Genomic DNA, 227,964 nt, shown 5'->3' on the forward strand with positions numbered 1-227,964 from the left:
AAAAGGAGTACGTCAAGGCTGTATATTGTCACCCTGCTTGTTTAACTTCTATGCAGAGTACATCATGAGAAACGCTGGGCTGGAAGAAACACAAACTGCAATCAAAATTGCTGGGAGAAATATCAATAACCTCAGATATGCAGATGACACCACCCTTATGGCAGAAAGTGAAGAGGAACTAAAGAACCTCTTGATGAAAGTGAAAGTGGAGAGTGAAAAAGTTGGCTTAAACCTCAACGTTCAGAAAATGAAGATCATGGCATCCGGTCACATTACTCCATGGGAAATAGATGGAAAACAGTGGAAACAGTGTCAAACTTATTCTGGGGGCTCCAAAATCACTGCAGATGGTGACTACAGCCATGAAATTAAAAAACGCTTACTCCTTGGAAGAAAAGTTATGACCAACCTAGATAGTATATTCAAAAGCAGAGACATTACTTTGCCAACTAAGTTCCATCTAGTCAAGGCTATGGTTTTTCCTGTGGTCATGTATGGATGTGAGGGTTGGAGTGTGAAGAAGGCTGAGTGCCAAAGATTGATGCTTTTGAACTGTGGTGTTGGAGAAGACTCTTGAGAGTCCCTTGGACTGCAAGGAGATTCAACCAGTCCATTCTGAAGGAGATCAACCCTGGGATTTTTTTGGAAGGAATGATGCTGAAGCTGAAACTCCAGTACTTTGGCCACCTCATGTGAAGAGTTGACTCATTGGAAAAGACTGTGATGCTGGGAGGGATTGGGGGCAGGAGGAGAAGGGGACGACCGAGGATGAGATGGCTGGATGGCATCACGGACTTGATGGACGTGAGTCTGAGTGAACTCCGGGAGATGGTGATGGACAGGGTGGCCTGGTGTGCTGTGATTCATGGGGTCGCAAAGAGTCGGACACGACTGAGTGACTGAACTGATCTGGACTGAAGGGAAGAACAGCTAGAAGCCTTTTTAGGAAATAGTGATCTTAAGATGTTAGGGGCAAACATGCTAGGATTTAGAAAGATAAGAAATAAACTGAGGAATGTAGCATGAGTTACAATGTAATCACAAGTTCAGTTCAGTTCAGTTCAGAATGGACTGGTTGGATCTCCTTGCAGTCCAAGGGACTCTCAAGAGTCTTCTCCAACACCACAGTTCAAACGCATCAATTCTTCGGCGCTCAGCCTTCTTCACAGTCCAACTCTCACATCCATACATGACCACAGGAAAAACCATAGCCTTGACTAGACGGACTTTAGTCAGCAAAGTCAAGTCTCTGCTTTTGAATATACTATCTAGCATGAGTTACAATGTAATCACAAGTTAAGTACAGTAAATCTGGTTGGGGGAAACTAAGAATGTCAAACCTCTGACCTAATGCTTTTGTCAAAGTATAAAAGAGAACGCGAAGCTTGAAATAAACATGTAGTTCCGTACTATGATTCAGAGAGTACATCATCGTCTGCTGACACAGCTCACCCCTTCAGGCTGATTCCTTGGCTGCCTGAGCTGGACTCTGGCAAAAAGGATCTTCAGGACCCAGATAATCACAATGGTGTGATCAGTCACCTCGAGCCAGACATCCTGGAATGTGAAGTCAAGTGGGCCTTAGGAATCATCACTATGAACAAAGCTAGTGGAGGTGATGGAATTCCAGTTGAGCTGTTTCAAATCCTGAAAGATGATGCTGTGAAAGTGCTGTGAAATATCAATAACCTCAGATATGCAGAAGACACCACCCTTATGGCAGAAAACGAATAACTAAACAGCCTCTTAATGAAAGTGAAAGAGGAGAGTGAAAAAATTGGCTTAAAACTCAACATTCAGAAAACTAAGATCATGGCATCCGGTCCCATCACTTCATGGGAAATAGATGGGGAAACAGTAGAAACAGTGTCAGACTTCATTTTTGGGGCTCCAAAATCACTGCAGATGGTGACTGCAGCCATGAAATTAAAAGATGCTTGCTCCTGGGAAGAAAAGTTATGACCAACCTAGACAGCATATTAAAAAGCAGAGACATTGCCAGTAGAGGTCCATCTAGTCAAAGCTATGGTTTTCCACTAGTCACATATGGATGTGAGAGTTGGACTTTAAAGAAAGCTGAGCACTGAAGAATTGATGCTTTTGAACTGTGGTGTAGGAGAAAACTCTTCTTAAAAAAATTTACTTATTTTAATTGGAGGCTAATTACTTTACAATATTTTATTGGTTTTGCCATACATCAACATGAATCTGCCATGGGTGTACACGTGTTCCCCATCCTGAATCCCCCTCCCACCTCCCTCCCCATACCATCCCTCTGGGTCATCCCAGTGCACCAGCCCTGAGCATCCTGTATCATGCATCAAACCTGGACTGGTGATTCATTTCACATATGATATTATACATGTTTCAATGCCATTCTCCCAAATCATCCCACCTTCGCCCTCTCCCACAGAGTCCAAAAGACTGTTCTATACATCTGTCTCTTGCTGTCTTGCGTACAGGGTTATCATTACCATCTTTCTAAATTCCATATGTATGCATTAGTATACTGTATTGGTGTTTTTCTTCCTGGCTTACTTCACTTTGTGTAATAGGCTCTAGTTTCATCCATCTCATTAGAACTGATTCAAATGTATTCTTTTTAATGGCTGAGTAATACTCCATTGTGTATATGTACCACAGATTTCTTATTCATTCGTTTGCTGATGGACATCTAGGTTGCTTTCATGTCCTGGCTATTATATAAACAGTGTGCTGCGATGAACATTGGGGTACCCGTGTCTCTTTCAGTTCTGGTTTCCTCAGTGTGTATGGCCAGCAGTGGGATTACTGGGTCATATGGCAGTTCTATTTCCAGTTTTTTAAGGAATCTCCACACTGTTCTCCATAGTGGCTGTACTAGTTTGCATTCCCACCAACGGTATAAGAGGGTTCCCTTTTCTCCACACTCTCTCCAGCATTTATTGCTTGTAGACTTTTGTATTGTAGCCATTCTGACTGGCGTGAAATGGTACCTCATTGTGGTTTTGACTGCATTTCTCTGATAATGAGTGATGTTGAGCATCTTTTCATGTGTTTGTTAGCCATCTGTATGTCTTCTTTGGAGAAATGTCTGTTTAGTTCTTTGGCCCATTTTTTGATTGGGTCATTTATTTTTCTGGAATTGAGCTGCAGGCATTGTTTGTATATTTTTGAGATTAATTCTTTGTCAGTTGCTTCATTTGCTATTACTTTCTCCCATTCTGAAAGCTGTCTTTTCACCTTGCTTATAATTTCCTGTATTGTGCAGAAGCTTTTGATTTTAATTAGGTCCCATTTGTTTATTTTTGCTTTTATTTCCAATATTCTGGGAGGTGGGTCATAGATGATACTGCTGTGATTTATGTCAGAGAGTGTTTTGCCTCTAGGAGTTTTATAGTTTCTGGTCTTACATTTAGATCTTTAATCCATTTTGAGTTTATTTTTGTGTATGGTGTTAGAAAGTGTTCCAGTTTCATTCTTTTACAAGTGGTTGACCAGTTCTCCCAGCACCACTTGTTAAAGAGATGTCTTTTCTCCATTGTATATTCTTGCCTCCTTTGTCAAAGATAAGGTGTCCATAGGTGCTTGGATTTATCTCTTGGCTTTCTATTTTGTTCCATTGATCTATATTTCTTCTTTGTGCCAGTACTATACTGTCTTGATGACTGTGGCTTTGTAGTAGAGCTTGAAGTCAGGCAGGTTGATTCCTCCAGTTCCATTCTTTTTTCTCAAGATTGCTTTGGCTATTCGAGGTTTTTTGTATTTCCATACAAATTGTAAAATTATTTGTTCTAGCTCTGTTAAAAATACCACTGGTAGCTTGATAGGGATTGCATTGAATCTATAGATTGTTTTGGGTAGTATACTCATTTTCATTATATTGATTCTTTTGATCCATGAACATGGTATATTTCTCCATCTATTAGTGTCCTCTTTGATTTCTTTCACCAGTGTTTTATAGTTTTCTATATATAGGTCTTTTGTTTCTTTAGGTAGATATATTCCTAAAGTATTTTATTCTTTTTGTTGCAATGGTGAATGGACTTGTATCCTTAATTTTTCTTTCTATTTTCTCATTATTAGTGTATAGGAATGCAAGGGATTTCTGTGTGTTGATTTTATTTCCTGCAACTTTACTATATTCATTGATTAGCTCTAGTAATTTTCTGGTGGAGTCTTTAGGGTTTTCTATGTAGAAGCTAAAGCTGAAACTCCAATACTCTGGCCACCTGATACAAAGAACTGAGTCATTTGAAAAGACCCTAATGCTGGGAAAGATTGAAGGTGGGATGAGAAGGGGTTGACAAAGGATGAGATACTTGGATGGCATCACCAACTCAATGGACATGAGTTTGAGTAAACTCTGGGAGTTGATGATGGACAGGGATGCCTAGCGTGCTGCAATCCATGGGGTGGCAAAGAGTCAGACACGACTGAGTGACTGAACTGAACTGAATTGAACTGAAGGATATAGAAAGAGCTCCAGGATTTTAACAACACATAATGTTTAAAAAGAAAAAAACCAGAAGTTAAAAAAAAATGGTGTTTGTATGCTATCATTTGTGTAGAAATATCTTTTATGAGTAAAATCTGTTTCTTTGCCTCCTTGGAAAACTTGGCTGGGCAACACATGGGAGAGGGTGGTTTTTTCTTGAATGAATCCTCTTTGGTATGCACACTTTGAATGCTGTACCATAAGAATGTATTTTTTTTAATATTAAAACAATTCTTAACTTTGAACATCCTTGGAGGCCTAATGCACTCCCCATGTCTTCATAGCCCTGCCTCTCAGTACCACCTGACACCCTTCATTTATGTGTCCTGCCCAGCCCTGCAGGCTTTCTGCAGGGATTTTGTGACCCTCGTTAGAAGGTTCCTATATTCCTTCAACTCCAGGTTTTATGATTCTCCTCCTTGTTAAGCAGCTTTGAAGGATGAAATTGTGAACCTCTCTGTGCATTTCTATCTTCCAGCAGCAGGAGGCACTTAATACTTAAAAATATGTACATGCATATTATATTTGGATTAACAGGTAAAATGAGGATTAGTGGACTGTTTTGTTTACAGAGCACAGAATGTAATATTTCCATGAATCAGCCCTAGATGACACCCAGGAATTTCATATTCCTGTTTGGGAGTTCCTCCAGCTTGACAGGCCATTCCTGGTGATTTCCATGTCGTCTGGGAATGCTAAGATGCTCCTGGAGATGAGTCCTTCTGCCATGGCACTCCTGGTGAAACCTCCTAGGCCCCCATTTACCCCACATTCTCAGCATGTCATGAGCATTTTCTGCCCAGAGGCCTCCCACCCACATTTGACCCCATGTGGGCAGCAGGGCTGGTTGAAGAGGCTTTGAATTTTCCTGGAAATGACACATGCCTGAGAGTCAATAAACAGCACGCTGTGCCTTGCTTTGGTGTCAGGACAACTCCCTTTCTCTCTCAGGGCCTCAGTTTCCTCATCTGTAAAATGGGTGGTCAGTGGTTTTGAAGGTGTATGTGAGTGATTTTTATACCATGGTGTTCTTTCTTGAAAGGAAATCTTATGTCTATGCCTCATACATAAAGTGAAGCACTCCTGATTAAAGACTGTAGATGAAGAGGGTGAAGATGGGGAAGAGGATATGCAGGTCCCCTTCCAGTGTCCCCATGCCGCACCAAGAAGCTCCTGACGTAGCTCCTAGGGAGTTCAAAATGTCTCTGCCCCTGTACTGGGTGTTTTTTGTTTGGGTTTTTTTTTTTTTTTTTGGCCATGCTGTAAGGCTTGTGTTATCTTAGTTCCCTGACCAGGGATTGAACCCGATCTGGCAGTGAGAGTGTCAGGTCTCAACCACTGGACCATTAAGGGGTTCCCTGGGTATTCTTTAAGAGCCTCACTTTGAGGTTCTGGGGTTCTGTGGAAGACTAGTCCTGCTTCGGTGCAGGGAAGGGACCTACATCTTATCTTCTTTGTGCCATGAACCCTTTTGCAGAATTGTGTGGCTATCTTTTTTTTTTAAATAATTTTTTCTATTTTTAAATTTTTATTATTTATAATTGAGGGCAGGAGGAGAAGAGGGCAACAGAGGATAAGATGGTTGGATAGCCTCACCGACTCAATGGACATGAGTTTGAGGAAACTCTGGGAGATGGTGAAGGACAGGGAAGCCTGGTGTGCTGCAGTCCATGGGGTCTCAGAGTCGTACACAACTTAGCAACTGGGCAACAACAATGACTGTACTGAGTCTTTGTTGCTGCACACAAGAGGGCTTTCTCTAGTGAGTGGGAAATACTCTCTAGTTGCAGTGTGCAGGCTTCTCTTTGCGGTGGCATCTCTTGTCACAGAGCACAGAATCTGGGGTGCGTGCGATTCAGTAGTTGTGGCACAAGGATTTAGATGCCCTGTGGCATGTGGAATCTTCCCAGACCAGGGATTGAACCCATATCCCCTGCATTGGCAGGAGGATTTTCAACCACTGGACCACCAGGGAAGTCTTCGTTGTTTTATTTTTAACAAGTTTATCATTTAAGAAGTCTGAATTCATTTTCATCACATGATATTATAGACAGTCATCTGCTGAAACCATTCTTTTTAACAGATCACAGTTTTTAAAAGTCATAGATATTGTAAGTTCTGTATAAACTAGTGGATAGTAAGTTGATTCCTTTGTTTTGATTTATAAGCCTCAAGTTCACTATAGAATAAAGAAAGTAAAGCAAAGAAAGCATAATTGGTCACTTGTTTAGAACAACATTATTTCCGTAATTTGAAGCTTTCTAAATGGACGGGTTCAGACCTGGTGTAACAGGATTACTTAATGAATAGGCTATAGTGAAATTGTACAAAAGGTTAATCATTAATAGCTTAAGGAGCACTATGTTACTAATTGCTATTCAAATTCAAAAACCTGTTTTTGAATCCTCAGGAAGTAGCATGTATACACAAGCTACCTTATACTCAGAGGAGTGTCAATATGTAGACACTCAATGTTCAACAAAAGCTTTGGCTTTAGGGAAGACAGAAACATTTAAAATAATGACTTTAATTGTCATTTTAAGTATATGATAGGGCTTCCCTGGTAGCTCAGTGGTAAAGAATCCTCCTGCAGGATTTGCATGCAGAAGACGTGGGTTTGATTCCTGGGTTGGGAAGATTCCCTGGAGAAGGAAATGGCAACCCACTTCAGTATTCTTGCCTGGAAAATCCCATGGACAGAGGAACCTGGTGGGCTATAGTCCATGGGGTCGCAAAAGAGGTGGACATGACTTAGCAACTAATCAACAACAACGAGGGAAAGTGTGCTTTAATTAAAAACATATCATACCTCCTGGGGCCCAGCCCCGGTGGATCCAGGGTAATTTGAAGGGGAGACGGAATAGGCGTCCTAGGAAAAATCTTATTTAATTACAGATATATAGAGAGATTAGAAACAGATAGTGTAGTAGGAAAATTAGTGGAGAAAAAGAGGCTGAATAACTTGGTTTAAGTGGAATATCAATCACCACCTACATAGGCCACAGGCGTCTTTCCGTTCTCCCGAAGGAGAGGAGGCACTGAGGCCTCCCCGGTCTGATCTTAGAAGCCCAGGCAAGATTAGCAGGCTTGGTGAGTACCCACATTCCAGATGGGAATTCAGCCAGAAGGGGGAAGAAAGAATGACACGGGGGAATCAGTCTTTCCAGAAACTGATCCGATTTCTTTAATTTTTAGGTTTGCTTATATACCTTTTGTTATACATAGGGATGAATACAGAGTCACGTGGGGGTCAGCAATCTTGACCTTTATCAAAATCAGGTGCTTCACATAAATGTATAAAAAAAGGTCTTAGGGGTTTTACATCATCTTCTGGCCATGAGGTCTGCTGACATTTTATGATCCTTTCTGATAACCAAAAAACTTATTTTTTCCAAGGGTGTTTTTTCTTAAACCAGGCACCACCCTCGGAAGATAGCAGATAAAGTTGCATTCCTATAGGGTGAGGGTGTAGTGGATTACAACTAAGAAAGGAATTTATTTAACCTAAGGCAAGAATACATGGAAGAACTGTACAAAAAAGATCTTCACGACCCAGATAATCATGATGATGTGATCACTCATCTAGAGCCAGACATCTTGGAATGTGAAGTCAAATGGGCCTTAGAAAGCATCACTACGAACAAAGCTAGTGGAGGTGATGGAATTCCAATTGAGCTGTTTCAAATCCTGAAAGATGATGCTGTGAAAGTGCTGCACTCAATATGCCAGCAAATTTGGAAAACTCAGCAGTGGCCACAGGACTGGAAAAGGTCAGTTTTCATTCCAATTCCAAAGAAAGGCAATGCCAAAGAATGCTCAAACTACCACACAATTGCACTCATCTCACATACTAGTAAAGTAATGCTCAAAATTCTCCAAGCCAGGCTTCAGCAATACGTGAACCGTGAACTCCCTGATGTTCAAGCTGGTTTTCGAAAAGGCAGAGGAACCAGAGATCAAATTGCCAACATCCGCTGGATCATGGAAAAAGTAAGAGAGTTCCAGAAAAACATCTATTTCTGCTTTATTGACTATGCCAAAGCCTTTGACTGTGTGGATCATAATAAACTGTGGAAAATTTTGAAAGAGATGGGAATACCAGACCACTTAACCTGCTTGCCGGGAGAAATATCAATAACCTCAGATATGCAGATGACACCACCCTTATGGCAGAAAGTGAAGAGGAACTAAAAAGCCTCTTGATGAAAGTGAAAGAGGAGAGTGAAAAAGTTGGCTTAAAGCTCAACATTCAGAAAACAAAGATCATGGCATCCGGTCCCATCACTCCATGGGAAATAGATGGGGAAACAGTCAGACTTTATTTTTTGGGGCTCCAAAATCACTGCAGATGGTGACTGCAGCCATGAAATTAAAAGACGCTTACTCCTTGGAAGAAAAGTTATGACCAACCTAGATAGTATATTCACAAGCAGAGACATTACTTTGCCGACTAAGGTCCGTCTAGTCAAGGCTATGGTTTTTCCTGTGGTCATGTACGGATGTGAGAGTTGGAGTGTGAAGAAGGCTGAGCGCCGAAGAATTGATGCTTTTGAACTGTGGTGTTGGAGAAGACTCTTGAGAGTCCCTTGGACTGCAAGGAGATCCAACCAGTCCATTCTGAAGGAGATCAGCCCTGGGATTTCTTTGGAAGGAATGATGCTAAAGCTGAAACTCCAGTACTTTGGCCACCTCATGCGAAGACTCATTGGAAAAGACTGTGATGCTGGGAGGGATTAGGGGCAGGAGGAGAAGGGGACAACAGAGGATGAGATGGCTGGATGGCATCACGGACTTGATGGACATGGGTCTGAGTGAACTCTGGGAGATGGTGATGGACAGGGAGGCCTGGCGTGCTGCGATTCATGGGGTTGCAAAGAGTCAGAGACAACTGAAGTGACTCACGTTCTCACATGTGCTTAGTACAAATCTATTTGCTGGGGATAGGAACCAAAGGGACCAAGGTTATATTCTAATGAGAGAAGACAGAAAAGTCAAATTCTGGCATCTGAGACAGTGGTAAGTTCTATGGAGGAATACAGAGCAGGGGAGGAGGGGGTGGTGTTTGGAACGGAAGTTGCAATTGTGAATAGGGTGGTCAGGGAAGGCTGAATGAGGTGACAGCTCTGTGAAGACCTGAAGGAGATAAAGAAGTGAGCCCAGAGGACATGGGGTGGGAAAAAGAAGAGTGTTGCAGCCAGAAGGGAGAGTGAGTGTCGAGACATGGGTCAGGGGCAAAGGGAGCCAGGACTGCAGGGTCATAAGGGGCAGAGAGGCAGGCAGGGCTCAGATAATACAGATCCTTCTAGGCCATGTGAGAATTCTGCATTTTATCTTAAAAGCGTTAGGAAGCCCTTAGAGAGTCTTGAGCAGAGAACTGCTTTAACTTTTTTAGCAATTCAGTGTGCATTTTATGTGTCCACATGACTGGGTCAGGGCACGCCTAGATACCTGGCTCAACATTATGTCTGAGTGTGTCTGGGAGGGTGTTTCTAGATGCAGTTAGCATTTGAAAAGCTAACTGCCTTTCCTGGGTCTCAACTTGAAGACAACCGATCATGGCACTTCAAGCCTTCATAACTGCATGAATTAATTCCATATCTTTATTATACATACATACATACTGTTTCTCTGGAGAACCCTGACCAATACAACCAAGGTCCCTCTGGATGATGTGTTGAGAATGGATTGACATGGACCAAGGACAAGAGCAGGACAACAGTTTCTGGGTAACTGTAACAACCCTGGTGAGAACGGAGAGCACCCACTCCAGAATGATAGCTGTGTGGGGGTGATGAGAAATGGTCAGATTCTAGAGCTGTTCTGAAGAGAATCAGTAGGATTTTGCTGACAGATCATGTAGGGAATAAAAGAGAAGGGACTTCTCTTTCTGGGGGTCCAGTGGTTAACAATCCACAGGCTAATGCAGGGGACACAGGTTTGATCCCTGGTCTGGGAAGATCCCACAGGCCACGGAGCTACTAAGCCCACATGCCTAGAGCCAGTGGTCAGCAACAAGGCAAGCCACTGCAGTGAGAAGCCCATGCACCAAACGAAGAGTAGCCCTGCTCACTGCAACTAGAGAAAGCCCCACAGCAGCATCAAAGACCCAGCACAGCCTAAACAAATAAACAATATACATTTTTTAAGGAAAGAAAGAGAAGTGTCAGGGATGAAGGCTGTAAGGTTTTCTGCTAGAGGACTTTGAAGGAGGACTTGACATGAATCAGGAAGAGCAGGCTTGGTGGGGAAGGTCACAGGCTCAGTCTTGATCTGGACAAGTATGACAGGCCAAGTGCAGAGGTGTCAAGTAGACAATAGGATGTTGAGTCTGGAGTTCTGCAGAGAGTCCTGGCTGGAGAGACAAGCTTGGGGTCATCAGCGCCTGGATGGGACTTAAAACCATGATGAGTCAGTCAGGGACTAAGTAGGGACAGAGACAAGGAGAAGTATAGGACTGGGCCCTGGACCTCCAATGTTCAGAGATCAGGGTAAGGAAAACCAGGATGTGTGGGGATCCTAGAAGCCTCATGAAGAAAATGTTTAAAGGAAGAGGAAGTGATCAGCTGCATCAAATTGTGGGGAATGGGCATGATGGCATATATACAAAATATGCAGAGCAGGTAAATAGATAAAGAGCAGATGGGTGGGGAGTGGGGAGTGAGCATTGATTTGGGTAGAGGGCTTTCTTTTGGGGTGGTGAAAATGTCTTGAAACTCGACAGAGATGTGTTTGCACAACATTGTGTGTATTAAATGCCATGAACTTTACTTTAAAATTATTCGTTTTATGTTAGTTATGTGAATTTCACATCAAAAAAATTTCTGTGAGCAATCAAGCATGGTAAGCATGATAAGATATCAAGAATGATAGGTCTTGAAAATGACTAGTAGATTTAGAAGTGTGGAGGTCTCTGGTGATCTGGACAGAAGTTGTTTTGGGCAGTGGGGGCACATAGAGCAAAAACTTTAAGGAGGCCCCGTGAGGTCTGCCACAGGCTGCAGTTCTCCCAGGAGCTTTTTACCTCTCCTCCCAGAGCGTGTTTTCTTTCTGTCAGTTTTAGTCATTAACCTCAAGGCTCATTTGCCTCTGGAATCTGGTTTTGACCTTGCCATCAGCAGATTTCTTACACTTTAAAAAATTTTCTTTCTAACTCCTTTTTGTATTTAAAATGATGGTTTTGTCCAACCTCACAAATTTTGTCAACTTGGCGGGTGTCTAATGGTGCCTCCCTGTGGTTTTTATTAGATGAACATGTATTGTATGCGTACATCTTGATACTGTCAATTACATGTTGGCACTTGCCATGGGCACTCGCTGTCTACTTCCGTAAGGATTAAATCATGTGCTGTTGCAGCTGCTGACTTTCAACACCCCCTGAAAGGAGTTCAGGCCAGAAATAAGGCACTCTGCACTCAGGGAGAAAAACTAGGGGGACAGATCTTCAGATAGATATTTTCAGGGGACAATTTTATGGGTCCAATTCTTGTATTTCTTCATATCTAGAAAGACGCTTAAATCCTTCATGGTGATGTCCACTCCTTGTGACTGGCAGGAACTTACACAAGAAGGCCCTGTGGGAACTTCCTAGACATAAAATCCCCTCTGTGTCCCCTCTTTCTTGTTTGTATAAAAAGGGCATAGTCTTCTAGGCCTTTCTTGAGTTCCAAAGAGCAGACTTAAGCAGTTACTAATTAGGGAAGTGAAGGGATGCAGAAACAAAGGGAAAACAATCAAGAAACGATAGTTCAGCAATAGCAATGAGACAGTGTTAGTTCCTCCTCAAGGGATACATATATAAAACAATCTGACACATCTTTGAGCTGTTCTGCAGAAATGAAGAGCCCACCACACCACACCCCACGCCCTCTTCCCCTGTTCAACATACTGATGGTGACCACATGCTGACCACAGCATGTTGACCCCAGACTGGTTTGAACCAGGAGGTGGATGATTAAGATATCTTGCAACACCACCCTCACCACCACCAATCAGAAAAACATCATACACCCTGCATCCCTCACCCCAAAAGTTGCCTTTAAAACCCCTTCCCTGGAAGCCACGGAGGAGTGAGTCTTTGAGCGTGAGCTTGGCCCTGGGCCCTGCAATAAATGCTGACATTCCTTCACCATAACCTGGTGTCAGTCAATACATCGGCCATGCTGCATAGTGGGCGAGCAGATTCAAGTTAGGTTTGGTAATACCGTATGCAGTTCTCCATCTGGCTTTTCCTGAGTTGCACCCTTTCACAATAAACTAGTGATCCAGTAAGTAACATGTCTCTCTGTGGGCCATTCTGTTAGGGGAAACACTGCCTGAAGTTGCCCACCCTGGCCAGGCACCATAGTAACCGTTTGCATGATTTTGAGACAGGAGGTCCTGGTAAGGAACACAGAATCAACAAGCCACCACCAACCAGAAGAACTTGGGAAAGTTCAAAAAAAGACACAAGGCTTCCCTGGTGGCTCAGATGGTAGAGTCTGCCCACAGTGCAGGAGACCCGACCCAGGTTTGATCTCTGGGTCAGGAAGATCCCCTAGAGAAGGAAAGAGCAACCCACTCTAGTACTCTTGCCTGGAAAATCCCATGGATGGAAGAGCCTGGCAGGCTACAGTCCATGGGGTCTCAAAGAGTCAGACAGGACTGAGCGAATTTACTTTCACTTTCTTTCTTTCAAAAGAAGACACCAGTCCATATGTCCTACCAACATCCCAGAACTCTTCTTGCTGGAATCCATCTTGGTTGAACAATGCGTACCCAACCAGGAAGGACCCTGAGTCAGAGTGATTGGCCAGAGACAACACAGAAAAATAATCCCATCACCATATAAAACCTGAGACTGTGAGACACACGGCAGAGCAGTTCTCCTGGGCTTCCTTACTCTGCTGCTCTCTGCCCAGGCACCCCTTCCCAATAAAATCTCTTCATCAGCATGTGCGTCTCCTCGAACAATCCATTTCTCAGTGTTAGACAAGAGCCCACTTTTGGGCCCTGGAAGGGCTTCCCCTTCCTGCTAGAATTCTAACAAATTTATCAAGAAGGGCATTTTGAAAACCTCTGATTGATTGTCAGTTTTCTAAGAAGTCCAGTTAACAACCTGGCCTTGCAACTAGCATCTGAAATCCACGGAAGGGTGTTGGAAGCTCCAATCTTTAGCTGGTTGGTCAGAAGAAGCAAAAACAGATAAGAACTTGGACTTGTGACTGGTCTCTGAAGTCGGGGGCTGAGGGGGGTGAAGGGCAGTCTTGTAGGACTGAGCTCTTGACCTGCGGAGTCCGATGCTGTCTTCAGGTAGACAGGGCCAGAACTGAGTTGCATTCCAGGACACCCAGTGAGTGTCTGAGAACCGACTGTTATGCAAGGAACACCCGCTCCCATGTTGGTGTAGAAAAAGGAACAAAGACTGTCACCCATCCTCCAGTTATACAAAGAGTTAATTCACAGCCCACTGCAGGAGGTTGCTGACTGTGCATCCTGAGGGGAATCAGAATGGAAAAGCAGGTGAGGCATCCAAGGCTTTGGATAAACAGGATGAGGTTCCAGATACTTAAAAACAGGCCCCTGTGTAGTCAAGACACATAGCTCAGGAAAAATTTCAGTGACCCCAGATTCTTGCATCTTCTCATACATAGAAAAGCACTAAAATCATTAACCTGAGATTCCTGTTCTTTTGTGATGAGCAGTAATCCTTCACCAAGATGTTTGCTTGACTTCGTGTTTTTCCTAGACAAAAAAATTCATATATACACTGGCCCCTACCTTTTCAGGGCAGATCCTCAGAGATATCAAGAGGGTGTTTCTCAGGCTACCATCCTCAGTGAAACCCTGAATAAAACCCAGCTCACAGCTCTTAGGTTGTGTTTGTGTGTGTTTTCCATAGGCACTGGAAATTGGGTCTCAGAACACCAGAGAAAGGTCTATCCCCTGTCACCTACAAATTGGCACTGGCCATCTGCCCTTACAAGGATTAAAATTATGAGTCTCTGCAGCTGCTGACTTTCAGGACGTCCCGAAATGAGTTCAGGGTAAGAGCAAAAATGAGGCACTCTGTCTTATAGAAATGGAGAAGGCGATGGCACCCCACTCCAGTACTCTTGCCTGAAAAATTCTATGGATGGAGGAGCCTGGTGGGCTGCAGTCCATGGGGTCGCGAAGAGGCAGACACAACTGAGCAACTTCCCTTTCACTTTTCACTTTCATGCATTGGAGAAGGAAAGGGCAACCCACTCCAGTGTTCTTGCCTGGAGAATCCCAGGGACGGGGGAGCCTGGTGGGCTGCTGTCTATGGGGTCACACAGAGTCAAACACGACTGAAGTGACTTAGCAGCAGTCTTATAGAAAAAACTAGCAAAACAGGTCTTCAGATAGATATTTTCAGATATTTCAATTTTACTAATATGAACCAAGTTTTCTCAAAATTGTCTCAAATATGGGGCAATTTTATTAATATGAGCCTGATTCTTGTACCTCCTCATATCTAGAAAAGCACTGAAATCCTTCATGGTGATGTCTGCTCCTTGTGACTAGCAGTAACCTCCTGCAAAAAATATGCGCTTGATTGCAAATACTTCCCCTTCACCCAAATCACATGTATACTGACCTTCCCCTGTTTCTCTTTGGAGAAGTTTCTCAGAGCTATCTGAAATGCTGTCTCACAGGCTATAGTCATCCTTTTGCCCCAAATAAAACTTAATTCATAACTTGCACACTGTGGGTTTTTTTTTTTTTTAAGTTGGTGCCCTTAAATTTGCCTTGCTATACCACTCAAAATTCTCCAAGCCAGGCTTCAGCAATACATGAACCGTGAACTTCCAGATATTCAAGCTGGTTTTAGAAAAGGCAGAGGAACCAGAGATCAAATGACCAACACCCACTGGATCATTGAAAAAGCAAGAGAGTTCCAGGAAAACATCTATTTCTGCTTTATTGACTATGCCAAAGCCTTTGACTGTGTAGATCACAATAAACTGTGGAAAATTCTGAAAGAGATGGGAATACCAAACCACCTGACCTGCCTCTTGAGAAACCTATATGCAGGTCAGGAAGCAACAGTTAGAACTGGACATGGAACAACAGACTGGTTCCAAATAGGAAAAGGAATACGTCAAGGCTGTATATTGTCACCCTGCTTATTTAACTTATATGCAGAGTACATCGTGAGAAACACTGGGCTGGAAGAAGCACAAGCTGGAATCAGCATTGCTGGGAGAAATATCAATAACCTCAGATATGCAGATGACACCACCCTTATGGCAGAAAGTGAAGAGGAGCTAAAAAGCCTCTTGATGAAAGTGAAAGAGGAGAGTGAAAAAGTTGGCTTAAAGCTCAACATTCAGAAAACGAAGATCACGGCATCTGGTCCCATTGCTTCATGGGAAATAGATGGGGGAACAGTGGAAACAGTGTCAGACTTTATTTTGGGGGGCTCCAAAAGGCTTCCCTGGTGGCTCAGAGGTTAAAGCATCTGCCTGGAATGCAGGAGACCCAGGTTTGATCCCTGGGCCGGGAAGATCCCCTGGAGAAGGAAATGACAACCCACTCTAGCACCCTTGCCTTGAGAATCCCGTGGAGGGAAGAGTCTGGTAGGCTACAGTCCATGGGGTCCCAAAGAGTTGGACACGACTGAGCAACTTCAATTCACTTAAAATCACTGCAGATGGTGATTGCAGCCATGAAATTAAAAGACACTTACTCCTTGGAAGGAAAGTTATGACCAACCTAGATAGCATATTGAAAAGCCAAGATATTACTTTGCCAACAAAGGCCCGTCTAGTCAAGGCTATGGTTTTTCCTGTGGTCATGTATGGATGTGAGAGTTGGACTGTGAAGAAGGCTGAGAGCCAAAGAATTGATGTTTTTGCACTGTGGTGTTGGAGAAGACTCTTGAGGGTCCCTTGGACTGCAAGGAGATCCAACCAGTCCATTCTAAAGGAGATCAGTCCTGGGTGTTCTTTGGAAGGGCTGATGTTGAGGCTGAAACTCCAGTACTTTGGCCACCTGATGTGAAGAGTTGACTCATTGGAAAAGATCCTGATGCTGGTTGGGATTGGGGGCAGGAGGAGAAGGGGACGACAGAGGATGAGATGGCTGGATGGCATCACCGACTCGATAGACATGAGTTTTGAGTGAACTCCGGGAGCTGGTGATGGACAGGGAGGCCTGGCATGCTGCAGTCCATGGGGTCGCAAAGAGTCGGACACAACTGAGCGACTGAACTGAACTGAACCATCTAGTTTAATTTTGTCTGTTTATGAACTTTATATCCACGGAGTCTTTGTGTATATTTTCTCCTGTATCTGGCTTATTTTGTCAACGTAATGCGTAATATTTAGCCACATTGTTGCATGAGGAAATTTCATTATTTTATGGTATTCCATTATCCCTATCTATTATCTATCTATCTAGAGAGAAAGAGAGGGAGTCATGGGAAATTGGAAAGAGTGAGTCTGATCATTCTTCTAAGGAATTTTGTTGTCAAGGAAAAGAAAAATGGGCAGCTTCTAGAGGGGATGGTGGGGTCAAGAGATGATTTTTCTTTCCCTGTTTTTCTTTTTTTAAAGATTGGAGAAAAAACAGATCTTTTTCTTTTCCAAGAAAACTCCAAAGGAGGAAGAAAAAATGATAATCCAAAAGAGAGAGGGAAGTTGAAGCCATGCCCTTGAGTTGCTGAGAGGGGATGGTACACATAGGGCATGGGGGGGTGGGGGGGATGGATGCCTTAGCTAGGGACATGAACAATCTGTCCACCTGTCAACTGAAAGAAAAGTGCAGTGTGAGGTCTGTGAGTCAAGTTTTATTCAGGTTTTACTAAGGACTGTAGCTTGGGAGACAGCCTCCCGGAGAGCTCTGAGTAACCGCTCCAAAGAGGCAGGGAGGGGACTTCCCTGGTGGTTCGGTGGCTAAGACTCTTCGATCTCAATGCAGGAGGCTCAGGTTTGATCCCTGGTCAGGAAACTAGATCCCATACGCTGCAACAAAAGAGTTTGCATGCTGCAACTAAAGATTCCCCATGCTGCAAAAAAGATCAAAGATCCCAGGAGCCACAACTAAGACCCAGTACAGCCAAATAAACAAGTAATTTTTAACAGAAGCGAGGCAAAGCTAGTTTTCATGTGATTTTTGTTGTGAGGGAACACACTCAGTCAGCATATATCTTGGCAAAATGTTACTGCTAGTCAAAAAGAACAGGTATCTCAAGTTAATGGTTATGTGCTTTTCTATGTACAAAAGGAGTAAGAGGCAGGGTTCATAAGAATTCTCCCTGAAATGCATCTGACTATCTAAGGACCTGTTTGTCCAAAGCACAGAGCAGTTTGTTGTCGTCTTTCGTTTCCTCTGTCTGCAGCACAGAGTGCTTCATCCTGTTGTTGCCATCATCTCTTTGTCTGAAGTGCAAGTGTCCTGTTAGTTAGCAGCAGCTGCGGGTTAATCTCGGTAAATTTAAATGGAGGGTGAGACGCTGCTTGCTCTTGCTTTGTTTGCACATCCTAACAGGAAGCAAAACAGACTGTGCCATCACAGATGTAGGTAGCAGGGTGGATGTGCTGGGGGTACTTGCAGAGGTTCTCTTCACGTGGATTCACTTTTCTCAGAAAAATAGAAAATGAGATTACCAACTGAAGATGACTGCGGAGAAGGTCATGGGGTTTTAGGAATGAGACTGTGAAAGCACCATTTGGCAGACTGGAAACTTAACTAACAGAATTTGGGTGATTTCTGGACAATCTCCAGGGCCCACTTACAGTTGGAGGTCGTGAATTTATAGCAGCCTGGTTCCAGAATGCCCTGCAGTGACATTCTGCCTCATAAGCCCTGGGCCAAGCAGGGGAAACAATGGATTAGCTGTGCTCAGCTAAGCAAATGTGAGGAAGTGAAAGAGCCTATGAAAGTGGTCATGGAATTCAAAGTGGGTTAATGGCTGTGAGGGCACAAGGTAAGTAGCAGACAGGGAAACATGGTGAGTGAAATGGATTGTAGCGTCTAGAGGGTTACAAGGATGGTGAGGGCTGAGGTCCTGGAGAGAATGAAGCGGAAGGTAGGAAGAAGTGGTGGAGAAGGGGATGCTTGACACTGAAGTTGTGGAGGACTGGGAGTTCCCAGTTGCTATGAATTGTGTCCCCCCTACCCCAACTCATGTATTGAAGCCCTTACCCACAGTGTGATTATATTTGGAGATAGGGCCTGTAAGGAGTTAATTTGGGTTAAATGAGGTCATACAGGTGGGCCCTGATGATAAAGGATTAGTATCCTTATAAGAAAAACTAGAGAGCCTTCTTTCTTCCTCCCTACCCTCACGTCACCACCCAGTGAGGATACGGTGAGCTGGTTGCAAGCCAGAAGGAACGCTTTCACCAGAAAACAAATCAGCTGGTACCTTGATCTCGAACTTCTAGCCTTCAGAACTATGAAAAAAATAAATTTTTATTGCTTAAACTACTCTGCGTACGGTATTTTGTTATAGCAGCTTGAGCAGACTGATACGCTGGTAATGACACAATCTACCTTAGGATATGACATAGAAATATGGGTTCAGGATGTTGAAAGGACTAGCAATGGGTATACTGGAATTATTGAGAATCATAACAGGCATTGTGCAGGAGAAACTGACAATGAGTCAGGAGCAAGGAGTTTGGTTCTGATGTCAGTAAAGACTGTAATGGGGGAGAGATGGTGGTTGTTGACTCAGTGATGGATGTTGTTATGAGACATAAGGTGGAACATGAAGGCTCTAAAGCCGAGTTGTAGAGTAGAAATCTCATCCAAACCCTGGTTGAAATCTCAGTGCAGACCCAGCTCTGTCTCTTATTCCCTGGGTCTCCTACCTTCCCAGGCTTGCTGAAGGGGTGAGTGAGTCAGTGCTGGGAAAGAATTCTGAGCATGCTGGAGGAATCATAATCTTGGCTGAGAAGCCACAGAACAGGCATTGAGCAGACAAGAAGCATCTTGTTCACCTTGTGAAGGGTCCGGTTTCATCCCTGGGTGGTTTGTGAAATCCCATGAAAATGCACTTGGTGAAGGGAGCTTATCAGGGGAAAATGTACTAGATCCACAGGCTGAAAGCAACCTCCACCAATAGCAGAGCCTCAGCTGATTTAAATGGCAACCCACTCCAGTACTCTTGCCTACAAAATCCCATGGACGGAGGAGCCTGGTGCAGGCTACTGTCCAGGGGGTCGCAAAAAGTCGGACATAACTGAGCGACTTCACTTTCACTCCATAGAGGAGAGTAAAGTACAAAGTTCACTCCCACCTCAGGGCCACTGCATTTGTTCTCTCTGCCTGGAGATGTTCACAGAATTTGCTGACTTCATTCAGCCTCCCTATCCTGATGGTCCAATCATTCACCATTCCCTTATTCTGCTATTTCCGTGTCAACACTAGAAGGCAAGCCCCATGGCAGCAAGAAATTTGCTTTCTTATTCATTTCCAAACTCAAAAGCACCTAGAGCAATGCTCAGTAAATTTAAAAAAAAAAAAGGGAGAGAATGAATTATCTTAATCCTAAACAAAGCTATCTGGGTGGGGTCCTGAAGTCAAATTACCTCGCAAAAACAATGCCCAGAGAAAAATACAAAAGGAGACATATACAAGAATATTCATCGCAAATTATTTATGATAGGAAAAGACTATAAACCACCCAAAGGGCCATCAGCTGGGTAGCTGAGAAAGTTGTGCTCCATTCTCATAGTGAAAGACAATGTTCTCTGCTAAGATTCTCCATCATGAAGTTACTTGTTTTTCCTTTGGAAGAAATAATTCTTTCGTGGGGAGGTACTTCAAGACTATGTAAATATCCTATGTAAATTTCTCAACCTATGTTCATCTGCTAGATTTAACATTCATTGATGTATCTTACCTAAAATTGATTATTGCTATTGCTGCTGTTCAGTCGCTATGCTGTGTCCAACTCTTTTGCAACCCCATGGATCCTCTGCCAGGCTCCTCTGTCCATGGGATCTCCCAGGCAAGAATATGAGTTACCACTGCTGCTGCTAAGTCGCTTCAGTCATGTCCGACTCTGTGCGACGCCATAGACAGCAGCCCACCAGGCTCCCCTGTCCCTGGGATTCTCCAGGCAAGAACACTGGAGTGGGTTGCCATTTCCTTCTCCAGTGCATGAAAGTGGAAAGTGAAGGTGAAGTCGCTCAGTCTTTTCCAACTCTTAGTGACCCCATGGACTGCAGCCTACCAGGCTCCTAAGTCCGTGGGATTTTCCAGGCAAGAGTACCGGAGTGGGGTGCCGTTGCCTTCTCCAAGAATACGGGAGTGAGTAGCAGTTTCCTTCTCCAGAGGATCTTCCCAACCGCATCTCCTGCTTGGCAGGCAGATTATTTACCACTGAACCACCTGGGAAGCCCCAATTATTGCTATGATGATTGCCAAATAATGATTTTCTGATTATTCCCTTATTCCTTCTACACTTAATAGTTAGCATTCTACTCTAAGTAAGTGCTTCCTTTTCACTTCATTCTTTTATTGATATCAATGTAGATGCATAGATTCCTATTTTATTCAATGTAATATAATCTGCTACTCTTATTAACTGTATTGATGTTCAAATTGGCCAAGAATCTGACTTTTTTGTCCTTTGCAATGTCTCTATAAAAGCATCTCTTTTCTTTCTGGAGCCACAAAATGTTTCAGGCTCATTTTATACTCTCTGCGCCCTTCTAAAATCAGTAATTTTTCATTTTGCTAGAAAAAAATAGGATTTAGAAACCAAGATCTGGGGATTAGGTGTGTTCATTGTTACTTGCTATTTACTTCTACATCTTTGTATTTTGAGAACCACCAGTTGACACCGATACCTCCAATTCCAATCCATCAGCATAACGTTCATTCTAAACTTCCCATTTTCATATTTCTAATTCTCCCCTCTGACCATGAGAAACCTGCCTTCCATTATCTATTATTCTCAATATACTTACGAATTTCCTCAATCCCACTTTACATAAGTAATCTCCCAACCCGGTTTTGTCACTGCCCAGTTCTGCCACTTTCTTTGCCAAAGACTCCACTGCCAGGGCACTGACCTGCTGGGCCCATAATCTTTTAAAATATATTTATTCATTCATTTGGCTGCATGAAGTCTTGGTCGCAGCATGAGGGATCTTTGTTGCATCGTGTGATCTTTCGTTGCAATGCATGGATTCTCTACTTGTGCTGCGTGGGCTCTGGAGCACGCAGGCTCAGTAGTTGTGGTGTGTGGGCTTAGGTGCCCTGACGCATGTGGGATCTCAGTTATCCAACCATGGATCCAACCTACATCCCCTGCATTGCAAGACAGATTTTTAACCACTGGGGTACCAGGGGAAGTCCTGGGCCTATAGTCTTGTATGAACCCTGATCACTGTTAGGGCACCTCCAAACTTGGCTCCCTTCCTCACTTGGACCTGTTCAGTCACTTCTCAGCTGGGTTATTAAGTAAGGAAGCAAAGAAGGTAGGCAGGAAGTACCTATGAATATTTCACATAAATATAAAACAAAATTGTTTAAAAATAAATCCCCCATATCAAAGGGAAAAAAATACATCTATACATTGAGTTGTGGCATAAGCATTCAAACAGAAACTATTTCAAGTCACTTTAATGCAAAGTAATTTGACAGCACACTCCCACAGACACTAAGAACAAAAAGAGCTACAAGAGGGAATTCTTTGGAGGTCCAGTGGTTAGAACTCCACATTCTCATTACCCCTGCCCAAGTTCATTCCCTGGTTGGGGAACTAAGATTACACAAGCCATATGGAACAGTCAGGAAAAGAAAAAAAAAAAGAGCTACAAGAAAACTAAATAGGTTTCAATAATAACCCAGAAATTCCACTCCTCAGTGTATAAATAAGAGTAATGAATATGTGTGTCCACAAACAAACTTGTACATGACTGTTCATCACAGCATTACCTATACGAGACAAGTGGAAACAACCAAAATGTCCATCAACCGTTGAAGGGATTTTAAAATGTGGCATATCCATGCAATTGAATATTATTCAGCCATAATAATGAATGCAGTACGAATACATGCTACATGGGAAGGAACCTTGAAAATATGCTAAATGCTTAAAGAATCCAGTCAAAAAGAACACATATTGCATGATTCCATTATATGATGTATAGAGGCAATTTTACAGAGACAGTAAGCAGATTCAGTTCAGTTCAATTCAGTTCAGTTACTCAGTCATGTCAGACTCTTTGTGACCCCATAGACTGAAGCACACCAGGCCTCCCTGTCCATCACCAACTCCCGCAGTTTACTCAAACTCAGGTCCATTGAGTTGGTGATGGCATCCAACCATCTCATCCTCTGTCGTCCGCTTCTCCTCCTGCCTTCAATCTTTACCAGCATCAGGGTCTTTTCAAATGAGTCAAGTCTTTGCATCAGGTGGCTAAAATATTGGAGTTTCAGCTTCAACATCAGTCCTTCCAATGAATATTCAGCACTGATTTCCTTTAGAATGGACTGGTTGGATCTCCTTGTAATCCAAGGGACTCTCAAGAGTCTTTCCCAACACCACAGTTCAAAAGCATCAATTCTTCGGTGCTCAGCTTTCTTTATAGTCCAACTCTCACATACATACATGACTACTGGAAAAACTATAGCCTTGACTAGATGGACCTTTGTTGCCAAAGTACTGTCTCTAGTTTTTAATATGCTGTCTAGGTTGGTCATAACTTTCCTTCCAAGGAGTAAGTGTCTTTTAATTTCATGGCTGCAGTCACCATCTGCAGTGATTCTGGAGCCCCCAAACATAAAGTCTGCCACTGTTTTCACTGTTTTCCCACCTATTTGCCATGAAGTGATGGGACCAGGTGCCATGATCTTAGTTTTCTGAATGTTGAGTTTTAAGCCAACTCACTCTCCTCTTTCACTTTCATCAAGAGGCTCTTTAGTTCTTCACTTTCTGCCATAAGGGTGGTGTCATCTGCATATCTGAGGTTATTGATATTTCTCCCGGCAATCTTGATTCCAGCTTGTGCTTCTTCCAGCCCAGCATTTCTCATGATGTACTCTGCATATAAGTTAAATAAGTAGGGTGACGATATACAGCCTTGACATACTCCTTTTCTTGTTTGGAACCAGTCTGTTCCATGTCCAGTTCTAACTGTTGCTTCCTGACCTGCATACAGATTTCTCAAGAGGCAGATCAAGTGGTCTGGTATTCCCATCTCTTTCAGAATTTTCCACAGTTTATTGTGATCCACACAGTCAAAGGCTTTGGCATAGTCAATAAAGCAGAAATAGATGTTTTTCTGGAACTCTCTTGCTTTTTCAATGATCCAGCGGATATTGGCCATTTGATCTCTGGTTCCTCTGCCTTTTCTAAAACCAGCTTGAACATCTGGAAGCTCACGGTTCATGTACTATTGAAGCCTGGCTTAGAGAATTTTGAGCATTACTTTACTAGCATGTGAGATGAGTGTGATTGTGCGGTAGTTTGAGCATTCTTTGGCATTGCCTTTCTTTGCGATTGGAATGAAAACTGACCTTTTTCAGTCCTGTGGCCACAGTTGAGATTTCCAAATTTGCTGGCATATTGAGTGCAGCACTTTCACAGCATCATCTTTTAGGATTTGAAATAACTCAACTGGAATTCCATCACCTCCACTAGGTTTGTTCATGGTGATGCTTCCTAAGGCCCACTTGACTTCACATTCCAAGATGTCTGGCTCTAGGTGAGTGATCACACCATTGTGATTATCTGGGTCATGAAGATCTTTTTTGTATAGTTCTTCTGTTTATTCTTGTCACCTCTTCTTAATATCTTCTGCTTCTGTTAGGTCCAGATTGGTGTATAACTGCTATGCAATGTGTTAAGTTTGTGCTCTACAACAAAGTGAATCAGTTATATACATACATATATCCCTTCTCTCCTTACCTTATGTGCCTCCTGAGAAACCTGTGTGTGCGTCCAGAAGTAACAGTTAGAACCGAATAACAGACTGGTTCAAAGTTGCAAAAGGAGTGCATCAAGGCTGTATATCGTCACCCTGTTTATTTAAATTATATGCAGAGTACATCATGCAAAATGCCAGGCTGAATGAAACACAAGCTGGAATCAAGATTGTCGAAATATCAATTAACCTCAGATATGCAGATGACACCACTCTTATGGCAGAAAGCAAAGAGGAACTAAAGAGCCTCTTGATGAAGGTGAAAGAGGAGAATGAAAAAGCTGGCTTAAAACTCAACATGCAAAAAACGAAGATCATGGCATCATGTCCTATTATTTCATGGCAAATAGTTGGGGAAACAATGGAAACAGTGAGACACTTTATTTTCTTGGGCTCCAAAATCACTGCAGATGGTGACTGCAGCCCTGAAATTAAAAGACACTTGCTCTTTGGAAGTGAAGCTATGACAAATCTAGACAGTGTATTCAAAAGCAGAGACGTTACTCTGCCGATGAAGGTCAAAGCTATGGTTTTTCCAGTAGTTGTGTATGGATGTAAGAGTTGGACCATAAAGAAGGCTTAGCTCTGAAGAATTGATGCTTTTGAACTGTGGTGTTGGAGAAGACTCTTGAGAGTCCCTTGGACTGCAAGGAGATCAAACCAGTCAATCCTAAAGGAAATCAACCCTGAATGTTCATTGGAAAGACTGATGCTAAAGCTGAAACTGCAATGCTTTGGCCACCTGATGCAAAGCGCTGACTCATTAGAAAAGTCCCTGATGCTGGAAATGATTGCAGGAGGAGAAGGGGACCACAGAGGAAGAGATGGTTGGATGGCATCATCGACTCTATGGACATGAGTTTGAGCAAGCTCCAGGAGATGGTAAAGGACTTGGAAGCCTGCCATGCTACAGTCCATAGGGTTGCAAAGAGTTGGACATGACTGAGCAACTGGACAACCACAATCCCCTCCCTCCCGAGCCTTCCTCCCACCACACCCCCACTGCATCCATCAAGGTCACACAGAGCACTGAGCTGAGTTCCTGCAATATGATACATATATAAAATGGAATATTACTCGGCCATCAAAAGGAATGAATCTGAGTCATTTGCAAAAAGACTTTTATCTTTTTAGAGCAGTTTTAGGGTTATAACAACATTGAGAGGAAGGCAGACATTTCCCATATACCCCCTGTCCCCACACATGCATAACTTCCCCTGTTGTCAGTATCAGTCACCAGAAGAGTAAATTTTTATCAAGGATGAACCTACGCTGACACATCATAATCACTGAAAATCTATAGTTCACCATAGGATTCACTTTTGTTGTTGTACATTCTATGGATTTGAACAAAAGTATAATGCCATAAAACCGTCATACAATATCATACAGAGTATTTTTCTGCCTTAAAAAATCCTCCATGCTCTGCATTTTCACCTCCCCGAACCCCACCCTGGCAACCATTGATCTTTTGATTGTCTCCATATCTTTGTTTTTTTCCAGAATGACTTCTGATAGCTCAGTTGGTAAAGAACTTGCCTGCAGTGCAGGAGACCCAGGTTCGATCCCTGGGTTGGGAAGATCCCCTGGAGAAGGAAATGGCAAACTACTCCAGTATTGTTGCCTGGAAAATCCCACGGACAGAGGAGCCTAACAGGCTACAGTCCATGGGATTGCAAGAGTTGGACATGACTTAGTGACTAAACCACAGAATGTCTTATAGTTAAAATCGTACAGTATGTAGACATTCCAGTTTGGTTGCTTTCACTTAATATGCATTTGTTTTCTCTTTTAATCATACTTTTTATGGATGTATACATGCCTATCAAGAGTACAAAAGTTTACAGGAATAATAAACATTAAGTTATAACAGTAGTTACTTCTGGGCTGAGGAAGCAGGGACAAAGGTGCCTTCAGATACAAGTTTTTTTAAGTGTCAGAACAAATATGACATGATGTTATCATTTGTTAAGGCTGGAATGTGGATAAATGGGCACTTGTTATTGTACAGTCTTGTCTTACATTTGAAATATTTCAAAATAACAGAGTGAATTAGGTTTTCAAAAAGCCAGGATACTCACTGCTATTTAATATTGTACTAAAATTCCTAGTCAGTGTAACTAAATAAGATTCAAATATATGCCAGAGCGCTTGAAATAGTGAGATCTTTGAATGGACTTGGGTAAAGAATTTTTTTTTTTTTTGGTAACAAAAGAGCATTTGTTCAGGAGCAGGACTAGTATGAAGATACCAGAGGTCTTTCTCTGAATGGATAAAGGAAGGGCTTCCCTGGTAGTTCAGTGGTAAAGAATCCGCCTGCCAAGCAGATAATGTGGGTTCGATCCCTGGGTCAGGAAGATCCTCTGAGGAAGGAAACAGCAATTCACTCCAGTATTCTTGCCTTGGAAATCCCATAGATAGACAGGCTATAGTCCATGGGGTCTCAAAGAATTAGACACGACTTAGCAACTAAACAAGAAGAAGCCCTGCAAGTTTATGAACATAAAGCATCCCTAAGCAGATGAGTGTTGAATCTACTCACAACTCTGCAAAACTTTTCATCGATTCAGGGTCTGTTCACTCATTTATGAAAGCATGAACTTATTTGGCAGTCTTTTGTTGAGTACAAAGCTTTGTTAGCCATTTACTGCTTCTTTTTTTAATTTCCTCACTCAGCAATCTCACTTTTAACCAAGTGCTTTGTTATAGAGAAAGAAGAAAAAGAGGAACTCTGGTTAACTAGTTTTACTTTTGAAATCACATTAATTACTATCTGTGTGCTTTGTTGAACGTCACAAGCAGGTCTCACTATTTATGCAATTCATCCTTAGTTTGGGGAAATCATGAGTTCTGGGATACAGGCCAAAAATAATAGTGACTTTTGCCAATGTCTTTTCATGCTCATTGGGGCTGTATAAAGAAAGTGTAAGGAGAGAAAATATTGATAGCATTTCTTTTATTTACTGAACACTGAAATTGGAGAAGAATTTTTATTTGGGAAAGAAAGTATAAGAAAATGAGACACTATGATACCAGGAACTTGATTTAACAAGTGGTTTTCAGGGCGGGCTGGAGATCAGCCCAGATCCAGACCCAAATATTATACTCTTTGATGTATAACATCTGGAGAGGCGTCTGGGCTAGAAACCAGAAGAGCTCTGTTCAAGACTGCTTCGCAGCTAACCTGCTGTACAATCTTAGCTGCCATGTTTCCTTCAGTATCTCAGTCTCTTCACTGGCAAAATCAGGGCCCTGGGCTTTATCACCTCCAGAGCTATTCTATATCCAAAAGTCAGAAAGGGATTTCACTTATTCTAGAAAGAATTTCACCAGAAGTAGAAACTATAGTGTTCTTCTGGTCAACTCACATGCATTCATTTGGCATTCAGCCAACATTTGCAAACTGTTTACAATGTTTTGAGGGACTGGATAAAAACACATAACAGCTAGTTGTCCGTGGACCAAGCAGGGATTTCTGAGCAAGATGTGGTGGAGGGAACCAGCTCTGCCTAGAACATCTTGGCAGAACGTCATTGTCTTCTTCAGTTAGGAGGCTGGACAAAGCTGTCTCAAAAATAATTTTCCAGGGAGGGGACTTTCTTGAAACTACTATCTTCGCTTTAGGGGAAACCTGATCTTAAGAACGTTGAGGGTTTGGTGTGGGGGAGACAGTTTTTTGAAAGATTTAAGCAAATTTTTGGTTCCATTTCTGGGACAGGCTATAGCTGGTCCTTTGTTCTGGGAAGACAATGTAGATAATGATAATAGTAAATAATTCTGTATATACCATATACTAGGTACTGTACTAAGCCCCAGTCATTTAATCCTCATAACAGACTGTAAGAAAGGTGCTATTATTAACCTGACTTTATAGATGGGGAAACTGGGGAACAGGAAAGTTAAGAAAGCTCACTCAAGATCACATACAGTGGTAATTCCCTGGTGGCTCAGTGGTAAAGAATCCACCCACCAATATAGGAGGCACAGGTTTGATCTCTGATCTGTGAAGATCCCACATGCTGCAGAGGAGCTAAGCCTGTGCACACAACTATTGAGCTGGTGCTCTAGACCTGGGAACCGCAGCTCCTAAGCCCACGTGCGGTGACTTCTGAAGCCCGCTCGCCCAAGAGCCCGTGCTCCACAACAAGAAAAGCCACCGCAATGAGAAACCCATGCACAGCTAGAGAGTAGCCCCTGCTCTCCACAACTAGGGAAAAAGCCTGTGAAGCAACAAGACTCCACACAGCCCAAAATAAATAAATTAATTAATTAAATTTTATTATGTTTTAAAAAGATCATATCAAGTAAGTAGTCGAACTGGAATCTGAACCCATACGTCTGGCAAATCGCACTCTTAATTCCAATCACCAATATCTCCCTACTGCTGCTGCTGCTGTTAAGTCACTTCTGTCGAGTCCAACTCTGTGTGACCCCATAGATGGCAGCCCACCAGGCTCCCTCGTCCCTGGGATTCTCCAGGCAAGAACACTGGAGTGGGTTGCCATTTCCTTCTCCAATGCATGGAAGTGAAAAGTGAAAGGGAAGTCGCTCAGTCATGTCTGACTCTTAGTGACCTCATGGACTGCAGCCCACCGGGCTCCTCCATCCATGGGATTTTCCAGGCAAGAGTACTGGAGTGGGGTGCCATTGCCTTCTCCGAATATCTCCCTAAATTGGTCTGTTAGTGATGTAAAACTAGGGCTGTGCTTTGCTTAGTCATTTAATTGTGTCTGACTCTTTGCAACCCCATGGACTGTAGCCCTACAGGCTCCTCTGCCCATGGGGATTCTCCAGGCAAGAACACTGGAGTGGGTAGCCAAGCCCTCCTCCAGGGCAGCTTCCCAACCCAGAGATTGAACCCAGGTCTCCCGCATTGCAGGCGGATTCTTTCCTGCCATCAGGAAAGCCCAAAACTCGAGCTAGGATTAGCTTATGACCTACTGTATTAGTTTCCTGTGGCTGCTGTAACAAATTACCACTAACTTTGTAGCTTAAAACAACACAAATATATTCTTTTCTAGTCCTGGTGGTCAGAAGTCCAAAACAGGTCTCACTTATCTAAAATCAAGGTGTTGCCAGGGTTACATTCCTTCTGGAGGCTCTAGGGGTGATCTGTTTCCTTGATTTTTCAGAGGCTGCCTGCCTTTCTTGGGTTATGAACTCTTCCATCTTCAAAGTTAGCAACAGCCAGATGAGTCTTTCGTATGCTACATCACTCTGACACTGTCTCTTTTACCTCCCTCTTTCCTTTATAATGACCCTTGTGATTATATTGGGCCCACTTTGATAATCCAAGGTAATTTCCCCATCTCAAGATCCTTCATCACCTCTGTAAAATCTATTCTGCCATGTAAGGAAACATGTTCACTGGCTCCAGGGATCAGGACATAGACATCTTTGGAGGGCCACTATTCTGCCTATTAAAGCTGAAACTCCAATACTTTGGCCACCTGACATGAAGAACTGACTCATTTGAAAAGACCCTGATGCTGGTAAAGATTGAAGGTGGGAGGAGAAGGGGATGACAGAGGATAAGATGGTTGGATGGCATCACCAACTCAATGGACATCAGTTTGAGTAAACTCTGGGAGTTGGTGATGGACAGGGAGGCCTGGTGAGCTGCAGTCCATGGGGTCACAAAGAGTCAGATATGACTGAGCGACTGAACTGACTGATTCTGCTTATTGGAGCTTCCCAGGTGGTGCTAGTGGTCAAGAACCCACCTGCCAATGCAGGAGATGGAAGAGACAGGGGTTCAGTCCCTGGGTTGGGAAAATCCTCTGGAGGAGGGCATGGAAACCTACTCCAGTATTCTTGCCTGGAGAATCCCACGGACAGAGAGCTTGTCAGGCTACAGTCCATAGGGTCATAAAGAACTGGACATGACTGAGCACACACGCATGCACTCTGCTTATCACATCTAGTAATTCCACTTGTAGGTTTGTTTATACCCAAGAGAACTGCAAACATACGTTCACACAAAAACTCATATATGAATGGTCATAGCAGAATTATTTATAATAACCAAGTAGAAACAACCCAATGTCCAAAACTGATAAATGGACAAACAAAATGTGTATATATCCTTACAACATGTATCATATTATATTATAAAGGAATATTATATTATTGAGCCACAGGAAAAAAAATGGAGTACTGGGATATACTACAACATGATGAACTGTTAAAATATTATGTTGAATGAAAGAAGCCAGAAATATCCATAAAAGGTAAATCTATAGAGACAGAAAGTATATTTGTGGTTGCTAGGCCCTGGTCCTGTGAACAGAGAATGACTACAAATAGGCATAAGGGGTCTTTGGGGGATGATGGAAATGTTGGATTGTGGGGTTGGTTGCACAGCTCTCTACATTTACTGTAAGTTACTGAGATGTCCATTTAGAATGAATGAATGGTATGACATGTAGATATCTCAATAAAGCTGTTTTTTAGAACAAGAAAGACATAATGAGTACACAGTGCACATGTTGAGGTAAAGCTGTCAGTCCCCTTTCTTAACAAAGACTCTTTTATCCTGAGATTATTTCCTTCTCACTATTTTTTTAAAAATTAATATATCCTTTCTTTTGGAAGTGATGTGATAGAAAAAGGCAGTAATAGTAGTTGGGATTTTTATTGTCCTTCCTTGGTAAGCAATAAGCAAACATCTTGTGTCATTTCTGGAAAGTCTGTGGGAAATGTAATGATCTGTGAAACCCAAGAGTTTGGAAATTGTATACCAGCTAATCAGTATAGCTGCAAGTGGTCTTAGGGATCCCTGAGTTCAGCCCTCTCATTTTCATGATGGAAAAGTGCTAGAGGCCTATGGCACTGGAACTATCATTTAAGATTGCCTAGCTAGAGTCCCTTGGACTGCAAGGAGATCCAACCAGTCCATCCTAAAGGAGATCAGTCCTGGGTGTTCATTGGAAGGACTGATGCTGAAGCTGAAACTCCAATATTTTGGCCACCTGATGCGGAGAGCTGACTCATTTGAAAAGACCCTGATGCTGGGAAAGATCGAAGGCTGGAGGAGAAGCAGACAACAGAGGATGAGATGGTTGGATGGCATCACCGACTCAATGGACATGAGTTCGGGTAGACTCCAGGAGTTGGTTATGCACAGGGAGGCCTGGCATGCTGCGGTTCATGGGGTCGCAAAGAGTTGGACATGACTGAGTGACTGAACTGGACTGAGCTGAACTGAGCCAGTCTCTGGGTAGTTCATTTTGTTTCTACTCTCACTATCTCCTCCAAGGCACCTTCTGATTCTAGCAAGTGAAGAATTTATCTATCTGCCCATCAGTGCAAACCAACGTACGACGTTCTTGGAAGATCAAAACGTTAAGAGATTTCAACCAGGACATAGTTCTAGGCGAAATGCCTGGCTCCACTGAGCTCAATTAGTCTGGATCAGTGACGTGACCCAGACCAGCCCACGCTGGCACATGACAGTCAAAATCAGTGAAGTGCATCTGCCAAATGACTAAGAAGGGCTGATTGGCCAAAGGAGATGTTGACCATTTGTGCTGGTAAATAAGGGTACTTCCTCAAGGCTCAGCTGAGTGAACCTGTGACTTGCAACCCCTAGGGCTGGACCTCAGCACCACAGTCTCAGTTTTACTCTTGCTGCTGAAAATATACTGCAAAGGCACTTGTGAAAATGTCCAGACCCTCAAAGATCAAGCACTCAGGGAGTGCAAAGATGAACCAGGCATTGTCTTTCTTTATTTATGTCTAGTCTTAAGTCCAGAGAGGAGTGACGGTACCTTTTAAAGATGCATTAAATCAGAGAATGTAAATTAAAAGAGAAAGTGGTACAGAAGAAACTGAAGTGTCCATCAACAGATGAATGGAGAAAGATGTGCGGTGTGCGGTGTGTGTTTGTGTGTATGCACACACATCTTTGCAGCTGAAGATGGAGAAGCTCTATACAGTTGGCAAAAACAGGACCAGGAGCTGACTGTGGCTCAGATTATGAACTACTTATTGCAAAATTCAGGCTTAAATAGGCCATTCAGGTATGCAATATGCTGTACATAGTCACTCAGTTGTGTCTGACTCTCTGCGACTACATGGAGTGTAGTCCACCAGGCTCCTCTGTCCATGGGGATTCTCCAGGTAAGAACACTGGAGTGGGTTGCCATGCCCTCCTCCAGGGGATCTTCCCAACCCAGGGATCGAACCCAGGTCTCCGGCATTGTGGGTGGATTCTTTACCATCTGAGCCACCAGGGAAGCCCAGGTATGACCAAAATCAAATCCCTTAGAATCATACAGTGGAAGTGAGCAAATGGATTCAAGGGATTTGATCTGATAGGCAGAGTGCCTGAAGAACTATGGATGTATATTCGTAACATTTTACAGGAGGCAGTGATCAAAATCATCCCCAAGAAAAAGAAACACAAAAAGGCAAAATGGTTGTCTGAGGAGGCCTTATAAATAGCTGAGAAAATAATAGAAATGAAAGACAAAGGAGAAAAGGAAAGATATGCTCATCTGAATGAAGAGTTTCAAAGAATAGCAAGGAGAGATAAGAAAGCCTTAAGTGAACAATGCAAAGAAATAGTGGAAAACAATAGAATAGGAAAGACTAGCGATCTCTGCAGGAAAATTAGAGATACCAAGGGAACATTTTATGCAAAGGTGGGCACAATAAAGGACAGAAACTGTATGGATCTAACAGAAGCAGAAGATATTAAGAAGAGGTGGCAAGAATACCCAGAAGAACCATTACAAAAAAGATCTTAATGACCCAGATAATCACGATGGTGTGATCACTCACCTAGAGCCAGACATCCTGGAACGTGAAGTCAAGTGGGCTTAGGAAGCATCACTACGAACAAAGCTAGTAGAGGTGATGGAATTCCAGCTTTCAAATCCTAAAAGATGATGCTGTTAAAATGCTGCATTCAATATGCCAGCAAATTTTGAAAACTCAGCAGTGGCCACAGGACTGGAAAAGGTCAGTTTTCATTCCAGTCCCAAAGAAGGGCATTGCCAAAGAATGTTCAAACTGCCACACAATTGCACTTATTTCACATGCTAGCAAAGTAATGCTCAAAATTCTCCGAGTGAGGCTTCAACGGTACGTGAACTGAGAACTGTCAGATGTTCAATCTGGATTTAGAAAAGGCAGAGGACCCAGAGATAAAATTGCCAAAATCTGCTGAATCATAGAAAAAGCAAGAGAATTCCAGAAAAAGCATCTACTTCTGCTTCATTGACTACTCTAAAGCCTTTGACTGTGTGGATCACAACAAACTGTGGAGAATTCTTAAATAGATGGGAATACCAGACCACTTTACCTCCCTCCTGAGAAACCTGTATGCAGGTCAAGAAGCAATAGTTAGAACCAGACATGAAACAATGGACTGGTTCAAAATTGGGAAAGCAGTACGTCAAGGCTGTATATTGTCACCCTGCTTATTTAGCTTATATGCAGAGTACATCATGCAAAACGCTGGGTTGGATGAAGTACAAGCTGGAATCATGATGCTGGGATAAATATCAATAACCTTAGATATGCAAATGACACCACCCATATGGCAGAAAGCGAAGAGGAATTAAAGAGCCTCTTGATGAAGGTGAAAGATGAGAATGAAAAAGCTGGCTTAATACTCAACATTGAAAAAAACAAGATCAAGGCATTGGTTCCATCACTTCATGGCAAATAGATGGGGAAACAATGAAAACAGTGACAGACTTTATTTTCTTGGGCTCCAAAATCACTGCAGATGGTGATGCAGTCATGAAATTAAAAGATGCTTGCTCCTTGGAAGAAAAGCTGTGACCAACCTAGACAACGTATTAAAAAGCAGAGACATTACTTTGTCGAGAAGGTCTGTCTAGTCAAAGCTATGATTTTTCCAGTAGTCATGTATGGATGTGAGAGTTGGACTATAAAGAAAGCTGAGCGCCGAAGATTTTATGCTTTTGAACTGTGGTGTTGGAGGAGACTCTTGAGAGTCCCTTGGACTGCAAGGAGATCCAACCAGCCATTCCTAAAGGAAATCAATCCTTAATATTAATTGAAAGAACTGATGTTGAAGCTGAAGCACCAATACTCTGGCCACCTGATGCAAAAAGCTGACTCACTGGAAAAGACCCTGACACTGGGAAAGATTGAAGGCAGGAGGATAAGGGGGCAACAGAGGATGAGATGGTTAGATGGCATCACCAACTTGATGGACATGAGTTTGAGCAATCTCCAGGAGATGGTGAGTGACAGGAAGCCTGGTGTGCTGCAGTCCCTGGGGTCACAAAGAGCTGGACACGACTAAGCAACCGAACAACAACAACAACAACACACACACACACACATACACTCAACATATATAATAAATAACAAAAACATATATGTATATGGAATACTACTCAACCTTAAAAAAGAATAAAATTTTGTCATTTGCAATAACATAGATGGACTCAGGGGGTATTAGGCTAAGTGAAGTAAGTCAGAGAAAGACAAATTCTGTATAATATCACTTACATGTGGAATCTAAAAAATACAACAATCTAGTGAATATAGCAAAAAAGAATGAGACTCACAGATATGGAGAACAAACTAGTGTTTGCCAGTGGAAAGAAGGAAAGTGAGAGGGGCAGTATAAGCAAAGAGGACTAAAAGGTACGAACTATTCTGCATAAAATAAGCTATAAGGATTTACTGTACAGCACAAGGAATCAAGCCAATATTTTATAATAACTATAAATGGAGTATAACCTTCAAAAATTGTGACTCACTATACTGTACACCTATAACTTATATAATATTGTATGTTCTTGCCTGGAAACCCCAGGGACAGAGGAGCCTGCTGGACTCCAGTTCATGGGGTTGCATAGAGTTGGACATGACTGAGTGACTAACACACATTTTATAGTCTACACCTGTCACTTATATAATATTATCCAGCAACTATACTTCAATTTTAAAAAAGTTTAAAAAGAGGGAGAGGGACACTAAAGTTATGTAAATATGGCAGTCATGTTCTGACCTGAAACCCAACATTTTGTTACAAGTGACTATAAAAATATTCGATTAAAATTTTTATACCTCTTAGGTCTAGAACACGAATTTTTAAAAACTTAATTGTGATATATATCACATATTATAAAATTTGCTCTTTTAAACTGTAGAATTCAGGGTTTTTTGGTTTGTTTTGATTTTGGTTGTGGTTGTGCAGTACAGCTAGGAGGATCCTAGCTCCCCAACCAGGGATCCAATCCTTGCCCTCAGCAATGAAGGAGAAGAGTCCTAACCACTGTACTGCCAGGGAATTCCCAAAATTAGATATCGGGTTTTTAAAAAATTTATTTATTTGACTGCACAGGGTCTTAGCTGTGGCATGCAGGATCTTTTGTCTTTCAAACTCTTAGTTGCTGCATGTGGGATCTAGTTCCCTGACCAGGGATTGAACCCTGGCCCCTTGCACTGGGAGCTTGGCATTTTATCCACTGGACCACCTGGGAAGTCCCTCTTTTTTTTTTTTTTTGCCATGCCTCATGGCTTGTGGGTCTTATTACTCAACCGGGATTGATTCCATGACCCCTGCAATGGAAGGGTGGAATCCTAATCACTGGACCACTAGGGAATTCCCTCAGTGGTTTTTAATATATTCACAGTTATGCACCTATCACCAATATCTAATTTAAGAAAATTTTCGTCACTCCAAAGAGAAAACTCTGTACCTGTTAGCAGTCACTCCCCATTCTATTCCAATCCCTGGCTGGGAGAAAGTATTTGCAAAATACATATCTGATAAAGAGGATAATAGTCTTTATCAGATATCTATATAACTCTTTATTAGTGTATAGATAGATAGATAGATAGATAGATAGATATAGATATAACTCTTAAAGCTTAGCAACAGAAAATTAACAACCCAGTTTCAAAATGGGCAAAAGACCTGAACAGACACCTCACTGAAGAGGATATAAAGATGACATGTAAATATATGAATAGAGGCTCAACATCATATATCAGTAAGGAATTGCAAATTAAAACAACAATGAGATATCACCACTCACCTATTGGGATGGCCAACATCCCAAACACTGAAGATGCCAAAAGTTGGTGAGAATGTAGAATAAGGATTCTTGTTCATCACTGAGGAGAATGCAAAATGGTACAGGCATAGCTACTTTGCAAGACAATTTGGCAGTTTTTCACAGAACTAAGCATACTTGTTTCATGTGGTACTGAAATTGCACTGCTTCATATTTATCCAAGTGAGGGAAAACTTATGTCCACACAAAGTCTGCACATGGATGTCTACAGTAGCTTTACTTACAATTGCCAAAATTTGGAAACAACTAAAATGTCCTCCAGTAATGAACAGATAAATAAACTGTGGTACATTCAGTCAATGGAATGTTATCCAGTGCTAAAATGAAATGAACTCTCAAGCCATGAAAAGATATGGAAAAAATGCATATTACTAATGTTTCTTTCACTACATAGTGAAAGAAGGCTACATAGAATAGGAATCCAACTAAATGACATTCTAGAAAAGTCACAACCATGGAGACTATAAAAAAGATCAATGGTCACCAAGGGTTGAGGGGAGGGAGAGATGAACAGGCAGAGCACAGAGAATTTTTAGGGCAATGAAACCATTGTGTATGGTTTCAGTATGATACTGTAATGGTAGATTGATATCACCATACATATGCCAAAATCCATAGACAGCACAACACCAAGAGTAAACCCTAATGTAAATTATGGACTTTGGGTGATAATGATGTGTCAATATAGGTTCATTGGTTGTCATAAAGCACTACTCTGGTGCAAGATGTTGATTGTTGGGGTATACGGAATTTTCTGTACTTCTCAATTTTTCTGTGAACCTAAAACTACTCTAAAAAGTAAAGTTTACCAAAAATAACCAAAATAGGGGCTTCCCTGGTGGCTCAGTGGCATAGAATCCACCTGCCAATGCAGGAGACATGGGTTCGATCCCTAATCAGGGAAGATCCCACATGCCATGGAGCAACTAAGCCCATGCGCTGCAACTGCTGAGCCTGTGTGCCTGAGTCTGTGCTCCCAGAAAGGAAGCCGCAGCGACGAGAAGGTCGTGTAACACAACTAGAGAGTAACCTCACTTGCCGCAAGTAGAGAAAAATCCCGTGCAGCCAGGAAGACCCAGCACAGCCAAATACAAGTAAGTAGATAAATATATAATACTTTTTTAAAGATACAACAAATTTTAAAAAATAACCTAAATAAGTAAGTCAACAGACTAGCACACCGAGAGACTATCATATATACCTGACTTAAGTATTATGCGTAAGTTGTGACGGTTCCAAGCGCAGGGCTCTTGTTGCCCTGCCCAGGATCCCCTCACTCAGCCAATGGACTACCACGTGTTGGCTGCTAAGAACTCACTCTGCATCTTTCTTAGATTGGTTCCCACTCTGCCTTTGGTGAAGGGAAGCTGTGCCCCATCAGGAGATGCCCAGGAGTTTATACTCCTCTTCATGACCGACAACTGGCCAATGTGGGTATATAACAGCTCAGCCCTCTCGCCTCTGGGTAGGACAACCTTTCTGGTACCAGGTGTGCTTCAGAGAGCCCCATGGAATGAGGCTGAAGATCACCTCTTTGTGAACCCACATCTCTGCAGAGTTCCTTTCTCTGCCCTGTCCCTTTCCCCTACTCCCCTCAGGTTCCTCCTGAGAATGCATCTTCAACAACGCACTTGCACAAGGATCGCCTCTCAGGCTTTGCTCTGGGGAACCAATCTATGACAGTTCCTATGGACTGTCCCTGTCTTCGAAGTATATCCTGATTTGTTTTGCAAAATATTTATATGGAAAGTCATCTTAAAAGGTCAGGTGATTCACTGTCCACAGCATCGCTTTGATACAAAGGACCTTTACATTTATTTTTCTGCATTGGTGGTCTGAGACACATGGCATTTCTCTTGAATCTGACTTCACGAAACCAAGACTTTTCCTCCCGTGCACATGTTTTTACATTAAAAGAGTGATTTTAGAGAAAGAAAAAAAAAAGTGGAAGTTAAAAAAAAAAAAAGGACTATGGTGGTGACATACAAAGTGGCCAGAAATGAATCTGAAAAACTGTGGGTTTCCCTTGTGTGGGTCACAGATTTCACAATAAGCCTTGTGTTTACCAGCACACATACACGCACATGTTCATTTATATAAGTCAGTATTTCCCCTTAAAGAACCCACTGTATTAAAATCTGTCAGGGGACTTCCCTGGTGGTCCAGTGGCTAAGAATCCCCCTGCCAATGCAGTAAATGCAAGTTCAATCCCTGCTGGGTGAACTAAGATCCCACTTGTCAGCATTTAAGCCTGCACATGGCCACTACTGAGCCCATGAGCACAGCTAAGACCTAAGGCAGCCAAAAAAAAAAAAAAAGAACCGTCAGAATTCCTACCTTGTTGCTGTGGTTCAGTCGCTCAGTCGTGTCCAACTCTTTACAATCCCATGGACTGCAGCATGCCAGGCTTCCCTGTCCTTCACTATCTCCCAGAGTTTGCTCAAACTCATGTCCATCAAGTTGGTGATGCCATCTAATCATCTCATCCTCTGTTGCCCCCTTCTCTTCCTGCCTTCAATCTTTCCCAGCATCAGGGTCTTTTCCAATGAGTTGGCTCTCCCCATCAGGTGGCCAAAGTATTGGAGCTTCAGCATCAGTCCTTCCAATGAATATTCAGGGTTGATTTCCTTTAGGATTGACTGGCTTGATCTCCTTGCAGCTCAGGGGACTCTCAAGAGTCTTCTCCAATACCACAGTTCAAAAGTATCAATTCTTCGGAGCTCAGCCTTCTTTGCAGTCCAACTCTCACGTTCCTACATTACTACTGGAAAAACCATAGCTTTGACTATAAAAACCTCTGTTTGCAAAGTGACGTCTCTGCTTTTTAATACGCTGTCTAGGTTTGTCATAGCTCTTCTTCCAAGAAGCAAACGTCTTTTAATTTCATGGCTGCAGTCACTGTCCACAGAGATTTTGGAACCCAAGAAAATAAAGTCTGTCACCATTTCCATTTTCTCCCCATCTATTTGTCATGAAGTGATGGGACTGTATGCCGTGATCTTAGTTTTCTGAATGTTGAGTTTTAAGCCAGCCTTTTCATTCTCCTCTTTCACCTTCATCAAGAGGCATTCCTACCTTGGTCCTTCTGAAAAGCATACCCCACCAGGTAACGAAGATAACCTTGATACATCCTTGGAGGAGAAAAGCCCCCAGATTAGCTTGATTCCTAACCCCTGCTCTCCAGGCTAAACTCCCTTATAGACTTTGGGCCATTTATTTAATTTTTCTGAGCCTTCACTTTTTCATTTGTAAAATGGAAATAGTTACAGCCTCTACTCCATAGATTTTATTAGTTAATTAATCCTTTAAAGGGCACTAAATAATAAACTCTGTTAACACGTCCTGTTGTTGCTGTTAGTTGCTAAATCATGTCCGACTTTTTTGCAACCCCATGGACATAGCCCATCAGGCTCCTCTGTCCATGGGATTTCTCAGGCAAGAATACTGGAGTGGGTTGCATTTCCTTCTCCAGGGGATCTTCCCCACCAAGGGATTGAGCCCACATCTCTACTTCCTCCAGCTGGATCTTTGTCAAGAGAAAGGGCAGGGGATGGCTTAAAGTTGACAGTTAGAGGCTTCTCAGATTCTTCTGGTTTAAGTCACTTTCCTTCAGATTTTGGGGGGTGGGGAACTGATTAGTTTTTCAGCTGTCTTCTTGGCAGAAATGGCTGGATATCCCCAAATATCTATTTTCTCTTACTTCCTGCAATAGAACTTTTGAATTTTAGCCAGGTTCATGGCTGCCCAACTGAAGACTGCATTTCCAAGCCTCCCTTGAAGCCAGGTGTGACCATGTGCCTTAGTTCTGGCCAGTGTACATGTACATTTTCCAGCCAGGTGCCTGGAATGTGACATGGTATGGAGCCACTTTGGACCACATAAAGTCAACAACCTAGGAATGAAAATGCTCAAGACAGAAGGAAATTGGGTCCCTAACACCAGGCGATCTATCAGTGCTGGGCTTCCAACACTTGTGTTTCACAAGACAAACCTATCTTGTTTGTGTCACTCTCACTTTGGTCTTTGTCATAGGAGCTGACTCTGCATTCTAATTAACATATTTTTTATTCCCTCCTCTCTTTCTCGAACAGTGTCTGGAGAAAGGGTAGACTTATGTAGCCTCGTGGCCATCAGCAGTGAACTCCATTTGGTTCTCCACTTAGAGTCTCACAGGATGAAATCAAGATGTCGGTCGGTATGAATGCCTACCTGGAGGCTCTGGGGAAGAATCCACTTCCGAGGCTATTCAGTTCATTGACGGAGTTACATTCCTTGTGGCTGTAGGAATGGTGTCCTCATTCCTTTGCTGGCTGTCAGCTGGAGACCACTCTCAGCTCTTCAACCTGCCTGGATGCTGGTGGCCCTTCCACCTTCAAGCCAACAACTTTCTCTAGCACTCAGTTCAGTTCAGTTCAGTTCAGTTCAGTTGCTCAGTCATGTCCAACTCTTTGCGACCCCATGAATTGCAGCACGCCAGGCCTCCCTGTCCATCACCAGCTCCCGGAGTTCACTCAGACTCACCCCCATCGAGTCGGTGATGCCATCCAGCCATCTCATCCTGGGTCGTCCCCTTCTCCTCCTGCCCCCAATCCCTCCCAGCATCACAGTCTTTTCCAATGAGTCAACTCTTCACATGAGGTGGCCTAAGTATTGGAGTTTCAGCTTCAGCATCAGTCCTTCCAATGAACATCCAGGACTGATCTCCTTTAGGATGGACTGGTTGGATCTCCTTGCAGTCCAAGGGACTCTCAAGGATGCTTTTGAACACCACAGTTCAAAAGCATCAATTCTTTGGCTCTCAGCTTTCTTCATAGTCCAACTCTCACATCCATACATGACCACAGGAAAAACCATAGCCTTGACTAGATGGACCTTTGTTGGCAAAGTAATATCTCGGCTTTTCAATATGCTATCTAGGTTGGTCATAACTTTCCTTCCAAGGAGTAAGCGTCTTTTAATTTCAGGGCTGCAATCACCATCTGCAGTGATTTTGGAGCCCAGAAAAATAAAGTCTGACACTGTTTCCACTGTTTCCCCATCTATTTCTCATGAAGTGATGGGACCAGATGCCACGATCTTCGTTTTCTGAACGTTGAGCTTTAAGCCAACTTTTTCACTCTCGTCTTTCACTTTCATCAAGAGGCTTTTTAGTTCCTCATCTGCATATATGAGGTTATTGATATTTCTCCTGGCAATCTTGATGCCAGCTTGAGCTTCTTCCAGCCCAGTGTTTCTCATGATGTACTCTGCATAGAAGTTAAATAAGCAGGGTGACAATATACAGCCTTGATGAACTCCTTTTCCTATTTGGAACCAGGTTTCACACATACTTAAGGAGGAGCAGATTAGATTTGATTGAGGGTCATTCTTAGACTACTGCCTACCATACAGGTAAATAAATGCTTATTGTTTGAGTGGAAATCCTTGAAAAAACAACAACAACAACAACAACAACCAGAAAGACACAGGGGCTCCCCTGAGTACAGGAGCACAGCAAAGAGCACTTACCTGTATTGTGTCATTAATTCAATTGATAAATTTATTTAATGAGTATCTATTACATGACAGCTTATGCTTTTAGACACTGTGGATATAGAAATAAATAAGATAGACTGGGTCTTGCTCTCAAGCAGCTTGTGTATTTATTTTAAAATATTTATTTCTTTGGTTGTACCAGGTCTTAGCTGTGGCACTTGGGGTCTAGTTTCCTAACCAGGGATTGAACCCGGGCCCCCTGAGTTGGGAGCATGGAAGCCTAGCCACTGGACCACTAGGGAAGTCCCTCAAGCAGTTTAAATTTTACTGGAGTCACAGGAAATTAACTAACAAATGTATAAAGTGAGATTGTGAAGCAAAGTAAAAGGCTAGGGAATGATGGAGGTTTGTGTGACTATTATAGGTCTGCAGGCCCAGGATGGCATCTCTGAGGAGGCAGTGCCATTTGAGCAGAAGCTAGCTATGTGTCTGGAAGGGGAAGGACATTCCAGGTGTTATGCCCAAAGTCCGAGTCCCCAAAACTGAGAGAAATAAGACATCCATGGCAATGCAAAAGCATAAAGGGGTTTACTGCTAGCTCGAGCTAGGGCTCCCACTGGCACCGACGCGGCGGCTACAGGGTGGGAGCCCCGAGTCTTGGGCTGCACTGCTTTTATAGGGAATTTAATCAAGTAAAAGGGTACAAAAGGGGATGTTCAAGCAGGAGGACAACTGATTGGCCACTTTAGGGGGTGTTTAAGTTGACAGATAACTGGTTGGTTACTTCCATCCATAGGATTTGTGTGTAGATTCTTGATTTGTTTTTACTTCCAAGGTAAATCACAAGCTCCTGAACGTAAAGTCAGAAGGTTTAGCCTAGTGGCCGATTGGCTCGTGTACAGTGGGGCTAGGTTAGGTAATCTGAGGGTTGATTGGCTATGGGTAGTGGGCTTAGGTTGGGTAACGTCCAAAGTTCTTTTGCCCGGAACCTTGGAGGATGGAATTCTTTTACAAGATGGAGTATCTCAGGCCGTTCATCCCAGGGTGAGTGGGACCCTCCTAGGGGGTAGTCTCCTGGAATCATGACCCAGGTTTACAAGAATTCAAAACCTAGGCCTAGTGCAACCTGTCGAGCCTGCCATGGCTCCGGTCTGGTTCCCCAACACAGGAAGAGGGAGCTGCATACACAAAGGTAAGAAAGCCATTAGGCTGGAGAGGAGTAACTTATGCGGCAGGAAATGAGGTCATGGGGACAGGTAGGAGTAAGGCCATGCGAGCCAGTGGAATTTTGTTCTGGAAGGATGGGATGGTTTTTAAGCTGAAAATCATGATGAAAAGTTTTGGAAATAGAGAGTAGTGAGGGTTGCACGCAATGTGAAGGTAATTACTGCCACTGAACTGCACATATGAAAATGGTTAAAATAAGCACATTTTATGTTATATATGTTTTACTACAGTAAAAAAATGGGAAAAAAAAAGAATAAGCAGTACTTGGTCAGAGTGAAAACAAGAGAGTCAGGAGCCAGAGGGAACAGCATAATTAACTGCTTAGGAGAGGCACTTCCCTGATGGTCCAGTGGCTAAGACTCAGAGCTTCCAATGCAGGGGGCGCAGGTTTGATCCCTTGTCAGGGAACTAGACCTCTACATGCTATGCAGCATGGTCATAAAATAAAAACAAACAAACAAACAGATAAAATTAGGTTGTTACAAAAAAAAAAAAACACTTAGGGGAAGAGAGGGTATGGACCATCCAAAAAAAAAAAAAAAAAAGGACCATCTGAAGAAGGCCTAAGGGTGTCTTCTAGGGTGTTGGCCAAGCTCAGGTTTTCATCCAGGGGCTGGTTACCTGGATGTATTTGCTCTGTGAAAATGTACGGAGCTGTACATTTATAATTTGTGCATTTTCCTCTATGCATATTATACTTTCATTGAAATATTTAAGCTTAAAACAAGTCCAGTTTGTTTGTGGTGGAAGGAATTGAATGTAGGGACCCTTGGAGCTCAGGACTTATCATGCACTCAGTGAACAGCTGACACTTGGCTGGAATCTGAACTAAGTTTTTTCGTTAGCTGGCACTAGTGATAAAGAACCTGTCTGCCAATGCAGGAGACATAAGAGATGAAGGTTGAATCCCTGGGTCAGGAAGATCCCCCGGAGGAGGGCATGGCAACCCATTCCAGTATTCCTGCTTGGAGAATCCCATGGACAGTGGAGCCTGGCGGGCTACAGTTCATAGGGTCGCGAAGAGTCAGACACTACAGAAGAGACTGGGCACACAGCACATTTTATTTCACTTGATCTTTACAACAGCTCTATGAAGCACAAAGAAGTGAAGCCCTTGTCCAGGATCACACAGGAAATGGTGGAGAGGGAATTGAAACCCAGGGGGTCTGGATTCACCATCTAGGCCTTTAACCATCACATCAAATGGAATGAGTGAATGATATATGCAGCTTGCTCTCTCTCTAAACTAGAGGTTCTCAACATGGGGGAATCTTTGAGCAAAATCTGGAGACATTTTTGGCTGCCACAACTTGAGAGAGGGGTGCTGCTAGCATTGGGTAGGTAGTGACCAGAGATGCTGCTAAACTTCTTAAAATGTGCAGGACAAACCCCCCTTCCCACCAACAAAAAATAACTGGGCCTCAAATATGTTAATGCTGAGAAGCATTGAGAAACTTGCTCTAGACCTAACCAATTACTTTCACACTTTCCCCAGCTCTTGTTTTATAATCATAATCTCTTACTTAATCTCCCACCATTAGATAAGAAAAGACTTTGAACCTGCCATGGTTCCTCAGGGTTATTATCTGTGGTGACAGTTATCCACCGCGTCCATATCCGGCTGAGCCTCATTAACCTCTGCTTATGTGGGCGGAGGAGCCTGGTAGGCTGCCGTCCATGGGATCGCTAAGAGTTGGACATGACTGAGCAACTTCACTTCAACTTTTCACTTTCATGCATTGGAGAAGGAAATGGCAACCCACTCAAGTGTTCTTGCCTGGAGAATCCCAGGGACGGGGGAGCCTGGTGGGCTGCTGTCTATGGGGTTGCACAGAGTCGGACATGACTGAAGTGACTTAGCAGCAGCAGCAGCATGTGGTATGGTGGCCAGAGTCCCCAGATGGTGACTTTTCCCATAAGAATTCGGCCAGGGGCATTTGATGGGGAGATCCCCATGCCCATGTGTCCACAGGGGGCCTGCCATCTTCCTGCTGCCTGTGTGCTGTTTCAGCGCTGACCTCTGCTCCTGGTGCTTCCCATTGGCAGAGCACACCCCCTACCTGGGTGACATTCTGTGAGGGGGTACAGGAGCCCAGGCAGTGCTGAAACTCAGATCCCCATCTTCTTTTCCTCACTGGGAGTCTTAATTCATAGCTCAGCAGCTACAGGCACCTTATTAACACAGTGAGTAGCTAATATGAATAGGGCATTTACTTGGTGCTAAGTACTGGATCAGTTTAATTCTCAGAGAGATCTTATGAAGTAGGTACTGTTTTTTCTTTCTTTCTTTCTTTTTAAATTTCTTTTATTTATTTATTTGGCTGCACCAGGTCTTAGTCGCATCACGTGGGATTCAGTTTCCTGACCAGGGATGGAACCTGGGCCCCCTGCACTGGGAGACTGGTAGTGTGAAATCTTAGCCCCTGGACCACCAGGGAAGTCTGGGTGCTTTCCTCCTACCCCTCACCCTCCCCGTTTGACAGTTGAAGAAACCCAGGCACTGAGAAGCTAAGTGACTTGCCTAGGTCACACAGCTTATAAATGGTAAAACTGGAATTTGGATCCAGATAACTTGATGAGAGAGCACACCATGTCCAAGTTCCCATGCCAAGCCTCTTGCATCTCAGCCTCTTCCCCATAGCTGGCCTAGGTTAGCCACCTTACAGCATCTTCTGAGGCTCATCTGACCAACACCAGGGACCCCTCAATTTTCAGTCACCTCTTGTTTCAACTCTGAGCTCTGAGCCCACACTGCTGCTGAGGAAGACTGGGGGGACTACCCTGGGCCCTTTGTTTGCCTGAACATGCCTGACACCAAGCCACCACATTCATTCCATTCCAAGTGTGAAAGCCTAACCAGCCTGAAGTTGCCATTTATTCTGGGTGAACGGAGGGAGTGGTTAAGGAGGCTCTGCCTCTCTTACTAGACAGTAAGTTCTCAAGTGTAAGGAACAGATTCCTATTTCTCTCCATGCTCATTTACATCTGAGAAATGGAATATTTCCTGACACAACACATCAGTAAATATGGATGTCACGTCACCAGCAGTCCAGCCACTACAGATGGTGAGCTGGTGAGCCCTGAGGGAACCCAGGAAGGGAAAAATACCTGCCATCCAGCAGACATCAGACAGCAGCCACTCCCTATGGGGAGCCCCGAGGAAGCTCAGGATGTGAAAACAGTATACTGTGCTGAGTGAGGTGCAACATCAAAGGACTGATTTCAGTGAGTCCAGACGCTTGCATCTTCCCATACCTAGAAAAGTGCTAAATTGCTTAACTTGGGTTGTCTGGTTTTCTTTAACAATAACCTTTTTATGTGCAGACAACTTGTCCTTTATTGCAAAACTTCTATATAGCCTGGCTCCTCCTTGGAGCACTTCGCTCAGGGTTACTTGAGGTGCTATCCCCTGGACTCGAAGTCTTAAAAATTCCCACTGAATAAAGCATAATCTTCAACTGTAAGGCTTGGAGAACCGCGCTCTGAAAGGACATTCAGGGACAGCCTCTAGTGGACTGACAAATTTTATTATCCAGCTTCACAGATATATGGTCTCAGGGAGCAGAGCATAAAGCAGACTTGCATGTAGCCTTTCTCGATAAAACCTCAAAGCATTCAAGCATAAAATACCGTTATGTCACCAAATATGTTATGTCACCGTCCAAGACATAACATACCTTTGGTGAAACTCTAAAGGGAGTCTTATCATGAAACAACAGTCCTTGCTCCCAGAAACAGGTGGCCAGAAGAAAGCTTCCGAACGCCTCAAGGCCAGGCGTATGACCCCTTCTTCATCCGTTCCCAGCCTTGGGCACTCAATAACTGCTCATAACCCTTTGTTATGCTCGTTCCAGCTTCCATCCTTCGTCATGAGTGGAGCAAATACATTTTCAGTATTTGCTTAAGGCCTTCCAGCTCCTCCACACTCAACTTTTGGGTTGTGAATGTTTCTAAAGCCCATACAACTGGCACATAACATTTATGCTCCCCATTGAGGAAGACTGTGAAAGCACAGTGGTCATGAGAACTGACTTTAGGCTTGGACAGACCTGAACTTGAAGCCCTGGTCACTTCCAAGCTGTGATCTTGGGCCAAGTACTCGACTCAGGGTGGGTAAGCTTTTTCTGTAAATGGTCACACAGTATACACATTCTTTTGTGGGCCACACGGTCTCTCCTACAATAGCTCATCTCTGCTTTGTTCTCCCAGTCATGCCTAAACCAATGGGTGTGGGTGTGTTCCTCTAGACTTTTATTCACACAATTGGCAGTAGGCCTAGGGTAGTACACAGACCCATGATTTGCGTTTAAAAAAAAAAAATTACAAAAGGACATCAGGGAGTTCCTTGGTGGTCTGGTGATTAGGACTCTGCTTTCACAGCTGAGGGCCTGAGTTAAACTGTGGTGATGTTAGGGGAATCACACTGATTGAAACCACCCACCCTGGCCAGGCACCACAGTAACCATTTGCATGAGTTGTTTTATGACAGGAGGTCCTGGTAAGAAACTTGGAACTAATAAGCCTCCACCAACCGGAAGAGTTCGGGAAAGGTCAAAAGGAGACACCACATGTCCACCTCCCAGAATCCTTCTCTTTGGCATCTATCTTGGCTGAACAAGGTGTGCAGCACCACCAGGAAGGACTCTGAGTCAGAATGATTGGCTAAAGACAACCCAGAAACTAATCCCATCACCATAAAACCCAAGACTGCAAGCCATGTGACAGAGCTGTTCTCCTGGGTTCCCTTACCCTACTGCTCTCCACCCGGGTGCCCTTTCCCAATAAAATCTCTTGCTTTGTCAGCAGATGTGTTTCCTTGGACAATTCATTTCCAAGTGTAAGACAAGAGCCCAGTTTTGGGCCCTGGAAGGGGTCCCCTTTCCTGCAACAGTGGGGGAACTAATTTGACACAAGCCAACACAGCCAAACAAAAAAGATGAAACGAGACAACCCATGAATGTAAGTCCTATATATCTTGTGCTCGATGTCCTTGGGCAGGATGGGACTTATTCCCTCATAATAACTCCATTCAACTCAACTTTCTGAGCTCCACACCATGGTACTTGTATGTATAGTATTTTACTTTTCTCTCCCTGTGAGATAATACCAAACGTTTGAGAAGTAGCATACGGATAAAAAGCACCGGATTCTGGAACTAGACTGCCTGGCTCCGAATTCTGGCTCTGCCACTTCAGAGGTATGTGATCTTCCGAAAATTAACCTCCCTGACATAACTTTCCTTAGTTGCCCTGTGTGTACAAGTGCCTTCCTCTCCTAGGGTTGTTACCAGGATGAAACGGATCTGCACATCCTATCACCTGGGGCTCCTTAAAGACTCCAAAACCCAGGCCACAGGCAGACCAACCAAAGAACTCAAAATCTTTAGGGAGAGGCGCAGGCATCAGTACCTACGAAGCTACTACCCTACGTGGTTCTAATTTGTGTACAAGTTTAGAAGCAGAGTGTTTAACGGCTTAGCGCGCTGGGGATCGATCCTTCCGGGGAATCACTGCGCCCCTGGTTCCACACACGTCAGAACCACCCTCCCACCCTCACGCCATCCTCCCCTAATTCACTGGATACCGTTCTCCCAGCGTTCCTTTGCCCTCTGGGATGAGAAGGCCCAGAGGAGGCTCGCTGGGACTTGTAGTTCCTGCGACTCTCCGGCCTCGTTCTCGCCTCCCATTGCCTTTCGAAGACGCTCCTCCCCGAAGCTCGGCCAATCGCCGCGGCGCAGCCAACGCTCAAAGCAAGGAGCTAGGACCCAGCTCAGCAATCTGTGCAGGGAGGACGCGGGCGGCTGACTGCTCTGAGGCTGCGCATCGTGAGGAGTTCCCACGGTCCCTCAGCAGGTAATCAATATCCCTGGCAGGGTACTGGGGCCCAGCCCAACGCCCCGGACCAGGGTCGCCTGTTTGCCGCAGATCTTGGCTTCATGGCTGGGATTTTCAGTTTCCCCGGCCTTTTTGTTTGAGTAAATCCATTTCTCATCGGGCGAAAGGGAGTTTTCGGCAAACGATGACTTCCGATGACCTCTCTCAGCCTTGCATCCCGTGGGGTTGGTGAGTTGGGGCTCCTTTTGTTGCGCGAGCTCTGGCTGGAAGCCCAGGCTCCTCCGAGAGCAGAGAGAAACAGGCGCGAGCTGACAGCACATTTGCTAAGGTCCTATAGCCAGGGAATGCCAGGAGGGGTCTCTTGTGTCCTGTCTTAACAATCTAGAAACAATTCAGGTTGTTGAGGTTTGTAATGCTGAGGTTGCATCTGTTTCCAGTTAGTTCTTGGTAGCCTAAGGGGGAAGGGGTTATGTTAACCACAACAGCAAATATACCCAAAGGTATAAAAACATCCCTTCTGAGAAATCATAAAAGCGCCACTTCTCATAGGTTTGAGCTAATGGGAGTTAACAGGATGATTCACATGAACCATGGAAGTGAAAGCAGGATTTGGTCCCCTACTTCTATTAGAGTTGAGGTTTTACCCACGTGGTATTCAGTGCCAAGAATCTAGGGGCTGGGAGAAGGAAATTTTGTGAAAATAAATGTCCATGGTTTGAGACTTGCCCTGTGGTATGTAGTGAGTGGCATGGCCCAGCTCTCTTTGCTCCAGGCAGTAATGTCTTTACTGCATTAGTTCGCAAACATTGGTTGAGCCTTACTAAGTTTTTAAAGCAGGGATTATTTCATAAAGGGGAGAGGCAGTTTATCGTGAACCATTCCAGTGTTCCAGGGGCAGCATGTAACCCTGCTTGTGGGAAGAGGTAAGACTTTGCAGAGAAGGGAATAATTGAATGGAGTTTGAGGGATGGGCAGGAGCTAGTGAGATGAAAGAGAAGAGCATTTCGCCTGGAAAATAGCATGATGAAGGCAGGAAAAGAGCACTGATTTTGGACCCGGAGTCCTGAGCCTGGTTGGAGCAAGGGATTTCTTGTGGATAGTGGAAAACAAGAGAGGCGCATCTTGCAAGCCTCCTGTGCTGCTGTAAGAGACTTGGATTTTGCCCTGAAAGCCCTAGAAGCTGAATTTAGTAGTTGTATATCTTTGCTGTTGCTATTGTTTAGTCGTGAAGTTGTGTTGGACTCTTTTGTGACCCCATGGCCTGTAGCCAGGCTCCTCTGTCCATGGGATTTCCCAAGGGAGAATACTGGAGTGGGTTACCATTTCCTTCTCCAGGGGATCTTTTCAACCCAGGGATAGAACCGGAGTCTCCTGCATTGCTGGACAGGTTTTTTTACCAATGAGCCACGAGGGAAGCCCAGTGTGTACCTTAGATACTCTCTAATGTGGAAAAGTGTTGGAAAGAGGCCACACCAGGGAGCTCATTGCAGTAATTGCCAGGAGAATTGCTGAGGATTTTAAAGACAATTGCATTTGAATGAGAGGAGAGATGAGTAAAAGGTTGTGAACTCTTAAGTAAGTGAACACCATACCTAGTATTAAAAATATATTGAGGTGAATGCTGTCTCTTGAGTTTTCCACCTGTGACTGACTCTCTTTTTTAAGGAAATGACAAGGCTTTTTTTTCTTTCCTTAAACCACAGACATTGCTTTAGGTCAAAATTTGAGTCCCATTTTATGAAGGAGAAATCATCACAAATGTTAAGGATGTGGAAATCGGATGATTAGACATATGACTCAAATTATCTTGTAATCCAGGAGATACAGATTAAACCCATAATTAGATCACTTTATATCTATCAGATTAGAAATTAGAAAGTTTGTTACTCTCAAGAGTATCAAGTGTTTGAAAGATATCAGATATTTGGAAGTATATTTTAGGACAGTACAGCTGCTAGCAAAATAGGTATATCTTAAGACTCTGTGCTTCTACTCCTAAAGTACCAGAGAGACATTTGTATACACAAGGCGATGAGTGTAAGAATGCTTTTGCAACATTTTAATAGTTAAAAAAAAAAAGTAGCAACCGACATGTTTGTTAGTAGGAGAATGTTTATAAAGTGGATATATGTATTTTAAAGTATAATAAATTGCTTGGAATGAAATAATTTACAATAGTGGTTACCTTGTGGTATTCGGAGAATGGGACAGGACAAGGCGGGGACTGTTTTATCTGTAATGTTTTATTTGTTTATGGGGAAAGAGGTTTAACAGATTTACAAAATATTAACAGCTGATCTGTATGACGGTAACAGGTATTTTATATTATATTTGTACATTTCTGTAGTTTAACGTGTATCCTTCAATTTCTTAAAATATAAGTTGTAGCAAAATTAAACTTAAGAATTGACATCTAGTTATAAAAGTCATGCTCATTCATTTGGGGAAAGACTACAAACTATTATTAATCCTAGATTTCAAAAAATAGTAATTTGGGAGAAACTTAAAGAAATTCAAATGCCAAATAAGCAGTGAAAATAAAAGTGTAGAAAAACCATTAATCAAAAATCAAATTCTTCTAGACATTAGTAAATTTAAAAAATCTTTCTTGACTATGTGTATTTTGAAATACGTTGTAGCTGCTTGTACATCTTGAAATGTTAAAAGATAATTTTTTTAAAGTGAAGGGGGCAACAGAGGATGAGCTGGTTGGAAGGCTTCCCTAACTCAATGGACAAGAGTTTGAGCAAACTCTGGGACGTAGTGAAGGACAGGGAAGCCTGGCAAGCTGCAGTCCATGGGGTTGCAGAGTTGGATGTGACTTAGTGACCGAACAACAATGTCACTCTCTATATATTACTGTCAGCTGAAAGGAGATTCCAAGTACAAAGTACATTTGTAGAACAGAAATACTGAAACGTGCAATGGGAAAGCTGGCTTCTTTCTTTCAAAGGGGGAGTCACTTGCACCTCCACTTAATAGAATTCATTTGCATGTTTTTAGACAATAATTATTTTCATTTCTAGTATCTACAGTTAACAGAGTTGTGGGGAAAAAAAGTTCCATAGCATCATTGCAGGTAGATTCTTTACCAACTGAGCCACCATAGAGCCACCATATGGGAAGTCCTCCATAGAATCACAGTTCGGTAACTTTGAAGGACATGCTCTAATCCAGTGCTTTGTGCTTTGCTACTGAATCATAAATGTTCCCTATGAAAAAACATTGATTCTCTCACTTGAACAAAATCCATTTTTTTGAGATTTGAGATAAGACTACTTGGATTTTCTTTTCTTTCTTTCTTTTTTTCCCCCATTTTACTCTTGAAACAGAAAATCAAAGGATATGGGAACTGAATGGGCCATTAATAATTTAGTTCTACCATCCCATTTGACAGATGAACAATTAAGGTGAGGCAGGGTCTCCCTGGACTTAGGAACTGTAGTAACTTAGTAACTGTCCTGTATTAAAGAGAAATTTCACCTGACATTTGTTAAAAAGACAAGATGGGGACTTCCTTGGTGGTCTAGTAGTTAGGACTTTATCCTTCCAGTGCGTGGGGCGCGGGTTTGATCCCTGGCTGGAGAATTAAAATCCCACGTGCCATGTAATGTAACCATTTTTTTTTAAAAATGACAAGATGGATTTTATTCTAGCTATTGTATTAGAGGAGAAAGACTTCCATATAGAACTGAGCTCAACTCCAAGTACATCAAGGACAACTAAGATTTATTGCCAGTAGGCAGAGTGGGAGGGACAATGGCTGAAAAATTGCTAAGAGAAGCTTGATTAGACGCTGAAGATGGGAGATTCTTGCAGGATTCTTGCTAAACCTGGGCTCAGTGGGCCAAAGTCTTGTCGGGAGGAGGGCTCAGAGGAACTTGACTTTAGTTCGGTGAAAGAGGGCTCCTTGTCTCCTGTCCTTGTCTCTTTTGCATGTTATCAGCCAGGGACCACTTGCATGATGATTTTGTTGTAAGCCCCCAAAGAACAGAGGGCAAGATCTAAAACCTGTAGGTTTGGAAGTCTCTTTACAGATGTCATTGTCTGCCCAGCTGCTTTGGTTGGCTTTAATGGTTCTCTATTGCTAACCCAGAGCAAGTAGCAAGTACAGGGCTGATGTGGGAAGTCACGGGGGTGGTTAAGGTCTGGGCTTTGATGTCAGACCTAGATTTGAATTTGATCCTGCTATTTAGATGGTCCTCTAACTGTAGCCTTGTTACTTCTATTGCTGGTGACAGTTGATCTGGTATGTGCACTCGGGTCTGTCCCAAACCTCCCCTATTGGATCAGACCCCACTTGATGGTGCTGTCTGAAGTGGAGTCCTTCAGTTGAATCAGTGACTTCGTGTAGCCCTGTAACATGAGAGGGTCGCTGGACCAGGGGGAGCAGCGAGGACCTGGCATTGGAGGCTGGTAAAATTCATTTGTAAAGGCTTGTCCATTGACTTTGACTTTGTGTGGTTCAAGTTCTCCTTTGATGGGCTCTTCTTCTAAGACCTTTTTATAACTGATTACCCACAAGTGTCTTAAAATAGTGGGGTGGTGAAGAGCAGGCATGTTGGGTATCCTGCTGCTGGAGGAAACTTGGAGGCCCTGGAGTGTAGGGTGTAGCCCTCCCACCTGTGGTTACAGGGCCTCTGAGATATTCACAAAAACAATGCTTTTTTGGTGTGACGAGCAAGGTGGTGTAGTAGAAGAAGCAATCTTTGGAAGCAGCTCTGTGTGTCACGCAACAGTGCCACTTTCTACCAAGTTTCTCTACCTTTGCTAGTCTGTCTCAGCTGAAGGGGGTAATGAGACTGCTCACAGGCTGTTGTGAGGATGGGAAAGTGTCTTGCACACTCCATGGTTCATAGATACCCACGCATATCCCGCCCTCCCTTCCTGTGTGGCATAGCAACAACAGAATACTCCTGGGGACTTTCCTCTCTCCTCTGGTTAGAGCAACAGCTGCCTTGGATCATTTTCTCCTTGCAAATGGTTAGCAGACTAAACACATACCCCTGAGCATCCTCTCAGAGGCCTTCCCACTCTCGGCACTTTCAAGAACTACCTTTTTCTTTTAAAGTTGTCACTATATCCCGTTATAAGGATGTATTATATTTGAGTTAGGGCTTCCCTGGTGGCTCAGACGGTAAAGAGTCTGCCTGCAATGCAGGAGACCCAGGTTCGACTCCTGGATTGGGACAATCCTCTGGAGAAGGGAATGGTAACCCACTCCAGTATTCTTGCCTGAAAAATCCCATGGATGGAGGAGCCTGGTGGGCTACAGCCCATGGGGTCGCAAAGGGTTGGATATGACTGAGCTGCTAACACACACATGCACACACATATAATTGATTTGATAAATAGTACCCTGTAGATGGAAAAGCCCCTGACGTTGGAAAAGATTGAAGGCACAAGGAGAAGAGGGTGGCAGAGGATGAGATGGTTAGATCGGATTATCAACTCAGTTCAGTCCAGTTGCTCAGTCGTGTCCGACTCTCTGCGACCCCATGAGTCGCAGCATGCCAGGCCTCCCTGTCCATCACCATCTCCTGGAGTTCACTCAGACTCACGTCCATCGAGTCGGTGATGCCACCCAGCCATCTCATCCTCTGACGTCCCCTTCTCCTCCTGCCCCCAATCCCTCCCAGCATCAGAGTCTTTTCCAATGAGTCAACTCTTCACAAGAGGTGGCCAAAGTATTGGAGTTTCAGCTTTAGCATCATTCCTTCCAAAGAACACCCAGGACTGATCTCCTTTAGAATGGATTGGTTGGATCTCCTTGCAGTCCAAGGGACTTTTGAGAGTCTTCTCCAACACCACAGTTCAAAAGCATCAATTCTTTGGCGCTCAGCTTTCTTCACAGTCCAACTCTCACATGACTACTGGGAAAACCATAACAACTCAGTAGACATGAATTTGCGCAAACTCCAGGAGGTAGTGGAGGACAGAGGAGCCTGGTGTGCTACAGTCCATGGGGTTGCAAAGAGATGGACACGACTTAGCGACTGGACAACAACCACACGCAACCCCTGTAAATGACCATTTATGTTGCCTCTGGGGTTTTCCTGCTACAAATGGGTGATCTCCCTCACCTTCTTAAAATCTTCCCTTTTTGAAAAGTGATACCTGACACTCCCACCGGGACTTCCTCTTCTGCCTTTATTTCCTCCCCAGCACTCATGACCACTGCACAACCTGTCTCTTCCTGCTAGAATGTCAGCTCTGTGAAGGGTTTCGCTGGTTTGGCTCCCTGTTCAGGGTGGGTGTTCAGGCCCTGTGTGTTGGACGAATGAGTAGACAGGAAGAAGCAGAAGACGGCGCCTGTGCGACTGGGGCCCTGGAGCACCACAGGCAAGAAATAGCGGTCTTCCTGGGCCAGTTTGGCAGGGATCATTTACTGGTTTTTTTGACTGCGCTGGGTCTTCATTGCAGTGCTTGTCTAGTTGGCAGCCTGTGGACTAAGTTACCCTGCAGCGTATGGGATCCTCGTTCCCCAACTAGGGATCATGTCTGTGACCCTTGTGTTGGAAGGCAGATTCTTAACCACTGAGCCATCAGGGAAGTCCCAGGGATCCTTGTTTACTTTTTATTCATGAACTTTTCTCTCTGCTGAAACGAGAATCATAGATATGCTGCAAGATGATTTGTGATTTTGTTTTCCTGCGCTCGACTTCGTCAAGAATAGTGCTGACCAGGAAATTGCCATCTGAAACCTGCTGTGTTGAGACGTGTTCATTGCTAAGGGTGATGGAAGGATTGTATTACTTCACATCTTTCCTTCGCCCCTGGCCCCATACATTTCCCAACATATTAGTGTATGTGTTTTTTAAGTGGCATTTCCCAATCGGTGTCACATGGTGAGGCTTCTAACTTGGCATTGTATTCAAGGAACCACAACTCTGTGTTAATAATTTAAAAAAAGATAGACAAGAACATCGCTAAATGTTAACTCTGAAAATGTCCCTTGTGTATGAATAAGGTGCTTTCCCTCACCGAGGAGTAACTTGCTAGTGTTTAGTAGAAGAATGAAAGGTAAACTGGAATTTGTAAAAATAACCTGGTGGTGTCTATTCCGTTGCTCAGGCAGGCCAACCATTCAACTCTAGTATATTTTATTTAAATATGAAAGGGGGAATTCCCTGGCAGTCTAATGACTGAAACTCTGAGCCTCCACTTCTGGGGGGCACAGGTTTGGCCCCTGGTCAGGGGAACTAAGATCCCACATGCCATGATGCACAACGAAAAAAAAAAAAAGAAAAGAGAAAGAAAAGAAGAAGTCAGGCACTTAGTGCCTCCAGACAGATCAGCCGCTTCAGGATTGAGTCACATGATAGACACTCAGAAAGAATGGTATGCAAACCAGGGAGCCTGTTTTATGATTGTTGATGAAAGATAATAAAAACCCCAGACTGTACCTGGCCTGTGGGCTGAGAACCCATTCTGGCTCCTGAGGGCGGGCCACAGAGACCACCTGTTTCAGTTTCATTGGAATGTAGCCGTGTTCACTGGTTTCTGTATCGTCTTTAGCTGCTTTGTGATACCATTGGAGAGCTGAAGAGTTGCGATGGGGATGACGTGACCTGCAGAGCTGAAAATACCTACTTTCTAGCCCTTTACAGAGGCTTTGCTGACCCTTGCCCCAAGAGAAGCCTTCCTGGGAGGCTTGCCTGCAGCCAGGAGGCTGCTGGTTGCATGGCCGCCAGTATCACTGGCTCCCCTCCCCCTCCAGTGTGGGGGCCCCTGCAGAGCTCTGGGGGTGGGAGCTTGACTGTCTCTTGCCTGACCTCACTGCTGCTGATTCATACCTTTGTATTACTTCCCCTTTTATTATCCCTTGGTGAGCCCTGGGCAGGTCAAGTGGACATGAGAAAACATCCTGTCCATACACACTGACATATTAATAGACCAGCGGGTTCCAGGGCTGGGTGGCCTGGGAAGTCCACTGCCCTCATCTGTGACTCACCTTGACCATTTGAAGACAATCTTGAAACAACTCTGGGGCACGTTATTGCAGTTACCCATGCATCCATGACTTTGCAGTGGAGCTAAAGAAACCTGGATCTAGCACTAACTCAGATTCTTTTTTGTTGTTGTTTGGCTATGCTGTGTAGCGTGCAGGATCCTAGTCCCCTGACCGGAGACTGAACCTCTGCTGCCTGCATTGGCAGCTCCAAGTCTCAACCACTGGACTGCCAGGGAAGTCCTCCCACCTCAGATTCTTAATTCTTACATGTGAAGCATTGAGTTCCTGGGAGAAGTCTTGCGGGGCTAGAGTAGTACGGTTTCTTGACTAGGAAGCTGGGCTTCTGGGCAGAGCTGACTAGAGTGTAGTCCTGGGCATCACCCAGAGCTTGTCAGAAATGCAGAGTCTCAGGCCCTGCCCATGCCTACTGAGTCAGACTCTGCCTTCTAACAAGCCCCCCAGGCAATCTGGGCATATAAGTCAAGCTGGAGAAGTGCTGGCCCAAAGTGCCTTTACTTTTTAAAACTTTGGTAAAACTCAGGGCTTCCTGTTTTTTCACTTGGGAGGAAATCCCATCATTTTGAGGTTTAGCACAGTCTTAGGCACAGGCAACCTAGATAGCATATTCAAAAGCAGAGACATTACTTTGCCGACTAAGGTCCGTCTAGTCAAGGCTATGGTTTTTCCTGTGGTCATGTATGGATGTGAGAGTTGGACTGTGAAGAAGGCTGAGCACTGAAGAATTGATGCTTTTGAACTGTGGTGTTGGAGAAGACTCTTGAGAGTCCCTTGGACTGCAAGGAGATCCAACCAGTCCATTCTGAAGGAGATCAGCGCTGGGATTTCTTTGGAGGAAATGATGCTAAAGCTGAAACTCCAGTACTTTGGCCACCTCATGCGAAGAGTTGACTCATTGGAAAAGACTCTGATGCTGGGAGGGATTGGGGGCAGGAGGAGAAGGGGACGACAGAGGATGAGATGGCTGGATGGCATCACCGACTCGATGGACGTGAGTTTGAGTGAACTCCGGGAGTTGGTGATGGACAGGGAGGCCTGGCGTGCTGCAATTCATGGGGTCGCAAAGAGTCGGACACGACTGAGCGACTGAACTGAACTGAACTAGGCACAGATGCTGAGGATGGTTGCCTAGACTTCAGGGTGTTTCGTGACTTAGCTGGCTCTGCAGTCCTTGAGGACAGAAGCTTCGTCCTGTCCCTATTGCGTTCCTGGCCCCCAGTGCTTTTTCTGGCAGGGTCAGAGTTCAGGAGACTCTGACTGAGGAGGTGAATGAATGAGTGACTACATTAATGAGTGAGTAAATGAGCACTGTTTTGTCAAAAAGCATCAGAGGCAGAGGTTAGCCTCGTAGACTGTTCTGTTCTGAGTCCCTACATCTCAATGACTGTTTTTCCTCTTATCTCAGAATGACAGGCCTGGCTTCTGCCATAGGAAGGCTTTTTTAAAAATAACATAGTCAGGACACAGGGCATTAAAATAGCATACTTGTCTGAGTAATGCAGGGTGGCCAGGACTCAGCCTTAGTTCTGCCTTTTGTGCTTTAAAACTCTCTTTAAAGTTTTGGCCGTGAAGTGTAAAATTGGGCATGTAGTTCATTAAGAATAAAGTCTTGAGATGTAGAACTATGTAGCAGAAAGGGTGGACCAGGAATTCAGAAGGCACGGGTTCTGGTCTGTGGCCAGTGAATATTGGGTAAGTCACTTCTCTCTTGCTTCAACCTCCCCATCCAGTAAAACAAGGATTAAAATGTTTGCCCAGCCTCTTCTACAGAATAATGAAAATGGGTTGTAAGCATTATACAGAGACATTCATTTGGGCTGCCAGTGTTAGACTATAGCTTACCCCGATAGCTCACACACATTGCCCCTCAGTATTTACATCAACTGTATGTTGAATTTTTACAAGCTTTGTTGTATAAGTAATATATATTATTTGTAGTAAAGAGAGACAAAAAGAAAGAAGGTCATTCTTAATTCTACCTATCTACCACCCAAGAATAACTACTGTTAGGTTTTGTCTGCCTTCCACATTTTGCTATGCACACATTATATTTCTGTTCTTTTCTTAAAACAGTTCATAGTGTGTGGTAGATATTTTTCCTACACAGTGAAGTTTGTTAGTGAATTTTGTTTTCTGTATTCCAAGTTGTGACAAAAACTTTAAAAAGTTGCCTCAAGAGCTTCCTCAATATTCTTTGGTTTATTCTCCCAAGTTCAGCCTGTAGTGAAGGTGGGCCACTGTGGGCAACCCCCTGCTCCGCTCTAGGGGAACAGCAGCAGCGCTGAGAATAAAATTCTGCTCTGTCATCAGTTTTATCCTCAGTGAGTTCTGTCTGATGATGAGATGATCGTATCTTTTTGGCCCATTTTTTGTGATCTTGTCTTTGGGTCCAGCGGTGTTCTGTTTTGGTCATTCCTTTTCCACTTGACTCTGCCTTTTTCTTCCTAGATTTCTGCAGTGGAACTCCAAGGGGGCAGGATGATTTGGGAAGTCACTGTGCTGCTCAGCTTGGTCCTGGGAATTGCTGCTGTTCCCCTGGAGGACCCTGAGGACGGAGGCAAGCACTGGGTGGTGATTGTCTCGGGATCACAGGGCTGGGATAATTACAGGCACCAGGTAAGAAAATGACTCACCTTTTCCTGTATGACACTGTCAGTCTGTTAACAATCCTGGACATTGTAATTAGAAGAGACTTTTTATTTATTGTTTTTTGGTTTGATTTGGCTTTGGGATGGAGTTGAAGCTATCAAGATTTTATTTATTTTAAACTTTTAATTTTGTATCGGGGTATAGCTATTTAACAGTATTGTGATAATTTCAGGTGAACAGCAAAGGGACTCAGCCATACATGTATATGTATCCATTGTCCCCTAAACCCCCCTCCCATCCAGGCTGCTGTGTGACATTGAGCAGAGTTCCCTGTGCTCTACAGTAGGTCTTTGTTGGGTATCCATTTTAAATGTAGCTGTGTGTACATGTCCATCCCAAACTCTCTAACTATCCCTTCCCCCCAGCAACCAAAAGTAGAACAGATGTTCCTCTTAGGTTGGCAAAAATAAGTGTGTTGATGAGGATGTGGAGAATGGAACACACACCCCACCGTCCCCATTGCTGAGTGGATTATAAAGTGGTACAGTCATTTTGGAAACCATTTTGGCTGTTCCTCAAAATGGCCCGTATGTGGTCACTTCAGTCTAATGCAGGGATTCTCAGCCTTGGCACTGTTGACACTTGGGTCCACCCAGGTAATTCTTAACTGTTGGGGGCTGTCCTACCATGTAAGATGTTTAGCAGCATCCCTGCCTCTGCCCTCTAGGTACCAGGAGCATCACCCAGCCACTGTAACAACGAAAATTGTCTCCAGACTTTGCCATATGTCCTTAGTTGAGACCTACTGGTCTAGTGCCTTCATTTTAATAAATAGGGAAACTGAGACTTGAAGACCAGAGGTGACTTGCGTGAGGCCAAATTGGTGCAGACAGGACTCTGGAAGCAGCGTCACGAGTCTCCTTGCCCTCCACACCCCCGCCCTGCTGCTCTGCCTTCACCCCTTCCCTTCTTCTTTCCTGGCACTCTCAGCAAACCAGCCTGGCAGAAATTAGAGAGGAAAGAATCTACATTTGTAAATATGTTAAAAGTGCAACCTCCAGGTGCGAATGTAAAATGGTGTAGCTGCTTTGAAAAACAGTCTGACAGTTCCTCAAAAGGTTAAACACAGAGTTACCGTGTGACCCAGCAATTCCGCTCTTAGGTATATATTCAGGAAAAAAAAAAAAAAAGAATATGTACGTCCCCCCCAAAAAAAACTTGTACTCAAATGATTATAGCAGTTTTATTCATGCTAGCCTAAAAGTGGGAACAATCCAAGTGTCCAATAAATGGATAAACAAAAAGTATAGTCTGTCCACACAAGGTGTTATTATTTGGCCATAAAAGAGAACAAGGGACGGATGCATGGCTTCAACAGGGCTGAACCTTAAAAACATTATCCGAAGTGAGAGAAGCCAGTCACAAAGGACCACAGCATTCCATTTATAGATGGAAGTCTAGCACAGGAAACTCTGTGAAAACAGAATGTAGATTAGTAGTTGACAAGGTGTACGCAGAAGAGGGGACAGAGAATGACTGTTACTGGGTGTGGAGTCTCTTTTAGGGATGATGAAAAGGCTCTGGAGTTAGAGAATGGTGATGGTTGCGTGACTTGGTGAAAATACTAGAAACCACTGAATTGTATATTTAAAAGGTTGACGTGTGATATGTGAATTATATACCTTAATAACGTTGTTATTTAAAAAGTCATTGAATCTTTCAATTCTCAGAGACGAGATGCACAGGCAATCACAAGTGAACTCATTTGACCCCCCGCTGTGGGGTTCTGTGCCGTCGGTCCAGTTCTTTTTCCCTATTTATGTTTACTTTCTGTCTCAACTGGTCACCTTTGAAGTGCCGAGGCTGCCAGATTAGACCTAGCATCTGTGCTTGTGACGGCTTAACAGGGCTGCCTCATGTGTGTTTCCTTCCCAGGATATCAGTTTCATAATCTGTTAAATAGGGGTTGGTTTAGGTGAACTCTCTGCTGCTGCTGCTAAGTCGCTTCAGTCGTGTCCGACTCTGTGCAACCGCCGCCCACCCCCTGCCCCGCCAGGCTCCACCATTCCTGGGATTCTCCAGGCAAGAACACGAGTGGGTTGCCATTTCCTTCTCCAATTCGTGAAAGTGAAAGGTGAAAGTGAAGTCACTCAGTTGTGTCTGACTCTTAGCGACCCCATGGACTGCAGCCTACCAGGCTCCTCTGTCCATGGGATTTTCCAGGCAACCAGCTCTATAATTTGATGATTATTGAATGACTTAGTTCTTGAATGCTTTTTATATGCTAGCTGAATAGGAAATTTGGCTTGATTAAAAAGTTATTTTCATTGGCAGTATGATACCTTTTTAATACTTAACCCAGACCTGACCCTGGCTTCCCTGGTGGCTCAGATGGTAAAAAATCTGCCTGTAATGCGGGAGACCCAGGTTCGATCTCTGGGTTGGGAAGATCCCCTGGAGGAGGGCATGGCAACCCACTCCAGTATTCTTGCCTAGAGAATCCCATGGACAGAGGAGCCTGGCGGGCTACAGTCCATGGGGTTACAAAGAGTCAGACACGACTGAGTGACTAAACACAGCACACGCACAGACCTGACCCAGTTAGAGAGGAGTAATCCGAGTATTAACTACCCAGCTCAGTTTTCTCCTCTGCCTCTCAACACGAGTCAGAAAGATGGGGTATTAAATACGGGTCACTGATAGCAGACTGGCTGCTTCATCAGACACCCTGGTTTTTATACAACTAACTTTAAAAAGCATGTATTGGTTAAACATTATTCAGTATAGGTGTCTGATTACCCTTTGCTCCCAGGAAATTTTTTTAAAGTGTTGCTAGTTTCCCTGGGTAAACTACTTCATAGCAAAATGGAATGAAGCAAGTAAAGCAAAAAGAAGTGGGCACAGACTGAAATTTCTGTCCCTAAAGAAGGGTGGATGCTGGTGCTAAAGCTGGGCATAGGAAGCGTGGCTGCTGAATCATGGTTGGCCTCAGTTATCCCTGCTGGCCAAGTTCTCTCCTCGGCCAACTGCCGACACTTGCTGTCTTGACTTTGGAAACTGAGTGTTAGAAGAGCGTTTGAGGTATAGCCAGTTAACACCCCAATACAAAATAGAAAATTCAAAGTGTGGGGGGAAACAAAAGAGCGTTTGAAAGAGCTTTTCGCATAGAACCTACACAGACTTTTTCTTTTCTGCATAGACTTTTAGACTTACATTTTTATTGAGGTTTACGTTTTCCTTGCATGAACATAGCACTCATTATCACAAATTTGTTTAGAGAAGATTAGTATACTGGGCACACTTAGATCGTTGCAGAGCACTCTTCTGTGCTTTATGATGGTTATTTAACCTGTGTTGGTTACAGTGAATTGGCTTTCTCCGTTTTCCATTTGGGGCTGGGATGAATGGATGACAGCGAGGGAACTGGTGGGTCTGGGCTGATGCTAGTAGGATATGTTACATCTTGAGTATGGGCTTGGAAGGTCCTGGAGGACAAGTTCCTGCAGTGGTGGAGGCAGGAGCCAGACTCCGATGCATGGATGACAGAGAAAGAGGTCCCTTGGTGCAAACCACACAAGATATGCTGTCCTGGCTATTCTTCCGACAGGCTTGTGAGGGGGAGAGAGAAGAACATAGGTCACCAGGGGAGGAATGGGACTAGAGGAAGGTTTCTTCCAGTATAGAGATCTGAGTGCATTGAGAAGGAAAATTAAGTGGATTGAAGGTGAAGTTCACCGTTGCACAAGCCATTAGGAGGATGTTGGGATATGGAGGGGTGTTGGGAGGAGAGGAGATGTGAGCCAGGAGTCACTGGGAGAAAGGGGCTTGAGGGGAGTTTCGAGGTCACTGCTGGGCAGTGGGGCTCTGAAGGAGAAGGTCTGGAGTGTTGGCAACAGAAGAGGTGAGGAGCTGGGAGAAGGCTGACGCCCCCTCCCCTCTGCTGGTCTCAAGCTGGGGGCTGTGGTAGAGAGGAAGGGAGTGCCACCTTTTCCTGGGAAGGCTTCAGAAGCCTCCTTAAGAGTATCCACGGGGCCAAGAGGAGGCAGAGAAGGAGAGGGAAAAGTCCAGAACTTGTACATGTTGAAGTTGGGAGGAAAAGATAGGATAATAGAGGGTCTAGTGGCAGTCATTATACTTCTGAATAACCACCTTTCACTTTATATATTTAAGGGTGTGTGTTATTACCACTTTTTAGAAACAGCTTTATTGAAGAGGTATGTTTCCGTGACATACAATTCACCTATCTCATAGTACAGTGATTTTTAGTAAATTCAGACAGTTGTGCAAGTGTTACCACAGTTCAGTTTTAGGACACGCCCATCATTCTAGAAAGTTCCCCTGTGCCTGTACTCCTCCCAGCCTCCCGTCCCCAAGGATTTGCCTTTTGTCTTTATTGTCTTGCCCTTTCCAGAAACTTCATAAATGCAATCATACAAGGTGGACGCTTTGGTGTCTGGCTTCTTTCACTGGCATTATGTTTTTATAGTTAATCCATCTTGTTACAAAGTATCACTTTTGTATTTTAAGAAAAGAAACAGATGGAGAGCAGAGCTGAGCAGGACTGAACTGGGGGAATGCAGTTAGCCCAGGAGGGCTGTCCTTGTACAAGCCAGATGCTGGGCAGGGCGGTCGGGACTGTCTATTGTGGACTTACATAGACCCCCCAGGTGTAATTCCTGTTCTTCCAGCATCTACTATATTAGTTTGAACAAATGATGTAATCTCACTCCAAACCTCTTGATTCTCCTCTGGAAAATCTGAGGTGGTGGTGGGCTCTGTGAGTGAAAGTCACTCAGTCCATGGAATTCTCCAGGCCAGAGTACTGGAGTGAGTAGTCGTTCCCTTCTCCAGGGGATCTTCCCAACCCAGGGATCAAACTCAGGTCTCCTGCATTGCAGGCAGATTCTTTACCAGCTGAGCTAGCTGGGAAACCCAAGAACACTGGAATAGGTAGCCTGTCCCGTTTCCAGTGGATCTTCCTGACCTAGGAATTGAACCGGGGTCTGCTACATTACAGGCAGATTCTTTACCAGCTGAGCTAGCAGCCCCCTCGCCCCCGCCCAATGCCCAGACTCAGGGCTTAGCAGTGCTCAGAGCATGTGCCAGGAAGGGGTACTATACATATTCCTCTCAATGAGCAGCCCATGAGAACTCTTCCCAGCCCCTAGCTGGCTTGAAGGTGGACCCCTTGGCAGTGATGCCAAGTATCTCAAGAACATGCCAAGTATTTCAAGAACAAGTATTTCGCCTTTGCCCCAGGCTGGTTGCTCTTAGTTAGCTTACAGTTGGCCTGAGGTAGGTGGCACGATCAGTGACTGGACAGTGACCTCCACCAGGAAATCACGGGATGTATCAGCAATGCCATCTGAACTCCTTACTCCTGAGAGTTGAGTCAGCAGTCTCTGTTCAGTGTGGCCCAGAGGGCTCTGCCCTTTATGTCAACTCTTGCTCAATACCTTCCTGTCACATGGCATTTCTCCTATGGCATTTCTGTTTTTAAGGGGGAAAAATGCACAGAGATAAGATATGCTCCAGAAAAGTCATTCAAGTAATCTTTAGCACTGTCTCCAACTCACTTGACTTGGCTTAACCTTACTTTTATTTCTTTTGGGTGTTAGTGAGTGCTTGACTCCAACCAAAAGCCCTTTTGAATTGAGAAGTTTGGGAAGAAATCAAGTAATTCCAAGGACCCAAGAGAGGATCTCTGCTTGGCTTTGAGACCACTGTGGTGGGGGAAGCCCTGAGCCCTTCCTGAGCCTGTCCCCATCTGTGAAATGGGCATAAAAGAGTCTGCCTGTCAGGGCGGTGGTGACGAGCCCAGGAATATAGGGGAGCACTAACAGGATAGGCTGAATATATTTTCTAAAATATATGGTCTTATTGAAGTGTATTTTACAGATTGTATGTAATTCACCCATTTTAAGTGTTCAGTGATGTTTCAGTGCATTTAGCAAGCTGTGCAAACATCACCATAAATCAGTTTTAGCACATTTCCATCTCCCCAGTAAGATCCCTTGAGCCAATTTCAAGTCCCTAGCTGGAGGCAAACCCTAGTATACTAGTATACTTTGTAATTCTGTAAGTTTGCCTTTTCTGAACATATCACATAAATGGGGCCATGCAATGTGAACTTTTGTGTCTGGCTTCTCTTAAGGCCATGTTTTTAAACTTTATCTGTATAGCGCATGTCAGCACTTCATTCCTTTTATTGCCAAATAGCATTCCATTGTATGCTTACATCACATTTTGTCTGTTCACCACTCAGTGGATATTTGGGTTGTTTCTTTTTTTTTTTTTTGCCTATTTGAAGCATTCTGCTAAGAACATTTGAGTACAGATATTGGTGTGGGTTAATGTTTTTGCTTCTCCTGGCAGATACCTAAGAGTAGAATTCCCAGGTCATAGGGTAAATTTATACTTAACTTTTAAAGAAACTTAAGCTGTTTTCCAAAATGGCTGCATCATTTTACATTCATGCAAGCAGTGGATGAAGCTTCCTGGTTTATCCTCAGCTACACTAGTTATTGTCTGTCTGCTGTGACGTGGTAGCTCCTTGTGGTTTGAGTTTGCATTTCCCTAATAAGTAATGATTGTGAACATCTTTTTATGTGCTTATCAGTATATCTAGTTAGGTGAAATGTTTATATAAATCTTTTATCTGTTTTTGATTGAACCAGTTGTTTTATTGAGGTACAAGAGTTCTCTGCATATTCTACATACAAATCCTCTCTCAGATATGTGTTTTGCAAACATTTTGCTCTCACTCTGTTGCTTATCTTTTCACTTTCTTACTGATGTCTTTTGAAGCACTAAAATTTTGAATTTTGTTGATGTCCAGTTTACCTTTTTTTCTTCTTTTATAGACCACACTTTTGGTGTCATATCTATGACATCTGTGCAATTACAATTAAAGATTTCAAAGATTTTCTCCTGTGTTATCTTATAAAATTTTGTTGTAGCACTTACATTTAAGTATGATTCATTTTGACTTAATTTTCATATATGATATGAGAAGAGAGTCTAAGATCATCTCTTTGCATGTAGATATCCAGAATTTCCCAGCACCATTTGTTGATAAGATCCTCCTTTCCCAGGGTAGTTCTGAAAACAGGAAGTGAAAGTTCTCCAGCTTTCTTCTTCTTTTTCAGTATATATATCTATTGCAGTTATGTACAAATTTTAGCATTATCTTGTCAATTTCTGAGGAAATCCCTGCTGATCAGTTTTTTAAAAAATTTTTTTGAGGGGGAGAGGAGAGGTATTTTAACTTCTTTTTAAATCTTTTGTCTGTACCGCATGGCATGCGGGACCTTAGTTCCCCAACCAGGGATCAAACCCATGCCCCTTGCAGTGCAGACACTGAAAGTATGGAGTCTTATCCATTGGTGTTGTTAGTTGCTCAGTTGTGCCCGACTCTGTGACCCCATGAACTGCAGCCCACCAGGCTCCCCTGTCCATGGGATTTTCCAGGCAAGGATACTGGAGTGGGTTGCCATTTCCTTCTTTAGGGGATCTTCCCGACCCAGGGATTGAACCCAGGTCTCCTTTACTGCAGGTAGCCTCTTTACTGACTGAGCTAGTTTTTTAAAAATTTAAGTGTGGTATGTCTTTTGATCCATGAGCATGAGATATCTCTCTGTGTATTTAGATCTTTAATTTTCCTCAGCAGTTTTATAATTTTCAGTTTACAAGTCTTGCACTTCTTTTGTTAAGTTTATTCCTAAGTTGTTTTGTCTTTTGGTGAACCTGCTTTTTGGTGTCTAACAGGAGAGATAAATAATAGGCCAGTTTGCACTGAGGTAAGTGGGTGGGTGTACCTGCTTACTCCAGTTTCACTGAGAAGGTTAAATCTGACATAATATTGGTTTGATTTTTTTCTTATGAAATAGAAAACATCTATATAATGTGCCACACAATTGTACTCATCTCACATGCTAGTAAAGTAATGCTCAAAATTCTCCAAGCCAGACTTCAGCAATACGTGAACTGTGAACTCCCTGATGTTCAAGCTGGTTTTAGAAAAGGCAGAGGAACCAGAGATCAAATTGCCAACATCTGCTGGATCATGGAAAAAGCAAGAGAATTCCAGAAAAACATCTATTTCTGCTTTATTGACTATGCCAAAGCCTTTGACTGTGTGGATCACAATAAACTGTGGAAAATTCTGAAAGAGATGGGAATACCAGACCACCTGACCTGCCTCTTGAGAAATCTGTATGCAGTCAGGAAGCAACAGTTAGAACTGGACATAGAACAACAGACTGGTTCCAAATAGGAAAAGGAGTATGTCAAGGCTGTATATTGTCACCCTGCTTATTTAACTTATATGCAGAGTACATCATGAGGAACGCTGGACTGGAGGAAACACAAGCTGGAATCAAGATTGCCGGGAGAAATATCAATAACCTCAGATATGCAATGATACCACCCTTATGGCAGAAAGTGAAGAGGAGCTAAAAAGCCTCTTGATGAAAGTGAAAGAGGAGAGTGAAAAAGTTGGCTTAAAGCTCAACATTCAGAAAACGAAGATCATGGCATCCGGTCCCATCACTTCATGGGAAATAGATGGGGAAACAGTAGAAACAGTGTCAGACTTCATTTTTTGGGCTCCAAAATCACTGCAGATGGTGACTGCAGCCATGAAATTAAAAGACGCTTACTCCTTGGAAGAAAAGTTATGACCAACCTAGATAGTATATTCAAAAGCAGAGACATTACTTTGCCGACTAAGGTCCGTCTAGTCAAGGCTATGGTTTTTCCTGTGGTCATGTATGGATGTGAGAGTTGGACTGTGAAGAAGGCTGAGCGCCGAAGAATTGATGCGTTTGAACTGTGGTGTTGGAGAAGACTCTTGAGGGTCCCTTGGACTGCAAGGAGATCCAACCAGTCCATTCTGAAGGAGATCAACCCTGGGATTTCTTTGGAAGGAATGATGCTAAAGCTGAAGCTCCAGTACTTTGGACACCTTGTGCGAAGAATTGACTCATTGGAAAAGATTGTGATGCTGAGAGAGATTGGAGGCAAGAGGCGAAGGGGACGACCGAGGATGAGATGGCTGGATGGCATCACGGACTCGATGGACGTGAGTCTGAGTGAACTCCAGGAGATGGTGATGGACAGGGAGGCCTGGCGTGCTGCGATTCATGGGGTTGCAAAGAGTCGGACACAACTGAGCAACTGAACTGAACTGAACTGAATGGTCTAGTCGTTTTCCCTACTTTCTTCAATTTACGTCTGAATCCTGATAACAGGATTAGCCAGAAGGCTTTTAGGAAGGAGAAGTTGTCCTCAAGCAGTATGCATTGTTGTTATATAATCCTTAGCACAGAGTTTAAACTAAGTTGTTTGTTGTGTATTAAAAAAACCATTTTATGTGACTAAGACTAAGGAATGTAGAGGGAAAAAAATGTTTGTCCTTTTCTCCTCCTTGAGAATTCCAGACCCCTCTCTCCTTGGAGACCCCCAGACTTCTTATCAACCTGCCTAGGGATTGACTCTCTCAGTGCCTGACTGAAGAAAAAGAAAATTACTAGTATCTTGTTCCCTGTCTGATCCAATCTTGACCCTCCCAGAGGGCAAGTTCCTTAGATTTGTTTTGCTTCACTTTAGAGTTTTCCATCTGTGTATTTAACTAAACAACATAATGTTTACTTTAGCCTGTTTTGACCTTTATATGAATGTAATCATAGTGAATATTTTTTTTTCTATCATTTGTTCTTTTTCTCGTTATGTTCCTGAGATTCATGTATCTTGAAGCATAGGTTGTATTTCATTCATTTTTAGGTATTCCAGTTGTGTGATCTTTATGGTACTCCCATTATATGAACATTGGACAGTTTATTTTTCTGTATTTTCTGAAAGCAAGATCAGGTTCTGGAGTCAGAATGCCTGGGATCTTTCACTTTGAGCCGTGTGACTTGGACAGGTCACCTCCCCTCCCTCAGCTTTGATGACCTCACTGTGAAATTGGAATCACTATCACAGGGGGGGGTGTGATGAGAATTAAATGAGATGGTACATAGAAAGTCTGAGCATAGTACCTGGCAAGTAGAACAAAGTCCTTAAATGTATGAGTTTTCATATTCTGTTATTCATCTAATATTCATCTAATTCATATTCATATTCATCTAATAGCTCTTGAATGCCAGGTCTTGGACTCACCCACACAACATTTAGCAACTGTATTTTGAGCACCTATTTTTGCTATAAAGTTTTTGACATGTACAGGCAGAATGCTGGGTTTGGTGGTGTGTGAGCTTTATTTCAGTTGCTCTGCTAAGAGCTGTTTAGAACGTGATCTGTGGACATCCAGTTTCTGAAGCCCTCTTCTTTAGAGAGGCAAGTAACTGGGCATGGCATTTCTTTTATACTCTGCCCTAGGAAAGACATAATTAAATAAAAGCAGAACGTTAGGTAACATTTTCCCCTTTTGTCCTCAAATGATTTACATGTCACGGAGTGTAGTCTGTATCATCTGAAAAAGGAAGCAAAAATTGTCTTGGCCTTTTTATGGACAAGGAATCTCATTAGCAAAGTTTTTCTTTGACCTTTACTATGGTCACCCTTGTTATTTTTTTTAAACTAAAGAACACATTCCTCATTTTAGTTCCGGAGCTGAATTTTTGAGTTTTTCACTCAGTTCTCTGAACAGCGACTGTGGTGGTTAAGGTTACTGGAACCAGAAGAATCCTGTGTGATACAGAACTAACCGCTAAGCTTTTAATCTGTTGGTTCATCATTCTGTCATTCTGTTCTTTAGCCCTAAATCAGTGCTTTCAGGAGACTTTTCTATGGTGTGGAAAATGAAAATAACTTATTCAGGACTTTCAAAAGCCCTTGTTTCCTGTAGATGTGGTGGTGGTGGGTGGTGGTGGTAGTTGTGTGTGTGTGTGTGAGAGAGTAGTCCACATTTTACACTAACTGCCTGATGAGAGTTTCATGGTGAAGGGTGGATTTTAAAAAATTGAACTGAAAAAGATAAATGAATGTGTTTTAAACTGATTTAAAGACCTGACCAATAGGGAGTGGGACACAGCACGTCTTCCATGAGAAAGAACACACTGCTCGTGAAAACGCTCAAATTGGCTTCTTCTGGGCAAAATCTAACACTTGACAAAACCCCTTCTCTCAGGCAGATGCGTGCCACGCCTATCAGATCGTTCACCGAAACGGGGTCCCTGATGAGCAGGTCATCGTGATGATGTATGATGACATCGCCAACTCCCAACAGTGAGTATGGAGGGCTTTGAACTTGATGGTGAGGAACTTTAGAGCATTTTAAGAAATACACATGGATTCTCAGGAATTTCTTGGTTGGGCAGCCTAACATTAGAATGTAAGCTGAGTCCCAGCTGAAATTCCACCCACCAGCTTCATGTAGAGCTTTGACCATAACTTGGTAGAACCCAGCAATGACAGGGACATAGCAAATGGTAGTGAAGGTGCTGAGGCTCGGGCTTTGCAAGGCTTTAAAGCATGGGTTCCCTCTCGGCTTAGAGAACTAACTCATTACTAGGTTCTGCGGTGCTTGGCCCTGAGCTCTGTGCCAGGGCGCCTTGGAGGCCTGTACACAAGAGACTCCTTTGTAGCTTAGATCCTCCCACCCTTCTTTCTATACCTATTTCCTTTTTTAAAAAATTGCTGACTTTAATTTTCCAGACCATTCTCTCATGCCTGCTTATCTGATTTCTTGAGATCAGAAACTGCAGGTATGGGGGACTTCCCTGGTGGTGCATTGGTTAACACTCCGAGCTTCTGTGCAGCGGGCTCAGTCCCTGGTCAGAGAGCTAGATCCCACATGCCAAGTGGCTCACCCTTTCCTCCTCCCGCCAAAAAAAAAAAAAGCAGCAGCAGGTACAGGTCTGACTCTAACCTGTTCTAGTCTCGCAGCTCCTCAGTTCCTAACTGTGGCCTTTCCGATGATCACATGATTGTTCTTAACCCATTCTGAGCTTTAATGCCTAAGCTCTTGCATCAAAGCCTTGTTTTCTGTTCTCTCTCTGAAAGTAGTTTTTCTCTGAGAGATCTCTTGATGAGATCTCCCCTCCAAGATGCAAGCTGGTGTCCAGCAGGTGTCCTCAGTTTGCAGAGCTCAGCCCTTCACTGCTCCGGCCAGGACTTGTGGGATCCCAAGACCCTCGGGCTACTAAAACCACATGTTGGGGACCTGGGTGGGTGATGAGAAGTGTCTGTGACAGTCATGACTGTTTAGTCTTTTTATGCATAACTGGAACATATGTATGAAGATGCAGATTTCAGAGATATATAGAATCGTGTGCTTCATTGCATCCTTTGATTTTCAGGAATCCCACCCCGGGAATTGTGATCAACAGGCCCAACGGCTCAGACGTGTACCACGGGGTGCCGAAGGACTACACGGGCGAGGTGAGGCAGAGCGCGGGGTCAGAGCCGGCAGGGTCTGCTTCGTTTCAGTGATGATTTCCCCCTCTTTCTTGTTCTTCTGGAATCAGGACCTCATTAGACGGATTTCTGGCCAACGTTTTGTGTTTAGATTGAGATTTGTGCCTGAGGCATAATTTCTGTGAATTTTGAAAGAAAGCAGAGAGAAAAGAAAAAAAGTGTTAGTGGTAGTCTACCAATCTTTTATTTCTAGTTTTATTATACTTTAAATCTCAATAGTTTTCTTTCTATAATACCTGATTTTCTTAAGATACTGCCATTAATCTGATTATAAATTATTTGTGTCCTTTTCTGAAAATCAGCTTTCTCAAATGCCAGCCCTGGTGCAAAGTAGTATCTTTGGATTTTGCTGAGATAGTTTCCCCCCATTATTATAATAGTATATCACTTCCAAAGAATTGTATCCTTCCCAAATGATTGAGGGTATATTTTGGGTTGGCCAAAAAGTTTGTTCGGTTTAAATAAAAATAAAAGACATTTTTCATTTTCACAATGAACTTTATTAAACAATATATTCCTTAACTGAACAACTTTTTGGCCAACTCAGTACATTGGTACATTTTTAAAAACACTATAATTTCATTAGCCTCCTGGATTTCATACCCTCTTTTTCTTAATTTCAGTGGAATATTTTAGGAACTAATATTCCTTGTGAGAGAGAAACATTTCTGTGAAATTTGGCAGTTCTTCCAGTTTTATTTTTCTCTTTTAAATTCAAGAACAATTAAATCAGATACATCATTCATATAAGATAGCTGATCCCATTTTTATGAAATTGTTTCCATAGACTTATTTAAGGAAATGTCCAAAATTTAGGTGGTGGAATTTCTGGTGATTTATATTCTTTCCTCTGTGCTTTTCTGTAATTTTTTTTTAATAATCAGATATCATTTTACAAAGTTGCCTTTAAGGGGTGTTTTTGGGATTCAGCCTTTGAGGAGGCAAGCCAGTTGCAAAGGTCGGCACTGAAGTTTCCGTCTCCATCTTTGTTGTTTCTCTGAGGCCACATGCTCTTCCTCTGCTGTTTGTCCCTCCCTACCAACATCTTTGGGTTTTTCCTCCTGGACTTCATAATGATCAAGAAGGAATGGCAGGCTTGCTGAATGGCATCAGCCAAAGGCAAGACAATGCTTGAGACAAGGTCATGCACATGTGCCAGGAACACTGACCTTGCTTTGGGTCTTTCTTGGTGGCAGAGTATTTGCCCTTCATCCTTAAGCCTTGGAGGTGTGTGGTCATGGCCTAGGCCCTCTGCTACAGACTCGGCACCCGCACTGATTTGAAGTGTCTGCTGCATCTGATTTCAACTCCCAATTTTTCGTAGGATGTCACCCCGAAGAATTTCCTTGCTGTGTTGAGAGGTGATGCAGAAGCAGTGAAGGGCATAGGATCTGGAAAGGTCTTAAAGAGGTAACGTCTGTTTATGGCTGACCCTGTTTTCTGAATGACCTGGTACTCCAGAATCGAGAATTCATACAGGCCTTGTTCTTGCTTCCGGCCTGTTTACTGGTGAGAGATTGCAGCGTGGGGACCTTTGTCCTGACAGCCTGCACAGAACCTGTGGCTTCTTTCGGCAGCCATTTCTGTAACAAATTAACCCTATGATCCAGGGTCCCTTGTTTCTCTTAATGAAATGTTCCCCATCGCTTAAACCTGCTACTAGTCTATCGAAACACCCTGAGACCAGTGTGAAGCTCTGCGGCCAGTCAGGTTGAAGGACCTCCACCCAGCCTCCCCCCGACCTTGTGCTCTGATGGCAGGTCAGCCCAGTGGGAAGCGGACATTGATAAACCTCCATGTTGGAGAAAACTCACCCCGGTGCTTGCCCTACTCTCCGTGGGTGAGGGATGTCTCGTGTAGCATCTCTTTATGGAGCATTTTGACGTAATGTCAGGGAGCTCAGGAGCATGGCCTCAGAGTCTCAGATACTAGGCAGCTAGTGCTGCTCCCCTCGTATCTGAGGGGAGACCTGGACATGGGTAGCTCGTGTGAGTTAGAGCAGAGAGGGATGTCTGAGCGGGATGAACCAGGTTGTTTCCCAGTGAGTTGTTACATCTCTGCCATCTTGGAACAGGGCCCTCAAGTGAGGGAGCGCCAGTGGCGTCCCAGGCTGTGTGCAGGCTGAGGGCCCTGGAGGGCAGTCGGAATTGCAGGACCACTTTTGGTGGCAGGTCCTGGCTCCCTTACTCATTTTGGGGATATCTAGTAGGAGAGTGTGGCTGCCTGGGGTGAGGCCCAGTGGCTACAGGCCCCCACTCACCTGATCACCCTGGGCTGTCTGCTGAGTCCTGGCCTTCCAGGCTCTGGGATATGCCTCTTGGTTCAGAGTAGTACTCAGTGGGATCAAAGGGAACAAGCCAGACAGCGGTCTCTTGTGCTCCTCCTCCTACCTGGTTGAGAGACTGTAATCCTCAGGCTTCTCCTTAAGTTTTTTGATTGGGGTGACTTTTCAGAGACACGGAGACAGAAATAGGAAATGGCCCACTTCGACTCTCATGCTCGTCTGTGTGTCTCTTGGCAGTGGCCCCAGGGACCACGTGTTCGTTTACTTCACGGATCATGGAGCCACTGGAATACTGGCGTTTCCTAACGAAGAAGTGAGTTTCTTAATGTTTTAGAAACAAGCCATGGGGTACTCCCAGAGGTTCTACCTCTGCACTCTCACTGCCAAGGGCCCGGGTTCAGTCCCTGGTCAGGGAAATAAGATCCTACAAGCTGAGAAGGGTAGCCAAAAAAAAAAAAAAAAAAAGGCAAGCAGGGAGAATGGGAAACAAAACCTTGGTGTTGGCAGTACACCTGTGATGTGTGTCTCTAATGTTCTACGGGGTGGTTTGTGTGCAGCTGGTGAGTGTGGGGCTGCATTTAGCAGCTTGAAATCTATCCAGAGGCATCTCTTCTGGCAAGTTTTCCCTGTGTGTCTGCTGACATCACAGTATCAGTCGCTGTCCCTGAACTTGGGTGCCTGCACGAGACCCAGTCGTAGAACACAGCCCCTGAGTGCTCCGGACAAAGTGATAAGGAAGTACCTCTGCATGTAAACAAAGCCCTTGACGACACTCTGGGATGATGCTGTGCACCATGATTATCTCTAAGGACTTCTAAATAAGAATTTATAAGGTATCACTAGGGCTTGATTAGTGGGTTATCTAGCACATGGTTTCTCTTGATGTGTTTGGTCTGAGTGTCCGTATTCTTACCTTTCAGCTTCATGTAGAGGACCTGAATAAGACCATCCGTTACATGTACAAACACAAGAGGTACCAAAAGGTAATGTCAGTGCTTGGGGCGGCCTTGGGGAAGGGATGTGAGGGAGGCAGTGGAAGCAGAGCCCGTGGTGCTGTAATGGGCTTTCTAACTCTGGATTGGGTGTGTTTTTTGGGGGGTGGGGGTGGGGGGGGAAGGTGTCCTTTGTGTCAATCTTGACCTCTGGTCTCCCAGGAATAACCTTTTTGTGATTCTTAAAGCTTCAGCTGTTAGGTCAGAATCACTGGCAATCTTGTTAAAATACAGTGTGGGGACTTTGCTAGTGGTCCAGTGGTTGAGAATCTGCCTGCCACTGCCGGGACATGGGTTGGATCCCTGGTCCAGGACAATCCCATGTGCCTGGGAGCAACTAAGTGTGTGTGCCACAACTGCCGCCCTGCGCTCTAGAGCCCAGGCGTTACAACAAGAGAAGAAGCCCTCCCACTTTAACTAGAGAAAGCCTGCACACAGCAACAAAGACCTAGTGCAGTCAAAAATATAAATGAGTTAAAAAAACAAAAAACACAGTATGGACCCCACCCCCAGCATTTGGCTCAGTGTTTCTTGGGGGGAAGGCTAGCTGAGGGTCTGCTTTTCCAACAATGCTCCTAGCCCAGGGACCACACTTTGGAGATTGCTCTTTCTAGGATTGTCACCAGTCTGGGGCAGTTGGAGAGGAAAATACCAGCTTATTCTCCCTTTGGCCCTCTCTAGCCCCTTTTGCACCCTGTATGGAATCTGCATGGCTCTGGCATGTTTGTGTGACTAACGTGTTTTGCTCCTGAAAATTGTACACGGCATTGGATGGAAAATCAGTTTTCCTTAGCATCATGTATGGCTCCATTTTTTCCTTCATTATTTCAACGGATAGATCATCTTATTTTATAGCCACACACAAGGATCTTCCCTGTAGCTCAGATGATAGAGAATCTGCCTGCAGTGCAGGATACCTGGGTTCCATCCCTGGGTTGGGAAGATCCTCTGGAGAAGGGAATGGCAACCCACTCCAGTATTCTTGCTTAGAGAATTCTATGGACAGAGGAGCCTGGTGGGCTATAGTCTGTGGGGTTGCAGAGAGTCAGACAGGACTGTGCAACCACTACTGCTGCTACTAGCCATACCAAACTTAAGTCCTTCTGGTTTGTATGACAGCAGCATCCATAGCCTCTGGCAGCAGCTTCTTACAGCACAGTTCAGTTCAGTTCAGTCGCTCAGTCCTGTCTGACTCTTTGCGACCCCATGAATTGCAGCACGCCAGGCCTCCCTGTCCATCACCAACTCCCAGAGTTGACTCAGATTCATGCCCATCGAGCCAGTGATGCCATCCAGCCATCTCATCCTCTGTCGTCCCCTTCTCCTCCTGCCCCCAATCCCTCCCAGCATCACAGTCTTTTCCAATGAGTCAACTCTTCGCTTGAGGTGGCCAAAGTACTGGAGTTTCAGCTTTAGCATCATTCCTTCCAAAGAAGTCCCAGGGCTGATCTCCTTCAGAATGGACTGGTTGGATCTCTTTGCAGTCCAAGGGACTCTAAAGAGTCTTCTCCAACATCACAGTTCAAAAGCATCAATTCTTCGGCACTCAGCCTTCTTCACAGTCCAACTCTCACATCCATACATGACCACAGGAAAAACCATAGCCTTGACTAGATGGACCTTAGTCAGTAAAGTAATGTCTCTGCTTTTGAATATGCTATCTAGGTAGATCATAACTTTTCTTCCAAGGAGTAAGCATCTTAATTTCATGGCTGCAGTCACCATCTGCAGTATTGCCAGGAGAAATATCAATAACCTCAGATATGCAGATGACACCACCCTTATGGCAGAAAGTGAAGAGGAACTAAAAAGCCTCTTGATGAAAGTGGAAGAGGAGAGTGAAAAAGTTGGCTTAAAGCTCAACATTCAGAAAACGAAGATCATGGCATCCGGTCACATCACTTCATGGGAAATAGATGGGGAAACAGTGGAAACAGTGTCAGACGTACAGCACAGGTGTCTCCCCAGAGTGAAAGTCTCTTGAGAAATGGGTCAAGAGAGTGGGCAGAGCCAAAGTGGCCTTGGTGAGAGGTCTGTGCCTGGTCAGGGGGAGTTCACTTGTCTCATTTGCCTCCTAGATGGTGTTCTACATTGAAGCCTGTGAGTCTGGGTCCATGATGGACCACCTGCCACCCGACATCAATGGTAGGTGCTGGGCACACTGACCTCTGAGCTGGGCTGGGTGAGCACCGTGCTCTGCAGTGAAAATGGACATTTGCTGATTCTGCCTATGGGAAGAACCAAGTGTCTTACAGAAGCAGGGGCCTAGGGCAGTCTTGTGCCTAGAAGTAGGGGGATACCTGTGGGCAGCTCTGGGCTTCTACTTCTGGAGGATTAGTGGTCAGGGGGTGTTGCCAGGGTCTAGTAGGGCTGCCTAAGTCCAAAATTATAGTGTCTGGACTGGCCTCTGTCCTTTGCAGTGTGTTGTTTGCTGGCTATCTAATCTTGGACAGATGACTTATCCTCTTTTACTCTCAGTTATCCCCATCTGTAAAATGGGGATAAAGACTGTCTGTTGGGAGAGTTACACTTTTTTTTTTTTTGGAGAGTTACATTTTAAGTGATGACATTTATCCAGCATAGCTCTGAGTCCATGGTAGCTAGATAGTAAGTGGTAGCTCATAGATTCAGTCAATCTAAATGTTTCTCTAACATTAGTAAAGTTCTTTTTCTCTGGAAATGAAATGAGGTCCATATCCTTTGAGACTTAGCTATTCTGATCTTTTAGCACTTTTCCAAAGCAGCTTGATGTCCCATTAAGCATGCCTGGTTGCTCATTGTAGCAAGTGTCTATCATTTGGCTTCTCTTTCTTCCACCTTTCATTTTAGACGAGTTACTGTAACTGAGTGAACAGGGCTGGATGTAGGGGGGTCTCCCTGTTCTCCTTGAGTTGATCACAGGGGACGTGCTTTGATTGCACCAGGAAAGGAGGAGGAACTCAAGCTTCCAGGGGAATCCTCAGACAGCTGAGGATAAAACATGACTGAAAGATGTCTTTAATTCCTTGCAGTTTATGCAACTACGGCTGCCAGCCCCACGGAGTTTTCCTTCGCCTGTTACTATGATGACGAGCGGTCCACGTTCCTGGGGGACTGGTACAGCGTCAACTGGATGGAAGATTCAGACATGGTGAGCCGTCAGGGGGCCAGCTGCTCAGTGGAGGCTTAGCTGTCAGCTGCGATGGTCAGAGGGCTTGAAACGTTTTCATTTTTGCAGGAGGATTTGACCAAAGAGACCCTCCACAAGCAGTACCAGGTGGTGAAATCCCACACCAACACCAGCCACGTCATGCAGTATGGGAACAAGGTGAGTAGGGGCCTCGCAGGCCTGACGACACCTCAGTCTTAGGCTGACTCGGCGAAGAGAACCGGGATCCAGGCGGGTGAGGAATGGTTGAGGCAGGACTGGCTCTGTCTCTCACGGCCACACTGTCCTGGAGAGTCTGCCCAGGCTTTGGAATCAGACTCAGGTTCACACTCACAAAGTTCTGCGGCTTTGGGCCACCTCCCTGTTCTCCCCGGGTCTCCGTCTCCTCTTTGGTCAGAGCCCTAGCGCGCAAGGTGATTGGGAGCCAAAAGTTGGCGGCACATCCCTAACACTACACACAGACCTAGCGCCTGGTGAGAGGTTAGCGAATAAGCTCGTCCTGCAAGTGTTGTGGCTCTGCCCCCTGGAACCCTGGATGTGTCCAGCCTTCCTGCACTTGCAGGGTGTTATCTTGACCCGTAGGCTCTAAATTAGAGGCGTTTATCCCCTCCAGCTATGAAAGGACCTCGGTGGTCAAATAGTAAGTCCATCACTGCTGTCCTGGCAGAGGTCACATTAGGTGGCTGCTGAAGGCTTGGGCCTCAAGTACCACTTGTGGGGCCAGCCCTTGGGATGTGCAGAGGAGGGGGTGGGGGTGGGGGGTGCTCCCAGTAGTCTGTATGGCCAGTTGCCCTACTCCAGTGGCCTGCCACCATCTGAGAGTTCACCAGCAGAATTCCTTCCACATGAGCATTGACCTTCTAGAAGAACTGGTGAGCCAGTCAGTCCAGCTATTACCTTTAGTACTTCTTGGGCAGCGTGTGGATGGGAGGGTCCTGGAGCCAGTCACAGGCCATGAGACATGCACTCAGGAGGCTGTGGGCCTGGTCAGGCTTTTGAGAGGTGGGTAGTGGAGGGGAGGAGTGGAGAGAAGCCAGGGAGGGGTGACTTGGGGGAGGCAGGGTCAAAGATGGCACCACCCTGGCTTCGTTGGGGGATTGGAGGGAGGGGAAGTTACCGGCAGCAGCTCTTCTGCCCTGGGCTTTCTGCTCTCTGTCATTTCCTTAGCATTGGCCATGTCTGCTCTTGGTTGAGGAGGTATGAAGGATTTTGATTTTTTGGGTGTGCCACTTGGCATGCAGGATCTTGGTTCCCTGACCAGGAATTGAACCCATTCCCCCTGCATTGGGAGTGTGAAGTCTTAACCATTAGACCACCATGGAGGTCCCCTGAAGGATCTTTTCTAAGCATTATATTTCTATATATGTATGCCTGTGTTGGGTGGTGCTAGTGGTAAAGAACCCACCTGCCAATGCAGCAGACAAAAGAGACTTGGGTTGGATCCCTGAGTTGGGACGATCCCCTGGAGGAGGGCATGGCAACCCACTCCAGTATCCTTGCCTGGAGAATCCCACTGACAGAGGAGCCTGGCAGGCTATAGTCCAGGGGCTTGCAAAGAGTCAGATACAACTGAAGCATCTTAGCACGCACACATGTATTTTATTTTTTGTTTTAGAACTGTTTCTAAGTTAGTGTTTTGGTAATTAGTGATTAGTGTTGCTTGGTTTAGGAACATGATCACTTGCAGCATTTCTTTTCCTCTTAATTGGGATCCAGTCTGCAGTGACTGCTGTGGGCAAGCAGAGCCAGGCAGTCGGGCCCACTGGTTAGACCCTGATGCCAAGTCTGCCCCCCACTCTGTGGCTTTAGCTCTCCCATCTCAGTGGACTCAGACCTCAGCTCTAACGCGCCAGGTGCTATGCATTGTCCTTCCTTCCTTCTGTCACTAGGGGCAGGCGGGTGAGCATAGGGGTGGTGGTGACACCACCCAGCGTCACCTGTGGCTGAAATGACTCTGGTCCAAGCTGGGCGGAACTGCGGCAGTTCTGCTGCAAAGGGTGCCAGGCGTCTTCGAAGTTCAACATCGGTGAATTTCAGGTGCTCAAATGCATCGCCTCGCCCACTGCTGAGGACTGAACTCATGCTTTCAGGCTGTGACTGTGACCCTCCCATGGTCCCAAAACCATGTTGGGCGAACTGTGGACTCCAGGACCCGGGGTACGTTTGGCACCTCTGCTCCTCCCACTCAAACCGACTCTCTCTCCCTCCCCAGTCCATCTCCGCCATGAAGCTGATGCAGTTTCAGGGTCTGAAACACAAAGCTAGCTCTCCCATCTCGCTGCCCCCCGTCAGTCGCCTTGATCTCACTCCAAGCCCCGAGGTGCCGCTCTCCATCCTGAAAAGGAAGCTGATGAGCACCAACGATCTGCAGGAGGCCAGGCATCTTGTCCAGAAGATCGACAGGCTTCTGGAGGTGAGTGGCGGCGAAGTTGCAGGCCCCAGCCTCGCCGCGGAGCGTGCGTGAGCCCTGTCTCTGCCTCCTGACCATACTTCCAAGTTGGCGGGAACCAGGTGACAGAGCTCTGGGGTCACCCTCCTCCTACCCCCCGGGAATATATGGGAAACAAAACCTTCCTTTACTCGCTGTGAAATGGACACAAATGAGCAGGAGAGTGGCCAGCTTTATTCTTCCTTGATAAACTGGCCTTGACCTCTTTGAAGCAGGAAGCAAAAGGAGGAGACCTGTCTCCTGCCAAGAAGCCAAGGCACATGGATGTTTCTTTATTTACCCCTAGTTGCTTGGGAGACATTTTCACTTTGCTGCTTGGTGAGTTAGTGGCTAATCATATTAAAAAAAAAAAAGTCCAGTCCACAAAAAATTTCTGCTGACTTAGGAAATCATAGTCACTGCCCCAAATTCTTCCTAAAATGCTTGAGCAATCTTTTATGATAACTAGGTTTGTTTTCAGTAGCTCGTCAGTTTGTCTGGAACTGGTTGAATTTCAAGTTCGAGCTGTGTGAGTAGAACCACCAGGCGGGTACTCTCAAGACGCCTGGCAGAGATTGGCTGTCCTTCCAACAAAGCCAGCTGTGCCGGCTCTGCCCACCTTGCCCATTACCCCAGTTTCCCCTCCCCTACCCCACCCCCACCCCACAATCAGCACAGCCCAGAGACTGATGTGCTGGGACACGGCCTGAATTTTCTAAGAATGAAAAAAAAAAAAATCTATGTAAATTGTCTTAAATGCATATATCTCATGATTCTGACAGTTAGCTACCTCAGGATGGTTTCTTTTGTTGTTGTTATCACAGTGTAATACAACAGTTCTCGTATTTTTTCCTCTTAGACCTCTATACACTCTTAAAAGTATTGATCCCAAAGAGCTTTTGCTTATGTGGGTTATATCAGTATTTACTGCTTTAGAAATGAATACTGAGATTTGTAAAATATTAACTCATTTAGAAATAATAATAAACCCATTTTGTGTTAATATACTTTCTATAAAAAAGAATTATTTTCTAAGATCAAAAGAATGTGAGTTAGAAGAGTGGCATCACAACATGTTTTTGCAAATCTGTTTTGTGTCCAGCATAATAGAAGATAGCTTGGTCCCCGTTCCTATGTCTGCATTCACTCTGTTGGGCTCTGTAGTTCTGGTTGAAATATATAAAGAAAGTGTAGCCTCACACAGATACATAGCTGAGAAAGGAAGGACATATGGAGCCCCCAAGAAATCTGGGGGACCCCCGTGGTCCTAGACAAGTTGAAAACTGCTGGTCTAAAACACAGAGGGCAGGGTATGTTCGGGCATGAGTAGAACAAACCCCGGCTGGGGAATGGGAGGGTCAGGGAACTCGATGTTTTGGTTGATGTGGAAGCAGCCGCCCCTTTGTGATGCTGGTTTTCATTATCCGGGAAGAAAATGATGCCCTCCTGCTTTGTGTCATTCTGTCTAAGCATTTGCTGGTTTCTAGAACAGACAGAGGTGCCTGTGAACACACAGCACCATTTATTGGACCACAGTCTACTTTGGGACACAATTTCTATGCAGCCCCCCACCACCACCCCCGCCGCCTCAGTCTGGGCCATACCTGCCCTTCAGGTATTTAGATTTAATTGCTCCCACCATGCTAGAAGATCCCTAAGAGACAAGGTATTTCTGGAGGTTTCTAGCTGTAAAGAAGCTTTGCGTGCACAATTTTTGCTGCAGAAAGCATCTCTTGGCACCTCTGAACATAGTGGAGTGGGGGCAGTGTGAAAGAAGCATCTAACCAGTCCAGGGTTCTAAGAGAGACTGTGTTAAGTAAAAAAACAAAAATGTCACGTCACAGGCCATGAACATCATTGAGAAGTCAGTGCGGGAAATCGTCACCTTGGTCTCAGGCTCTGCTGCCGAGGTGGACAGGCTCCTGTCCCAGAGAGCCCCGCTCACAGCGCACGCGTGCTACCAGACGGCTGTGTCACACTTCCGCTCACACTGCTTCAACTGGCACAACCCCACGGTAAGCCCAGACCCCGCGGCTGCCGGCCTCTGCTCCCAGGTTTCCGTGGCCAGCTAGCCTGGCCTTCCTCTGCACCTTCAACTCCAAACCCGAGTTAGTGTGGTCCACGGGTATCACACCAGGTGCATTGCCTTGTAGAAGATTCCGTCTTGTAGAAGGAAACAGCAGCAGACCCTTTCTGTGGCCTTTGGTGGGATGTGAGAGGGGCAAGGTCATCCAGATTCACTGACCGCCCCCTAGTCTTGGTCGCAGACACTCCTAACTGTCCCAGTGGCTGGGAGAATTTACCAGTTATAGACTATTCATCTCGCGTTTCTGTTGGCCTTCGATGGGGGACTTCCTTGTCTTCATGCTGTACTTTCCTTGCCAAACTCCACCCTTACCCCTGCCCCTCACACCAGCCACACAGATTTTCTCCCTTTTGGGTTTGTTCTGACCTCTTCCCAAGATTTGTTCCTGAAGTCAGGCCCTAGTACTTGGAGAAGAAAGTACCTGGTTTCTGCAGATTGTAGAATGTCAGGGTTGGAAGGTACCTAAAAACCCTTCCGCTTTGCTCAGCACTTAGGTGATGCTTGGATCCTTCAAGGAAGGGGTAATTCGCAAATGGTGACCCACAGGCCCGTTGCTGCCCACAGACTGTTGAGTATTTTTCCTCCACAGCCTGTTTTTATAAATAAAATTTTATTGAAATGCAGCCATAGCTGTGTGTTTTCTAAATAAAGTTTTAAACTGAAGCACAGCCACAGCTGTACTCAGTCACTCAGAATCTCTGACTGCTTTCATGGTGTGGCCGAGTTGAGTAGTTCAGACAGCCCCCACAAAGCCTCAGATATTTACTATCCAGCCCATGACAGAAAAGTTTGCCAAATCCTGCTGTAGACTTGTGCTCTTTGATATAGTAGTCTATAGCCTCACTGTGGATGGCTAATTAAACATGAACGTACATTCAGTAAAATGAAACAAAATGTAAAACTCGGTGCCTTAGCCACAATACCCACATTTCAAGTGTTCAGGAGCCACATGTGGTTAGTGGCTATTGCATTGAGAATGTTACAGAATATTTTCATCATTGCAGAAAGTTCTGTCTGGGCTGTGATATGCAGACCATGATTACCCTCAGATACTTCTGACTCTTTGCGACTCCATGGACTATAGTCCGCCAGGCTCCTCTGTCCTTGGGATTCTCCAGGCAAGAATACTGGAGCGGGTTGCCATTCCCTTCTCCAGGGGATCTTCCCACCCGGGGGATTGAACCAGCATCTCCTGAGTTACCTGCATTGGCAGGCAGATTTTTTTTTCCAGATTGAGCCACCTGGCAATATTATACTCAGGAGATGGTTCTCCATTATTAAGAGAATCTCAGTTTTATTTTTCATTTATTTAACAAAGCAGTCTCTTTATTTAATAACTTTAAATTTTCCATTTTTAAAAAATACTTTATCATCGGATGTTACTTTTTTGCCCTTTGGAATCACAGAAAGGAAATCTCCTCTTTCTTCCTCTTGTGAGGTCACAGGTTCCCTTGAAATGCTTTCCAAGTTATTTCAGTCTTGGCTGCCATCTGGTTTGGCATTCACTTACCATACGTCTCCCTCGTCAGTTGTTCTAGACCAAAAGCCAGGCTGCCGGAGGAGGTTTGAGCTGACAGAGGGGAGCAGGGCCAGGAGTTTCTCATCCAGGAGTCCTTACCTGGACTTGAAGGAGCTATAGGATTGCTGTAGAGTGCTGCAAATCTGTGTGTGTGCATTTTTCCTGGGAAATGGTCTATAAATCACACCAGATTATCCGAAGTTGGGGAGGGAGGATCCCTGACTCAGTAAAGGTCAAGAACCCCTGGCCTAATTTTTTTTTTTTTTTGGCTTTGCACCAGATGGCTCATGGGATCTTAGCTCCCCCACCAGGGATCAAACCCTGGGCCCTCATCAGTGAAAGCACAGAATCCTAACCCCTGGACATCTAGGGAAGTCCCAAGAACCACTGGTCTAGATGCTGCACGTATTCCCAAGTTAGGAGCTGATCATGTTATAAAGTGATGATGTCTGATCGTGTCTTTTTGGGTTGTTTTCCTCTAGTACGAGTATGCTTTGAGACATTTGTACGTGCTGGTCAACCTTTGTGAAAACCCTTATCCAATTGACAGGTAAGCCAGCACCTGGCATTTAAAGGGTCAGTGGGGGTGGGAAGGTGAGGAGGTGGGGTCCTTCTGAAAGTAGAAGGGTGTATGCAGCTCTGCTGTCCCCTTCTCCATGTGGGTAGTTTGCTTCTGCCTCTCACTGTGGAGGAATTCAAGACAGATGCATCCCCAGGGGTGCTGGATTGGGTGGGTCTGTCATACACGACTCTCTGTTCCCTGGTGGGTTCTTTCTGTTTTCATTTTTTCCGAGTTGAACAACTTCCGGCTCACCACCTCCTTCTTCCGGTTTCTTACAGAATAAAATTGTCCATGAACAAGGTGTGCCATGGCTACTACTGAAACACTGCTTCCTTGAAGCTTTACTGAATGTGATCACCGTCCCTTAGAATGTGTGCTAATCAGACTGGACAGCTGGAGCCTGAGGGAGACTCCGCTCCCCGAGCCCCAGCGGCTGCGTCCTCCCAGGGATGCCGTCAGGCCACCGGAGCCACGCTCCAGGCCTCTCCCAGGATGGCTTGCTCACCTTTACCTACTTGCCCCAGCACCTACAGGTCCTGTGTGATCCTCTGAAAAGTCCAGAGATTTGGGAAGCTCTGTGTTGAGAAGGGTGCATTTGCTTTTTAAGAGGGTGTTTTGCCCATGACGTTTAAGGAGTGAGAAGTTCACTGGGACGTATGTAGCCAGTGAAAGAGTCTTTGTTCTGTCGAATCTGATGTCAGAAACTCTTAAGTCTTCAAATGATTTTCTGGAAGAGGGACATAAATTTCTCCAAATGGAAAACTATTTTTAGAAAACAGCGTAATTTTGGATTGCTTTTATATTTTATTTGGCAGTAATGGACAAGTCTAAAAAATAAAGATTTATCACTGAACCTGAGTATTAATTTCAGGTCCCCGACGTTTTCATTTATGTTCCTGGCCCCTCCTGGTGGAGCCCTCCCCCTGTCTGTCTGTCTCCTATCCCCTTCCCCATCCCACTGGTTGGCTCTTCCTGCCAGCTCCCCTCTTCCCCAACTCCCTGTACTTTTCAGCCTCCTGTGCCTTTGTTCCTTGCTGTGCCTTGTGCCCTGGAGTGCCTGCCTCTCCATCTGGCCCATCCTCAAGGTGTATCTGAAAGTGCCCTGTCTTCCTCAACTTCCTACTCTCCTCTGTCTGTTGGCGTTTGCACTTCCCTTGGATCTTTTCCAGCATGTGTTGGGGTCTGCCATATACACCGCACACGGGGTCTGGGAGGTTATCTTTGAGGGCAGAGGGTGTCTGTGTTACCCTTGTTTCTCTCGGCCTGGTGTCCCACAAGGGGTGATACCCACCCTAGCTTTGTGAAAGACATTTAAAAGGAGCACTAACTCTCCCTGGGCAGTAGAATATTATGCAGCACCAAAAAAGAGTGAAGCTCTGATACAGCTCCAGCATTTAGCCCAGGAAAAGCAGCCAGTTACCTAAGACCCCTGTATTACACGATTCCATTTGTATTTAAGGTCCAAAATAAACAAGTCTATTGAAGCAGAAAGTAGATGCATGATGCTGGGAATTGGGGAGGGGAAATGTGGAAATAGTCAATGCTAATGGGGGTGTGGATTATTTGGGGGGTGATAAAAAATGTTTGGAAGCTGATCGTGATAGTAGTTGATTATGCAACTCTGAATGTCCTAAAACGCAGTGACTTGTACACAACAAATGGAATGATATGGTTTGCTAATTATGTTTCGGTAGCATTTTTAAAACTAAGCCATATAGGTAGATGGGCTGTTTTAAATAGAAAACAAAGAAAAAAGGAACACTAAACCAGGACACTTGCGACTACCTGTGTGTATGTGGTGTCTTCTTTAGCAGTGACAGAAGCCTTTAAAGCTTGGAGGTAGAGACTGAAGGCAGAGATATTGTCAAACAGGGTTAATTCCAGGGTGATGCTTCTGTTTCTCATGGGCCCGTTTTTAATCAGGTTATCCTTTCTCTGAGAGGCTGTCTTAATACAGTCAATCGTGTGACCAGGATAAAGAACTTTTACTGTCCTACGAATCTAGGGGAGCTTGAGGGTTTTAACAAGTACAAGAAGCATATGGTGTTTAAATGTTTATCACTAAAGCTCAAGAATGGGCAACCCTGAGGGCTGACTGATGTTCAAAAAGTAGAATTTTTAAAAGGAGTCTCTTAAAACACCTCAAGATTCAGGTAGGAAAAACTCCGTTCTTCTCTTTTCTAGAACTGTTACCTACGCTTGTAACCCTGCTTCTCTCCCTTTCTTTGTCCTCCCTGTAGAACAAAAAATATATTTAACTATTTAACAAGTGCAGAAACTTGAATGTTCACGGCACTAGAGGTTAAAAGAGGCTTGTTCATTTTCTCAAATAAATGACAGTTTCCTAAGTCACACTGCCTTGACTTTATTTTCCTCCTCCTGTGGTTCTTAGGTCCCCAGCAGAAGCAACTCTCCATCCCTCAGCTTAAGCCATTTTCTATTAGATTTCTGAGAAAGGTGTCCTTTCCTCGTGTGTCACAACCAGGACCAGCATTTTGTTTTCCTAGTTACATCCAAAACATGTTCTATCATAAGAGGTACAGAAACTTTCAAAGCAAGACATGGCCACTCCCCATCCCCCCGCCCCCAATCCCCCAAAACAGTTTGTATTCATTATTAGAATCCCCTTTCTACATATTTACATACCTATATACAAAGGAAAATCCCATGGACAGAGGAGTGTGGTAGGCTACAGTCCACGGTCACAAAGAGTTGGACACGACTGAGTGACTTTGCTTTCACTTTCATATAAAGGATACTTTACTTTTTCACTATAAAATAAAAGCAGATCCAGAAAACAAGTACAATGCTTAATGAATGATAAGATGAAATACCCTTGTAATTACAACCCAAGTCAAGAAATAGAACTTTACCAGATGCATGAGTCATGATTCTCCTGAGAAATGGAAGCAATGGATATGTACACATATAGAGACATTTACCGGAAGGAATCAGTGGCTGTGGAGGCTTGGTAAACAGAAAATTACAACCTGGAGACCCAGAGGAAGAACTGCAGTCCAGGCCAAAGGCCCCCTGCCGGCAGGATCCCTTCTTGCTCAGGGAAGGTCTTTGCACTCCTAGGACCGTCACCTGTTTGGACAGGACCCACCCACATTACTATGGACTTTCGTCATAGCTTAGTTGGTAAAGAATATGCCTGCAATGCAGGAGACCATTCGATTTCCTGGGTTGAAAGATCCCATGGAGAAGGAAATGGCAACCCACTCCAGTACTCTTGCCTGGAGAATCCCACGGACAGAAGAGCCTGGCAGGCTACAGTCCATGGGGTCACAAGAGTAGGACCTGACTTAGCCACTAAATCACCACCACCACCCATGTTATAGAGGGTCAACCATCACACTGGCACCCTGGAAGCCCCTGCTTGTACTCCATCCCAGGCATAGCTCCTCCCTCCCAAAGTAACCACTCTCCTTGTGTTCTTTGTGGTTTTAGGACAAGTGTGCATCTCTAGACACTTATAGTTTTTATTCTACACATTCTCTCATCTTTTCTCTCCCCTCCACTTTCCAATTTCCATTAAAGAGTCCAGGCTGAAGATCAGTGGAGTTTCTCAGTCTGGACTTCACTGATTGCATACATAAGCTGCTGCTCAGCATGACTTTCTGATGCCCAAGTCTCTTACAAATCAGCAGCCGGATCCAGAGGATTTACATATTTCTATTGGGTTTTGATCCATTGCACTTCTCTACTGAAGCTCAAGTTGTCCATTTTTGGCTGAATGAATGAAAGTTACACATTTGTGTCCAACTATTTGTAACCCCATGGACTATACGGTCCATGGACTTCTCCAGGCCAGAATACTGGAGTGGGTAGCCTTTCCCTTCTCCAGGGGATCTTCCAACCCAGGGATCAAACCCAGGTCTCCTGCATTACAGGCAGACTCTTTACCAGCTGAGCCCCCAGGGACATCCTGGTGGACTCCCAAGCCCTTTCAGAGGTCAACCCAGTCCATCCGAAAGGAAATCAACCCTGAATATTCATTGGAAGAACTGATGCTGAAGTTGAAGCTCCAATACCTTGGCCACCTGATGTGAAGAGCCGACTCACTGGAAAAGAAAGTGATGCTGGGAAAGATTGAAGGCAGGAGGAGAAGCAGGCGGCAGAGGATGAGATGGCTAGATGGCATCACCAACTCAATGGACGTGACTTTGAGCAAACTCCAGGAGATAATGAAGGACAGAGGAGCCTGGCGTGCTGCAGTTCATGGGGTCACAAAGAGTTGGACACAACTGAGCAACTGAACAACATCAAAGTAGATTAGTGGTTGCAGGGAGGTAGGCAGAGGGGACTGCAGTCATGATTTAGCGACTGAACCACCCAAGCCCTTTTGACAGGACGCTAAGAAACTTCCTATCTACCGCTTCTTTCCTATCTAGTGTATCAGAATGTTTCATTCTACATTTCCTGTCCCAAAGCTGGGATCAGCTATTTCTCCAGGAAATTCTGGCGTCTTTCCATGAGACACTGTCTTTCAAAGACAACAGTCTAAATGCTAGGAGTGCTCTCTGTTACTGCCTCCAGCCCAGCCCATCCCCTCCAGTTCTGTTCTATGTGGGTGCAGAATTTCCAGACTCACTGTGCTGCCAACCAGGGCCATTCAAAGACCTGGCCAGCCACCCCTTTGGCCTCACCTCCCACTACTCTTTGCTTCAGGCTTTATGTACACCCAATCTTTTAATGACTAGTGAGCCTGCATACAGCACACTCCTATTTCATTTTCTGTGATTTTTCACTTTCTTCCATCTTCCTTGTCAAAAACTGTCAAGAGTCAGAGATTTTACCCCATGTGCATGTTAACAAGGTCACTTGCCACAACGTCATACGTGCTGGCAGGAGATATGAAACTCCTGGGACCACCACAAAGGACTTCATAGCCCTCAGCACCCAGGTACACGTGCTTCCTATTTGCTGCCTCCCCTGGCCTGCTGAGTGCCCTGAGGGGCATGCGGAGGTGGGCCCTGGTAGATGCTGTGCACACAGTGTGTCTGGATCCGGCTGAGAAATGTCTGGCTTAGGAATAAGGCTGTGAGCAGACCTGTCCCACTTTGGCCCTGTCGGAGGAGACACGTTTTTTCAAAGTGAGAGACGCTAGTTTGTTATATTGGTCAGGAAAAAAAAATTGCCCTCTTTTCAGGAGGAAGCAACTGTATCCTCCATGGCTAGTCAAATACTCTTTTTAAAAAATGTTATTTTGTTGTTGTTACACTGTGTTCAGTTGCAGCATGCCGGAAAGTTGATCTTTACTGTGCCATGCAAGATCCTTACTTGCACATGTGCGATCTAGTCCCCTGACCAGGGCTCGAACTCAGGCCCCCTGCATTGGGAGCTCAGAGGCTTAGCCACTGGACCACCAGGGAAGTCCCTAGCCAAACACTGTTAAGAAGATAGTCTGGAATAGAAGCTGTCAATGAGTCTTCAGGACATGCAAGAGCACCGTGGAGAGTTCCAGTAATCTTCAGGGGTCCTTCGATTCCCTTCTGCTCTAGGCCAACTCTTCATTCTTCAAGACCCACCTCAGGCATCTTTGTTGGCAGGAAGCCATCTGCTTCCTCCAGGTGGGTTACATGCCCTCCATTCTCTCAGGCACATCCTGCGCTGACTGCTCTCAAACCCAAAATATGCAGAGCTGCCCCCAGGAGTGAGTTCGCCTGGACTCCCTGTAGACCAGTGGTCCCCAACATTTTTGGCACCAGGAACCAGTTTAATGGGAGACAGTTTTTCCATGGAGCGGGGATGGGGAGGATGGTTGGGATGGTTTGGGGATGATTCAAGGGCACTACATTTATTGTGCGCTTTATTTCTAATCTAATGCCACCACTGATTTGACAGCAGGTACTGGTCCACAGCCCGGAGGTTGAGGACCCCTGCTATAGACCATATGACGATGTGGAAAAGGTGTCCCTTTATCCAGGTGGGCACAGTCCTGTGCCAGGTGACAAGTGGAGCCCAGCCTGGGTTTCAACTCCCTGGTCCCTTCAGCCATGGAACCTTGGCTATGAACAACTTCCCTGCCCTTATGTCTAACTCTGAATTTATCTCTCTTTACCAAAAGATCTGAGGCTTTGCCTGCCTGCTCCCACCCAAAAGCTGGTGTGATCCCTGAGACATGCCTGGGAGATGGGGGAAGAATCATTCTTATTTTAAGAATAGGGATACTGAGGCCCAACAATGTGAAGCATCTCACTGAGGGCTCAGAGCTGGCCTGGGACCCAGGTCTCCTGACAACCAGTCGAGGTTCCTCCCGCCTTCCAGCTGAACAGATTTTCCGACTTTGAAGCCAGATTTGAGTTCCCTTTTGGCCTAGGGTTGTGTCAGCTGCAAAGAGATGTTTCCTGGAAGGGCATTCCTAGGAAACTGCTGTCTTCCAGCAAATAGCGTGACAACTGGGGATGAGGCAAACTCATGGCCACTCTGAGTCAGAGCTTTCCTGGCACCATATGACCTTCCTGCGAAAGGAGGGCCTGGTTTCTGCCCAGCTGCTCCTCGCTTTCCAGGCCAGATGACCCAGAAGAACAGGAGGTGGCCAGTTCTTTGATTCATGCCAGCTGAGTGCTCGCAGGGTGCCCATATCTGCAAACCGGCGAAATGGGCTGTGGCGGGAGGGGGAGGGGGCACATCTCTTCTGCACCCACAAGACCCTCCCTGCCTCTCTCTGTCCCTCCCCGACTCAGGGCCCCCCGCTTCTCTCTGCCCACTTCCTCTGCAGGCTGGTCCCTTGTTCCCCAGTGGAAACCTGCTCCTAACTAGGGAGAACGCAGTACAACACGTTAAGGTCTTGTGAGGCCATGGTGGGCCAGGTGTCTGCAGGGCGGGTTTGGGACTGCTCATGATGGGCAGGGCTTTGCACCCAGCTGTCACTGCTAGGACCTGGGGACGGAGGAGCTGTAGGGCCTGGCCGTGTTCTGGTCTCCGCAGATGTTCTCATAGCTTCTCTCAGCACCTCTGGCCCAGGGGAGAGGCCAGTAAAAGCAGAGGGAGGAGCCAGCCGGCCAAGAGCACAGGGCACGAATGCCAGGGATGAGACAAAGCCCAGCCCCTGCTCTATGCCACAGCCTGTGACCCCGTCACCCTCGGACACACTGATTCCTTGCTCAGGGCCGGTGGAGGGGCCAGGTCGCTTCACTTGCATCTTGGACCTCTGGGTCAAGTCAGCCCTGTGATGCTCACCATGCCCTCAGGCAAGCTCGGGAGTGGATCTGGCAGGTGAGGCTTATCTGACTTTGGTTTTCTACAAACAGGTCACTTGGGGTGCCATGTGGGGTAAAGAGAGCCCTGAATTTTGGGGTAGGTCAGCTCTGAGTTCAAACCTCACTCTGGCCTCTAACCAGCTGTGTGACCTTGGGCAAGTCACCCTGTTGTTACGGGCTAAATTGTGTCCCCTCCAAGCTCACGTGTTGAAGCCCTAAGCCACATCTCAGAATGTGCCCGCATTTGGGAGACAGGGCCTTAAAGGGTTACTAAAGGTAACGTGAGGTCACACAGCTGTGCCCTGCTCCAATAGGACCTGCGTTTTAAGAAGAGATTAGGGGTGCTCAGGCCCAGAAAGAAGGCTGTGTGGGCAGGCAGCTGTCTACAAGCCAAACAAAAAGCAGCCCTGATTCGAGACTTCAGGCTCCAGAACGGTGAGAAAATAAATGTCTGCTGTTTCAGCTGGCCCATCAGTGGTACTTTTGTTAAGGTCACTGGAGCAGACTAATTCTCTCCGTTTCTTTGAGCCTTCACTTTCTCATCCATAAATACCACAAGAGGAGTCACTGACCAGTGCCAGGCACTCATGAGGGCTCAGCACTTGCATGGCCCTGTTTCTTGATCCTGGATCAGGCCCGCACACCCCACTGCGGACAGAGGCCTCCAGACCACAGGATCCAGGTAGCCCCATCCATCCTGCTCTCTGGCTTCTCCTGACGGGAGGGGCCCCATGCTCGAGCACACACGCGCACACGCACATGTGGGGTTCTTACAGTGGTGCTCCCTGGGAGCTGGACAGAAGACCCCCCTGCCTCCCACCAGGGCTGGACTGATGCCCAATCCACCCTCTGAATTCCAACCCCACCCCAAGTTTGGGCCCCACTGGGCAAGAGGGTGCTTGGGTAAATGGACCTCCATCTGACCCATCCCCACCACTCTCAGGCCTAGTGGGAGGCAGTGGGCACCCTGCCTTACAGCTGGGGACCCGAGGCAGCACAGCCAGCCAGCTTCGGGCTGCAGGGAGCATCGGAAGATCAGGAGGGGGGACAATGCCTGCGCCAGGGGGTGGGCAGGGAGGTGGCAGAGGCAAGGGCAACCTGGGATCATGGCTGGCTAACCTCAGGTTCTGGGTATTTGCCTGTTTTCTCATGTCTGTTACAAAGATCCCCAGCCTGAAGTCCAGGGCTAGCTGGCTGCATCCTGGAGCAATCCCTGCATCTGCCACAGGGCTGGCCTGGAGCCACAGTCAGATGTTTGTTGATCAGCTGAATGAGCTGGCTGCTTCCCAGCAATATAATTCAGGGAAGTCCAGCTGCCCTGTCCCGTGGGCACGGCTCACTGCCTTGAAGGCTGCGGCTGCATTTGATTTGTTCTCTACTGTCTCCCAGGGCCTAGAAGAGTGCTGACATTGAACAGGCACTCAGCAAACATATTTTTAATCAATGCTGAGGACACAGACAGGAAGGGCCCAAATTTGGTGGAGGAAGCAGAAGCATCAACAGACAGATGCAATTGGATGAGCTCTCGCTTGTGACGGAGATGAGCCCACAGGGCTGGAGGACATGGACAAGGACTATCTGGCCAGCAGCCCAGAAGTCAGAGGCTTTCTGGAGGTGGACTTTGAGGAAAAAATAAGGAGTTTGACCAGGCAAAGATTGTACAGAATGGTATTGCTGCGATGGGCAGCAAAGGCAGGAATGATGGGAAGTGTGGGTGCTAGGAAGAGGAAATGCCCAGGCTGAGGGGCAGACGGGGTCCAGGGCCCTGAGAGTACGCTATGTGTGTGTGCCAAGTCGCTTCAGTTGTGTCTGACGCTTTGTGACCCTATGGACTGTAGCCGGCCAGGCTCCTCTGTCCATGGGGATTCTTTCTCCAGGCAAGAACACTGGAGTGGGTTGCCATGCCCTCATCCAGGGGATCTTCCCAACCCAGAGATTGAACTCGTGTTTGTCTCCTTCACTGGCCAGCAGGTTTTTTACCACTAGTGCCACCTGAGGAACCTATAGATTCTGTCAAAAATAACAAAACAAAACAAACCAGGGTGCTCAGTGGAAAGGAGGTGCTTTTCTGAACCCCACCTTGGAGGGGGATTAGGCTGTTGGTGGGGGGGGTGGGGCCCTAGCTGCCTGAGCAGAGCTCTAGCCCTTTGAGAAATGAAGATGCCATTTTCAAAAGGACTTTTATTAAAACACTCCCCACACAGTGTCTCTTGCCATGAATGCCACAGTCCTGGGGTGTCCACGAAGCAGAGGGCCCTGGACAGTGTCCCCCGTGGCCAAGGCTGGGCTCGTTCACGTAGCTGTGAAGCTGGCCTCGCTCGGAGGCCCCATTGTACACCTGGCTGCTTCCGGAGGGGCTGGGGAGCTGCGGGCAACACAGAGCGAGCGGATGGCTGAGGGTTGGCTCTGAGGCAGGGCAGAGGGGCCTGTCTCCTCAGCACCCTGAGATGCTCCTGAGATGCTGGGCGAGTCCAACACATTCCAGCTCCATGGGGTCGGGGCAGCTGTGGCCAGGCCACTCCTCCTGAGGACGGTCCTGGGGAAACCTGAGCCCTCCCGGTGAAAGGCTGGGGATGGGATCCGGTGGGCATGGGGTGAGGGGGCGTGGCGCGGGACAGACGGACTGGCCTGAGGGGCTGTGTGTGAACAGGGGCCGAGTGAGCTTGGGCTTTGTATGCTGCAGGGGGCTGGAGGGTCCTTTCTGAGTTTCCGTTTCCCTTTCTGCCTAATGAAGCATGTGGCCTCTCCTGGCTCCCGCCCTCCTACTGGGAGCATGCTGGGGCCACGGATCACGTTGTTTATACAATGGTCCTGCCACGGTGGCCGAGGCGCGCTCAGTAGGCTACAAGCACGGGGCAACGTGTGGGCATCCCTGTTGGGAGCGTGTGTGTGTGTGTGTGCAGGTGCACGTGTGAGTGGGTGCATCTGAGTGTGAGTGTGGGGGTCGAGGGTGCGGGCTGGTCTGCCAGCGTCCCTGCCTGGGTGGACACTGCCGTCGGAGGGGCCGCGGCCCCGGGCTCACAGGAAGTTGGGCTCCCGCACCACGAGGCAGGGCGGGCCTCCGCTGCCCCCGCCGCCGTCCAGGGGCCGGTACACGAAGTGGAAGTCGCGCTTGGGCTCGCTCCGCAGCAGGTAGCCCTTGATGCGGTGTGGCAGCGCCTCGTCGGCCAGCTGGAAGGTGCGGCCGTCCACCAGCACGAAGAGCCGGTAGTCCTGGGGCTGCACCACCTCGAACTTCTCCGCACACTGGGCGCACAGCGCCTCGGCCAGCGTGTCCGCCCGCGACGCCAGCGTCCGCGACTGCTGCTCCGGCTCCAGATACGACACGCAGATGAAGTCCTGCGGGGCGAGACGGAGGGGGTCACGGTTACCGGCGGGGCCAAGCCCACGTCCTGTCTCACCCCTGCCCCGATGCTGGGAGCTTGGACAGGAGAAGCTGCGTGGCCTTGTCCTCTTTGGGTCCCCAGATTCCTCTCCATAGCGGATGGATGGCAGGAGGGGTCGTGAGGCTGGCCATCGGGGCACCTGCGGCTGACCCTGCTGTGTGACCTCAGGCAAAGACCCTCCCTCTCTGAGCCTCAGCTCTCACTGGGTCAGTCTTGGCCTGGACACAAGGAGTGAGCGCGCCCCCTGGTGGCCAGTCCACGGGCTTGCCGTCACTGAAAAAATCTATTTTTCACTTTCTCTTCTTCCCCTGCATTCCAGGCACTCTGCTGGGCACACGGGGCAGCATAAATAAAATCAAAGATTCAGACCCACCTCCAGCATTCCATGGCTCAGCTGGAGCAGCTAAGGCAGGCTGAACAGTTCAGGCCCTAGGGCTGGAGGGGCCTGGGGATGGAAGGGGTGGTGTTCCCAGGAGGAACAGGCTGGCAGGGAAGGGCGGGGGAGAAGACTTGGGGGGAAAAGATGGAGAGTGTTTGCAGAAAACAGCACACTCACACCTGAGTCCACCGGAGACCGTGGAAGGAGCCCCTGCCTGGCTTTGAATCTGCTCCCACTCACTGTGTGACCTTGACCTCTCTGAGTCTCCATTTCCACTACTGCAAAGTGGGGATAAAAACCAGCCCTTTCTCTGTGCCTGGGGGTGGATCACAGAAAACTAGCTCAGAGCCTGTTAGATTCCCCTTTCCCCTAAGGGCCCAGAGGGCGGGCAGGAAGTGTGTGCGCGGGGCTGCCCCCTTGTGGAAGGATGGTGACAGCACAGCGGTCTCCTGAGGCCGCCTAGTTCAGAATGGAGACAATCAGTGACTACAGAGTAGTGCCAGACTCTGTGCCAAGAGTCCCTGGGATCACTTCTTTTTTTCTTCCTGGGAGGGGAAAGCCCAGCCCGCTTCCCTGGGTCTCGGTGGCTGCCTGTGCTCTCCTCAGCCGCCAGCAGGCCTCCCCAGAGCCCTTGACATCCGATGACTTTCAGGCTCTGGGCTTTCCCTCCGGAGGGTAGGGATTTACCGTGTGCGGTGCAGAGGAGACACTGGGAAGGGGGCAGACAGCTGTGCCCTCCTCAGACCCCAGAAACAGTGCTGATAAGTCTCATCCCAAGCCTCTTCCTGAGCTCTGCCTCCTTAGTGGGACGCACTGATGATGCTCAGCATTGGGAATCCACGAGGTAGAAGCAAGAAGGAAGGAATGTGAGGGTCACCCTTGGACCAAGAGTGCTCACATTCCAAGAGTTGGTGGAGGGGCAGCTGTCCCAGAAGGCAGAAGGGAATGCTGGTGTGCTGCAGCTGCACTCGCCAACTTATGCTGGCTCATACCAGCTTGAGAAAGCCAACTGTGTACATCTCTTCCCAACTCCAAGTTCCATGATGCCAAGTTAGTAGCTTGGAATCAGCCACGGTGGCAGTATTTATAGTAATACCATGGAAATTGACAGAAGCAAAGATCAGAGCCTTTTTTTTTCTTTCTCCCCAGAGAACCAGTTACTAAACATTATCAGGACACCATTGATTAGAGGAGGAGGGACATCAGCTTGGCTGATGTTAGAACATGTACTGGGGAGGCAGAGTTCAAATGGGCCAGAGTCCCCCTGTGCTGGAAAACCGCATCCCAGAGAGAGTTAGACACGGCTTAGGGTCACACAACAAGCTAGTACAGAGCTGGATCCATACTGTGAGCCTCTTGCCTCCCAGGCCTGGGCTCTCCCAGTTACAGAAAGGCCACGTGGAAAGCAGCCAGGCATGGGATTCAGGTCCAGTGTGCTCTGGGTGCCAGGGAAGTGAGTCTGGAGACCTAGTCACACCTCTGGACTGCAGCTTGATTCATCGTCCTATCTCCTGCCACTGTGCACACTCCCCAGTCCCACTCTGTCCCAGGCCCTGAGACGTGTGAGCAATAGGGCCTGCTCTCTCAGGGTTACAGCTTTATACATAGTTGGTTACAGTACAGGGTATATGAGCTACAATAGAAGATAAAAGCAGCAGCAGCAGGAAGCACTTCTAACCCATGCCATAGGGAATGGGGGGGGCAGGGTGGGTGTCAGGGAAGGCTTTTCAGAGGAGGGGCTGTTGGAGACACTGAGGCTGGGCGTGGCAGCTGGTGAGGAAGGGGAGACGGACCAGCATGGGCTGAGAGGCTAAGCCCTAGGCAGTTGAGCTCAGCGTGTTCACAGCTGTTCTGATGCATGAGTTTGAGCAGGCTCCAGGAGTTGGTGATGGACAGGGAAGCCTGACGTGCTGCAGTCCATGGGGTCACAAAGAGTCGGGCACGACTGATTGACTGAACTGAAATGAACTGATCTGATGCAGCCTCGGAGGTGTGGGATAATGGGATGCGTGGGGGCAGGAGTCTGGCCACCAGTGACTTTTGAACACTGAGTCTGTACAGACAGAAGTGGGGAAGGATGGGTGGGTGGCTTGGAGGTGGGCAGGCTGTGGGCAGGTTAGGGGCAGGGGACCCTTGGCAGCTGCTGCATTTGTCTGGGCACCAAGTGGCAAGGCTGCAGATCAGCTCCTGGGCTTTCTAACTGGGACAAACCACTGTTCCCATCTCCAGCCCTAACAGCCTGCTCGGACATCACAGACGCTGAGGAATGCTGGGTGAAGGCCTCCTTCTTCCTAGCTCTATCTTGTGGGCCCAACTGAAACGCCGATGCTCACTGATACTTTTCTTCAGCCCTCAACTCCTGAACCCCAGCCCCTAACCCGGCACACACTGGCAGGCTGGGGGCTCAGTGCCATTGCTCCTGAACTGGCAGGGGGTAGGGGTGGTCTGGGAGCAAGATTCCCTGGTCCTCTCCCACCCTCTCAGTCCCAGGCCACACCTGCACGGAGGAGCGGGAGGCCCGAGCCTTGTTGAGCGTGCGCCGGCGCTCCCAGCGGTGGATCGAGTCCTGCACCTCCACGCTCAGCTGCCGGGTCACCGTGATCTTGTCGTAGTTCTTGATGTGCTCCAGGGCCCCGTAGGTGGTGGTCAGATAGTAGGAACCTGCAGGGGGCAAGGGTGTGGAGGCGGAGCCTGGACCACCGTCTCCACCCACTCGCAACCCGAGGGAGCTGGTGCCGGCTTGGTCCGCCCCGCCCACTTCTGTAAGCCCCACCCACCGCCGCCGGCCCGAGGCACATGCGGCCAGGCGGTTGGTCACTTGCTGAGGTTCAGACCCGCGCCCACCGCAGAATCAAAAGATTCCTCAAGTCCAGCCCTGAACTGCACGGCTCGGCTCAATGCTTGTCATTGGCTCCCCTTTAGGACGCAACTCTTGCTTATTTTTAAACTGATGCTTTAAAGTGAGTTTTTAGTTTTAAAATGTAAAGATACTCAAGAAACTAACAGCTATGGATGTCTTTAGGGTGGGGAAAGCAGTGCCTTGGAGACATGGGTGGGCAGGAGACCTCTCTCTGTAGGTGTCATATAGTATATTTTATTAAAAAAAAAACAAACAAAAATATGTGGAGAAAATGTTAATTATGTTTATATGATTACACACAACTTTTAATAATTTAAAGAAAGTTAAAATTTTGCATGCTTCATGTCTCCATTTCTTTTTATCTTAATTCATACATATTCCTAGTGCCTAATGTTTCCTAAGGTAATTTAATTTTTGAAATATGTCGTGCATGTGTGCTAAGCTGCTTCAGTTGTGTCCGACTCTGTGACCCTATGGACCGTAGGCTGCCAGGCTCCTCTGTCCCTAGAATTCTCCAGGCAAGAATAATGGAGTAGGTAGCTATTCCCTCCTCCAGGGGATCTGCCAGACCCAAGGACTGAACCTGCGTCTCTTATGTCTCCTGCATTGGCAGGCAGTTTCTTTACCAGTAGTGCCACCTTCAGACTGAAAAATTTACATGAAGTTTTATGATTAAAGATAATAATTTGCACATATACTTATAAATTTACTTTCCTTGGCTTGTTGGAGGCGTTGGTTAAAATGTGTGAGGAGCACTGGCCTTGTAGCGCCCCTCAGTCTAGAGGGGGTGGGGTGACTTGGCCAAGGTCTTGCTGAGCTTCCTGGGCTTCCCTCCCACTCACCAGGCCTCTCCTTAGCACTTTGGGTACCAGGGCAATGATTTATTTATTTTTAGTTAAAATTTTTTTAATTAATTTTTAAATTGGAGTATAATTGCTTTACAATGTTGTGTTAAATTTCTGCTGTACAATAAAATGTTTCAACTATATGTATACCTATATCCCTTCCCTCTTGAGCCTCTCTTCCACCCTCTACCTAATCCTAGCCCTCTAGGTCATCAAAGAGCAAAGCAGTGATTTTTGACATGAGAGTCATCTGCCAGTGAGCCACCCAAATCCCATCTTCTTTCTTCCTAATTAATTGAACTCTACTTGTTTCGGGTAAGTAACACAACTGAAAATGCTCACTTCCCAGAATCTCTTTCAGTTTGAGGTACAGGACAGGAGACCCCATTCTGGCTGCTACACAGATATAAGCGGAAGTCCCTGGGTGGGGCTTCCAGGAAAGCCTTTAGTAAGGGACAAACTGAGTTGGTACATCTTGTCAGGTTTTGGTTTGTCTCCCTTCCTCCTGTCTGGAACACAGAGGTGAGCCTGGAGGCACAGCAGCTGTTTTGTGATCAGAGGTGATAGGCACAAAGACAAAGGCTCACATCCTAAAGAACAATGGAAAGAGCTGGGTCTACAATTTCTTGATGGCAGGGATAAAAAGTGCCATCATTATCAGCTGCTTACCCCAGGACTTCTTTTTCTCATTTAGATCATTTATTAAGAGCTGTGTTAGTGAAATTTGGGCTGTCTCATCTGTGTGATATCGCAACATGAAAAGTCACATACATTCTAAGGAGACCCCACAGAACTGAGAAACCTTCAACAGTACAGCATCACAGATTACAAAATTAAAATACAAATAATCCCCCCAATTTGCAGGAAACACCTACAACATGAGGAGGCTGGGAATGGAAGGGGTCTTGCTTTTCAATAAGGCAGTTACAAAATAGAAACAAAACCAACCTCAGGACTTCTTGATGCAAGAGACAAACCAGTCGCTTACTCTGATTTAAACCATTATTAGTTACATAATGAGTTATTTGTAGCCCAAAGCATTCCTAACTGCTACACTGGATGAAGCTGCCTACATATTGCTACAAATTCCACAGCCAATATGTGAAAAGTTCATAGCCTGCCTGGGGTGAGTAGGGGATGAGATAAAGCGGTTTGTGGCCACAGGCTCACTCGCCCTTTCCTGGCAGTGCAGGAAGGAGACAGGTTTTGAAATAGGCATGTCAAGGCCAGGGCTTCCCTGGTGGCTCAACAGTAAAGCATCAGCCTGCCAATGCAGGAGACGTGGGTTCGATCCCTGGGTGGGGAAGAGTCTCTGGAGAAGGAAATGGCAACCCACTCTAGTATTCTTGCCTGGGAAATCCCATGGGCAGAGGAGCCTGGAGGGCTACAGTCCGTGGGGTCACAAAGAGTCAGACACAACTTAGCAACTAAACAACATAAAAAACAATATCAAGGCCAGCACGGAGCTTGGCTTAGCGTCCCTTATCAGAGAAGGGCCAGTAGACCTCCCATGGGTCTCCTATTCCAGCCCAGCTCAAAGCCCATGTGTTCCAGGAAGACTTGCCTGCTGCTTCCAGCCCTTGCTGGCTGAGAGTCCCAGTCCTCTAGCTGGCATTCCCCTCGGTCGTGTTTCCCATGGTGATCACATCCCCCTGGCTGTTAAGTGGGGAACTGACTGCAGTGCACTGACTGGGAATGCTCAGATTTGGAGCCAAAGAGCAGGGTCCGGGTCTCAGCCTTCAGCAGGCAGCCCTGTGTTTCAGGTGAATTAGTGTCCTCTGTGCTTCCATTTCCTCATCCACAAATCCCCTCAAATGTAGTGAAAAGAGATGAACACACGTAGAGTGCAGTACTCAGTAACACATGGTGGTTAGGTGACCTAAGGGAGGTGCTCCGGAGGTTTCCCACCTTCCTGGGCAAAGGGAGGAACTCTGGCCCTGCCAGCACACTCCTGCTTGCTCACGACCTGCTTTTCCACAGCCTCCTGGCTCTCCTAGACCACTAATCTTGGACTTGGGGTCCTCTGCAGTTCCCACCATGACCACTAGGTGGCAGGTGACTCCGCACGTGAGTTTTGGAGCTGGCCGGGAGAAGGGAATGGCAACCCTCCAGTCCTCTTGCCTGGAAAATCCCATGGGCAGAGGAGCCTGGTAGGCTGCAGTCCATGGGGTCACTAACAGTCAGACACGACTGAGCAACTTCACTTTCACTTTTCACTTTCATGCATTGGAGAAGGAAATGGCAACCCACTCCAGTGTTCTTGCCTAGAGAATCCCAGGGACGGGGGAGCCTGGTGGGCTGGCGTCTATGGGGTCGCACAGAGTCGGACACGACTGAAGTGACTTAGCAGTTCTCTTTAGGGAGAGTGTGTTACTGATGGAAAAAGCCCATTGCGTCTTTTAAGATATTATTAGCTCAGCATGGCCAGCTGTCAGCCAGTGTGCAGAGGGGATGTGGGTAAAGGAATCTATGAGGGTGCTTCTGGGAGAGTTTGTATGTTGAGCTGGCTCCAGCCAGGTGCCCAGCAGCTGCCTGGGTCTCCCATCAGGCCTGTAATTGCCCAGAGTGATTTCAGCTTTCCCACCCGAACCCCTTGTGGGTTTCAGGAAGAGGAAGAAGGTATCCTAGGAGGTTATGGCACGATTGAGGTGGGGGTGGTTCATGTCCGAAAGTAGAGGGTAGTTGGGTCAAGGATGTCCCTGGCCTGTCCCCACTGTGTGCCACCATGCCTGGCGTGGAGCCCTGCCTGGCAGCAAAGATTGAGGCTATGGATGGAGCAGGGGTCAACGTGGCCAGGGGATGGCTGACCGCTGCCGCGGAACTGGCTGGCCGGGGCTCAGACCCAGTGCAGAGCCCCACAGCCTCGCCCCATCCTTCCACTCCGTAAAGGGCTTTCCCTGACACTGTCTTTAAAACTCCCACAACAGTCCACGGGGCTGGGCCAATCCTCCATGGCTTTACACGCTCCCCTGAGCTGCCAAGAACTCAGAGGACTAGACACGTCATACTGTCACCCCAGAGACCAACACGAGCTAAAAAGGCAAACAGATGCAAAGAGGGCCAGCTTATCTCAAGAACCACAAAGCCCAAAGGGGCCACTGGGGGCCTGAGAGTCTCTCTCCATCCTTTGGGGGCGATGTCTCAGAGGGCAGCTCCGGGCTCCTTCGGAGCTGCTATCTGGGCTGGTGCCCCTCAGGGATTCTTGGTGGAGGGGTGGCCAAGACTAAGTGGTTGGAAGGAAGTGGTGGGAAGGAGAAGGAAGGGAAAGTGAGGGTGGGACAAATTACGCTCCCACCCTCGCCTCCAGGAGAGTGCATGGCCTCCTGCCCACAGCATCACTCTCTTCCTGCCAGCACTGGATGAGTGAAAGCTTAAGAGTCCCCAGGACCAGCCCTGTCTAAGAACTCGACCATCATTCCCTTATCGTTTATACTGCCAGCAACAGCTGTTCCCTCTGCGAAGACGGCCTTTTGTCCTTCTTTATCTGATTGGCCCCTGTTTATCCTTCAGTGCTCAGCTCAGACATCACCTCCTCCAGGAAGCCTTCTCTGATTGCACAGACTAAGTACCATGCTCTGGTACCCTCAGGGCCTCCCTTGACAAGCCTCGATGAGAAGGTCTCTTTACTGGCCCAGCTCCCCTGCTAGTCTGTGAGCTGCCCTGGGACAGGGAATGTGTCAGGTATCGTGTTGTGCCCCAGGAATCTGGTATCCAGGAGGCTTGGGTTGAGCTGCCCAGCGAGCCCCTGATGTGGCTGGGTCAGGGGTGGGCGATCAGCCCCGGGAGTCCGGAGGTGGGTCTGGCACAGTGACTCACCCTCCCCCAGCTGCAAGGCGGGGTCCATGAGTTCCATCATGTATTCCACGTTGAGAAGCATCTCTGTGAGGTTGCTGCGGGCCAGGACGTACATGAGCACCGGCAGGAAGTCGTCTGCCCCGTAGGGCTTCCCTGGGAGAGGAAGCAGGCGGAAGGCGGTGAGTGCGAGGCTCTCCTTGGGAGCTGCTCCCTGCCCAGGGCAAGGATCAGTGGTTTGCTCAGTGGGTGGGCGGTGGTCACCCCAGAAGAGGAACCTTCCTGTTTTCTCCTGACTCTTGACACAGGGCGAGCCTAGGATCAGCCTAGTCAGAAGGCCTGAGACACAGTCTGGGTTTTGGAAGAGGGAACCGAGAAAGGTGCCCTCCGCCAGGTGGGCAAGACCAGCCCCAAGAAAGGTGCCCTCCGCTGGGTAGGCAAGACCAGCCCCTTCCCCTTTGCCAGCTCTTCCCCTCCACCATCCTCAGTCAAGTTCACGCCACACTTCAGGGACCCACCCAGGAGCAGCTGTCTGTCTCAGGTGGATGTCTTCTGGGAAGGCTCCCTGTCTCTGTGACCACATGTCTCCCTGTCCACCTGCAAAAGCAAAGCCCTGTCTCGACCAGATGCCACAAGGCCTGAAGCTCCCCCTCCAACCTGCATTCTTTGGGGCTGTGTGGTCAGTCATGTCCGACTCTTTCATGGACAGTAGCCTGCCAGGCTCTTCTGTCCAAGGGATTTTCCAGGCAAGAATACTGGAATGGGTTACCATTTCCTCCTCCAAGCAATCATCCTGACGCAGGGATTGAACCTGAGCCTCTTTGGCAGTTTAGCACAGGACCTGGATCCAAGTCCCAGGGTCAGCACTCACCAGCTTGCTCACTTGTGACCCTCAAGTGAGCTCAAGCTCAACCTCGCTGCGCCTCAATTTCCTTGACTATAAAATGGGGATAACAACAGCATCCATGCCTCATTCGAGTGGTTGTGATGTTTCAGTAATGACAGAATGTTGTTATTATCATCATTTAGTCACTCAGTCCTGTCCGACTCTTTGCAACCCCATGGGTTGTAGCCCTCCACGCTCCTCTGTCCAAGGGATTTTCCAGGCAAGAATACTGGAATGGGTTGCCATTTCCTTCTCCAAGGAATCATCCTGACTCAGGGATCGAACCTGAGCCTCTCTGGCAGTTTCTGCTTTGGCAGGTGGATCCTTTTACTGCTTAGCCACCTCAGTGGGAAGCCCCTCTTTTGGGTTAAGCAGTACCCTTTCCTGAGGGTTTCTTCTAAAACATAAATACCTCTGAAAGGAATAATCCATCACTACTGCTTTGTGTGGGCTGGGCGGGGGCAGGGGAGCGGCGCTTCCCTGGTGGCTCAGGTGGTAAAGAGTCTGTCTGCGATGCGGAAGACCGAGGTTTGATCCCTGGGTCAGGAAGGTCTCCTGGAGAAGGGAATGGCTACCCACTCCAGTATTATTGCCTGGGAAATCCCATGGACAGAGGAGTCTGGAGGGCTATCGTCCACGGGGTCGCAAAGAGTCGGACACAACTGAATGGTCAGGGTGTGGTGGCCTTGAAAGGTGCTTTCTCGGAGCGACACACACACACACACTTTGTGGAAAGTGTTCCTGGGCTCAGAGCTCCTGGCATGTCTTGGGGAAGAGCGAGGTGGAGGGGGGCCTAACAGATGCCCTGAGGGCCTGTCATGGTTTTTGAGAGACTGAAATGAGAAAGAGAATACAAAAGTGCTTCAGTACCCACAGGGTGCAGTGGAAAAGTGAGCTATTCTTGGCACCTCTGTTCTGCTTTCTGAGGTGGCCTCAGTTTTTCCACCCGTAAAATGAACTGGTTGGTGGAGTTGGTAACACCCAGCAATGAAAAGCAGAGTCACACTCAGGGCATGAATCTCACTCCTTACCAGCTGTGTGACCTTGAGCTAACTGCTCTACCTCTCTGAGCCTGCATTTCTGGCCAAATGTGAACGGACACAGAGAGCATGGCATCCTATGAGGTTTTGGTGAGAATTCTATGAAAGGAATTACAGCGGAGTGCCCGGACACCGCCTCCACAGAAATGCCCACGAAGGAAGAACACTGCTCCTCTTTTTCCAGCTCTGTGCTCGGAGGCTCTCTGATCCCTTCTTTCAACTTTCCTGTGTCTCTGCGCGCAGAATCAGACAGTTTTGGAGAAAGTCTTTCATAACCTTTCTGAGCCTGAGACACAATTGAAGAGTTCCAGGGGACATAGTACTTCGTGCCAGGAGTTGTCTTCCATGTTGACAATTTAATTATTAGAATGCTTGGAACATGGGAGATTCTTTTCTTGTTTGATTTATGAATTAGGGAACAAGGTGTGTCTGGCAACAGGGATGTGAAACAGTCCTGTGCCCTTTGGAATTCACCTATAACTCATGCTGACCAAAATTTTACTCTGCTTCCAAGAATCTCATTTTGTTTTTTCTTGGTATTGTATTATTGGGTTGGCCACAAGACGGTATGGAAACACCTGAACGAACTTATTGGCCAGCCCAATGATAACTGGCCAAACACAATAGTCAGGAAAGTTTATTTGCTTTTGATCAGTGGTTCTCAACTGGGGAGATTCTGTCCTTTGGGACCACTTGCAATGTCTGGAGTTGTTTTTGCTACTGGCATACAGGCCAGGAATGCTGCTAAAAACCCTACGGTGCACAGAACAGCCCTCCATAGAAAGGAATTACTCAGTCCCCAAAGGTCTACAGTGCCAAGGTGAGAAAATCTGTTTGAGGGGTCAACAACATTCAGCCAGGATGGTCCAGCTCTGGCCCGAGGTCTGAGGACTTAAGAGAGAAGGGGAAGGAACCCTCCAGACTGCGGCCCCAGGGTTTGCCCTTTTCTCCTTGTCCCCATGCTCATCTTGAGAATCTCGGCTGACCCTCAGGAAGGGCTCTGGGGCCCATCTCCTTGGTTCCCGTGATTTTGTGTTCAGCCACTCCACTGCAGGGAACTCTTTAGACTTCGTATCTGTCTGTCCCTCCAGCTATCCACGAGCAACTTCCTCTCTGTCTCTCCAATGCACAGAGCAACGAGTGGCAGTGTGTGTGTGCAGGAGATGGTGCTGGGTAAGTGTAATGAATGAATGCTGAGCTCCCAGCCAGACCTCAGAGCCCAAGCCTGGCGCCGACTCAGACGGGCCTCTGCACAGGCTCCAGGAGTCCTTCCCACACCAGGGGGATCTCAGGATGACATTCTGCCACCCACTGCCACACTCTGAAGAACATCCCACTGTGCTGAATCGCAGCTGAACGCTACGGGTGCTTTCACTGTCCTGCGCCTTCACACACGGTTCCCTCTGCCTGGGCGGCGCTCCCTTCCTTTCCCTTACTAACTTCTTGTCCTCCCACATCCTCAATAGATGGTTCCTGCTCTAGTGCCCAGACCCTTGACTGTTTCAGAGCCTGCCCTTCTTGTGAACTGTGAGCTCCCTGAAGGCAGGGATGGAGGTTGTGTGAGCTTAGGCAGATCACTTAACCTCTCTGAACCTCTGCCCCATCACGGCCCTCCAGTCTCCAGCACAGGGCTTGGAACCTAGGACATCGCTGGCCCCACATGCCCTCCCACCAGGCCCCACTCTGTTCTCCCACAGCTGGGGTCATGGTCGAGGTTACCAGGATCCATTATTATGGGCCTTAGACAGTGGTGTGCTGGGAATGGTTAACAAGGGGTTCTCTGAAGAAAAAAGCTCTGCTTTGCAGGATTTGCCAATTATCATGGCATAAATATTTCCCCAGTGGCAAACTTCAAGCTATCAACATGAGCGTGGAGCAGGGAAGAGACGCAGATGACTAGCTTCCCTGAGATGGTTTGTACCATCACCGACTTAGCACACCAATGGCTTCGGATTTATCAAGTCCAATCTCACTATTAGGAAACTGAGGCTCAGGGATACAGAAATTTGCTCCAAGTGCCATGGTTGGTCAGTAGAATCTGGGTCTCTCTTCTCTGATGTGGTGAGAAATAACCACACAGGCTCCCTGACCCGAGAGCTCCTTGTGGACAAACACAACTTTTAAGCATCATTTAAAGGCACTGGCTCCCAGCCAATATGCTGGAGATAGTTAGTGCTGCATTCTCCTTCCTAAAAGCCTGGAGCCCAAGGCTTAGGGCTCGGGGCTCAGCCCTGCACACAGCGGGGCCTCAAGCGGTAGGACTGAGATGCTGGGGGCACGGTTGTAAAACAACTGGACTGTGATGAGAACATTTGTCTTACATGGATCACAGATCAGTCCATCAAGCTGTGCCTCTGAAAGGGCTGCTGGGCTGCAGCCTGCATTTCCTGCTGATTCTGGCTTTCTTTTTTGCCAAAGTCACATCTCGTTTCCATCTGTAGATGTTGCGGAGTGCCGATTACATTTTGAAGAGCTGGCTGGGCGTCTTACGCATGTTTTAATCAGCCAGGAGACTTTGGAGAAGAGCTCTGATAAAAACATGTTGAAGCTGCACACCTGGGTCACACAAACCGTGAGGACCAGAAGGCCCCTGTCTCAGCCACTTAACCAGCTGTGCTTTCTGGGGTCATGCCCTCTGAGCCTCACTTTTCTTATCTGCAAACCAGAGATATTAATAATAACAAAACTTAGTCTGTGACTCAGAGCCCTGATGACATCGAATGAGTGGCTGGATTAAAGACAAAGTTTTGTCTTCTAGGAAGCATTTTCTGAAAGAGGGGTTGGCAAATTTTTTTCTGTAAAGGGCTGTGCATGCTAAGTTGCTTCAGTCGTGTCCAACTCTTTGTGACCCTCTGGACTGTAGCCCGCCAGGCTCCTCTCCCATGGGATTCTCTAGGCAAGAAGGCTGGAGCGGGTTGCCATTTCCTTCTCCAGGGGGTGTTCCCCGCCCAGGGATTAAACCTGAGTCTCTTACATCTCCTGCATTGGTGGGCGGGTTCTTTACCATTAGTGCCACCTGGGAAGCCCTGCACAGGGCTAGAGAGGAGCTATCTTAGTTCTGCTGTTTTAGTGGGCCACATGGTGGGAGAGAACGAGATGGTTAGATAGCAACACTGACACAATGGGCATGAATTTGAGCAAAGGGGATATGCTTCACCAGGAGACAGTGAAGGACAAGGAAGCCTGGTGTGCTGCAGTCCACAGGGTTGCAGAGTCGGACACAACCGAGCAACTGAACTGAACAACCACATGGTCTCTGTCCCAACTATTCGACTCAGCCATTGTATAAAAAGCAGCCAGAGATGCTACGTAAATGAATGGACATGGCTGCTTCAATGCCAATTTATCTAGAAAACCAGATGATGGGCCAGAGTTGGCCTGCAGACCCCGATCAAGAGGAAAGAATACATCACCTTATCATAACTGCCCCTCGAAGTGTGTTGATTGGGCTCTTATGAAAGTGACTGGTTGTGCAACAATCCTGGGGCTCATGACTATGACCTGCTTTGGCCCTAACCCTCCAGCACCATTCCCACTTGAAGCCATTTCGTTCCTCCAGGAGGTTTTAACCCAAGACCCTCACTCCCCACCAATTAGGTTCAGGGCCCTTATAACGGGTTTGCTGGCCCTGTCATTGCAAAAAATGGAAAAACACACACACACTAACTCAGAGAGGCCTCCCCAGATGTCCCAACCCAGAAGGGCAAACTCCTTCACACTCCCCAGGCCCCTGAGCCTGTTTTATTCATTGAGATAGCCTGTTTCAGCACTGATGGTATATTTCCAAGGAAACAGGAAGCACTGGTTCCTTGTTTATTATCTGTTTCTTCCCACTAGAATGAAAGCTTTATGAGGGCAGGGACATATTGTGCTCACTATGTATATCCAATGCCTCAACTGTGTGTGTGTGTGTGAGTGTGTGTGTGTGTGTGTGTGCGCACGCTCAGTTGTGCTCAGTGTGCTCCGACTCTCTGCGACCCCATGGACTGTAGCCTGCCAGGCTCCTCTGTCCATGTTAATTTCCCAGGCAATAATACTGGAGTGGGTTGCCACTTCCTACTCCAAGGGATCTTCCCGACCCGGAGATTGGACCTGGGTCTCTGGTGTCTCCCGCATTGGTAGGTGGATCCTTTTCCACTGCACCAACTGGGAGGCCCCCTCAACAGCAGTAGATGTTTAATAAATAACATTTGCTAAATGAATGAATGAACACCATTCATCTCACGGCACGGTTTTCACCTGTTGACACCGACATGCTCCATGTCTTCCACTTGAACTGTGACCATCCTAAAAACAGCCGCTGGGTTTTCCTGTTAACATTCATATTGTCAGTAAGTGTTTGTTGAACTGTTGAATGAATGAATTTATCTGATAAAAACACAGGATGGCAGGAACTAGAGAGCATCTAGAAAGGAGGTTTTAAACTTTTGCTGTGGAAACCTTTGGTTAAGGGGTATTTTATACAGAACTTGGCTTCTCTGATTGATCAGAGTCAGACAGCAGGGCTGGCCTCCTATTTCCTCTCCTCTCCCCTGAAAGATGTCCCCAGCACTTTGAGAGTTCTCTGGGACCAGTTTGAAAACCACCAGTCCAGTCTGAACTCCCAGCTGCACAGATGACAGAGCTGGAGCCCCAGGCAGGGAGGTTCCCTATAGCCTGTAGCTGACGTGAGACGAGAAGCCAGCCTCTCTCCCACCGAGCTTCCCAAAGCGACCCTGTTAGGCTGTTTGTGCTTTCTGCGGAGGCTGCTTATGTCTCAGTTCTGCTTTGAGCAACACCACATCCTTGAGGAAATCGCTCTGGCCTCCTGAGTTCCTCTTTAGGGAGCTCAGCCCACAAGGCAGTCAACCATGCAGGCTGTGGGTGTAGAGACCCAAAGTCGAAAGTCCCAGACTGGCTGGAAAACCTATGAGGCTACTGTAATTGGGTGTGGCCTCTCTGAGGTCATCTCTGACCTGAGGGTGCCCTGGAGAGGCAGGGGAACACGGCAGTTTAGCACAGGACCTGGATCCAAGTCCCAGGGTCAGCATTCACCCGCTCACTTGTGACCCTCAAGTGAGCTCAAGCTCAACCTCGCTGTGTCTCAATTTCCTTGACTATAAAATGGGGATAACAACAGCATCAGTGCCCCATGTGGGTGGTTGTGATGTTTCAGTAATAAGACAGAATGTTGTTACTGCTGTCGTTTAGTCACTCAGGCCTGTCCGACTCTTTGCAACCCCATGGATTGTAGCCCTCCAGGCTCCTCTGTCCATGGGATTTCCCAGGCAAGAATACTGGAGTGGGTTGCCATTTCCTCCTCCAGGGGATCTTCCCTACCCAAGGACTGAACCCGCATCTCCTGCATTGGGAGGTGGATTCTTTACCACTGAGCCACCTGGGAAGCCCAAGTAAGGCAGAAAGTGATGAACATGGTACCTGCTGGGTTACTGGCCTGTGAGAAATGTTAGACATGGTTATTATACAAGACAGGAGGGTAACGTGGCTTCTAATCCTCAGTGGCACTAACAGTAAAGAACCCGCCTGCCAATGCAGGAGACCCTAAGAGACATGGGTTCGATTCCTGGGTGGGGAAGATGCCCTGGAGGAGGGCATGGAAACCCACTCCAGTATTCTTGCCTGGAGAACCCCATGGCCAGTGGAGTCTGACTGGCTATGGTCCATAGGGTCACAGAGAGTCAGACACGACTGAAGTGACTTAGCACGCAATCCTCAGAACATGATGTCTTAGAGGTCCTGAACCCCATTTCTGTTGTGGGGCAGAAAAACAAGGTTGCTCTTTGCTTCCAGGCCAGGCACATAGCTTCTCTGTCTGTCTATGTGTCTCCCTTCTGTTACCTGCATGTCAATGTCTAGGGGACTTAGAAAGCCTCCCCCAGCCTGGATCCCTGGATGACTATATGGCATGGAGCCCACTCCCCTCTCCTCTATCCAATTGGACCTACATGTGTGAGAAATAAATTTGTATTGAATTAGAGATTGCAGGGTTTGTTACAGCAGAAAGTATTTCCTTAACTAATTATCTATTTATCTACCTGTCTACATCTATTTCAAAGAGACCAGATAGAAATCTATCACAATACTAATCATCTTTTTCTATAATAAACAATTAGTGACGTTTGTCATTAGAAATCAGTTTAGACTTTTTAAACACAGATTTTTAAAAATCCACAGCCTGCTCTCCCTCTCTGTCCTCTCTACCCTCGGTAGATGTCATGGGCCTTTTGCTCCACACACCTGGGGTCTCCCTGAACCAGCTACACAGACTACTGAAGGAAGAGGAAAAAGCAGTGGGCTGGCCTTCACTGCCCTCTGGGATGCTGCCTGCTCTTTATCTATATTAGAAGGTTCTTTGTATTCTTTTAGAAAGAGTCCCCATATTTGCATACACTGTATTTCTCTTTCCTTCCCCCTCCTCTTGTGGAGGAGTTCTTGGACTTGAAGCTATTTCTTCCCAACAGCAAGGTCAGCCCTGAATGTATGGTCTTAGATACTGAAAAGGTGGCGACCACTTGTTTATCAAAGTAATGGGAGGGATGATTCTAGAAGTTCTAACTGCTCTCACCAGACCTCATGCAGTCTGCTCCTGGCTGCAGAAAGGAGGGCCAGGTTGATCCAAAGCCATCTGTCTCCGTGAACTCTCCACTCTGTCTGACACGGGCCCTAAACCAGCTTCATTGGAAGAAGTACTTGATCAGGATTTATGAGTTCTCGGATCTGTTCCCAGAATCTGCCTGGTACAGTGCTGGAAGCACAGGCTCTGGAGTGAGGAAATTCCAGCCTTGAATCCAGGCCCATCTGTATCACAGCGTTAACAGCAACTGCCTTCTGGAATGGAGAAGGCAATGGCACCCCACTCCAGTACTCTTCCCTGGAAAATCCCATGGATGGAGGAGCCTGGTAGGCTGCAGTCCATGGGGTCGCTAACAGTCAGACACGACTGAGCGACTTCACTTTCACTTTTCACTTTTATGCATTGGAGAAGGAAATGGCAACCCACTCCAGTGTTCTTGCCTGGAGAATCCCAGGGACGGGGGAGCCTGGTGGGCTGGCGTCTATGGGGTCGCACAGAGTCGGACACGACTGAAGCGACTTAGCAGCAGCAGCAGCCTTCTGAAAAGAAGCCTGGTCCATGATTCCAGGCCTCATGTCTCCAAGTTCCATCTTTTCCCCCATGTCCCAGGGTGTTGCCAGCAGCCATGCCTTGCGGGTACCAGTTACTATTGCCAGCATTGTGTAATGGGAAAGACAGGTGGGTGGAGCTTCCTCCCTGGACTCGAGAGGCTGGGGCAGGGTAGGGTGTAGGGCATGTGGGGTGCTGGGGAGAAGGGCTTTTTTTCTGCTAAAAGTGGGTCCGTGGTGAAGGCCAGCAGCACCCAAGCTGGAGGCGTGCCCTCCACGGGGTCGCTGATGCCTACCAGGGCTTCCATGGGGCGCTGTGGGTCTGTGGACCATACTCTGGGTAGCAAGGTGCTGGAAGCCTCTGGGTTGAATGGTGATGGGGATGAGGGGAGTCGGGGTGGGGTAGGGGGTGGGGAGCTGGGGTAGATGTGAGCAGAAGGCCCGAGATAGAGGGCCTGGTCCTAAGATCATGGAAGGTCCAAGTCAGCAGAGAATTTAAGAGATCTGACTGAAAATGTCTAATCATGAGGAAACATCTGACAAACACAAAATGAGGAACTTTCATGACGAAGAAACAGTGAGGTGGGGGGTGGGGAGGGAAACCTGTATTCCTTAAAAATGTCGATGTCACAGAAGACAAAGAAAGGCTGTGAAGTTCCAGATTAAAGGAGACAGCGAAATGCGATCCCTGCCCTCCCCCTGGATCCTGAGCTGGAGGAGGAAGAGCTAAAGAAAGCCCTGTGAGATCACTGACTGCCCGGAGTACAGAAGGTGCTGTGGAGAAAAACACTGTATTGATGTAAAATTATGAAGCGGGCGAGTTTAATGTGGTTATGGGAGGGAATACCCCTATTTTTAGAAGTACTTGGGGTAAAGGGCCAAGCTGTATGTGAACCTGCCCTCACATGATTCAGGAAGAAATTACATATGCACAGAGAGTAAAAATGATAAAGCAAATGATGTTTAAGATGTTAGCAGTCCACAAAGGGTATGCGGATGTTTCTCTTTTAATGTATTATTCCTGCTCTTGAAGTTTTTGAAGTCTGGAATTATTTCCAAATGAAAGATTTTCTTTAAAAAAAACTAAAAAGTCTAGCAGCAGAACGGGTTATTTCAAACAGAATCCCAGATGGAACCCTGTGTGTAAAACAGGGACAAGCAGGGCTGCCCAGGGTCAAGCCCAGCCTCATGTCTGGTGGCCCCTGGGGTGCCTCCTGGAACCCAGCTTGGAAACCACTGAGTGGGTTCAGCCTCCACGTTTTGGGTGAACCTGGTGACTAGGCAGCCATTCCTGCAACCTCTCATCTCTGGATGCTCACATACATATCTGGTCGCATCCGAGCCTCACCACAGTCCCGAGAGAGGTGTTCCCAGCCCCCTTGTAAGTGAGAAAATGGAGGCTCTGGAAGATTAGTACCTCCTTGGAGCCTGAGCCATCCGGGTGATTTCCAGGTCCTCTCCCAATGCCCTTCATGGCAACCTGAGAGGCAGGTCGTACCATCTACATTCTACACACAAGCAGAGGCCCCATGAGATTCAAATCCACGCCTACAGCACCAAAGCTGGGTTCAAACCCGTGTCCATGAATGAATCCCCGCCACATCCCTGCTCTTCTCTTCACCTGCATCCTCCTAGGTGAAGAGGCTGAGGCCCCGCGGGGGGCAGCCCAGCCCTGCTCAGGGCACAGGGGAGACAGAAAGTCCACTGGGTCAGTGGCCAGTGCTCAGGCAGTGATGGCTTCCCGAACAGAAAGCCATCTGCTCCCGGTGGAGCTGTTTCTGGTGGGGAATCTCCACACAGAGCCATGACCCCGCCCTGAATTTCTGCCTGGAGCTGGCTTCTCAATCAGCAGAGATATTGCCGTCTCCCTGCACCCCCAGCTCCACCCCGCCAGCAAGGGCTGGGGACAAGGAAGCTCTCAGCATCCTTGTTCTGCTCTGTCTTTCTCAGGCTGAACTCTGACTGCGTCTCTCTAGCAACTGTCCTTCTTCTCCCTCACATTTAGCTTTTTCCTCCCCCATTCCCTGCTCACTGCTAAGTTTTCAGTAAGTAAATTCATTGTCAGCAAAACTCACGGTGTTTGAAGTCACTGCCAATAAACTGGGTGTTTAAGCTAAAGGTTTCTGAGTCAACGAGGGACTCGCTGAGGATGCAGCTGCCCTTTTCAGGCCCAAAGCTGCCTCCTTGATAACATCTCAGGGTCTGTAGAGCCCTTGGCCCTGACTTTGCCCCAACCCCCCGCACGGCAGGGAGAATGACTGCCCACATGAGTTCAGACGAGGGGGGGGGGGAGGTAATTGTCCTTGTTAAGTGCCAGCCACTGAGCTGCATGCAAACTGCAGGCTAATCTAACTCCCACAACAGCCCCATAAAGTGATTGTGGTTGGACCCATTTAACATGGGGGAAACTGAGGCTCAGAGCTCTGACATAACCTTGCACCATACCCTAGTCTCACACACACGCTTTCTGTTGCTCTGTGGCCATACTGGCTTGCCCTTCTGCAAGACAGATGGATAACCCCTCCCTTCAAACAGCCACCATTGGACAAGCCCGCTAGGCACCATGTGTGGCCCGCTGACATTTTACACATGCTATTTCTAATATTTACAAGTGACTGAGTGTGGCTTCTGAAATGTTAGGGGTCTGAGTTTCACCTCTTTGTAAACCAGCTTCCAGAGATGAGGGAACTGGGTCCTATAAAGGAGTTAAGTAAATCATTCAAGGTCACACGGGTAGTAAGTGACAGATCAGGAATTTGAACCCATCTGTATGGCTACAGAGGTTAACAATCCTTCCTTTCTCCCTTTCCATGGCTGTCGTGTACAGTTACACAGGCTGCTTACTTGTACAAGGACATGAAGCTGAAGGGGTAATCAGGGGGTGAAATGAAGCCAACACTGTTCACTAACGTGTGCGCCACAGTGCAGTGATGCCTGTCCTTGTCTGCCGGGAGCAGCGCAGTGGTAAACTGATTATAAATGATCCCAGTGATTCCCTTCTCTACATCTGTACCCCTTGCTTTGTTCCTTTGCAGCTCTTCTCAGCATGAAGGGAAGTCTTAATTCCTCACCCTTTAAATCTGGGCTTGTCGTGTGACTCAGTGAGTCAGTGAAATGGTTCATTGTTGCACTGTGCTAGTTCAAGTCCAGACCGAGAGACTTTGTACTTGCCCACTTGGATCCCAGCTACCGCCGTGGGCACACGCTTGGGCTAACCTGCTGCAGAATTAGAAACATGTGGCCCAGTCACCCCCTTTCCAGACCAGTCAACAACCAATCAACCACCCAAACTATAAGCAGGACCATCTTAGCCCAGCCAGCCTCCAAGTGACCCCTCACATGGACCCTCAAGCCAGCCCAACCAAGCTCAGGTGCACCCAACCAGATCAGGGTAAATGCCCAACTGACTTCTGTAACTGATTCCTGTGGCCATTAAGGGCTGAACTGCGTTCTTTCACAATCCGTTTGTTGCAGACCTAGGCCTCAGTGCAGGGGACCTTATTTGGACATTAGGTCTTTGCAGATATAATTAGTTAAGATGAGGTCATCCTGGAGGAGGGTGGGCCCCTAATCCAGTATGACTGACATCTTTATAAAAAGGGGAAATTTGGACACAGATACACGCACAGACAGCACACCACGCAAAGGCTGGAGTGATGCTGCCACAAGCCAAGAACTCCCAGAAGCTAGAGGAAAGGCTTGGAACACATCCTTCCCTACAGCCTTTAGAGGGAGTAGGGCCCTGCTGATATCTGGATCTCAAAAATGCCAGTCGCCAGAACTGTGGGCCAACACATTTCTGTTGTTTAAGTCAGTAGTCTGTGGAACTCTGTCACGGCAGCCCTAGGAAACAAAGATAGTGCCTTTGCCTGATTCATACAGAGGCACAGTGTGGGCTGGACTCCTTGCCTGCTTCCAGTGTGGCTGCCAATCACGGCACTCCTCCCAGCTCCCAGGGAGCACAAGAGGTGCCCAGGAGTTCCACTACTCCCACCCTAACAGATCTCTGAATCTGGGACGGCTTCTCCCGTGCCTCTCAATGGCTCCGGAGTTCTTGAGGGGAAGGGGTCACAGCCACACATAGCATCGCTGGTACAGGGACCCAGAGAGGACCCACAGCCCAGGGCCCCTCCCGGCTGCCCACCTACCTGGGTTGCCGAGGGCCATGGAGTCGTAGATGAGCTTACAGGTCTTAAGCAGGATGGAGATCTTCTTCTCGGGCGAGTAGGCTTTGTGCATGCTGGCGAACTTCTGCAGGATCTTCTCCATGACGGGCACCTCTGGCACGCTGGTGGTCACGCCCAGGTCGGTGGTAGTGGTGGCTAGGATAACCACCTGGTTATCCTTGAGCTGCTGCAGTGAGCTGTCCTTGCTGTGGATCTCATGCAGGCATGAGTAGATGGCTTCCTTCAGGGGCTTCAGGACACACTTGTACAAGGCAGACTCCACAATGGCTTCTATAGGTGAGTGAGAGACAGAGGGTGGGGTGAGGAAACCAGCGGCAGGGATCCCGCCTCTAGGTCTTGTTGCCCAACAGTGTGGCTGCCCCATCCCTGGTCCCTGGAAGGACATATTCACAGCCCTGGCAGGTTCGGCCCACAGTTCTGCCAGGTGAGACTGTGCAGTACATTCAACAGAAAGGCACAATGCTAAGGGCACAGGAGCCCTCCAGGACCCATATGTGGTATCCTAATGCTTTTCACAGGGCCTGGCACAGATCTAACTCTCATAGGGCTGCCTATTAGTATACAGTCTGAGAGGGTCCTATTCACATGGGAGTTGTGCATTCTACAACCTGTGCAACTGTACCTGGAGGGCCTGAGGGCCCAGTAAATGTTTGACATTTAAAAAATGTCAAATGTAGTAAATGCCTGACACTTAAAAAAAGAGTTACTCTTTTTTAAAAATTATATATATATATAATTATTATTATTATTTGGCTGTACCACAAAGTTGGGATCTTTATTTTCCAACCACAAATCAAACCTGTGCCCCCTGCAGTGGAAGCATGGAGTCTTAACCCCTGGACTGCCAAAGAAGTCCCAGTAGAGTTATTCTTAATATGTATTTTTCAGTTACCAGATCCATTTGCCTCTAGTCTCAAAAATACAGTATAGCCAAAACCTGATTTCTCATCATTTGCATGGCTACCACCTGGACCTGAGCCATCATCATCTCTTACCTGACTTATGTTAATAGCCTCTTGCCGTGGCTTCTTTTAGTCCTTTACTCAACATAGCAACGGAGAAGGCAATGATAACCCACTCCAGTGTTCTTACCTGGAGAATACCAGGGACGGCGGAGCCTGGTAGGCTGCCGTCTATGGGGTCACACAGAGTTGGACACAACTGATGCGACTTAACAGCAGCAACAGCAACAGAGCAACCAGCATAATTGTGCTATGCTATGTTTGATCATGATATTCCTGTGCTCAGAACCCTGTAATTGCCCCAATCCCTGGTGTCTCAGAGGTTACAGCATCTGCCTGCAATGCGGGAGACCCAGGTTCGATCCCTGGGTCAGGAAGATCCCCTGGAGAAGCAAATGGCAACCCACTCCAGTATTCTTGCCTGGAGAATCCCATGGACAGAGGAGCCTGGAGGGTTACAGTCCATGCAGTTGCAAAGAGTCAGACACGACTTCACTTTCTTTCTTTCATGCACAAAAGAAGCCAAAGTCTTTCCCATGGCCCACAAGCCCTCTGTGATCTAACCCTGTGACCCCTCTCACTCATTACCTTGCCTGCTCCCTGTGTTCAGGCTGCTGCAGCCACCCTGGCCCTCCTGCTATTCTGCCAACCTGCTAGGTTTGCTCCTACCTCAGGGCCTTTGCACCTGCTATTCCCTTTGCCTGGAGGAATGCACATGGCTATTTGCATGGCTTATTCCTCCTCTGTTCAAACGCTACCTTATCCAAGAGGCATCCTGATCAGCTAGATCAGTAGAGTGAGAATTAGTCATCTCTGATCTAACAACACTCTGCAACATACATGTCATAATTCTCACTCAACAGATGCATCAACTTAGGCTCTGCTGGTGCAGGTCACAGTTAGTTAGGGGCTGAGCAAGGATTTGAACCCGGGTCAACCTGATACCAAGGCAATGCTCAGCTTTGACTGACAGTAGTGAAATATTCTTGGGAAGTCTTTTTGGCTCTACTCAATTCCAGGGGCGGGGGGGGGGGGTCCTCGGCTATTGGCCCTGGTAGCAGAGGTCCCAAGTCCTGTCCCTGTAGAGAGACACCTGAGCTGCCTCATCTCTGGGAGTGAGGGAAGAGCCTCCGTTCCCATGACTGAGTCTCAGCAGAGGGCATGCCTAGAGTTGGCTCATGTTTGGGTTTGGGGCGGGTCCTGGTTGTCTTGGTCCTCATCCTACAGCCTCCCTCTTCTCCTTTGCCTCTCCAGCCTCGCCAACAGGAGAACGCATGGCTGCCCTTGCCTCCCTCACCCCACTCCTGTCTGTCCCTCCAAGCCCTCGGAACCTCTGCAGCTGGAGGTGTGGTGACTCAAGAGGCAGGGACCTGCGGTCAGCTTCCCCACTGCTTCTGGCTCCTGTGTGACCTCGGCCAAGTGTTTTTCCCTTCCAGGCCTTTTCCCCTCATCTGCAAAACAAGAGGTGCCCTCTCAGGTCCCTTCATCTCAAGCCACCAGGTCTCCTGCGGAGACGGCCTCTGGCCCTCAATAGCCTCACATGTTATTGCTTCTTAGGCTGCTAATTGCTCCTGACAACTCATCTCCCTAATGAAACCAGGAGCATCCTGAAGGTGAGGGCCAGCCATCTGGGTCCGAGAGCTGACTTCTGAAGGAAGAGGCAGAGCAGTAGAAGGGTTATGCGCGGAGAGGGCGGACTGTCTGGGATCGTCCCGGCCCCCCCCCCACCACCGCCCGCTCCCAGCCCCTGCCCGGGACCGACCTAGCTCCTCCTCGGTGTGCAGGGCGGGGTCCACCAGCGCCTTGAGCTCGGTGCTCTGCAGCAGGTAGCTCTTGAGCTGGGTCATCATGGTGCGGATTTCCTGCAGCATTTCGGTGCTGGAGGTCTGCTGGGACATCATCTCCAGGCTGTACACTTTGTAGTCCTGCACCAGGTTGCCGAAGTATGAGCCCTTGTCCTGGGCCAGCTCCACCACCTTCTTGTACAGCTTGCGGTTGTTGGACAGGAAGGCATTGAAGACATTGCTGAAGCTCACGAAGCTCAGCCGGTGGCGCGCCTTGCCCAGGATCATGGACGGCTTCTTCTTCACGCCGGGACTGCTGAACTGCTCCAGCTCCTCCTCTGTGCTGCTGGTCGAGTACGAGTCCTGGTCAGTGGCCGAGGCAGGCACGCCCAAGCTGTCCGAGAGGGAGGCCAGGGAGCCCTTGAACTCTGGAGTGCTCTGGGCTCGGGCCCCTGCTGGGGCATGCGAGGTCTGATTACCCCCGGCGGAGGAGGAATGACCTTGGATCTCTCCCTGGGGGGGACCAGGTGTGGGCTTCTCGAGGGCCTCCCCTGCTGTGGAGAGCTCGGCAGTCTCCAGGGGAGTTGGGAGGACAGAGGCCAGCTGCCGGGAGACCCGTTTCTTCCTGGGAGGCGGGACTGGGGCTTGTCGGATAGTCCTTGGAGGCTCTGGCGTGCTGCCCGGGTTGCTGGCTTGGGCTGATGCTTCCTGGCCTGGCTCTGTGGTTCTCCGAGGCCTGTCCCCGGGGCTGTCTGAGGTCCGCTGGGGAGGCAGGCGGAGCGGGGATGCCCTGTAAAGACCCTCGGGGGCCCCCTCTGCGGCTGCCCCTCTGTCCGGCTTCCCTGCGCTCTGGTCCTCCAAGGAGACCTTCTCGGAGATGCGGCGTCTGGGAGGAACCGTGGGGAGGCTCTTCTTCGTGGCCACTGGGGGAGCGGGGGCTTTCAAGGGGCTGGCGGCTGCCCCAGGCTTCATCTCTTCCTCCCTGAGAGGGTCCAGGCCTGTGAGGGGGCGTGGGAGCCTCTCACAGGCTGTCATGGGTGGCTGGCTTGGAAGCTCCGGGGGGCCCGGGGCATGGGGTGCCAAGTGGGGGGCAGGTCCTGGGGGTGAGGGTGGAAGAGCCTCTGGAGGCGAGGGAGCCGCCGCCGGGGGAGAACTGGGCAAAGGACTGGCCGGAGAGGGAGGAGAAGCAGGAGGAGGCCGGCTGAAGCCCGGTGGGTGCAGGGGGAGTGGCGGGGGAGGGGGCGCCGGGCGTCGGGGGGCCCACCGGGAGGTGGGTGAGGTAGCGTCAGAGCTGGAGGGCGCCGGGCGCGAGGGGCAGTTTCCAGCGCGGGGCTGGTCGGCCGGCGGGGCACGGCCACAGTCCTCGATGAAGATCGGATTCACAAACCACAGGCGGCCGTTTCCTATGGATAGCTCGATTTCACACGAGCAGTTTTCGGGATGGGCGGTGGACTTGAGGCTGGAGGCGGGGGGCGCTCCGGGGGCTGGGTCTCTTGGGGCTTCCGCTGGACTCCCAGCTCCTTGCCGGGGGTTCAGCGAGGAGTCCCAGAAGCCTGTCCGAGAAGAGAGAGGGAGAGGCGGTCAGTCCCTGAAGCCGGGCCCCTGCGTGGACAGCACCGGGTGGTCTTTGCGGGCTGCGTGGGGGCAGGGCCGAGGGAGGGCCAGCGGCGAGGTGTTTGCTTCACTCGCTGGAAGGTTGTTTTCCCCTCCTGGACTGTTTTAAACCTCTCCCACCACTTCCTGCCTCGGGAGGGGGAAGCCCCACGCCGTCCTCCCCTGCGGTGTCAGTGCAGGGGTGGGGCCAGGATGGTGCTGGCGATAGGCTCAGCCCCTCCGTCTTGTCCCCTGGCATGTGAGAGCCGCCCGAGGGGCACACAGGACCTGCGGTGCAAGGACGTGTGGGCATGGAGTGGACGAAGGCCAGAGAGCCCGTTGCTGAGCAGTTGGGGGCTCGGAGGCAAGTCTCCAGACCTTCCTAGGCCTGACAGAGAAGGGACTTTGGGCCTGGTTTTGGCCACTGCGGTCGTCACAGCAGTGAATTATGGATGGTGGCCAGTGAGCTCAGACCTGACCATCCAAGGGGGGGAACGCTTGCCCACTGCAAAATGATTCCACCTCTGGTCAATCTCGCTGCTAAAGCAGGAAAATGCCCTCTTGCCCTTAGCTGGGAGAGCTTGAGCTCCTGCACTGCTGAGTCCCCAGCACACGCCCTTCTCTTGACTCAGCCCATGGCTGAGGCCACCAGAGCAGGCCTTTCCCTCTCCAGGTACTGATGGTCAGAGCCAGGCTTGTTCTGGGTAAGAGGCATGGGATGTTCAAGTCGGAGGTTGACGAGATCATAGGAGGTCCCAACCTTTCGGTACCAAGCCCTCTGGAGAACCTGATGAAAGCTTAGGATGCTCCAAGAAGGGCCCCAGGGGCACATTTTGAGAACAAGGTCAGAGGGCTGGCAGGTCACTGCGAACTCATTCAAGCAGTCCCTTCTGCTGGAGAGCAGTAGGGAACCCAGGTCTTGTCCAAGCTATTAATTTTAGAGATCGATAGTGCCAATTCCTTGTTAATGAGGCCAGGCCTCCAGTCTCTCACCCAAGGCTCTTTACCTCCGGGAAGGAGTCATCAGTAAGAAATTTACCAAAAATAGCATCAAAGACAATACCAGGAACAAACATGTGCTGGATCCTGGGTGTGTGGGCTGCTTGCTCTACTGGGACTGTCTCAGGGTCTCTGACCACAGGTCTCGGGTATAAGGCCTCAGGTTGTCCCCATGTGACAAATGAAGATAAGAGACCCAGAGAGATGAAAGGTCACCAGGTCAGGGAATGAAGGAGCTGGGCTGTGAACTAGGTCGCACTAGTTCTGAAGGCCGGGTGCTGAGCCGATGTGTTACATGCGTGGCTGCCCTTCATAGGAACTTGCGACACTTCCCATCCCTGTTGCTCTCCTGGCCTGAGTGAGGGGCGGGGTGGCATACACCCCAGAGCCAGGGTCGGGGTAAGAACCCAACAGGTTCTCAACACTGGAAGAAAGGAGACACTGCAAGATGGCCGAGGGCAGCTGTGTGTGCATGTGTGTTCATCCCAAGGCATGGGCACTCTCAGGGGTGTGGGTGTTCACCAGCTTGCTGGCCAAGGAAGTAGAAACCCGATCAAGGTGAGCAATGTGTAATTCCAGGACAGCAGCGCTGCTGAGAAGCTGAGAGAGCGCTGTGTGCATCCCTCAGGGGTGGGGCCATCGCAGAGGAGCAGAGCAGGGCTCATGGTGCAGCCCCTTCGTGGGCAGAGACCCCATGTCTGGAAGTGCTTTGGCCAGCTGTCTCCACTGTATCAAAGATGACAAACTTTCATGTGACTTTCCAATGTGCGCCCCTGCCAGTCACTCCCAGAGGACATGGGGGGCCTGGCGTGGGAGGGTGTGTCTTCAAGCTCTCCCACCATCTACGGGGGTGGGGGGGAGGGCTGTTTCTCATGGCCGCCTGTGCCTTGTGCTTTGCTTTCTTGGGCAGCTACTGACCCCTCCGTGACCTGTCCATTCTCTTGGGTATTTTGCACAGTCTTCTTGGAAGGCTTCCTAGCAAGGAGCAAGCAGGCAGCCAGTCTGATGAAGGGACTGGGCAGCAGCCCCATAGGTGAGCTGAGGCTCCCAAGACTCACCTCCAAGTTCCTGAAAGACCCTTCCTTCTGGAGAAGGTACAAGTCACAGGGCAGGCAATCAACAGAACTGCCCACCTGTGCCTGGACACTCCCATTACTGCTCACCCAGATCATGGCCATAGCTTGCCTCCGTGTCCCCACTCTGCCTCCAATCCATTCTACTCCTGGTGGCTCTATGCTGGGCATATCGTAGACCCTTGACTGCTATTTGTTCAGAATCACTTTTGAGCCTTTAGCCTGGCATTCATCCTCTGCGGGATCTGACCCTCTACACCTTCACCTACTGAATCTCCACCCTAGTCTCTCTGCTGCTCACTCCTTCCTGAACACACCATTGACAGCTCCACCTTTGGGTCTTGGCTAATGTTTCCTCTGCTTGGAATGTTTTTCCCACCCTCTCCACCTGGCAAACTCCTTCCTATTCAACCTTCAAGACCCGAGTCAAATGTCACCAGTTTAGTGGAACTTTCCTGACACTTTCAGGCCACACCTACACTCCCCTGGCTCCCCCACCCTGGCGCACACTGATGAGACAGACCAACCCTAGGACTGTCCTCTGGTTTCATCCTGGGCCTGGGAGGGTGTCTAAAGACAAAAAGTAAAGAAGTGAGAAAATGAGAGGTGAAAGGCAAAAAGGAGAGCAAAGAGCTGTGTAAGTGATGGACCACCAGCCAGACCACCCACCTCGGGACAGCAGTGGCGGGGCGGGCATCACACAGGAAAAAAGAACACATTTTCCACCACTCAGATCTGCATTTCTGCATGAGTGGAAGAGACAGTGGGGTTCAGGGAAATATGTCCAGGGGCTGGGTGACTAGGAACTGCTCCCCTGCCCCAAAGATAGGCCTGGTGGTTACACCCCGCAGGGCAGAGGCCTCAAAGCCAAGGCCGCTCTGAGAGGTGGGAGAGCTGGGACCCAAGGAGCTACACCCTGGGGTCTGGGGGCCTATTAGGGAACTCAGGTCTTCATGCCATTTTTTTTTTGAAATAAGGAAGTAGGTTACTTTCTCTGCAGAACGCCAAGGCCAGGGGAGAAGAGGAAGGCTGTCATGCAACCATAGTGGTTGGTGCGGCCGTGGGCGCCTGCGCCTCGCGGCACCAGGCCAACCTCGGCTCAGCGGCTGCAGTTCCCCTAAGGGCCCGAGCCCTCTCCTCCTGTGTGCTGTCCCCAGACTCTGGCTGACGTCCTGCCAGCCCTGTGGCCTCCTGTGTCTCAACTGGAGATGCCTCCTGCCAGGCATCCACGCCTATAGTCCTCAGAGGGCTTTGGCCAGGCCATGTGCTGGGCTCTAGACCCTGAGGACAAGTGTGACAAAGGTTTCACACTTGAGGAACCCCAGGAACAAAGAGGGCATGAATAAAGGCAGCCAAGTGTTCCAGATGCCATGGAAACTGCTAGAAAGTCTGATGAGATCAGTGGGTGAATGGTTTCTGTGACATCCCAAAGATGGGCTGTTAAGACAATCATTCAAACTAGACTTTCCAATGAATTTTTGACAACTAGGAAAGTTCTCATTGTATAACATAAAGGCAAAAGCAAGTTACAGGCCAGCCTGGAAGAGTTATAGCATATATTCTCTTTTTAAACATATTTTAGAAATATAAAACATGTCTGCACTGCAAACATGTCTGAGAACCTCTGCAAGTCTAACTTGCTTTCTCTAGATTCCTTTTGCGCTGAGAAGAATTAACTGCACGCGGTTTAGTGAACCGCTCCCTGTGTTAATTCTGTGGCCCCAAGCTTCTACCTACAAAACCCTTTTGAACGCTGGCTTTTCCAAGGCCAAGCTCAGACTTTCTTACATCAGCTCAGGAGCAAACATTCTGGGCGATCAAATGGTGCTGAGCTTGTGAGTCAATAACCCCATTTCAGCACCATCATCTCTGTCTGAAGAGCAGGCTTGTGCAATGATCTGGAGATTTATGACACTCTATTCATTTTGTAAAAAGTGAGTAGAGGGCCAGAAAAAGAAACATTGCTGACACTAGAGGCAGAAAACACAAACGCCTCATAAACTTATTCCAATGACAAGGTCATCAGATGGGTATGTGGGGGCGGACGTCAGAGCCCCACGGATGGAGGAGTCGGGAGCGGGAACCAGGAGTTAAGTGGGAACCAGGAGTTAAGGAGGCTGAGCTGTGTGCAGAGAAGAGCATCTGTTACCTGCAAAGTTGGGCGGACCCTCTGCTCCTATCACGGAGATTCCCCGGCCTCCTTTCACTAAATCCCCTTTTATCTTAAGCTCTTTTGAGTTGGTTTCACTTCTTTGCCTTGCTTAGAATGTGTGATGTGCTGGGTACCGTGCTTGGGGCGTCCAGCCCTTATTTTTGCTTATTTGTCACTGCTACTGCAGGCGAAGGCCGGGGCGGTCTGCTCATCTCAGAGCCAAGGCTTCTGGTCTCTGATGGGACGTGCCCTTTCAGCTCTGGGTCTCTATCCTTTCTGGGGATGAACAGAAAAATTAGCCCTTCCTCAGCTCCAGGAAAAACTTATCCTGGTGAGCCTCACTTCTGTGCTTCAGCCCTTGGGGACACCAGGCCTGATCAGAACCCTCTGGTTCCTAAGCTGCAATGTCCTCGGGTTTCATTTAAATCCACTTCTCAAGAGGTCAAGCTTGCCCGGATAGAAGGGCTTGTTGATTCCAGAAAGGAATATGGTTCCCCCTAGAGGAGCAGCTTGTCTTCCACATAGTCGTTCCTAGGGTTCAGGGACACTCCATCCCCAGGTGAGAGAATCCTGGGGGTCCCTGGGGCAGTGGATCCCAGGGGCACCTGCCTCAACCTACCTGTAGTGAGGCTGCAAACCAACCCTCCTTTTGGTGGTAAGCCTCCCAGATGGAGTACATGCATCTCACTTGCCCTTGAACTTGACCTCAAAGTCAGCCAGCAACTGCTTGTTGCACAAACAACTGAGACGCTCATGAGGTACAGCCAAGGGGCAGTGGAGAGCTGTGCTGGGAATCAGAAAGCTCTCAGTGTACTTCCCAGTTGTGCTCCTAGCTGCCTGGAACATCTTGGACAAGTTTCCTGGCCGTGCTAAGACTTGATTTTCTATCTTTAAAATGGGAATGCAAGGATAACACAAGACAGCGCCAAGAGAGTGCAATCAGAGTGTCACCTCTGCCGTTTTAGCCCTCGGGAGGGGTGTTGTTTGGACTGTATGAGTTACCAGATGCTCACCCATCCCATGGACTTCCCAGGTGGCTCAGCAGTAAAGCAGGCGCCTGCCAACTAAGGAGATGTGGGTTCGAGCTCTGGGTTGGGAAGATCCCCTGGAGAAGAAACCAGCAGCCCACTCTAGTATTCTTGCCTGGGAAATCCCGTGGACAGAGGAGCCTGGCGGGCTACAGGCCATGGAGTTGCAAATAGACATGACTGGGCACACACACACACACACACCTGTCCCACACCCAAGCTTCTGGAAGAGTAAGAGCCCAGCAAGTAAAATGTCTGGGGCCCAAGCTTAGTGTTTATTCCCAACATCAACTGCAAACTGGCCCCAAAGTTTATAAACTGGGTCAACCAGACCTAGGAGAACCCGGATAGAGTGACGGGGCACCAGGAGCGGAGGCTGGAGCCTAACTGCCCAGCCGCCTGTGGATCCTGTGACCCTAGACATGTCACTCAACTCCTCGTGTCTGTTTTCTCTGCCATAAAGTGGGCATGGCGGTACTACAACCTGCTGTACTGGGCTGTCTGGAGATCTGATGAGTCAACGCAGGCTAAGAGGGTAGAGCATGGTTATTGCTCATTAAACCAGAGGGCCTGGACTCCTACTTCCCAGCCTTTGACCATGAGCCGCCTTGCGGCAGCTCTTTCTCTATTGTCCAGCGGCGCCCCCAGGTGGGGGGGGGACAGTGACAGGCCTGAGAACCAAGGGGCATCACCTCCAATCCCAGGTCTGCCTCTAGTTTCATCTATGTTTTGGTCCTGCCTGCTCCACCAACCTTTCTTCCATTTGACCAGCACTGCTGAAAATGTACCAGTGGGCTCAGCCTTATGTAGTGCAGGTTCCTGGGTATGGTTTAGACTTAAAAAAAAAAAAAATTATTTATTTATTTTGGGCTGTGCTGGGTCTTTGTTGCCACGTGTGGGTTTTCTCTAGTTTCGGTGCGGGGCTCCTCATTGCAGTGGCTTCTGTCGTGGAGCATGGGCTCAGTAGTTGCGATTTCATGGGCTTAGCTGCCTCCCAGCACGTGGAATCTTCCAGGACCAGGGATTGAAACCGCGTCTTCTGCATTGGCAGGTGGATAATCAACCACCAGAACAGCAGGGAAGTCTGAGTTTTCTTTTTTTAAAGTTGACATATAGTTGATTTACAATATTATATTAGTTTCAGGTGTACAATATCATGATTCAAAATTTTTATAGACAATAACACTCCATTAACGTTGTTATAAAATATTGACTATATTCCCTGAATGGCTTAGTCTTGATAAGGACTCGTTAACTGCTTTGTTCGTAATGTGACCTGGCCTCTGCCTAGGATGGGGGCCTGCAGGGGTGGCCGGCTTGGCTTTCTGGCGGCTCCAGCTTTGGGAAGCATGGGCTTCCAGAGAAGGGCTAGCATGGTGAGGCCATGTCAGAGGTTGGCGCTGGCTCAGTGAAGCCCATCACATGGACAGGGCCCAGGAATTGTGAGCTCTTCTTAATTATTACATAGAAGGGCTGGGATCAGAAACACTCTTTGTCTTTTACTCCCCCGACCCCAAATCCCTCAAAAGGTCAGAAGGGTAAGGGGCAGGGTGGGTGTGCTAAGTCACATGGTTGGGCAGGGAGCAGGCCAAGGGGGTGGGGGGCACCTTCAGTTAATGATCACGGTCATGCTGAGACGGAGCCTGGTGTTTGCTCTGGCTTCTCACAGGTCACGCTTTGACACCAGGTCAGCCTGTGTGGGCCCTGACCGGCCCCCGGTCCCTCAGACCCAGCAAGGCTGTGCCTGAGACCCCCTGACAGCTGTCAAAGCGGCCACTCTGAAAAGTGGGAGTGTCTCCCTGCTAGGGTGGCTCGGCACCTGGGGCAGGGGAGCGGGTGGTCCCGTGGGAGCTGGGACTCAGGATCCAGCTTGGGCTAGCCTGAGAGGCCCCCTGGGACCCCCGGTCCTACTACAGCCCGGCCTCCTGCTCTGACCCCGGAGGGGACTTACCCAGGCCCAGGTTGGAGATGATCTCAAGGTCTGTGGAGCTGCGGGCTTCGAGGATGGCCCGGGGCAGCCTCAGCGTGAAGGGCAATAAATCTCTGCGGAGACACCAGGTGTCGGAGGTCAAGTCTGGGGCGGGCTCCGTGTGTCCAGTCTCAGCCCCGCCACCTCCCAATCCACAGCCCGTGGAGGAAGAACCGGCAACCCCACTGGCTGCTGCAATCGCCACACACACTGGAAATTTCCCTGGAGCCGAAGGGTGGAGTCCTGAGGCTGAGGGAACAACCAGTCGGATCCCAGTCCCGTGTCTCCATTGGACCCAGAGATGCTGAGACCCTCCTTGGGCATGGTGAGGGGTGGCGCATGCAGGGGAAGCCCACGCAGCTTCCTCTAAAGGAGCTATTCTGGGGAAGGCAAGGGACCCACCCACTCCGGCCCTCCGAGCCTTGCCATTCCACACTAAGGTGTGCAGCAGGCGCACAGGCAGACCCTACCTCCTGCTTCCCCCCGAAACCGTGAATGCACAGCCTCGGGTGAGCACACAGGCGCCCCCAACAACACAGTTTGCCAGCTCTATCTGCTGCCTTTGGTCTGAATGGCAGCTCATCCAGGGATCACTCCAGAGACCCCCCAGAAGAGGCCTATACACCCTCCCCCCCCTTATTGTACAGATGGGGAAACAGGTCAGAGAGGGCCTTTATGATCCCCTCTGGGATGTTATCTAAAACGATCCTCAAATTCTCTGGACAACAAAGGGATGTCCTACAAGTTAATGCTGACACTAACTGCCTGGAATTAGCACTAACTACTAGTCCTTAATATAGGCTAAAGACTCAGTCCCACCATTTCGGATGCCAGTCCCAGGTCACCTGTACTTCTGAGTGACAGGCTGTAAGTCAGGGGTTCTCATGACCCCTTCCTCAGGCTTGACAGTTTGCTGGGAACAGCTCACAGGACTCAGGGCAACACTTACATTTCCTGGCTCATTGTAAAGGGTGCAGCCCAGGCCAGATGGAAGAGGCACACAGGCAAGGTCAGGGCAAGGGGCTCCGCTCCACGCCTCTCTGGACACGGCACCTCCCAGCACCTCAAAGTGTCCATCAGCTGGGAGGTGGGCGGGTGGGGCTGGAAGTTCCCCGCCTTGATCACTGGTCTTCGTGGTGACCAGCCCCATCCTGAGGCTGTCTAGGGGCCTCTCCTGTTTATGGGTTTGCATAAATGCAGGTGTGACAGAAAGGGGCTCATTATGAATAACAAGAGACACCCCTGTCAACTCAGGAAATTTCAAGACTTTAAGAGTTCTGTGTCCAGAACCTAGACTAAGGCCAGATACATTTTCTTCTACTATTACCTCCTAATGGGTTGTGGGCCATGGATTAAAAGTACCAGGCACCATGTATATTAATATCTTATTAGCTCACACAGGCTAGTTTCTCTTTCCCATAGGGTTTGGCACTAACCCCCAACCCGTCCAGGTCCTTTAAATTTTGGGGCAACTTGGGGAGTGCTTCCAGAATGGAAGGCTATGAGACCATGTCTACACCCCTTCCATGCCTCATGGCTCCATCTCTTCACACATCCCGGGTGACTTCTGTGGTTTTGAAAGTCAACCACTTTCAAAAGGAAAGAGAGGAAAGCATGAATTCCTTTCCATTAAAAGAATTTCTTTAAGTGAGAGGAAGAAAGAAAAAACCAGCATGAATTCTGGAATCGAGGACGCTGGTAAACCCCTAGCTCTGCCATTCCTGGTGGGTGTCATTCCATCTCCTGGTCAGACAGGGGACATGATGCTCGCTTATGGGGTTACTATAGAAACCACGCAGCACAGCAGGGGAGCACCTAGTGGGAACTGGTTTCTTCCCCTCCTGCTGGGAGCTCCAGTCAAGGGTGCTTCAGGGCCTCTGAGGCTCCTTTCCTCTGTCCCCCTGTTCCCCTAACCAGGACTCGGAAGGCAAGACCGTGGCTCCTGGTCCAGGTGGCTGTGAAGGCAGATCCAGACACGGTGATAACAGCTGCCTTCAGAGAAGAGACCCAGTCCACCTCCCCCAGCTGCCCAGAGGAGGGTGACAGCCTTGTCACAACACTGGGTGCCTGGCCACCTCCTAGAGAGGGCAGGAGGGCCAAGGGGCTCCCCACTTCTTCATTTCGGTTAATGGCACCCATTTCACAAGGCTACTGACTCCTGACCCCAGGCTGTACTGAGGATCAGAACTCGCCATCCTTGAAAAGGGGCTTGGCAGAGCATCTGGTATGTAGAATGTGCTCCAAGAACCATCACACCTGCTCACGTGCCTGTGCCCACGATAAGAGCCCTGACAGTTCCCCAGGCTCCTCCTGCCTCCCCACTCCTCCCTGCAGTGACCGCCCCTACCCCGCCTGGTTCCCCATCCCCTGCCTGGGGCCTGGGTGGCTGCAGAGCCCAGCTGGTGTCCACACTCCCCTTGCTTCAACCCCTCACCCCACCCCCTGCAGCCAGGTGGTTCTGCTCAAATGCAATCCGTCTGTGAGCTGCAGCAACTCCCAGCACCAGGGAAGGAATCCCTGCATGCAGCTCCTGGGCTCGGCGTTCCAGGCCTTCCAGGCACCTTATCCCCCACCCACGTGTCCCGCTCTCCCCAGGAAGCCATTGCCAAGCAACCTGCAGCTGGCCCCGCTGCCAGGCCTCTGCCCATGCTGTGTCCTCTATCTGAATTCTCTTCCTGCCCTTCTTTGCCTGGCTGCCACTGTCACCCCTCTCACCAAGAGGGCCTAGACTCCCCGCACGTGGAAGGGGAGAAGCTGCTGCTGGAGGAAAAGCAGACCGGCGTCCTCTGGACCACGGGCCTGGCCCTGAATGCCGGGCAGAGGCAGCTGGGCTCGGCAGTCAGACAACCTGGGGTTCAGACCTGGCTCAGGACTGAGCTGGGTAACCCGAGGCTGGCCAGCTCCAGCTGCAGCGTCTTCATTTATAACAGCAAGAAGAACGTGCTTGATGCCTCCTGGAGGATTCATTCCAGACCAGGGGCTCTGCTAAGCTCCTTGCAAAGGTCTGATCCTTGGCACAGCATGGGACAGGGGTCACGAGCCTCATGAAGTGGGTCTGCAGTGGTAACACCCCCTGCCCCACCCTGCAGCACCGTTCAGGTTAGCGAGAGCTCTGTGGGCAGCACCCAGTGTAAGCCCAACTCAACAGATTCCTGGTCCACGGAGCTGACTGGAGCAGTCACTGCTGCTGCCCCCTCCAGACACTTCAGTGTTTTTTACCAGCTCTGCACCCATCGTCCAGGGCCTTTGCTCCTGAGGGCCGGCACCCACAACCCCCAGAGGCTTGTCTTGGCATACTGGAGCCTCAGTGCCTGCCCCAGTGGCCCTACAGAGAGCCACACGTGCCTGGGTGTGCTGGCCTGGGGGCACAGAAGTCCAGCCCCATGGCTTATGGTGGAACCCAAGGTCTGCTTTGTGCTCCAGAGCTGCTGGAGAGAGGGATCCCACTGAGGCCAGGCACCCTGGCACTGGACCCTGGCGGGACTTCTCTCGTGTCCCCGTCCTGCACCCTGCTGCCCTGATGCTTCCTCCTTCAGGGGAGGTCCTTGAGTGCCCCCTGCACATGGATTCTCCTCTCCAAGTATGCCCCCGAGAGGCCCTCAGCTAAGCTGTTAGTATCCTTTTCTTAGCAGTTCCCAAACCTCGGTTTGCAGACAGGCTTATTATAAATGCAGATTGTGTGTGTGTGTTATAAATGCAGATTCCTGTGCCCCACTCCCAGCCTGCTAGTCAGAATCCCCAGGGTGGGCCCTGGAAGTGTTGACCAGCTCCCTGGGTGACTATGCGACTCAGACTCTCAAGAACTCTCACACCATCCAACATCCAGCCAGGAACATCAGAGTTCCAGTGAGGTTTGGGGTGGACACCGTGAAGCCAAATCTACGACCTCCCATCCTGAGGGCAGAGGCTGCGGTGGACCACAGCACGTGCTCCTGAGTGAGCGCTGGAGAAGGACTGGCCCTCATGAGCCCATGTGACCGAACCAGGGCTGGTCCACACTCTTGCAGGGACTGTGCTCAGTGGCCAGATGCCGAGGCCACAGGGGCCCCGAGGGCCCATCGGGGAGCAGGCTCTTTCTCAAGCCAGGACTGGCGTGTATCACCTGGGTGTTTGCTGCTGCTGCTAAGTCGCTTCAGTCGTGTCCGACTCTGTGCGATCCCAGACACAGCAGCCTGCCAGGCTCCCCCGTCCCTGGGATTCTCCAGGCAAGAACACTGGAGTGGGTTGCCATTTCCTTCTCCAATGCATGAAAGTGAAAAGTGAAAGTGAAGTCGCTCAGTCGTGTCCAACTCTTCGAGACCCCATGGACTGCAGCCTTCCAGGCTCCTCCGTCCATGGGATTTTCCAGGCAAGAGTACTGGAGTGGGGTGCCGTTGCCTGGGTGTTTAGCAGATCTTGTCCCCTGTGCAAGGCCCTGCCAGCGACACAAAGGCACCTAAGACGTGCATCTCTGGCTCACCTCCCGTGACCTACGGGCACTTGGTTCTGAAGATGGCTGCTCGTTCAGACCTCACAGAGGAACATAGCCCTAGCACTCTGGGGTTCCGTCTTGGCTCCCCTTGACACGTGTGGTGACTGGGGCCGGGAAAAGTCAGGGGACTTGCCCAAGGTCACACAGCCAGCAACGGGCTCTCCGCTCCTAGTCCACGGCCCTTCTTTGGCAACATTTCACCCCCGAGAGGCGGCCTTGGAGCTGATGCCCCGTCCCCTCAAACACAGGAGTGCCAGGCTCCGAGCCTTGTGACCTCCCAGTGGGTTCCCTGAGCGTCTGAGGGCCGGTGAAAAGCGTCTGCTTTTCTGGAACGTGGAGAACCAGCAGCCAGAGGAGGAGCGGGTGGGAGGTGACAGTGATGTTTGGTGACCACAGCCCCGGGTCTCGCTTCACACAGATGACGTCACCACCCGAGCACACCCTCCCGTGGCCCAACCCACGGAATTAGAACCAGAGCACCCCCTGGGTGTCGGTAGTATGCTGTCACTTTATCTCGTTTCTTTCTCTAGTATCTGCAGCATGGGTGGTGTTCTCATTTTACAGAAGAGAAAGTTGAGAGAGAAAGATTAGCTCAAATTCTGAGCTCTGCAATTATGCCACCATTCATTCATTCACTCACTGGAAGCATCTAGCATGGGCCAAACTCTAGGCTGTCATCTTCCACTAAGGTAGAACTTCTCAGAACAGAAAAAGGCCTGACTCTGAGAACCTGAACTGTCATAATGTACAAAGGGCCAGGGAGCCCTGGTGCTCGGCTTTGTGGGCCTAGAAGGACCCGCCAGATCATCAGAATCACTGTAGAATGTACACAGTGGGACGGCTGTAGCAGACCACGGACCTTGGTGCTCTGCTTTGAATCTCCACCCTGCCATTTACCAGGGGCATGACCCTGAGCAACTTACTTCTCTAGTCTCAGCTTCCTCATCTGTAAAATGGAACTAACAAGAGCACCCCAGTGGGTAAGACTCCACACTTCCTCGGCAGGGGGCACAGGTTGGATCCCTGGTTGGGGATCTAAGATCTCATGTCCTGCATAGAGCAGTCAAAAAAAAAAAACCCAGGGAGGTGGGGGACTAACAAGAGCACTTAAGAGGGTGGAACTGTTGGCAAGATTTAAGAAAATAATGGATATAAACCCCTAGCACCTTATTGTGTACCTGGAGAGCCCCCTACAGGTAAGAGCGGTTAGCACCTTATTATCAGCATCTCGATTCTGCCCACTGGGTCCAGGAGGGTCCTGGTAGGTGGGAGGGCTGTCCTGGTTTGAGTGAAGGCAGCATGAATGGTCTCTTTGAAGCAGGGAGAGGTGAGCCTGGGGCCCTGGGCCCCAAGGTATCCTGCCCAGCCCTGGTCAAATCCCTGTAGCTTAAGGCTTCTTGGCAGCAAAATGTATTTTTAAATTCCTGTTGACCTGCAACCAGTTCTGAATGAACAGAGCAGTTCTGAGGGTGGTTACAGACACACACTCCACCCAGCAGCTGCTTCAAAATCACACGCTCTCTCCCACGAAGAGTATCAGCCCTTCCTGTTGCCCCTACAGGAAGTTCCTTCTAGAACTCCTCCAAAAGGGCGGGTCGGGTCAGCACAGGACCCACCCCAAGCTGTCCCGAAAGCTGGAAGACAAGATGGTGATGGGCAGTGAGCCAAGGGGGCAGGTGGAGGTGAGGGAGGGACCTTTAAAGAAAGAAAGCAGGAGAGCGGGCACCCCCCCCTTTCATGGGTACGAGGGTGAGGCCAGGGGACTGCCCCCTCTCTGCATCCTGTGGGCTGCACCCTTCCCTCAGGGGCTCCCCTGTGACACCCCCGCCCCCACCCAAGATGCATGAGCATCTGTTGCCATGAGATGCCCTCCCGTGGGGCCAGGAATACTCACCTACTGACACAGTAGAATGCGATCAGTCTGAAGATGTCCTCAAACACAAGAACCGAGCCTTCCAGGTACAGTACTGAGGGGAGAGAACAGAGGCGTGGATGAGTGTCCCTGTCAGAGGAGAGGGGGTGTCCCTAAGGAGGGCGGGTCTGCCCTGTGCTCACTTGTGGGTCACGGCACCTGCTGCATGCAGGGCCCAGCCTGCTGTAGTCACAAACACATCAGCAGCCCATTGGACCGCAGGGAGGTGAGAAGTGAATTTCTGTGGTGCTAATCCTGAGACTTTAGTGAAAGTCGCTCAGTTGTGTCCAACTCTTTGCGACCCCATGGACTTCCATGGAGTTCTCCAGGCCAGAATACTAGAGTGGGTAGCCTTTCCCTCCTCCAGGGGATCTTCCCAATCCAGGGATGAGACCCAGGTCTCCCACATTGCAGGCGGATTCCTTACCACCTAAGCCACCAGGGAAGCCCAAGATTTCAGGGGCCTCTTTATTACAGCAACTGGTGTTAACTAATAACACATGCACCATTTTGAGCGAAATAACACTGAAGATTCTAGATTGTAAAAGCAGAACTGGAAAACATCCCAAATTAAACATTCAGGGTCATCCTGACTTGACAATTCTGAGGACTGTGGGGGCCAGCAGAGGATGGTTTGTCTCTGTTCTGCTTTAGCTTCCAGGAGATTCCTCGGTCCAGTGCGGCCACTGGCCTTTCGCCCAAGAATCTCTGGGCCTGTCAGAACTTCACTTGATTTGGCTGTAACCCAAGAGGGAGGGTGACACCCATATTTTCCAGCTCTGACAAGGAAGAAGGATCAACGGAGAGAGAGCCCATCCCGGGTGGATGTGGCTCCCTGGGGTGGCAGGGTGCCAGGATGTGGCAGTCAGGGCCCGAAGCCGGGGTGGACTGCCCAGAGGAAGGCATGGTACCACATCATGCCCTGCAGCAGAGCACCAGGGCCAGGGGCCCAGAGATGCTGAGCTGCTCACCAGGGGTCTTGGCAGCCACCCACCCCTACGCCGCCTGACTCTCATCCCAGGGCTCCATGTGCCTGACAAGTGATGCTCTCTGCACAGGGGACCCACAGTGAACTTTCTCGGGCCTCAGAGGGCCAAGAAACATGCGTGCCTCACACTTCATTTCCAACTTCCTGAGGTTCTTCTGAGCATCCGTGGGGTGGAGGTATAAGGCCGGAGCCGGGTCCCAGGTCTGGCTCCAACCCTGGGGTGGACAGTATGACTATGGGTTTGTCCCTTCCCCTCTCAGTACCCTAGTTCCTCTATGTGCAAAGGGAAGAGCCTTTCCAACCATAAGCACTCTTGTAGCTGACTGCAGCCTGCTTCCAAAGCCTAGGACAGCATTCTGCTGCATTGGTGATCTACGATACGCAAAGCAATATGTTTTGTTCTAATAGCTTTATTTTAATACTTTCCTTCTTTCTATATGCTACTGCACAGTGCTAAACAGTTAACATGATTTTTTTTAAAAGATCGTGCTTAGTCACTCAGTCCTGTGTGACTCTTTGTGACCCCATGGACTGTAGCCTGCCAGGCTCCTGTGACCATGGGGATTCTCCAGGCAAGAATACTGGACTGGGTTGCCATGCCCTCCTCCAGAGGATCTTCGCAACTCAGGGATCGAACCCAGATCTCCCTGGGTTTGTACTGCAGGCGGGTTCTTTACTGCCTGAGGCACCAGGAAATTACATTCATCATTTATTTATAGCAAAGAGATCACGGTTTCTCATTAGGATAGATATAAAAATTTTACAAGGGAGTTTAAAGAAAAACATTAAGTAGGTTACAGTTCTTGGAGGTACTGGCAAGATGCCCATAAATAACAAGTCAGAGAAACATCAGAGCATGGAATTACCACCCTCTGAGTTAATGGACATGAGGCAGTCCACAGCGCCACCTCGTGGCACATTAGTGCATCACGGACCTTAGCAGCACCAACTGGCCAAGGGAAAGTGAAAGTGAAGTTGCTCAGTTGTGTCTGACTCTTTGCGACCCCATGGACTGTAGCCCACCAGGCTCCTCTGTCCATGGAATTTTCCAGGCAAGAGGGTTGCCATTTATAGGCTGGGGTCAAAAGATCTCTGGTCGCTGGGAGAGGTAGAGAGGACGCTCCATCTGTAAACTGGAGTCAAGACCTTTCTCATGAATCCTTCAAGAGGAATTAGTGGTGATGCATGCAAAAAGCTTAGCCTCTTTATACCAGGCCTGCTCAACAATGAGCAGTTTTCCTTCACCACTGAGACGTGGTCTGACCATTGCCGACACAGATGAAATCTTTAAGATAGGCAGTCCCTTCCTCTCCTGTGCCCCTGGGACTTTCTATAAAGCCCACAGTTTCTTCAGACTCCAGTACTCTTGCCTGGAAAATCCCATGGACGGAGGAGCCTGGTAGGCTACAGTCCATGGGATCGCCAAGATTCGAACAAGACTGAGCGACTTCACCTCCTTTAGACTTAGTTTACCCCCATTCTGGTCCCTTCCTCAGGAGCAAGGACCAGAGCTTATCCATTTTTGTGGCTGGGGCCATGCACAGTTCTAGATATAGTGGCCCAGTCCCCTTTTTACAGCGAAAACAGTAGATCTGTCAAGGCACAAGGGAGGATCAAGGTCATGTTTGTTTCTTTGTACCCAGGCCTCTTCTGCCCCACCCTCAGCCCCCAGTTCATACTTCCGCATCTTGCTTGTGGGAATAGCACAGCAAGGCCACACCCAGGGGAGCTCCTGCCTGCCAGGGCCAGGGCTTTGCCCACACTTGAGCCCTCCTCAGGGCCTAGCACATTGTGTGGCATGCAGTTTGGGAGATAATAAATGTCTGCTAAAAGTCTGACCGGGGATTCCCTGTTCGTCTAGTGGTTAAGAATCCGCCTGCCAATGCAGGGGACATGGGTTTGATCTCTGGTCCAGGAGCATTGCATGGAGCAGCTAAGCCCATGCCCCACAGCTACTGAAGCCCACACGCTCTAGAGCCAGAGCTCTGCAACAAGAGAAGCTGCGCAACGAGAAGCCTGTGCCCCACGGCTATAGAGTAGCCCCCACTCGCCGCAACTGGAGAAAGCCCATGTGCAGCAACGAAGACTCATTGCAGCCAAAAACGAATGAAACTACAGTTCAAAACATATAAGTCTGTCTGGCAGAGGGACCCCAGAGGAGCAGAGGCCTCGGCGGCGTGAGGGGGGGCGTGGTGCCTTGGGCGGGGTCTCAGGCCTCCCACCACGTGGCTCATGCCCTCCCTCCAGGGGCCCAAAGGGACACCTGGGACATGAGGGAGCCCCGACAGGCAGCCTCACACTGTTCTGGAGCAGAGGTGAACACAAATCAGTAAGAGTTAGACAAGCCTTTGTTCCAGAGGGTGGGGGAGGCGCTCAACCTCCAGGACAGCCCTGTGTCCTGCGCTGGCCGGTGGGTGTGTGCAGCACCCCGGCCCAATGGCCTGAGTGTGAACATATCTCCATCACGACTGCTTATCCTCCCTGAGCCTGTTTCTTCAGCTGCATGCGTGCCTGCATGCTGAGTCGCTTCATTCGTGTCTGACTCTTTGTGACTCCATGGACTGTGTAGCCCAACAGGCTCTTCTGTCCATGGGATCTCTCAGGCAAAAATACTGGAGTGGGTTGCCAGTTCCTTCTCCAAGGCATCATTGAACCCAGGGATCAAACCTGTGCCTGTTATGTCTCCTTCATGGACAGGCATGTTCTTTACCACTAGCACCACCTGGGAAGCCCCTTCAGCTGTAATAACAGAGTTAATAAAGTACCTGTCTGTTGTGGGTTGAACTGTGTCTCCCAGAAAGACACACTGTGATCCTAACCCCTGGTACCTGCAAGTGTGACTTTATTTGGAAACAGGGTCTTGGCAGATGGAATCAAGTTCACATGAGGTCTGACCAGATTGGGGTGGGCCCTAAACCCAATGATGGGTGTTCTTGCAAGGAAACATGTAAAGACCTGGGACACAGACACAGAGAGGAGAAGCCATGTGCAATGGAGGCAGATGCAGCCACAAGCCAAGGGTTGCCGGCTGTCACCAGAAGCCAGGAGAGAGGCCTGAACAGATTCTCCCTGCTCCCCAGGAGGAGCCAACCCTGCCATACCTGACTTGGGATTGCTGGCCTCCAGGCCTTTGCTCCTGCTCTCTCCCCAGGCAAGGAGGACCCGGCTTCGCCCTTCCTTGCTAATCCTCATTTGTCTTTTGCCTTGAAGGCAAGGACTGTATCTTAAACTTCTCTGCATAGCATGCTTGGCAAAGGGTATTCTATCATAAAACAGCTTCCCAGAAGGTGCAGAGGCACAGAATCCGCCTGCCAACCCAGGAGACAAGAGATGCAGATTTGATCCCTGGGTCAGGAAGGTCCCCTGGAGAAAGAAATGGCAACCCACTCCAGTATTCCTGCGTGGAAAATTCCAAGGTCAGAGGAGCCTGGCAGGCTGCAGTCCACAGGATCATAAAGAGTCAGACATGACTGAGTGAGCACACACAAACTATAAAAAGGATACAATTTAGCATTGTAATACTTTTTAAGAACACTCAGTGGCCTAAGTACAGTCACATTTTACAACAGGAGGCTTCTTTTTTGATGTGTTGAAAATGTTCTCAGATTGACAGTGGTAAGGGCTGGACAACTGAATATACCAAGTCACTGAATCGTACACTTTAAATGGGTGAATTGTATGATACTGAATACATGAAGTAAATACATCTCAATAAAGCCATGATTAAAAAAAAAAAGAAAACGCACACACACACAGTGGACTGAATTTCACTTCCTGTATTATGTTTTTCTGGCACTTTTATAATGAGCATATGTGATGTTTGTAAGCAGAGAAACTATGAAGATTCTCTAAATTTTTCTCGAATGTTCTAAATTTCTCTGTAAATGTTTCTCAGGGGCTGACCGGTCTCATGTTACTTTGGTTTCCCTCTGAGCCCCTTGAGGGCTGACAGGCTCCCCGGGTCACCCACGGGGTGCTCCCAACAACGATGCCAGCTCCCTCTGCTCCCCTCTGAAAACCTGAGCAGCGGTGACTCTTCCACTGTGTACAGCCTCCAGCCTCCTCAGTGGAAAGAGCAGTGGGAAAGACCAGCCCCCGTCTAAACCATCTCTCTTTCAAAGAGTGAGGAGAAAAAACAGCACCAGCTAGTCCCATCTGCTATGTCCCCAGCTGACAACAGGTGACAACAATGGGACTTGCCCCTGCCTAGAGAAAAAGAAACCTTTCACCTCATGACTCACCATCAAGGCTGAGTCAAGACGAGGTGGAGATTCCGGCTCCACGTACACCAGCCTGGCTTCTGGCCTTTACAATCTCAACATCAAAACGAGTAACCCACGAAGAACCAAAAGCTGTTGGAAGATTCATTTTTTAGGAAATTCCATTTTATCACGCAGTAATACAAATGAACTGCCAAGGCGGGAATGGTGTATGTATCTTTTGTTCTCCGTGGTACCCTCGGCACCAGGCATGGTGCTTAGCACACTGCTAGCTCTCCAATATTTATGTAACTATTTCTTTAGCAAATGTTTTCTTTGGAAATACAGGGCCACAGGAAGTTGCAGAGATAAACAGAGAGGCCCTCTTCACTTTTCATCCAGTTTCCCTCAATGGCGATATCAGGGTGCTTAATTAGAGGACAATGTCTGAACCAGGAAACCAACCTTTGTGTGACCCACAGAGCTCATTCAGATCTTACCAGGTTTATACTAGCTCTCATGCATATGAATGTGCGTTTGTAGAGAACTATGCCATTTTATCCCATGTGTAAACCCCAGCTGCCTGTAATCACTATCTCTATCAAGGTATTTCATATCACATCCACTCCAACGCTTGGCAACCACAATCTGTTTTCTATCTCTGTCATTACATGATTGAATGTCATATAAATGGAGTCATACAGGACATATTCTTTGGGACTGGCTTTTCCCATTCTGCTTCATTTCCTCAAGGGTCATCCGAGTTATTGAGCAAATCAATACCCCGTTCCTTTTTAGTGCTGAGTAGTAACCAATGGTCTGGGTGTACCTAGGTCATTCACCCACTGAAGGACATCTGGGAATTTCTGGTTTTTAGTGATTATGAACAAAGCTGCTGTGGACCTTTTAGGTCCATGTTTCTGCATGAAAATATACTTTTCTTTCTCTGGGATAATATGCCCCAAAGTGCATTTGCTGGGTCACATGGTAAGGCCATCCTTTGTTTTTCAATGGAAGGGCTGAACTGCTCTCCAGAGTGGCTGTACCATTTTACATTTCTACCAGCTTTGCAGCGGCGATGCAGCGTCTTCCCCCATCCTTGCCAGCTGGGTGTGGTCACTATTTTTTATCTTGGCCATTCCGCTAGGTATAGAGTGTTATTTCATTGTGGCTTTAATTTGCATTTCATTGTGGCTTTAATTTGCATTTGAATGCCCTTTCATGTGTACATCCGCTTTGCTCAAGTGTCTATTCATGTCTTTTCCTGTTTTCTAATTGGACAGTTTTTCAAACGTTGGACTTTTTTAAAAAACCGTTTTATTAAGATGTCATTCACACAACTCACCAATTTAAAGTGCACGATAGTATATTCACAGATTTGTGCAAACATCATCACAATCAATTTTAGAACATTTTCATTATCCCCCCAAAGAAATGCAATACCCATCAGCAGTCACTTTCCATTCCTCCCTCTCCCTAGCTTCTGGAAACCACTAATCTACTTCCTGTCCCTATGGATTTGCCTATTTTGGACTTTTTGTATAAATGGAGTCATACAATATGTGGTCCTGTGGGTCTGGCTTCTTTCATTTAGCATCATGATCTCAATGTTTGTCCATGTAGCAGGAGTCAGCATCAGCACTTCACCACTCTTTTTTTAAGTTAACTTTCACTGGAGTATAGTTGGTTCTCAGGTGGCCCTAGTGGTAAAGAATCCACCTGCCAAAGCAAGAGATGGAAGAGACTGGGGTTCAATCCCTGGTTGGGGAATATGCCCTGGAGTAGGAAATGGCAACCCACTCCAGTATTCTTGCCTGGAAAATTCCATGGGCAGAAAAACCTGGCAGGCTACAGTTCATGCAGCCACAAAGAGTTGGGACACAACTGAGTGACTGGGCACCTACAGTTGATTTACAATATTGTGTTAGTTTCTGCTGTACGGAAATACATAAATCCACTCTTTTCTGGATTCTTTCCCATATAGGTCATCACAGAGTATTGAGTGGCACTTCACTCTTCTTTATGTCTGAATAGTATTCCATGAGATGGATATACCATATTCCATTATCCATTCATCACTGATAGATAATTGGGTTGACATTTGTGTACAGATTTTTACATGGACATATATTTGCATATCTTGAGTGTATGCCTAGAAGCGGAATTGGTAGATCCTACAGTAACTCTACGGAGAAGGCGATGGTAACCCACTTGCCTGGAAAATTCCATGGACGGAGGAGCCTGGGGGGCTGCAGTCCATGGGGTCGCTAAGAGTGGGACACAGCTGAGCGACTTCATTTTCACTTTTCACTTTCCTGCATTGGAGAAGGCAATGGCAACCCACTCCAGTACTCTTGCCTGGAGAATCCCAGGGACGGGGGAGCCTGGTGGGCTGCCGTCTATGGGGTCGCACAGGGTTGGACACGACTGAAGCGACTCAGCAGCAGCAGTAACTCTACGGGCTTCCCCAGTGGCTCAGAGGTAAAGAATCTGCCTGCAATGCAGGAGCCACAGGAGACGTGGGTTCCATCCCTGGGTCAGGAAGATCCCCTGGAGGAGGAAATGGCAACCCACTCCCCCACTCCAGTATTCCTGCCTAGAAAAGTCCATGGACAGAGAAGCCTGGCAGGCTACAGCCCACGTGTTTGTAAAGAGCCAGACACACTGACTGACGGAGCACACACAGCACGCACAGTCACTCTACGTGTTTAGGAAACCGGTGGAGTGTTTTTCGAAGCAATGGCACCACTTAACATTTCCACTCACAATGTTTAAGCTTCTCCACAGGCGTTCATTCCCTGGTGGTCCAGCGGTTAAGAATCCACCTGCCAATGCAGGGGACATAGATTCTATCCCCTGGTCCAGGAAGGTTCCACATGGCTCAGGGCAACTAAGCCTGTATGCCACAACTACGGAGCCCCCGGGCTGCAACTACTAAAGCCCACACACCCTAGAGTCCGTGCTCCTCAGCAAGAGAAGCCATCGCAATGAGAAGCCCACGCACTTCAACTAGAGAGCAGCCCCCACTTGCTGCAACCATAGGAGGCCCGTGAGCAGCAATGAAGACCCGGTGCAGACAAAAATAAACACATAATGTTTGTTTACATTTATTTAAACAAAGTTTAAAATTAAAATTTATTTAAATTTAAAAAATAAGTTAAAATTTTTTTAATTTAAAATGTTTTAAAAATAAATTTAAATTTAAAAAATAAGTTTCTCCACAGCTTTGCTAGTACTTTGTCTGTTACTGATTAGAATCATCTTAGTGGGTGTGAAATGGTATTTCACTGTTTTTATTTTTAACTTTGAATTGAGGTATATAGCTGACTAACAATGTGATAGTTTCAGGTGAACAGAGAAGGGGACTCAGCCATACATATACACGTATCCCTCACTGTGGTTTTGATTTGCATTTCCGCAAGGATTAATGACGTCAAGCATATTTTCATGGATTTATTGGCTATTTGCATGTGTAATTTGGAAAAATGTCTATTCAGATCCTTTGCTCATTTTTATTTGAGTTACTTGTTTTTTATTGTTGAGTTTTGAGAATTCTTTATCTGATCTAGATACAAAGCCTTTGTCAGATGTGTGATCTGCAAATAGCTTCTCCCAGTTGTAACTTGTCTTTTCATCCTTGAACAGGGTCTTTCAAATATTTATTTGAGTGAAAAAAAAAAAACGAATACAGTCCAAATTTGTGAAATAGTAGGCATTCATATGGTGTCACATAAATAATTCAATAGTTACACATCCAACCTGCTTTAATGAAGTCTCAACTCGTCTTTGCCTTTGGTAGTATCTACTGTTATAATTAAGGCTTCCCTGGTGGCTCGGTGGTAAAGAAGCCACCTGCCAGTGCAGGAGACGCGGGTTCAATCCCTGGGTTAGGAAGATTCCATGGAGAAGGAAGTGGCAGCTCGCTTCAGTATTCTTGCCCGGGAAATCTCATGGACAGAGGAGCCTGACAGGCTATAGTCCAGAGGGTCACAAAGATTCAGATACAAGTCAGCAATTTAACCACCACCACAACAAATTGTTATAATTAAGGTATGAGGCGTTCTTTAACCAGCTATTATTCTTCTCTAGACCAAAGTCCCCGGTGCCATCTTACTCTTAAGTTCCTGTGCAAGCATTTTCTTCCTAGTTGGTCCAAAGGTAAACCTCAGCCACACCTGGCTTAACACGCTCCCAGTGACTGGGGTGAATGAAACTGACAAGTGAGAACCCCTTCTCCAGCGTGTTCTTTTTAAAAAGAGATGGCTGTTGGCAGGTGCCTAGTTTAGGGTCTGATTCGTCTTTACTGGAGAGTGAAGGTGAGCATCTGTTCACTTAAGCTTGACCCTGGGCTCTGATGAGGAAAAGATCATCACAAAAAGAATGAATATATGCCTTGCCAAGGTTAACATTGTGAAATGTACAGATTACTCAGGAAATGTAAACTGTCTTCCCTGTTGGCAGTCGGCCTTGTCAACCTAAGAGATCTCTGTTCAAACACATTCCTTTTGACAACAGGAGTCGTTAATAAATCTCCAGGTATGACCCTCATTGGAAGGGCTGGGTCTGAGTTACTCTTCAGCTAGGATATTATGTATTCAACAATTGACAAATATTTATCATGCTCGTGCTCTGGAGAAATCAGGGGAAATAGATTTAGAAATTGAGAGGAAGCCTGGCAGTGAGCAGGGTGACGGGGAATTTGCCAACGGTTTAGGCCACAGGACTTATCTGAAACTCCCTCCTGAGGGGGAGAGGTTCAATACAGCCAGCTCATTCTTTTTTGAGGATTGCAAACGTGGTTGGGTAAGGGTGGGAAGGATGTTTATTGATTTTTATCTAAGAAAAAGCCCTGCAGGTATCAAGGGCTCAGTGGCTGGGGGAATCTGAGTGGGCCCAGGAAGTGGCCCCCACCTCAAAGACTTCTGTGACACTGCAGAGCCTACCTTCCCTGAAATGTAACTCCCCGAAGGGGTTGCCAGACAGATTCTAATAGATTCTGATCCTGCTTCCCGAAAGGGATCCTAGATCGCCAAGCTGGGTCCCTGATAGGAAAGGTCAGGAGTGCAGAGCCGGAGAATAAAAAGCCAACATGACCAGAGGCTGGGGAGTGGTTCTAATTGGAACAGGAAGGCGGGGGGTGGCCGGTGGGGGGGCGCGGCGGCCCACCTGCAGTGACCACGCCCATTCTTTCAGGTGTCCCTCCCACCCCCATCAGTGCCTTCCCCAGCTGGAAGTTCACACAGTTGCCTTCTGGCTGGAGGGACCTCTGCTGCCCAGCAACCCCACGGTTGCCATGGGAACCATGAGCTACACAGTACGTGACAGAGGAAGAAAAAGACTATTTCATACCATCATCAGGCCCAGTCTTCTTTGTTAGCTGAGAACGCCTTGCCCTGTTCCCAGGGGTGGAACTAAGGAGAGTGGCAATTTCTCTGGCGTCCAGAGGACCTTGTGGTTCCAGGCCCAGCTTCAGCACCACTTGCTTCCAGATGCTGGCACAGTGCATTTGGGTCACCCATGGAGCGAGAGAACGGCCCTGTCCCCTCCAGAAGAAAGGGACTGCTGCACTAGGGCTGCCGGAAGCTCTGGCTCCAGCAGAGGGCAGAGCTGTCCAGAGAAGCGAGAACAAACAGTCCCGTGCCGGGCAGCCGATCTCCTGTGGTCTCAGAGCAGATTCGATGCCCGACCATACAAGGACGGGAGCACAGAGCAGGGCAAATGCCTGTTCCCACTCCAGGAAAAGCCCAAACCCCTACGGTACTGACCAGGCCTGCGCTCCTGGTTCCACCCCCCATGGGCCCAGAGACCAAAGCCTTCAAGTCTCTGAAACTTGCTTTCTCTAACAGCCAAGGGAGGATTTGAGTAACCGAGGCCCTCCCAGGCCCTGCACCTGCTGTGCAGAGGCTGAGCGGTGGTACCCCGCAGACAGGCCTTGAGTGAAGACTAGCAGCCTCTCCCCCAAAGGTGACAGAGAGGTCTGGAAGGTCTAGGGGGGAGTAGGTGGGGGGCAAGTTAAGGCTCAGGGACCTGGGAGAGGACGCTGATCAGCAAACGTGCCAAAAACAGTTCCCTTTCTGTCTCCCTGGCTGTTACTGATGGTCCAGGGTGGGCATCCTGGCCCCTGGTTCACTAGCTGGCCCTGGAGTCCTTTCATCTATTCACCGGCCTGCCCTCTGTAAAGTCCTAAGCAACCCTGAAGCCTCAGTGTAAGATCATCGTTTCTGAACTCTCAGTCTCCCCCATCAAATATGGACCCCAGGGCAGGACTAGATGCAGGGCACAGCAAGCCATTGCCCAATGCCCCTTTGACTAGAGGCAATGGGAAAGGGACAGGGGAGGATCCGGCAGCCATGGTCAGGGGTGCAAGCAGGGGCCATTTCCACGTGCTCCCAGTGCCCCCTTGCAGGGTTTGGCTAGGGAGCAAAGAAGGGCCTCTTCCTCCAGGAGGCTGCAGCCCTACAGAAAACTGCACAACCTGACAAGCAGAACACCAGCTGGATTTAATCCTACCAGGCACTTTTGGGCAGTGCACAAGCTGGGCAACTGTCCATGGCAGCCCTGGGTATGAGTCACAGCCATCTTTGCTGGTTGTTCTTGGCATAAGGAGCCATCGCCTCTTGATTTCATCTTAAGAATTTTAGGATGAAAAAGGCAGCAATGCCTTCTTACTGAGTTCTCTACCAGACCCCTAGTTTGCTCAGACTAGATCCAAGTACCTGTAAGTTTGCCTCTCAATGGATGGGGAACCACTGAAGGCCAGAACAGAAGGGCTCTTAGAGACAGCTCTTGTCCAACCTCCCTCATCGTACAGACAGGGAAACAGAAGTCCAGAGAAGGCACATTATCATCTGATGAAAGAGGGTTAGCCTGGGTGTTTCCTAGAGTTCGATTCGGACACTCTCTGGACTCGAGATTCGAAGCCTGGACCAGTGCTGTTCTGCCACCTTCTCCCAACTTCACAGTGTGGGTTTTGTCCAGATTAGTAATAGAGGGTTATCATTTTCAAAGTTTTAATAACAATAACATCATCTACTATTTACCACATGCCTATTATGTGCTAGCCTCTGTATTTCTAACTATCATAACTCCACTATTTTCATATTATGAGCAAATTAAGCCAAGGCTCAGAGAGCTTAAGTAACTGGACTGAGGGCACAGCCCCAGTCATGATGACCAGGTGTCATCAGCCCCAGGAGCCTGGCGTATGAGACCCCTTTTGCTCAGCAGAAGTGACATGCGGCAGGGTGGAGGGGCATGCCAGGGCTTCATACCTACACTTCACCCGTCAGCTAGCAGGGACACCTTCCCATGGACCACACATCCCCACCTCTGTCACTCAGCCAGCCCTGGGTTCCCCTCGGAGACGGCTTCCTGGGCAGAACGAGCTCCTCTCCCTCTGGCCCACCACTGGACACCCACTCCACTTGAGAGCGCGATTTCCCCACACCATGATGTGTTCACGGGTCTGACGCTGGCCCAAAGCTTCTGGAAAGCGGGGGACGGGCCTTCCTTCTTTCCCAGATCCAGGGCTTTGCCTGGATCACACCATATGCTTGATGGGTCCTGCCATTATTGAAAGCATTTCCTCTGAATCCACGTTGGCAGCCATCTCCGCAGCCACTGCCACCACACCGTCCTCACTGTAATAAAAACTGCCTTTTTCTTGGACAGTACACTTCCGTTTTTAACAACTGCGTCGATGAGGATTTAAGTGTGGGAAAAGGAATGCAGAAGGAGCTGTCACAGTGCAGATGGGACTTTGCCAGAGAACTATTTATAGGTTCAGACGCCAAAACAGAAGGGGAGACGGTGGACAGATGTGCGAACTGTCAAGTGTCAGGGAAGACTAAATAAAGAGTAAAGCCACAGGGAGGCGTTGGGGGAGAAGGAATGGGGAGGGGTGGGGGGAGACGCTGAGCAGAGGCTGACCATCCTGGGCCTTGAGTTATCCACGGGGAAGGAGCTGCAAGGCTGGGAAAGCAATCCGCCAGCTCCTTTGCTCAGGCTGTAGGGGCGGGGAGGCGTCTTTGCACCTATCACGAAAAGACGCTGCTGTCTCTGGGAACAGAAAAGACTGGAGGAAAAGGACGTGCCCTGGGCACCACTGATGGCAGGACAGCCCCACGGGCCACAGGAAGACCCAGCAAGAAACCACTGTGCCCAGAAAACAACGCAGCTTCAGCTTCAGGAGCTTGTAAAGTTCATCCCACCTCAGAGTTTCAGAACTCTTATCTGTGGTCTAGGAGAAAGTGGCTGCCACTTATGAGAACTGTGATACTCAGAGAGGTTAAGTGGTTCACCAAAGGTCACAGAGCTGGGAAGTGGTACCAGGATGTGACCAGAAGCGAGACTGACTCAGCCCAGGCTCCCGACCTGTGTGCCAGGCCACTGGCTCTTTGAGACCCTGCTGTGCCATAGAAATATAATTCAAGTCACGCGTGCAATTTAAATTTTGCCCATACTCATGTTAGTAATAGTAAACAGAAACAAGTGAAATTAATCTCAGTAATGGCCTATTTAACCCAACATATTTAAAACAGCATCATTTCAACAAACTGTAAATATAAAAAAATCACTGAGATGCATCACAGTCCTTTTTTTTTGCATATGCAGTGTTCAAAATCTGGTGTGTATTTTATACTTACAGCTCATCTCTATTCCAGAGAAGGCGATGGCACCCGACTCCAGGACTCTTGCCTGGAAGATCCCATGGACAGAGGAGCCTGGTAGGCTGCAGTCCATGGGGTCACTAAGAGTCAGACACGACTGAGCAACTTCACTTTTCACTTTCATACATTGGAGAAGGCAATGGCAAGCCACTCCAGTACTCTTGCCTGGAAAATCCCATGGACGGGGGAGCCTGGTGGGCTGCTGTCTATGGGGTCGCACAGAATCGGACACGACTGAAGCGACGCAGCAGCAGCAGCAGCAGCATGTCTATTCACGTCTGTAGTGTTCAGTAGCCTCATGCAGCGCGAGGTTGCTGAGCTAGATGGCACAGCCTTAAGCAGTGTGCTTGGCCAGGAGCAACTCTGTCCCCCAGGACACATGTGGCAGGGCGTGGACACATCTCAGGTTATTGAGGGGAATCCAAGGCAGGGTGAGGTGAGGGATATCACTGACATCTAGTTTGCAGAGGCCCGTGCTTGCTCGGTTGCTAAGTCGTGTCTGACTCTTTCTGACCCCATGGACTATAGCCCACCAGGATCCTCTGTCCGTGGGATTTTCCAAGGATGTTGCTAAACCTACTAATTTAGCACACAGGACAGCCCCACCACCACCCAAGCAAAGAATGATCCAGCTCCAAATATCAAGAGTGCTGAGTTTCAGAAACCCAGCACCAGAGGGCGAACTTGCTTGTCTTCCTGGGACAACCAGCAAGAGCTAGGAGCCCTGTGGATGCCACAACTATAGTTGCCTGCACGCAGCGGATGCCTGACATCAGTGCTGGAACGAAAGTGAATGCAAGACTGGAACCCAGGACCTCAGCCTCACAGGAATCATATTCCCGTCCTCTGCATCAGCCAAGTCGCAGGGTATGGAATCAAGAACAAGGGATCACGGCTTCCCTGGTGGCTCAGTGGTAAAGAATCTGCCTGCCAATGCAGGAGACACAGGTTCAATCCCTGATCTGGGAAGATCCCACATGCTGGGGAGCAGCTAAGCCTGGGCGCCACAACGATTGAGCCTGTGCTGTAGAACCTGGGAGACTCAGCAAGAGAAGCCATTTAAATGAGAAGCCTCTGCACCACAACTAGAGGGCAGCCCCTGCTCACTGCAACTCGAGAAAGAGCCCATGTAGCATGAAGACCCAACACAACCAAAAATAAATTATAAAAAGACATAAGGGACCAGTCTCGAGTCAACTGACATTTCTCTTGCTTGGAGATGCTACTGAAACACCTGCTGGTAAATACTCAGCCATCTGGGCTCAGGACACAGCTTCTCGCCGGCCCTGGTGTGAGTATCTCAGAGCAGGCTTGGCCCTTGCCAGGAGGGGGCCTTTGGTTCCAGGGAACAAATTCAATGAGAGGTGTGATGCTAGGGCACTTGATTTCGGCTGTAGGTCAAACTGCATCCTTCCAATCAGTCCATCGGTAGGAAAGCTGAGGTTATGATCCTTTATTCCCTCGCTGGTTCTGAACGCAGGAGTGGAAGAAAGGGAATGGTATTTATAGAACCGCCCCCATTTCCCAAATCCTCCGCAGGCCTAGGGCTGAGTGCTCCCCTGAACAGGGAAGCGACACCAGGGGGCTGCCCGAGGAGCATCTCTGTGGGCTCAGGGACATTCCCGAGACCTGCTGGGGGTCAAGGTCAGGGTCAGGGTTCAGTGTCCTTGGGCAAGCACATTCACAGAGCCTTGGGTTCCTCTGGCCTGTCATCTAGTTGAAGGGCCCCACGTGGCATTTTTAGTGCCCAGTAAGAAGAGTGGATTGATCTCTAGGCCCAGAGGTGGAAACGGGCCTCTGGACCCCACAGGAGGTGACCACTACAGAGAGATGATGTGGGCTTAGCATCTCACCCCTCAGAGACTCTCAGAGCTTTACCTCGGGCTGCACCCTCCCTCCAGAGGCCTGGACCCAAGGCTTCACTCATTTTCATTCATCAAGTACCTCTGAGCAGCTGCTATGTGCCAGGCACTGCTCCAGGCGCCGGGGTGATGGTGGTGGGCTTTCCTCCCTGGCATGGTGGCTCCCCGGGTTCGCTACTGCCACCTTGTCCAACCAGCCTTCCCCTGGACCTGGGGTGACTCTGACACAGGTTCCCGACATCAGGCGCCCCAGGACCCACAGAATCCTCTTCCTTCCTCAGCCAGTTCTGCCAACTGGCAGTCAGTCTTCCTCCTGGATATCTCTGGGCCGGCCCCCTCCTCCCCACACTGACCATCACCATCAGGTCCAGGCCCCACGTGCTGCCTCCTAGTTGAGTTCCCTCTGGTATTGATCCCCTGGGGTCTCCCCTGGGTTGCAGCCTCCACACTGCCCCCAGTGGTGAGGGACTTCTGTTTAAAAAGTGCATCAGATCATGCCTCACCCCACCCAGGCCCCACGCCTAATGGTCTTCTGCCGGGGTTCCCCGTGGCCTTTAGGATAAAGGCTGAGCTGCAGGACATGGAGGCATGCCCCTCTGTGATCCAGTCTGGCCAATGGTCTCATCTCTGCCTGTCCCTCCCTCCTCACACCCTACGTGCCAGCAGACACCACATCCCTTGGACACATCCCAATATCCTGTAACTCCACGTCCTTGCATGTCCTGTCCTACCACCTTGCGTGCTCTTCCTCCCTCATTCAAACAGGACACTTCTAGTCATCCTTCAAGATACAATTCACATGTCCTCACTCCCCAGAGGTGAGCTGTGGGGTCTCACTCACCTTCCAGTGTCGGGGGTCCTTCCTCTGAGTACAGTAAAATCCTAACATTTTCTTAATATCATCATCTCTGTATCCCTAGGGCCTAATGGCCTTATGTTGAATAAATGAATAATTGAGTGTCTCAGGTGATTCTTTAATTATATAGTGATGTGATCCCTGCACCCCGAAGTAGACAGAAGTTTCCCTGAGAGCAGAGCCCTATTTTCAACCCCAGAGAAGTACAGCATTGCGTCAAGAATGTGCTGGGGAGCCAGGCTGCCTGGGTTCAAATCCCGACCCCACCATTTACTAGTGCGTGTCTTGAGCAAGATACTTAGCCTCCTTATGCCTCAGTATCCTCAACTATGAAATAGGGATCGTACTTGTTCTGTACCTATTGCTGTGCAACAAACTACTTACAAAATTTAGTGGCATAAAGCAGCCACCTCCTTATTGTAGCTCATGATTTTGTCAGTTGGAAATTTGGGCAGGGCTCTGCTGGAAGATTCCTCTGCTCCTTCTAGCACTGACTGGTCACTTGGTGATACTAGCTGGGGATTGGTCTGGTCCAGAGGGGCCAAGAAGCCCTTACTTATGCCTGGCCCTTGGCAGGCACAGCTGGAAGGTGAGACTCAGCCAGGCCCCCTTGGGTCTCTCTATGTCCATATAGTCTCCAGGCTTCTCCAGTACGGTGGTCTCAGAGTCATCAGGCTTCTTACACGGCAATTCAGGGCTCCCAGACTCCAGGCAGAAGCTGCCAGTTCTCGAAAGTGCTACACACCGAACTGGCATGGTGTCACTTTGGCCTTATTCTATCGCCCAGTCCGAGCTGACTCAGATTCATGGGGAGAGGGCATAGCTTCCACTTCTTGATGGGAAGAGTGTCAAAAAAAGCATAGCCACCTTCAACCTGCCACGCGATAGTGTTTATATTCTAGAGCTGATGTGCAGATTAAATGAATTAAAACATATAAAGTGCTTAGGGAATGATGATTGTTCTCAATGTCCTACTTCCTTAGCATTCTCTCACTGTTCCTAGCCAAGTTCTCAGGAAATATTCCATGTCATAACTCATTAGAGGAGGAGGTGCAGAGAGATTCTAGGTTGAGCTGCAAAGAGGGAGCTTCTGGGTCCAACCCCTGATCTATACTCTGCAAACCAGGGGTTCACCTGGAATCCCAAGATGCTGAAAACAGAGTTCTGAGGGAGCCCAGGAGAGAACAGAACCAACACAAATTCAGCACACAGTGCACAGATGCCAAAACCCATGGGCCCCCTCTCCACGGGTTTCCCCAAACACATATATCACAGATGAGGAAACCGAGCTCAAAAAGGGCTCTGGAGCTTGCCAGGTTCCACCAGCTAGTAAGTGACAAAGCAGACTTCACATCGGAGTCTGCCTGTGTGTTGGTTCTTTCTACTACAGCCACTGCTACAGAGAAAACCGTGGAACGTGCTCCATCACATCTTCTCAATGACTCACAGGGCTTGGGTCCCACCCCTCAGGCTTCCACCAGAAAGGACCTCACAAGCTCAAACATTATCCCGGGATGGGCTTACAGTCTTGCATCATCCACCCAATTTCTCTGGGAATTTCTGCCACACCTGCTGTTCCACTCCTTGACTCCATTTCCTGTTTCTGCAAAGAAACAGCCCCCAACCACTTTTAAAGATACAGATTGTCATGTGCGAATTATAACAAACTACATATAAATATACACAGCTTATCTACACACACACACAACATATCATGCTTTAGTCTGCAAAATGTTCACACATATATTCCCTCCCAATGGTTCCATGAGGTTGGCAGCACCATCCCCATTTTATAGACAAGGAAACTGAATGGTGGTGTGCTGCTAATGTTTAACAACCAGCTTTCCAGGGAAAGAAAGCCCCAGTTTTATGACATTTTCCAATTTCCATGATGTAAATGCTCCCACTGCATTGATTTCAAGCACCGAGCTGGGAAGAGATGTGCAGTGTGAACTCTTGCGGGCTGGAATGACCTGGCTCCAGCACCCCACCAAAACCAAGGCTCAGAGACAAGCCCACCTGCAGACAGTCATCAAGAGGCAGAACCGTTAAGAGGCCATGAACTCAGGTGATCCCACTAGCTCCTCTCCATAGCTGTCCTTATTGAAGCCACCCAACCCCTGTCTATTGGAGAAGGAAATGGCAACCCATTCCAGTGTTCTTGCCTGGAGAATCCCAGGGACGGGGGAGCCTGGTGGGCTGCCATCTATGGGGTCGCACAGAGTCGGACACGACTGAAGCGACTTAGCAGCAGCAGCAGCAGCAGCAGCAACCCCTGTCTGCTACTTTCTTTCCAGCTCTGGCTCTGTACAGTGAAAATAAAGCACTAGCACCTGGGTATACTCTTAGCTCCGGCCTCATACTCTGAGGGTGGGCTTCCCTGATACCTCAGTCTCAGCTGGTAAAGAATCCGCCTGCAATGCAGGAGACCCTGGTTCGATTCCTGGGTCAAGAAGATCTCCTGGAGAAGGGATAGGCTACCCACTCCAGTATTTTTGGGCTTCCCTTGTGGCTTAGCTGGTGAAGAATTTGCCTGCAATGTGGGACACCTGGGTTTGATCCCTGGGCTGGGAAGATCCCCTGGAGAAGGGAAAGGCTATCCACTCCAGTATTCTGGCCTGGAGAATTCCATGGACTGTATAGTCCATGGGGTCGCAAAGAGTTGGACATAACTGAACAGCTTTCACATACTCGGAGGGTAATTTCTAAATTCTCATGTATACACCATAATGGTCTGCTCAACGCCCTGCTCTCTGTGGCCCCGACCACCCCTAACTTGGAGCCCCATGCACATGAGGACCATGGGAGGCAAGACAAGAAGCAACCTACTCAGATGAAGGTGCTTTGAACATGGAATTGAAAGTCTGGCTTCAGTCCCAGTTTCATCCTTGGGCACAATTCCCTCCGCTGCAAAATGGGGGTCTAGCACCTGCTTCACAGGGCTGTGATAAAGACACGAGGAATGGCTTCCATGAAGACCACTTTATGCCTGGTACACAGAGAGTCCCGTACACAGTCGGGTACAAGGGGAGTTTCCCCAGTAGCTGGGGCCAAAGGCTATATAAGATTTCAAGGGTAGGGTCTAGCATTGAGGAACTGAGTCTCACCTGGGGGCTTCCCAGGGCAGTCTTGAACTGCAAACAATGATTACATTAAAGAAACATCTCAAGAGGGGAAGTTCCACTGTGGCGAGTTGCCTGAAAGTTTCCACTGTGTAAACCAAGGCCAAGACAGCAAAAAGCACAACAGAATGTATGTAACAGACTCGGGACTGTCAATAAAAGCAATGCAAACTATTCACTGCTTCCTAACAGATCTAGGGAACTGGTGGTGCTTTAATTGCTCAGTCGTGTTTGATTCTTTGCAACCCCATGGTCTGTAGACCCCCAGACTTCTGTCCAGGCAAGAATACTGGAGTGGGTTGCCATTTCCTTCTCCAAGGCATCTTCCCGACCCAGGGATTGAATCCACATATCCTCTGTCTCCTGCATTGCAGGCAGATACTTGATATCCAGGGAGATGGACATACGCACACACAAAATCATGGAAGTCACTAGTCCATTTCTACAGAACTTTCCAGAAGGTTTCACCTCTGACTGCTTCCTTAAGTAGTTTGGGCAGAAAGGAGAAGTTGATGGGACAGGCATAATACAGTGGCTTCCCAAGTGGCCAGTGGGGTTGCCTGGGACACTGAACATGTATTTTCCTCACCTGTGGTGAGGCTTTTTATCCTAGTGCTTGGGATGTCTGGGGCCAGGCAAACCAAGAATAGTACCTTCTCTCTATATGGGGCTTCATCTTTCAAATGCATTTTATATCCATTTCTTGCCTGGTGAGGTCAGGTGGCCCAGAGACATTGAGTGACATGCTTAAGGTAACACAGAAGATTACTCGTGGGGCCAGATTAGAACCCCATTCATTGATACCTGACATGGTTTTGCATAAACTCACACTGATGCTGTTCCTCTTTCTGGTGGGAAAGCTGCCTGGAAGCTTCCAGAGCCAGGCAAATCTGTGAGGAGCTTCAGAAGTACTCAGAGGTAGACTTCCCTGGTGGTCCAGTAGCTAAGACTCCGTGCTCCCAATACAGGGGGCCAGAGTTTGATTCCTGGTCAGGAATCTAGAGCCCACAAGCCACAACTAAGATCCCGAGTACTGCAACTAAGGCCCGGCTCAGCCACATAAATTTTTTTAAAAGTGTCCATAGGTAACAATCAGCTTTCCCTTTTGGAAAAAAAAAACCTCAAATCTGAGTTCCCCTGGAACAACCCCTAAGAAGTCCTAAATATTGGGGGCACTCCTTCCAGAGCAAAGCTCCACACAGGGTCACCATGAGAACTGCAAAGCCACTTGTAAAAAGCACTTTGCCTTGTTTCTTCCAACCCACCCAGGTACCCAAGTGATCTTTCTAAGAGTAGAATCTGGTCTCCTCTGAGCCCAGGGCTCAATAGATGCTAGTTATGTATACACAGGAACAAATGGATGGATGGATACAGTAGTGTGCAGCTCTAGAATCTCTGTCAGGTTTTAGGTACGTTCGAATGTTTTCTTGTTTATTCCCCACAGCAATTTCCTTGGGGGCATCTTTAACCCTATTTATGGTTGATGAAAGTGAGGCCCAGGAGTCACACCTTGCTTGAGTTCCCAGAGCCAATTAAGCAGGAGAAATGAATGCAAATCCAGGTTTTCTGACTCCAAGACCTCTCTGTCAAGGGTGAAGGTGAGCAGAGAAGGGGAAGAGGCAATTAACTTTTCATGAGTACCGACTCTATGTAGTTTTAGTTAGTCATCACTCTGATTATGAGGTCATTTCCCAGTCGAGAAAACCAAGGCTTATTGAGGTGGATGATTGAGTAGCATGGCCAAGACCTCACAGCTGATAAACTCATAAAGGTGGCATTTGAGTTTGGATCCATTGGGTTCCAAAGCACACTCTCTGGGTCCTAGAGACTCTCTGCACAAGTGTGGGGTGTGACTAACTGATTGAGCAGTGGTCCTGCCCTTTGCTAGGCTATGGGGACCACAGATGTATCAGACAGAAGCTCTACCCTTCTGTAGATGAGTACAGCTGACTGGCTGAGAAGAGAGGGCTTCGAGCCCCCCACCAGCACAGCACAGAGGCGGGGTGACACGCTGAGTGTGGAGGAAGGTGGCGCCAGATAGGGATGCAAGCATTAGTTGTCTTCCAGGGGCCTCGTTGTGGGGTAACCTGGGAGAAACTGCCTCCATCAGGCAACAGATGCATAAGAACTTCACTGTCCACCTAAGTAGTCTCATCAGGAAGTCTGCGGCCTGGGCAGGTGGTGGGCATGGGGAGGATGCTGGAGGTCAGATGAGCCTTAATGAAAGCAGGTGCCCCCCTCCTCTGCTATTTCAGGACGGCCAGGACAAACCAACTCTCACTCTTCTGTTGGCCAATGCCTGGCGCTCCACTCCTGTAATATCAGTACAATAACTATTCCTACTGAGATGCACGCCCTTGTGGCTGGGAGCACTACTTTATGATGGTGTTAGTCTTTCACACGTTAGTATGAATCTGTTTACTGGCTAGAGAATTTCCAGCAGTTTTTCATGGAAGGTGGCAGAGGGAGGCAGAAACAGCTGGAAAGGAAGGTGGGAGCCCCAGACACAAACATTGATAATCCAAACCCATAGTTTTCCCATGACAGGAAGCCCAGGAGGCACTGGGGCCCGATCCCTCTGGAGTCACCCTGAAAAGAGGGGTTGTAGCTATGCAGAGGCCCCTGGCTCTCTGAAGCTGCTGAGTTGGACTGTCTTCTCTCTCAGGCACATCTTCTGAAGCTGCAAAGCCCCTGAAGGTGGCAGTCACTGTACACACAGGCCGAGGCCACTTGCTGGGGCCTGGTGACGGTGTGACACTTCCCCTCCCTCCACAACCCACTTCCCTCTTCTCTTGCCTCCAAGGCCACGTGTCCTGGATCTTTCTCCCCTCTCTGTCAAAACCTCCTCTGGTGTTCCATTTCCACAGAGCCAGACAAACTCCTGGTGCCCTCAAAGTGCACACTAACATTCTAGCTCTTATGACCATCTGACTTCCATTTCTGGTTAAGTGCATGTGGGTCTGCTCAGGTTGGCCAACGTCAGGCGCCGTGTCTTACAGAGCCTTCTTACAGAGCCTAAGCATCATTTAGCACACAGTTCATTGGATGCAAAGTCTATGAAATGTTTAATAACACAGAGAAAGCTCATAATAAAATGTTTAAGTAAAAAAAGAAGGTTGAAAAATACGCACCACTATGATTCAAAAATCTATTAAAGAAAGAAAGAAAGTCACCAAAGATTTACAGTAAGGTTCTTGGAGTTCAATTATCTGATGATGTATTTTTTCCTAGACCAACCTCAATTCTGGAAGCTGAAAGGGGAATTACTGAAAATAGAGAGATACAAACTGCGGTTACTTTTTTTTTTTTTTTGCCAAAACCTGCATGGGTATAACCAATATGAGATAAGAAGAATGAATTAACTTCTTAGAGGAGTCCTGCAAGAGCACGGCGCTGCAGGAAGTGATGGTTTTGAGGTCTGAGCTGCATGTTACTCAACCCCACAGCTAATTATAACTGCTAGAATCTATTGAGTGCTTACTACACTCAGACACTGTGACAGCTTTCCCCCATACATGACTTCATTTTGTCCAGGAGACAACACTAGGATATTATAGTTACCTCTATTCTGACACCAATCCCAGTGTCTGTGCTTTCCAAACCACCAAGCTATTCTCCAGCACCCACTGGGTGTCCTACAATTTAACTCAATTCTTTATTTCCAAAAATGTAAAAACATATTTTTTTTGGCTGAGCCATGCAGCATGTGAAATTTTAGTTTCTCTGACCAGGGATCACACTCACACCCCGCTGCACTGAAAGTGCAGAGTCTTAATCAATGGACCTCTAGGGAAGTTCCCAGTCTAACTCAATGCTGACACTATGCACCTAGAGACAGCATCAGATCCCACAACACTCTCCACCCACCCCACTTCAGACACTAATCACAAGTCTAAGTTGTTACCCGTGCTTGTGACCAGTCACGTACGGGATGGGAGGTTCTAATGACTTGGGTTCAATTAATCTGCTAGAGTCGGTTGCAGAACTCAGGAAACCCATTTACTCACAAGATCACTGGTTTGTATTAAAAGATATAACTCAGGAACAGGCAAATGGAAGAGACACACAGGACAACGTATGCAGGAAGGGGCCAGAGTGTCTCTGCTCTCTGAGCACACCACTCTCCCCAATCTCCATTGTGTTCACAAACCAGGAAGCTCTCTGAACCCGGTCCCTCTGGGTTTTTATGGAGGCTTCATTTCACAGACATGATAGATCAAATCACTGGCCATCAGTGATACTCAACCTCCAGCTCCTCTCCCTTTCCCCGAGGTTGGAAGTGTAACTGAAATTTCCAACATTCCAATCGAATGATTGGTTTCCTGGCAACCAACCCCTATCCTTAGGTACTTTCCCAAAGTCACCACATGGACATAAACTCAGGTGTGGTTGAAAGGGTTTGTTACATGTCTCAAGACACAGTTATGGCTCTTATTACTTAGAAAATTCTGAGGGAGCTCTGTGCCAGGAATGGGAATGAAGACCGTGTATATTTCTAATTGTAGGTCACAATATCACAGGTCCAAGGCTGAGTACTTCCTATGTGCCAGGCAGCACTGCCTCTCATCCCTACTGTGTTCACTCATCAATCCTCCAACAGCCATGCTGCAGATGTTCCCATTTTGCAGATGAGAAAATTGAAGCACAGAGATGTTAAGATACTTGTCTAATGTCAGAAGATGCCAGGGACAGAATTAAAACCTAGAACTGTCAGTCTTTGCAAAGCTCATGATCTCAAAAGCGGTTTACCTTGACAAATGCACAAGACTCACCATGATACAATGCCTCCGGCCTGATAAAATATCAAGAGCTTGGCTTCTTCATACCAACCCTGAGTTTAACATAATAATTCCTTACCTTTTTATGGACTTAATATATTTTGGCCCAAATACAGGTGAAATCTCATTCTAGGATAATGGGTCAGTTGGTGAAAGGGTCAAACCCAAGAGCACCAAAGCAAATCTTCAGTGTGGACCTCAAAGGAAATTTGTGTGACACTCTGCCCTCCCATACATACATACAGATCTCTACTGCCTGGGAGGACTCATCTAGAATTGCTCCCCTCCTTGGTTTGAAAGGTCCCCCAATCCAGTGGTGATAATCATCTGCACCAATCAGCACAACATTGGCCGCTGAGATGGGCTCTGTTCCCAAGTGCAAGTGTACTTATCTCATTCAACTGCTGTTGCTGCTGCTGCTAAGTCGCTTCAGTTGTGTCCGACTCTGTGCGACCCCAGAGATGGCAGCCCACCAGGCTCCCCCATCCCTGGGATTCTCCAGGCAAAAACACTGGAGTGGGGTGCCATTGCCTTCTCCATCTCATTCAACTACTTGGCCCAAAATCACTGGCCTAAGGGTGAGAGATCTGCTCAAACACAAGAAGAAATCCTAACTGAGTTCAACAGGCCAGCCTTTCTAATGCCAGGGGTCAGTGTGGAATAGGGGATAGGCAAGAAGGGAAGTGGGGCTGCCCTGAAACTAGGCCAAGTGGCTCAGACTGAGTACTGGGCAGTCACTTCCTGTAGGAGCCAGACCACACCATCCGCTGCTATCTCATGATTCCTCTTCTGCAGATGGGGCCAACTGACTTTCTGTTATATATCAGCCAGGAGAAAATGCCATCACAGGAAGGAGTCGTTGCTGCCATCTTCAAGGGTGCAGATTAATGAAAAAGATAGCTTGTGTCCCCCAGCCAGCTAGTTAATTTCAGCCATAAAGGGGCAAGGCTGCACCTAGAAGCTGGTCAGACCTCCATCCATCCTGTGTCCTGTCCCTTCACCTCCTATATCCCCTGAGCCAATGTCTTTTCTGCCAGTTCTCAGCCGCTACCCGCCACACATACACGTCTGGCCTCTGAGCGTCCCTGATGAAGCTAAGTGGTGACGCACTTGTCACCTTGGAGCAGCACAGAGGGGAATCGGGAATGCAATAGGTGACAACAGTTGTTCAAAATAGCCGCTACCCCTCCGTGCTAGTCACACACTGGCAGGAGGATCATACTTTCCATCCCATTGAGTCTGGTTGGCCATTCAACCTCTTTTGGCCAATGAGATGTGATGGGAAGTGACTTCTGCCACCTCTGAATAAACCTGCCATCTCTCTCCGTCCCCTCTGCACCCTCCCCTCTCTGGGCACTGCTTTTTCAGCCCAGACTGCAGAGTGAAATGTTTTTGTAAAGAGTCTCAGTTGACATGCGGTGTGAGTGAGAAACACACTCGCCTCACTGTGTGTGCAGTGCTGTGGGTATAGCAGCCTCTGCAGGGCAGGGCTGTTTGTCACCACAGCATAGCTAGCCTGAGCAGACTGGGTCAGGATTTCGCCAAAAACCTCTTAACAAGGAACTAGAGGATGACCCAAGCACACAGAAGCACAGAGGGGGTCTGCAAAGGTCTCTCTCATTCAAGGCCAACATAGGGAGGCCACAGATATGGCCGACTGCCTACTTCCTGGGGGATCCCCTTGTCTCTTTCCTTTGTCTCAGCTCTGTGTGGGGAATCCCAACAAAAGGTCCCAGGTCCAGGCTCTGGGCCTTTTCCCTTGCCCACTTCCTCCTCAGGCCACCCCCCGCCACAGCCACCATGGCCACGGGAGGAGGCAAGAGGTTGGTGGCTCCTTCCTCCCACAGAGGACTACGGTCAGGCCCCACAAGCTGGGCGGGGATATACCCAGAACCTTGGAGCCCAGTGTGTAGGCTTATTCTACTCCTCCTTTTGCCTTAATCCTGAAGGAGCCTTAATAATAACAGCAATAACAACAAGAGTGATAAAAACAAATACAGTTATTACCCTCTAGGGTGCTCTGGGTACTACCCTAAGCACTTCAGATACACTAACTCCTCCTTCCAGCCTGCTATGGGACCAGCACCATTATCATCCCCGTCTTAGAGGCCTGGAGAGGTTAGGCAAGGGGCCCAAGGTCACAGAGGTGGTTAAAGGCAGAGCTCTGATTCCAACACAGGCTGTGTGGCTTCCCTGGTCTGTGTTTGACCATCATGTTAAGGAGCAGGAACCACGCAGGAAGACAGCACAAAGGTGGAAGCGGCAAAGCAACGTGGCAAAGAAACACGCCACCTGCTGTTTTCTTGCTGTTGTCTGGTTTCTCTTGGGTCAGATCTCAGGACTGAGGTTCGGGGAGCAGAGAAGTAAAATTTTAAAAAAAAGCAAAATGAAACACATACAAATGTACAGACGACATCTGTGCAGTCACAGGGAATGGATACAAATTGTGATTTAGAAGAGTTATGTTTCACGGAGGATGTTTGGTTTGGGTTTTGATGCTCTTTTCAGCTAAGCTGAGCATACATTTTTAAAGGTTTAAAAATGGAGAATGGGATTCTACCACGTGGCCCCGGGAGGAAGACGTGAAATCAGAGAAGGAAGCTTCCTTCATCCTGAATACCTTGGCGTATTCCTTGGGCTCCTACTCAAGAATGAGATATACAACCAGATGTGACATCTGGTTCCATGGATTAGACCTTGTGCGTGCTTCCCAACCAAGCTCCAAAAGCCTAGGGCAGCCAGACTGTCACTGGGGTGGGAAGACTGAGAAGTGATTACCCTGGAGATGGGGCAGGGAGGTGGGAAAAGAAGCTCGGGGGCCAAGGATTTTGGAAAGCAGAGCTTCTAGACATTCCATCTATCCAGCGCAACTCCCTTTTCCTCCCCAAAGCCTCGCTGGTTGGCCTGCCCTTGAAACTGTGCTCCCTCCTTCCACTTCTTGCACATGTGCTGACGTGTAACCGCCTCAGCACAACACCCCCATTTTCAGCTACTTTCCCAAAGTTGGTATTGAAATTCAAGAGCACAACTGGCTCCTGGGTTTCTAAAGGATTGTACATACTTGATTCCTACAATTGTAGGTACTCTGGGCAGCCAAGTCCCCAAAAGCCTGGTTACTCTCCATAAGAAGCCGGACGAAATGAGTCCATAAGCAGGAAGGCTGATGGCTGTCTTTTTCCCAGATCAAAAGTGCACCCAGGGTCTGTGTAGCCACCGGGTGCCCCCAAACAATCTCACTCCTTCTGTAGGCATCATACGTTTGGTCTGGGGAAACTGTAACATTCCCCTTCCTCTCTGAGATCCCTACGTTTTCTTCCCTGCTGGATGCTGTACGACAGGAGTCATTACGGGTTGTTCTATAAATTAACAACCCCACACACTCCTTACCCTTTACCCAGAGAACAAACTCTGAGCAGTTCACCAAGATCCCGGCTTTTTGTGCCTTCCCAGACAGATGTCCAACTACATACCCCAGTCCCCCTTGCAGTTGGGCGTGGCCACGTGAGGAAGTTCTAACCAATGGAACGTGAGCACAAGTGTCTCACCCACTTGCAGGCATTGAGGTAAGACCCATCCACAAGACTCCCCTTTCCCCTTCCAGCCTACCATGTGGAAGGCATGCCATGTGGTTGGCATGGAGTCAACCACAGGAGGGCTTCTCAGGTGGCACTAGTGGTAAAAGAACCTGCCTGCCAATGCAGAAGACAGAAGAGCCAAGGGTTTGATCCCTGGGTCGGGAAGATCCCCTGGAGAAGGGCATGGCAACCCACTCCAGGATTCTTGCCTGGAGAATTCCACAGACAGAGGAGCCTGGCGGGCTGCAGTCCATGGGGTTGCAAAGAATCGGACAAGACTCAAGTGACTTAGCATGCATGCATGTGCAACCACAGGAAACTGGAGGCTGCATGCTCAAGATGGGGTCCCTGAATGAGCCTTCCCCACTGACCAGGAATCTTGCACATGATCAGGAAAGTTTTGAGTTTGAAAGTGAAAGTGTTGGTCACCCAGTGGTGTCTGACTCTGCAATTCTGTGGACTGTAGCCCATCAAGCTCCTCTGTCTATGGAATTCTCCAAGCAAGAATACTGGAGTGGGTTGCTATTTCCTTCTCGAAGAGATCTCCCCGACCCGGGGATTGAACTCAAGCTATTCCAGTTTTTGTTGTTATTGCAGCAGCTGGCTAATCTTCCCACTTACATGTTCTCCATAGCATGACTCTCCGTCGGATGATCAGCTTACATCACTTACTCATTTATTGCCTCCTCTCTCAGAGCAGGGCCTGAGTTTTGTTCCCTGCTGTGCCGCTAGTCCCACAGCAGCTCCCGACGCCATGCAGAGACACTTAATAACCAATTGTTAAATACACAGATGAGCAGATGATGTCTCCCCCATTCATTGTTTGGCAAGAACAGGAATCTGCCCCTGCTTTTGCTTTCTCCTCCGCCTCTGACATAGAAAATTAGCATATCACTGAATTAACATCCTCACTCTTCTGGATCCAGCCTGCATTCCCTTCTCTTTCACATCCTCCCAGAATCCTTCCCACAATGGTCTGCAGCCTCTGTGCCCCTGAGCTGGAGGTCTCTGTGCAGTTACAACTGTCACACTGCACAGCAAGGGCAGGGGTCTGTGTCTCTCCCACCCACCATGTCCCCCACCCTCCAACTAGACTGGGAGAGCCTTGAGGCCAGAACTCTTTTTTTTCATCTTTGCATCTTCCCAGTGTTGGGCACAAGTGTCTCTTAAGAAACAAGCACCCTAAAATATTGAATAAATATTTTTAAAAATATTTACTGTGTGTATATAACATTTGGGCTTCCCAGGTGGCTCAACGCTGAAGAACTCGCCTGCCCATGAAAGAGACATAAGAGACATGGGTTGAGAAGATCCCGTGGAGAAGGCAATGGCCACCTACTCCAGTATTCCTGCCTGGGAAATCCCCTGGACAGAAGAGCCTGGCAGGCTACAGTCCCTGGGATTGCAAAAGAGTCAGACACAATTTAGCAACTAAACAACAACATTAACATTCAATTATGCAAATATTTGATTACCTTATGTATTTCTATCCTAAACACTTAAATATTTTATCTTTTTTTAACTATTGTTACTCTGCTGCTAACCAAGAATAAAAAGCTTCCCACACTCTTGGATCCATTTATAAGAGGACCTGAGCTGGTGCTCAGAGTAGTCTACAGATTTCTTCTATTAAGCTTTTTGGATCTTAATAGAGGAGGGGGAAGCCCAAACACTTTCAGTTGCACACAAGCCAACCCTTGATTGGTTTTTCCACAGAGGCCCAAGTCTGCCTCCTGGCACCCCTGGGCACACACAAGATTTCTGTTTTTCAAAGTGCTTGCCCATTTGACCCTCACAAAGGCAGTGTGATACACACAGGCAGAGACTATTCTGTCCATTTGAAAGATATGAAAATTGAGTCTCAGAGAGGTTCAGTGACTTGTCCAAGATCACAGTTTGTGTGCTGAGCTGTCACTAGGATCCAGGGCCCCAGACATTTCCCCTCTTTTCCTTCCCTATCTTCAGCATGACCTAAACAAAAAGAAACTTCACGGGGGCCTTGAGGAAGCAAAGCCATCGAGCTGTGACACGGGTGAGCGGAAACACGCTGACTTTGAGTGATAAACCTGAGTTCAGAACAAACTGGGCCAAACAACTTCAGCAGATGAAAGCTTCCCCCTCTTCTTCTAATTTTAGAGCCTTCTAAAATGGCCTGAGAGGAGTGTCTGTGGTTACAGGGTGTAGCATCTGCTGCTGCTGTGTGGCTGGAGGCAGAACGGGAAGATGGTACTCACTAGATTTTTCTTCTTTAATGGTGTATTCGAGCACCTCGGATGAGCTCTCATTCAGGGAAGGGAAATGGACACAGAGCACCAGCTGCTTCAAGCTGCTGTCCCGGCGGACCAAGAACGCCTGCAATGGAGGAAGAGGGCACTCTGTGAGTCAAAGATGTGGCAGGAGGTTGGAAGGACAACTGTGAGATGGGAGTCATCTGGAAGGTTCCAGAAACCAAGAGGCAGGGTGGTGGAGTCTAGCATTCCCAAGGACAAGTAGGGGTTCTGTCCCAAGGGCCATGTGTCACCTGGTACCTGTGCCATGGATCCTCGAGCCTCAGTTTCTTATTTGTGTATGGAAGTGGAGGCCAACTAAATCAAGGCAGATTCCTGTGTCCCTACCCTCTGAGATGCTGGTATGTTGGGGGCAGGGGTGGGTCTGGAATCAGCTGAATCTGGTACAGGTAGAGGTCTGGGGACTACTTTTAGAAAAGCACAAACATAACGGCTGAATTTCAACTCACTCCCTAGCACATATGCTCTAGGGGAGGCTGGAAACAATCATAGATATTAGTCAAGTCACACTATTTTTTTTCCCATGGAAACAAAAATAGCAAATAACTAATATACAGCTTGTGCTGTGACAGCAACTGTTAGGAATGCTTTGCATATGTTTACTTGCTTGATTGTCCCGATAACCCTGTGACGTGAGTTTTGCTGTTATCCCTGCTTCAGAGATGAAGGAAGGTGCTCCCTGATCCTAACAGGACCTGGCTCTTCGGGCTGGTGTGAAGACAGACTGAGGAAATACCTGTATGGGCTTGGGCCCCAGGACACACCCTGAAGGCTGTTCCTGGCCAAAGCCTCACAGCTGATGGGGTAGAGCTGGGATTCAGCTCAGGTCACTGGTATCCACACTCTGGACCCCATGCTATGCAGCCCTTCTCTGTTCCTCATATCCCACCTGGGGGGAACTTGTCCTTTCTTCCCTTGTGGATTTATTCTAGTCAAAAATGATGCTTCTGAGCCCCGAGGACCTATTTGTGCTGTAGTAACCAAGCATTACCTGAAGTCTAAACCAGAGCCAGCCTGTTTATAGATGCCTTATTTTACTTCTCTCCAGACGACCATTCTGCTCAGCTAAAGGGCCTGTGGCTCTGAAGTTTTCCCCTGTCATAGCCACAGCCGCCCTGGCCCCAGAAGGCCATCATGGGGAGGGAGCCCCTGCTTCCTTTCACAGCCTCTGTGGTTTTAAAAATGTTCTTTTTCGTCTCCATTGGCCCCACTCAGGCTCATCCCTCCTTCCAGGTGATAACAGAGGCCTTCTGGAATCTCCCCAGCCTCCAGGGCCTGGCGTCCCCCTGGGGAAGAGGCAGAGGAGTGGTCGTCCCCCTAGGGTAGGGTCAGACCTTCCTTTCCTGAGAAAGGACTTGGTCACCCTGTCCCCCCTCTCCTCCAGCCTCATCCCCAACCAGGGCTCTAAGCCCCTCCCAAGAGCCCAGGCTAGAGTTTTGAAGACCAGGAGCCTGGTCAAAGATGCTGAGAAAAATTTGGGAAGCAGGGCCACTGGGACCTCCAGAGTACATGGCCCCACACATAAGCAGCTCTGGAGGAACATAGAGATGGTGTTTCTTCCCTTCTCCCTCCAAGGCACTGTCCCACCACCTCTTGGGAGATGCTCCAAATTCCCTGCCGTTGCAACTGATTACTACTGGATTGGTGGTTGAAGCTGAAGTTCCAATACTTTTGGCCAGTTGATGCGAAGAGCTGATTCACTGGAAAAGACCCTGATGCTGGGAAAGATTGATGGCAAAAGGAGAAGAGGGAGGCAGAAGAGATGGTTACATGGCATCACTGACTCAATGGACATGAAAGTGACCAAACTCCGGGAGATAGTGAAGGACAGGGAAGCCTGGCGTGCTGCAGTCAGTCCACGGGGTTGCAAAGAGTCGGACTCGACTTAGCGATTGAACAAAAAATTTATGATGATAACGCTATAGTATTAGAATTGTTCATTCAATGTCATTAAATTGTTGATGCATGCGACCCTATGGACCATAACCCGTTGAGACTTCCCTAGTGGCTCAGTTAGTAAAGAATCTATCTGCAATTTAGGAGACCAAGGCTCAATCCCTGGGTCGGGAAGATCCCCTGGAGGAGGAAATGGCAACCCACTCCAGTATTCTTGCCTGGAAAATTCCATGGACAGAGGAGCCTGGTAGGCTACAGTCCACGGGGTCGCAAAGAGTCGGACATGACTGAGCAGCTAACTCTTTCTGCTAATGGACCATAGCCTGCCAGGCTCTTTAGGTTGGGACTGGGATCTGAGCTCAGGCCCTTTAGCTTGAGATCCTGAGCCCCATGCCCAGCCCACAGAGGGTGGTCTCTTGGTTTATGCGTCTGCTCTCTGGGAGAGTGCTTCCTGGGAGCAGGGGCACAAGGCACCCTATAGTCCTTGAACTGAGGTCAGCAATGAGGTTACCAGCCTTTCCTCGCACAGGGCAGGCTGGAGAGAACCTGAGAACCCAGTGAGTGGAGGAAGGCTGTAGAGAGGCTTCTGGAGCAGAAATAGGAGGTGGGTGGGGTGCCAGCACCCCACCTGGAGGACACCTCCTCGGGGACCCAGCAGGAGGCAGGCTCTCCTCTAGGTGCCTCTCTGCACTCCTGGCACAGCCTCGCCTGCTGTGAGCAGCAACATCTCTGAACTGATATGTTCACCTGGACCTGAACTGCCCCTATGAATGCACCTTTCCAAGAAAAGAGGTCACTTTGGCTCCTCTTCAGAGATATAGGTCAGCATTAGCTCAGTTCAACTGCTCAGTTGTGTGTCTGACTCTTTGCAACCCCATGGACTGCAGCATGCCAGGCTTCCCTGTCCATCACCAACACCCAGAGCTTGCTCAAACTCATGTCCATCGAGTTGGTGATGCCATCCAACCATCTCATCCTCTGTTGACCCCTTCTTCTCCTGCCTTCAATCTTTCCCAGCATCAGGGTCTTTTCAAATGAGTCAGTTCTTCACATCAGGTGGCCAAAGTATTGGACTTTCAGCTTCAGCATCAGTCCTTCCAGTGAATATTCAGGACTGATTTCCTTTAGGATGGACTGGTTTGATCTTGCAGTCCAAGGGATTCTCAAGAGTCTTCTCCAACACCACAGTTCAAAAGCATCAATTCTTCAGTGCTCAGCCTTCTTTATAGTCCAACTCTCACATCCATATATGACTACTGAAAAAATTGTAGCTTTGACTAGATGGATCTTTGTCAGCAAGGTAATGTCTCTGCTTTTTAATATGCTGTTTAGATTGGTCATAGCTTTTCTTCCAAGGAATAAGTATCTTTTAATTTTATGGCTGCAATCACCATCTGCAGTGATTTTGGAGCCCAAGAAAATAAAGTCTGTCACTGTTTCCATTGTTTCCCCATCTATTTGCCATGAAGTGATGGGACCAGATGCCAAGATCTTCGTTTTTTGAATGTTGAGTTTTAAGCCAGCTTTTTCACTCTCCTCTTTCACTTTCATCAAGATCCAAGTACCTCATAGGTATCAGGTCCATGGAAACCAGCATGTGTGAGGCAACGTGGGAGTGAGTGTGTGTGTGATAAAGAGAGAGAGAATGAGTATGTGTGTGAGAGAGAAAGACAGAAAGAGAATGAGTATGTGTGTGTGAGAAAAAGCCTGTGGATGCTATAAAAGAAATACATCTGGTCTTTGTCCCCAGTTCCTGGCACAGAGATTCAGAAACCCTTGGAATTTCCTGAATGATGGCAGTCTTTCGTAGTTCATAAAGAGCCCCTTTGGACCACATCTGAGTTTATGTTAACAGGTGGCTCAGGTGGGACCTTAAAGAAGGGGCTGCCCCCAAAAAGACAGTCACATAATTAGAGGACTGGAACGCACAGACCCACTTCTACCTCTGGGGAGGGAAGGGGGACTGCGGACTGAGTTCAAGTCCGGGGCAATGATTTAATCTCCTGGTTGGCGAACACACTGATATGTGGGGAGGGTGCTGTGCCCAGATTCCATGGGGAGAGGGTATGGAAGCCCCGTGTGGCCCTCCCCACCCAGACCTCATCCTTGTGTGTCTCATTCAGCGGCTCTTGAGTTTTATAATCAAACTGTCATCATAAGCTTAGTGCTTTCAGTGAGTCCTCTGGATCTTTCTAGCAAATTATCAGATCTAAAGAGGAGGCCATGTTTGTAGCCAAGTCAGAAGTGTGAGGATCCTGGGGATCCCATTTGTGTCTGGCATCTGCAGTTAAGAGCAGTCTTTGGAGGAATCTTCCCTTGAACTTATGGGGTCTGTGTTCACTTTGGGTAGTGTCAGAACTGAACTGTAGGACATCCTACAACTGTAGGACAGTTGATATCAGAGAGCTGTTCAAGCGCAGAGTGAATGGGTGTGAGTGTGTGCACAAGTGCATCAATGTGGGAATGAGTGTGTGTGGGGGGGTGTGTAAGTGAGGAATGAAGGGACTCTGGGCTGAACGGGACTCAGGGCTCTCCTCCCGGAGTTCTGAGGGACAAGGCATGGGAAGGGTGCCCAGCAGGAGCCAGGGGTGCCCCTGGGAAGGCAGACAGCAAAGCTGGATCCTCGACGCTGAGCCCAGGCAGGAGCTGAGGCTGGTGCCCTCCTGAACTGAAAACAAACTAGCATAAATTCTGTCTTTGGAGGACAAGAGCTCCCTTCACAAGGGTGGCATACAAATGTGTGTTGGGGTGAGGGCAGGAGGAGACACAAGCCCAGGTCATTGTTCAGAAGCACACGCACATAGCTGAGCTGCCCCTTGCCATCCTGGAGTGTCAGGAATGGCATAGGAGGCAAGGAAGTGATTTCAAACATGACCCATTGGGGAAAATGCCACCAGCCAGCTTGTTTTTTAACAAAAGAAAATACATGAGAACAAAACAAGATAATAAGGATATCTATCAGAAGGATGGACAATTTTTTATGAGAGAGAGCAAGAGAGAGAGAGATCTATGGAGGGTCAGGGTCACAGGACAACATATCTTTTAATTTTTATTTTTTTGATGTGGGTCATTTTTAAAGTCCTTATTGAAATTGTTACAATATTATTTGTTTTATGATTAGTTTTTTGGTCATGAGGCATGTGGGATCTCAGCTCCCCAACCAGGGATTGAATCCATAACCTCCTGCATTGGAAGGTGAAATCTTAACCACTGGACTGCCAGGGAAGTCTCCAATGTAGATATCTTATTCTACTGATGGTTTCCTTCTTCCTGGACTATTTGACTCCCACGGATCCCACCCTAGGGTGACTGCAATGACAAATCACCATTGGCAGCCTCAACTGGGACCCCCTGCAATGCCACCCTGTAACCTAACTGGCTCTTTCACACCCAGCATGTAACTATTTCTAGATTTGCTTACTCTGCTGAGACATTGACCCTGTTCTCCACCCTCCTGTTCCACAGAGAGAAAGAAAGAAGATACGAGCCCTCTGACAGGAACTCCTCCAGCTGCAAGAAGAGTCAAATCTGCATTTGACAGTCAAGATCTGTCGCCATCTGCATTTCTTCCTGGGCTCCCAGAGGGCTCTGTGCAGCCTGCTATGGGCTCTGTGGCCCTGGGTCATTCCGTAGTTTCTCTAAGCCTCAGTGTTTCTATCTGTAAATTGGGATAACACCCATGACCACCTAGCAGAAACAAGAAATGAAACCAAAGCCCTGCCCTTCTGTGTTGGAAGGAGTAACTGAAATGTTACGTAGGGAGGCACCCAGTGGGTAAAAAGGTTTCTACCGATGCTCACTAAGAATTAATTTTCCATCTGCTTCTGCCTTCCTGACCATGGCTGGTTTACATTCCTCAACCTCCCAGTCTCAGGCTCCATCTAGAACTGGGGCTCAGTGTACCACATGTGTTTCTTGTGAAAAAGACTCAGGATTTCCTTGAGAAGGGGTTCAGCTGCAAGTAAGGAGCAGAAATTTAAACAGCAGCTGACGTCTGTGCTCTGGACCAGGTACCTTACACCTTGCATTGTCCAGTTCCCTCATGGCTGGGTGAGGTAGGCACTATTACCATTCCTTCTGATGGGTGAAGACTCAGGGCACAGAGAGGTTAAAGAAACCCAAGGCCATGCAAACAGGAAATGCAGAAGCAAGATGCAGACCTGGGCGTCACCGAGAACATCTCACTTATCTCTTGCCATCGAGTCTGTGTTAACTAGTCATGGCAGGGCAGGCGTGCAGACTGGGGTGGAAAGTACCCCAGGCTGGGCTCAGGTTCCCAATTCTGAGTGCCCGACACCCACCCTTCTGGCATGGCCACACAGCCTCCTGTACCACTTCCTTCTGCCATAGCCAAGTCCTCTTATCTGAAAAACTAAGATAATGCACTGGGTGAGCAGTTTGGGGAGCTGAATTTGTTAGGGGGGAGAAGGGAGGGAGGCTCAAGGAGTCCTCTGACCCTTCCTGCCCAGATGGCAGTGAGGGAGAGGACACTGACAGGAGCCTGCTCTAGGCAGAACCCCGGTCAGTGGTCTGCACTGGTCATTATCCATTGGAATAAGATGGTCTCTTCTGCATTCCCCTTTGGGGAGGTTTAGCTGGTCAGCTAGTCACAGGGTCCCTTCCAGGAAGTACTCACAGATAGCACCTCAAAAACAGTGTCATTATATGACTCACTGCAAGAACATATGCAGAGTGGTAACTCCTGCAAAGTGTTCTAGATTAGGGTGCAACTCCTGTGCTTCAATCCAGCAGAGTTCAGCAAAAGCTGGTACCAGGAAAAGAGCATCTGAGTAGATTGCCCATGTTCCCCTTGCCCCTCATCCTCTATGGGTGTCCACTGCTCATCCTCTACAGAGATGCTGCCCACAGTGGTTGCTGCAGGTGAGCACCCAGAAGCTAATGGGCTGGGTGTGCCACCCAGAGGTCCCACTCCAGCACCCTCAGGGGGGGTCCATGTGCAAATTTCCCAAGGCCATCTTACTTCTCTTTCTACCTGCCCATCCCCTGGCAGCCCACTTATTAGACCCCCAGGGGGACTTGAATCCCAGCTCTGATCTTTATCAGCTGTGTGTCCGTAGGCAAGTTACTTTTACTTCCTTGGCCTCAATTTCCTCATCTGAGCCTGAGTATAATAATATCCATCTCTCAGGGTTTCCATGAGAATTGTTGACCATGTATATGAATGCTTGGCACAGAGTATGCAAGATATTTATTATTATTATTATTGTAGACGGCTACCATTTACTGAGCACTAAACCACATGTAAGATTTTTATTTGAAAATAGGGGCTTCCCTGGTGGCTCAGATGGTGAAGAATCTGCCTGCAATGCAGGAGACCTTAATTTGATCTTTGGATTGGGAAGATCCCCTAGAGAAGTGACAACCCACTCCAGTATTCTTGCCTGGAGAATCCCACGGACACAGGAGCCTGGTGGGCTACAATCCACAGGGTCACAAAGAGCTGGACACGTTGGATGACTAACACATTCACTTTCAATCTCATTTGACAAATAAATATACTTATTAATAAGATTATTACTATGTATCTTTTTATCCAAACAAAGAGCTAGGAAGACAGAATCAAAGACCATCTATGTGGCAGATTAAAAATGGCCAGAAATTCTTTGCAGCTCCTTCCATCAAGAGGTAGAATCTAGTTCCCTGCGCCTGGAAGGCTGGCCTGGGACTTGCTTTTGACCAAAAGAATGTAGCAGCAGTGGTGGTGTTGAGTTCTAGGCCTTAAGAGGCATGCCAGCTTCCATGCTCACGCTTTTGAACCATAACTGTCATATGCAGAAGGCTGAGCGAGTCTGCTGGAGTCATGAGGCCCAGCCCACAGCTGGCACCACCTGCCAGACAGGTGGTCAAGGCCATCTCAGGCCATCCAGACCTAGTCAAATGGCCAGATGTCTACAGCTGTTTGGTTGATCCCAGGAGAGACCAGCAGAAGAACCACTCAGCAGAAGCCAGCCCAAACTGCTGACCTACAGAATCCTGAGAAAGTCAAATGGTGACTGTTTCAAGCCACTGGACCTTGGAGTGGTTCATATGCCACAGTAGGTAATGGTATAGCTGTGGGGTATGAGGAGGTGGGGCCTCATCCTTTGGGTACCTCCTACTTTCCTTCTATTAGGTGCTACTGAGGGGCTCCCAGAGCTCAGTGGGGAAATTTGAAAGCTACAGATGTATTCAGCTCCTCACTCTACAGCTAAAGAAACCAAGACCCAGAGATGCAAAAAGACATCCTTGTTGGTGGCAGAGCCAGGACAAGAATGCAAGGCCAGTGACCTTCAGGCTGGGGTTGTGACCTCCTATGTGTCCTCCAACCCAGCCAACCCACCAAGTATCAACTGATCATGTTTCTATGCCAGACACCCGGCTGGAGGTTTTAAATACCTCGCAGCAACTCCTTCCCTGGGGTTTAGAATATTTTACCCCTTGTACAGATGAGAAAACAGCACAGGAGAGGACTGGCAAAGAGAGAGATAAAGGGGAAGATCCAGAGTGTTGGGCCTTAGGGCCCTTCTGTGTAAGACTTCAATCCATGGGCTCTGGAGCCAGACTCTGTAGAGTTCGGTCCTTAGTTGGCCACTCAGAGCTGTGTGACTGCTCCAGGGCTGTTCCTTGCTCTGCAAAATGGGAATATGATAGTTCCTGTCTGTGATGGTCACTATGAGTTAGTTCCCTGAGAACCAGTCCCCTCCCTCTCCTTGGTAACTGACCTCTGCCACTCACTCCCTTCCCCAGCTACCCTCACAGTCAGGAGTGGTCAATAAGGTATCTGCAAAAACATCTGTTCCCTGAAAAAAAGACTGATCCTAAGAGAAGAAAGCCTTTTGCCCATGACCTCCTGCTTTTGAATGGATGAGATGGCTGGAGCTGCAGCCACTAATTTGTAGCCATGAGGTGACAAACCCAAGACCCTTGAAAGCCAACCTCAAAAATGAGGGAACAGAAACGTGGAAAGAACTTGGGTCTTGAAGACATCAGTCAGTTCAGTCGCTCAGTCGTGTCTGACTCTTTGTGACCCCATGAACTGCAGCACACCAGGCCTCCCTGTCCATCACCAACTCCCAGAGCTTGCTCAAACTCATGTCCATCGTGTACGTGATGCCATCCAACCATCTCATCCTCTGTACTTCATCCTCATCTCATCCACTTCTCCTCCTGCCTTCAATCTTTCCCAGCATCAGGGTCTTTTCCAGTGAGTCAGTTCTTCACATCAGGTGGCCAAAGTATTGGAGCTTCAGCTTCAGCATCAGTCCTTCCAGTGACTATTCAGGACTGATCTCCTTTAGGATGGACTAGTTGGATCTCTATGCAGTCCAAGGGACTCTCAAGAGTCTTCTCCTACACCACAGTTCAAAAGCATCAATTCTTTGGCACTCAGCTTTCTTTGTAGTCCAGCTCTCACATCTACACATGACTACTGGAAAAATCATAGCTTTGACTAGACAGACCTTGTTGGCAAAGTAATGTCTCTGCTTTTTAATATGCTGTCTAGGTTGGTCATAGCTTTTCTTCCAAGGAGTAAGCGTCTTTTAATTTCACAGCTGCAGTAACCATCTGCAGTGATTTTGGAGCCCCCAAAAATAAAGTCAGCTACTGTCATCTGTTAACTACTAAACTAGCCCTAGACCCCAAACCTCCAGATTTCTCATTAGGTAAGCAATAGTCGCCTTATGGTTGAAGCTACCATAGGCTAGGTATTACTTGAACTGAAGGCATTCTCAGCTGACCTAGTGCCTCAAAGGATTATTAAAAGTGCCCAGGTGACTTCAGTAGAGTGCCTGCTATATAATAAGCACCCAATATATGGTATGGGGCTTTCCAGATGGCACTAGTGGTAAAGAACCTGCCTGCCAACGCAGGAGACATAAGACTTGCGTTTGATCATTGGGTTGGGAAGATCCCTTGGAGGAGGGCATGGCAATGCATTCCAGTAATCTTGCCTGGAAAATCCCATAGACAGAAGAGGCTGGTGGGCTACAATCCATAGGGTCACAAAGAGTTGGACACAACTGAAGTGACTTAGCATGCACACAGTGTATGGTGTCTCTACCTGCCTCAGAGTCCCCTGCAGCGTGGAGGTTGCATTCCCATCCTCTTGTTCATGGATGGCTCTATAATCAGAAAGGTAACATGCTGAGCACCAGGCCCCCTGAACATGGAAAGACATCCTCACTAGCAGCTCCAGACTTCATGTCTCAGCCCCGAGTGAAACAATGAGCTCAAGGTGAGCAGAGAGGGAACACGAGGTGACAAGTCTAGGCCCCGGGGCCTTCTCTGTCTACCTCCAGGATCCCTGCGTGTGAGCTGCCCAGGGTTATTAGGATGGAGCAGGTCACACTCATGGCCACACTGGGACCTTCCCTGAGCAAGTCCTCCCAAAGGCCTTCCCTGATTAAGTGGGGCCAAAGCTTGCTGCGCCCCAGCGTCCTCACTCAACCTCTCTCCTCTACGGGAAGAAGCGTCATCTGCTGCCTTGTTGAGCCGACATCTGAGTCAGCCCACTCCTTCTGTTCCCTCTTTATTCATTCCCCTTTTGTCAGCTCCCCCAATACACTAGATTAGGAACTTGCAAAAAATTAGAAGGATCCTCTTCCCCCAACTGTACAAACCGATGGGTGACATGTCCACCCCATGCTCTGAGGATCCAGTTTTCTTTGAAGAGCTAGGATTCGCTCATCCCCACCCCCTGAAGCCTACAGCGGGGTCGTGGCCAGAGCCCTGGGCCATGAGGCAGGACACAGAGTCCCTCCTAGTGCTGACCCTGGCTTGCTGTGCCCTTCGGCAAGTCACTTCCCCTCTCTGAGCTGGCTTTTTCCAGTCTAGTCTGGGAAAGGGACAAAAGGGTCCAGGACTCCTTCCATCTAGAAGATTCTCTCCCAGCATCAGTGTCCTGGGATCTTTCCAAAACTCAGGGTTAGTTTTATAGGTAAGTCACTGCAATCCAGGAGGGCTGAGCCCCTGGCTGGCATGCGAGCCCCTCCCTGTCCACCTTCAGTCAGCATGATGAATTTTGGGAGGACCAGCTGATTTCAGTTAACAGCTGGGACAGAAAATGCTTAGGGAGAGAATGCAGCTACTGCATGCCCTTCCTTCCCTCCAAATAAATACATAAAAACCCAAAGCTAAATACACTATAAATGGTTTTGTTTTTACTATCCCTTTTTGGCCCGGTCAATCCAGAGCTGTCTGCTTTTCCATTTTTGTTATTTTAGGACTATTTTCCAGTTGCTTGGGGAAATTTTCCAATCATACTCTTCATGGCTGAAACAGAAGTGGCTAGTTCTTCGTGGAGTCCACAAGTGCAGGGGCATCGGTGCCCATGGAGGTTGGGGGTCCAGCGGCCGAAGCCCAGTCTGGACATGCAGCCCACCTTCTTTACACACAACGAGGTTGTAGCCTGGCAAGGAGCGGGGTTTCTCAATCCTGGCTGCACATCAGAATCACCGAGGGAACTTGAAAACCATGCTGATGGCTGAGCCCCACTCTAAACCAAAGAAATCTGCATTTTGGGGGATGAGGCTGAGACACTGTGGGGTTTTTTTTTAAGTCTTTGAAGGCAGTTAGTGCAAATCACACTCTATCACTTAGTAGCCATATTACTCAGGGCAGATTCCTTAACGCCAGAAGTGAGTTTCCTCACTGATAAAATAGAGAGCCCCGGGGAATCCCGTGGTGGTCCAGTGGTTAGGACTTGGTGCTTTCACTGCAGGGGCCCGGGTTTGAGCCCTGGTTGGGGAACTAAGATCTGGCAAGCCACACAGTGTGACCAAAATATAAAAATTAAAAATAAATAAAACAGAGAGCCCGCCCCCTGTTGCGGGCTGTTGGAAAGATGAGAGATAGTACTTGGCAACACAGCAGACCTGCTGGCTGTGTCTTCTTCCCTGGTCCTAGCACCCTGAAGGGGAGAAAAGCGGCTTTGCTGATGCTTTTGCCAAACTAATATTGAATGGAATTGGTATCCTTGGCTCACAGTAGAGGAAGATGCCTTGAATGTGGCTGGTCCATATCAAAACTCGGGTTACTGCAACTCTTGCTAAACAAAAAGCAATCTTACAAGAGGTTTCATTCATTAGAAGACCACCTTGAGGTCTAGAAGCAATGACACTCCAGTAGCAACACTGAGTGCCCAGATCTTAGTTTCCAATATTATTCTTCGATGAGAAATGGCTGAGCCTAGAACTAGGGCAAGGAATAGATGAGTCTGGACAATCTTTTAGTGTAAGAAAGTGAGGAAGTGCTCCAAACAAACAAATAAGTAAAATACACACAAAATGATAGAAGTTCATCAAAGGGACACAGGAACCAACTGAAAGAGCTCCTGGTGGCCAAAGCTGAAACAATTTGAGCAACAAAATAATTACAGTAGTATGAGGCTATATTGGGCCTTCCTGGTGGCTCAGTGGTAAAGAATCCACCTGCCAATGCATGAGATGTAAGTTTGATCTGGGTTGGGAAGATCTGCTGGAGCCCTGGAGAAGGAAATGGCAATCCCTTTCAGTATTCTTGCTTGGAAATCCCATGGACAGAGGAGCCTGGTGGGCTACAGTTCACAGGGTTGCAAAAGAGATGGACGTGACTTAGCAACTAAATAACAATGACAACACTGAGTTATAACTCAAAGCATAAAATAAATATCTGAGTCCATACTGATAACGTAACTGATTGAATAAATGAATAAATGAAGGAGAAGAGACAAATACTTTGTGCAGAAGAATTTCAAATAATTTACATAGATGCTCTGCTCTCAGGGAGAGGGAGTACAAGTCCCCACTCCCTGAGTGTGGGCTGTGTAGAGTGACTTCCTTCCAAAGAAGATGGTGTGGAAGGGGCAGGGGAAGGAGTAACTTTACAGTGGAACCTGATAGGTGATCAAGGTCAACATCCACACTGACGTCATGCTGACAATACGTACCTTAGTCACAGTGGGATGAGAATGGCACTTTGGCTCTGGGATCTTCCTCCCTCAAACCCATACCCCCGTCTAAGTGAAAGTGAAAGTGAAGTCGCTCAGTTGTGTCCGACTCTCTGTGACCCCATGGACTGTAGCCCACCAGGCTCCTCGGTCCATGGGATTCTCCAGGCAAGAATACTGGAGTGGGTTGCCATGCCCTTCTCCAGGGGATCTTCCCAACCCAGGGATCGGACCCAGGGATCGAACCCGGGTCTCCCGCACTGCAGGCAGACCGTCTGAGCCAGCAGGGAATCCCTGTCTAACCATCAGACAAATCACAGGTAAGGGACATTCTACAAAACGCCTGACCAGTACTCCTCAAAGCTGTCAAGATCGTCAAAAACAAAGAAAGTCTGAGAAACATGCAGCCAAGAGGAGCCTAAGGAGACTTGTGAGTATATATGATATGGTGCCCTGGAGGGGATCCTGGAAACACAAAAGGACATTAGGTAAAAACTAGGAAATCTGAATAGAACGTGGGTGCTAGTTAATACTAACGTAGCAATATTGGTTCATTAACTGTGACAAATGGACCAGACTTATGTTAGATGTTAACAGTGGGAGAAACTGGGTGAGAAGCACATAAGGGAACTATCTGTACCATCTTGGCAACTTCTTTGTAAACAGAAGACTTCGAAAATAAAACTAAAAGAAAAAACACCCCACCCTTTGGGTGTAGAATGAATAAAGGTGGCTTTTGACTGCCTTGCCCTGAGTCCATGCAAATCAAAAATGGGTCAATATGTTCCCAGCACCTTATCAGAGAAGCAGGCTGCAGGAGATGGGGAGGGATTGGGTGGGGGTGGTTGGGTGGGGATGTTGTCAAGGTTATACAGATAACTGGGACAAAGGGGCGGGATCTCCAGTCTCCTGACCACTGGCCCCAGACGCGATGAAGCACTGTCCCTCATCAGTGTCATGAAGGCATGGGGCCGTGTGATCTCTGAGGACCCTCTGAACTCTCACAGCCTGGGGGCTATTCAGTGTCTGTAATCTTTAAAAACTATGAAGCCATTGCACTGATGGAAATTCAGACAGTTCCCTGGGAGTGATACTATACAGCAAAGGGCCTTCCCAGCATCCCTGCAGATCACACCGTGCAGACTCTGCACTTTCTAGCTGTGTGACCTCAGGCAAGTGACTTAACTTCTCTGTGCCTTCATTTTCTTATTTGGAAATGGAAATGCCAATAACATTGACCAGAAAGAAGTCACTGTTGAGAATCCAATCAGTTCAGTTCAGTTCAGTTCAGTTCAGTCACTCAGTCATGTTCGACTCTTTGCAACCCCATGAATCACAGCACGCCAGGCCTCCCTGTCCATCACCAACTCCCGGAGTTCACTCAAACTCATGTCCATCGAGTCCGTGATGCCATCCAGCCATCTCATCCTCTGTCGTCCCCTTCTCCTCCTGCCCCCAATCCCTCCCAGCATCACAGTCTTTTCCAACGAGTCAACTCTTCGCATGAGGTGGCCAAAGTACTGGAGTTTCAGCTTTAGCATCAGTCCTTCCAATGAACACCCAGGGCTGATCTCCTTTAGGATGGACTGGTTGGATCTCCTTGCAGTCCAAGGGACTCTCAAGAGTCTTCTCCAACACCACAGTTCAAAAGCATCAATTCTTCGGCGCTCAGCTTTCTTCACCGTCCAACTCTCACATCCATACACGACCACTGGAAAAACTATAGCCTTGACTAGACGGACCTTTGTTGGCAAAGTAATGTCTCTGCTTTTCAATATGCTGTCTAGGTTGGTCATAACTTTTCTTCCAAGGAGTAAGCAATAAGATCATGCAAAGAACACTGGGTAAAAGTGGGACAAGTCTGTATCAGAGCATGGGCCTTAGGGCTTTGCTTTCTACTTGAAAATATAGAAGCTCACAGGAAGGAGTAGAGGGGAGGGCAGAGAAGTGAACAGAAGGTGTCTCCTCCAGTTCTGTGGTCCTCAGGGCTGCCCCAATCCCTGTGGCCACAGAGTGGGCAGTAGGGGTAGAAGTGGGAAGGCCTCCGGCTCCCAACCTGTGGTCTTAACAGTACCCTGTGGTCTCACTCCTGGGATCAGATTCAAGGCTCTGCACACAGGGCTCAGCATCTGCCTCCTCCAGGAAGTCTACCTGGATCAGCCCACCTGGACATGTTCCCTCCCTCTTCCAGGTCCCTCGCTGTCCTACCTTTCACACAGCACTCAGACATCTCCTCCCCACGCCATTTCAGTCATATCCATGCATAGAACTCGCCCTCCCAGACACTCTGAGAAAACAGTGGTAAGATCATAGTTTACCCATTTTCATATGTGTTTAAGATCACAGTTTACCCATCTGCATATGTGTTTAAGATCACAGTTTACCCATCTTCATATGTGTTTAAGATCATAGTTTACCCATTTTTGTACATGTCTCATACCCGTACCCATCTGGTATTGGTTGACCTCAGAAAGTCACTTCTTTTTCTTTCCTGCTACTAACTTTCACCCTTGTGAGGGGTGTGCTCTGGCTTAGCTAGGACTGGGGTCAAATCTCAGCCCTGTAACTCACTACCCATGTGACCCTGGACAGGTGACTTCACTCCCAGTAGCAGATGCTGCTCGGTCCCACCCACTCTTTTTAGCGGACCCCAGCCCTGCTTCCAACAGCCAGATTGGCATCTCTTTGCCCACTGGCTATTTCTGACCAGAGTCAGAGCTTCTCATACTGAGAGCAGAAGGGAGGTATTGGAACATGAACCATCACCCCCACTGCCTGGAACCAACGGCTCTCAGGAGGTGGTCAATAACACCAGCTCCCTCAGCCCTCTGGGCGGAATGACCTTGAGATATGTGTTTTGCCCTGGCTCCCAAAGTGCCCCGGGAGAAGCCAGCTCCATGTGCCCCGGGGGTAACCAGCATGAACGTGAAAGTGAAAGTCACTCAGTCGTGTCTGACTCTTTGTGACTGCACGGACTATACAGTCCATGGAATTCTCCAGGCCAGAATACTGGAGTGGGTAGCCTTTCCCTTCCCCAGGGATTGAACCCAGGTCACCTGCATTCCAGGCAGATTCTTTACCAGCTGAGCCACAAGGGAAGCCCTTTATTCGGGTTAGGGTTGATTTTATTATCTGTCTCCACTTTCTTGTCTTATTTCCCCCACTTGTGGTCACTAGGGTCACCTCCCAAATAAACCACTTGCAATCAAATCCTCAGCTTGGGAAGCCTTTGAGGTTTTGCCTTTGGGAAGCACAAACAAGGGCGCTCCCCCTCCAGCCTCAGTTTCATTATCTGTAAAATGAGGATCATGGCAGAGTCCACCTCACAGGATTGCTGCGAGGAGTCAATGAGATGACAATCATACTATACTGTACTTGGTACAGGGCCTGACATTAATAAGCATGCTCCACACAGACCACTACTATTGTTTTGAGTAGGGTTTATCACAAACTTTTTGAGGATTGAACCATTTGATGAAGTGGGCATGACTTACACCCAATGCAGTTCACCTTCGGATGGGTCCTCACTCTCTGGTCCACCTCCATCTACACACAGGCCTGGATACACTTCTCCTGATGACCCAGAAAGGTCCAGAAAACAGCCACCCTCAGCATTACCTTACACTTGGGCCTGTTTTTCAGCTGCATCCTCCCCTCAGATCCTAATAGAAGAGTGGACAACCAACCAGGCCTGCAGCCTGGGAATGCTGACCGGAACACCTGCTGGTGTGAGTCTCCAATTTTATTTTCTATGCAGTTTCACCATCTGCTCTGAAGCCTTCAGTCAGTTCAAAACGGAAAGCCTTTAGGTGGGGGGTGAATGAAACAACAGATCTAGTTTCCTGAGGACTACAGTCTCCCTGCCTGCCCCTTCTAACCCTCTCCCAGGCTGACCTGGTGCTGTGGTGGGGCTGGGCAGGTCCACAGGGCACCTACCTCATACCTGGCGGTGGCCTCCCTTTGCTCCCTCGGGATTCTGCTTGGTCTTCAGGCCTCTCTGGTACCCACTCACTACGGCCGGGGCCTCTGTGGGACTTTACTAGAGGCCCCATGTTGTTGTTGCTGTTCTTGTTCAGTCATTAAGTCGTGTCCAGCTCTTTGTGACTCATGGACTGTAGCACGCCAGGCTCCCCTGTCCTTCCCTATCTCCTGGACTTTGCTCAATTTCATGTCCATTGAGTCGGTGACGCTATCTAACCATCTTATCCTCTGCCACTGTCTTCTCCATAAGTTCCAGTACTTCCGAAGTTCAGGTACAATTGCCAAGTTGATGGATTTTTATCCAGTCCATGGTAAATGAGTCCACTATCCACCTGAGTCTCCTGTGTTTAGGAGCTTGGACTATTCCCCAGAGAGTAGCGATGCATACAACACTGAGGGTGAGAACAGCACAAATGGCTGAAAGACGTGATTCTACCTGTGTCAAAAACACCTGTACACGGGAGCTCCCCAGCCACCTGGGTTCAAACGCCAGCTCGGGCACTGGCTCACTGTGTCCACCGGGGGACTCAACTGCATGGTATCTCAGTTACTTTATCTGTAAAATGGGCATAACAGTAACATCTATCTCAGAGGGCTGTTGTGAGGATAACCTGCCCTGGAGAACTTAAGACTGTGCCCAGAATATAGTAAATACTTGGTGAATGGCTTCCTTGGAGGCTCAGATGGTAAAGAATCTGCCTGCAATGCAGGAGACCTGAGTTCGATCCCTGGGTTGGGAAGATCCCCTGGAGAAGGGCATGGCAACCCACTCCAGTATTCTTGCCTGGATAATCCCTTGGACAGAGGAGCCTGGCAGGTTACAGTCCATGGGGTCGCAAAGAGTTGGACACGACTGAACAACTAACCCTTTCACCCTTTGGGGAATGCTAGCTATTACAGATGTGGGGGTCTGAACACAAGATGAACAGGACACACACGTTCAGCAGAAATGACTTCTGGATGCAGACCAGTGGCTGTCAGAGGCCAGGGAAAGAAGGAATAGGGAGTAACTGCTTAATGGATATGGGGCTTTATCTTGGGGCAGTGAAATATTTTGGAACTAGATAGAAGTGCTGCTTGCATAACCTTGTGCACATACTAAATCGCTCACTTGAAAAAAGCTAATTTTATGTTACGTGAATTTCACCTCAATTTTAAAAAGCCCTGAACAAGAAAAGACTTCTGGGTAGTAGGTAGGTGGAAAAAAAGTAGGTGGCAAAGACCTTTATCAGACACTTTACTTCTTACTTTATCATTTCTGTCCAGCTTGATATTTTTTTTACTATATATATATATCACTTTTTAAATTAAATTAAAAAAATTTAAAGGAAGTAGCATGTATGGGGGTGGTGGAGAGTGGGTGGGATTTGATGAGCTCTGACTCATATTTTATTATGTACCTATCTATCTTCCTCTGTAATGTTTGTATCATGGGGAGGAAAATACTATTAATGGCCCCATTTCAAAGAGAAAAGTGAGGTTCAGAAAATTTAAGCCATTTCCCACCTCAGAAAGCCTGACTCAAAACCAAAAAAAAAAAAAAAAAAAAACCCACTCAGACAAGAGAAACCTTTCGATTATATTACACAGCCCCTCATCCTCACACGTAAAATAAGGAGGATGTAAAATGATTTCTCGGGTTCCTCAGGCTCTGATATTCTCTAGTCCCTGGATGCCTGGCTGAGTTCTCAAAGTGCCAGTCCTGCTTGGGACACCCAACTGCCCAGACACACCCCGCTAGCCACGCTGCCCGAGGCTCCGCAGCGGGACACCTGCTCTCCAAGGCAGAAACCAGACGGCCCAACAGTCCCTCAATCCTGAGTTCTGGTTGGAATGCTGATAATCCTAAGAAGAGAGCAAACGGGCGGCCATCTAGAGGGCAGCTACTTCCGTACAGCTGTACCCGCCCACCGGCCACGAGGTGGAGAGACCACGCCACTCACCCCGGCTGCCTCCCGGTGTAGGATCCTGGCCACCTCTGCCCGGCCCAGACCCAGCTGCAGCCACACTGGGCACGTCTTGACGAGTTTCTCCAGGACGCTGATGTCCCGACGAGGAAGGCAGTTCTTCGGAGTGCCTGGCAGGCCGGGCCCCACTCCATCTTCCTTCTCCTCTTCCTGTCTTTCTCCTTTGCCAACATCTGGAATAGGACTGCGGACGGAATAGAATGGTCAGTGCATCCTGATGCAGGTCCAGAGAGGACTTGACAACAGATGGGAATTCAATTCTTATTGGACTGAATAAATCACGCTTGCTTGTCCAGCATCTGCATAGCCAGGGCCTTTGGGGGAGTTAAAAAATGGACACGATCTTCACCTTAAGGCACTTAACATGAGTAAGACATACACAGACACAACCGGCTGTAGCACACGATCAGACTAAATATAGCCGGAGGGCAGTGCAATGGAAGGAGCCAATTCCAACCCAGGCTGGGTTCGTGAAAACAATGGCATTTGAGCAGAGACCTGAAGAGAATTTAAAAAAACAACAACTTCCTAACTGAAGTGTAATTTACACACAGTACAATGCACTTGTCTTTAATATACAATTAGACAAACTTTGACATATGTCTGCACCCGAGTAACCATCACCCAGATCAAGACAGAGTTGTGCTGTCCAATATGATAGCCACTAGTCATGTCAACGCTCAAGAGTCAGCTGTCTGAACTGAGACACACTGTAAGTGTAAAATACACACAGGACTTCAAAGACTTGGTATAAAAAAAGAAGACCACAAAATAGTCCATTAATAATATTTTACATTGATTCTGTATTGAGATGATCATTTTTGGACATACTGAGCTAGAACATTATTAAAATTAATTTCACCTCTTTCTTTTTCCTTTTATAGTGTGACTACCAGAAAATGTAAAACTACATAAGGTGCTTGCGTTGTCTTTTGGTTAGATATTTCCAGGTTTCCCTGTCTCTCTCCCAGTCCATCCCCAGGATGAGGATGGAAGAGATCACGGTCCCTGGGAAAGGAAGAACATCACAGGCCTGAGAAATGGCAGGACAAGTAGAGGACCGGCCCAAGAGGTTCCAGACTCTCTACAACACGCTTCCTCCACCTGACCCCCTACGCACACACGCACGTGAGTTTGATTCCAGGAAAGGAGGAACAGCATCTTGGGGCCTCAAATTCTGAGTCAGGGGTGGGGTGGGGTGGGGGCTGTGTGGTCTGTTTGCCTGCTACCTGAGGAACAAAATCTCTCAGGGTATCTGCAGGGGTGAAAACCTTTTTCATTGTAGTTGCTGTTTTTGTTTGTTTTTTAGCAGTGCCCTGACCAGGGATCAAACCCGTGCCCACTTCAGTAGAAGCATGGAGTCCTAACCACCAGACCACCAGGGACTTCCCATGGGTGAAAACCTTAATCAGATAGAAAAGTTATAAAACCAGGAAGATGCAGCTGGTGCCTTTCCTTTGTCCTGTATCCCTGAGATGCTGCCGAAGGGCACCAGAGATCAGGTTGGCATCTGCTGTTAAGGAGCTGCCTGGGGGTGGGGTAGGATGAGGCCAGGATGACCCCTGCTAGAAGCACAGAAAAGTGGAACCATTTGCTGAGGTCAGAGGACATGGGGGACCCAGGAGTCCTGATGAGGGAACAGCATTCCCTAGAGGGGAGGGCGGCGGTCCTGGTGGTTCTCTGGGTGGTGGGGAGGCTGGGAAGGTGAGGTTAAACAGGTCCAATTGTGTTGGATTTTGCAGAGACCAGACTAGAAAGATATGTACAGTGAGAGATCCAGCAAAGTCAGTGTACTAAAAATTACCTCTTCTGATGGTCCTCACTCCTAAATCCTTCTAGAAGCCCGCCCTCCCTCCCTGGAAGCTGCGTGTGTCGGGGGTTCTTATGAATTTCTCCCCTGGGTCCACACAGGAGTGTGCCAGGTCACCAGGCCAACAGGAGTGTCCAGGCAGCTGCGGGCGTCATGGGGCTGGGAGGGACAGCTGGGGGGCACCTACAGGCTGTGGAACTGGGTTTTATTTAGAGTTTGAGAGTAGGGCAGCCCAGCTCATACAGACACGACCTCTTCCCAGGCCCCGAAGTATGGTCCACATCTCCTCTGGGAAAGCAGAAAAGACAGAGGAGGCCAGAATCACCCAGAAATACACATTCTTGGTCTTCTAGGTTCTTCTAGCCTTCCTTGGAAGCACAAAAATATCTTCTGGCACCAAAAGGCTTTATAATCATCCTAAAATCTTCTTGCTTGGCCCCAGGCTTCCTCTCAGAGGCCAGTTAGGACTCTTAACAGCCACTGGAGTGAGAGCAATTGGCTCCCATTTCCTCTCTGCCACTAACTAGGCTTAGGTTGCTTAGTGAAGTCTGTGAGAACATCTGTTCCCTCTTAGGGCCTCAGTTTCTGTATCTGTACAAAGGGGAGAAGTGGCCTAGAAGACTCCTCTTTTTGCCAGGTGGTCTAGGTAGGACCCATTTTCTCTTGTGGAACCAAGATCAAACAAACTTTGAAAAAAATGAGAAAGTTCACCTTGAATTCATTTATACTATGCATATTTTCTGAGGGCCTGAAAGTACCAGATGTTGTTCTAGGCATGGGGTTAGAGCAGAGAACAAAATAGCTTAAAAAGGACAAAACCCCCTCATCTCTGGGAGAGAAGTCAGGCCACAGACAAGGTGAAGGGGTGCCCTGGGCTGTTAGATGGTGCTGAGGACCAGCCAGGCAAGCAAAGGGCTGGGGTGAAGGGAGCCCTCATTGAAAAGACTGAGTAACATCTGGATGCAGACAGCTGGGGAAAAGATTCCAGACTCGGGCAGCAAAGGCCTCGAGCAGCAGGCTTGAGTTTCCTGGTCCAGGAGGAACCACGAGGAAGCCTGGGGGTGGCAGGAGGTAGAAGGGTGAGGGTGGGAGAAGGTGAGGTCAGGGACCACGGTGGGGTGGGGGTGTGTGTGTGTCTAAGGATTCTGGATCTACTGGGAGAGTCGCCTCTAAATCCACATAAGTAAGCACCTTCCCTGGGCTTCCGGCTAGCAACTTGCTCTCACCAGCCCCTGGGTTTTCTTGGCAAGAAGAAATGGACTGGTTAAGATGTGGTGGGGCCTGGCTGGCCTCTGGGCCCACAGACATGAACCCAATCCCCTATCCCCAGCCCTCAGCAGTCCCACCTGCCTCTTGAGGTACAGCCTGCTGCTTTCACGGTGACCAAGTAGAAACTCTGCCCCAGGCTCCAGCACCAAAGGGATTGTGTCAACTCTCCTTTTGTGATCATGTCCCTGCCCCGCTCTAAAACTCTCAATGGCTCCCACTGCCGGAAGAGTCCAATCCAGGCTCTGATACTGAAGGCATTCCCATTGGGAGCCCCCAGCCCACAGAAGGAGGCTACTGTCCACTACCCCTGCAAAACCTGTACATCCCCACTCGACACTCTTGCTCCAGCTATTCTGTCCACCTGCAGTACCTTCAGATTCTCTGTGACTTCCTCTCAACAGGTAGGCAAACATTCATTAGACTGGACACAGAAAGCAAGAACCATAAAGGAAAAGATGGATAAGTTAGTCATATCAACATTGAAACTTGTGCCCATGGAAACACCTTGTGAAGAAAGTGAAGATTCACACACACACACACAAAAAACCACCCTGAAGACTCAAACTACAGGCTAGGAGCAAATATTTGCAAAGCATGTATCTAATAGAGATCACACAAATTAATTTTTTAAAGGGGCTTTGAGGATGCTTCAAAGAAGAAGACATGGCCAGGAAGCAGGTAATAAGTGCTCGACATCATTAGTCATTAAGGAAATGCAAATTAAAACCACAGTAAGATACCACGACACAACCACTAGGATGGCTAAAATTAAAAAGACTGATAACATCACATGATGGCAAGGATAGGAAGTAAACAGAACGCTCATGCTTTATTGGTGAGAATGCAAATTGGTATGACCACTTTGAAAAAAGGCAGTCTTTTCAAATCAACTTTCATATACATCTGCCCCATGGCTGAGCTATTCCATTCATAGATATGTACCCAAAAGAAAGGCAAAAGTAAGCCCATGAAAAGACCTCTCCTTGAGTGTTCATATCAGCTTTATTCATAATAGCCCCAAACTGGTCCAGATATTCATCAATCAGAATGAACAGACAAGTGGTACATTACACAGTGGAAAAATATTCAACAACAAACAGGAACCACTGATATACACAATCCCATGTATAAACCTCAAAAACACTGCTGAGAGAAAGGAGCCAGATGCCAAAAAATACATATGATATGTATCCATTTATATGAAGTTCAGCTGGTACACCTAGCTAAGTATATTTACATTTTATTATATGCAAATTTTACACCAAAACAGTAAAAAAGAACCATAAAGAAATACTGAACTCTAGTTAGTGATATACATGCTTAATATTCTGGGGTGTCCAGAACTTTCTTCAAAATGCAGAAGAAAAAATAAGGTGGAGAGACAGAGGAATAAACAAAAACATCAAGGGTAAGTGTTTACTCCAAAATTATTTTGACTCTTCTGTATGTCTAGTATATTTTTTTATAACAAACCACTGGGGATAAAGTTTTCCCATCCTTCAGGGCCCATTCATTAGAAGGCTGCCTGATGCACTACAAGCCCTAGGTTAGGATCCAGGCTGTGTGATCTCTGGCTAGATCCTTTACTTCTCTGGGCTTCCATTTATTCACTTGTATAAAAATACTTCATAGGATAATTGTGGAAATTTGATGGGACATTTGTCAAGAACTTGGCAGAGTGCACATAATTCAGGAAATGCTAGCTACTGCTTCTCTTCTCAGCTCGCTAATTGGAATTCTTATTTTCCTCTTCTCACTATAGTTCTCCCACATTGCAGCCTTGATTGTAGGACTCAGCACGTTGAGAGTGGGGTACACCTTTGTGTATTGCACTCATCTTGTACCCAAGTCAATCCCAGTCCAAGTTCAAGCGCTAGGGAACCATGGCTTGACATGAACAAAAAAGCCAATTTTGGGGCACAGAAACAAATAACTTGGAGGATCCCTTTTGTAACTTGAGCTCAGCTTCTGCCGGTGGAAAGACAAATAAGACCCAGGGTTACTGCAGAAACCTTCCTGAGATGAGCACTGAAGGGGCTACGTGTGGCCACTCAGACTAAACACTCAGGAGGCCAAAGGCTCTTAAGATGCTGCTTTCCAGGAATTGTCCAAGTTGTTCAATGTTCTCCTTCCCCTCTGGGTGGGCAAGGGTGGAAGTAACAAGGGTTTGCTCAGGGCCCTCTAAGTGGTGGCTTGGCAGGATCGGAGGCTTGGAGTGGAAACTCTAAGTTTCAAAGGCTGCAGCAAGGACTATAAGTTAGCGAAGGAGCAACTGAGCCTGAGGGAGGTTTGGGTCTTGCACAGGTCACAGGAGCAGCAGAGCCCTGGAGGGACAGAGTGGCAGGGACATCTGCTCTGACCAGGCCAAGGAAGGGTAATGGGGCCAGGAAGATGCCCCCTACCCCTTGAGTCCCTGATGACCTCGAGCCTCAGGTCACTTGAGCTCTCTGGATGCCCACTTGTGACTATTAAATGCTGGAGCTGAAGCTGGGGCTCCAGGCTGGACTGTCGGGCTCAAGCAGGATGGCAGAGGTGCGAACACCCTGAGCCAGCATCATACAAGCTGTTGCACTGCCATGATCACGGTCATTCAACAGCTTGGCCACACCAGCTCTGACTTTGAGGGACCATCACTGAGCCCACGCCACAGCCAATATGTCATCTGCTGGCACAGTCAACCACCCCAGCTCCCACACCCTCCTGCTCACCAGCCAAGCTCCAGCTGAGGGCCCTGCGAAGGCAGCCACCAGAACCCCAAGTAATGAATGGCACTGTTAGCAAAAATAATGAGCCCAGACACTTCAGGGCAATTCCACCGTAAAGAGAAATCATTCCATGACTTGTTCCCCTTCTGCTTGCACAGGAGAAATAGAGAGATCGGCTCTAATCAGCAGTCCTAACAGCCTTTCAATTCAAGGGGTGGGCTGTCCGAGGACACCCAGGCTGCCCCACCCAGGTGCAGGGTGGCCAGACACCAGGAAAAACCCTTGCCTTGGGCCACAGGGACCAGGCCGGGGCTCGGCATCCTGGCTTATTTGGGGACCTTCTCACCAGCTCCCAGAGGAGGGACTTGGCATGGTGTGTCCACCCTGGCATGCTGCCTGCATTGAGTCATGGGCCTATTAAACCTTGGTGAGGAGAAAGGAAAGCCCTGCTCTGGGGTGGAGAGGCCACCCGAGGGGCCCACCTGGGTGTGGGGTCAGCTAAGGGTGCGGGCCCCTGGCTGGATGCTGCCTGTCTGGGAGAAGGCCCCTTAGTTCCCAGTTCATGAGGGTGCTGGCCTTGGGCTGCCTGTGTGGGCCTCGGGGAAGCAGCTCAGAAAGTTCCAATGACGCATCACTGGAAGGAGAACTAAGGCCCCCTTGTGCAGACTTGGCCGGAACTCGGGGGGGTGGCGGGGGAGTGTGGGATGGAAGGGGAGGACTGGGGAAAGGCCAATTCCGTCCCACCCGCAGTCCTGACCGGGCCCCCGCTCCAGGACCAAGTGAGTCTATTGACAGAAAGAGACCTGGTCCCAGCAGTCAGTGTCATGGTATAGTCCGATCACTCCATACAAGGGGGTGAGTACACGAAGACACGGAGGGGCCAGGGTGGGAGGGGCAGGCCCTGGAAATGCCAGTCAGGGCAGCAACGTGCCTGTTCATCCCCAAGAGCCATGGCACACAGTCATCCTCACACCTACTGGAGAGGGCAGCACCGTGTCCCCCAAAGAGACAGATCCAAATTCTAGCACCCAGCCCCTGCGAATGTGACCTCACTTGGAAAAAGGATCTTTGTAAATGTAATTAAGGATGACGTCATTCTGGATTTAGTATTAGTCGCTGAGTCGTGTCCAACTCCTTGCGAACTCATGGACTGTACCCTGCCAGGCTCCTCTGTCCATGGGATTCTCTAGGTAAGAATGAATACTGGAATGGGTTGCCATTCCCTTCTCCAGGGGATCTTCCCAACCCAGGGATCAAACCCAGCTTTCCTGCATTGCAGGCAGATTCTTTACTGTCTGAGCCACCAGGGAAGCTCTCTGGATTTAGGGTGGACCCTAAATTCAGTCAGAGGTGTTCTCATAGAAAGACAGAGAGGAATTCTCTGGCTTCGGTGGTTAGGGCTCTGAGCTTCCACTGCAGGAGGCAGGGGTTCTTAGTTTAGGGAACTAAGATCCCACATGCAGCAGCCCCCAAAACAGACACAGAGATATAAGAAAATCACACGAAGGCAGGGAAGAAAGTAGAGTTAGGAGTTTTGAACACCAAGGATTGATAGCTACCACCAGAGGCCGCAGAGAGGCATGGCCCTATTCTTTCAGAGCTTCCAGACAGAACCAACCCTGCTGACCCCTTCCTTGGTCTTGAAATTCTGGCCTCCAGAACCATGAGAAAATACATTTCTATTGTTAATAGCTGCAAGGTTCATGATGACTTGCTGCTGCAGCTCTTGGAAAGTAACATATCTACCTGACAGTCTCATGTAAAGATGAGGACACTGAGGCGCAGAAAGGTTAAACAGCTCATCCAAGGTTGTGCCTGTGTGCTCAGTCATGTCTGACTCTTTGCAACACTTTGGACTGTAGCCCGCCAGGCTCCTCTGTCCATGGGGGTTTTTCAGGCAAGAATATTGGAGTGTGTTGCCATTTCTTCTGCAGGGGATCTTCCCCACCCAGGGATCAAACCCGAGGTTCCTGGAGCTCCCGAGGCTCCTGCATTGCAGGTGGATTCTTTGCTTGCTGAGCCATCAGGGAAGCCCAAGGTCACACAGCCTCTAAGTGGCAGAGCTGGGCTTCAAATCTGGAAAATCTGAACCCAGAGTCTGGGCTACTAACCTCTACACTACTCTAGTTCTTGAAGAAACTTTGAAAATTTCCCACGTATATGTATCCTTATAGTACTTGGCAAAGAAAGTGCTCATTAAAGTTTGTTGACCCATTCGGAATTTATATAAACACAGAGGCACAGAAATATAAACATACACATAAATAACGTCCTGAAGGCTCTGTATGACATCAGTAAGAACTGTTATTTCTGAGAAGTGCATGCAGGGGGGTCGTTTCAAATTTTTATGCCAATTATGCATTACTTCTATGATTAAATCATCTTAAATCAATGTGTAGAAATACACCGGTTTGTCACATAAATGCATACAGGGTGGAGAGCTGGTGACTTTGGGATTTCCTGAGCCGGCTTGGCAGTCATTTCACACACTGCAAAGCCAGCTCCACATTGACTCGCTAAGAGGACTATTTGCCTAACCACACTCACCTCCAGTCTCCTCTTCTGTGAAGTGGGGAGTAAGTATAACAGGCAGAGAGGGTTTCCCCCGGGAGTAGAGAGGATGAGATGCGCACACTGTGAGCTATTATCCCGAGAGTGATTGAGAGCAAACTTCTAAGAGCCGTAACTGAATTGCCTGGTGGGGCTCCCATGCCCAAGCTGAGCTTCCAGAAGTCCAAAGCCTCCCTCTTTTCGAAGTGGCAGCTATTTCTCAAGCTGGGGCAAAACTGTCCAGAGGCCCCAAGGGTGTTTTCCTCGTGTGTGATCCTGGAGAACGAGCTGAGCCTTGACACTCCCAGGGGAGGGGAGGGGCAGTCACTCATGGCTGTCCCCACCCACCTTCTCACTACAATTAGAGCTGTGGTGGTCACTTCACATTCCACATAGCCCCAAGATGAAAACTAGGACTCAAGCAGTTACAGGCCCAGCCCTGCCACATCTGGCCATGTGACCCAGGGTGAGATTTTTTTTACCTCTGTGGGCCTCAGTTTTCTCATCTGTGCAATGGAGCTGGTAATCCCTGCCACATGTGCATAAAGCAGCATCTGGCACACAAGAACACCTCGAATATGTCACTATTCTAGCTGGCCTAACCACACATGTGGTCTTGCCCTGTTTCACCCACGAATGCCAACATGAGAAATGACCTGAGATAGGGGAGAACCCATTGCTCAGCCCCCTGAATGTCACCAGCACACCAAGGAGGAAAAGCACCCCCTTGAGAACAAAAACAGCTGCACTTGCTCTGAAAGACTGTCAAAATCTAAAAGAGGGGTGCTGTAGCCAGGCCCCAGCAGCCCCACTCCCAGGACACACACAGGCATAAGGAGACAACTGATAATGGAAGCACCTATAATGAAAGAAAATGGGAACAACCACTGTCCATCCATGAGAAACAGACATGAGAAAATGATAAATAAGTTGTGATTCTTCCACCCTGGACTATCACACAGCTGCTAAAAGTTAGGAACCAATTGCTATTGGGTGAAATCTCAAAATCCTGTCAGTTGCATTGATGTTGATTTCCTGATATTGATCCCTGTGCGAGGTTATGTAAGAGAATGTCCATGTTTGGGAAATATTCACAGACATATATGCAGGTAAAGAAGCACAATGTCTGCAACCTACTCTCACAAGTTCAGAAAAAGTGAAGAAGAGAATACCAACAGATGTGATAAAATGTTCATAATTGGTAAATCTGACTGAAGACTGTAATACAGGAATTCACCGTACTACTCCAGTAACTTTTCTGGGAGTCTGAAGTTATTTTAAAAGAAAAAGTTAAGAAGTTTTAAAATCAAACAAACCAAAATCCCAATGTTGAATGAAATAAGCAAACTACAGAAGGAATGAAAACACTTTATATAAAGTGTAAAAGTGTACACAACAGTTCTACGTTTTTTTGTAAATACACAGGCACACCAAATCCAGGACAATGGTGGCCTCTGAGGAGCTGGAAGAAAATGGGATCTGGGAACTGTGTGAACGAGGCTTTGGCCAGTTCTGCAATGATTTATTTATTTTTAAAAATGTCAGAAACACGCACCTTCTCCCCAGGTCCTCCAGAACCTGCCACAAGCCCAAGCATTGTAGAGTAGGGGGGAGTCTTAGGATGTTACTGAGTCCAAACTCGCTCTGCTTGCCGCACGACAGGCCAATGAATTGAGGTGTTGAGACAAGGAATATGCCTTTAATCAGAAAGCTGGCTGACCAAGAAGATGGCAGACTAATGTCTCAAAATAACCATTTGTCGGGGTCTGGATGCCAGCTTCTTTTATAGAACCAGAGAGAGAAGGGGTGAGGAACTAAAGTCAAAAGGCAGAATAGAGAGGGAGAAGCAGTGAGGAAGTGAAGTATTAATACAAAGTGCCATCAGTCTTACAAAACATCTCTGGGAATGGCCAGCCTGTGGAAGGGGTGTGTTAATCTCTTCTTTCCTGCAGCCATTCATAAGTGGGCAGGGTCAGATTATCTTCCTAATAGCTGAACAAAGGCTAACAATTAGTCCAACAACTGAGTCTGCCCGGTGACTCAGATGGTAAAGAATCTGCCTGCAATGCAGGAGACGGGGTTCCATCCCTGGATCAGGAAGATCCCCTGGAGAAGGGAATGGCAGCCCACTCCAGTATTCTTGCCTAGAAAATTCCATGGACAGAGGAGCCTGGCAGGCTACAGTCCATGGAGTCGGAAAGAGTCAGACACAACTGAGTGACTTACTTACACACACATACAGTCCAACAGTCAGGCAGAGGGGCAGGGTCCCCCGAGGCAGGCCATTACGCATTGTTATAATGGTGGCGCTAGGGGTGAAGACCCCGCCTGCCAGTGCAGAAGACATAAGAGACTTGGGTTTGATCCTTGGGTTGGGAAGATTCCCTTGAGGAGGGCGTGGTAACCCACTCCAGTATTCCTGCCTGGAGAATCCCATGGACAGAGGAGCCTGGCGGGCTACAGTCCGTGGGGTCGCAAAGAATCGGACACGACTGAAGCGACTGAGCATGCGCATAACAACAGCAATGAAAAGCAAGTCAAAGAAACAGTTCCAGCACGGAGTCAGACCTGGTTCTTTTCTGCAACAAGAACACCTAAGCCCGTCCCTTCTGCCAGGCCAGTTCCTCCGGGATGACTCCCATTGTTTGTTTTTCTTGGCATTTTTAAGACCGTTCTGGAGCCTGAGGGCCTGTGTTGAAAGGTAATCAAGGTGAGTCCATCCAAAGAATCAGGCCCTGGGGGACTTTAAGGAAAATCTTCTGACAGAGAAGGTCACTGGGTCTGTGTCTCCACACTGTGGCAGCCACAAGACTTGGGCCAAGGAGCAGCAGCTGATGCCAGAGTGAGTGACAGCTTGGAGTTCTGACTACAGGTGAAGATGCCAGCAGGAACATGCAAGACTGGCGGCAGGTGTCTGGAGCTGGGAGAACTCCTTCTGAGGCCCCGGTGCTATGAACAAACACTCACCCTGGGCTCAGTGTCCCCCAGTGTAAACAGGAAGCCTAGGCCACTGATGAAATTAAAATTCATATTTTAGGGCAAGATGAGAAAATTTAAAATAACCCGATCTATTTATTTTTGGCTGTGCTGGGTCATCGTTGTTGCATGGGGTTTTTGCATCGTTGTTGAACGGCAAATGGGGGCTACTCTCTATTAATAGTTGCGATGCAGGGGTTTCTCATTGCAGTGGCTTCTCTTGTCATGCCTAGGGCACAGGCTCTGGAGTTGTGGCACGTGGGCTCAGCAGTTGTGGCAAATGGGGTTAGTTGCTCTGAGGCATGTGAGATCTTTCCAGACCAGGGATCAAAGTCATGTCCCTGGCACTGGCAGGCAGATTCTTTACCAGTGAGCCACCAGGGAAGCCCGAGATGAGAAAATTTAAACATAAATTTTTTCCTTGCTGGTTTGGGCCTCCTCCCTCCCATTTAGTGTGTGCTGTGCAACCCCATTAAGCAGACCTCCCTAGGTGACAACATTCCTTCTTTAATCTTGTAAGGGGCCACGAGGACCCAAGACGTGCTATACACTTTGTAGTGTAGATCTGGACTGTGTAACCTGTCAATAACTTGAGTATGGCCCTTTCTCAAAAACTTACATACCTGGGCTCTGACCTCTAAAAGAGTGGAACAATTCTCAGAGCTTTCTGAAAGACAGCCTCCTGGATTATAATGCTCAGGTCGGCTCAAATAAAACTTTTCATTTCCTTCTAGATCAACTGTTTTTTTAAAAGATGTATTTATTTCTGGCTGCACTGGGTCTTCGTCGCTGCATGAGGCCCTTCTCCAGTAGCAGCAAGTGGGATCTACCCTTTGTTGCAGCATTCAGGCTTCTCACTGCAATGGTTTCTGTCATTGCGGAGCACAGGCTCCGGGCATGTGGGCTCAGTAGTTGTGGTATATGGGTTTAGTTGTCCCGCAGCACGTGGACCAGGGATTGAACCCGAGTCCCCTGCACTGGCAGGTGGATTCTTTACTGCTGAGCCACCAGGGAAGTCCCTAGATCAATTATTGATTAATTCTTTCATCTACACCACTTGTCTCAGAGGTCATGGGACAGGGTAAGGAAGAACTCAGCCACAGTGGACACTAAGTGGTAACTCCTAGATGAGATGGAGAGCTCAAGACCGTTCATGGAAGAAGTCAAGGCTCATCGGATCCTGGGACAGGGCAGGGAAGGCGAACCCGTTGGTGAAGGAGGAGAATCTGGGGGCTTTGGGGGTGGATGAGCATGAAACCAAGCCCCGCCGGGAACTGAGTTGCCCCACTGAGTTTATGATTAACCTCTCTATCCAAAACTTGATTCCTATTCTTGGCCCGCCCCTGTTCACCTCAGGATTGAGGTTTATCAAAGAAATGGGAGAACTGAAACTAAGTAGGACACTTTGGGGCCTTCCTGGGTACAAAAGCCCCTTGTTGTGCCCTGTTTCTTGTTTGCAGAAAAAGGCTTTGGTCTCCTAGGCCTTCCTTGAGTTCCAAAGAGCAGACTTAAGCAGTCAGTAATTAGGGAAGCGAGGGAATGCAGAAACAAAGGGAAAGCAGTCCATCAAGAAAAGCAATGACAGCTTAGCAGTTCAGTGATTTAAAAAAGTGTCCTAGTCCCTCCTTAAGGGATACGCAGAACAATCTGATGCATATCTTTGAGTTGTTCTGCAGAAACTAAGATCAGCCATCAGGTAAAGGATGGTCACTACATGGCTGATATAAGCACAGAGACTCCAGACTGGCTGGAACCAGATTGATGACGAAGATTCCCAAGACATCACCCTGCTGCCTCACCACCAACCAATCAGAAGTCCCTGAGCTGCTGTTCTCACCCCCAATATTGCCTTAGAAACCTCTCCCTGAAAGCCACTTGGAACTTCGGGTCTTCCTTTTGAGCACTAACTGCTCGTGCTGTTTGCTTGCCACCTGCAGTAAATGCTGTACTTTCCTTCACTACAACCGGGTGTCAGATCGACTTCGCTGCACGTGGGTGAGTGGACCCACGTTCTGCTGAGTAACAAGCACTCCAAAAGACCTGTTGGAGCAGTTGGCTTGGATCAGTGATGTGCTATTAAGCACCTGTCCACGACAAAAAAAAAAAAAAAGTCCTGATGTATAGAGAACAAGGATTGCCATGGCGGTAAGTATTCCCACATTGCTAATAAGAAGTTATCGATGATTTAACAACTAGCTTAAAATTTCTGAATACTGAACAAGACTTTGTAAGCCTATCAGCTGTCCTCTACCTCAGAGGTTCCCCTAACACTGGGAACTCTCTGTACCATCCCAATATGTAGCTGTATCTGTTTGAAGACCTCTAATGACAGGGAGCTCACTACCTCACTGGGCAAGTCCTTCTGAGAAGCAGTCCTCTGTTTCTATTGGGATGAAATCTGTTCCTCTGAATCCTTCCTCTTGTTTCTTTCTCTACCCCTTATAAGGCCACTGGGACAACACGCCCCATCCCCACGCAGCCCTTTAACTATGTGGAAAAGGCCAGCCCAACTCCTCCTGCGATCCTCTGGGTCAGCTGTTCTCCAGGTTGATCAGCCCGCCTCTCCTTATGGCACCCACAGGTAACATTTAACTTTTCCCCTGTGTCTGACACTGAGCCACACATTGGTTTACACACACTGTCTCCATGACTTTGCATACGGAGTGCTTTGCTTTCTAGTAATATTTTAAGGTGTACGCTGAGATAGTTTTTAGTACAATCACAGATTCATGCAACTATCACTGCAATTCATTTTAGGATATCTTCACCATCCCAACAAGGAATGCTGTCCTCATTAACTGTCATTCCCCATTTCCTCCTAATGCCCCAGCCGGTGTCAACCACCAATGCATCTGCTGTCTTTATAGGTTTGCCTTCTGATATTTCCCATACGGAATCATACAGTGTGTGGTCTTTTACATTTGGTTTCTTTCACTTGGCATAATGTTTTTAAGGTTCACCTGGGCTTCCCTGGTGGCTCAGACAGTAAAGAATCTGCCTGCAATGCAGGAAACCCAGGTTCGATCCCTGATCAGGAAGATCCCCTGAAGAAGGGCATGGCACCCCACTCCAGTAATCTTGCCTGGAGAAGTCCATGGACAGAAGAGCCTGGTGGGCTACAGTCCATGGGGTGGCAAAGAGTCGGACACGACTGAGCCACCAACACTTTCACTTTCACGCTGTCACGACTTACATCATGCATCAGTCTTTCCTTTCTTTTTTTAAAATTTTATTTATTTATTTTTGGCTGTGCTGGGTCTTTGCTGCTGTGCGGACTTTTCTCCTGTTGCAGCTAGTGGGGGCTACTCTCTAGTTGTGGTGTGAGGGCTTCTTTTGTTGTGGAGCACGGGTTCTAGGGCACATGGGCTCAGTAGCTGCAGCTCCTGGGCTCTAGAGCACAGGCTCAGTAATTGCGGCACAAAGGCTTAGTTGCTCCACGGCATGTGGGATCTTCTCGGCCCAAGGATCAAACCCACGTCTCTCGGATTGGCAAGTGGATTCTTTATGAATCCACCGTCTTTACGGGCACCAGGGAAGCTCCAGTGCTTCATTTCTTTTTAGTGCCAAATAGTATTCCATTGTATGAACATACCGCATTGTACTTGTCCCATTAGTTGATGGATATTTGGGTTGGTCCACTCTTGGGCCTTTATGAATAATGCCATCGATATTCATGTATGAGTTTCTGTATAGACATTGTTTTCAATTCTCTTGGGTATATACTTAAGACTAGAATTGCTGGGTCATATGGTAACTCTGTCTACGGCCATACCACCCTGAATGTGCCCGATCTCATTTGATCTTGGAAACTAAGCAGGGTCAGGCCTGGTTAGTACTTGGATGGGAGAACTCCTGGGAATACTAGGTGCTGTTGGCTTGGTCTCCCCTGGTGGCTCAGTTGGTAAAGAATCCGCCTGCAATGTGGGAGACCTGGGTTCGATCCCTGGGTTGGGAAGATCCCTGAAGAAGGGAGCAGCTACCCACTCCAGTATTCTGGGCTGGAGAATTCCATGGACTGTATAGTCCACGGGGCCTCAAAGAGTTGGTCGACTTTCATGGTAACTCTATATTTAGCATGTGAAGAACTGCCAGACTGTTTTTTCCAAAATGGCTAAAGAATTTACATCCCACTGACAGTGCGGGGCAGGGGGGGGTCCCAATTTCTCCACATTCTTATCAACACTTGTTATTATCATTTTGAAATATTTATTATTTATTTATTTGGCTGCGTTGGATCTTAGCTGTGGCAATGTGGGATCTTCGCTCTTCGCTGAGGCATGTAGGATCTTTAGTGGCAGTGTGAGAACTCAGTCGTGGCATACGGGATCTAGTTTCCCGACCAGTGATTGAACCCAGGGCCCCTGCATTGGGAGCGCAGAGTCTTAGCCACTGGGCCACCAGGGAAGTCCCATTATTAGCTATCTTTATTGTTATAGCCATCTTAGTGGGTATAAAGTTGTATTTCATTGTGTTTTTTTCTTCCAGTTTTCCTGCAATATAACTGACATACATCATTGTATAAGTGTAAGGTGTACAGAATAATGGTCTGGCTAACTCACATCATGAGACAATCATCACAAAAGTTCAGCGAATGTCTCATTGTGATTTCGACTTACATTTCTCTGATGTAAAACTACACTGAGAATCTTAATGACTGACGATTTGTAGATATTCTCTAGAAAAAAAATTTTTTTTCAGATTCTTTGCCTGTTTTAGAATTAGATTATCTTTTTATTATTGAGTTGTAAGTTCTTTATATATCCTATGTTTAAGTGCCTTATAAGGTGTTCGATTTGCAAATGTTTTCTCCCATTCTGTGGGTTGTCTTTTAATTTTCCTGATGAAAAGATGAAGGTGTCCTTTGAAACACAAAAGTTTTTAATTTTGGTGAGATCCAATTTACCTATTTTCTCTTTGGTGGCTTGTACGTTCCGTGTCATAGCTAAGAAACTAACATCTAATTCAAGATTATGAAGATTCACCCCTGTTTTCTTCTGAGACCTTTTACACTTAGGTCTTTGTTCCATTTTGAATTAATTTTTGCATATGATGTGAGATAGGGTCCAACCTCCTCCTTTTGCATTTGGAGATGCTTTTGAAATGTGGTGTTGGAGAAGACTCTTGAGAGTCCCTTGGACTGCAAGGAGATCCAACCAGTCCATTCTGAAGGAGATCAGCCCTAGGTGTTCTTTGGAAGGAATGATGCTAAAGATGAAACTCCAGTACTTTGGCCACCTCATGCGAAGAGTTGACTCATTGGAAAAGACCCTGATGCTTGGAGGGATTGGCGGCAGGAGGAAAAGGGGACGACTGAGGATGAGATGGCATCACCGACTCGATGGATGTGAGTTTGAGTGAACTCTGGGAGTTGGGGAAGGACAGGGAGGCCTGGCATGCTGTGATTCATGGGGTCGCAAAGAGTCGGACACGACTGAGCAACTGAACTGAACTGATCCTGTTGTCCCAGCAACATCTGTTGTAAAGATTATTTTTTCCCCATTGAATCTTCTTTGCACCCTTGTTGAAAATCAACTGACTGTAAATTATGGAGTGGTTTTGAACCCCTTCATTGTACTGTCTTTATCCTCCTGAGTGTGCTGAGTATCCTTCTGTCTTTCTACCTCTGAAATGTAGAGTCTCAAGCTAGGAAATAATTTCCCAGGTGTGTCCTGAGCAGCTCATAAAGGAGCATGACCATCACCTCTCTCAATCTAGATAGTCTACTCCTGTTAACACGACCTAAGACAGCTCAGCTTTTCTGCAGCTACGTATACAACATTCTTGGGGAACTATGGGCAACTTTTTTGAATTCTGAGGTTGGGATCACAATGTGGAGATGAAAGGAGATAAAAAGAGCTTAGGAGATGAGTAATTACATGCAGATACTGTTTTCATCAGGATAACAGGGACAACACAAAGGAAATGACACAGCTCAAGACTCAAGAGACCATGGTCTGGTTGTGTTGTTCATGCTGAGACCTTTGGCCACTCACTCACTTCCTGTCTCCAGGCTCAGTGGCTTCTTCAGTAAAATGAGAAGACTGCTGTAGATTTGGAATGGCAAGTAGGTTGAATTTCCCTGTGAACTCCAATTGATGGGCAGCAGCTTCCCAGACTGTTACACTAAAGGCTTGGCAGAGAAAGTCTGCTGGGATCTCCTAGTGTTGTCAGCCACAGGCTGGGTACTGGGCTATGCATTGTCTGAGCGTGGATGAGACCTAAGACTGGGGTCCCTTCCAGCACTATGCATTCCGTGATTCTGCGACTCACCAGACCCCTAGCTCATACCATCTGAAGTCTTTTTGCCAAGCCAGGCTGGCTCTGGCCCAGCAGACAGTCTGAGAGAAGGTAGGCAGCCAGGCCAGCTTCTCTGTGGCTTCTGCTCCACCAAATGCTTTTTCCTGGACCTGTGAAAGCTGAGCCACAGCTGCCGCGTGGTTCCATTTCTGGCCCAGCTTTTGGAATCACGTGGAGACAGAAGAGAGGCAGCCAGTCGCAGAATCAGCATCGCTCACATGTATATAATCTGCAAATGCTCAACCAATGCTTCCAGCCCGGTTCCATGGGCCAGATAACTGCATGAGGCCCTGGTGGGTTCCCACAGTCACTGGGGCTCCAAGAACGGTGCCTAGGATTCTGTGGTGAGAGAGCTCCCTAGGTGTCTCCTCACTGGGAGACCAAAAGGCCTTCTGAGATTAGGTAGGGCATGGGGTGCAGCTTAAGCCCCCAACCCTCAGTGGGCACCCCCCGGGAAGCTGGAACCGGACTTGTAGGGCCCCTGCCCACAGCCTCGCTGAGGGGAAGTCAGCTAGAGCAAGTCTTCCGGGCCCCGGAAGTGCTGAGAACAGGTCTGGCTGTCTCAACTCACACGTCACAGCCCACATCAAGGGATCAAGCAGGTCCACGGCCTTCAAACTTTCCACACCTGTGTGCTGCAGGCCTCTGCTGCCCGGTGTGTTTCAGGCCCACCTGGCTCCCAGCCCTGCCTCCTGGGCTGCCTGCCTGATGCCCACAGCCTTCCCAGAACTGGGGGACAGTTCCTCCATTCTCCCTCTGTAACCTTTGGCTCATGGGTCCCAGTCCCTTTCCATACCCCAGCCAGGCCCTTGAACCCAGCCTGATGGGCAGGTCAGCCTGCTCATCCTGCTGACCTCCCTTCTCCAATCTCAGCCTAGGCTAGGACTGTCTGCCGTCAAAACCTGGTTCTAGGTGATGATACCCATTCTGGCCCCAGGGCTGTGTGCGATTAGGCTTTGAGGGGTATGTTGACTAGCAGTTTAAGCACGGGCTTGGGAACCAGAGAGCCTGGGTTGGAATCCCAGCATGTTGGCCTTGGCACATGACCAAACAATTCTGTCTCAATTTCCTCACATTTAAAATGGGAAACATAAGCATTACTGCCTTATGGAATTGTTGAGGATAGTGCCTGGCATACAGCAAACATTCATTGAGGTTATTATCATACACTCATTCATCCAGTAATTTATTGAGCATCTACTGTGGACCAACATCATTCTAGACTTATCACAATAATACTATAATAGCCACACACAATGAAAAAGCACTGACATTCCCTCCCTTCCCCCACCCCTTTAAAAACTCCTGGGAAATTTCACTGAACATGTAAGTGGTTACTAGAGAAGACAGAATTTGGGGTACCAACTTCTTGGCTGAGATTGAAGCTGAAAGCAGTGGGGACAAGAACCCAAGTCACCAAGGGCAACGGACAGGCCCCGTGCATCTCTGTGATAGGTGCACGTTAAGGTGCTCTGATGCCAGACTTTCCTCATGGCTCAGTGGTAAAGAGTCCACCTGCCAATGCAAAAGGTGGGTTCCACCCCTGGTCCAGGAAGATCTCACATGCCTCGGAGCAACGAAGCTCGTGCACCACAACTACTGAGCTGGTGCTCTAGAGCCTGGGAGCCACAAATATTGAAGACGGAATACCTAGAACCCGTGCTCTGAAACAAGAGAAGCACTGCAGTGAGAAGCCTGCATGCTGCAACTAGAGCGTAGCCCCCACTTGCTACAACTGGAGAAAAGCCGTGCATCAGCAAAGACCCAGCACGATCAACAATAAATACCGTACATCCTTTTGCACCTTTTGGATTCCAACCATATATCACCCATCTGAAAAATGATCAAAGCAGTTTGGAACTTTGAAAAAAAAAGTTCTCGTTAACGGGGTTTCAGATGTGAAATTGAGCTGAGTTCTGTACATGCAGATCTAGAGAACTGTGCCTTCTTGGGGTGGCTCAGTGGTAAAGAATCTGCTTGTCAATGGAGGGGATGCAGGTTCAGTCCCTGGGTCAGGAAGATCCCCTGGAGAAGGAATACCCACTCCAGTATTCTTGCCTGGAAAATCTGATGGACGGAGGAGCCGGTGGATTGCAGTCCATGGGGTCGCAAAAGAGTCAGACACACGACCTAGTGACTAAACAACAGCAACAAATCAACAAACATAAGGCCTCTGTAAACACTATGCAACTTAAGAAAAAGAATAAGGAAGCTCTCTGCATACTGACATGGAAAGGTTTTCAGGATATGTGGTAAAGTGACAAAAGCAAAGTATAGAAGAGTGTCTAGACTGTGCTCTCTTGTTGGAAAAAAAAATTTTTTTTAAGGCTTATTTGTATTTGCAAAAAGTCACTCTGAAGGAACACACAAGAAACTAATAACTCGTGGGGCAGGGGTGGGAACAGGTACATGGGGGACAAAGGTGGGAATACTGTTTCATTGCATTTGTTTTTCATTCAAGAAACATGAAAATATTGAAATAGTGCAGAAAAAGCCTTGATGCAGTCTGTGGCATTAACCTCTATAAAGATGTCCTTTCAATCCTAAACCAGTTAAATCCTAAACCATTTTAAAAAATCATGACTTTTAAAAAATATATTTATTTTGAATCCTGCAAATGTTTTACCAACTCGAACATAAATAATGTTTCCAGATATTTCTGTGCCAGGTATTGCTCTAATTGCTTCACATATATTAACTAAGTTGACTTTTTCAAACAACCCTACGAGATAACTCTGGTTATTGCTCCCATTTTACAGAGGGGGAAACTGAGACACAGAGAAATTAAGCAACTCACTGAAGCTACAGAAAGTGGCAGCGCTGAGATTGGAACCCTGGCTATCTCAGAGTCTGTGTTCTTAATCACCCTGTGAAATCCCTCTAGACTCTTATTCACAATGTATGATTATTAAACATTATAAATATACAATATAAGAAAGAGATGGAAGGCAGATCTCGTCCACAGAGCGGAAGACTTAACACTCTCAAGGCATGAATCCCATGCAAACTGATTGGTTGAACGAATCGGTGCAATTCCAATTAGAACCCCAAAAGTGTTCTGTGAAAAGTGCCAAGAACATCCAAGACACACTTGAAGAAGGGGATAGGATTTGGGCTGCTGGAAATCAAGACTTATGATAGAGCTACAGATGAAGAAGGTATGGTATTGGGGCAGGGACAGGCACATATGTCAGTGGACTAAACAAGTCCAGAAATAGATCCCCCAACATAGTCACTTGAGGTCACAGTAGAGTATTGAGGAAAGGACAGACTTCGCAACAAAATGTGCTGAGACAACTAGCTATTTGCATGGGGAAAAAAAAAATGTGATCCATTCTTCACAGCTTATACAAAAATCAGTTCCAGGAAGACTCTGTTCTGATAAAATGTAAAAAGCAAAACAAACCAAAAAAAAAAGCTTCTAGAAGAAAATAAAGAATACTTTCATAATCTGACGGAAGAGCGACTTCTTAAATGGTGCACACACAAACACACACTCACACACCTCAACCTTAAATAAAATTTTAAATTTGACTGCATTAAAATGAAGACTTTCTGTTTATCAAGACACCATCAAGACTGAAATTTATGCCCTGTGTGGGAGAAGACACTTGTAACACAAAGTGCCCAGAACTAGATTATACATAGAACTTCTACACATTGATAAGGAAAAAACAAGACAAATAAGAACAAATAGAAAAATGGGCAAGAGGCTTGAGCTGGCACTTAACACAGAGACCATCCAAATGGCCAGTGAGCATCTGAAAAGCTTCTCAAGAGCAGAGAAATCAGAGAATCTGGAATTAAAACTTCAGGAGCCTGTGAGGACGGTTATCATGAGGCAGACCTACATAACCAAGGACCGGGGCCATGGAGGAACCAGAACGCTCCTGTTCTGCCTGTGGGAGTATAAACTGGTCCAGGAGCGGTTCTTAATCCTGGGATTGAGGGATTTCTGTCTCCTTCTTAACACTGTTTTTCCATATTCCAAATTTTCACACTCAGTGTGTATTACTATGAAAATCAGAAAATAATGGACAAACATTTCAGAGGAAACAATTAAAATGGCCAGGGGAAAGACTTCCCAGAAGATCGATGTGCCCATCAGGGTCTCTCCTTCACATACAATTGAGTGAAATGTGCAGGGAGTTGAAAAGATCATCAGAGCCCCAGCCTGGATGCCCCTCAGCTACCCCGGACACACCAAGGGAAGTGCCTAGAAAACAAACGTGCTCCAACCTGTCCCTTAGCTCTCTGAGTCTCAGTTTCCTCTTTTGGGAAAAAATGCAAAATATCATTCTCATGAGGCCTAACAGGTGGCTCGGATGGTAAAGAATCTGCCTGCAATGCGGGAGACCTGGGTTTGATCCCTGGGTGAGGAAGATCCCTTGGAGCAGGAAACAGCAACCCACTCCACTATTCTTACCTGGAGAATTCTGTGGATACAGGAGCCTGGCAGGCTACAGTCTATTTATAGGGCCAAGGAGCCGGGCAGACCAGAAAGAATTGCGTCTGGGAAAGGTGGATACCCAGACATAGTTAAATACATAAAACAGGTCCAAAGGAACCAAATTGATTCCAGAATTTATTTTTCAGCTGGCAGGGTTTTCCCTGCTCGTGGTCCAGCCAGTGCTGCCTGAAAGAACTGAATGCAGCGATGGAAACGTCCCATGTCTGCACCGCCCAGGGCAGTCACCATCAGCTGCCCGTGGTTTTGGAGCATTTGCACTATGGCCAGTTCAACTGTTACTTCACTTTAATTAATTTAATTTGTAAAACAGATACTTGAGGCTAGTGGCTAACGTACTGGACAATGCAGGTCTAGACTTTTCTACCGTTTAAATCTTTTCAGTGTGTGAGAATTCATATACTGTGTGGGGGATTTGTTTTTAGTTAGACAGAAAGAAAAAAGATTAAACAAACAAACAAAGACAACTCAACACATGTCAGTGCTATGACCATTAGCCATTGCCCAATTTGGAAAGTTCTTCAGGAAGACCATGTCTCCGGTCATCTGTTCCAGGGTTTAAGGTCCCCTTCTCTCAGGAGTTGCCTATGCCCCCATGGCTGGCTGTAGGTCAAGGTCCCTTCTGCACATGGATCCCAGCCCAGGCCTCCCCAGGCTTGTCTCTACAGAGCTCCTGGGGTCCTCGCCCACCTTCCTTCTGCTGTCTTCTCCTTCCCACGTGGACCAGGTTTGGGAAACAGGAGGCCCGTCAGTTCTGGGGAGGCCTGTCCTTGGCCCCTGCTGGCCTCCCTCCCTCCGGAATCGCCCCTGCCACGTGGCAGCCCACAAGTCCCACCATGACCTTGTCCTCTGGCCCCGCTGCTGCTTACTCAGCGGTTCCCTCATCATCTGGGGGAAATGGAAAGGAGATCGCAACCCTCCCCTCCTGGGCCTGACCCAGGGTTTAGGAGCCGGAGGCAGGAGGAGGGAGCAGGGGCCCCGTGGGGGACAGGTCTCAACCCAGAAGGGGAGACGCGGGCTTCCCGCTGGACCTCCGCTTAAGTTTCTCTTTCCCTCGCCCTTCGTGTCTGGAGCCTGACTGAATTTCCCTCTGAGACCGGCCTTTCAAGGTCTGTAAAATGAGACTGAGAACAGACCCCGAAAGGCCGCAGTGAGGACAAAATGCCGACTGCATCTGGAGCTTCACAGCAGCTCTGTCTGTGGTCACTGCGGACACGACTGATGCTGGACAGCTCTGAGCAGCGCAGGAAATGCTCTGCCCCAGAAAGGCGGCCAGGCTCTGTTCCAGCCTCAGCTACCAGCCGGCTGTGTGTCCTCGGGCAAGCCTCTCTGCCTCTCTGGGCCTCAGTTCTCTCACTAGTGAGATAAGCGAAAGGATACTCACCCTCCCTCTTTCAGAGGCTTGCCAGAAGGGTGAAACATGAGCGGAGTCAGAGGGGTGTGCTTTGACAAAATGAACCCCCATTTCTAAACCAGAAGTGGGGTCACGCCCAGCACCTGCCAGGGTTCAGGGGTGAACACTGACCCAACCCCTGACACTGCCCAGCTGGGGCACTGCCTGCACCCTGAGGAGGCAGGCTCTGGACATCTGCACCTTGCAGGAAGCTGCTGCGGCATCACCTTCCTCCAGCCCCTGGCGACACTGAGTCACCCTGCGACCCGCCTCACAGCTGTTGTGACCGCATTTCCTCTGCGGGGTCCTGTGCACGCCCCAGCTCGGCAGTCCTGACGCTGTCTGGCAGCGCGCCTCCTGGGCCCAGGCCCACCTCCCAAAACAAGATGGACATCCCAAAACAAGATGGACATCCCGCCCCCTGCCCCCAAAATCCCACCTCCAGGGCCGTGTCCTTTTAAGGGCTTGGGTCCCCTCCCCCATCAGACTTTACAGGGTGCACGGTCCCTGATGCCTAAGCATAAGGGAAGTTAGCCGCAGTGAGTTTTCAAGAGCAGAGGAGGCTGAGGCCACTGGCTCATTACCTTTGGGGGCCTTTGGGAGGCACTGGGCTGGGGAGAGAGGAAACACACTCCACCCCTCCCAGGGTAAAGTGTCTCCCAGCGACGCCAGGAGAAGGGCGTGGCAGAGGATGCGATGGTTGGATGCCATCACCAATTCAATGGACATGAGTCTGAGCAAACTCCAGGAGATGGTGAAGGACAGGGAAGCCTGGTGTGCTGCAGTCCACAGGGTTGCAAAGAGTTGGACACGACTGAGCGACGGAACAACAATAACAGCAACTCCAAGGGCGGGGGTTACAAGATGTGACTTTGTCAGTGGATGACAAGGGAGAGACTGGAAGGTGGGGCCAGGCCCCCATTTCTACACCTTTGAATTTCTTCACCTGGTCCATCATATATGGCCAACTTGGGGAGGGGGCTAGGAGGTCATCCCCTCCGTGGGGTTCAGCAGGCCTGGGGAGGGTCCAGCACCATCCCTCCCTCCAGGACCAGGCATACCTGGATCTAGGACAGGCAGCAGGTCCTGGAATCTTGGGATGCAACACAGGGATACAGGGAATTCAGGGGCAAAGGCCGAGGCTCTGGACTCGGATAAACCTGGATTCAGGTTCCGAGTCCGCCACAGAGTGCTGAGGGCTTCCACTGAGTCACTTGCTGTGCCTCAGTTTCCCTGCCTGTAAATTGAGCACTGCAACCCCAGCCTCATGGGGCTGTGACGATTAACTGAGAAACAGTGCTTAGCAAAGGGGCCTGGGAAATTTCCTGGAAGTCCAATGGTTAGGGGTCCACACTTCCACAGGTGCAGGTTTGATCCCTGGTCAGGAAACTAAGATCCCACATGCCCTGTGGTGTACCCCAAAAAAAAAACAAAAACAAGCAAGCAAAGGGGCTTCACATAACTGCTGTAACTATTAGTGTCATCTATGAATACCACGGCAACCCACTCCAGTACTCTTGCCTGGAAAATCCCATGGACGGAGGAGCCTGGTGGGCTGCAGTCCATGGGGTAACTAAGAGTCGGGAACGACTGAGAGACTTCACTTTGACTTTTCACTTTCATGCATTGGAGAAGAAAATGGCAACCCACTCCAGTGTTCTTGCCTGGAGAATCCCAGGGACGGGGGGAGCTTGGCGGGCTGCCGTCTGTGGGGTTGCACAGAGTCGGACACGACTGAAGCGACTTAGCAGCAGCATGAATACCACAGGTCCCCGATTTTTATGCCTCGATCAAAACTCTGCTCCTTAGAAGGACGCTTCTGTGAGAATCACAGAATGTGACATATTAGCACTGACTGCTCCCCTCTTTGAAAACTGTTCTTTCCAAGCCTTGAATTTCACTGGAGAGAGAGAGGACCAAGGCCCGGGGACAGAGGGATGATGCCTAACCCCAAGGACTCATGCATTTTAAAGACAGACCATGCATGAGTTGGGCACTTCTTAATCCGGAGGAATGAACTGCAGATAGAGACATTCAGACAGTGCAGTAGAGAGACTGGCTTACTACCCGATGCTCACACAGTCCACTCAGCATCTGTGGTCGGTACACGCCACAAAGTTCACCACAGACACTGAGTTAGTGGAAACAGAAGCACTGCTTTTGGGGAAAACACAGGGGTAGGTTCCCATGAACTGCTGGTCACAACATTTCCATCCACTGATCAGGACACATCTTGTTTCATGTGTGTTTCTGTTTAAAGATACCTAATTTAATACGTATCATTGATTCATTAACCTTGAACTCACGGCAAACAGTGTAACTCATGCCTGAGCGAAGCTCTTCTAACACCCACATTTTCTCCACGGGGCCCGTCTCAGCCTTCTCGCCCTCAGGAACCCTAGACAGCAGAGAAGCACTGTACTTGGGGGACACTTTAAACAGCGAAACCATCAACCCAAAGCAGGAGAACTTGAAAAACATAACAGACCACGACGAGGACGGAATCAAGAAGGCACCTTGTTCTCAGATGAGAACGTGCGTGTCAGAATATTCAGATTTTTCATCGCTCTGCGAGTGCTGTAAACAACTTCCAAAGCACTATGATTTGGGGGTTATGAATAAGCCTCAGCAAGCAGGCCGATTTGCAAATGCAGAATCTGTGAGTAATGAGGATTGGGTGCAAACGTCCCTTCGTTAGGCTGGCCCCCACTGTGGCCCACCTGGACACGAACCCTGCTCATAACACAACATCTGTCAGCCTGGGAGCGAGCTGCTGTGTCATCTGAACTGGGACCCAGCATACCTCTTGCCCTGGCGCCCAGGCCAGGCCCCCACCTGGCACCCACCCTGTAGCTGCTGAGGCTTCCCCAGCTGCCACCATGGGCAGTTCCTGTCAGGGGCAAAGAACAGATCTGGGTGGGGAAAGGGGAAGATGGTATTTGTAGCAGCTGCAGGGGTGCCTCTGGCAGTCCCCAAACCTGTGTCCTGAGAGCCTCTCACCAGCCTCCCCCGACAGTATCGTGAGCAGGACCCACAGCCAAGTCTTCATGAAGTACCTACTGTGGGAGGGTGCTGGGCCACGTGCTGCTTCACACAGAGCTCAGCACACAGTGGGGGCTCTGTGCCTCCACATTGCATGAATGCAGGAAACAATGGTCAAAGAGGGCAAGGAGCCAGCTCAAGGTCTCACAGCAAGACAGGACAGACCTGGGGACAAGTGGAGTGCAGAGGAGGGTAGGCACTGAGGCCTTTCCAAAGACCATGGGACATGCTTCACATTTCTTGAACACCTACTACGTGTCAAACTCTGTCCAAGCTCCTTACATGCATTAACTCATGTAATACAACAGCAGCTCTAAGAGTATGGAACTATTAGCACCCCATTTTACAGATGAGGAAACTAAGGCACAGAATAGAATGGGAACCTTGAAGGTTTGCTCCATGGCCTAACCATTAAGCTGTAGTCTTCCCCTCTCAACGTTCTCATATCCAGACAGCCACGCTGGGCTACAACAGGCACCTTCTCCTGGGCAGGTGGAGGGCGGGCTGGCAGGAAGTAATAAAGGCAGCCTCTTTGCCTCCATGATGCATACCCAACCCACCACCAGGTTCCATGCTAGATACACTCTGAGGGCGCCCTATCTCAGCCATCCCCACTGCCGAGACCCTGGTCCAGGCCTCCATCTCTGCTCACCTCGACCCCTACAGTAGCTTCTGCCCCATGTACTACTCCCCCAAACCCCATGCCCTTCTTCACACAGCAGCCCGATGCAAGCAATCCATGTGATTCCTCTGCAAAACCTGTACCTTATACACCAATGTTTGCAGCAGCTTTATTCGCAATTGCCCCAGACTGGAAACAACCCAAATGTGGCACAGCGGGTGAATGAATAAACAAACTGTGATACATGCATACAATGAAATACACTCAGCAATAAAAAGAAAGTAATACTGAAACACACAACACAGATGGGTCTCCAATGCCTTCAGCCAGGTGAAAGAAGCCAGACTCAAAGGCAGCATGCGTGTGAAGTTCTCGAAACACCAAAACTCAAGGATGGAGATGAGTGATGATGCCAGGGTTTGGGCGGGGGAGAGGCTGACTACAAAGGGCACAGTGGAACTTTGGAAGGTGATGGAACTGCTCTATCTTGATTGCGGTAGTGGTTACCCAACAGTCAACGTTTACCAGAATGTATTGTAAAGTTCACAGAAGAGGCTTACTCCATATAAATGTTTCCTTGTTATGGGTCGAACTGTATCCCTAGAAAGACATGTTGAAGTCCTAACCCCCAGCACCTTAGGACCTCAGAACGTGACCTTATTTGGAAATAGGGTCATTGCCAACATAGTAAGATGTGCAGGCTAGGTTACTTCAGCCGTGTCTGATTGACCCCATGGACTGTGTCCCGCCAAGCTCCTCTGTCCATTGGGTTCTCCAGGTAAGAACACTGGAGTGGGTTGCCATGCCCTCCTCCAGGGGATCTTCCTGACCCAGGGATCAAACCTGCGTCTCTTATGGTGTCCTGCACTGCCAGATGGGTTCTTTACCACTAGTGCCACCTGGGAAGCTCCAATGTAAGTTAAGATGAGGTCATTTCAGAATGGGGGCAGGAGGGACCCTAAGTTGATATGACTGGTGTCCTTATAAGAAGAGGAGCAACACACAGGGAGGACATGGCCCAGTGACCAGGCAGAGACTGGAGTCATGCAGCTGCAAGCGAAGGGACCCCAAGGACCGCCGGGGCCACCAGAAGCTAAGAAGAGGCAGGAAGATTCCACCCAGAGTCTCAGAGGGAGCACGGCCTTGCCGTCACCTTGATCCGAACACCAGCCTCCAGAATGGCGAGAACAAACTCTGATTGTTGTAAGTCACCCAGTGTGTGCTGCTTTATCACAGCCACCCTAGGAAACCAATACACAGCCCAACTTTAAAAATGGGGGGACGAGACTGTCTCAGTCTCCAGGGTCTACAGGTTCCAGCCTAAGGGCCTCAGGTGTCTTGTCCCCTCTTCCTGCACAGGCCACCTCTGGTCCATGCGCAGCGCCAACACCAGGCACACTGAGCCGTGGTACCCACAACCGGGCCATGCTGGTTCCCCCATCCCCCACGGCTACCTGGGAAACTCCCAGATGTCACTCAGCTCGGCTCGGCTCTCGCCTCCCCGCTAAAGCTCCCCCAGATGTGCTCTAGTCTGAGTGGGACACCCCTGAGCCAGCCAGGGACCCCAGCACTCCAGGGGACCATCCTGCATCATTCGGGCATTGCACTGCCTGCCGCTCCTGCAGCCCCACAAGACTGGGGATCCTGGGACAAGGGTGAGTTGTCAGGTAACTGGCGGACCAGCGCCATGCGGGCTGGAGAGGAGCTCTGGGACTCGGCTGGGTGGGGGTCTAAGGGCTGGGGAGGAGCTGGGGCTTTTGCAGATATCCACACTGAGCCTGCTCAGGCCTGGTCCTGCAGATCGGGGCCAGGGCCAGGCCAGGCGTGGCTCAGGTTTCTCCTGCCACAGCCTCTACCCTCAGGGCCTCCCACCCAGAGCTGAGCTTGAAGGCCTGCCCAGTCACACACCTCACTCTACTGCTCAAGCTTGCATAGCCACAGCCTCCTCTGCAAGCTCCTGGCAGGCCCCTTCCCATCTCCCAGAGGCCCTCTATCCTGGTTAATCCCTCCCCAACTCTCTACTGGGCATTAACCTGCCATATATTCATTCAACAAAGCCTTGTGTGGAACACGCCTCTCCAGACCTTACTCTTGCTTAGCTTGAGCGTTCTCTGAGTCAAGCACTCTATGCCCAGGACAGTGTGGATCTGGCAACCACACCTGTCAGGAGGAGTCACTCTCTCTGCCCTGAGAGCTTACAGTCTAGCAGGGCCACAGAGAGAGAATACACCATGACAGCGTGAGAAGCGAGGCTCGGACAGGGCTGATAGGTCTTTGCTGACCGGCGTCCTGGTACCTCTGTGTAAATTAGGAAAAGATGCTTCTTGCTTCCCATGGATGCAGACAACCCCTCCTCCACCCCGCACACACACCTGACATCACACAGGGCTTGGCAAGAGAGTGAAACTTCAGGGGCCCCTTGCTCCTCTCTCAGCAGGTGCCTTTGTGCAGTGAGCAACCTGCACAACTGTATGCAACAGCCCTAGAGGCTAGAGAGCCTGGAAGGCTTTTGCAGGAGGCTGGCGGTGGGCTGTGTATGCTTAGTCCTGAGGCAGGAAAGAGCTCAGCACTGCCCAGAGGCTGGAGGGAGAGGCAGCCAGTGACGGCCGATGTGACTGTGCCCCCACCTCTAGGGCCTCACATGAAGGAGCAGCCTAGGCACCTGCACAGAGCCGTGGAAACAGCCTGGGTCCAGCTGTGAGAATCTGGGGCAACCACATCCCCTCTCTGAGCCTTATCTGTGAGCAGGGGATGGATTATGGGGTCACCAGACCCACACTGAGCTCTGATGCCTGACAATGTAAGGGCCAAGGATGGGGCCACTTTGGCTCATAGAAAGAAGCCCCCTGCCTACCTTTCAAACTATTTCAAAGGCAATTGCCTAGCCTTTCAAGACGGCCCGCCCTGCTCAATCCCAGGATACCTGTGGCCTCTTAGACCAAGGTCCTCAAGGCCTCCCCATACCTGGGGGGTGGATGGACAGCATGATCCTGGGCTGTAGGAGGGCAGCTCAGAGCAGGGTCCTACAGGCTCCAAATGGGTCTTTGCTACCCCTAGAAAGGGAAGGCCAGCCCTGGCCATCTCAGGGCAAACCTTTCCCAAGGCTAAGCAGAGAAGTGAGGTGACCACTCAAGACCTCTAGTGGCCAGTGGTCAGCACAAACCCAGCCTGGCACCTGTAAGTGCTCAATAAAGCAGCAAGGAAAGAAGGAATGAATGGTGGCAACCATCAAGGACACAAGCGAGCACTGTTCGGAGCAGGCCCCCAGCCTTTCTTGTGCTGGTTTGGTCGGAGAACCAAGCTCAGAAAGTTGGCACAGGCAGGAAGTTTCTCCATCTAAAGCGCGGATGAAGGGGGCTTCCCTGGTGATCCAGTGGCTAAGACTCCGGGCTCCCAAAGCAGGGGCCCCAGAGGTCAGTCCCTGGTCAGGGAACTAGATCCCACGTGCCTCAGCTAGAGATCCTGCATGCCGCAACAAAGACCAAAGATCTGTGAGCTGCAACTAAGATCCAGCACTGCCAATAAACAATATTTTTTAAAAGCCAACATATTTGGAAAGAAATAAAGTAGATGAGGAAACTGAGACTGAGGGAAGAGACACGGCTGCCTTGCTCAGCAGTATTTAGCCTTGTCAAAGCATGAAGTTTGAGAGTCAGAACTTAAACCAGAATAACTAGTCTGAAGCTTCTGGTGAAATCTAAAACTCACAAACACCCAATAGGAAAAACAAGTTTGCAATTTAGTCCTTGAAATAAGAGTCTTAGTCTATGCAAAACGTCTCTCCCCTCTCCCCCTTTTCCTCCTTCTCACCTCCACTAGGAAATAAAGGCTTGCCTGTAGCCCTGAAAAGCAGCCTTAGCATTTCTGGCATATACTCTGGTGCCATGTGACAAGGGATAAATTTTTTTGTGTGTCAGGATTAAGTTTGTCTGTGATAGAAAATTTTAAACAATAGTGATTTAAGTAAGGTAGATATGTATTCCTCTCTCATACACAAATCTAAGTAATACAGGGCTGGGATGATACACCAACATGTCTGAGAGCCTTACTATATTTATATATTGTTGCTCTATTCTGCATAACTTCCATTCTCAAATTCACCCCAGAATCCAAAATGGGTGCTTCAAGTCCAGCCATTATGTTTATATTCCAGCCAAGAGGAAAGAGGAAAATAGAAAGGCATGAGCCTTCCCTTTAAGGACATCACCAGGCAAATCTTATTCCCCATATATTTTTCTGTCCAAACCTAATCTCATAGCCACATCTAGCTGAAAGGAAATTGGGACATGTTTAGCTAAAAATTTATACCCAACTAAAATTCAGGGGGCCCATCAACAGGATCTGCTTCACCCCTGAACTCAAATACTCCAAGATGATGGCAGATGACAATGAAATGGTCCCCAAACTCTAGACCCATAAAAGTTTTCAGGAGCTTTATTTAAAACAGAGGGAACTTCGAAAAAAAGTTGACATATGTCTATGCCTACTCCAACCATTCATATGATCATAATATGATGAGGTCATCAAAGAAGATAGGTAGGCAACATAACCTCCAGAGGACGGCATGCAGAAATACATATAGGAAATAACACTCAGTGAAAAAAGAGGGACACAAACTGACAGATACACATAGCTCAAAACCATGTACCAGAGATGGACATTAACCAAACAGGCAGCTGGACGGGATGCAGCCTCAAAAAGATGATGTGCTTGATGCGTTACATTTTAGTATTTTTTATGTCTATGGGTGAACTTTTTCAGACATAAAATATTGTTTTGAAAATCCACAGCATGCGTGTGCACACGGGCTCACACACACACACACACACACCATGTACAGACAGGCAGCAGCCCTTACCTGGTCTCACAGCCCAAATAACTAAGAACATCCTCTCATGTAACAACCCTGCGAGGCAGGGATCACCGCTCTGCTTGGCAGAGGAGGAAGAGGAAGGTGTCCTGGCAGGTACAGGTCAGTGACTTGCCCAGGGTTGCCCAGCTCTAAGAGGCAGAGCAGACCTTCCAATTCAGCTTCTCCACCTGTAGCCAAATGGCCCCGACTCCCTTTCCAGGCCCATCGCACAAAGAACCCTTCTTCCCTGTCCCCAAACCAGGCTCTTCAGAGCTCCCGCACACAGCCTGTCCTTCCCACTTTCCCTTTTGGTGCTTTTCTCCTAAGATACCCTTCCCGATCTCAGTTAAAACCCCACTTATCCAGGGCTTCCCTGGGGGCTTGGTGGTAAAGAAATCTGCCTGCCAGTGCAGGAGACACGGGTTCGATCCCTGGTCCTGGAGGGTCCTCCACGCGGTGGAGCAGCTAAGCCCGTGCACACAACTGCCGAGCCTGTGCTCTAGAGCCCGGGAGCTGCGGCCACCGAGTTCACATGCCCTAGAGCCCGTGATCCGCAACGAAGAGCAGCCCCAGCTCATCACTGTGGGAGAAAGCCTGCACAAAGCAACCAAGACCCAGCACTGCTGAAAAGAAATAGACAAATAAACAAATAATTTTTCATAAATTCCTATTTATCCTTCAAGACCTAATCCAGACGCCACCTCTGCAGGGCATCCTTCCTGCTCACCACAGCCAAGCACCTTTGTACCCAGAGCCCTACAATTAGCTGCATGTTTTGCTTACTTACCCTAGTCGATAAACTGAAAACTCCCAGACGTCCAACCAATATTTGCTGAATGGATGGGTGTAGCGGGGGAACAGATGGAGAGGTGGAGAGCTGGGTGCATGGATGGATAGGTGAGAATGGCTAAGATTTCACTAGTTTCCCCAGTGGTTAAAACCCTGAATATATTTTAGACAGTTGCTCTGTCAAAATGACATGAACAGAAAGAAGCAAGCATCACAACTGCCGTTATCAGCTGCCACTGGTAGAGAGGTAAGTCTTTGCTTTGAACCGCAATGTGTGCGTGCTAAGTTGCATCAGTCGTCTCTTTGTGACTCTGTGCACTGCAGCCCACCAGGACGCCGGGCTCCTCTGTCCCTGGGGATTCTCCAGGCAAGAATACTGGAGCAGGTTGCCAGGCCCTCCTCCAGGGGCTCTTCCTGACCCAGGGATCAAACCAGCATCTCTTACGTCTCCTGCATTGGTGGGTTCTTTACCACTAGCACCACTGGGAAGCCCTTGAACTGCAGCATCCCCAGGGAAATGTACAGTATCCGTCTCTGTCACTGATTGAGACTAAGGGGGCTGGGGCTACAGTGGGTGGGGAAAGAGATCCCCAGTGTATTCCTTCTTGAGAGCTTTCTCCGCCAGAGATCGTCCGTCAATTGTGAATTTCAGATGCAAAGTCCTTTACTTCTTTGGTCCCTGGAGGTGGGTGAAGATGCACATTTATTAACCCAGGGAACAACCCAGCCCTGGGAAAATCCGTGCAGGAGGGGAATGTATCTCTGCTACCCCTGGGGTCTCCTCTTCTTCTACTGGGCTGTCCCTCTCCATCCCCCTTACTTCTCTTTCTGCCTTGAGGAAACAGGCCCTTTCATCAGCCCTGATACCTCATATTGAATGTTGTTAGTCAAGGGGTTGGGATGGTATCTGGCATTTGAAGTCCCATTTCTTAACTAGGGAATAAAAACTTCTTGGCTTTGATAAAGATCCCAGAGTCAGTGATTCAATGGGGGCCATGTTCATGGAGCTAACTGTCCCCTAGGAGAGCCCCTCTAGGGCAGCCTCTCACGGCTCCCGGCTCCCTCTCCTGGAATCCTGAGCCTCCCAGGGCTCCAGGCTGGTGGGTGGAGCCAGGTTCTAGGGGAATCGCTCGCTGCCTGGCCCCAGGTAGGAGAGGCAGGGGGCCTTGGTTTCCCCATAGGATGTGGCCTGAGCGAGCAGTGGTGCCGTGCACAGACGGCAACAACAGACCTTGACCACAACCGCTCCAGAGGCTGTTTCTTCTAAAAGGGAACCGACATTTCACAGCAGGCTGGGTGGGTCTTCAAACATTTACAGACTGAGCTAGGGGCACCCCCAGGAGCTGCCGGCAAAATGGGGCAAGGGGCCCTGCCACCACTCTCGGAGCTTCTGACCACCAGGGCTGTTCCGGGCTCGAGACCAGCATGAGGCTGCTTGGGGGGCCTCACTGGCAGGTGAGGAGAGACAGAGGCAGCAGTCATGCCGGTGGCTTCCAGATCCTTCTATCCAAGGCCTGTGGCTGGCGGCCACACGGGTATGGGGTCAGTAAGGCCCTCCCACTGCCCTGTAGACACCCCAGCTAAGGGAAGGCCTCCTCTGTACCTACCTACCTCCTTTCTTCTAAGGCCACCCTGGCAGGAGGCAAAGGGCTGGTTTCACTGTATAACTCTGAGTGTGTGTGTGTGTGTGTGTGTGTGTGTGTGTGTCCTCGGGCCTCCCTCCCTCCTGCACACGGACGGCCTGGCTCTGTCGCGGCAACAGTGGGGTTGCTGCGGGGAGGCTGGGCCTGCCTAGCAGGTAGCCCCTTCCCTCAGCTGAAGGGCCTGTCCAGCCCCCCGTCCTGAGCCCTTCCTCAGACCATGCCCCTCTCAAACCCTGTCAGGAGCAGCCTTCCCAGCCAGGAACCCCGTGACACCAGGCCGCCAGCCACCTCGTCCACACCCCCACGGCTCCCACACCAGAGGGCCAGAGCAGGGCCCACTCACGCACATCCACTCACACTCAGAGAAGCCCCTCCAAGGAGCCTTCCTAACTCGCCAACCAGGCGGCCAGTGCTACCAGGAAGCCAGGGGCCTCTCCCCAAAGCGGGCTCCCCAAACCAGTACACTTTTTTTTCAAAATGAGTTTTTCAAAAATCACCCATACCAGTGAAAAGACACTTTCTTCCAGGCACTTGATCAGGGTGACGACCCAGAAGTCTCCTTTCTGGGTCTTTGTTTCTTATGAAAGTATGTTCTAGAGGAAACATCAGAGGAAGGAAGAGCTGTCTCATCTCCAACTGGCACTCCCATATCACTCCAGGATACCAGCTTCTACTGCCTCTTGGCCAGTAATTCAGGGAATCACTGAGTCAGATAGAGCAGGGTCTTAGAGATTACTGAGTTCATTTTTCAGGTAGAGAAACTGAGGCCCAGGGAGACTACGAGACTTGCTCCCTAGAAAAAACCTCAAACCCCAGAACAGCGTAGGACCCTAGGATATCCTCCAGCCCTACTGATGTTCTTAGCATGCAGGTCCTGAAGCATCTTCAAAATCAGCAAAGAACCATATCACCAGGCCGACTATCTGGAGAGGGGGTGAAGGGGGAACAAAATGGATAAATTCCACTGAAGCAGCTCAAGCAGTGTTTCTCAGACTTTCCTCCAGCAACTTCTTCTTTTGCCAAAAAGACATTAAAAACTAACAACTACCATCAATGTGCCCGATCATTTCATAAAAGAAAGGAGGCTTAATACAGCAAGAAGACCTAATCTCAGAATAAGGAACAGTGCTGCCCTGGAAAAGATAGTTTGGCAACCTTGGCTGATAGACATACACACGTGCACATGCAGACGCGCACACACACACACACACACACACACACACAACAACAACAACAACAACAACACATCATTTTCCCAGCTTCTCAGTGGACCACAAACCTTCACGACCAGCCAGGGTCCCCCCAGATCCTGTACACCCAGCTGACCCCATTCTTTCGGCGAAGATGCATGTCTATCTGTGATCCAGAGCTGGCCTGGGTCTTTTCTGGGTCACCTCCCCCATAACTGGGCTCTTTCTAGGCACACAGGTGCCCCGAACCCCTAGAGTAACCTGGGCAAAGAATGGGGCCCGGTGAGCAGTCCTCTTCATACTCCTGCCAATCTATCCCTGGCCAAAGCTGGCCTTTCCTGCTCCCTTCGACCCCACTGCCTGATAACTTGGGGGGCGGATTCCTTTCCTCCCGGGCCCACTCTACACTTCCCACCTCAAAGCCTTGGCTCGGGCACTTCTCTCCCCCGAACCTGCCCCCCACCCCCTCCCCGGCTGCCCACCCACTTCCGCTTATGTGTCACTGCCTGGATGACACAACCGAAGGGACGACTCTCAGGAGAGAATCTCGCCGTGACAGATGGAATCTGTGAGCGGGTCTGAAGGACGGTGTTTGTGGTTGTCTGGGACCTGTTCTTCCCTTCCCTCTGCTCTGGCCCATGGCTGGGAGGCCAAGTGAGTTTGCCGCAGACCAGCCCAGACGCCTGTCTGTAAAAGGGAGCTCCCAGGAGACCCGAGGGGGGCCGGGGGTGGGTGCTCTCTTCAAATATCAAGCCCATTCCTGGTTGGTTTCTGACTTGATTTCCTGATGTCTTGGATTAAAATGCAGGTGATCTTGTTGTATTTTAACACTTACTGCCTCAGTAGAGATGACAAAATAGGGACCCAGGCCCAGGATAAGGCCTGTCAAGGGGTAGGGATGATGGGAAGGGGGCCAGGGGTAAACATGCTGAGACTCTCCTATCCTGAGCAGCCCCTGCACCCCTACTCCCTGCCCTCCTATGTGCTTCCCCGGGGTGTCTTTCCACTTCCCAGGGGTGCACTGGGGTTTCTCAGGACCCGAAGTGAAGGAAGGTACCTTTTGCTTAAGCTGACGAGGTATCAATTGCTTCCTGTGGGTCAGAGTCTCTTTTAGGGTCTGAAAGGGGGTGGGCATCCCAGCTGAGGGCCAGCCAGGACCATCTGGGAGCATTAGCCCCTGACAGCAAAGAAACCAGGGTCAGCGAGCTGAGCGGTAGCTGGGACCCTGAATTCATCACTGGATCCTGTTCTGGGTGGGCCTCACCCAGGAAGAGCCCCCACCCTAGCGCTGGAAGTGGTTGAGGGGCTCCTTGAGGTGTTTGGCAGGACCCCTACAATGGATCAGGCATGAGGGAGACAGCCAGGGCTCTCTTAAGCCTGGGGCCTTGCCCTGACAACCCCTTGCAGGCCCAAGGCTCAGGAGTCCCACGTTCTGGGCCCAGCTCCCCTGATATTGGGTAAGTCACTTCCTCTTTCTGGGTCTCCATTTCCTTGTCATAAGAGGGGACTGGAGGAGGTCTGTGACGGCCATGTTGTTTCCAAGAGTGGGCTCTTTTTTCAAATAAAATCTTAAACAGATCCTTAATTTATCAAACACGAGAAAGCGTGTGGGCTCTGAGCACACACATCCCCAGCGACCCCGCCACTGTCCAGCATCTGGTCACCTGTCAGTCACAGCTTCAGCAGCTTCACCTCACCTCCAACCCACCAGCGAAGCCGGGGGCTCCAGCTTCTCATGTCTCCACTGCCCACTGCCCCGGCTCCAGCCCTCTCTCCCAGCCACCACAGGCGCCCCCCTGCTCCTGCCCCTATTCCCCCCACAATCTGTCCTCAATACAATCCAAATACAAGTCAGGTCACCCCTCTGCGAACCCCACCCACGGCCCCTCTCACCTAGAGCACCCTCCAAAGCCTGTACCCCACCGGCTAGCCTTTTTCTGTCCTCTTCCCGACTCCACTCCAGCCTCCCTGGCCTCCCCGTGTCAGACACACCAACCACCCCCCCCCACCCCCCACCCCTCAGGGGCTTGACTCACTCTCCCCACTTCCTTCAGATCTCGCCTAAACACAGTTTTCTTGGAGTGGCCTTCCCTAACCACCTGCTCCAGAACAGCCCCCCTGGGCTCCTATACCCCTAACCCTGACTTTTTGTCTTTCCTGCTGGGAAGGTCAGCTGCAAGCCGGCAGGCGCTCGGATTAAGGCTGGGCCCCCCCCTCTATCTAATGCAGATACTACTTGTGGAATGAACTCTGAATGAATAGAGGAAGAGAAGTGTCTGCATCCAGAGTACTGGGCAGCCTGTCTGCATTTTCCTTCTCCCCAGCCGGTGTTTCCAATAAGCAGCAGACAGAGCTTGCTTGCCAAGATCCTCATACTCCTGTTCCAGGGGGCTGACATCCAAGCCACCCTCTCCGAGCCCCTGGGTGTGGGGTGGGAAGCATTCCCCTAGCTGTCTGGACATCCATCTCCTGCCAGCGAGGAGGAGGGGGCTTTGGGAGCCGGGTGGAAAGCTGAGCTCAGCTAAAGACTTGGAAGCAGCCCTGAGTGGTTGGCAGGCTCTGGGGGTGGCCTGGGGGTGAGGGGTCACAGATGATTGCCCCTCACCATCTTTGGGTACTGTAACACTGGTAGATGTGCAGCTCAGGGGCTGACAGAGATGCACGGGTGAGACTGAGAATTGTCTTCTAGTATTTGAGTGAAGAAGGGTTGGGCCCCTCTGAACAGGGTTTCTAATGGTACAAGTTAGAAGAAGGCAGACTTTCTCTGATATCTATTGGAAAGAATACACAGTGGTGGTTAAGTTCCCCATCACTGGAGGTATGCAAGCACCTTTCAGGAATATTGTCAATGGGATTCCTGTACTGGGTGCAAGGTTAAATGAGATACTATCTCAGAACTCTTCCAACTCCAAAGATCCTCTTAAACTTTTTTTTTTTTTGTAGCAACAAACCAATATTCAATTACTATTTATGATGGATGGGCCCCACACAGTTTAAAGTAAGCTTGCACTGGTGTGTTAATCCTCGGTTGCCTGTGGATAGCTACTTAAATAGTAACTTATCCAATCCTCATAACAATCTTAAGAAGCAGGTGTTATTATTACCCCCATTTTACGGATGAGGCCAAGGCCATCCCATCCTAGTTAAGCAACTGGGAAACAGAAACAGAGGTTATCAACAAATGATAATAGCAGTAATAATAATAACTATTAAGAGTTTGCCCTCCACCCCAGGTGCAAAACTTCTTATGCATTATCTCATTTAATCCTCAAAACAACTCTGAAGGGTAGTTATTATCACTTATCTTCATTTTCTAGGTAAGTGAAAGAAATGGCAACCCACTCCAGTATCCTTGGCCTGGAAAATCTCATGTATAGCGGAGCCTGGTGGGCTGCAGTTCATGGGGTTGCAAAGAGTCCGGCACGACTGAGCGATTAACACTTACTAACACTAACACTAATGAGGCACAGAGAGGTTAAGTACTAATAACTGACCCAGTAATAAACAGAGAAAGGCAAGAGGAAATGGGTAAGGAGAGGTCAACCTGGGACAATTATGGGAAGTCACAGAGTTGGGGACCCTGGCCCCTCACCTCCCCTTCCTCCCTGGGAATCTCCTCCTAGGTCCACCCATCAGTATTGGGTGTGGTAGATATTAGATTCTTGGGGGGGCGCCCTCCCCAACAAAATTTCCAGTTCCTCCAGCGGATGACATTTGTCTTTCCACTTCCAAGGGAAAGGATCCAGGCTAGGACGGAAATGGGGGAGGGGGGGAGGGGAGGCATTCGGATCTAGTGCTCTCAGGTCCCTCTGAGACACCCCTCCCACTAGCCTAGGGCCAGTTACCTCCAGCTGCTCCCCAGTTTGGGGCTGCCGGAGAACAGCCCGTCGCTTTAACACTGGGGAAAACTGAGGCCCGCGGAGCTGAGGTCACAGAGCTAAGCCAGGCAGCAACTGAGTGTCCATCACAGTAGCTCGAGCCTGGCTTCCCCCATGGCGCCCACCATCCTTAATTCCCAGAAAGGTTCTAAGAGGTTTGCCCAGTAATCTGCCTCTGAAGAGGAATCTCTTCAACCCACTGAAGCTTTCCCTGGGCGCCTGCTGTGCTGGGCTGATCGAAAGAATCTGCTTCGGAGCGCAGCCCTGAGCAATGTCCAGAAGTCCGAGGGTGCGAGATGGGGGTGGGGGACATGAAACCAGACGCTGGAGACCCCTCCCGAAAGCCGGTTCCCAAACCGGTTTGGCTTCACGCATTCCAAGCAGCGCCTCCTCCCTTCCGTAGGGGATTCCTAAGGCCACGCGCAGTTCGTGCGCGCTGGACCCTCCCCAAGCCCCAGGCTTCGCAAAGGCCGGTCCGAAGGTCACTGTCCGGGAATCCAAAAGAGGGGTGGGGGAAGGGATCCCGGTGGGTCCTCGGTCCTGGCGGGCGGGTGGGCTATTAGGCCGCGGGCGTGTCCAAACTTACGGGGACCCGGGTCCTCGGCCCCACCCGCGGCCGAGCGCCAGCACCCGAGGACGCGCGCGGGACACAGGCGAAGCGGCGGGCGCGAGAGGCTGGAGGGGCCCGGCCCGCGGTGATCGCATCTGAAGTTCAGGCGAGACCAGAACCCGGGGAGGGGACCGCGATCGCACAGCCCCTCCGCTTCGGCTCTGGCAGAGACGACCCTCAGATACCCACCAACCTAGCCCCGGACGTGCCGGCCGGTTTTCCGGCGAGCGACATACGGGTTTAAAAGTTTCGCCAAGTCTTGGGTCCTGAAGAGGCACCAGGGCCGCCCCCTTCCGCGCAGTACCGGGGAGACCGGCCCGAGCCGTGGCCAGGGGTTTGGTCTCAGTCCAACACCCCGAAGTCCTGCGGCAGGACTACTCCGGAGCTCCGAGCGCTCTCGGGGGCGGGAGGGACGCGGAACGAGAGGGACCCGGAGACACCGAGGGAGAAGGGGGCGCCGCGGCTCCGCACTTACCCCACGGGGTCCGCGCGCTCGGGCGCCCCGGCTCGTCGGATCATGCCGCCGTCAGCTCCGGGACCGTGAAGGCAAGGGCTCAGGCGCCGGGCGGCGCGGGCCGCGGGGGCCCGGGCGCCCGCATGCCCCTGGCGCTGCTGCCCTGGGGAAGGGCCCGGGCGGGCACCGCCGCCAGCCCCGCGCCGAGTCGGGAAGCCACCGCCGCAGCCGCCGCCGCGCTCTGGGGCCCTCGCTCCCTCCACTTCCTGTATCGGAGCGAGCGGGGCTTTCAGGAAGAGGCTGGCCTTGGTGGTCAAGGGTTTTTTTTTGTCAAAAGCCTTTCGGCAGCGGCTCGCGGCCCGGAGCCCCCCACCCCCACCCCCGGGGGCCCTCGGAAGCCCCTGCAGCCGCGCCCCCTGGGCTGGGCCGGGCCTGGCGGCGGGCGGCGTCGGGTCGGAGCGCCCAGCCGCGGGGAGCTGCCTGCGCCGCTCCAGCGGCTCCCGGAGACCGGGGAGAAAAACTTGGAGAAAAGTTTGCAGCTCGGTCAGAGTCCCGTGGGAAGCAAGGCGCTTCCGCTCCGGACCGGCAGGTGGGGAAGCCGAGAGCTCTACTCAGAGCAGTCTCGCGCTTTACCTCCTGCCCAAAGGAGGCTCAAAATGCCATTGGACAGCTCAGACCAGAGGCAGGGCGACTCCTCCACGTCTCTGACAGGTGGCCATGCTGCCTTCTCTTGAATGCCTCCACTGACGGTGGACTCACTACCTTACAAGGCCATCTGTTCCTCCATCAAGCCAGACATCTAATTCACCTATTCTAGGTATCACGCCTAGATCAGAGCAGAAAGAGAAAGCCAGTCAATTTACACAAATACAACTACAGCTACTCTAGTGGGACCAGGAGACCTCTCTTCTAAAGGCCTGGGCACTCAAAAAGGCCTCCTGAGCCCGGGGTGCCCTCAGAATATCTCACAGTGACTGGTCAGCACTGACCCCTACAGAGTGACTTCAGTCTAATGCAGGGTTCCTCAGCCTCTTCACAGCTGATATTTGGGGCCAGATAATGCTTGGTTGTTGGAGCTGTCTTGTGTCTTCTAGGACAGCCTCTGCCCACTCTGCCCGTAGCATCACCCTCTCCTTGTAACAACCCCAAAACGTCTCCGTCTGGATCCCTGGTGGCCACAATCATCCCAGTTGAGACCCTGGGATGTTAATCTTTATTTCACAGATAAGGAAACTGAGACAAAGGAGGTGACTTGCCTGAGGCACATGGCAAGGTAAGGTGCTATAGGACTGAGGCCCAGGCCTCTGGTGAAAGCATTCGGAGGCAAGGCCTCTTTGCCCTCCCTACCCCTGCTTGCTCATCTGTAGAAGTGATATGTATAAACGAGAGGGGGTGAGGGGGGCACTCCAGGGTGCCATTATTACTAGTCCTCTGCTGTTGCTAAAACAAGCCTGTAGGCCACTCCCAGGGCTCCCTGGGCCCCAGGGTCCATCCAACTCTCACACCTAGAATAGTCTTCCAGGTCCTTCTAGGCTGATCTGGATTGTGAGTAACCACACTCTTCCATGGCCTCCACAAATAAAGGTTTCCTTCAGCACCCTGGTGGGCTTCCCTGGTGACTCAGATGGTAGAGAATCTGCCTCCAAGGCAGGAGACCTGACTTCGATCCCTGGGTTGGAAAGATACCCAGGAGAAGGAAATGGCAGCGCACTCCAGTATTCTTCCCTGGGAAATCCCGTGGACAGAGGAGCCTGGCGGGCTACAGTCCATGAGGTCGAAAAAAGTTGGACACGACTTGCACTCACTCTGCTCCCTGGACCACGTCTGAGAAACTTAGGACAAGCTCTTCAAAGCCTGGGTTCCATGAAGCCATCTCCAGGGCTCAAACCATGTCCACCAGAGGCCTCCACAAGGCCTGCTCCTCACCTCCTCTGTGAAGATAGAACTCTTCTGATGGACACCAGATGAGGCCCCACCCTGACCTTGTTGCTGCTAACTGACAGAGGAGGATGTTCCCAAGACTGGAATCTGAGCAGCCCCCTTTAGTCATGGCCTCTGCCAAGCTAGCCCTTAGATTCCTTCCTGGGTCCCCTTTTCACTCTCAAGTCCTCACACTCCCCACTTCTCTCCCTGGAGTGAATCTGAGGACTCCTGTGGGGAGTGAAAATCTTCAGCTGTTTAGGCCTGCAAACTCCTTCCTCTACCCTCACCTTTTTTGGTTAACAGTTTCGGTTTAAGGAGTTAACCCTCCTCAGTTAAGTTCATGCAAAGATAACCAGATTCTACCCCCACTTTAGAGGACATACACTAATCTAATCTGACCAATCAGCCCTATACTTACCAGGCCCAGTGATTGGCTCATGGATGAGCACATGACCTAAGCTGGGCCAATAAGATCCCTCCCTGGGACTTTTTGTTAGTACTATCAGGAAACGCCAGCAGTCTTCCCCCCCAACCACAAACTGGCCTTATCCAGGGAGAGCGTAAGCTTGGGGCAGCCCAGTAGTTACTTGAGCCGTCATATGGTAAAATTGTGCTCAAAAGATAGTCAAGAGAGGAAAGTAATGCAGAGAGAGACTATGCCCTAATGACATCTTTTGAGGTCTTGATTCTGAGATGCTTAAAGCACCATTAGACATCTCATGTATAAGAACCAATGTAGTCCTTTATATTTTCTTTCCATTTCGAAAATCTCAAGCCAAATCTCCGTCAGGTTTCTGTTAACCATCACACAAAGACTCCAAGCTGTCTGTGACTGCAGCCCCTCCTTCCACCTTCCACTCCCAGCTGGGTCTGGAGGATGTCCACTTGTGGCAGGACTGTAGAAATGCAGAGGTAAACACTTCAGCTTATTGCCCCGAAAGAGAAAAGGCTGCTTTGCCTCTCTGGGTCCTCCTGGGGTAGCTCTCACCTCCACTAGCTCCTCTGCTTCCCCCTCCCTCCACTCAGATGAGGGCAAATAGGCTTGATCTGGAGGAGGAATGTGTGAATTTTCAGGGGAAAGTCACCTTCAGGAGGTTAACTCCAAACCTTGCTGGAGTTTCTGGGGACGATTAGCAAAGAAAAATATTTCACAGCACAGTCTTATTTTTCAAAATCTTGCTGTGAGTTGGATTACATACTTTGAGGAAACAGAGCATATTTGTTCAACAGAAATTTTCCTAGTATATGGAGTAGTTAAAAGTTAGTAACTACTCTTTCCTAGTATATGGAGTAGTTAAGTCAAGAGTAGGGGCTGGAGTAAGGGGTTCAGTTCAGTTCAGTCACTCAGTCATGTCTGACTCTTTGTGACTCCATGAACCACAGCACGCCAGGCCTCCCTGTCCATCAACAACTCCCGGAGTTTACCCAAACTCATGTCCATCGAGTTGGTGATGCCATTCAGCCATCTCACCCTCTGTCGTCCCCTTCTCTTCCTGCCCTCAATCTTTCCCAGCATCAGGGTCTTTTCAAATGAGTCAGCTCTTCACATGAGGTGGCCAAAGTATTGGAGCTTCAGCTTCAACATCAGTCCTTCCAATAAACACCCAGGACTGCTCTCCTTTAGGATGGACTGGTTGGATCTCCTTGCAGTCCAAGGGACTCTCAAGAGTCTTTTCCAACACCACAGTTCAAAAGCATCAATTCTTTGGCGCTCAGCTTTCTTCACAGTCCAACTCTCACATCCATACATGACCACTGGAAAAACCA

The 227,964-nt window shown here is 48.4% G+C and overlaps 2 protein-coding genes, 1 non-coding gene and 1 pseudogene across 4 annotated transcripts; 3 read left to right on the plus strand and 1 right to left on the minus strand.

Annotated features, from left to right (window-relative positions):
- Positions 1 to 15,911: 15,911 nt before the first annotated feature.
- On the plus strand, positions 15,912 to 15,983 carry TRNAS-GGA. The gene has a single exon. It is a non-coding gene; the product is annotated as a tRNA-Ser (tRNA).
- Positions 15,984 to 48,857: 32,874 nt separating this feature from the next.
- Positions 48,858 to 87,322, plus strand: LGMN (legumain). 2 transcript variants are annotated; one of them, XM_040256611.1, is made up of 14 exons: positions 48,858 to 48,988; positions 59,391 to 59,558; positions 70,663 to 70,760; positions 71,834 to 71,915; positions 73,276 to 73,361; positions 74,473 to 74,548; positions 75,156 to 75,218; positions 77,306 to 77,372; positions 78,239 to 78,357; positions 78,445 to 78,534; positions 80,588 to 80,788; positions 82,648 to 82,818; positions 84,891 to 84,958; positions 85,249 to 87,322. In XM_040256611.1, exons 2-14 carry the CDS (start codon positions 59,421 to 59,423, stop codon positions 85,289 to 85,291), a joined length of 1,302 nt encoding a protein of 433 aa, XP_040112545.1. In that variant the 5' UTR covers positions 48,858 to 48,988; positions 59,391 to 59,420; the 3' UTR covers positions 85,292 to 87,322. The 2 variants fall into 2 exon arrangements, with proteins under 2 accessions (XP_040112545.1, XP_040112546.1); XM_040256612.1 differs by having other exon boundaries at positions 48,969 to 49,198; positions 85,249 to 85,835.
- A 7,017-nt stretch (positions 87,323 to 94,339) lies between these two features.
- RIN3 (Ras and Rab interactor 3) lies at positions 94,340 to 224,650 on the minus strand. The gene is made up of 10 exons (XM_040256613.1): positions 224,296 to 224,650; positions 183,703 to 183,910; positions 164,902 to 165,019; positions 134,601 to 134,673; positions 128,218 to 128,309; positions 119,400 to 120,974; positions 116,637 to 116,945; positions 103,465 to 103,596; positions 98,441 to 98,604; positions 94,340 to 95,517 (listed from the first exon to the last, which is right to left on the minus strand). The coding sequence occupies exons 1-10, from the start codon at positions 224,337 to 224,339 to the stop codon at positions 95,197 to 95,199; spliced, it is 3,036 nt and encodes a 1,011-aa protein (XP_040112547.1). The 5' UTR covers positions 224,340 to 224,650; the 3' UTR covers positions 94,340 to 95,196.
- LOC120875701 lies at positions 198,795 to 198,913 on the plus strand (annotated as a pseudogene).
- Positions 224,651 to 227,964: the final 3,314 nt, after the last annotated feature.

Source organism: Oryx dammah, unplaced genomic scaffold (assembly GCF_014754425.2).
Source record: "Oryx dammah isolate SB20612 unplaced genomic scaffold, SCBI_Odam_1.1 HiC_scaffold_16, whole genome shotgun sequence".
Taxonomy (NCBI): Eukaryota; Metazoa; Chordata; class Mammalia; order Artiodactyla; family Bovidae; genus Oryx; species Oryx dammah.

Coding starts and splice junctions, on each gene's coding strand:
- LGMN (XM_040256611.1), top strand. CDS start 59,421: ATGATTTGGGAAGTCACTGTGCTGCTCAGCTTGGTCCTGGGAATTGCT. Junction 77,373..78,238: donor CCTGCCACCCGACATCAATG/GTAGGTGCTGGG, acceptor AATTCCTTGCAG/TTTATGCAACTACGGCTGCC. Junction 82,819..84,890: donor TCAACTGGCACAACCCCACG/GTAAGCCCAGAC, acceptor GTTTTCCTCTAG/TACGAGTATGCTTTGAGACA.
- RIN3 (XM_040256613.1), bottom strand. CDS start 224,339: ATGATCCGACGAGCCGGGGCGCCCGAGCGCGCGGACCCCGTGGG. Junction 183,911..224,295: donor GAGCGCGCGGACCCCGTGGG/GTAAGTGCGGAG, acceptor TTCCGTCCGCAG/TCCTATTCCAGATGTTGGCA. Junction 98,605..103,464: donor CGCCTTGCAGCTGGGGGAGG/GTGAGTCACTGT, acceptor TGCCCCCTGCAG/GTTCCTACTATCTGACCACC.